Source organism: Amblyomma mixtum, chromosome 6, assembly GCF_055824585.1.
Source record: "Amblyomma mixtum isolate Tamu chromosome 6, ASM5582458v1, whole genome shotgun sequence".
Lineage (NCBI taxonomy): Eukaryota > Metazoa > Arthropoda > Arachnida > Ixodida > Ixodidae > Amblyomma > Amblyomma mixtum.
The window spans coordinates 55,692,561-55,980,918 of record NC_143017.1 but is presented as its reverse complement, the minus strand read 5'-3'; the positions used below and the strand labels follow the sequence as shown (position 1 = coordinate 55,980,918).

At 47.7% G+C, this 288,358-nt stretch overlaps 4 protein-coding genes and 1 long non-coding RNA gene across 7 annotated transcripts; 3 read left to right on the top strand and 2 right to left on the bottom strand.

The window, feature by feature from the left end:
* Positions 1 to 72,468: 72,468 nt before the first annotated feature.
* Positions 72,469 to 285,140, top strand: LOC149339192 (uncharacterized). The gene is made up of 2 exons (XM_089550419.1): positions 72,469 to 74,879; positions 284,474 to 285,140. Exons 1-2 carry the CDS (start codon positions 74,408 to 74,410, stop codon positions 284,614 to 284,616), a joined length of 615 nt encoding a protein of 204 aa, XP_089406545.1. The 5' UTR covers positions 72,469 to 74,407; the 3' UTR covers positions 284,617 to 285,140.
* Positions 164,638 to 166,735, top strand: LOC149339196 (uncharacterized). The gene is made up of 3 exons (XM_089547989.1): positions 164,638 to 165,149; positions 165,212 to 165,424; positions 166,577 to 166,735. Exons 1-3 carry the CDS (start codon positions 164,947 to 164,949, stop codon positions 166,731 to 166,733), a joined length of 573 nt encoding a protein of 190 aa, XP_089404115.1. The 5' UTR covers positions 164,638 to 164,946; the 3' UTR covers positions 166,734 to 166,735.
* LOC149339195 (uncharacterized) lies at positions 173,274 to 174,118 on the bottom strand. Of its 2 annotated transcripts, none has more exons than XR_016283494.1 (2): positions 173,829 to 174,118; positions 173,274 to 173,749 (listed from the first exon to the last, which is right to left on the bottom strand). It is a non-coding gene; the product is annotated as an uncharacterized LOC149339195 (long non-coding RNA). The 2 variants fall into 2 exon arrangements; XR_016283495.1 differs by having other exon boundaries at positions 173,888 to 174,118.
* Positions 176,136 to 180,539, bottom strand: LOC149339194 (uncharacterized). Of its 2 annotated transcripts, XM_089547987.1 has the most exons (12): positions 179,487 to 180,537; positions 178,872 to 178,986; positions 178,646 to 178,814; positions 178,213 to 178,585; positions 177,809 to 177,982; positions 177,614 to 177,689; positions 177,434 to 177,544; positions 177,098 to 177,346; positions 176,868 to 177,039; positions 176,586 to 176,734; positions 176,308 to 176,505; positions 176,136 to 176,232 (listed from the first exon to the last, which is right to left on the bottom strand). In XM_089547987.1, the coding sequence occupies exons 1-11, from the start codon at positions 179,790 to 179,792 to the stop codon at positions 176,324 to 176,326; spliced, it is 2,076 nt and encodes a 691-aa protein (XP_089404113.1). In that variant the 5' UTR covers positions 179,793 to 180,537; the 3' UTR covers positions 176,136 to 176,232; positions 176,308 to 176,323. The 2 variants fall into 2 exon arrangements, with proteins under 2 accessions (XP_089404113.1, XP_089404112.1); XM_089547986.1 differs by having other exon boundaries at positions 177,434 to 177,689; positions 179,487 to 180,539.
* Positions 259,056 to 260,606, top strand: LOC149339193 (uncharacterized). The gene has a single exon (XM_089550005.1). It carries the CDS (start codon positions 259,707 to 259,709, stop codon positions 260,604 to 260,606), a length of 900 nt encoding a protein of 299 aa, XP_089406131.1. The 5' UTR covers positions 259,056 to 259,706.
* Positions 285,141 to 288,358: the final 3,218 nt, after the last annotated feature.

Below are 288,358 nucleotides of genomic sequence, written 5' to 3'. Positions count from 1 at the left end.
CGCCATTTAGGTACATGAATAAATGAAGGAATGAGTAAATACAGCTCTATAAAGGGTGCCTTCTTGAAAACCTTTCATTCCAGATCTCGTTAAGATCATCGACAACTTCGAATTTGACGCTTTATTATATATCCTTATATATACATATCTTTATAGCGGATGCTTCAGGGAACACTAAGCAATACACAAAAATAGGATTTTTTAGGTAAAAATATGGCTTTTCCGGCATGGTAGTGCTAGTGTTAGAGGACACCAGAAAATCGGTTACTCATCTTAACTAGCAAGCTGATTAACTAATTCCTATAATTAACTTGTAAACTATCATAGTTAGGCGCCTGGTTGCAATTTAGAAATTTGTAGCCGGTCGTTAGTAACAGCATAAATTAGATTTCTGAACTTCAACTGCACTTACCCTCGTCGCTGTGACCCAAAAAATTTTGACTGATCATGCGAAATTACATGCGCATTCAATCAATCAATCAATCAATCAATCAATCAATCATTTTATTTCCTTAGAAAAGGAGGAGTTCGGGACTAAAAGCTCGAACAGCTTGACGAGGTCGCGACCCCTTGTTAGTTGGCATGACAGCAGGATGACGGCCAGTCTTACACAAAAATGAAAAAATATCACAAAGCAACGGGTAATACAGAATGAAACAAGACGGCAATCAATCGGGGAAGCAACAAAAGGTAATACAGATAAATCAACACACATAAGCAACATTAGTGAACAAAATTAGGCGAATAGTAAGGCATGGTTTAGTCTTGCAAATGAAGAAGTTGACAAAAACGTTTAATGCGACAGTTTCGGTTTCTGGAGGGATCAAAATTTTGTCGGTCTAGTAAGTTTAACAGCGAAGGTAATGTATAAGATAGAGATTGTTCATCATAGGAGGTTCTCGGGGTGTATACAAACCACATTTCTTTATGTCGGGTCTGACGAATATTTGTGTTTTCTTGGAGTTATGCCAGATGAGTTATGTAATCAATGCCAAACTTTACAAAACCTTTGTAGCACAACATCAACCTGTAATTATAAAAACAAAACACAGGAAGAATTTCATATTTTGGAAAAAGTGGTTTTGTGGAGTATGTATAATGGACATCAGCTATGTAACATACAGCTCTTTTTTGTAGCAAATGTAGTTTCTGCAAGTTTGTCACGCCAGTTGTGCCCCACACCACAATGCAATACTGCATGACAGATACTACCAATGCATTGTACAACATTAATTTTACCTTGGTCGGGAGAATGCGACGCAGACGAGCAATGACACCAATGGCAGATGACAATTTTGATTGTAGGTGATCAACATGCTCATTCCAGGTAAGGTGCTTTGAAAAATGCACCCCAAGGATGTTAACGGAGTCCACTATCTCTAACTGCTCACTGCCCAGACACAAATTCATATTAGTTGTCAACATCTTACCTCTGGGCGTGTACAAGATTACTTTTGTTTTCTTCGCGTTGATTTTTAAACAGTTTATCGCGGACCAGCGTTCTAAGTCAGACAGCGTCTTATTAGCCTTTATTTCTAGATCTGTTTCCACGTTGCCTGTAATAAAAATGGTTGTGTCATCGGCATACGAAACGAATGTAGCATTATCTGTGCAGCTTGCAATGTCATTTATGTAAATTAAGAATAAAAGTGGGCCCAAAATGCTTCCTTGCGGCACACCAGTGGTAACTGCCTTCCGTGAAGATATTGCGTTATTGGCATCTACAAACTGTGACCTGTGGGACAGATAAGATGACAAAAGCGAGTGGGCGATTCCACGCACACCATACATTTCTAATTTGTTAAGAAGAATGGAATGATTAATTAAATCAAAAGCCTTAGAGAAGTCTATATATATGCCTAACGCCATATGCTTACACCTGAACGTGTCTAAAATTATTTCTTTTTGGCTCAGGAGGGCTGTTTCCGTAGAGCGATGCTTTCTAAAACCATGTTGAAAGTCTGCAATCAAATGGTGGCGGTTGAAGAATGAGAGTAATCGCTCATGCATTATCTTCTCAATGCCCTTAGAAAATACTGGAACTATTGATATAGGCCGATAATTATTCAGTGCAGTTTTGTCACCGCGCTTGAAGACGGGAACAACGCGGGTGATTTGCATCCTCTTGGGAAAGGTACCTGTTGATAATATTATGTTATACACATGGGCAAGAATAGGGCTTAAAATGTCGAGCAGAAACTTTACAGGGCGAATCTGGATACCATCGGCATCTAGTGACTTGTTATTGCTTGTAGCTCTGATGCATGAAAAAACTTCAAGAGAGGTAGTGGGAGCAAGGAAAAGCGATGCTCCATTCCTGTTTACTGGAAGAAACTGAGCGTAGTTAGTGAGGCTGTGTTCTAAGTCCTGTTGCGGTGCTTGAGTAAAAACGTCATTAAATGCGTCTGGTACTGCATCGCCAGAAATTTGCTGCCCATCATGTTTCAATATATCAGGAATAGCTGAGTAGGAGCTAGGCTGTAACAATGCATTCAATTTGCGCCAAAGTACATCACTTCGCTGGTTAGCAGGGTCACTAAATATTGCTAAAAAATAAGCATCTTTGGCTGCTCTAAGTTTTTTTGATAAACTGTTTCTGTATTTCTTAAACTTCTTAAGTAAGGCTTCATCCCTAGATTTTACAAATTTGGCATATAAAAAATGTTTTTGTTTAATCATGTCAAGAAGCTCAGGGGTCAGCCAAGGTTTCCGCGCTTTTGATGGCCTTGTAATTTTTTTGCGTGGAAAGTGTGTATCATATAATGGTTTAAAAATATTAATAAAAGCGGAATATGCAGAGTCACTGTCTTGTGCGCAATAAAGGCTATCCCAAGTTTGCTGAGCAATGGCGTGGCGAAAAGCCTCCAGATTTGATGGCGTGATTGACTGAACATAAACTGACTGAATTCGAGGAGTATTCAGGGAAAGCAGCCCCTACAGTGCAAGTAACTAGTCGAAATAGCCTAATTTTGTCGAGCAATAGCGCCGAGGAAAATTGCGTTTTCGAAATTCTAAAAACCGGTATGTCGGTTGCTAACGACCGGCTACAAACCTCTAATTGCAACGAGTCGCCTAACTCTAATAGTTCAAATGTTTATTATTGGGAATTAGTTAACCATCTTACTAGTTAAGATGACCCATGGGTTTTTTGGTGTCCGCCAACCCTGAGAATATTATGCCGCCAAAGCCATATTTTTACCTTAAAAGTGATATTTTTGAAAATTACTTAGTCTTCCGTGAAACACCCGGTATGGGACACTGTATTGCAAAGTAATCAACGCGTGTAGTGTCCGAGTGTAGTACCTAAACGGAGGTGTCCAGTGAGTCATCTTTTTTACGATACTTTGGCTGCTGTTGTCAAAAGGGGAGCCATTGCTTTGTCAAGCTTTCGAGAGACAGCTTTCACTTCGGTCCCGCTGTATCACTATTTATTTTCAACTCTCACTATTATTTTCAATTACCCTTATTATTTTTATTAGTAGTAGCGGTAGTAGTATTATATTAGTAATATTACTGAAACAAATCTTTTACAAAGATAGCTAATTAGCCTCTACTAAATAAACTCTGTGGAATGAAAAATAGCGCAAACTAGGCCCACGAGACTCTCAAACAAACACAGTTGGTTTTACTATGCTATTATTAGGGCACTCCGCCGTTTTTGGAACCACGATTGCTTTTAGCTGCGGCACCCGGTATATAGGAACTTTGGAAATCGACAACGATGCACTTCGACAACCAGTAACCTTAGGGCCACGTCAGCACTGCTCTGGGATTTTTGACTCGTAAGTTAAACGCCCCAACGCATTCCCGTCAGTTTGCAACATACGTAAGGTTTCACGCACTGAACACTCTAGGAGGAAATGTGGAGACATGTGAACAGAGCTACAAAACTTCAGAATGATCCTTAATCCGTTACACTTATATCCATTATATACTAATATGACTCTCACTGACATAGCAGAGAAACGAACTAGATCGCTATAATGCAACGTATGCCGCAGCACTAGTGGCGGACGCATCAGGGGCAAAAAGACAGAGGCCGTGTCAAGCCGCTGATTACCTACTATTATTGTCTACTAACCCCCACATAAATGCCATATCTGAGCCTTTATCGTATCGTTTCGTTGGGTTTCTCCGCACCCCCACCCCCTCCCACCTTCCTCCTCCAACTTCCTTCGGCTGTTAAACACCCACTCCATGCACATCCTGTCATATGATTCCTTTGTGGACACCACATGAATATAGCCCATTCATCATCTCGCATGGACAACACTATGATTGATGAGCGCTAGACGAGGAATTTTTTTTTATATATGAGTTGCGACAGCGACGGTCAAGTCGAAGCCTACAGAGACGCCAGTGCCAGTGACAGTTTATTGGACAAAATTCACTGTACAACTGCCATGGTAATAATTAACTTGTTTTCTTATCACATCAGCGCCTTCCTCACGTTTTAAATTCACTGGGCTCCACGCATAGTCAACCGCACCAAAGTGTAGAGCCGTTCTAAGTGTTGATTAGTGCTTCAACACCCGAAAGATTTACTTTAATGCAGTAAATTTCCTTTTTTTATAACTGTCCTGCTCGGTCGCAATCTCACCGGCTCAATTAGTTTTAAAACTCAGCCGCTCCATCGCTGTTGGTTAGCCCTCACGCACCACTTCTATCTGGTCTATATTCCATTTATTTTCATTTCTTTACCCATACTGTAGTCTACGGGGAATAAAAACACAATAAGCAAACAGAATACATCACCTAGAAAAGCGCTGGCAGAGTAGCTAACAGCCATTAGTTAATTGATTCGTAATTTAAGATGCACAGGAAAATATCATTAAGAACAGCCGCCTGAGTGCTATTTAGTCTTAGGTGGTCGAGCTTTTATCAATTCTGTCAAATCAATGCTACTATTTGCGTTTGGTACCAGTCGGTACCGATAATCAATTGTACGCGGAAAACATGAACATTTAAAAAGTTTGTTCTAGAATTGTATTTCAGTTAGTTGTCCTATGTGGCGATGTCTTTTCAGACGCGTAATGAGCGACCTAAGAACGCATCTTTATGTTTCAGCAAGAACAGAAGTTTTCTATCTGTCGTCTTAATTGGGGTGCTGGAATTTGCTATTTATTTATAAGAATCTTAGTGAGCCCTTTTCCGAAAGTTTTGAAAAATAAAACAATTGAATTATCAATGGATGACCGCAAATGTTTTAGTGTTTACATTTCTGTACACATCACATTGCCTTTTTTTTAACATATTCCAAAAGGTCAGGGTCATGCAGGCAATGAGGGTACCAAGAACTTGATGCTCACTCGAGTGCCGGCTGAAGCAGGGATTTGCAAGCTGTTAGTTTTCATGCCATCGTGTCATTTCTTGAAGCCCATTTAAGGTAGGCAAGTTCTCGGAGTGATTTGCCACAAAATGTGGTTAATCAGAGCCTGTTATTTAAGGTTAGCTGAAAAAATAACACCCGAGTATTTGAAGTCATTGACGTAGGCAAAGCTATTACGTTTTCTAACGGATCTGTATTGGCTACTTTTTTTTTTATCAAGGGATCGCAACCGTTTGATTGTAACTGCTTCTGTGAAGCTTGTGTAACAGCTTTTGTGAAAAAAGCTAGTGAATTATATTTTCATGAAGCTTGCAACAAGTGTAAATTATCCAGGTCAGTCTGTAATTAGCTATTAGTGTTCATTTGAATAGGGGGCAACATTCGTGATTTTTAAAGCTTGTGTATAGGTTGACGTATCTTGTGATTTTCATAAAATTATTGCAAGATAACCACCATTCTATTACGAATACCTCTTCAAGAAGATATTAGGTATAGCCTTTGTTCCCGCACGTTTAGTCGTGTCAATCTTTAATAAAAGAATGTGAACCTCAGCGTAACTTCTCGACTCGGCAACTCGTGAAATGAACGATGAATGAAGAGGTCACGTAATGAAGAGATCTTCAAATGCTATCCATTTAGTCCTGATAGAGAGCGTATACTGCAGGACGCTTTGAACTGTTGTTGTAAATAGTGCAGGAGGCACGAAGAGTATTTAAATGTTGGCTGCAACACGCTACTCGCACAAGCAGTGCCGCACGGCAGTTGGATATGTGGGTTCAGTCTTCCAAGCCAGTTGGCGTTGTCCTTTATTCAGCTATAATATAATGCTTCTAATTAAACGTGGACAATAAACATGACTAAATTTTGAGGAAGAGCGACGTAATTGCGTGCAGAAAGAATGGAAATTTGATTCAGTTTTTACAGCAGCTGTTTCTTTTTCTTACTGCGAGATGGCGCCATAATCGAGGAGAATCAAGACACACTGGAAAAAGTAACGGCTTCACTTAGCCCCACCGGTGGGACGGTTTGCTGGAGTATGTTCGATGCTGCTCCGTTGCGCTTATGCTGAATAGGTTAGAGTATGCAGAGAAGAACGCTGAACAAGTTAGCGGAAGCAGGGAATGGCATTGAAACAGTATGTTAAAACCGCATTATTTGATTCGGTACATATACCTAGGCACAATGTCTTCTGCTATCATCCTGCCTCTTAGCAGTTTTATCGTTGTGTTTTTAGAAATGGACCAATCGGCACAACTAAGCGTTTATTAAAAGTCAAAAAAGTAATGGACGAGGAAAGCTACCCAAACCCAAAGGTGGTGTTGCAAAAGTTAGTTATTGTGAACCTAATCATAGCACATAATAACCGAAGAACCAATCCTTCATAATTAGTATTTCGTGTGCCAATTCAGCGGTAAAGAAAAAAAAACGGGAAGAAAAACAGACTAAGGCGACGCGAGAACGGCTAGCTAAAACAACCATCTTCTACGTGGTCCCAAAAAAAGAAGTGTTTTGATAACTGCGCAGCAACTTTTCACTCCATTTTTTTTAAGACATCTTACTCTTACTCTCATTTATGCGTACCAGTGTGCCTCATCAGGGACTTAATTGCAACCAGCCTTTTTTTCCGTCATTTGAGGAGTATTCTTTCAGCCATGGTCCTCATTATGCGAGCTTCAGACGGTTTAATGAACATTCCCAAGAGTTTTTGCCTTCAAGAAAAATGAACGACTGCTGCTACTAGCCTACCTGGAAGTGAGCCGTCCCTGAAGGCATCTTTAGGCCTCTCTTCTTGTTTCACACCATCTCTACGCACACAACTTTTCTCAGACCAAGAAAAAACAAACAAAGCAAGGAATTAGACACAGAAGAGTACCCGCTTTCTTAGCAGGAACTGCTCAAACAAGCCTCTGTATCCCCGTGAAATCCCCATGGCAACTGCCGGCTCTAGTGCACCTCAAGCATGGGTAGCAACCACGGGTGCAGGCGCAGGCACAAAGCGCTCAGTAAAGAGCAGAGGATTTTCCGGGGAAAGTGCAAGCTGGCGTATTCCCGGAAGACGGACTGCGCAACCTGCAGCATCTCGTAGCCCCTTCTCCAATTTTGTGCACTCGAGTAGGGTGGCTAGAAGTACCTTATTTTTTGCCCAAGAATTTGCAAGCTTTCTTTCCGGTGGTGCGCTGCTTTGGCCGATGGGAGGCACCGGTAAGCCGCAAGCGCTTTCGCTCTTTACGGGCAGCAAGCACGAAGAAAAAAATTGGCAGTGGTTTAGCTGTGGTTAAGCCTGGAGGAATGCGAAAGCAACGAGGAGAGAGAGAGAGGCGATGGAGAGCGCGCGGCAGCGGCGGCGGCCTTGGCTAGCCATGCGCCGCTACTGCGCATGCGCAACTGGCGAGCGCGGCGGCGGCACCTCTGAGTCACCCGCACAGCGACGGCGCGCCAGCTGTGCGCCGTGTGACGTCACTGCTTCTCACGCATGCGCAATATCCGCGAATGGCGCGGCGACTCACGTAGTGTTGCTTTCGCAAAAATAGCGCTCTCTTCCCACCTCGCCAGCTCTGTCCTCCACTGGCATTAATAGGTGACTTCTGCAACCAGCTGTGTTGAGCACGGTTCCGCATCTATAAAGTTTGGAACTTTTGGGGCACAGTTGAGCGCGTTTATTTAGTCATATTTTTGAGAAAGGTCTGGGGATGACACGTTATTTCTGACTTCTCGAAAAACCTGCCGATTCGCCTGTGATCGATATAACCGCGAGTTTTTCTGCGAGCCATGCAAAACAAACACAAGCATCAACGAAATGCCAGCCTTTCCAAACTTCACGGTCAGGCGAGCGTCACCTTGAAGTTTCCGTGAAGTTTCCGTTTCCGCGACGTTGAAGTGACGTGTCACGGCCACGTGACCAGAGTCAGGCATGTGGCCTTGCGCCATTGCAATTGCTGCGGTAGCCCAGGTTGCCAGAAAGTTTCTAGGTCTTAGGCTTAACTGCAGGTTTGGTGCATTAGCAAGAGACAGGCAGCTGCAGCGTGGCGGCCGCCTTCGCTGAGTTTAGGGTGCTACGCAACAAAGCGCAAACACTTGACCAGGTTGTCATTTTCAACAAATGTTCTGTTTCTTCTAGGAAGAAGAATGTGTGCTTGCGCCATAATAATATAACACAGAATGTTTTTAGTTTCGTTTCTTTGCAAAGATACATCAAAATAGAGTGCTACTTGGAGGACCATCCTTTACAAAAAAATTTCTAGACTGTCCATCGAATTCTATCTATAAAGGCGATAGACTCTCTATAGACAAATCCTAGAGAGCAGTCTATAGGCAATACAATTGCTATAGACAGTCTATAGACAATCTACATATTTATGGCCATCCACTTTTAGTTGACTTTTTCTACAAACCGACTATACACTATGAATAGAAAAAATAGATATCTATAGGAAGGCAAGAGAGTCTATAGGAAGTGGATAGATTGTCTGTAGACCATTTTTATAGGGGATCGCTTTGAATGTTACCGTTTACCACGTCTTGCTAGCTGAGAAAGGCGCTTATGGCGACTCATAGAAAACCGGAACGTCACCTTCAAAACTTTACGAACCAAGGACCGCATGACAGTGTTCGACAGCAATTTATGAATGGGAAGTACAGGAAGTAAAGAATGTTTCCGCTAAATACAGGCGAGTCTTGGGAGAGAAACTCATTTGTTGTGTTTTTATCCCACGGCCCCTCTATATTTCACCAACTGGCCCAACAGTCTACGCTAAAGAAAGTAAGCGCCAGAGAACTTAATGAAGCCCCTGGCAGAAATGAAACCGATCCCCTTGACTTTCATTTTACACACTTAACATTTCTGCTAAAGAAGTTTTTCTTTTTGTAGTGAGGTGCGCCACAGGGCATGGCAAGTATAAACAGTAAGGGGAATTAAAAAGCCTTCCAAGTAGACACGCAACTTTGTTTGATGAAATTCATCTATCTTTCTTACGATTCGCAAAACAAGACCTAACCACAAATAATTCGAACGTCACTGAATAGCGCTAAAATAAAATGTGATGATGACTCGGCTGCATAATTTTGAAAGTCATTAAAATCACGTTGACCTGCAAACTTCATAATGCTCTGAAACAAGGCCACATGTAATCACAATATTTAATTAACTTGAAGCGCCCAAAACTCTCAGCGACAGAATAATATTGTACGCCGGCACTTTTCCTTGCGCCGCCGCGGTGGCTCAGTGGGCACGATGCTCGGCTGCTGACCCGAAATACGCGGGTTCGATCCCGGCCGCGGCGGTTGAAGTTCTTTGGAGGAGAAATTCTAGAGGGCCGTGTACTGTGCGATGTCAGTGCACGTTAAAGAACCCCAGATGGTCGAAATTTCCGGATCCCTCCACTACGGCGTCTCTCATAGCCTTAGTCGCTTTGGGACGTTAAACCCCATAAACTAAACCAAACCAAACTTTTCCTTGCTGCCTCGTAACAGTGTTTCTGGCAATTGCAGTACCCGATCGCACGAGTAATGTTCGGAAATTTCAGCCGGCCTGTCAATTCCTCGTGGCCACAACCCAGTTGTAAATATAAATTCCGCAAAGTGCTGTATGTTTCCTTTGTTCTTCTTTCTTTGCTCTCATTGTTCAGCGCGGCCAGCAAGCAGCCACGCCAGGTGGGATCAGGTATCTCTGCAAACTTCGTAACCGTGCACAAGATTTTCTCCGGTGTTCGAGGTCATTATCGGTGCTTTATGCGCCTTATCTGGAAAGTTTTACATCTTTAAATAGAGCACAGCCGATAATTGGGGAAGATTCTGATATTCGAAGCCATCGACCGGTTTTGCTGTTTGTGGGCACGAGTTCGCACAGTAAACTTCATGAATGCTACACTAGCGCCTACCCTTTTTTTTGCCTCCGCCATCGTACTGGACGCTATTCGTTGCAAAATAAGAAAGGGCACGAAATTAAACGCCCACCTCGAAGATCTCAGTGTTAGGAAATGCCGCCCTTTCCAGATCAGTGCCCACAAGCGACACGCTTTCAACAAGGTAACGTGCTTTCGTTTACTCGCGTATCTTTGAACTACCATTTTTAATTTTAGGTGGCAATGCAGAAGGCAATAGAAAGAAAATTGATAGATGCATTGCTATGAGAAAGTTAGGGAATTTAATGTGTTAGGGAATAAACGAGAGATAATTACATCTTAGCTGAAATCAAAGACAGTCGCCCGAGTGTTTGCTCTTCTTCATAACACCTAAAACTCAGCGGAAGCTGTTACCGTACTGTTGGTTGCATTTTCCTATCACCTAAGACGTGCAGACTTTGTACCAACCTGATCTACCACAACGACCGCCGAAAGCTCATTGTCATGTGTCTAGCGCTGATCATGTGTGCAGCGCTGGTCACGTGACCGGATGTTGACAGTGTACGCTGAATCCGCCGGTCAGGGGCTCCGTATTGTATCTCACGCCCTAAAAAATGGACGTGGCTTAGCTCTGGTTAAACTTGGAGGATTGCGAAAGCAACGAGGAGAGAGAGAGGCGATGGAGAGCGCGCGGCAGCGGCGGCGGCCCCGGCACGCTAGCTATGCGCCGCTACTGCGCATGCGCAACTGGCGAGCGCGGCAGCGGCACCTTTGAGATACCCGCGCGGCGGCGCGCAAGCTGTGTGCCGTGTGACGTCACTGCTCCTCGCGCATGCGCAGTATGGCCTTTTGTCAGCTGCGCGAAATGGCTCGGCAACTCGCGTAGTGCTACTTTCGCAACAAAAAACTTTGCCGAGAACTTTCAGAGCTGCATGCTGAAGAAGCTGTCGCTGAAATTCGCGTTACAGGTGGCAGCCGTTATGTGCTTTTTTTATTTTTTGCAGCGAAAGCTGCTATTTGCACCGATTCACTCACATAGTCCCGAATTCTACCGTGGAATCAACAACGTCAGCCCTGGACCTTAATTATGTCGGGAAATAATTTAAGTTAAGGAAATAATCCCGTTTACATTAGTTCGAATAAATGTATGCAATTAAGTGCAATTCAGTTGAAATACCTCCTGCCATGGTAGCCAGGCGGCAAAGTGGTGAGGTGAACAGCCTTCTCTGCACATTTAAGGGAGATGCGAGAGACGACGTATGCGAGAGAGAAGAGAGAGAGTGGCATATGAAAATTTGCTGATTTTCATGAACCCGGCTAGACTTTCTCTGACGACCCAGAATGTAGATTCCCCGGCCAAATGCAGGCTAAACGGCTAAACCAAAGCTATAACCGCTTGGCTGGTCAATTCGCTCAGCCGGTAAGCTTAGCTCTGCAAATTGTTTCGCTGACCGCAGCGGTGGCCTAGTCGTTTGAACATCCCTCTCGCGTGCGGAAGGTGCGGGGTTCGATCCCCACTGCCGCCGGGTACCCACCGGTCATACAATGGGAACACACTTTCCTTTGTCTAGTGCTCGGCTTCTACAAGGTCAAATGCTTGGGAAGTGGGTCTTTGATCTCACTTTGAAAGGACGAAAATGCCTTGCGCCAAGGCGCTCTTTGGCCACAGATGCCGTTGCGCAATAAAAATACATCATCCATCCAAATTGTTTTACTTCAGCAGAGTTAGTTCTTGGGCTAGTTGGTATACTGATTTAAACTCATAGTTTTTCAGCGCAACGGCACACAGCCAAAGAAAAGAAGCAGGAAGAGAAGAAGGACGAACACAGCGCGTACAATAACCACGTTTTATTCGCTTCTTGAAAAAAAATTCGCTGTGGCTTAGCTTGGTTAAGCCCGGTAATTGCGAAAGCAATATCCGTACCTACGCCATGGTGCAGCTGGTAGTGTAGCTGGTGGTGGTGCTTGTGGTTAGACTTGTGGGGATGCATAGGTTATACAATCCAATCCAATCCAATGCAATCCAATGCAATCCAATCTACTCCAATCCACTCCATTCCAATCCACTCCATTCCAATCTAATTGAACCCAATCCAATGTAATCTACTCTAATCTAATCCAATCCAGTTCAGTCCAATCCAATCTAATGTAATCCAATGTAATCCAATCTAATCCAACTAATGCAATCAAAGTCAAATGAAGGTCAATGGAGGTCACCGCCGCGGCACGATGGTGGTCACCCTGGAAAGTGCAAGTAGTATTGCTTTCGCAATAAAAAAGTTGGAGGACGCTTAAGCTTCGCCTTTAAGAGTGGAACGCGACAGCGTGTCGTAGCCTGCCAGGGTGTCCGCGGAACACCATCGCCCGTTCGGCGCGACGCCTTGCCCGTTGGACAAATCGCTCGGAGTCTGTAGGAGACCTCTCAACAAACCCGTGGCCACGAACGCAAGCATAGTTGCCGCGCCGAACGAACGGGCAGCAAGTCGCAAGCTTCGTGGTGAACGCGCCTTGCGTTGTGGGCTGCGTTGTTCGCCGCTCACCGCGTGATTCCTGCTTCCCCGCACGGCCCCACTGCGCCCGAACGAGACGAGCGAAGGGCACTAGAGTTACTGTATATGCTAACACAGGTAGCAGAGTTGCGCGTCCGTTTTCAAAAACGCCGCTCGCGACTCCATTGGTAGAGCGCCATCAAATGGTGTCCAAGCAACCATGTAGTGCGGAGAAGGAGACGGTCGGGGCACTTTTTGTAATTCCCAGCGCCGCCGTTGCAGCGAACTGCATTGACAGCCGGCCAAGTTCAAAGCGTATTCACTATCCAACCGCTGTTTACGTTCGCTGCTGTTCACGCGCGTAGCTCTCGCGTTTTTGTTTTCCTACAAGTTGCATTAAGGTTTCTTTACCGAAAACAGACTGGACTTGCGGCTCTGCGCTTTTTCGTGAACGCTTTTTAAACGCTAAAATAGAGCTCTGCGTTGCGTATTTGCCCCGGCTGGCATAAAACCTGAATGGCACACAACATTTAAGCAAGGGAAAACATGTTTAGGCATCTGATTGTTTACTTCAGATGCTAACTTTCATCCAGGTTCGGGTAAATTGTATTCTGGATTTTATACTGTCCTTTAGTTCCAGCTCATAAATTTTGCAGGAGTTTCGGATTCAATAAAGAGGACTATAAACAGTTTTTTAACGCAGGCACGGCGATTAAATGTTGCCGCAAAGATGACTGAATGCTGCATTTGTACAGCGTACGGGTATACTGAGTCTGCCAGTTCCCTTCACGTGACGACGTCAGGAAACACTTGTTGATGATAAAATCTGGTTTTTGTTGGATTGAAGGTTCGGGCTCACAAATATTCCCATTACTCGCCGACAGGAATAGAAGGTTGAGTATTTATTTGCACATAAATAAGCAAAACGAAACGAGTAAGGAGAAAACTATTTACAGCATGTCTGAACCGTTTATTAGACGAAATCAGGTGCGGTTGAACCTCGAGCGCTTAGATTTAAGCCCTCTTTCTCCGCCCTTGGCGGGGACAGCAATCAACAATAAATCAGGCGTCACTTCTCACCAATTGTTGGTTAGGGAAAGAAAACTAAAGTTTCCATCAGCAAATCGAAGTCTGTGGAAAGGATATCGGCTAACCGAATACTTGGGAAAGGTGGCGTTCCGAGCACACATAGCAACAGCACTGATTTCACTGCATTCCGCACCTCTGCCTTCCTCTGCGTTTTATTTTGCGCACACGTGCACACGGGACACACTTATGCCTCGGAAACAATCAATTAAGCTTCTTTATAAAAAAAAAAGAAGAAGAAAGCTGTCGTGGAGGGTTCAAGCGCTCAGTGGAAACTCCAGCTTAAACAGGTGCCTCTTCTGAGCACCCAAAGCGCAAGCGTCTCATTGGCGCCGCATCGCGTACCGATCAGCCACCGTACACTTGCGTCCTCACAGTAATTTATGTATATGGGCAGAGCGAATGACTCACTCGTAGGGAAACGAGAAGGCACAAAAAAAAAACGTCCACTGGCCACAAAAATAACGACTGCAGGCATTCAAACACTGAACACTGCACAGCTGCGCACTGGAAAGATATCTGTGGTAGGAAGGCAAGACGGAGACGGAACGAGCGCTCTGACGGCGGTGCGCAACAATAGAGCAGCCACCGAGCCTCCGTCGTACGTCCGCGGCTCCACGAATTTGCTAACCCTTCGACCGGGGACAGGTGCACATCTCCAAGTAGCAACCTCGCGCCGTACAGTCTGTGCTGGAGACTGAATGGTGCGTCAGAAAATTCAGCGAACTTCACACTGCCCATAAGTTATCAGGTAAACAATTCGGGGAAGACGACTGTGAAAATCGGCTGCCACCGCTGCTCACGGCGCGCGCTAGAAAGAGCAGCGCTTTTCTTGACTATATTTTTTGACTGGTTTCGCAGTCAGCTGTTTCGATGCTCTTTGTTCGCGATCGAGCGAAAAAGTGGTTTACAAACATCGGAAAGGGCCTACGCTCGATCGGTGAGGCGCTAGGCATGTCGCCTGCAGAAATGGAGTGCGGCTTCGCCGCATAACTTCGGTTGCTTCACAGGCAAGATGGCGGATCTATGCGCAACTCTGCTACCTTGGTAGCTGTTTGGTAGCATATACAATAACTCTAGGATGCGCTGCCGTCGCGCGCTATCTCTGGGGCAGTGGCGTACATTGCGAGGAGAAGGTTTTAGTGGTCGCCGTCTGATGGCGCTGCGTGCGCGCCAAGCGAAGAGGAAAAGTAGCGGGCTTCAAGGATTTTTTGCTCACTGCCAACGCCACCGACACCAACGTTTATAGATACTTTTATCTATAAACGTTGACCGACACCGACGACGACACCGGCTTTTCTGCGACACGGGGCCCTGAACGCTGTTGCGTAAAATCAGTTTTGTTCCGGACCATACACATGCTTATTGTAGCGTTCTATCACAAGACACCTGGCTGGTTTTTCTGCGCTCAACTTTAGTTATTATTACAGTCTGATGTTAAGGCGCTTGTGCCTAATTTTACTTCCCTTTAGGGATTCACCTGCACACATGATTCTTGCATAATGTTTAAAGTGTGCCAGCTATAAGAGCCGCAAAGTGCATGAAACAGTTGAAGTTTCAATGCAACATCACACTTCGCCCTGTTTTACCCAAGCAGCTAAAGCACTCTCGATAAGCTTAGTCTTGCTGGCGCTTCTTTAAATGCTTGGAAACCATCGCCGTTTCCTCTGCAGTTAACGGATGACTGGGTAATTGATGTTTTGTATTTTTTGCACTTGTCACAATTTCACTGCTACTAAAGAGCTTCTTTCTATTTTCAAACAATTATCTTTGATCTCGGCAACAGGCGCGTACATTTTGGTCCTTCTGTGTGCATTTATGTACCTTGTAATGAATGTTCCAGACCGGAAATGTCTGCACTCATTATGTCTGCACTCATTAATTTATCATCACGAGAAACCAAACTTCAGCTTGTAATAATTTCTTCTCATTGTCCATGGCTTGCAAAATGAACATTTGATTCCCAAGGGGCGTTTTATTTCTACTTGTTCAGAGCTGCCATAGGCATTTCAAGTGCGCATGCGTAAAAATCAAGAAAGTCGCTTATTGGTTGTGCGTAAGCAGTGCTTAGTTGTGTGCAAGCGCAGGCTCAGACACAACTTTGTATCAGCGAACGTTAGTACGTTGCTTTTTTGTTTTGTGCATATGTCAGAGACTACGTTAGCACATAAACCCATCTCATTCAAGTTTTCCTTTTCTTGGGATCTGAAACGTATGGGGAGTAGGAAACTTTTTTTGGAATTTGTAAAAACAATGTTCGCAGTTGCCAGAGAAACCAAAGTTGTCCTGATTGCCAGCAGTTTTATCGTTTAACTGAGAGAGTACTAGAATAAAGAACGCGGCCCCAATTAATCCCGCACGCTTCATATCCGGCTCGTCCGCTTAATTGCGTCGCGAACTTGGGCCTCCCATCGCAATTCAAGTTTCAAAATAACAGTAACGCTTCCCTCAGGGAACGGAGCAAAAGTATCATCTTTGTTCCGAGTAAACAGACAGTCGTTAAGGAAGCGCGTCGCAAACGTCAGTCGCAAATGTCAGATCCCAAAGATGCGACTGGCTGTAACTAAGCTCAAGCTTCCGCCTTCTTTGCTTTTGCATATAAGAAAAATAAATACTTATATCTCCAACACTAGATAGTAATAACTAAGATGTATTTTATTTGCATGGTTGAAAAACAGCGCACAAAAGACTAGAGACAAGAGTGTTTTTCAACCATGAACCCATACACACTCGCCCAACTTAACGTTCTACTAAGTTTTATTTGCATGCCGTGGAAAGAGGCGCCCTCACGACGCTTTACTTGTTTTGGATGAACAAACACCTTGGTGTGCAGGTTGAGAGAAATTTAATATTGACGACTATGAAGTTTAATAAAATAGTTCGCATCAGATTTTTTTCTGCCACATAAGATGAACTGAGCGTCAAGGCTTAATTTTTAGGGCGATTTCTGAAAAAGGAATAAACTGGCGCCTTTTCCAGTGTATCTTGGCTTTTACATTTTCCTTCACACCAAAGCCTAGCAAATGCCAGCTGAAAACCTTAGTCAAGCCCCACCAGTAACTAGCAACATCAACCGCCGTGCCTTCCTATATTGAAAATGCGCTCTCAACTACGTATTTTCCTCACAAAATGTTCGCGATGCACTGTCTTGGTACTTTTTTTTCTGACCTTGTCTTTCGATCTCCCAGCGACATAAGTAATCAGCTTTCTGTTTTCGTTGTGACTTGCAGGAACTTTCAAGTTATAAGCACAACACTGAGTCTTGAAACGGGACCGTACACTAACGATGGAACGCCTAGAATTCACTGTGAGCATCTGTTAAAAATTGCATATAAAACTCTAAATTTAGTAAAACTATTTACTAAATTCAGTTCAATTCAAACAAGTTACTAAATTGTTTTACGTGTAATGTCTGGGGTAATGCAAATTTCAGTGACCGCTTGGGTGGTGCGAAATGTTCAGTCTAGCTGACACACTGGGCCCACACTGGGCCTCTGCGTAATTAAGGTCTATAGAATATGGCAGGCGCCTGCAGGTGCACCTACAGGAACATGTTCAAAACGAGGCACCTTCGGGGCCCAAAGGGGGCCTGGAAGAGGCCCGATCTCTAAAATGTTCATGGAAGCGGTCCTAATCCCCAAAGGGTGCCTGAAAGTGGCCATAATCTCCGAAAGGTGCCTGGAAAGGACTGTGATCACCAAAGGGTTCCCTGGTGTGCTCCTAATCACCAAAAGGTGTAGAGAAGAAACCTCGATTCCCAGAGGGCACCTGGAAATGGTCCTAACCCCTAAACAGTGCCTGTAAAGGGTTCTAATCCTTAAAGAGTGTCTGGAACTGGCCCTGATTCCCAGATGGTGCTTGAAAATTGTCCCGATCTTCAAAGAGTTCACGAAACTGGTCCTGATCCGAAAAGGGTGCCTGGAAGTGGCCCCGGTTCTCAAACGGTTCGTGGAAGGGTTCCTAATCTCCAAGGGACTACTGGGAGTGGTTCTACTCCCCAAAGGGCACCTAGAAGCGGCCCTAGTCCCCAAAAGGTGCTTGGAAGTGGCCCCGGTTCTCAAACGGTTCGTGGAAGGGGTCGTAATCTCCAAGGGACTACTGGGAGTGGTTCTACTCCCCAAAGGGCACCTAGAAGCGGCCCTAGTCCCCAAAAGGTGCTTGGAAGTGGCCCGGATTCCCAAAGGGCGCCTGGAAGTCGTCCTAATCCCCAAAGGATTCCTGGAAGTAGTCGTAATCCCCAAGGGTGCTTGAAAGTGGCCCTGATTCTCATACGGTGCATGGAAGTGGTCTCGATCTCCAAAGGGGTCCTGCAAGTGGTTCTAATCCCCAAAAGGCCACTGGAAGTGGTCCTGCACCCTAAAGTTTACGTGGAAGTGGCCTTCCCCAAAGGGTGTCTGGAAGTGGCCCCGATTCCCAAAGGATGCCTGGAAGTGGCCCTGATCCCCTGAGGATTCCTGTTAGTGGTCCTGATCTCCAAAGGGTACCTGGAAGTGGGCCCGATTCCGAGACGGTGCCTGGAAGTGGTCTCGATCTCCAAAGTGTTCCTGGAAGTGGTCTTAATCTCCAAAAGACTACTGGAAGTGGTCCTAATCCCCAAAAGGTGTCTGAAAGTGGCCCCAATTTCCAAATGGTGCCTGGAAGTGGTCGCGATCCACAATGGGTTCCTGGAAGTGGTCCTACTCCCCAAAGGGTGCCTAGAAGTGGCCCTAACCCCCAAAGTATTCCTGTGGTCCTAATCACCAAACACTGCCCGGTTCCCAAAAGGTTTCTGGAAGTGCTTCTAATCTCCAGAAGATTTGCTTATTGCTACTGCGATCTTTTTACAAAACCTTAGGTGGGTGGCCGCACAGTATACGTGTGAATAAATGCTAGAAAAAACACAATACCAAGATCGCGAAATCACAGCATTTGCAGATGAGTACACAGAGAGGAGTCACACACAGCTGCGCTCGACACATAAAACTTGCGTCCGCTCTGTGTCCTCATCTACAAGCGCTGTGATTCCACAATGAACTCAACAAGCCCAGAAACGTACCCTGTTCAGTTCCAAGATGTTTAAAAAAATTATGTCAGCAAAAATTATGAACAGGTAAACAAATACAAAATGACAAATGCAACATGAAAATATCATACAGCGAAAAATATACAGCCCTTTATTTCAGTCCTTTAAGTACACGAAATAAATGAAATGAAATGAAAAGGGGGTTATAAGCATTTTCTAGGCTTACTCGGCGTTAACACTCTCCTACAATGAGTGTTTATTTTCCGAGCCGCAGGCGGCGCTTCAACCTATTTTGTTCATTTTGGAGCCTCAAATACAGGTCAACTTTTTGAATTTCAGGTCGATTGCGCCGGCCGGTTCGGTGGGAATGTAGGTTACTGCTCCAGCATTTCGGAAAAAGAGCTGGAAGACCTTTGGATATTCCGCACGGAGCTAACGCGACACTCTGTCACATACCACTTTTGAAATATGCCTCGTCTGCCTACTTTGCTCTGGTGTCGTCCTCAAAGACGAAATAAAATGTCGCCATGGAGAATTCCTTGCGCAAGGTTGAATGCTGCCCTGATCGACCCTTAGCCCTGATGGTGTCTTGAAAGTCAGCCTCAGAGACGAGCGGCAGGGGTTGTGTACCGTCTACAGAACAGTGGTTGTGGTTTGTGGTGTTTAACGTTCCAAAGCGACTCAGACTATGAGAGACGCCATAGTGAAGGGCTCCGGAAATGTCGACCACCTGGGGTTCTTTAACGTGCACTGACATCGCACAGTACTCGGGCCTCTAGAATTTCGCGTCCATCGAAACTCGACCTCCGCGGCCGGGATCGAACCCGACATCTTTCGGGTCAGCAGCCGACCACCATAACCACTGAGCCACCGCGGCGGTCGTCTGCAGAACACACGAGCAGACGACGCTGCAGCTACCAAGCGCTCTCGGTGCATAGCGTGCTCTCGCCTGTTCCGCCACTGTGGTCCTGCATGGGACGCTATCTGGTCGGCTCAGTCGGCATATTACTGAACAAACGGAGAACTGCACAATACATAACTGGAGACAGCACCTGCGATTTTAGTGCAAAAGCACGACTTGACGAGGTCAAAACCGGTCCATCGAGTTTGTGTGAAACTTGGCCTTGAGGGTGACCTTGGCCAAACCATAGATAAATACATATTTATTTTTTTTATTTCTTTACAAAATAATGCGCACACTAAGTCCAGGCAGGTTGGGTGAACATGTCAATCCAACCACAAAAAACGCAACAGTTCAAAAAGAACAACACAATATAGCAATAATTTGTGAAAACTCCTGGCACAATGGCTTAATTAGCTGATTCCAATCTGTTATTGTGCGTGGAAAGAATGAAAACTTGTGTCTATTCTAGTGAATATAGTGGTTAGAAAACTGGGATGGTGTTGGCGAGTTTGTCTGGTTTACATAATAGTTTACATAATTTTGAAAAATATGTCTTTTGAGTTAGGAAAGCGCTTTTTCCGGCATAGCAGTGTCAGCGGTGGAGTATACCAAAATACAGCTGAGGCGTGCTAACTAGCAATGCGGTTAACTAATATGAAGTAGATAACTTTTTATCTATCACCGTTAGGCTGCTTGATTATTAAGAGTCTTATAGCCCACCGTAGGTAATATTCAGTTTACAGAATTTTGAAAACGCGGTTACCCTTGGCACTGTGGGCCAAATTTTGGCTAAAACGGGCCAAAATAAGCTGGTTTTCGCAGGCTTGCAGGCGAAGCAACCTGGAACTCGTCGAAATAGCCAAAATCTGTTGCGCCACAGCGCCTAGGGTTACCGCGCATTGGAAATTCATAAAGCTAATATGAGAATTATATAGGATGGGCTACACACCTTAATAATTAAGAAGCCTAACAGTATTAGTTCAAAAGTTAACTCTTCATCAACTAATGCCTCTGTCCAACTGATATTGTCGCCATACGTGCCGACGACCCAGGAAAGAAAAACCATTAGCCAACCATGTTAAGCACGTGTTTTCGCACGTTTACCGGGTTTAACCACGTTAAAACTTGACACTTTATCACACAATTTTTACTGCGACTTGCACCACTCTGTTATACTCTGTCCGGAGAGAAATGCAAGCAGGACCCGTCTCTCGAGGCCACGCTTGCATCTCTGGCGATTTTCATGTAAGGTACCTAATTGAGTGCTGAGAGGGCGGGATTCCCGTCTTTTTTCTTTATTTTCATTTGTATTCACGACACCAGATAGCGCTACAATTGACAACGATAAACGTGTTTGCTGCTTTTGTACTAGCGGGTAAAAGTAAAGTTTTAAACCCAGAAGTTTGTTGCAATGTTTGGCGGTTTATATATAATATTTTTGAAAGGCGTTTCTTCATTCGCCAGTGAACCACGAGAACATTAACATTAAAACCTTAAGATGACTCCTCCTTGCTTCTTCACCCTCCGTCCGCCCCTCTCAGCCTGCTGTGTCGACCTTAATACCACCACCAGGCCATACCACCTGAAGGGCTGTCCTCTCTCCTAGTAGTGATTTCGTTTTCGATTATTTATTTTGCTTCTTATCAAACCTCCAGCCCAAACATGAACGCATTTCATAGCCTTTCTTTATTATTACATCAATAATTCCATTCCTTCAATAAATCACGCAGCGCAAAGACGATTGAAAAATAAGGCATTTTCTCTATGGACTGTTCAATTTATAATGAGTTTAATGTACTTCACAGTGCTTATTAAATGGGTACTGAAGAAAATCACCAAAAATTTATAAAAACGCTCGAAATAAACTGTGGGTATGCGATTATACCAAGGTGTAATTGTACAGTGCGTATTTTTAAGTGGGCGGTTTTATTTTTCAGAGTTTATAAGCGCGCCAAGCTGCCGTCAAGCCCGAGGCGAAGAATGTGACGTCATAACAACCTCTTCAGACAAGTAGCTTGCAGCCGCGTTTGGAGCGCATGGTCGCACAAGTGTTTAAGATAAAACCTGGTTCTCCCGATCACAAAATTCCTTGCACAAGTGGGCAATACGACTCTGACGATGAAGCAGTAGCTTTGCGTTCGCGAAAGACAAAGAAGGTATAAAGACTCATAGCGACGAGTCATTCGTGCAAAGAGACTTCAAGCAATCCAGGGCAGCGGACGTGCCGGCTACGAACTCGGTACCAGCAACATCAGTACCAGCAGTGGGTACCAGCAACAGAGTGATGTAATCGTTATGGACGCGCTTTCACGTGCTGGGTTAAAGGTGCAGTGAAGAGGAATCCGAACTCTTCTTTTTGCCGCGGGAACTGGATCTACACGTTCCGAGCATTCTTAGAAACTTCGAGTTATTACCCTGTGTGGCCGGTTTCCCTAATTAAATCGGATTAACGTCCGGCTCCCGCTTTTTTTTTTAATTCTCCCCGTGCGGTGGGCGGAGTCGACCAACGCGTGGGGTGCCTTTCAGCCAGCTCAGTGGAGGCTTGCCGCTCTGCCATCGGCGGAGTAATACGTAGTAATCCGTAGTAACAAATAGTCCGCGCGTATTTTTTATTTCTGCGGGCTTATTTTGCGGCTATGTTGTCTGCGAATGAAACTATTCACGGAAACCTAAAAAACAAAATAAAGCGAAAGCAAAGCCTCCACGGGGCTGGCTGAAAGGCACTCCACGCGTTGGTCGACTCCGCCCACCGTACGGGGAGAATTAAAAAAAGAAAGGCGGAAGCCGGACGTTAATTCGATTTAATTAGGGAAATCGGCCAAACAGGGCAATAAGTCACAGTTTCTAAGAATGCTCGGCAAAAAGACGAGTTCAGATTCCTCTTCTCTGCACCTTTAAGGTACTAAGGTAGCTATTACAGTTCTCTGAAAACGCCATTAGATCCCACAGTCGACCCCGTTACAAAGGCATGCACTGTAATATGGACTTTTCCCTGCATCATACCACCTGAGCATACCAACTGCACCTGGCCGTCGCCCGCCTACCTACTCCCCTCCAATGGAAATCCGTGCTGTCAAGCTCGGACCTGGACGACCAGCGTAAGATGGTGGAAGGGGTGTCAGCTGCCTAAGGACACACTATCCATGAACTGAGAGTGCCACCAGGACGCGGTAAACTTCTTTAATGAGCCCGATCAATTTTTACATCAACATAATTTATATATCTTTCCTCGCCTTGTGCTGTGCAATGCGACTTTAAATTACGCTATCGTTTAGCATCTCACTCTGCTCCAAACTAGCACAAAATTCGACTTCATGAAACTGAGGGCTTCACGGAAGCCAGTCTTGTCGGAAATAATCATGGCGGAAAACCATGAAGCGTCGATTAATTATTAATACAAAAAGAGACGACTCGACTTCGCTAAAGGGGCCTTAATCCCAATGTAAGTTCTCTGCCAGTTCGTGAACGCGAACGTACGCAAACGCAAGCGCAGACGAAAACGCGAGCTTCAGTAACCGTTTGCAGGGCTGTGCTACGGCGAACTGAGCGCTGCATGGAACTAAGCTTCCGCGGACGCACACAACCCAACGCTGCTTTGAAATAAACAGTGCAATAAGCGAAGCATTGCGCTTTTCCGTGCTAACAGTGGGTCATTCTAGACATAGCCAACCTCGCATTCTTGAAAACAATTTCAGTTTAGCAATTGGGCAGATGGGATGAAGATCAGAAATTTTCCGTTCTGTTGTAGACTGGGACCAGGGTGCCAACGAAAAAAAAATCGCAGTAATAAATGGGAATTTATTTGCCACTATACGCCTCATACTCGGCAAGCAAGTGCTACTCTTCCTTAGCGCTGCTCTTCCTTAGCGCTGCCTGATTACGAAAAAAGCGCCAACATTCGTGCCCCTCCTCTTCTCAAAAGTTCGCCCGGTCCTCTCTGATTTCTGTTTTCTTAAAACACAAATCAAGCAGGATTGGGATTTAAGCCGTAACATTCGAGCTTCATGCAGAGTATTCTCGACAGAGCTGCACTAATCCACGGAGAGAAAATGTTTCGAAAAATGCCGCCAGTGATGGCTATGAAACATGACGGCTGTGTCCGCAGTCCTCAGAGCCTCCCATCTATCAGAAACGCATGGCAAGGTGTTCCTCGAGGAAAGATGCTGTTGCGGTGTTCTTGGAATGCTTCGTCATTCTTTTTGGCAGAACCAAATTACCGCTAGAAAGCCGTGAGTTAGACAAAAGCCCATGCACGAATTACTCTACCGTATCGTTCATGCGTGTGCAGTGATTTAAATCAAGCAGGAGCAGCGGAGGTCTTGTTGCGTCACATATAGAGCTTCTTGAGGAGGCCGCCAGTCGCAGTAGTACGAAAGAAAATCGCAGAAAAAGTGTATTTTGCGCTTTTTTTCTCCTGCAAAGCCCTTACTAATCAGTTTTTCCAGTTTTTATCCAGAACTTTAGCTGCAAAGTTTTGGTTCAGCATTCCTTCAAGGGTGGTTCTCAAGTCATGCCCTAAGTTTGGCTTTCCCAGAAAAGGTTCGTCCCAATGTCATGGTGGCTGCGCCGAAATAAAGAGCAAAATAACAAGAGAAGACGACTAATCAAGCAGACAACGCCGCGTGGTTATTTCATGATACTTTTACAACTTCTTTCCTTTTCCACAGCATCGTTCTATGCAAAGCAAAAAAGTCCATGCAAGCCGCTTCAGTCCTCTTACTTCTCTTCCTTACCCGTTCTCATTTCCTGCTCAAAAAGAGTGAGAACTTTGCCTTTGTGCGTCTAGGAAACTAACCTTCAGTGAGCTGTGGTATCCCCACGAGCCAAATAACAGCAAGGGTATTCAAATTTTAATGAAGCCTTTAAGCGTACCGAGGCAGAGAAAAGCTTTATTAGAAACGCTCCACTTCTCTTCATATTTATTTTATTCCACCGCTGCTTCAAATGTGCGCCGAATAAATGAGCCCTGTGGTTAATGATCCAAAGGAGAATGGCGGCGCGGGAGAGGGAGGCCAGAGGAGGAGCGGTACGACGAACGCCTTCAAGTAAATATTTCGTAACAAGGCTCCACCTAACCGGCGTCCGCAAAAATCAAGACGTGATAAAACCTCTGTATGGCTATGCTTGCCTCTATCCTCTAGGCTTTTATTCATTTCGCCGTAGCCACTCTCAAATTGCTCTTGTAGCACCGCGAACGAGATGTGCTGGCGACGTCTATGACGGCGTATATGTTTTAAGTAGCCCCGCCTCGCATCGGACAAACGCTGCCTCAAAGGCAAAGAAGGCGCGGAGCACCCATGGCGAACCTTAAGTAGCGTCGTTGTAGCTTGCATTATGCAGTTGTAAAACGGTCGCGATGATTTCCCGTTGCTTTTTCTCATTGCCGTTTCGACTTGGATGTCTTCGAACGCAACGCGAGCATTCACGCAATAAGAGGCCCTGCGCCCTCTCCCTGTTTTTACCTTCTTTCCTTCTATCCTTGCTGTTTCGAACTCGCCGCCTCTCTTCTTCGACCCCCTTATTGATTGCCTCTGTGCGTGCGTCAACTCCCGCACACGTACACTGTAAAAAAAAAAAAAAAAACGTGTTTCGCGGCGAACGGTGCCTTCAGTCGTTTCGAAACAGCTTCCTCTTCTTCTCTCTCCCACCAGAACCCTCCCCCTCCATTATCCTCCCCCCCCCCCCCCCCCCCTTCCCAGAATCTTTTCGCCTATGTGCTTAGACTGGCGCTGCATAGACGCATCTCGAGTTCAATACGCGAAAAAGGGGCCCTTTCGAAAGCGCCCTCTTTTCCCATAGAAATCGCAGCGTCTCGTTCCCTCTGTTCCTCTTGTCATTTCTTTCCGTAGTTTCCAAGGGTAGTTTCTTTCATGTGCTTGCTTTCTTTTGTTTGCTTAATATTGTTTGTGTCCTTATTCACAAGTGAGCGTAGGCGACTCTAGGAGCACGCCTCTGCCATCGTTCACGTTTTTGGGCTTCTCTGTGGAAGCGGTGATGAGGGCATCTTCATAATGCGTGGGCCATTGGAAATGTTCAGCCCGTATCGCCGCTCTGGTGCTTTGACCTTGCCCATAAAGTCTCGAAAGACACAGTCTTATAGACACGGTCGGCCGGCTTTTGGCGAGGTCCGGCTATTCATCGCCAGGGACGGTGTGCGCCGGAAAGAGCTGTTTTGCGGCGACCCGCCTTTGTCGCACTTCGCATGACGAATCTCTTGCAGCTTGTGCAACGACGGCGCAATTTTATTATCCTCATGATTGCTTTCGGCGGGCGGCTTTCTGTGGTGCGTTGCACACTGCCGCTGCCTCAATATTTGCTTTAAAAAAATAAATCCACCTACTTTGGCGTTAAAGTACTCGGGAAAAAATAAAACAACTGTTAGAAAAAATCAGAACACTCCCATCTGTGTCCTCACGCATGCACCTAGAAGCAAAATATGAAAGAAGGTTTTTTGTACAAAAAGCAATTCGTGTTAACTTTATATGTGATGCAGGAACCGACTTTACGTATTCATGCATCTGACTTCGTTGTCGGATACTGAGTGGAGTGTTCATCATGAAGACAGGCTATGACCGCAGCAGGCAATTACCCCTTTCTTCCTTTCGAGTAAAGTTACAATCTCCGGCACTAAAACTACTTTTTCTGAATAGCCAAATATATTTCCTACGAAAATACGTCTCTACTGCAAGGCAACCGCGATCTTGATGCGCCATTACGAGCGGCAAGACACACGAAAACATGCTGTGAATGGGGAAGGGGACGAAATATCATTGTTAGAATAGTGGTAACTACAAAGATGCTGGATGGCGCACATCTAGAATGCAACGTGTCTGTATAAAAAGCATATACGTACCAAAGAAGCCTGCACAGGTGCATTATTTCAACAAAAAATTGTTTATGACTGCAATATTCTCCCATATCATAAGATTCTTCTATAGCAATCAATATATCCACAGATGCCCCGCGTGTGGCTTTTAGTTTTGTACTATTTATTAGAAAAAAAACGCACCCATTGGTTTTGATTACGACAGTTTTAGCTACTTGGTGTGAGAGCAGGGTGTACTTTGAAAGAACGATATTGCTTGGCATCTAATGTTATAGCGCTTCATCACTATGTTTATGGCAGTATCTACCGCTATGCCACATTTCCCTCTTGTAGAAGAGAGCTCAACTTGAAAATTTTGGTTCCTTTGACGTCTTTAAACCTGTCAAAATAAGAGAAAATATTTTCAATTACATACTCTTCGCTAAGCAAGGAATCCGCACAGGTATTACAAAAATTTTCGAGAGGATACCACGTGTAAAAACAAGTATCAACGTGCGATTGTTCATTCATCCACGTGAGGGTCGTGAAACTCGGCACTCCCATCTTTACAACCTGGAACCAATCTTTGCCCGTACTAACAGGTTTAAGAACTCATTTTTTCCATGCACTGTCTCCCAATGGAATGCACTCCCAATAGAAGTTTTTTCCGCGCACGATGTAAAGGTTTTCGAAGAACGTGTACGAAATGCTCTGGGTTGATATTACTCTTCGCTTTCGCTGATTCATTTCTTTTCCTTCTTTTTCTGTGTTTGCACTGCATGCTGCGCGTTTTATACCCTTTGATTGCCTATGATTGCTTGTGTTGCTTTTTTGTGATTGCTTGCTAATGGTGGCGCTGAATTGCGTTTACTTATGACCTGTATTGCCCTCCTGTTTCGTCTTCAATGACTGCAGTATGTTTTAAATAAAAATAAAATTAAATAAATAAGCGAATTCGATATTTAACACATAAAACAGTCGTATGATGCAAGTGTTCTTCACGACCCACTAGAAGTCAAAAAGTTCGAAGCGCACAGGTGACATCTGAAATAAACGGAATTCTTTCCTCGGCTGAAAGTATACTAATGGTCACGTAAAAAGAAAGATGAACGGGTGCGTATGAACAGCTTGAAATGACATCAAGGAGAGCGCCCAAGCTACTGAAGGGAGACGTTACAAATAATATCAAAAGGTCGAACGAGGGCAGCAGGAATGGCAGAAGTCGCAGATAAAATATAAACACGGAAATAAACCTGAGAGGAATTTTACGGCAAAAAACATAAAGCGTGTGGTTCATTTCAGCAGCAGTGCATATTTCAAAGGAAGGCGACCACAATGAAGCCAGAGTGATGGGGTTAATTGATTTGCTTAGTTCAGGTGGCCGGGACAAGCGCGTGTCGCCGTTAATGAAATATTAGTGGGAAGGGTCTAGTCCCAGCAGCGGACTTCATCTGGCTGCTAATGATGATAGTGACTGCGCCTATGCTCGGCATTTTGCTTTGACACATGTGGTAAAATATACTAAGCCGAAGACTTTTTTTTCCTTTCGAGAATCTTTATTCGGTGAGTTCTTGCATAGCTGTCGTGCTTCACGTGACTTTACGCGGCTTCCAAGAAATTTCATTCACTGACATACTACCGCAGCTTTTGCATTGGCTTAATATGGCCTCGTCATGGTGCCTCAGTGGTTGCGGCTTGAGACTACGGAGTTTGAAGAAGCGGGTTCGATCCCAGCCGCTGCGGCCGCGTTTCGTTGAAGAAGAAACGCAAGGCGCCCGTCGATGTCCGCGCACGTTGAAGAATCCCAGGTGGTCGAAATTATTCCGGGGTCCTCCACTCTGCCACCCCTTTTTTCTCCTTTCATTCAAGTTTTCCTCGGCCCCTCTCCTCAGGGCGCAGTGAGGTGTTCATCTGGAAGTGACAGTTACTGCGCCGTTTCCTTCCTTAGAAAACTACGCTGCGATTCGACTTGGCCGAACCGAGTTAACCATAACGAAAGCTGCGGCACGAAGCTCTCGGTTATATCAAACTCCCAACGCTGACGTCACACCACACTCCATCACACCATAATCACGTGGCATCACGCGAAGGTCGTGTGACTTCTTTCACACCTCCACACCAACTGTAAGGTCAAAGGGCAAGGTCAAAGTTGAAAGGGCAAGGGACCACGCATGGCAAGGCATTAGTGCATAGCAACATCAGCCATAGGCTCGAACCAGAACTACAGGTTTTCCCACTGAATTTAATCCTAGTGCCAGTGAAATAATCTGAGCGCCAAAAGATATAATCTGCATGCCATGTAATTTAATCTTAGTGCCAAGGCCTTAATCTAAACGCCAGCGTGTTTAATCCAAGCGCCAACTCAAACAATGCAAGCGCCAACCAATTTAATCCCAGTCCCAACGCAAATAATACGAGCACCAGCTGTTTTAATCGAGGTGCCAACCAAATTAATCCCAATGCGGAAAACGAATGCGGTACAAGACTACAAAGCACAAAACATGAATGCCAGGAATAAAGCGAAGTTTAGATAATTTTTAAGACCATGCGACGCCTGTGAGTCACATTCTCATTCACTATTTCGTTTTCTTCGCATACCGTGCAACATCAAAGAGCGACTAGGAGCTGTTAAACCTCAGTATTTGATGCAACTGTTGCGGCTTGTGACTGTACTGTATTAATTGGTTGGGCAAACACTGCAGATTATGGGTTGTCTTATGTTCTGAATCTGCATGCTAGTTACAATTACGGCCTTCATACAATTTTCATACTGCCGGCTGTTTTCATGCAACCGGTGCAAAATGTTTTCAGGAGGCTCTGATAAAGATTGAGCACCACTAGCAGAAACAAAAGGTAGCAGTGTAATGCAGAGTTCTTTCAGGTGGGACGAGTCACAGAACCGGAGTAACGTTTCTTCACTTTACGGCTTATTTAGTTTTAGAAGGGAAAGTGAGAGAAGCTATACCGGAGCTTACAGCCTATGTCAAGAATAGCTACTGGCGGCTGCCTAATAGCAGTGTAGGTTACTAACAATGTAGGCTTATACAAGCACAGAAGGGGCCGTTTTAGAAATGCAATTTTATTTTCTGGAGGACATTAGGTGGCTCAAAGTGTGACCTCACACTTTTTACATATCATCATCACGCCAAGCTGCTGGTATAAAAGAAAAGTTATGGCGGTCGAAAGCAGAGCACTCTACTGGCTGTATTTGCTGCATAGAATGTCGAGCAGTCGAGCGACAAACTGCGCCGATGCTCCCTTTTAGTCAATCCAGGCGGAGTGATGAGCGCCAAGTCTCTCCGCTCGCTGGGGAAAGCTTTGACTTCAGACTTGAACCTTGAAAACACTTCCTCTATAGGGTTACAAAAGCGGGCTGTAAGGAGGCAGCCCCTTGATTAAGTGCATCTGACTAGCGACCCTTGCCTGCTCCGCATGGCTGTGAGCGGGAGCATTGTCAAAAATAAAAACCGCTTCTGAACCATGGTCTTCACTTTCGACACGGGCTGATATGTCGCTCAAAATTTCGTTGAACACGAACCAGTGAACCTTGTCGACAGCCGTCCAATGTATGACACCATTTGCTGAAATGCAGGCGATAATGTTAAGGTTTGCTCCTCCGGTGCCAGTCGTCCTCTGCACCGCAGGTTGCCCCTTAACCGCACGACCAAAGCTCCTTGAACACCATATGTTATAGTTAGTCTCATCAACGTAAAACCTGCACAAGCGGGATCCTTCACAATGCAGCCACTGTGCATATGCTATGCGGGTGCGTTTCATATCATCTCTTTTGCGGTCGATCGGCCTTTGAGTCACCAACTTCATAGATTGGTTTGGTTTATGGTGTAGTGTAGCAGCCGCGCTCTCTCACTGTGGTTAACTGTGGTAGTGAAAGACGACGATGATCCTTAGGTGTGAAGCTCGCTCGCAGCCCGAACGTTTGGCTGAACCTTTGCTGAACGTTGCAGAGCGACCTAGGTTCTGCTTAGTCATAACCCCCTCCTACATTTGGTGGAGGCTGCTGTAAGTTCCCCCTCTCGTCCTCATCCTGGAGCTCCGTAGCCGCACCGTACCTTTGCCGCCCGTTATGCCTGAAGTCACCAGCCAGACAGCCCCCATCCCGTCGCCTACCATCCTCTGTTCTGGCGGACTCCGGCAGCGAGATCCCAGCGTCTTCAGCGGTGCCGGCGACCACGATGTTGACGACTGGTTGGCGAGTTACGAGCGCGTCAGCGCCCACAACAAGTGGGACGTTGCCACCAAGCTTGGTAACGTGCTCTTCTATCTTAGCGACGTTGCCAACTTGTGGTTCCGCAACCACGAGGCCGACCTGCCTACCTGGTCGTCCTTTAAGACCAGCTTCTCGGAGGTATTCGGCCGCCCAGCTGTGCGCAAACTTCGCGCCGAACAACGCCTCCGCGCTCGCACTCAGCACGCCACTGAAACCTTCACGAGTTACATAAAGGTGTTCTAGACCTGTGCCGTTTTACTGAAGACCTATGCAAACGCAAGAATCCATCCATGCCAGAGGCCGAGAAAATTAGTAACATATTGAAGGGCACCTCAGGCGACGCGTTCCAAATTTTGCTCGCCAGGAATCCACAAACAGTGGTGGATGTCATCCAGCTTTGTCAGAGCTATGACGTCCTCAGAAAGCAGAGGAATACTACTCGCCGACCCGGCGTCTTTTCTCGAGACTTTTCGTCCCACCTGGTCCGCCTCGAGCGTGTCCTGCAATGTTTAACCGACGCGGCCTGCAACTGAATTTGAAGAAATGCTGCTTCGCAGCCCGGCGGCTTACCATCTTGGGCCACGTCGTCTCCAAACAAGACGTCCTTCCCGAACCTGCAAAACTGCGCGCAGTCGCCGAGTTCCCCCGACTCACTTCCCTGAAAGAGCTGCGCAGCTTCATCGGGCTGTGCTCATATTTTCGCCGCTTCGTGCGCAATTTCCCTTCCATCCTGTCTCCCCTGACTGATCTGCTTGCCGGCGACACGAGCCTCTCGTCCTGGACGCCAGACTGTGACGCGGCGTTCACCACGCTTCGGCGCCTGCTTGTGTCCCCTCCGATCCTTCGCCATTTCGACCCCAGCCTGCACACTGAAATTCACACTGACGCCAGCGGCGTGGGCCTCGGCGCCGTGCTCGCTCAACGGAAGCCCGGCTGCGCCGACCATGCTGTTGCGTATGCCAGCCGCACTTTGACAAAGGCCGAGCGCAATTATTCTGTGACAGAAAAGGAGTGCTTGGCAATAATTTGGGCTATTGGAAAGTTCCGACCTTACCTATACAGTCGCCCATTCTCTGTCGTTACCGACCACCATGACCTCTGCTGGCTGTCGTCCCTCAAAGACCCCTCAGGCCGTCTTGCTCGTTGGGCGTTGCGCTTACAAGAATACGACATTGAAGTAATCTATCGATCTGGCCGTAAGCATTCTGATGCCGACGCACTATCGGAGTCCCCTCTACCTCGTGACTTAGACTCCACATCTTCCGCCACCACTGATGCCTCCTCCCTTGATATTGCCGACATGCCGTTTGAACAACAACGGGACCCCTGGATCGCTTCCCTCCTCGCTCTCTTTTCTACACCACCTCAGCGACTTGCGACCCGCACTCTCCGGCGTCAAGCCCGCCACTTCGCAATACGGGAGGGCCTCCTTTATCGCCGCAACTACCTTCCCGACGGGCGCAAACGGCTCCTTGTCATTCCTCGGCCCCTACGTTCCGACATATGCGCCTCTTTCCACGCCGACCACTAGTGTGCTGACGCCGGTGTGGTGAAGACCTACATGCGCCTTCGACTCCGCTTCTACTGGCGTGGAATGTACCGTTTCATCTGACAGTACGTTCGCTCCTGCCCGGAATGCCAACGCCACAAAACCCCTTCTCGCCGTTCTGTTGCCCCGATGCAGCCCTTGCCTTGCCCCATGCGCCCATTTGACCGCATTGGCATCGATCTCTACGGGCTCCTTCCCATCACTCCGGCTGGACACCGCTGGGTCATAGTGGCAGTCGATCACTTTACCCGCTACGTCGAAACGTCATCCTTGTCATCCGCGTCTGCGCCCGACGTTGCGTCTTTCATCCTGCATCATCTCGTTCTGGTTCCCCTAAGGAGCTTCTGAGCGACCGCGGCCGTGTCTTCCTCTCACACCGTCGAAGCCCTACTTCGCCAATGCCGCATTGTTCACCGCTCTACAACGGCCTACCACCCTCAAACGAACGGCATTACTGAACGTTTCTATCGCACATTGACCGACATGATCGCCAAGTATGTTGCCTCGGACCACTCAAACTGGAACCGCATTCTCCCATTTGTGACATATGCGTACAACACTGCCACACAGAGCACAACTGGCTTCTCTCCGTTCTTTCTTCTTTACGGCCGCGAGCCTACCTGTACCATGGATACCGTGCTTCCGTATCGCCCTGATGTTTCCGAGTCTCTTACCCTTTCTCAAGCAGCCACCTATGCTGAAGTATGCCGCCAGCTTGCCCGCTCTTTTACAACGCAAGATCAGAATTGCCAGAAGAACCTTCGCGCCCCTACCAGTTCGCTTCCGTCCTATACCCCAGACACGCTCGTGTGGCTTTGGGTTCCCTCAACCAGTCCCGGTCTCTCCACTAAACTCATCTCAAAGTACCACGGCCCCTACCGTGTCGTCTGCCAGTCCTCTCCAGTCAACTACATTATTGAACCGCTTTCGCCGCCCCAAGATGCGCGCCGTCGTGGCCGTGAAACAGTGCACGTTGACCGTCTCAAGCCATACTACGACCCGCCTACCGTGTGTGCGCCCTAAGTCGGCAGGATGCCTCCTTTTTCGCCGGGAGGTAAATGTAGTGTAGCACAATAAAAACTGATGGGCGCGTTGGTCTGACATGATTTCTTGTGAAACAGCGCAACGGCACAAGGCACAAGAAACACAGAAGCGATACACAGCGCTCTGTATCGTTCTTTCTTGTCCTCTAGCCCTGTGCCGTTGCGCTGTTTCGCAAGAAAAAAGTAGTGTAGCAGCCGCGCTCTCTCACTGTGGTTAACTGTGGTAGTGAAAGACGACGACGATCCTTAGGTGTGAAGCTCACTCGCAGCCCGAACATTTGGCTGAACCTTTGCTGAACGTTGCAGAGCGACCTAGGTTCTGCTGAGTCACAACCCCCTCCTACAATTGGTTTATTGGGGTTTATTGTCCCAAAGCGACTCAGTCTATGAGGGACGTCGTATTGAAGAGCTCCGGAAATGTCGACCACCTGGGATTCTTTAACGTGCACTGACATCGCACAGTACACGGGACTCTAGATTTTCGCCTCCATCGAAATTCGGCTGCCGTGGTCGGGATCGAACCCGCGTCTTTCGGGCTAGCAGCCGAGTGCCGTAACCACTAAGCCAACGCGGCGGGGCCCCACTTCATAGCGAAGCCATGCGCATCCAGTACGTGATCAATGCTACTTGTGCTGATGGCAATTCCGGGCAATTCTTCTTCCACCGTCTGCTTTATTTGCTTTAGCGTGAAAACAGGGTTGCTGTCCACAATATTTTTGAGAGCCGCTACAACTTCATTTCCGAATTTCTTGGACGCTCCGCCTTTCTTCCGCGCCTCTCTATCGGTAGCTGCAATCAATCTTGCTGTCTTTATATTGATGCCCAGCGTGTCTGCCATTTTTTTTTCACATCTCCTCCACGCCTTGACACATCGAGAATTCTGGCCCTGTCATGTTAAGAGATTTTGCTGTTCTTTCTTCTTGGTGCATCTGGGGGCTTGAATGGCGGTCCTCGTTTTCGGTGTCCAATTAGGACTCAAGAGCACGGCTCATCGGCTTCCATGGAAAAAACTACTGCGCGTTAATGTCTATGCAAGGTGAATGAAAGGTCGTACACAATCACCTGCTTATAGTATACGAGTACGTACCACCAACGTTCGGCTCTACTCTATTGTGGAAATGCCGCCACAATGCAGCACACTAAAAGCCGTCTGCTTTGAATCTTTCTTGTCTTCTATGTTTTTGAAAATGTTTTTGACGTGCCTGGGAAATAAATCTTATTTCTTTCAAAAGAACTTTCACTTATTTCTAATAATGAGTGCACGTATCTGCGTCTTATTTTATTGTCCTAGCATATTTTGCAAAAGCAGGCGGCATTCCGGCAGCCAGGAGATGGAGGCGCAAAACTTGCCTTCTGCTTTGCAACTTTCCATCATTGGCTGTGTACTTTTTCTCACTAAACTACATAGGAATAAATTAAGGTACGGTTTATTAACACTTTCTATGATGGTTAGACAAAACAATCGTATCTTTTATCGAAGGCAGTGAATTTAATGTTCCTTTATAAACAGTTCGTGCATCTCTTCCCTCCTCCGTTCTATAGACATTATAAAGAGCCACTAAGCCATAGCGCTGAGTCTCTTTGCAATTTTTAATGCTGATATTGTGCGCTTTAAACTGCGTTTTAAAACACTTGTATCAAGACAATGTTGGTGATAATATTAATGAAAGCTATGCAATATGTGGGCACTTCGCTTAGGCATCGCATGGCTTGAAAAATTATCTCAGATTTATTTCTGGCATTCTTGTTCTGTGCTTCTACCGCATTCGTTTTCCGCATGCGGATTAAATTGGTTGGTACCTGGATTAAAACAGCTGGCGCTCGTATTATTTGCCTTGGCACTAGGATTAAATTGGTTAGCGCTGGCATTGTTTGAGTTGGCGCTTGGATTAAATACTCTGGCGCGTGGATTAAATGCTTTGCACTCGGATTAAATTACACGGCATGCAGATTATATCAGTCAGCGCGTAGATTATTTCCACTGGCACTAGAATCAAATTCAGTGGGAAAACCTGTAGACACAAGCGAATAACAACACAAGCCATAGGTCAACCAAGGTCATTCAAGGTCGGAGGCTAGGCACGCGAAGTGTGAATTGGGTATCGCACTGTAGCTTGCGCTACAAAAAAAAATTGTGGTTTCTGAAGAAAGGGATGGCGCAGTAACTGTCTTACATCTTGGCGGATACCTCAACTGCGCTCTGAGAGAAGGGAGGAAGGTAGAAGTGAGAGCCACTACGGCGTTTCTTACAGCCCATGTCACTATGGGACGTTTGCCTCCCCATACCATACCATACCTTACCTAATGAACAGTTAAGGTTGCCCCTGTAAAGCGTGCTTTGTCTGAGAGACAAGAGTGCTGTGCAAGTGAGCCAGCCGCAAGCTTGCTTGCAGATTGCAAAAAGATCGCGTCACATGGTAGGTTTCTAGACGAATAGATTAATCCCTTAGCTCTCTCATTGACGTTCATGTAGGCTCCACTGCAAGGACACTTAGTTCTCCAGACACCATGGAGATAGATACCCAACACTGTTAACGCATAAGCCTTGATGGCGAAGAGACACTGCGAACGCAATCGCCCAGTCGGCCAGCATTCAGCCCATCGTGAAACTTAGGCCGCAAGCAAGAGACTGTGCAGACAGTATCTCAGTATGGGAGCCGTGGAAGATCATGCCCAAAGACAGGCGTGAAAACAGATTTGTAAGGACCACGGCAGCCGAAGCGCATACCGCCATTTATAGCTGTCGCTGATAATCGCGTTAGAAAGTAGTGACCAGGTGTACATATTTTTATTCCATAGCTAGAGTAAAGCAGGTTCACCCTAAACAAGAATATGTTTATACATGGGAAAAAAAAGAATGAGCTGTCCTCTAACGCGCTCCATTTTTGAGGCAGGGTATACTGCCCAAGCCCGAGGTAAGTTTCGATCACTAAGTGTACATACAATATGTTAACTCTTGGCAGCGGAAGCATATTACTACCGCAAATCATAGTCTCTTAATGCTGTTGGGAATGAGAGCAACCTTTTAAATGCGGCGCCCTGGGTCTTGAGGTTTCCACACAGACGAAATCGAAACCTCAGTTGAAACATTCGTAACTGCTAGCACTTCGCATGATCGGAAGAGGGAATTTGTTTCCGTTGGCAACCATAAATATTTCCTATTTTAATGACGTATATCTACACCTGGGCTTGGCCAGAATACCCCTTCCCTAAAAGGAAGTGCTATAGAGGATATATGACTCCCTTTTTAGTCCCATATAGGTGTATTCTTGTTTATAGTGTAGTCGCGGTGAAGGTGAGAGAGTTCTTTATTATTTTTATTATCTTCCTCGGTCTGTATTGTGTCCTGGCACCAGCGTGGGGCTCTAAGCAGTTCAATTTAAGGAACGCTACGCGGCTAATTTTCGCGGCTGAAGAAAGAATAACCTGCAATTATGAACTAATTGAGATCGACATCCGAATTCCAGATTCCCATAATCCGGTTCTTTCTCTCTGCATTGCACACGTGTCTATTAGCCAATGATATTTTTGCGTGTGATGTAGATATATTGATGTAATGCCCCCCCCCCCCCCCCCAATAAATATGTCCAAAAAAGGTCACGAGTTTCAAGAATTGCGCGATTGGTGGCCCTCTACGCTACAAAAAAGCTACGAGCAAATTCATATACTCGTAAAATTGTAATTAAGCTACAACGCCCCACTTTGCGAACGTAGCTATGCATACAAGGTAAATTTGCGGCAAAACTCGGAATATTTGCACCTGTAAGTGATATAGTGGTACACCCATAGAAATTTTGGGTTCCTTTGTACGTAAGACTAGCATACTGGCAAGTGGTCTCTCAGGAGGACTTCAACACTGGAAGCTCACGAATTCGCTTTTCTTCCACAAATGTGTTGGGATATACGGTTTGTACTATACTATAGCGCAGTGATGTGAAGTGATTTTGTATGCATAAATAAAGCTGTCAGCAATTTTACTTTCTTTATCGTATGTGAGACTCTGGACATTACAGAGATATTAATGAAAATATTCTCTCGCCTGAAGTATTGGCAGGTTCGTGGTAACAGAGCATGATGGCTGCTATCTTCGTAGTCTTGTTTCGTACCATACATTCGAACGCGAGATAGGATTGCAATGTTTTCTTTTTCAGCGAGGCGGGGAGGAAAATGGAAGCGCTTTTCAATTGTGAGCATCTCATGAGTGTCTGTTAGCTTCTATTCTATATTGCATAACGTCAAGGTTGTCTACAACTGCGTAAATTAATATCCCTGCTGTTTTTCACAATATCGTGTGATATGACGTGCGTTCTCTTAAAACTGAGGCCAGTAATACAACTTCCATCGTCTCTCATTGTAGGCACATATAAATACATGTCCAACATTATAGGAGAAAAATTTTTAATACTCAAAACGCTAAGGTACTGGCATAGAAAACTGTAAGATACTGGTATGTAGACACGAAGGTAATGGTCCGTTCTTTAGATGCGTAGCAAACATTTTTATGGTGTTTCCGTCAATCACATTCAGCAATAGGGCTGCCATACAAAACCAATAGGGAGCACATTTTACGATAGCAAAATTGTTAATCGAAAAAAATTCAAGCATGCCGACGGAAGATCTGCGGATATATTGATTGTTATGGTGAAATTTTGCAACATATGAAACAATTGCGCTCGTAAACTTTTTCCCGTTCAAAAATTCTTCTGTCCAGAACTGTTGGGTATGAATATTGGCATGGCTCATGGGAAAGCACGCAATTGTTATACGAAAGCTCCCTCATTTAAACATATTTGTATCATACAGTAAACACAGGCGAGCGATGAATTCAGCGGAAGGGGGGGGGGGGGGGGGGGGGGGGCAGCACACGAATACACGATGCCCCTTCAACGAAGCCGAATCCCCACACTTCTCACGTCGTTCCGAACGAAACGTTGGCGCTGAAATCTGTACGCTAATCACAGCAAACTCAACGAAATCACGATACTTTTCATCTTTCTTGCACACACCGACAGGTAGTGACAGCCTTACCGAGCACACCCCTCGGCGCATGACAGCCCCTTCACCTCCGACCCCCGAGTCAACACGAGTTTATGTGCATCATACAATATTGATCACGTTTGCGAACGCGCCACCTCCCGGTCCACTTGAGAATAGCTAGTACACTAGGCTAGTACATGATGTCTGAAATTTTCACCCACGACGTACTAGGACGAAGACAGCGTCAATGTCATTTACTTTAAGCAAAGTCCCACATACTCTAGCTCCAGATAGCGCGAATGCACTATTTATCTTGACTTCATAACAGGGCCTCACTGATTCGTGGCCCATTGTTTGTGTCGTATCAAAAGAAAACGCGAGCAGCGGAGTGGCTCTCTTTCGGAGCGTTAGCGACACTCTACTCAGGAAATACAAATGCGATGGTTTTGCGCAAACTCGGAAGAGTCAAAGCGGCGATCAAAGAGCATGGTTTGATCGCAAATGATCAAAGCATGGCCGACGCTTGCTCTTAGCCGCTGAACGGTGATGGAAGCGTCTTCTTTGACCATCGCTCGACAATGTGGCGCCTTCAGGTCGCCTAAACCACGCTCAGTATTAACTGAAATTGGATCTTTATTTGGTGAAAGCATATCTTTGTTTTCTTATTTTCTCTGTGGAACACGAAAAATTCACTAATTGGTTTAGTCTAATTTCAGAAGCATTTATATGCAACATCAGGGCAGTATTGAGAACAGTCTTCAAACCCTGACTGATTCACCTCATAGTCGTACCACTAGACTCGTTTAATGAGCAGCGTTTACCTCTGCAGATAAATTTCTGTGGCAAGTCTTGATCATTGCACCCATAGAGTGCATGCCATAAAAGGACGAGAAATACTCGCTGGTTCAGAATTCCACGTCCGAGGCGCCAGAGTTCTTTCCCAGTGCCGCTAGGTCACCCTCGTGAGAATTCGGTGGGCACGCAAGGAGCTTTGGTGCCGCAGTTGTACAAAGAACACTGTTTTGGCGTTCTTCGCACGCGGTCTACACCGACAAAGGAAAGATCTCTCCTCACATTTGTTTCGCCATGACTGGGTTAATTTATTCATGGAATGCCCTATTACATTTTCGTTTTTTTGCTTACTACTTTTGAAAGGTTAAAGTCCCGTTCATTTCGTTTTTTACTTTGTTTGCTTCCTTCGTGTATGCTACATGTTTATCGTCCTTCAATTCAAGGAAGTAAAATTCTACTCCAAAGTATATTTTCGTATCACTCGAGCCAAAATCACAAAAAAGGAGTGAATTTTTTTAAAACAAAAAAAAATTAAAAAAAAGGCCAAGTGCACCGTGAAATGCAACTGAGGCTGAAAAGTAAAACTCGCAGACCGCCGCGGTGGCTCAGTGGTTATGGTGCTCGGCTGCTGACCCGAAAGACGCGGGTTTGATCCCGGCCGCGGCGGTTGAATTTCTTTGGAGGAGAAATTCTAGAGGGCCGTGTACTGTGCGATGTCAGTGCTCGTTAAAGAACCCCAGGTGGTCTAAATTTTCGGAGCCCTCCACTACGGCGTCCTTCATAGGCATAGTCGCTTTGGGACGTTAAACCCCATAAACCAAACCAAAAGTACAACTCGCGCTGCATGCTACAGAGCCGCCGAAGTCAGAAACACAGTGTGTGCTTGCATGGCGGCAAACGTCACAAAAGAGGTCCGGTGACCTGTCGCGCGCACGTCGTGTTGGCTCTTTCCTGGGCCATACCTTCAACAGATAATACGGAGCGCCCACTGCATTCCCTCCATTCCAACTTTGATGAGTCCAGAATGTCCACCGCGCAAAAGCGATAAATTACACCCGCTTTGAAGTCATTCGCGTCGCGATAGACACGCCTGCCGCACGTTACAGGCGGCAAACATTGTACGCACCGCGTGAATTGTATCTCATTACACATTCTTTCTGCACATCGCAGATGGACTGGCAGGCGAGTATGTTTTTGCAGGCTAGTTGGTGCCTAAGCATTGTGGGTTTCTTGCGCAAAAGACACGACACAAAGGAACGAGGTAGACAGGACAAGCGCTTACTAACAACTCAGGTGTTTATTGACATAACATTGCTTAAATACAGCAGCTGCTCTTATCAAACACGAAAAGGGAAAGAAGAGACTTAGCATACATATATCATATCAGCACAGATCCCACCATCGCACGAGTAAATGCATGTTTCGAGCTCTAATTCTGCGCAAGATAACTGATTTCTTTTTTTGAGAGCAAAATTGAAGGATTGCTGACACACGAGTTACCCGATTTTCCTATCTCATTGGCCTCAATTATCTCTCTTCCAAGTTGTGTCTTGCACCGGCGCAGTACTGAAGTTTTTTCGAGCGCGGGAGTGCAGTTGCGGCAATTCCGAATATGGTCAATCATTTTGCTACCTGACTTGTTCTTTACATCTCTTGCGTGCTCCCTCAGCCTTTCATTAAGGCACCTGCCAGTTTGGCCAATGTACTGCTTACCACAGGCAAGTGGTATCGAGTACACAACGCTCTTTTTACAGGCCACGAAGCGCTGCTGGTGCCGCTTCGAACAAGCGACGGCCGTATCCTCCGCATTCACTCTCTTGCAAATCCTGGAGAGTTTTTCAGGAGCGTTAAAAACCACTCTAACACCAGCCCTAGCACCGATCTTCTTAATATTATGCGAGATTCCGTGAATGTACGGAATGACCGCCACTTTCTTCCGGTCAACTTGGTCGGGTTTGCTGGCTGGTTTCTTCAGCAGGTTCTCGGCAGTTGAAGCCAGCAAGGCCGTCTGGCAGCCTGCGCTCGAAAGGCGCTGCAACTGGATGTCAAAGCTGCGTCCTACCAAATGCAGGCAGGACTTGCTCAGAGCGTTGGAAAGGCACGATTTCACAATGCCTCGTTTCACGGCTTTGGAGTGTGCCGAGCTGAAGGGAAGCAGGGGCTTGTTGCCTCTGGGTTCAAAGGCCCAACATACGTGTTCACTTGAAAAATGAAGCCCTATATCTAAAAACCTGATGCAATTATCTTCCGGTAACTCGTGCGTCAATTCTAATGGTGCTAGGCACTCTGAAAACGTCGTTAGATGCTCATGTACACTAGCCGAAAAAGAATCTTTGTCACAATCCACGAACACAATGAAATCATCAACAAATCTAAAAACCTTTAAAACGTTAGTGTCGCGAAGGCAGTCATGCAGCATCTTGTCACGTGTCGCTAAAAAGATGTCACTAAGACATGGTGCTAGGCACGATCCAATGCATACTCCTTGTTTCTGAATGAATGTCATATCTTTCCACTGCGCATACGTGGAAGTCAGGTACATTGTTAACAGTTCGATGAAGTTGTCAACCGATAAACCTGCATCATTTTGGAAGGCTGTTGCACCATGGCTGTCAATACAATCGCGGACATTTTTTAAGAGACAATCGTGAGGTATGGAATAATACAAGTCCTTTATATCTACTGACAGGGCTGACATGCGTTTGCTGTTATTTGATTTTAAGAACTCAATTATTTCGTCTGAATTTTTTACCCTAAAGGGATCGTTAATTTCTAAAACACTCAACTTCTCCTGCAAGAACATGGCTACGGCTTGCTGCCACGACCCCTTTTCGGAAATAATCACTCGGAAAGGGCATGCATCCTTGTGTGTCTTGCCACTGAAGAACATGTTTAAGGATAACTTCTCAGCTTTCTCTACAGAGTGCACTAGCCCATCCAGCTTTAACGTCTCGATAAACTTCATTGCCTTTGTCTTAACTTTCGCAAGTGAAAGCTTTTTACACTCTTTGAAATTTGTAGCGATCGCTTCTGAAGCCTTCTGAAGATACATAGTTTTTTCCAGGACACAGAAGCCGCCCTCCTTATCGGCCGGTACGATATTCAAGGCATTATCCTTCAGGTACCGAATGGTCTTTTCAACAGGTAGGGTCCTAGTTGACGACCTGTGACGTTGGAGGAAGTCAACGCCTTCGGAGACACACCTCTCGGCTTCAGCCCCTGAACGTCGCGAGACTTGCCTGACCATTTCCAGTAGTTCAGCTGGAGACTTCCGAGGTTCGGTGGCGAACTTTGGTCCGAGGCTGAGTACCTGCTGGGTCTGCCTTGGAAGTGACACGTTCCCCAACGTATGGACGTTGTTCCCAGGTCCAGCGTTCACTTTTGGTACGCACCGTCGAAGGAGCGGAAGTGTTCGTTGCCACAGGAATTCTGTAGTACTGTTGATCATCACGCAGAATTGGCGCCATTGCGATGAAGCACTGGAAGGCTGCGTGCACTCTTGTAGCCGAATCCACAGAAAATCCTTGTACAGACGGCACTGCCTCTGGTACTCCGAGCGCAATATTTTGCACACTCTCCTTCCGTGCCCGGGCGATGGTGTGCAGCCGCCAAACAGCGCTATAACTTCGCCAGGAAGCACCTTTTTTCGGATACAGAACCCAAGTTCTCTGGACTTGCAAGCCACATGGGCAATGATGGGAACATTCCTTTCCTTTATTCCTTGTATCCGTCGCAACTTGTTCCCATCATTGCCCATGTGGCTTGCAAGTCCAGAGAACTTGGGTTCTGTATCCGAAAAAAGGTGCTTCCTGGCGAAGTTATAGCGCTGTTTGGCGGCTGCACACCATCGCCCGGGCACGGAAGGAGAGTGTGCAAAATATTGCGCTCGGAGTACCAGAGGCAGTGCCGTCTGTACAAGGATTTTCTGTGGATTCGGCTACAAGAGTGCACGCAGCCTTCCAGTGCTTCATCGCAATGGCGCCAATTCTGCGTGATGATCAACAGTACTACAGAATTCCTGTGGCAACGAACACTTCCGCTCCTTCGACGGTGCGTACCAAAAGTGAACGCTGGACCTGGGAACAACGTCCATACGTTGGGGAACGTGTCACTTCCAAGGCAGACCCAGCAGGTACTCAGCCTCGGACCAAAGTTCGCCACCGAACCTCGGAAGTCTCCAGCTGAACTACTGGAAATGGTCAGGCAAGTCTCGCGACGTTCAGGGGCTGAAGCCGAGAGGTGTGTCTCCGAAGGCGTTGACTTCCTCCAACGTCACAGGTCGTCAACTAGGACCCTACCTGTTGAAAAGACCATTCGGTACCTGAAGGATAATGCCTTGAATATCGTACCGGCCGATAAGGAGGGCGGCTTCTGTGTCCTGGAAAAAACTATGTATCTTCAGAAGGCTTCAGAAGCGATCGCTACAAATTTCAAAGAGTGTAAAAAGCTTTCACTTGCGAAAGTTAAGACAAAGGCAATGAAGTTTATCGAGACGTTAAAGCTGGATGGGCTAGTGCACTCTGTAGAGAAAGCTGAGAAGTTATCCTTAAACATGTTCTTCAGTGGCAAGACACACAAGGATGCATGCCCTTTCCGAGTGATTGTTTCCGAAAAGGGGTCGTGGCAGCAAGCCGTAGCCATGTTCTTGCAGGAGAAGTTGAGTGTTTTAGAAATTAACGATCCCTTTAGGGTAAAAAATTCAGACGAAATAATTGAGTTCTTAAAATCAAATAACAGCAAACGCATGTCAGCCCTGTCAGTAGATATAAAGGACTTGTATTATTCCATACCTCACGATTGTCTCTTAAAAAATGTCCGCGATTGTATTGACAGCCATGGTGCAACAGCCTTCCAAAATGATGCAGGTTTATCGGTTGACAACTTCATCGAACTGTTAACAATGTACCTGACTTCCACGTATGCGCAGTGGAAAGATATGACATTCATTCAGAAACAAGGAGTATGCATTGGATCGTGCCTAGCACCATGTCTTAGTGACATCTTTTTAGCGACACGTGACAAGATGCTGCATGACTGCCTTCGCGACACTAACGTTTTAAAGGTTTTTAGATTTGTTGATGATTTCATTGTGTTCGTGGATTGTGACAAAGATTCTTTTTCGGCTAGTGTACATGAGCATCTAACGACGTTTTCAGAGTGCCTAGCACCATTAGAATTGACGCACGAGTTACCGGAAGATAATTGCATCAGGTTTTTAGATATAGGGCTTCATTTTTCAAGTGAACACGTATGTTGGGCCTTTGAACCCAGAGGCAACAAGCCCCTGCTTCCCTTCAGCTCGGCACACTCCAAAGCCGTGAAACGAGGCATTGTGAAATCGTGCCTTTCCAACGCTCTGAGCAAGTCCTGCCTGCATTTGGTAGGACGCAGCTTTGACATCCAGTTGCAGCGCCTTTCGAGCGCAGGCTGCCAGACGGCCTTGCTGGCTTCAACTGCCGAGAACCTGCTGAAGAAACCAGCCAGCAAACCCGACCAAGTTGACCGGAAGAAAGTGGCGGTCATTCCGTACATTCACGGAATCTCGCATAATATTAAGAAGATCGGTGCTAGGGCTGGTGTTAGAGTGGTTTTTAACGCTCCTGAAAAACTCTCCAGGATTTGCAAGAGAGTGAATGCGGAGGATACGGCCGTCGCTTGTTCGAAGCGGCACCAGCAGCGCTTCGTGGCCTGTAAAAAGAGCGTTGTGTACTCGATACCACTTGCCTGTGGTAAGCAGTACATTGGCCAAACTGGCAGGTGCCTTAATGAAAGGCTGAGGGAGCACGCAAGAGATGTAAAGAACAAGTCAGGTAGCAAAATGATTGACCATATTCGGAATTGCCGCAACTGCACTCCCGCGCTCGAAAAAACTTCAGTACTGCGCCGGTGCAAGACACAACTTGGAAGAGAGATAATTGAGGCCAATGAGATAGGAAAATCGGGTAACTCGTGTGTCAGCAATCCTTCAATTTTGCTCTCAAAAAAAGAAATCAGTTATCTTGCGCAGAATTAGAGCTCGAAACATGCATTTACTCGTGCGATGGTGGGATCTGTGCTGATATGATATATGTATGCTAAGTCTCTTCTTTCCCTTTTCGTGTTTGATAAGAGCAGCTGCTGTATTTAAGCAATGTTATGTCAATAAACACCTGAGTTGTTAGTAAGCGCTTGTCCTGTCTACCTCGTTCCTTTGTGTCGTGTCTTTTGCGCAAGAAACCCACAATGCTTAGGACTGGCAGGCGCCTCCCTCCCATTACTTCCGACAAAGAAAGAAGGCGGAAAATTTGCAATTAGAACGATTTAGCCGGATGTGATGGGCCGTCAGAGTTGTTAACGAGGACAAAGAACATGCCGGTGCCAGTGAGAAGTAAGTTTGGATATGCTAATGTCCAGTCAACTTTTGATCAGACCAACTAAAACGCTGCTCTAAGGCTGCCGTCAGTGCGGCTGTGGGAAGATGGACTTCACTACGTCTTCTTAACCGAAATGCTGCTTTACGTGACCCGATTTCAATATTCTAACATTACTTCTTTGCATCGTGGCTTTTTAGGAGCTTAGTCCGGTGATATGCAAATTCCGTACCTGTCGAGGATTTCTCAGCCGACTACGGAGTCTCCTATTTGTGAATGTCTATTGCATATGTGTGTATCTAATTAAGAAGAACGCTCACATTGGAACAGGGGCAATCCCTAATATTTTAAAGGAGACATTTCTTGCAGCGTCCACGTTGCGCAGAACAAATAATCTCAGTCCTAAGAACAATTATAGCGCTATGTTATGACATATGGCACTTATGCATTTAAGATTCTGCTTTTTCTACGTCATGCAAAACAAATTCAAAAGCCCGAATCGGGATTTTTATTTTATTTTTTATTAGAAGGCACACGCGCTTTCATAGCCTGCATAGTGCAACAACTGAAAAATTTTATTGCCACCTCTCTTCCATTGCTGGCCCGAAAGACGTGGGTTCGATCCCGGCCGCGGCGGCTGAATTTCTTTGGAGGAGAAATTCCAGGCCCGTGTACTGTGCGATGTCAGTGCACGTTAAAGAACCCCAGGTGGTCGAAATTTCCGGAGCCCTTCACTACGGCGTCTCTCATAGCCTTAGTCGCTTTGGGACGTTAAACCCCATAAACCAAACCAATCTTCCATTTTTGTTGTTCGCAGCAATGAGAAGCGCGCGAGTTCTATGTTTGGGCAACGGGCGCATGATTTTGTTGGAGTTTCTTTCCCTGAAACGAAGCGATTCATCATCATCATCATCATCAGCCTGACTACACCCACTGCAGGGCAAAGGCCTCTCCCATGTCTCTCCAATTAACACTGTCCTTCGCCAGTTGCGGCTACCGTATCCCGGCAAATTTCTTAATCTCATTCGCCCACCTAATTTTCTGCCGCCCCCTGCTACGTTTACCTTCTCTTGGAATCCACTCCGTTACACTTAAGGACCAGCGGTTATCTTTCCTTCGCATTACATTCCCTGCCCAAGCCCACTTCTTCCTCTTGATTTCGACTAGGATATCATTAACGCGCGTTTGTTCTCTCACCCACTCCGCCTCTTCTGATCTCTTAACGTTACACCTATCATTTTTCTTTCCATAGCTCGCTGCGTTGTCCTTAACTTAAGCTGAACCCTCTTTGTTAGCCTCCACGTTTCTGCCCCATAGGTGAGTACCGGTAAGATACACCTGTTGTATACTTTTCTCTTGAGGTTTATTGGTAAACTGCCATTCATGAGCTGAGATAACCTACCAATCAAAAAATCATTTTCAGAAGCAGCGCGTTGGCTTGCGCTCTCAGTATTCTACAATTTTCGAGCTGCACAATTTTTGACATTTTTACATTTATTTACCTGTTCCAGGGCTCATCCAAAAAAAATTGCATTTGTTAGTCAAGGGATTCCTACAAGTATGTTTAAATCTATTGAGATAACTTTTCATATTCCGGCCTGCCGAAAAGTGCAACGTTTGCTGCGCAAGTTATACAAAATATAACAAATAAATTCTTTTTAAAAGAATCCAGAGGCTGGCTTTACCGAAATTGCAAAATACCCTTGTACTACAAAATGAAGTTTCTACAGTTCAAATCGACAAAGACATGGATAAGTGGTAAACATAGCGCAAACTTTCAGTTGAAAGCACGGAAGGCATATGCAGACAGATGAGTACACAACCTTTGAAAATTATGAAACAAAATATTGGTAAATTGGTTTTTGAGGAAAGGAAATGGAGCAGTATCTGTGTCACATATCTCGGCGGACACCTGAACCGCGCCGTAAGGGAAGAGAGGAAGGTGGAAGTGAAAGAGAAAAGGGAGAAATAGATGCCGTGTGGAGAGCTGCGGAATAATTTCGACCACCTGGGGGATCTTTGACATGCATTGACGTCGCACAGCAGACGGGCGCCTTTGCATTTCGCCTCCACCGAAACGCCGCCGCCGCTCGATTACACATTCTTGGTCATGCAGACAATGAGCGCTAGCAGGTTTTTCGTTGCGCATTTACGAATAATTATTTAAGGTTGATGCTTTTCAGATTTACCACAGCTAGTCCAGCCGGGGAAATTATGAAAGATGCACCGCTAACCCATGCAGAAGATGAACGTTAGGATCCCGGAGTCTTTCACGAGTGGCCTACGTACTTCACATTAGACCCGGAACCCTTGCTCCTGCACGGAACATGCATGTGGGCGCGATGGCTCTGGATCCGCTTGCGACCCCTGGTCCCTAGTTCAGCGCCGCGGCCATCGCTCGAGCCTCAGGCCGTTTTAATTCCGTGAGGCCGACATCAGCTTCACCCGCGCAATGAAACTGCGGGACTGGCAGTGAACGTCAGCGCTTCCTGGCAACATCCCTAAATCCTATGCGGCCTCTAGCCAGCCTAGTATCCTACAGTTGTAATAGAATTTCCCAAGCCGACAGCAGCGCCCTAACACATAGCCTAGCGACTGAGTAAAGCAACTCTGAAGTGACCTCAGGCCGCTGTGGCGACTCCCCCAGTCGTAGCATATCCCGAGACACTAGCGTTTTTGTTCCGCAGAGACTACGCCTCATCGTCATAAGCAGCGAGGACCACTCAAGCGAAAGGGTGCGCTCCTGGGTCTGGTTTATTAGGCGTTGCAATGTAAGCAACGCCTAATAAATACTAGCAGTTTCTTACTTGATTGTCGCCTGGACAATACCGTGAAGTTTAGGAACGTGTGAAACGGGCAGGCCATGAGGCAGAACGACCCTATGAATCAGAGGTAACTATCGCAATGGCTGAATGGTTAGAGCGCTCGGGTTCTGAGCAGAGTTACCCGGGTTTGAACCTGACTACAGCAGCCACACTTTGATGAAGACGAAGCACAAAAAGCGCCCGCGTGCTGTCAAATGTCAGAACATCCCCAGGTGGTCGAAATTATTCCGGAGACCTCCACTAGGGCACCTCTTTCTCTCTTTCTTCTTTCACTCCCACCTTCATCCCTTCCCTCACGGCTCGGTTGAGGTTGTGGCAACAGCGGCCAAATTTATTTGGAGATTGCTAAGCGGGCGCCGCAGAGGCCGCGTCCGCTGACGCCAGCAGCCTGGCGCTGTTGTTGTTGTCTCTGAAGCGATGGCAAATGCCCACAGTTGGGCATTGGCGACGGTTTGATGCAGATCCAAACAGGATAAAAATTCATTCATGCTTATCTGAAGTGGCTCATAAACAAAAATTGAGGAATCTGGGAAAACGAACGGCAAATTTGTACAGATTTGAGGAGAGCGGAATAAAAATCGAGGAAACAAAGATGTGAGGGTTAAAATAAATCATTTAAAAATAATAGCATAAATAGATAAATTTTGAGAGAAAAATAAAGGGAAAGAAAAGTTAACACGCAAATCTCCTGGTCTCGATAACATACCTGTGAAGTAGATCACACACCAGCTTAAGGGTTTGCCCTTCGACGGTTGCACCGAGGGAGAGCAGAACACGAAGAGGTAACGGCAGCCCTAATTGAGCGTGAGGAATTTTCAAATACCTAATTCTCTAGCGTGCAAATCGCCAGCAGGAGAAGATGAAATGGTCTAGACTCAACGTCCCCGCATGGCTCACATAGATTCGGCGGCGTGAGCCCAGAACGGCATAAATAAAGGTTGAGACGAGGAATTCTGCAGCGCAACAGCGTCATGGAAACCTCGCATTGCCTTTAAGCACATGAACTACCATTCCGTATCGCCCGCTGGAGCAAGGATGGGCTCATGTCTCAGGTTCTGGTGCAGTGGGAAACGTTCATAACGGGACGTGCTCAGCAAGTTAAGTATTAGAACGGCGTGGGAAACAGGCCCATTGATGGCTGATTTTGCTATGGAATCAGCCATCGAATTTGAAGTAATGCTACAGTGCCCTGAAATCCACTGAAAACGCACTTCTTGCATATGGCAGGCCACAAAGTACGTTAAGGATCACTACAAGAGACTAGTCCTCGAGCTATCAAGCCCTGCCAAGACTGAAGGACAGTCCGACAGAATATAGTGGGGAACTTTTTTCATTCGCCAGACCAACAGCGAGAAATTCAGCCACAAAAACAGTCGTATAATCTAGGACCCCATTGAGTAACTCCAATCTAGTGCGTGGGAATGAACACCTACTGCTGCTTTTTCGCCATGTTGAGAGGAATCTGTGAAACTGACAGTGTGACTAGGGTACTGGAATAGATATCCTTTCAGGAGACCATTTAGGACATTCGCAGTCAAGTTCTTTGCATGTTGCGGCATCGTATGGTCGAAGCAAACAGCTGGAGCAGCCTGCATACAGCTAACGCATAGCACGGGCCTAAGCGAAACTGCAATTCTAGACAAGAAGTACTCTGTAAACACAAATTGAGGCAGCTTGTGTTGTGGCCAATGTTAATCTAGAAACAAAGCTCGGTTTGTCAAAAAAATTGGTGAAGCCACTCCAGGTATAGGCTCAAGTCCCCGCAAGAAGGTGCGCATTGTGAGAAACTGGAAGCGAGAGCTCATGTCTCGTACGCGGGCTTCCATAAAGAAGACACAGTTTGCCCCTGATTTTGGCTAACCCAGGCAAAGCCGTAGAGCGCGACACTCCAAAAGCACCACAGGCTGCATTTTGTATCCAGGACAAACAGAATGCAACCGAGCTCCAAAATTGGTCTTACGTCAGTCTCATGGAGAAATAAAAGAGTGCCTCTGCTCATACCAAATTTCTTACTGCTGATTCGCGTCAGGCGACCAAAACTTTGATATGAGGACAAAACTTTTGATATGATGTCGATAGTTTAAATGAGGGTTGTATATTACAAATAGGTAGTTTAAGGATTCAACTTGAGGAATTTGGGCGCCACGATAGACAGATATAAAGAGGGGACGCTGGTGCAAAGACGAGAACGGATTATTTGTTCACGCTGAGAATTAGATGCAACTTACACAGCCAAACTTCCGGGTCATTGAGGTATGCTTGCAATAGCTGGTGCAGTGAATGGTTATCTATAGCAGATGTGAAAAATGCTGTGTCATCTGCATGCGCATAAACTTCGGTGTCATCCTGAACAGGTGTGTCCCGTATGAGTATGTTAAAAAGAAAAGGTGACAGGACCAATCCCTGAGGCACACATCTAGTCTGAGGAAAGGTTTCGGAAGTAAAGGAACCGTCGGAACAGAAGAAATGTCTATCTTTCAGGAATTCTTGTAGAAGTGCAAGAATGTAAAAAGGCGGCCGTATTTCGTCAAGCTTGTTCAAGAGTATTGAATGATCTGTGCTGTCGTATGCTTTGGTGATATGCAAAGTGTCTAAAGTCGCGATCTCTTGTTCTTTACTGCAACTCTAATACTGCTTTCCAAATCTAAATGAGTAGTTCAGATCGAGTACTCTCGACGAAACCCTATCTAAGACTGAAGGCTCGTAATGCTATAAAGTGATCTGTAAGATGGCTGTGAACAATGCGTTCAATAAGTTTTACCATAATTATGGTTTTACTAAATTAGACAAGTGGGAAATCAGCCGAATGTTATCCATTACAAAACCCTCCCTAGGATCTTTGAGAAGTAAGATCATTTGCATAATTTTTCATTCGGGAGGGAGCCAAGCTGTCAAAAGGTACATGTTAACTAAATACAAAACATCAGAAGTAACGTCTTGCACAAGAGACTTCAACATACCGATAGCGACCCCGTCGCATCCAGGAGCTGCAGGTTTGAGGCCAGTAAGTGTGGAGAATAATTCAGATGCTTGAACCGCCATGAAGTCTACGCGCGGTGTGGGTAGGACGAACGGAACCACCGACCGCGCTTGAAAGCGCAGAGCAAAACCTTGTGCTATCTGGTCAAGTTGATTTTTTTGCTTCTTGGAGCGCGGTAACACCACTGACTGTAACATGAGAGGACGGTGCAACCTGGCGTTTCTTCTTCTTCGCCTCTTCGTCTCCGCAAGTCTCAGCGATGGCGCAACAAGGTGTCCACCCAAAACTCAGACAGCTACTGCGCAATCCTTCCTCTAACAAAAAAAAATTGTGTGGGTGCTTGATGCTGAGAGCAGCGACTGCTATGCGTCGAGTCGGAACATTCGCCTAAGAGCTAGCCCTCTAAAGTATGGAAACCGCATATATGAGCGTCGTAATGCCGTCCAAGAATGGTATTATTTTATAAAAAAAAAATAGCGCATGTCACATTGACGCTCGTTCTTTTCACACCAAATATGGCTCTGCATAATCTCAAGTACACCGCAACCTTGGTTCACAGCTTCGCCGGTGCATTTGCTGAATTAGCTTGCAGTGTTTGCAGGTACAGTCGTGACTGGGCACCTTCAGCTGACCGTCTCTGTGTCAGGTTACATTACGTTCAAGTTTACTGAGCATATCGTTTAGGCCTCTTCCGGTCTGACCGTTGTATATCTAACCAAACTTCAGTGAAGTATGGCAAACAACCCTGTATGCTTGAGCAGATGAAGCGCACAAAAGACAGCACACGTACAAAGGATAACACGAGACAGAAGCGCCTGTCTCGTGTTATCCTTTGGCTGTGTGCTGTATTTTGCGCGCTCCATCTACTCAAGCTATGTGCCAACTTGCCCCAGAACGTGTTCTACTGCACTCTTACTTCTGGTGCATGTTCTTGCGTGCTCTTCGGGTTCGTCGTCTTGCGTAAATTTGGCAGCTTCCCTGGGGCAGAAAAAAACCACCTTCCCAACTGGGAATTGCATGAATAAACAAACTACTTTAAAAGCTGTAAGAGAGATAAACACTGAAAACAGAAACTTGTCCACACAGGAAGTAGTTACAAGAAAGGAACGTAGTATTTGCACTATGATTGTTATCTGCACCATTTACACCGCACACACACTGTGCAAATTAAGCTTAGCCGGCAAAAAACTGAATGCGCAGAAAACAATGCCCATGTATTATGTGCATAGCTCGACCAGTCCATGGTTTCCGCAAACGTAAGATGGCAGTAAATGTTACCATCACATACCCAGCCGCATTCCACTTAGCTAAGCTGCTTGTCGCCGAACATGCTACCACCTTCGTTTTCAACTACCCATGTGCACCTTTCTTGCGACTGTTTCGCTCATTCACATCATCTCTTTACACTCTACAAAGCTGCTGTGCTGTTATCGTGATATTCAATGGCTGCAGCGTCATCTCCCGCCAAATTTCCAAGTACTTCAGAATGATTTCGTTTCGTTGTTGCCGCATGTGATGCATCAGGTGCCCAGCTCCTTCTCAGCTTAGTTCCACAATTTTTTCACCTCTTGCGCCCGGTACAGGCTGCCCCAGAGTATTTTTTGCCATTCTGACACCTTGTTTGAGCATTTCTGTGCCTCCCACATTTCCCTTTTAGCTGAGAGTCAGCTGCCGCTCACTAAACTGAGGCGTGTAGGTATGACTCATTGCGCCAGCCCCACAATCGCTTGTCATCTACTCAGCGCAGCACCCCCAAGCAGCACTTGAGTGACATGGTTCACAAGCGGCTTCATTCACCCCTTCAGCCTCCCCTGCTGTCCTTGTCGTCAATATAAGGACGCCTCCGCCATGTTTAACGGAGGTTACCACCGGCTCAAAAAAATTCCGTGACAGAATGTCGGTTTTCTCCACACGTCCGCAAAGAGCGGATTTAATTTGGTCATTATTCATGATTATACCGCGCGAAACAATGGGGACAGAGACAGGAAACAACTACACACACGGAGGGCTCTGTGTATACTCGTGGCAGTTTAATCGTGAACGAAAAGCACCAACGAGCCCGCCAGGAAACCCTTCTTGGTCATGGCCTTTTCTTTCTAGCTTCCCGAAGGTCGCTATTTGGCTGACAGTTACAAGAAAGGAGATCTCGCCTGTAATTAGAGCCTGCATTGATTTAACGCTGCGTTGCTCGGCCTGCGCAAAATTCCCTTCAGTTCCGAGCGCGCGATATTCTAAAAGTGCTCACGTGGCACATGAAGCACCGTTACCTAGACGACGTTGCCGTCTCTTCAGAAGATCGTGTCCCCAATCCGCTCCGCCTCGACCGCATCCTGCCCTCCATCACTAAAACAGGTCTACACTATAACTTTAAGCAGTATTCCTTCGCTTCCCGGAAGCTGGCAATGTCAGGCCATGCCATTTCCGGGAATGGCACTCCTCCCAGTGCTACCAAGCTTCTTGTAGTCGCTGCTTTCTCCAGACCAACCTCAATGATTGGACAAGCCGTTGCGGCATACTTTAGTGAGGTCAGCCTGCTTCCAGTTTTGTGGGGGAGGTCAATGGTCTTACGAAGCGCAGCTCTGAATGCTACGAAAAAGACTGAGTAGAATTTGTTTCTGCACATCCAACCCCATCCCTCTTCATTCCCCAGCAGCGGCTCAAAGCCCCCCCCCCCCCCCCCCCTTACCTTGTAATTAAGGTTTTATTCATTCATTCAATGACAGGATTCCGCAGCTTCATCGTCCGCTGTTTTAACCCACCGTGGCAGCTCAATAGTTAGGGCGCTTAGCTACTGAGCCTGAAAACCCGGGTTCAATCTCAGCCGCTGCTGCCGCGTTTCGATGCAGGCGAAACGCAAAAGGTTTCCGTGTGCTGTGCGATGTGAGCGCTCGTTAGAAAACCTCGTATAGCCTAAATTAATCCGGAGCCCTCTATTACGCCGCCCTTCATAGCCCCATTTCTCTCTTGCGGCCATTAAAACCCACAATATACCATTTTAAATTTTGCCGCTAGTGACAGGTCGCTAGACCGAAGTGACTGGAAGGTTGGCTAGCCAAGGTGCCTCGATTTGATGTCTCGTTAGTGACGACGCATTCACCCTAATCCAGCACCTTCTAGCCTTGCCTCCGATCCTCTGCCTGTTTAACACCGCCGCACTAGCTGGTGTCTAGTTAAGACTATGAATGGTGTTAATTGGCACGTGTTCATATTAGCTACCTTTAGCATAGCTCGTACCGCTACCGCTTACCGCTAAACTTACCGGGTACCGCGAGCACCGCTGCGCAAGCGCAGATTGCCCTGAGGCCGTCAGATGGCGCCATGTTCCAGTCAGCAGGCCACCTCCATGACAGGCCGCAAGCTTGCCGCGTCGAGACCAATCAGCGCGTGCACAGTGCCGGGCGCGGTGCACGGTAAGTTTAGCAGTAAGCGGTAGCAGTAGGTGGTAGGTGGTAAGCTAAGAGTTTCTATTATAAGAAACCAGCGTAAAACATGAATTGTAAGAAAGGAGGCAAACGTTGTTCAGCTGTTTCGCTTCCTCCTTGTCTTTTGTGATTTCTGTTGGTTTCTTACAATGCGGACACTAAAGTTTACTCTGCTGAGCCGTGCACTTCCCGTGCAACAAAATCTGGCTTCGTAGAGTAAGTAACTGCTTACGCTGACCGTGCAATTGCCAAAGACGAAAAGAACTACTTCCTTACGGGAAAAGACTGCTTAGGGATTGTTTGGGCACTCCCTCCACGTCCTTGCTTACTTTCGTGCCCACTGCGGGCAACAGTCCTTCAAAGGTTCGTCTGTTCGTCTTTCCCGTTGGACTCACCGTTTACAGCAGTACGAGATTCTGGAAATCCATCGGTCTGATGTTAAGCGCTTCTGTGCCGACGCTTTACTCCGCTCACTGTTACGGTAATAGCCTTTGATATTGCGTCTCTCTTCAAGCATGAGTCGCTGTCGCTCGAAGGTACCGCTACGCTTTCGTCACAGTGCAAGGACTCTTTTTCGCCGTCCTGTCTGCACCGTGCATGCGTACTGCGTCCCAGGCTTTTCACTGCGAATTCTGCCACTTTTCTCGACCACCTTATGTAATGCCCCAGCTACGTCTCTGGCGGGCTGATATGGCTACTTATCGTTCTTAGACACCTCCGTTCGGCGCCTCTTCCCACTCTGACCCTTAGTGTTGCGGCATTGAAGCTTACAATCCCCTTCGTCTGTGCACGAGGCATGTAATTAACAACTTCGCCAAAAATAACTATGCCCCGTGGGTTAACAGTAGCTTGGTTTGGGCTAGTTGGTAGCAGTTCTTTGAAAATATACTTGAAACACCGACTCGCGCCTTGGGAGGTGCAAGCTTTGGAAGCCGTGCCACCATCGTGGGGATATGCACGAAGAATCTGCAAGAGTCTGAAAAGTGAGAACTAGAGACAAGTTAGGCTATACCATGATGGGCTTCTAGTCCTGGTTAGTGCCTGTCCCGTCCAGTTCTGTGTCGTCCGTATCCTTTTTGCGCCGTGGTTTACCTGTCACCCGTATCAGGAAAACCCTCATGATTTCTCTAAACATCAAAATCTCCAAAAAGTTGAGGGCTAGGGTTCATCTTACCTTGCAGAAATTTAGAGTCTGAGGGTGTAATAAGTGATCGAATATACGAATGAGCTGGAAACCATACATCCTGTTTTCTTTTGTCAAAAACGCTATGGCCACGTCTGGCACTCTATGTCAGAACTCCCTGAAACACTCGCAACCCGTTCAGCTGCTGTGCCCGGGCTAAGAATTTGAAAGCGTTGGAATCGATCGTGCACGAACCATACGTTATCGCTAAGGCGGGAAACCATCGCGAATGTGGGCTATTTGATTATCTCGCACAGTGCAAAGAAACATCGCCATTACCATCTGTCCAACGCGTGGTACTGCATGTTTTACTGTCATCTCATTTTTCGCTATTATGCACCGCTTCACGACAAACTATTTCAATTGAAACCGAACCCTTCCTTTTGTGTCATATGCTTCTAACACTGGCCCCACAGGCCACCTGCTATTCGGGCCACTCTTTCTTATTTACAAGATCGAGTCTATACCTGCGGCGTTGGAGGAGATGCTCCTCTATCACTCTCTTTTCCAAGAAACTACGCGCGCCCAAGAATACCGTCAGCTTCCTCAGTTTTTACGGCTCAAAACTAGTTCCGTTAGAGACACCTGTAGACGCGAACCTCCAATCCATCTTCGTGCTATTCCACCAGTTCGTTCGAGCAACTCTGAGCCCTTTACACCATTTGTATCCTACTGAAAGCTTCCATATGAGTAGTTTCATACTTCCAAGCGTTTCCATTTCGATTTTACGGTTTCAGTATGGAACATATGAAGTCGGTATGGACTATATAGAAGCATGTGTGGAAAATTACGGGCTCAATTTGACCTCAAGTACACTGCTTAGAAATCGTATATAAATTATGTGAAATATTTATGGACTCAGTAGTGATCATATATGAATTTCTGTATATTTTTCCATATCTTAAGGACTCTATATTCCCATATTTCCACATGAGCGGCTCATGTGGAACGTTTCAGTAGAGCAGCCTCAATAAATCTACTCTTCAAGCTTGATGACCCTCATTTTTTCAGCCAACCACCCCGTTTAAGAACGCCCTTGAGCACCATCATTCGTGGACTTACCAAGGGCATCAAACTGCACGTCTAAATCGCTAAAGCCCCGCTACGATCCGCTAGTTGTTTCTTTGAGCTGCCAGGATGACCCCTATTTCACCTTCAGATGCACGTTATGACATACTTCTTTTTTTACATGAGCTGCACTGCTTGTATTTGCGCAGACTCTATTAACGACCACAGACAACGGTTAGACGCAACTTCCCTAACTGTGTCAGTGTAAGTCCAAGCACCCCAGCTCTCTCAAAAAGGAAGTTCCAACTTGCCCAATCCCATGCACTTCTTAGTTATGACACACGCCCGCGAGTTAAGAGAAATTACGATATCTAGAGAGACAATGAAGTAATCCTGCCTGGACCAACCATTAATAACGGATGGGAACGAGTAAATTGGTTCTCATTTATTGGTTGTGTAACAACTTAAATTACCTGACCACCAGAAAGAAAACACGAAGCACGAGGCTGTGCTAGCAACTTTAATCTGTCCGCAATGAGAGTGTATTTAAAGGTGTACAGCAGGTTCATGGAAAAAAAAAAAACTGGAGAACGACGCCACGTGGAGGAGCGCACCGAAGGTTGCCCAACTAAGAAACCCTACCGAGCAGTATCCAACTGAGTAGCCGCATGTCTACAAGAAAAGCGCAGCCTTATCTGCGCAGCACGAGCCATCTGAAAAATTGACGGCGTGGATAAGCTACATCTAAACCGGGACGATGAAGAAGCCTGAACACTGAGCGCCGGACATGTTGAGTAGGCAGAAATTTCAGTCACATGTGGACGGCGAAACAAAGCCTTACAAAGTTTCTTAAGGCGCTCTATTGACTTTCTGTAGACAGTTCCTGTTGACTAGTCTATAGAAAATACAAGTTTTGTTGACAATCTACCGACAATGTGTAGATTTATGGCCAAACACTATAAGCAGACTTTTGTCTATAGACAATCTATAGACTATCAATAAACAAAAGTAAGTACCTATAGGAAGGCAATAGAGTCTATAAGAAGTTCATGCAATGTCTAATGACCATTTCAATAATGTTAGTGGGTATTGGGATGTGTGGTGGGTGTCTATGGCTTCGTGAACCAGATTTTGGGGGTGTGAAATTGACTGGTTCTGGACAAGGGAAAGACGCAGTGTCTCGTTTCTTTTTGGACACCTCAACGGCGCCATGAGAGAAAGGATGAAGGAGAAGGTGAAAGATCGAAAAGAGAAAGAGGCGCAGCATTGCGAGAAAGAGAGAGAAACTTTATTATAAGAGGAATTCGGGGCACGCCTTAGGGTCTCCGCATGACCCCCCTACACTCAAGTGTTTATGTTCCTAAGGTCCACAACACTGCTAACCCGGCTGGTGGCGATGGTCTGCACGGCCGGATCCTCCGAACGCAGCAAGGTTTCCCAGTCCTGCCGTCTTGAGGTACTCTAGGCCTCTCGGGGGAGGGTCCGCCGGGCAGAGGGACAGCATGTGGAGGGAAGAGACGAAGGGATCTGGGCATAGGGCGCAGGCATGAATGGTGAAGGAGGGATGAAAGTCGGCTAGGGGACGGCTCCGCATAAATTTCGACAACCTGGGGATCTTAAACGTGCACCTATTACGTTTCGCCTCCATCGAAACACGGCCGCCGCAGCAGGGATTGAACCCTCGTCCTCAGGTTCAGCAGTCGAGCGCCCTAACTGCCGAACCACTGCGGACTGTGGCGGCGGCCTTCGTGAAAGGCACAACCCTGGCACTGGTGTATGAACCAGCAAGCCAGACTGCTCTGATTTTTGCGTCGGGTAAGACAAAGTAGGAGCAAATCTACCACAGTGTAATAATGTCTTCGCGGCTGTATGATTCGCTAGGAAAAAGACAGTGGCTTAGCTCTGCTATGCCAGGATATACGTAGCGTGAGCAGTGACGTCACGTGGCTCTGCGCCAGCGGCAGCAGCGGCAGCGGCGAGGCGCGCCAGCTCTGCGCAGTGACGTCACTCGCTCCTCGCGCATGCGCACTATGGTCGACGGAGGGATCATGCGAAACGGCGAGATTGTGTCCAATGTAGCTCCCGCTACAAAAAGCGACAGATTGGTCGTGTAGTAGGGCTATATCGATCACCGATTTATGTGGGATATCATGTTCGGGGCGCTGCCTTCGATTCTCAGGAACTGCCCGTCAGGAACTGCGCGAATCAACTTCAACGCTGGATAAACGACAACGAACTTCACTGATGTCGAGGCAACAGAAGAGAAATTTTTGCTTCAAGAGTGACATTAAGTCTTAACGCTGCAAATTCAGACGGTGACGAAACGTCTTCAGATGATCAGCATATAATTGTGCGTGAGGTTCAAAACAATCACGTAGTGCGCTGTATTTTGTTAGTAGCTATAACGCTATCATAGCGCAGATTGATAACTTCCTTAAAGGCTGCGCATACTCCCCTGCGGATTAGCTGGGTAGATCCACGAACGAGGCGGCCTAAATTGCTTCCGCCGACCTCACAAATGCGAAGGCTCATTAGGCCTTGTAGACGGGAAGTTATGCGTTACTCCATTCATTGATCGACAAGTTATAGCGTAGGACCCGCTTTGTGATGGGTGACCGCTAGCACGTAATGTATTTTCAAAGCACCTATAACACTAAAAAAGTTGCCGACGATCACGTTACTTCCTATGCGAAATTTGAGCACAGCTGATCAGCTGTTTCAGCTTTTCGATAGACGATACCTTCCACATGGTTTGGACCTGTCAAAACAATCCTTCCCTTCCCCCCAATCCTTCCCCTTCCCGAGAGGCATGGGAGGCAGCCCTGCTCAACTGCTCGGGGCTGGAGTCTCAAAGGGCTCTAGTCCAACGGGCGCGAGTAGCGGCTTTGTCCAGCGGGGTCCCGGACTAAGGACTCCACCTATGTAAAGGGCCATTTTTTGTCTGCAAACTCTCCTTTTGCTTATTAAAAACTTTTCACCACCACCACCACCAGGCAAATAATTCTAGCAACACATGCATGTACAATTACAGACAACTTGTTATTTTTCACACATTCCTACCCCAAGAGACACTCAACTAACAGTTCTGGATTGTCATGAAGAAAGCTTTGTGGACGGAGAAATAGATCGAAATATGCTGGACTTGCTGCACCAATACCTGGTTCTCAAAGATGAAGTCTGTGCAAGTATTTCGCGAGGTTGTCACAGCTGTGGGAGCCATTACGAGTGAGAGGAACTGGATGTTCTCCCGCATAAGTAGTAAGAAATTCCCGCTTTTCTATATATCTACAATAAATCCCCACCCACCCTGCCCCCCTGGCCGGTGGCAGCGTTTCTGGCGCAACGTTGTCAATGCCAAAGCATGCAGCGCACATCTGTCACTACCGCCACGTAGCTTAAAGCACGATTGAGGTGTCCACTGTTCCAAGAGGGCAGTTATGCGCCTTCCCTCTGGTTCAGGTGTCCACCGAGATGTGTGAGACAGATACTGCGCATTCGCTTTCCTCAGAAACCAATTTACAAATTTTTACCCTCTGCTTTCCAAGCCTCCGCTCTATTGGTTTCGCAGCAGATACTGCGCATTTCCTTTCCTCAAAAAAATACCGAAGACACTTTGGAAATTCTAAAGTGCGCTTGGTGAAAGCCTTGTGGTCAACCCACTGCCACTTCCCCGAACCACTTGGCGCGGAATCACTAGGCCGCTTCGGAGCCATGCCTCTCACTCACTCGACTGCAACGAGACGTCTGGGGAAGGAGCGGGCGGTGTAGCTGCCACCACCGACGCGCCGCGCGCGCTCGTTCTACCGCTACTGTGTGACGTCACGGTTGCTATGCACAGCTGCGCCCCCGACTGGTGCGCCGGTTGCTAAGGAGGGGAGGAGGTTGCGCTTTTACTTTTTCCTTTCCAAGCTCCCGCTCTGTTGCTTTCGCCGCTTAAAGGATGTCCACTGCCGGTTACAGAGGACAACGGCGACGGTGACGCCGCGAAACGCAGAAACGGGCGCCAAAGAGCTGCGCTCTAAAAGCAAAAACTAAATGACCACCATATGGGTGAATGACGCCCGACTTAGCTGAAGCAATGATATCATCAACGTAAAATGCACCTGCTCCTACATAAAAGATGACAAGATTCGGTGCAGTTTTAATGCTCTTTCTTAACATCAAGAGTGTGGCTGTACACTAAGCGAACAGAATGGGAAATTTTCGCGTCAAAAGCGATGTTAAGTATTAGCACTGTAAATAGGGACGCTGACGAAACTTCTTCAGATGATCAATCTATAATTGTGCGTGAGCTTCAAAACAGCCATTTATTGCGCTGTGTTTTGTTGAGTCACTTCCGCAAAAAGCCCGATGAACACATTTCGTATTGCCCGCTTTAAACTCTGTAGCATACAAGGCAGCACCTGTAGCACCAAAGATTTGACACAGGTTTTAAAAACAGGCTTTTTTTAAGTTAGAAGAGCGCGGTTTTTGGCATACCGCTGTCAGCGGTATAGTACATAAGACTACAGCTAAGACGTGCAACTATCAGGCTGTTTAACTAATATTGAATAGTTAACTTTTTAACTAACACCATTAGGCTCCTTAAAGGCACTATGTAATGAATTAATTGCAATTATATAAAGCAGACTAGAGATAGGCATTCCATAAGCCGTCACCCGAGTGCAAGAATTTTTGAGCTAGCATCAATAACAAGGAAGACATAGACGATTAAAAATTACGCTCCTCCTCTCCCCCCTTAACTCATACATGCGAGACACCATAAAAAAAATAAAGAAAACAGCTCTGGGACTGGGCCCCGCCCATGAATACGTCATTCGCTGACGTTCGGCTTGCGACTTCCGGTTGTCGCACCCAGCACCCCAGCAGCAGCGTCGGCAGCGTCTCCCCGGTCTCTGTTCGCCTTCGCCTTCTTGCCGCCTCCCGACAAAAAGAGGCGGCAGAGGTAAATTGATGCCATATGGAAGAAGATGGCATATGCCTGGTTCGCAATTCCCCCGGAAGGGGGGAAGGGGGGGGGGGGGGAGGGTCGCGCGGCGGCACGAGCAGACGATTTTCACGGCCACCGGAAGTGTGCCCGTGACGTCGTGGTTGCCGTGGCGCCAGCGAATGACAGCGTGTGGTGGCCTGCCGACGTCACGGGACTAGTGATGTCTATTTTCACAATTTTAGTTGCAAAATCGTTCACTACGCAACACCAACCGGCCCGCGAATTTTAAAAAACACCGCTTTTAAAAATTCATAATAAATTGCCGGCTCAGTTTCGAAGACTCATACGTGGTGTGAATGCTTCTTGGCAGCATTTCTAAGCATTGAAAACATTTACAAGCAACTTTTAATGTGTTGCATAGTCCCGTTAAATATTGAGAGGCGTGTAGCCCACCGTAAATACTATGAATATCAGTTTTTAGAATTTCGAAAATACGGTTACCCTCGGCGCAGCTTGCCCAACAAGTTTTGGCTACATCGGGCCAATACACGTGCACTTTCGAGAAGCTTGCCGGCAAAGCAACCTATCTAATGCACGCAAGTCGTCCAAACAGCCAAAATCTGTTGGGCCACAGCGCTGAGGGTAACTGCATTTTCGAAATTCTGAAAACTAATATGAATATTACTGTCAGTTGACTACACGCCTCTCAATAATTAAGGAGCCGAACGTCAATAGTTAAAAATTAACTATGCAATATTAGTTAACCAACCTGCTACTTAGCACATCTTAGCTGTATTCTAATCTACTGCACCGCTGCCAATGCTATGCTGAAAAACATGCTTTTGTAACTCAAAAGGCTTATTTTTAAATTTGATCAAATTTCAGGTCAAACACCCTCTATAAGCTTATCCTTAGCCTCGCATTGTAAATGAAGTACCAAATTTGCGCATAAAATTTCAGGTTCGTTCTGTTTTTAATTCAAAGACAAAAGATTTCAACTTTAGAAGCTGAATCAAAATTTTGTTCTGAGTGGTGCTTCAGCATGCAAAATTAAAGACAGCAGCTCCCAGCCAAATTAGTTTAGCGCGCGCCGAGGAAAACCATTTATTCGTGTGCTTCATCTTTTCGTTCCTCGGTTCATGTAGAACACTCAGAAAAAAAAAGCTTCTCTAGAGAATTAGATCAGCCCTACTTCAGCCAGAAGCTCGGGCCCCTAACATAACGCAACAAAACCAAGGCTCAAGTTGTCTATGCACTGCGTTAAAATTATTCAAAAAAAAATTGCGAGCACTTCTCGGAAGTTGAGTGCTGTTCTACACAGAAAACTAATACCTGGCTACCATCGCATTTAGTAGGCGCACTGGAAGCTAGCGTGTCCCAGTGGTGTCCAGGCCATCATCGTCAACGGTGCTCCTGATGGAAGACATCAATAACCCCTTCCGCTGCGCGCCAGGTGTCGTAAGTGCCTTAAGCTAAGGTAGTTTTGAACGAGCGATTTTACTTTCCACGCAGAGTTCACTGTGCTGGAGTGGCTGCTAATATATAAAGGCACTATTTATTAGTTACTAGGTAATTTAATCACGTCAAGAGTCCACATAAGAGTACCCTTCTTGAGTGAATAGAAGCTCTGTAAAGCACGGAGATTTAGCGGTGTTTATTTGTAGTAACACTCAGGAGTTCTTTCTATTAACACATTTCTGGTAACATTCAGTAGTAACTTCAGGAGTTCACAACCTTCCCAGTGGATTGTGAGCAAACTGACCACCCAGGCAGGTGGCAGTTAAATTAATGGTTGGTCGCAAGAGGTTGCTAGCTAAGTGCGACCTGGGTAGCACAAATCCCACTGTTCACCTGCCATTGCAGGGCACTGGCGTATCGCCTAACCGCTGCTGCACTGCGCCGGAGCGGTATGAGGACTACCAGGGATCTATGAGTCTGTTAAGTCTAGAATGATTGATTTTACATCCACGGGCATTAATCCATTAACGCTATTGTGTCATACTTTTAAGCCGGAGCTTAAGTGACCTCTCATTTTTTTGTTTGTATTTTTATTGTGTCGTTTGGCAGCAAGTGTTTGTGGAAATTAGGGAAGACGACAACGAAAATAAAGTGGCTCGGCTTCCAGCCGATGGGACAACGGTTCGATTTCCACCTCGGGAGTGAAATTTTTGTTTTGTCTTCTTTTTTGTCTAGGTTGTTGCTCTTTTTGTTTAAGCGGTTGCACCCCTTTCGTTTCTCACTTCGCACAGACAGTTGCACCCTAAGCGATGATTCATAGCGGACTAAAGATCAATCTCCCCAGATTTAGTGCCGAAAAGGACTAATGGTTGTGGCGACGCAGTTCAACTCTGAAAGGACTACCCGCTTCGCCTAAAAGGGCGAACAAACGCTAAGAGTGTAGAATAAGATCCCTGCGCCGCAGCCAACCAGGTGCTCGGCCACGTTTGTGCCCACGTTAGCGTTCGCGTATTCTTTGCGGGAGCATATTTCTTTCCGCGCATCACGGGGATAAGGTGGCACGTCAACTCTAGAGTTCAGCGCGGTAACAGTGTTATACCTCAGCACCAATGAATACGATTCATCTCTTTATAAGCGTACATTATACACACGGCATGTTTTCCACCACTACATGCATAGTGCATATAGTGTGCGGCAAAATGACAGGAGCGGGGTTGAGAGAGGAAGAGGGCAGAGTGGGTGACGAATCGAACACTTGTCAATAACATCCTAGTCGAAATCAAGAGAAAGAAACGGGCTTGGGCAGGGCATGTAATGTGAAGGCAAGATAATCGCTGTTCCTTAAGGTTAACGCAGTGGATTCCAAGGGAAGGGAAGCGTAGCAGGGGGCGGCAGAAATTTAGGTGGGCGGATGAGATTAATGAGTTTGCAGGGATACAGTGGCCCCAGCAGGCACAGGAAGGGTTAATTTGAGAGATGTGGGAAAAGCCTTTGCCCTGCAGTGGGTGTAGTCAGGCTTATGATTATGATGGCATGCATGACAACGTAGGTAAGCATATCGGTTATTCAAGCGGCCGGAATTCATCCGGGATTCTCTACCGCGGTGTCTGCCACTGCCCATGGTCAACTTAGGGACGTTAAACCACGCGGACTAGATCAGATCATATTATCCAGGGGACCGTTAAATATCCGCAAAGTGGCGACAAGGTAGGGCGCAGCTGCCAACAGCCACCGAATACGAGTGCTTCTAAGGCCCTTGGCTACAGGATCCGCCTCCGTTAAATCTTGGTGGTAATGCATTCCTGCAGGAATTACACAGCGCCTTACTCGCGTGCATGTGGAATAAATTTCTTTCATTCATTATATTACGGTGACTCCCCATCTGCTGCTGCTCACATTCTTCCTGCCCATCATGTCTCATCCCGGACTGATGATTCCCGCGAAGTGCAACGCTTCTTCGCACGAACGCGAAGATATGTATCTCATGCTTTATATTATCTGCGAAAGACTGCAACTCGTTGCTCGCCAGCACAATTATCCAAACTGAATTATCTAATCGTCAAACAAAACTTTCACACCTCTGTTGCCTAAACTCTCCATAGCATTAACGTGATAAGGTTACAAACGCACCGTTACCAGAAACCACGGCGTCCCGGGTTAGGTCCCGGCCGCGGCGGTCGCATTTCGAGGAAGGCGAAATGCTAGAGGCCCGTGTGCTGTGCGATGTCAGTGCACGTTAAAGAACCCCGGGTGGTCGAAATTTTCGGAGCCCTTCACTACGGCGTCCCTCATCTTCCAGAGGAAGGTATTCTCCAGTTTTTAGACTTGAAGCTTGTGTTCAGGGATGGTGGTGGTGGTGAAAAACTTTAATCAAAGAGAGTTTGAGGGTAAAAAACCCTGCTGCATGGTCGGTATCCTTAGTCCGGGACACCGCATGACGAGGCCCCGTCTCGCGCCCGCTTGACCAGAGCCCTTTGGGACTCCAGTGTGGAGCAGTTGAGGAGGGCAGTCTCCCATGCCTCTCGGGTGGGGGTGGGGGAGGGGGGAAGGTGAGGATTCTGAGTACATGCCCACACCATGTGAAAGATATCGCAGATCTCTCCACAGTGCGGGCAGCGCCCATCTGTGTTCGGATCGAAGTGTTTTGCTATTGCAGGACAGAGAAGGGTTCCTGTCTGCAGGCGCCGCAGAGTTCGCTCCTCCGCCTTACTCAGCCCCTTGGCAGGTGCCGGGTAGAGACGGTGGCTGTCGCAATAATAAATTAGGATTTCGCGGAACCGCAGAAGCGGTTTATGAGCTTCTGAGCCATGAGAGCTAGGATGAGGAGCCCGGTGTGTGAGCGCTCGGGCGGCCGCATCAGCGGCCTCATTGCCTCGTAGACCCTGGTGGCCAGGAGCCCAGATCACTTTTGTGCGAGTTGGATCGGCGAGAGCGCGTCTTAGAATTTGCGAGGCAAGCGGTGATATTTCGCCTGCAAGATAATGTTCACAGGCCCGGCGAGAGTCTGTGATAACCGTTTTCGATTTTGGATCGGCGGCAGCGAGAGCTATTGCGACTTCCTCCGCTCGGGTTGAATTTGGGGCCCGAAAAGATAGCCCATCGACATTCATTCCCCGGTGGACTACGGCAGCCGTGAAGAATCTCGCGGGCGACGGCCCTGTGATGTCCACGTAATAGACGCCCTCTTTATAGCCATATTGCCTCTCAAGCGTGCGAACCCGCGCTTGTCGTCTGCCTTCATGTGAAGCCATGTCCATGTTACGCGGTAGCGGAGCGACCAAGAGCATGTGGCGCCACAGCACCGGGATGTTCTCCGTCCCCTCTGGTATGCATGTGTGTTGGATGTGTAAGCGGTTTAGCAGGCGGCGCCCAGGCACCGTCTGCGATAGCCGCGTATATTGGTTCACGAGGTGGGCCTCCCGCAACTCATGGCACGTATGCTGGGCGTATTCACCCCGAACACAAAAAGAGCTCTTGCCGTACGACTCCTGTCACTCTAAAATAGTAAAGAGAGGCATCGCCACTCTCTGCCTGGATTTTGAGCTGAGGAAGCCGCGTGTCCATGCGATGCAAGCAAGTTTTGAGCTTCAATTGGGTAGGCTGTTTTCAGCTTGCTTCCCTGGGTCGGTCGTCATGGCTGTCGCGGAAACGCTCCTCAAGAAAAGGAATCCAGGTAAGCGCACGTTCGCTGCAAAAGCCTTGGATGGTCTGCAAAAGCCGGAAGTGGTACCGTTCCTGCACAAGGTATCCCACAACCTGAAAAAGGGGGCTAATCGGTTTGGCGTGCCGATGATCTTTTCAGCCCCTAAGAAACTTGCTCAGCTGAGTCGCCGCATTACTTGCGAAGATGGAAAAAAGGGATGTCAAAAGAACCATGAAAAACGTTTTGTGCAGTGCGCTACGAACGTCGTATACATTATTCTCCTGTCGTGTGGCAAAGAGTACATCGGCCAGACAGGGCACTGTATAAACGATTGACTCCGTGAGCACGCAAAATATATGTACAATAAGGCACGTACTAATCTGGTTGACCACTGCACTGCTTGCACCGATTGTGAGCCGCGTTTCTTTAGCGTTTCAATCCTTGGCAAAAGTGCTCAAAAAACAGCCCGTGAAACCTAGGAAGCTTTATTTATCAGGAAAGGGGGACAGGACTGCGTTAGTGACACGCCTATCGTTCTGTACAATGCCGAGATAAATTTCCTATCGCGTCTTATATAATTTCCTATGTAGATTCGAAGTTCCTCGGTAGGTAGCGCTGGCGCAGGCCAGAAGCGTATTTATATGCCTCGTTCTCGCTTCAATAAAGCAGTTGTCAGTAGCACCCGTGTTAACGTTCGTCCTGTTTTTCTGTCGTCCCGTCTTTTGCGCTAAAATATGCCTGTGAAGTCCCACATAGTGTGAGTCGCATTGGGACGTTAAACCCCAATAAACAAACTCAAATTATATCCCGGCCGTGGCGGTCGCATTTCTTTGGAGGTGAAATTCTAGAGGCCTGTGTACTGTGCTTTGTCAGCCCAAGTTAAAGAACCCCAGGTGGTCGAAATTTCCGGAGCCCTTCACTACAGCGCCCGTCATAGTCTGAGTCGCTTTGGGACGGGAAACCCTAATAAACAAACCAAAATCCGGCGTCTGCGTTGTGAGCGAAATGTAGGGTGGCAGAGGGTAGCCCAGGCGGCCATCCGCCGGAGAAGCAACCTTGGTGAGCCACCTAGGGCACGTGACCTGGTGACGTCATGCCAACCTGCCCACCGGATTCTGAGCGCACTGACCACTGTGGCAGGTGGCTGTTAAATCAGAGATTGATCGCGAGGGGTTGCCCGTGAAGAGGAGCTTGGACCGAACTAGACCCTCCGGTGACAGCGCCTGCCATCGCAGGGCAGTGCATCCCTTAACCGCTGCACTATTGCGCAAGGAGCGCTTTGAGGACTCCCGGTGGCCTGTAAATGGCAAGTTTACAATCACTAATTCCACTTATATGGGCGTAATATCAGTAAGTCGGAGCTTAAGGGTCCCCCCCTATTTCTTTTTACAATTCTGTCGGTACTGTGAATACAGCAGTATGTACTCAACCTTTGTACCCGTAAACGAACGCAGTGTTGTGCACTCACTCGTTGTATTTATAGTTTCTCTCAGCACTTCTTAACTAATATGCGCAAATATTATGTACAGTCTTTGTCAAAAGTACCCAGGCTGCATGTTTTTCTTATCAGTCGTATATTAAAGCTATTATGCCAGCCCTCGAGCTCTAAATCTCTGTATGGTAAGGAGAACCCTTGTTCTCACCTTCAAAGAACTTTTTGATCTTCAGGAAAGCCGTGATGGCTCTTTTATTCGAATGAGCAGCAAACCATGGAGCCTGGTTACTTTTGACAAAGACTGTACTTTACTGCTTTTATGCCTACCTCCCCCCCATGTAACGTTCACTCCAGCATTTAGGTTGTTTGAATAAGTAAATTAATTAAAAAAATATCTTTTTTACTTTCCTATCCGAAGAGCCTACACTTTAACAGTACATCTTGCTGGGCTAGTTGGAGACTCAGTGTCTAACAAACGATAAAACAGCGCTAAATTTAACAAAGACCACTCAGAAAGACGGACAGGACGGGCTCTGTCCGTCTTTCTGTGTGGTTTGTGTTAAATTTAGCGCTGTTTTTACCTTTTGTTATCCTATGCGTCCACGCCACATAAGCAGCGACGGAAAAAACGTCTATGTAATACCACCCGCGGATGCCTTCCATCGGCTCTACCACACGTTTAAAGTGCACAAAATTTTAAGAAGCCCTTTTACACTCGGCCATTTTTTAATTCTACATGGCACCAAATCTTGAAGTCGGCTTCTCTGCGTTTTTGTTCACGTCGCACTCGTAAAGCATTTTCATCGTTTTTCCGCCTTGAGTGTTTCTCAATACCTCGACGGCTGCTGCAGTTGCCGTCGAAGGAAATTATCCCAATCCGACCTATGTCTGTCACCACTGCACATTCGGCATGGACTTGACAATACGGACGTCGCTACGATAACGGCACGTACTGAAATGCGAAGAACTGCTAGTTTGGGATAACCTTGGCATATTCATGTCCAACATTCTCGGACTGGAAAAAAAAAATTGAATATTGGAAAATTCTAAGGTACTTTGGTGGAAAAATTGAGGGTAGTGGTCCATTGTGGCTAACATTAAGGCGTCGTTATCCCTTTCATCCTTAGAATCTCGCAGAACAATAGCACTTATCTGCCTCTTCCCGAAAATTGTTTGCAGCCATCATTCCTTCACACTACTTCTTACAAAACCGGCCCGCACATCTCACCGATTACATAATCACCTCCGTTTTAAACGCCTTTCGGGAAGGACCACTGCATTCAACTCATCATCCCTGCCCCATGCAATCATTTATTGGAATAGCCTTCCTGACAACACTGTTAACATTTCGGATTATGTTATTTTCAAAGAAAAAATAAGCAGCATTTTGTTCTGAAGTGTTTTTTTTTCTGAAGTGTGTATTGTCGGGTGTTTTTCAATTTTGTTCTACATTCTGGTTGGTTGCTTGCTATTGTATAACGATGTTAAAATAACCATCTTCTATTTACTTCTTTTTCGCACCCCAGTTGTGTAACTCCCCTCACATAATACTCCAGTCAGAGCTCGTGAGGTATTTGAATAAATAAATAAATAAGTAAATAAATAATTTGTTCTTATACGTAGCAAAATTTTCCTTTTAAAGTGTTCCCATCGATCGCATTGGACAGTTAAGACTGTGATAAAAAATCAATCTGGAACGCTTTTGACGATAGCAAGAACTTTAATAGAAAAAAAATAAAAGGCTGCCATCGGATGGCGTGCGAATATACTGATTGTTATAGTGAAAATTTACATTATATGAAAAAATGCTTTCAGAAACGATTTTTTTTTTGTCCAGGGCGGTTGGGTCTGTAAAAACAGCTCGTAATTTGTTAACCTCCTCTTCCTTCCATGTGCGCTATAATTTTAAAATGACCTAGTTCGCCTCTGAGGGAGTACATAAATTAATTAGTATGTTTTTCTTCTTCATACCTGTTTTTCACTTTAGCCTGCATGTACAGATGCCCACAAAAGTTTTCGGAACACGAAAATTACAACAAAGCCTAATTACTGGGTAGCCCAAGCATGCAGTCATGAAGTGAAGTGTGTGATTTGTTGTTCGCAGCCCGACCAGCACAATTCACTCCCTATTGCGTAACTCTGCGTATAGTCAGGGGGGGGGGGGGACTTATGTTTTTCGTGATTTCGGCGTTCCAAAAACTTTTGTGAGCGCCTGTACTTTGTTGATGCGCTCTACACTGTGTTCTGAATGTACGACTACTCATAAAGGTCTCCGGAATGCACAGCTCCTGAAGAAGCTTGGCTGCTTACAGGTTAGGCATAGGCATGCAAGCGTCAACTGAGTCGCTAAACGGCGCTGCTCTGCGCGACCTGCATATTGCACCCTTCGATGTTATTCTCTGTCTCCAAGCAGCAACGAACTGTAGTGGCTTTCGTCTTTCGAAAAACCCCTTTGTGAGCCTATAAGCGAAATAATACGTTTTCTTCCTTGACTGAAATATTGGAATCAATTTTGAAAGAGTTCATTTTTTATCCATTTTTTCAAGATGCACATAAAAATAATACAGATCACGCAAAAAGTTTCAACTCGCCTGCAAAATGTGTAACTCAGAAACGACTGCAGCCCCCTGCAGTGGGAAAAAAAGAAAAACCAGAAGAAAATAATCATGACGGGGAGGCGGATAAAGTTCAAATATTCCGCATGACGACGAAGACGACGGCTGCCTAGAAAGTGAGCAGCCAAGAAGATTCCTCGGCAGGCGACCGAAAGCAGCGTTGCCAGAGAAAAAAAAAAATAAGCTACAGCGGGAGCATTCCGACGCATGACACTTTTCGAAACATGTCGGACAACACAAGCTGGTCAGACCGTTCTTTCCGGACAACAAACCCGACCATATGAAAAGTTCAACAAAGCGAGAGAAAAAAAAATCCAGAAACGAACGGAGGAGAAAACGGAAATGACAGAACGCAGAGAGACGAAGAAAAACGATGCGAAAGAGGAAGACCACGAAGAAGGGAAAGGGGAAAAACGAGAGAAAGGGTGCCCTGCGTGCTATCGATCCGGCGATTCTTTCCCTCTTCGGTACAGAGGCGCGAGCAAAAAGGGACGAGTGGGCGGGTGGGGAGCGGGAGGATGGGAGTAGAGGGAAGAGGGGAGAGGGAAAGGGGAGAGGGCACGACGGCCCTTCCCTTCATCCCGTTTTCTTTCCCTCAGAGGAGAGACGCGCTGGCTGCTGCCGGGGTTCTCCCCGTATCCGCCGACGCACACAGCCCGCCGAAAGCAGGCCGCTGCGGACGCGCTCTCCGCCGTCCGGGCCGCAGGAAGCGACGAGCACGTTCGTCTTCCCCGGCGCACAACACGGAAGATAACTGGACTCGCCGAGGACATTGGCCGCACCTGCTTCTGCTGCCGCCGTGGGAATAGGGTTCGGGCCTGGCGTCCGCTGTCGTCCGCTGCGTCTTCGAGAAGAGGTCGGCTGCTACAGCGGTGTTTAGGCGAGTACCAATCTCCCTGCTCATCTCGCGGGAACGCGTGCTGGATTGAGCCTGGCAGCGTAACTCGTTGCTGTCACCGCATTCGCTTGAGACTGCGTTGCGTTCGCTTCCTCTGTCCTTGAGTTGAAGCTGTCTAAAAAACGTAATTTATGTATATGTCAATATTCGTTTTCTGCTATCTTAGGTCGGCAGTTATTGTGCAGAGATGCAGATCATTTTTGTATAGATTACGAGTGTGCAGTTCTTCTCTAGCCTAGTAGATTGAAAATTTGCTTGGTTTTGTTTTGATTTACGACTTACAAAGGCTTTTTTAGGTCCTGCGTGCCTATATTTGGAGAATGCAAAAGTTTATTCGCGTATTTAACCTACCCACTAAGAATCAAGGCAGTTTCGGCAGCCTGTGTGCTTATAAATTGCGCTATATAGATTGAATTAGCACATTCTGCACCTTTTGATGAGAATTAATTTGAACAGCTTAAGATGGCTACAATTGTGTTACACTAGAAGTAGTTGGCGAATATCAACGGCTTTCGGCGTATCCTTGTTGAAACTCAGCGAGTAGCCGAGCCTCAAAGAGGCATTCTTAAAAAATCATCAACGTTTTACATGCGTACGTTCGTAAACAAAAAAAAAATATGCGCTGCCGGAACGAATTCTCGGCACATAGGGGCAGAGTTTCACACGTTTCTTTTTTGTTTGTTTGTGTTTTGTTTATGAATGCAGTGGCACAGCTGATGCGGGAAGACATACATTAGTTATTTACTTTAGCAACGCAGAAAGACAGTCAGGAAACAAGAAAAAGTTTGGCATTGCAAGATCGTTCACAGTGTGTAATCTAAGTGTCATTCCGATTGTCGTAACAACGACTTTTTCTCTCCGACAGCTTCTACAAGCCCGAAGCCGAGGTCCCTTTTGTGAAGAGATTTGGCTAGTGAGCACCTTCCTGCGAGAAGATTGTGAGAGAGAGAGAACATCATTGTTGGCGAAAGATGATTTGGTTCATTTATTTCGGGCGGAGCCAGAGCCTTCGGTTCACGCAACGGCGCAAGAGATGTGGCACCGCGTCCGGCGACGCCGCGAGGTCGCCGTACCAGGGGACTTCGCCCTGCTACTACCGCAACCACCGAGCCGTGTTTTAGCTACGAAGCCAGCGGCAAAGCATGCGGCTCGTTAGGCGTAGCCGGGCAAGTCTGGGAGACGCGTTCCGCCCTCTAGAACGCCACGGCGGGCACCACGGCCTCTCGGTAGGCAGGCCTCCCGGAGGGTCTTAGACGGTGCTTTCTGGACTTCAGCGAGCCACAACTGGCCCAAAGCTTATTCAAAGTGAGAGTGGAAACCTCGGGCAGCTTGAGCTGCTGCTCACGAAAAATCTTCACGTCATCATCGCCATCAACCGGTCGTGGACTCGTCAACGAGGAGCCATCAACAAAGCTCAAGAGCTCCGCTCGAGCACCTCTTCCATTCTGTGTCGACACTGCCGGCACGCCAAGTTCAAACTTCCCCCGCTCGTTGCTCAAGAAAACAGCGTATCTTACACAAGCAGGACTAAGCGTTAGTCCGTAACAAATCTTCCCCACAAAGCCAAAGTGCGGAGACTGCACACCGAGCTTCCCACAAGTGGATAGTCGTAGGCTCTGACGGCACCAGCTGGTAGTCCTTCTCTTTTGTTCACTCTTTTTTCTCGCTTCCGAAGCAACCGGGATCTATTCTCCGAGCGCCGAGAAAGCACAACAGCCGAACATCCTAAAGAAAGCCGATCACAAGTCGATTCGTGCTCGTTTCTTGCTGGGGCGTACAACGACAAATGACTTTTCTTCTTCGGCGATCGCTGACTAATGGACCAGAACGGAGCCTGCCCGCCCGGCTAGAGGAAGACGCAGAATCTGCAAGAACAAGACTGCGCCCCGCCGGCCCCTGGGGTAGCCGCCGCCCAGAAAATACGCTCCAGCGTTCCTCTCCCGACGTCGGCCGACAAAGCTGCGGGGCTCATTGCAGAAGCCGCTCGAAACAGCTCCCTTAGAAATCCAGTCGGATCACCAATACCGTCGACGACAAGTCCCTTCTGTGGGCGCCTCTCTTGCGTTCGAATGTTACTCGTTTCCTTTCTGCGCTTTCTTCGGAAGCCCTCCCTAGTATCAAAGTAAAAAGCCGGTCGAGCCAGAAATACACGGACTCTTTACTTAATTGATTGTCCCTCAGAAGGACACGCTGCACTAGGGGCGTTGAGGGCGGCTGGTGGTTTTAGGCTATTCGGGCCAGAGCTCCCCGCCTGCGTCGAAGGTGTCAGAAACTGTGTATAAGGGTGTGCCGGCCGCGTAATTCGGGTCTGCACCCGAGCCAAGGCCGCCACGCTGTGGACTCTATACACGCTCCACCTGGTCTCGCAACCAGCTCGAGCAGCAGCCGCTCTCGGGGTACCAGCGAGCCGCGACTCCGCAACAACCAGCAACGCGCCGCGGCAGCAGTCGATCCCGCTGCGAGAACTCACTCCGTTCGACGTACCGTTCGTGCCCGTCTCCACACCGCCGCCGCGTCGCGCTACCCAGCAGCAAGGGGCGATCCGCACCTGCCTGACGCTGAACCGACCCTACTCGACGCTGAACCGCCACACCACATTCGCCGAGCCCGTGGTGATGGCTGCAAGCACGAGCGGCGCCCAGCCTCCGCGAACGCTGCCGCCGACGCCGCGCTTCAAGAGCTTCAGTTCGTCTTGCCTGCACAGCCCCACCACCGAGCTGCACACCTACTCGGACGTGTCTCCCACGGAGCTGGCGGCCACGCCCACGTGGCAGGAGCGGCCGGCTTCGCGCTTCGTCTTCTCCATCTCCCCGCCCAGGGCCTCTTCCTGCCTGGGCAACCAGAGCCCGCAAGAGTACCGGCCCCTGTGCGCAGCATCGGGCGACGGCGAGCAAGGGGGCGGTGGCCGCGGTGCAAGGGTGCGCGCTGTCCACGCCGGACTGGGCGCCGCGACGAAAGAGGAGGAGGAGGAAGACGTGAGCCGTAAGGCGCGCTGGATCATCATCACCACGGCCGTGTCGCTGTTTGTGATGAGTGTGCTCCTCGTGGGCATCATGCTCCGACTGGCGCCCGTCATCGACGACCTCGGTGAGTCTCCCCTCTCTTCGGCTTAGGATGCTCTCTCTGGTGCTGCATATGGATGCGCTGACATCCCCTGCTACAAAACCGCGAACACTCGCTTCGACACTTCAGACTCATTAGCCGGCGCAAATAATGACGGAAGACATACAACTGTTTTTACTAGCAATTCCCGATAAAGTCATCCGATGTCATCCTTAATACCTCTGCGGCTTGTTCAGCTGCGAACCGGTAAACGCAGCATTCTCTTCCTACGTGTTTTCATTTTTCTTTAGCGCACCAGAGGGACGCCTCAAGTGACTCTGGTGATTGATTTTCAAACGCCTACGCCGTTTGCTGCGCGCTCGGTTTTCCGTACCACTTAATGCCGCCACCAAATGTCAGCGGTTACACTGTAGCGTCCTTTACGCAGCAATACCATGACAATTTCCTCCACGTAAAAGTAGTTCCGTTTCCACTTCTTTCACATCGTTTCTTCAATTACGATTTGTCAATCCAAATAAAGTTCATAATAAACCCTAGACTGTAGCTGAGACCGGATACTGGTGCAGGGTTTATTTATCATCATCATACCCACAGCGCCATTGTCTGGTATTACAGTGTGGGGGTTGAACAAAAAGTACACAAATGCTATCTCATGCAGGTGGTTACAAAAAAGATAACAATGAGATAGAACACGGAATTATCATACATAAAAAATGTCACAGCATGGAAGAAAATGAATCATTTGATAATATGGACACTACTTCCTCAGGCAGCTTGTTCCATTCCGAAACCGTTTTAGGGAAGGTGCTCACTTTACTGCCCGTTAAAACTTATCGGCCACATATCATGCACTTCGTGCTACCTGAAAGCACCCGCTGTGCTTATGCCCTGGATTCATTCCCTGAGTAGGCCTTGTTACTCGTTTTAAAAAGTAGTAACGTGGGCAACCTGAAAGAGTGACCGGTGCATGAACATGGTACAAAACACAACCGCATAGACCGAGTAACTTCAGGTTGAAGTATACTCCTTTTATGAAGAACTGGTGCGCTTCTCTATTGACAGTAGGAGGCAAACACTTTGAAGAAAGAGGAATCTACCCTTAACTACACACCAAAAAAGGTTAGAATAGAATATTGCACGTTTCACACGGCAGACTCGGCGTTGTCTACATAGTACGCTGCCAAGGTCAAGGAGCTTTCTGGCCAAACCATGGTACCTGGTTTCAAACAACGGTGCTCAGCCTCAAGTGAACTCTCCAGAGTTGAATGTCGGGTAACCAATTAGGAATCGACCTACACATTCGAATCTCGCTTCCTCATTGCAGAAAGATAGAAGGTAGCGATCAAAATTCAAAAGCATACCAAAACGTGCATAAGGAAGAATGGCGAGGGCTTAATCGTCCACCCAAGCAGCATTCTCCACAGTCGCAAAGAAACATGTGCTCCATATTTAAGCGCGACTGCTGAGCCATGAGCCCACAGTGCGAAGTATAATGGGAAAGGCTGGACAGTGAACCCCACAGAACCTTTTACCAAGGAGCTAACAGCCGCAAATTTGTTCGATGAGCGCCGTAAAAGAAGGCATTATGAATGAAACAAAGATCCGCAGTAACTTTTGCGCAGTGGAATTTCTGCGTGTGAGGCTTAATAAGGCTTCGCGGTCGACGTACTCAGGAACATGATACAAGTGGACATTCGGCATTAAAAATGATGCACAACAAATGTGGAACCTTACCACGCGCGAAAATCACAGGCCAGCCGTTGATTACGAAGCGTTGAACACCAACGAACTCTAAGGAAAGGTAAATTTTCTTTCTAAAAAGGTTAGTTATATTCAGTGTAATGGCTCAAAAGCAGCAACGGCTATGGTGCGCAAGTCTTTCCGATAAGGAGAATGCCACCACCTACTCACTGTAACAAGAGACACTTGACAAAGATGTTTTCCTTTACTCTCTTTAAACCGCAATGATATTGTTTTGAAGTGTAATTAACAGGCGCAACTTGAATTTTTCCCTTTCGTCCTGACCACTATACGCGAGAAACCTCTGTCACCAGGAAAAGTTCCTGCTACGCACTTCTTTGTTGATACTGTTCAGTTCAGTTCTTTTCCAGGAGCAGAACCGTAATCACGGAAGTGTAAAAGAGGCTATTTCAAGTTTCTAAGTTCGTTCTAACTCTCTAAACTGGGCAACAAATACGAATAATAGGAAGCAATGAAACCAGCAGCGGCGCATAAACGCCCCAACTTCCCACAGGGGAGCGCGCGAAACCCAAGCGGCGAGGACGGCTCGAGCCGGGTGCGACACGCTTCACGAGTCGGTTCAGGCGAGCGCGACGGAACGCCACGTTGCTGAACCATGCCGTGTTTGCTCCCGAGGTTTCGGCGCGAACTTCCTAGCCACGCGGACGGACGAAAAGGGGGCGAGACAACGACAAATTATCCGCGTTGACAGACGCGAAAATGAGGCGGCGAGCGCCCAGCCCGAACGGCCGCTAAGTGCGACCACGCGAAAATGAGAGGCCGGCCTTCTTTCCATTCATTTGTCGTCGTGGATGCCGGCTTCCTTGCTGCTTTCGCCTCGGCTGTTGTTTTGTTGCAGCTGGTCGCACGCATCTGGGTAACACCCCTCCTCCCCACTCTGCCATCGTCTGATTGCAAGCACCGCAGCTCTCGCCACTCTGAAAACCATTTCACACAAACGTGACCATGAAGAACCCCCCCCCCCCCCCCGTTCTCCTGGGCGTACAACAGTGGGATCCAGCGAATCTTGTTGTTCGCAAGCGTTAGCGCTTCGTTTCCACTGGCGCTGAGGGCCGCGCGCTGGGAGACAAATTGGGTTTTCGCACATCGTGCACTCCCCACTCTCCTTCCTGTCGCTAGGGAGCTGACGATATCCCGTACACTTCCGCGGACAGCGTAATTCGTGTGATGGGAGTCTGGACAGCGTCCGGTCAAAACAAGAATGAGCGCGCAAAGAATAAAGAAGAGAAGACTGAGATGCGGCCCTTCTCTACCGCTCGCCTCCTCAAGCAGGAAAACAAAGTCCTAGAGGACGCCGGGAAAAAATAGAGATGAAGTAGAAAGACATAAAGGCACTGATGTTCCGCAAATACGGAAATCACAGCGTGACCATACAGGCAACGCCTTTGTGATGAGGCAGGGAGTTTTTTTTTTTGTTTCTTTTTATCTAGCCGTAGCACTCTTAAGAGAAGCTGGGCTATGCTTGCTGACGTTTCCAAAGGCGCTGCTAGTGCTTGAGTGAAAAATTAATGACCCAATGCGCTGGCCTCCTCATCAATCATAAGGCGAGCTTAATCTTCCTTGCGCCCATCGGTCGTCTGCGAAGATCGAACAGCGCTGTTAAATTTGACAGAGCCAAGATTCGAGGCTTCGCAGATTTAGGCAGTGGTAGGTTTAGTCGGTTTTCGCCGGTATTTTTTTTTTTGGACCCTTTAATCTTGCGAAGAAACATTTCCGGCTGCATCTGTAACGATGCTGAGGAGTGAGCGTGCTCGAGCATCATCCTTCAGCGCATTCAAAAAGGTGGAGTGAAACAACCGTGTGAACCCAAGAAATATCGTCTTTGTGCTATTCAAGGCAACAAAAAAGTTATTACCCAAGAAGTGAGCGAAGTTACAAGCACTTCACTTTTTTTTTTTTGAAATAGAGAAAACTTTGAGACGCTGGTGACGAGTTTCTTGTTAGCTTCTTCTTTTGACTTGCAAATGAGTTGAGCGAAGCTCCCGAACAATTGGCAGCAGCGCGTAGTAAAGAAACAAGAACGCTTCCAAACCTCAATTTCGGTTCCACTCAAACACCCACGTGACGAATTGTTCTCGTATTCCACCAGTTTATTTACTTTAAACAACTGAAACTCATTTTGATAACGAATGTCTCAGCCAAAGAGAAGTTGGTCCTTGGATAGTTTTTTTTCTTCCATTTTTTTTTTTGGCTAAACTTAGTGTATGGAATTCCGTAGACAAAAATTAAGGCCTCTAGAGTCAAGAAGCTCACCTGCTTACTCTCTGTGCCGTTTCGCTCTACCATGTTGGCATTGCAAAGGAGTCAAGTGTCGCGCCACAAAAAATGTGTGCCGCTTATGCAAACATGACCCGTATGCTTTGCAGCTCTTCCAAAGAAGAAAGAAGCAGTCGTATCTCGGATCATGTGCTCCTACCTAAAGAAAAAAAAACCTCTACTGAGAATGATCCAGTCTTTTGAAAATTTTGCTTACCCATACAATGACGTGATAGTTACAGGAAGAGAGGACCACAATTTTATTCGCTTCGAACGTGTCCAACATTCTAGTACAAAAATTTCGAAAACTAGAAAATTGCGAGACACTGTTACTGAAATGTTGAAGGCAATAGCCCATTCTTCTGATATGTAGCAAAATCTTTCTTATAAAGTTTTTCCATCCATAGCATCGAACAGTTAAGACTGCCACAGAGAACCGATGGGAACGCTAGGGAAGCGATGAGTAATTTCCCAAGACTGCAGTCGAGTAATCTGCTGATATACTAATTGTTATAGTGAAATCTTCCGTTATGTGAAAAAAGTGTGTTCATAAACGGCTTTCCGCTCAAAAATGTTTTTGCATAGAATTGTTGGGTATGCGTTCTGCTTGTTTTATTCTACTGGATCTTTGCATTGTTTTAGTCTCTTCACCAGGCATACCTTTATGAAGAAGCATAGATAGATGGGCGAGTTCGTAATAATATTTTGCTGTGGGTGGTGGAACGCGAAAGAGACCAAACAAAAGTAGAAGGCTACATTAACGAACTCGCTTGTGTCGCCTTCTACTCCTGTCTTTCATCTTTCTCGCGCCGTACCACCCACACTACCCTTACGATTTTCAACCCTAAGTATATATCTTTATATTGAATAGTCTGTTTTGAAACAGGAGCTTAATTATTCTACAAAAACACGCACACCCTGCTGAGCGCACACAAAGGTTACGAGAAAATGAAGCATATGAATCAGAGATAGGCTACGTCTGCTATGCACAGGGAACAAAACATGTCACCATATATGTTTCTGTAAGTCAACGGTATGTAGTTCGGTGTTTTGCAAGCTTCTCCCGCATTTATCCGCATGCATAGCGTATATTTTACAAACATAAGCATGCAAACATATACAACAGTACGCACATCCAATCACAAACATGCGTATCCATGAACACCCGCCGCGATGGCTCAGTGGCTTTGGCGTTACTCGGCTGATCCCAAGGTCTGAGGTGCGATCCCGGCCGCGGTGTTCGTATTTCACTCGAAGCGGAATATAAAAGTGCCCTTGCGCTGTGCGATGTCAACGCACGTTAAAGAACCTCAAGTGGTATAAATTAATCTGAAGCCCTCTAATACACTCTATCCAGAAAGGTGTAAAAAGAAGGAAGCTGTCCTTTAGCTCACTCCCTTCCTTTTGTAAAAGGAAGGCCACTTTACTCCAATAGAGATGTATTGACCAAATTTTTAGGGGAATCCCCCAAGGTGGAGTATATTTGTAATAATGGAGTAATTACTCATTGACGTCCACCCGAGCGCAGCCATACGGCTACAAAGGAAAGCTATACAGCTTTCTCACAAACTTCGTAGTTAAAGAAAAATTCGTCCTGGTCCGGGGATCGAACCCAGGACCACCGCTTCACCGGAGCAGTCGCTCTACCAATTGAGCTAACCGGGACGGCAAGCTTATGGTAGGGCGAGAGCGAATTGATCAATAACTCGATGTGGGAACAGTGTTGACCAAATGTTTAGGGGAATCCCCCAAGGTGGAGTAGATTTGTAGTAGAGGTGTATTAGGGCGTATGCCCATCTTAGCCCATAAGTCGCTTCGGGACGTTAAACCACCCCATCTTGCACATACTGCACACCCTTTGGCAACAGTTCATAGCCGCCGCCGCGGTGGCTCAGCGGTTATGGAGCCCGGCTGCTAACCCGAAAGACGCGGGTTCGATCCCGGCCGCGGCGGCTGGAATTTCTTTGGAGGAGAAATTCTAGAGGCCCGTGTACTGTGCGATGTCAGTGCACGTTAAAGAACCCCAGGTGGTCGAAATTTGCGGAGCCCTCCACTACGGCGTCTCTCATGGCCTTAGTCGCTTTGGGACGTTAAACCCCATAAACCAAACCAACAGTTCATAGCCAAAAAGCGGTTCCTTCTGAGCCGCTAATCGTGGCCTGTTATGCATCCACAGCGTTTCCAATCCGTCCACACTGATCCTCTCCCTCCGCAATCCAGGACGTCCACGGATGGTTAGGAAAACCCTCTACACGACTTCGAAGCAAACATCCAGGACTATACTCTAGACAAAGGTTGCTCATATAGCTGCGCATGTATATTGCATGCAAAACCTAAGGCATTCATATGCATACATTGAAGATATGTATGCTGCTACACAACGTAGACTGTCCCTCATAGCTTCTGTCGCTTTGGGACGCTAAACCACAATAAGACCAATAAAAACGCAACGTAGATACGTCAATTATGCATGCATTTGCGAATGCCTCCACATAAAATGCAAATTAGCAGCCCACATACTAATGTCGTCTTATTACCGCCTGTGACACGCTCGTGGTATAAAGGTGCAGATTCTCACCGACTGAAGTATACGAATATTAAATAGTATTTGGAAATAGTATTTGGAGCACCTTGCTCACGGTATGTAATGTATAACGATCATATAGCATTGTTGATACCTTGCGATGTACAGTTAGAATTGCAGATATCTCTTAATAAACATGCATTACCTTTGTTTTACTATCTAATATTGTTATATTAAACTGAGATCGTCACCTGTTTTTCGGTGGTATCTGGGAGCATAGGACAGCACAACATGTCGGCCTTTTCCTTCAAGGCTGGCTCTGTTGCGGAACAGTCGTGTCTCTCAGAAAAGCACACTTTACAAGAACAAGGCTAGACAACTCTTGCTCCATGGGGGTGCTTGTGTTGCTATGGGGATGGATCACTACGTACCTATCGCGTGCGTGCGTGCGTGCGTGCGTGTGTGTGTGTGTGTGTGTGTGTGTGTGTGTGTGTGTGTGTGTGTGTGCTTGTGTGTGTGTGTGCTTGTGAGCGTGTGTGTGTGTGTGTGTGTGTGTGTGTGTGTGTGTGTGTGTGTGTGTGTGTGTGTGTGTGTGTGTGTGTGTGTGTGTGTGTGTGTGTGTGTGTGTGTGTGTGTGTGTGTGTGAGAGAGAGAGAGAGCGCTTCGAAATAAGAGTGTACACTCCTGTGTTCGGGCATACCGACAACAAAACATTCGACATCTTTCTCGTCCATTACCGCGGTTTTAGCATGTCGTGCCTACTATACCGAAGTCAGAATCAGAATCGTCCATTATACAACTAACGGTTCTGCGACGGACGCGCCAATTACGTCAAGAAAGTACTCGAGCTTGACACATAATCTACACCGCAGATAGAAGCAGCGCCGCTAAGTCATCTTAGTGCACCCAGAAAGTGTCCACGGCCGTCACGGGTCCTCTTCGTATCCCACGGACCAATGACTCGTATTGAGGTCCACACGGAACAAAAAAGGAAAAATAAAAGTTTCCCAAATAGTCCTCTAAATGCGCATCCAATGGTTCCGGAAAAAGCCACTCGGACGTGTTGTCCTGACGCGGTAATCCGTCGCGGCGTGCCCGCTCGGTAGAAATGGCACGGCGGCGCTAAGCGTCTTCTTCTTATCGTTTTCTAGCTCTGTCTATTCCGACTGGCATGGACGTAGGCGAGGCACGGGTTTTTTCGGCTCGTGGGCGACCCAGAATGCGCCTCCTGAGTCCGTTCCTCTCCGATGCACTCTGCCGAGGGCGCAAATGCCTGTTCTGAGCCGCCCACCTGAGCTGTTTGCGAATGGGGCCGCAGGCCGTCATCGATCGAACCACAAAGCTCCGAGCCTGAGTGGCGTCGCGAGCTGGAAATTAGGGATCTGCGCGAGCGGATTTTGCCACTCGGGGAAGACTTGTCCCGGCACCGAAAACGCGCACGGATTTCAAATCCTAGTTCGGCTTAGCGCGCATATATGCGCCTTAAAGACGCCTGCACCAGGGGATTTCGCGCAGCTGCCGGTGGTCGACAATATCGGTTATGCTGGTCAGCGCTGGTGAGCACAATGTGGCTGAAAGAGAACTTTGTTAATGGAAATATTTTGAACACACCTACCACACTATTCCGCTGAAAAAATAATGTCGCAATCGATGTTTTCATTCTTTAATTCCTACCACAGTTCACGTCATCGTAATATCTACAACGACTACGCGCTAGGTAACTGTGCCGTTATGTACTATGATCTCTATATGATTTTTAACGACTGGTTTAAGTTGAGGGGTTGCAAATCAGTAGGAGAAAAATTGTGTTGTGCTTTCTGCCTGCCTACTTACGAGGATCAGGTTCCGAACATGACCTTATTTTCTTGAGCATGCTTAGGATCTTCTTTCCTAGCCTGTCACTTCTCGTTTATAACAGATTATGAGCCTTTGATAGCGCAAAAAAAAACTCAGCCGATTTCTGCCAAGACTCTAAAATCGCTAAGCTTTGCCCCATACTGGGCCACAGTCACAGTTACAAAGAGACGAAATCAGAAAAGGGATATGTACTGAGGTCTCAGTTACTAAAATCAATCTCCATATTACTTCTATGCCATGATAGTGTGGCTTTGTAGCCAGGAATTTCTCGGTTGTTAAAATAACAAGTAAAAAATTGTTCAGAACTATCACTGGCTTAAATCCTAGCACCAGGGAAAGCACAAGATGACTACAGTGCGCAAAACGTCTTCACAGGTCACTATTGGGTAAGCGAGCATCGGGTACGTGTCTTCTTTTAATAAATTTAGTTAGTTCCCGTACATAACCCCATTCATAGCAATGGAACGGCGCTGAAAAACGGCACAGGAAGACAAGAAGTGACTGACACTGAGCCAAACTTACAACTGAGAGCATTTAATGCTGTATCGCAATATGTACCGAAGGCATACACAAGAAAAAACAAAAACAACATCCATCCGATATTGTCACACTGGGTGGTCCTTATCTAGTTCGGCGTTGTGTCTGTGTCTGTCACTTCTAGTCTTTCTATCACGTTTTTTTGTAGCGAGAGCTACATGGGCTGTATTCTCGCCGTTTCGATGTGGCCGGTGGCCGCAGCGCGAGCTGAGGCGTTGCCTTGCAACCACCGCAACTGGCAGTGCCGCTCGCCGCGACATCTGGCATGACGTCAGAGGAGGAGCCGGTGAAACCGCGTTGCAACAACAGAGGAGGAGCCGGCGTTGTATTGTATATATAGAAGGGGCGGCTCGGTGGGATTCGTCGGCAGATATGGAAAGTGAGTCGGAGAGACGAAAAAAGCTAGGCTTCGCCGTCGGAACGAAACCAAGAGGAGGCAGCGAGACGAGGAGACGGAGGAAGAAAGAGCCACACGCCTCGAGAAGCGTCGTAAATACGAAGCGGTCAGGCGAGAGTGTTCAGATGAGGATGGTTCGCCGTATAGTTCGGAATCTCATGCGAGGGCCGCGGATGAACGACGGCATGAAACCAGAAGGAGGCAACGATCTGCGGAGACAGAAGAATTACGTGCTCGGTGTATCGAACAGAGACGGCAGAGTGATGCAGCTCGAAGAGCGGCGCGCCTAGCCGCCGATACAACGGAGTTGGAGGACGTGTACGCTCGCCGTGTGACGGACCATGTGATTCGGCTGGCTGAAAGTTGAAGTGCGACGCGTATCTGATCCAGAAGTCGTCGCGTGGTACAAGGCCGGCCGACAGCGCGAAAACGAGGCTAGAAAGGCTAAGCAGGCGGCCGAGACACACTAAGAACGAGAGGAACATCTCGCAAAGAGACGCCGCCAAGCTGCTGAACGACAACGATGGTTTGTCGCTACCGAAATGTCAGTAGACTGAACTACTTTCACTACTTATATCCTGGATTAGCTGAGCTACGCCGCTGGCAATTTTTTTTTTTTTTTGCGCCGCTCCTTTGCTATGATCATTGACGAAATGGCCCCACAATCTTCCCTTTTATAACACCATTCGTCCTGTGACCGACTGCGAGATCACGTAATTGACCAAATAGAAAGCAATACCAGACCTTCGTCGTTCCAGATTCTTTCGGCTAATAAAATTGGCGTTGCAGGTGAGCCTGAGTATGTCTTGATAAGTGCTGGCTGAAAGGAGGAGTTCGATCCTGTGTTGTCATTTTTTTTTTCACTGAGATGGTGAGGAGGAGGGAAAGTCTTAGAATTTGTCTTCAGGATATCATTTCCGTATTTTGTTGTGGAAAGCGCGTGGCTGACAGAGTCTCCAAAATAACAAGCCACTGTCGATTCTTTTTTATGTACCGTCAGTCCACAACGGAAATATACAGGTTGCAGTATGCTAAGATATTCCGAATACAGGAACAGCGTACCATTGCAAACACAGCCCCGATGCGGATTGAGAGAAGTTCTGGTTTTGGTTCTAAACGGTTCTATTGAAACTCTAATTGAAAGCAGTATTCAATTGGGTCGGTCAACACATGGTTGAAAGCTTAATACAGTGTCGTTAACGGTACAAAAGAGAACTGAGATACCGTTTCACATGACAGCGTTGCACATGCTTTCTTTCTCCCGTTTCTTGTGCTATAACTTTTTGTACTCGTTTTTAACTACGCAGTCTAACTATTAGTTTGGGTGCATGTTTGCCATTATCTGTAAAGATATAAGCGGCCTTCTTATGTACCAACTTTTCCTTGTGATCTGCTTTTGCACTGCATTGCAGCCAGATCTGCTAGTAATACACCCCCTCTAAAGCGTGGTATTGGTCGGTCCCCGATCACGCGACCATCTTCTGCACGCACCAAGATCCTCGCGCTACGATGAACCTTTGTCGTCATCCAGTCGTACGACCGGTCGTAAGACACCTCCAATTCCTTCTAAACGCCTCTTGGACGCAGCACACAGGCGGTCGGTGAGAGTCCGTAGACATTGGACTGGCTGAATGCACGAACCACGCACTATTGGAAGCTGCCTGCAAACGCCGTTGGCCAAAGACATCCGCAAGTTTGTGCGCGCACGTGTCAGAAGCCGCAGTTACATTGAATGCGAAGCCGACTCCTGTCCCCTTTTTGAGTGAAAGGGCATGTTTTGAGAAGGAAGGGCGTGGCTCGTTCTCTACTCTCTTCCTCGACGTTTTTGTACTTTCTCTCAGAAAAAATGGGCTGGAGTCGACTTATGTCGCATTCATGTAAACGTGGCTAGAAGGCAAAAAGTCACAACGGTCACGCCACGCTGCGTGATGCGCAGAATTCGCTGATAATAGATAAATTTTACACAGCGCGTAGCGCTACCGCTGCCACCACTCCGCATGCGCAGATCAGCCCGAGGGCGTCGGACAGCGCTACGTTCCCGCCAGCAGCGCGCAAGCCGGCCGCGTGGGGACCAATCAGCACGTGCGCAGTGGCAGCGGTAGCTTTTTGGTACCGCGAGTGCAGCACCCATCAATTTTGAGGTGAAAATGTTTAAGCTATTGCAGGACACAACAAAGTGTTGGTCTGCACGTGCCTCCGACTTCGCTCATCGGCTTTACTCAGGCCCTTAGCTGGGACTAGGAAAAGCCGATGGCGTACGCAATAGTCGTCCAGAATTTCCCTGAACCTCAGAAGCGGTTGCCTAGTATCTGAGCCGGAGGAGCCTTGATGAGGTGCCCGGTGGGTATGCGCTCGGGCGGCCGCGTCCGCAGCCTCGTTAGCTCTAAGGCCCTGATGGCCTGTAGTCCAAACTATGCGTTTGGGTGATGGGTCTGATTCCTCTACTGCCAGCTTTATAATACCCTAGGGTAAAGGAAAAACCTCGCCAATCAGGTAGTGTTCACAGGCTCGACGCGAATCTGTGATGATTACCTTCGGATTCGGGTCCGAGGCAGCAAGCCCAATGGCTACCTCCTCGCCCTGCGCTGAATTTGAAGCTCGATATGAGAGGCCGTTAACGTGTTGGTCCTGGTGAACTACGGCGGCTGCAAAAAATCCAATGGGTGATGGCCCTGCCACGTCAACGTAGTAGATCCGTGTTGGTATTCGAGGGCCCGAGCGCGCGCCTCTCGTCAGCCTTCGTGTGTCTGTATGTCCAGATTGCGCGGGATTGGAAGGACCCAGAGCTGGTGACTCCATAGCTCCGGAATCCAACACATATCCTCCAACACGCAATGCAACACGCAGGCGGCACCCGGATTCCGTCTGCAATAGTCGCGTATACTGGTTCACGAGGTGGGCCTCCCGTAGCTCCTGGTAGGAGTTAACCACCACCAACGCCGACAACTTAACATTGGACGTCCCCGCTGGGAGGTCCAGTGCTCGCTTTGTAGCCTTTCTAATGATGGAGTCGATCCGTGTCTCGTGTTGTTTCGTAGTGCGAAGATAAGGAACGGAGTAGAGGACCCTGCTGGTCAAGAAGGCATGGGCAAACCGAAGAGCGTCCCTGCCCGCAACCCGCCGCGTTTGTTTGAAATGCGGTGGATCATGTGTCCGACCTGTTCTCTTACGTGCTGGAGTTAGGCAATAGTGGATTCCGGGCTAAACCTGTTATGGATGAACAGACCCAGTATGCGGAGCTCCCGGACCTCTGATTCGCGAACTCGTGCCGCCTATAAGATTGGCTCTGATGTGCAGAAGTTCCGATTTCGCGGGAGCATATTGCAGATATTGTGGCGGCCCGTTGGAGGTCGTCCTCTATTTCCCCAAGGTTCTCTTCCGTAGTCCAAATTGTTATATCATCAGCGTGGAGTGCGTGATGGATGCCCTCCACCTGGGCCAATTGGTGTGGAAGCAGCATCATGGTAATGTTGAAAAGAAGCGATGACAAGAGTGCCTCTTGAGGTGTACCCCGTGTACCCATTGGTGCGTATTCGTCGTCCTCGATCTTGAGGAGGGCCTGACGCTTCGAGAAAAAGTCTCGTACATAGGCGAATGCCTTGTGCCCACAATCTGTGGTACTCAAGTTGGCCAGGATGCTGCCATGACGGACTTTGTCAAAGCTCCCCTTATGATCGGGGGCAAGGATGGCCTTGTCGTTGTGGTGCATGACAGTGGGTCGTATTATGTCGCGGTATAATTGGAGGAGGACGTCCTGTGCAGACATATGCGGTCGGAACCCAACCATATTGCCTGCAAAGAGGTCTTTAGACTCCTTGTGTGGAGAAAGGTGATCCCTAACCATCGTCTCCTTAAGCTTACCCACAAACGAGGTCAGTGAGATGGGCCTTAGGTTGTCGGTATTCACCGTCTTGCCTGGCTTGGAGATAAGAGTGACGAAGGAGATCTTCCAGTCGGGAGGAAGTGGTCGCCCGTCCTAAATCTGGCTGATGTCGGGAACATCAAAGACGAAAATAAGGCAAACAAAATTTTTACTCGCATCTCGCTACATTTTAGCATGCGTGCACATTCGTGTACACTGTGACCCTGTCTGCAAAAGAGGTTAATAAGTGGCGTCTCAGCCCAGGGATCTGTTTATTTCAATAACAAAATTACATTGGTTAGTGTGAAACTGTGCTTGTATAGTCATCGAAGGCACACATATGAGAGCTGAGTCGCAATAAAACACGTTGAAACAGTCGTCCTTCGCAGCCAGACAAAAATATACACGACATCTTCGGCTGCGAATCCGGGTTCTTGAACTGCAGCTTTCCAGGTGAAGACACTGTGCGAATTTGCCGGCACCGTGCACTTGCCGGTGAAACCTTGCCTGTGGGGTGGTCAAATTCAGCTGCAGTCGAGACATTTCTTATATTTGATTGGCCGACGGCTTCTTGTTCCCCGTCGCTTTTGGCTCAGCTGGCTGTGGTTCTCCCACTGAACCAACCTCCTCGTCTGCGCCGTCCGGCCAGAATATACAAATTATACCGATTTACTTGCGCCGCTGAGTAAATTTGAAATAAATCCGTGGTTCCGATGCTTACGCATTGATGGCATCGTACCTCGTTGTCGTCGTCAGAGGAGGAATCAATTTCAGACGCGCTGTTTTTAAGAATAACAGACTCTTTGCAATGTAATTATTATGTATTTCATGATTAATTCCATGATTTTTTCACGTTTTATACTGCGTTCCTTGTCGTAAAAGATTTTTTCCCGACGAGAAACCACAGTGTTGTCTGCGGCGATTGCGGCATGTTGCTCACAAACGATTATTTACAAAAAAAAACTGGGTCACTGACCAAGTCAAAGGATGAAAAATGACGTTTCGGGCCCCATACGGGGCCCTTGTTCACAATAAGGCTGTCACAGAAGAAGGGATGGTTATATACGCTTCAGAATCGTCTGCAATCTTTTCACGTAGATATGATGTAGCGTGCCCTGATTCTTGTTTAGCGTGTTGGCCGTTGTCTGGATGATTAGGGATTCTAGATGCAGTCTTGCAGATAGGTTTCTTTCCGTCGCCAAGATTTCCACCTCATCCCAGCCTATCTCGTGGCTAGTGGACAGCACGTGCTCTGCAAATGCATTTTTTGCTGCGGGCTTGTTTCTGACGTCGCCCTGGTACTCCTTCATGCGCCGCTGGAAGTTCCCGGTTTCCCCGATGTAGGCGGAGGGGCAGTCCCTGCATGGTATCCGATAAACAACGCCAGGGAACTTGGCACGTGGTAGCGGGTCCTTCACGTTGACCACATCGGCTCGCAGCTTGCTGGTTGGCACGTGTGCAAAGTGCACTCCGTGTTTACGGAAAATCCTAGAAAGGGCCTCGCTGATCTGACGCACGTATAGAATCGCAGCACGTTTTATCTTTTTTTTTTTTTCAGCTGTTGTGCTCCTCGTGTGTAGGTGACTTTCTTGGTCACTTTGCTGATAAAATTTCTAGGGTAGCCGTTTCGCTCAAGATAGTTTTGTATAAGCTTCATCTCGTTGCCAAGGCTGACCGGGTCGGAACAGATGTTTTTAGCACGGTTGACAAGTGACGCAACCACTGAACGCTTGTGAGCCGTAGGGTGAGCGGATTCAAAATCCAGGTATCTTCCCGTGTGCGTTGCTTTTCAGAAGACGCTGAAGGCTCAGCGATGCGCATCACATTTGACGAGCACATCCAAGAACGGGATCATGCTGTTCGCTTCCTCTGCCAAAGTGAAATTTATAGATGGCTCTACGGCATTCAGGTGTTCAACAAAGATGTGAATATGCTGCGTGTTTAAAATGCAAAAGCAGTCATCAACATACCTGAGAAACACCTTTGGACGATGTGTGAACGAGTTCAGGGCTTTCTGTTCAATAGATTCCATTGTCAGGTTGGCAGCCGTGACTGACGCTCCTATTGCGGTTTCGAAGATCTGCTTGTACACTGTGCCGTTGTAGGTAAAATACGTGTTGGCTAAACAGAAATAAAGCAATTCGCTGATCTTGCTGACGTTCAACGGCGTGCGATCGGGAAGTGAGGGGTGGTTTCTTAGGAGCTCCTTGCAGGTTTTCACAGCAAGATCGACCGGGACACTTGTGAACAGGGTACAAACATCAAAGGACATGAGCACATCGCTTTCTTTGAGGACGATATCCTTGACTTTTTCAATAAAGTCTTGCGAATTCTTGATGTGCGTCACTGTTTGTCCTACCAACGAAGCCAAAACTTTGTGTGTGCAGATAACCGGACAGACGGAAAAGAGGCGACCTGGTGAAATCCACGATTGGCCTTAGCGGAGCTCCACTTTTGTGAATTTTCGCCAAGCCATATATTGCGGGAGCGGATCCATTAGTGCAAAGAAGCCTGTAGTACAGCTTTCTTTGAGAAGGCAGAAGACCACTGAATATGTCAGACAGGATCACTTGCAATCGGGACTGTATTTTCGACGTAGGGTCCTTAATGAGCTAACAATAGGTTGTCGCGTCCTCGAGCACCTCTGACATTTTTGAGTGGTACGCAGACCGGTCAAGCACAACAGTCACATTTCCTTTGTCTGCGGGCAGAATTGCAATATCCTCCTTCTTTCTCAGCGACTCGAGGGCCTTCCGTTCACCTTCGGAAAGAATGTGCTCACGGTGCTGTTTCCACATTCTTTTAAGAACACCGACCGCATTCATTCTGACATCTTCTTGTACGTCTTTATCAAGAAGACTAATGGCTGTTTGCACAGCGCAAATCATCTTCCGCGTATCCGGCGGTTTCCCCTGATTGAAATTCAAGCCTCGGCTTAGCACCGTTTCTTCGGTGGCACTCATGGTGTACGACGACAAGCTCACAAACGACTTTTAATGCGTCTTTCAATTTCAAGTGCAATAACAAGGAAGTAATTACTCATTGACGTCCACCATACAGCTAGAAAGGAAAGCTGTACAGCTTTCACGGGAACTTCGTAGTTAAAGGAAAATTCGTTTTGGTCCGGGGTTCGATATCGGGGTCGCTGTACCAGTTGAGCTAACCGGGACGGCTAGCATGTGGTAGCATGTGGCTAGCGAATTGATCAGTAACTCGAAGTGGGAACAGCGTTGGTCAAATGTTTAGGGGGATCCTCCAAAGCGGAGTATATTTGTAATAAGATAATAATTACTCACTGAAATATACCCAATTCCAGCCAGTCGGCTACAAAGAAAGCAAAGGAATGTATATTCCTTATATGTAAATGGTGCGTACATGTGTGTTCCTTATCTCCTTACGAACACACACAACCAATACAATGACCATCAGGTGTCCTTAAGGCCTGTAAAAGTTTGGTTTTCAGAGCCGCTTATGAGATTCACCGCTCAAGATGGCGGCGTTGATCAAGAAAATTGCGCTTTTTTGTATGCCTCTGACTTGGTGCGAAAGGTCGTCCATGTAGTCGTCACATTAAGGAGGCATACTGTCAGGATTGTGCGCACTTGCCCTAAAGCGGGAAAATGCTTTCAAAGGAAGAAATTGGAATTGAAAACTCGAGTACACAAATATATAAGCCGTGACTGAAGAGATTAAGATCAGGTTTTAATGCAGGCCTACTCGCTCAGCTTTTGTGAAAAGAACTCGAGTTCTGATCCGGCATCAACGAGAAATTAAGTTGATATTAAACTGAAATATAGAGGCACATTTTAACATATACACAATTTACCGAGGGGTGGGCATGCGAAGGAGAAATACTCTCAAACACGTGCGCTGCGCGACACCCCACTGTTGCCGTCCTCCCCTGGGCTGATAATCCGGCACGCGTAGCAACGTCTGGTCGCTTAGCTACCTGTCAAGCGCGTGTTTGCGTCTGTACAAAAAAAGCATAAATGTTGCACGGAACGCCAACATCCTCTAGGCATCAATGTTTTATTGCCGGTTGCGACATTTCTCAATGAAAGTAGAAAAAAAAACGCCGCCAGTATGTATCCACACCACGTAATGCGAAGGCCACGGCGCGTCTGCGTTGTCTATTTCTTCACCGTTTTCCCGCCGGCCCCGACATGCATTGGCACACAGCAGCACACGATGTAAGGACTTCACAAATTTAGCCGCAACTTTGTTTCGCTACCCCACATGTTCGTCAATATCGTCAGCGTGTGGGCATCTCCACCTGAAAAACAAAAACAAAAAACATGCCATTAGTTCAAAAATACTTATTTCCACAGAATGGCATGAATGGACGCGGCAATAACGACTTTGACCCAACTGCAAGGCGAGCAAAAATGCAGCCACGGCAACGTAAGAAACACACCGTATGCACGGAGCGGTAAACTCTGTCATGCATTGTAATAAATTATTTGACTGAAATCACATCGAATGAACTTCAAAAAGTCCACTACGCATAACCGTGCCAGAGATACAACAAAAGCAACTACTTGAGCACTGCCCTTACCCGATTGAGATTGGAATTCTCAACACAGGGGCGGTGATTTGGCCTGTCGGTAAGTCGGTAATAGTTTTCGATTAGTGTGCCAACCTATCAGACCATGTAATTGCACATATTCTGCTATTTGTGAACCAGTGAGTACTGTCGGGAGTAGAGTAGGCGAGAATGCGAATTCCTTTCAGGGAACTGGCTTGTATGGCTCGTATTATGAACAGCCTTACGTCAGCGGCAGGAGGGGCCGAATTTCAATTTCATCGCTCGTATATCCACAAACAAACACAGCTATGATCATACGTGGATTCATTTCGATCATGTACTCGCTGTTGTTTCCAAAGTGTTCAATTTGTGAACGGGGTACTCTGTCGCAAGCTCTGCGTCTGAATTGTCACACTCGCCATGGCCAAGCAGGCAGCGAGAGCGATGAGAAACTGTGCTCCACAAAAGCTATATAATCGATTGCTCTCCGTGACGTGGAGATTTAACACACGTTGCTTGCTTTTTTCATACATGCAATACCATACCACGTTTGCCCTAGAGACAACCGGCGACAGAAATTGCACGCGTCAACAGCGAGCATGGCACTTACCGATGCTGATCGTTCGCTTAGTCGAAGAATTGTCGCCTGCTGCCGGTTGGTTGATGCAGGTTAGCTAATAGCATAGCGCACACGTGGATGAACACAAGGCGAGCTCCCCCGCACGATTTATAGACCTGGCAGGAATAAAACGGGCGGATGACACTTCCAGATATCACACACTGCTTCGTCTGCAGCCCACGGGATTCAGATTACCAGCCCACGCGTCGGCGGTTGGCGGCGCTCGAGTAAAACAAACATGGCGACGCCGAGGTATCGAAATTAAAATCGTGTATATAAACTGCACGAAACGATTTATAAACGCAAGAGCATTTCTGAACTTCACTTCATGCTTTAGCGCAGCATAGACCTTTTTCACATTTGCCTTTTAGAGCACAACCATATTACCACTGGGCTGTGCCAGCAGCATTCTGATTGGCGGATTTCAAACAGGCAACTACTGCGCATTCCCAGCGCAGCACAACAAGCAGGTACGTTCATTCAAACTGTGAACAGTGCAGGGTCTAATGCGAGGTTTCGTCATTATGGCATTCCTATCTTTGTGAGCACAATTTAATGCGCTCATCAGGAGTGCTGTGCGCAACGAAGTATCCTTTAAAGGAATATTTCTCTTTAGTAGAACTGCGTACGGAACGTGAGACTGTGGCTCAGAAAGAAAAAATGAAACCCGCATTTGCTCTCCGAACATCAAAGAAGCGCGTTCCAAAATGTAAGAGCTTTCCCAGTTCCGTGAACCAGTTTGTTGCAAATGGACGAGTAGTGTTTCGTGCACTTCGTTATCGATCCGCATAATCCGAAGCAAAAAAAAAAAGCAAATGAACGGAAACGGTTTCCGGGCACTTTTACGACAGGAACATTTAGGTAATACCGTCCACGGTACTTCCTCTGTTGTGTAAAATTTTATTTTATTTATCTGATGCATCTGTGTAGCTCATGCGGCCGCCTTTAGCTGTTCGGCTACTCGATAGTGCTTTGAGAACTGAACGTGAAAAATAAAAATACCTCTTTTCGTCTCTTTTTTGAGGGACATTAAAATGTCATATCGTTAAAGATTGGTGGTTATAGGGTACGGCAAGTGTCATTACAAAAATTCACACATAACTTCGTTACGTATCGTCATAATTTCATTACATAATGTCATAGCATTAGCAGCTCCTGATGCCTTTGCCAGAAGTTACATCACTTTTCTCCAACCGGTGGGAATGATCCACTATGGTCGCGCCACTTCCCTCCGGCCAGTCAGCGAATTTAGCTTCCTATGACACAATTTCTTGCTGACGTGGCCTCTAATACTATAGTCTTAAATGTTACGAGCTAGGCTCATTTCACATACAACACTATGGCATAGTTGATTTAGACAGATACAAAAAGAACAAGACACAATATACAACGTGCGCAGTAGCTCATTAACATTAAATTGAAAAATGATATGCACACTTCGAAGACAACTGGAATGCCCTCTCGGAGACTTCTGATGTTATCGGCAAATTTTCCGGTTTAAGTGCCTCATACAAAAAAAATTGATAGGGGCTTAACGTAGTTAAACCGAGCAGACCTGCGAAAGCAGGTGTTCATTCTTCAATTGGAGGGGGCACTTAAACTCCGCTTTAGGGGTGCGGCATGATATCTTTAGTGGGTTAATGCCCATGTATGCTGAATTGGTAATTCCTACTTAAGATTCATAGATGGCGGCGAGTCCTCATATACCAATACCAGCGCAGTGGCGCAGCAGTTAAGCGATTCGCCACTGCATTGGCAGGTGGCTGTTTCTATCCCAGCCACCCGTCAGGATTTTGCGACCCATGTTGCTCTTCCCGAGCAACCTCTCGCGCAGATGGCACGACCCTCGTCCGAACTTACCCGAGCTTACCCGAGTTAGTACCCGAGTTACTACCCGAGCTTAGCCGAGTAACTCGTGTAAGGTCGGGTAGGAACTCGGGTTGCTAGGCAACGACAACTCAAGGTCGTTTGGTAGCCGCACCACCACGAGCATACGCGACGAGCCGATCTGGGCTCCAGTAGTATTACTTTCGCAACAAAAAAACGAATTGCAGGTGGTTTCAGCAGTGTTTTTTGGCGGGGTGGACACCGCCGCCACGTACCTGAAAGCGCGATGGAGGTGTCCACTGACCAATGGAGCCAGTTATTTGAGTCTTCAACTTTTTCATTCTCAATTTACCCAATGTACGCCGGTGGCCTATGCTCCAATGGCCCGATTCGTCACCAATGTTATTAACGCCAACGGGTATCGCTATAGTGCCATGTTTCTGCCACAGCGTTGTCCACGCCAATGCATGCAGCGCACATCTCTGTTATTACCGTCACATAGCTCAGAGCGCAAATATTAGTTTGATAGCAGTATTAGACGATGAAGAAGATAATGTTTAGTGCACAGCGCGAAAGTGTGTTGCTGTTTAACAGGAGCCGTGATCGGCTACGGCGATTGTACAGTGCTCTCATGCAGTGGCCAGCGAAGCTCATCTCTTCGCACCGGCGCTGGTTCGAATCCCAGTCGCGGACATTTATTCGATTTATTTCTATTCATTTACTTCACTTCGCATAAATCCACAAACATCGCAAGATATTTCTATGGGTTTACCGATCGGAATAGTGTTTTCGCACTAATACGGTCGAGTCGCCGGCACCAGTGCCGATAGATCCATGTGCTTTCACGCGCAGACGCTAAAGTAGAGGGCTACTGCAGTCGACTGGACGAGAATGAATCGGCTTTTGAAGCGAAACAGATCATTTTAGCCAAGCGGATGACCGCCAACCGGACGCCAAAAGTTAAAGCCATTCTCCCGGCACAGTAGCACAACGGCATGTCGATTGAGGAAACCATGAAGCAAAGGAACACTCATCTACATTGGTTTGTGGTGTTCGAATAATATTACTGGATAGTATCAAAGCCAAGGCAGGGCATATTGACTCTAACCTGGCTCTAAGCCTTAGTCTCTTCTAGGACTCAGGCTTAAGCTGTTGACAACGTTGATCGCTCCATTTGGTCGCCCCCAAATGCTGCTTGTCTTGACGCCTCTCGGCTACCCTTAAATCACGTCTTCGTTTGGTGGAGGTGCTCGTGAACGACATCAGCCCGGAAATCCGAAGGCGCATGGTACCTGCTTCCACGGAGGAGACCACCCAGCATCCCCCGCCCCTGTTGTGGAGTGCCACATGCACTGGCGCTTTGCCTCAAAGGGAACCCTTCGTCTTTGGTGGAACCGATCGAAGACTGTCTTTCGACCTACGAACGGAGGATGCAACCGATGTAACGGAGGCTCTTCATTTTGGCCTAACTGCTTTCTGTCTTGCCAGATGTCTTCTACAAATAAATCTCCTCTTCAGCATTAATTGCTGATTCGGAACGCTAGTCGATTAAGTTGTCCAGCTCTGATTCTTAGACCAAAACATACGAAGCAAGATGTTTACAGTAGAAAGCGACGACTTGAGAACTTTTTCCGTGTCTTGAGAAGCTTGTGCTTGCTGACAGCAACCATGAGTGTAGAGATTGAAATAAGCGACTTTCAGCTGCATCCAGGAAAGACAACTCAATCGCTGAAGAAATTTTCTGCCGGCTGTATGGTGCTTCGACAAATACCGATACGGCATGAACTGAACAAACACCCGTATGTGTGCACTTTTCATCTTGTCTGTCTGCAGCGTTGGAGATCTTGTGATGTGGCTTGTTGCCAGTGCACACATACTGTGTACTCCCGTTCCGACTTTTGACTCCAAGTGCTGTCAGCAAGACTTCGTTGGTCCAGTGCTTGGCCAGAGAGGACGTGCTGTTAGTTTTTTTTTGGTCTTTCGTTTTTGTGCTTTTCAGCCGGTGTGCGTCTTTGTTTGTTGGTTGGTTTCTTTGTCTGCGTGTTTTTATCTACGTGTGTGTTTTCCATGTGTGTTCGGTCGGTATAAAGCAGCAGTTACACCTTTTGATAAGACAGTGCTAACTCTCAAAAAGCCAGCACTGATGGCAGCCAAGAATGCAGTCCTAAGCAGGGCGTCTACATACTATGCACAGCGTTCGTGTATGAATACAAACAACCGCGTCACATCAACTCAGTAAACTTCGAAGTCTGAAACTCACGGCATTGCAAAACGCAGTGGTAGCAGCCATGTTTTTTGTAGTTGTTTTTTAGAGGGTCTAATTCCATGTATTTGGCAAGAAACAATCCGTTGATGAGCTGTAAAGTTGGCTCGGTATGGGCGCATACCGTACAAGTGAAAGGACAATATCCGCCTCTTCTTTTCCATTGAGGTCTCTCCCCCGGTAAAAGAGAACCGAAATTGGGTCGCCTATCTAAGCTAACTAAATTTGCCAACTTACCAAGCGCGGCACGACACAAAGCTGCGGCAGAGCTAACAAAGCCTCTTTACCGCAGCGTCCATGGACTTCCCACCGTAGTCAAAGAACGAGAGCGTCCAGCTAAAAAACACGAACCCTCAATAAACCCGGCGCGTCTCATTGAAAGGGGCGCCAACGGCGAACAAGTCGGCTCGGCAAACAGTGCCGATAAAAGAGTGACAAAGCGGGACGCGCATCCTAGAAGCGACAGCCGCGGCGCGCCCCGAAAACAAGGCAAACGAACCGCCCGAGGCTTATCTCGACAGTCGCACGCAAGCACGGCATCAGGCTCGCATCAGCCGCATTAAGGTGGCCCGCGCGGCGTCGTTTGCAACGACTCCGACACCGCCGCCTGCGCCGCGCTCTCGCCTTTATTCACGAACGAAGCGAGAGCAACGCCGAACTTTTTCGCAGCAGCCTCTCCCTCACTCACAACAGCCTCTCCCGCACTCGCAACAGCCTCTCCCTCTCTCCCACCGTTCCCTCTCTCTCTCTTTCGTGCCGCCCGCTCGTGCAGCCACTGACCGCAGCACCGCGCGTGTGGCAAGGGCGCTCGTTAACCAGAACCCTCCTCCCCAACGCAGCTTCATTATAGCCCGCGCCCCGCTGTTGCAAACAGCGTTGTCGAGGCTGCCGCAATGGCCGTTAGAAACGGGAGAGAGAGAGGCGGAGGAAGAGATAGGAAGGGCTTGGAAACGAGCGGTGCCTTCTTTGCAACTTCTGCACGAATGAATAAAACTGATTTTTTTTTTTTTTTTTTTGGTGAGCTCGAGGGCGCCTGTCGACGACGTTTATATAGCCGCGCGTGTCCACGTTGGCACTGGACGTACTGGAGTCGTCGTTTTTACGAGACTGCCGGAAATAGGCACCGCTTTGCAGGGCGAGTACGAATGAGTGGGCTTTTTCTCACGGTTAGCCACAAACCGGGCTTAGCACTGCGCGGAGGGAGTCCGCAGGCGCCCGCGCTTGGGAGACGATAGGCTGGCTGCGAGGGAGAGAAGTGCGGAGTCTGGGGATACTTGCTTGCCTCAGCAGTAACGGGGATCTTTCTTCCGCAGTCTTTCGAACGGCACCGCGCACTCATGCCCATTGGTAGAGTGACTTCCGTTTTATGTGCTTCGATCGCTTCGCGGCTTTTGCTGCTTCTGCTCTAGCTTTGCGGCGCAAAACCGTGGCGCAGTCCTGAGACCGCTGAGCAGTATGTATGTGTGTAGGCGGACCCAAAGCTCGAAAAACACAGCGACGAAAGACAAAAACGACACCTTGTGTTTCATCAAGTGTTCATAATGTTCAGACCCTCCCGTTTTTTTTTATTTAGCTGATCGCCTTTTACGAACCACCGAACTCTGTTTCAACAATCGGTGACTGCTTTCTGAGTGCCTTCCGCCGTTGCTTCTACTGGGGCAGCGGCGACGCCATTCCAGGAAGGCGCTCCGTCTTGGGGGAAAGCGCCAACTATTCGAGAAGAAGAGGAAAAAAAAAAGAAGACTGAAAGAAGTCCCCTGTCTACGCGGCAGCTTTGCTTGCAGAAGGGAAGGAGGGATGGAGACGGAGGTTAGGCGATACGGCTAGCGGAGGAAAGAGAATTCTAATTAAAGGACGTTTCGGTCCCCCCACGACATCCCTGCGCACAATGGGAGGAAAAGATGCTGACCAAAGGAATAGGATTGATTGGCTCAAGAGCCCTCGGGTTTCCTCATTGGGCTTCATTTAAGCTAGGCTTCCGCGTTGGAGCGGGGACGTCGGCTAATTAGACGTCTCTCTCCCGATGTTCGACCCTTTTTAGTCTTTTTTTTTCTTGCTTTATTTCATTTTGTCTTTGTTGTTTATAAATGTTCGGCTTGCCATCCTACTACCAACTCTATTCAGCTGCTTCTTAGAGCAAGGTTCGCGAAGCTATGACGTGCAGGTTTTGTTTTGTTTTGTATTGATTTTCAGAAAAAAGGAATGGTTCTCCCCACTTACCAAGCTCTATTCAATATTACGGCGGCAAATTATTCGCCTTTCGAAATTTTCTTCATTTCACTCTGCAGCCGAAATATTGGCGGCGCACCGGCGCCATTGGTAACTGCAATGTGACTTTTTGAGGAGAGGAGACCTGTATGTGCATTTATTACCAGCTTGCTGCAGAAATGCAAGCCAACGCAGACTGCGACATTTCATGGCGACATTGCCTCGCTATTTATCCCCTGCGAAGATGCCTCTTCGTCGTCTGTATATCCACAGATGAATATGCTTCGCTTCCTAACAAGTGTAATTGCAATATAAACGTCTGCCTTGCGAGGCGTCAGCTCGAGAGTAACACGAAAAAATTAGCTACGGTTCAACCTGGTTGAACCTAGCAGACGAACGAAAGCTCTGTTAAGTATGGTTACCCAATCTGACGCCTTCCCATATCTTAAAGGTCATCCGATTCAGCTTGGGTAGCCATACTTAACAGAGCTTTCGCTCGTCTACTAGGTTCAATCTGGTTGAACCTAGTAGACGAGCGAAAACTCTGTTAAGTATGGCTACCCAGGTTCAACCTGGTTGAACCTAGTAGACGAGCGAAAGCTCTGTTAAGCATAGTTATTCAACCTGACGCCTTCCCATATCGTAAAGATCATCAGATTGCACTTGGCGGCGACGACACCTCGTCGAAGCACTAGTTCCTGACGTTGCTCATCCATGGCTTTGTGCGAAGGTAAGCACAGGCCACACGCTTTTATATAGCCAACGGCGTGTCACGTGATTTCCGGCAGTTGCGAGAGTGCTGTCGGCTTCGCATACGCAGCTATGGCGAGGCCCAGCGAGTCACGTGGCTTGATTGTTGAGATGCGAGTGAGCTCCTTCGGCTCAACGCGCGCCGCAGTGGTGAGTCACGTGGTATGACGTCAGAGCCAAGCCTCCGCTCGTCCTGGTTTGAAGGTCAAATTTCATAGCCACATGACCTTCAGCTTTGTACCGGAGGAGTAGAGCTTTCGCTCTGAAACACTTGCAAGTAAACCTCAAGACGCGGCTGACGCCCTGCGTTTTACTCACATGTGTCTTCGCGTTGCGCCTCGCAAGGCGCGTACAAACCGCGGCTCAGGTCCAACCCAACTTGCATGTTTTGCCTCTTTCCGCGACATTAACAGACGTTCCGGTAAGGTTTGAATTTCAGCTTTTTCAACAGCCTTCCCTAGAGCAATATTGTGGCGTTTCTCCGACCTATGCGAACACGTTTCAATGTTCGCCTGTAACTTTTCGAGTGTTTTGACGCAGCAGGTCACTGGTGTAGAAAAGTTCACCGCACTCAACGCAGGTAAAGTTAGATCATTTCTTCCGGCGGATTTTCTGGGGAGGGAGAAAAATGGCTGCAAGAAGCGCAATGCGTTGTAAGAGGATATGTCTATGACTAATGTGCGGCGACTCACATTCATTTTGCAAGATCGGTTGCATCTGAGCCCGGTTGGTACCCGACTCACCGTTTTCTTTCGTCCCCTCACGTATGCGTACCTGCATTCCAGAGTTGACGCCAGGCAGCATTCATTTTATCCGCAAGAAAGCACGGGTGGAGGGACTCCGTCGAAAATATGATCTTTTATGACGTAACCGAACCGTTGACGGCTTGAAAAAAGATGGCGTGCGTTTACTTTCATTAATAAACAAGCAAAAAAGGCAGTCCTTTGGGTCGCCAAGAGTTGCGTACATTCGCAGTGAAAGCAGTGCTTATCACGCCTCTCACGTATTTCCTGCTGCGTGTGCGCTAGGTATCTCAAATGAACGAGCCAGGCGTTTCTCTTCGGCCGTCCCGACATTATCTCTCCAGATGAGCTACTGTCGTTTCGTTTCCCAACGTCGCGTCCATGCGGAAAACTGCTTTGGCGTGCGCAGATGGATGCTGCTTTTCCGACTCATTCGTGATGCTCGACGAGGATGGTATTATGCCACATGCCTGGGCTTCCGGAAACGCAGTTATCTCTGTCTTCCGGTTGTTTCCCTGTCTCTGTGCACGAGGTTCATTTTTATTTTCTCTTTTTTACTAGGCAGCCATCCCTGGGAATAAAGCTCATGATGCGATAGGATACCTTATGGTCCTGGAATGAAAATGCATTGCTACCTTTGGCATCTTCCCCTGCACGCAAAGATGAAAGGGCACAGTAGTCAGCAGGCATTAGTAAAGGAACGTCCGGCGAAATACGCTTAAGTGCATGAGTAGCTGAGGACTTTATTTGCAGAATGCCAGCAATATGGAATTGGGACGGAGAAAGCCAAAGATGCAAAGAAAAATGGCCTGGCTTAGCTTATGGTTAAGCCTAGGATGCGAAGCATACCGCCGGCGGAGGCTGCGCGTCCGCAAGCGAGCGCACGAGTTGAGCCCCAGCTTTCGCAGCTGTTGTGACGTCAGCGCCTCTAGCGGAAGGAGCGGGAGTTAGGCCGCCGGTGGAGGCTGCGGCCGCAAGCGAGCGCACGAGTTGAGCCCCAGCTTTCACAGCTGTTGTGACGTCATATCACGTGGTGCGCCAATGTAGGTCAAGTGGTAGCTACGCGGCCGCGCGCGGCGCAGCAAGGAAGAGCTCGGTTGTGCGGCTAGTATGCTTCGCATAAAAGAAAAGTACCTCGTAAACGAGAGCTGTATGTGGGCTCTGTTTTAGCAGTTAACTTTTCTTCTTCTTTATGCTTTATATTCTTCATATTACACCTACTTTTATTCCAATACTTTGGCGCCGCCACGGTGGCTCAGTGGTTATGGTGCTCGGCTGCTAACCCGGAAGACGCGGGTTCGATCCCGGCCGCGGCGGTTGAATTTCTTTGGAGGAGAAATTCTAGAGGCCTGTGTACTGTGCGATGTCAGTGCACGTCAAAGAACACCAGGTGGTCGAAATTTCCGGAGCCCCCCACTACGGCGTCTCTCATAGCCTGAGTCACTTTGGGACGTTAAACCCCATAAACCAAACCAAACCATTACTTTTGGCCGTTTCTTTACCTCACAGCCATTTACAAACGGTAAAAAGGCGGATTGAATAGGCCTGAGTGCCTGTAAGAGCCCATCATGAAAACACAATGCGTTTACAATGGAGGTGACAGACTGATATGGTAAAGAAGACAACATCGAAGTTGTCATCAATGACAGCAGTAGATGAAAATATTGGCTACTAAAGTGGTGAGATGCAGAAAACTTGGACATCTTTTGCCCGCTCCCGCCGCGGGCGGTATGAGCTGTCGATAGATCGCGTCGAGAGCATCCTCGACTCGGGCAACAATTCGCTCGCGCACCACACTTTTTTTTTTTCAGCAATATTAGAGATGCATAGCACTTAGGCGATGATGTTATTTCTCGGAACTGTGGCACTCCCTGACGCTGTCGCTAAGAATTCACAATAAGCGAAATATTGCCCTTGCTATCACAGCTGTCTCGAGCACATCTTTGATAGACACTCTAAGTGCCCTTCAAGCATCACCCTGCCGGCATCTGCCGCTCTGATCCCATCACTGAGGGACCTGACACTGGCGGGAGATTCGTCGAAGGTCGGCCTAGCTTTGATGCTGCTTCCCTAAAGTAAAACACCAGCCAACTTTTTGCGTTCAAGGAGTGTAATCAGAGTAGAGCTCACAGAGTAAAACTGCTACGCTGCTGGCCTCACGGGCGTCTCTTCGTGAGTGAGTGAACTGTAAGTTTGCGCAGCCTGGGGGAAATACGCGACCCTGCCACCCACGGCCTAAAGTTTAAGCGGGCCCTATCCCCCATCGCAAAGCCTTCTGGAATGTAAGCAGCGTGTTTATCGTCCGCATACCATTCGACCTTTGCGGCGCTATTACGAGCCAAATGGTTATACGAGACGCTGGTCATTCACGTTCGTAGCAGTGAAAGCCAGGTTGCAGCATTTCCGCAGCGGAGACCGTGGGCGGATCATTTTCACCGCAAATGGGGACAGTGGCTGGAGCGGCATCTGGGAGCTGCTCTGCGCCTGAACGGCCGAAAAGGGGGGAAGGGAGGACGGGGGGGGGGGGGGGGAGGTGTGGCGACGTGGTTCCGAGTTGTGTGTTTCAGGCGTGAAGATCGGGAGAAGGCGATCACATCCAGGCGCCAGCATTTCGCGAAGCCGGCGCTCTGGAACGTGCTTCGCATCAAGGTTGACATGCGGACGGCGCGTTACTGCCGCTCCTTAGAGAAGAGTTGAAATGGAAGGAAACTTTATAGCGTGGCACGACGGAGTTAAGGTTAATAACAATGCTTCCCCACGCTCATGATTTCTATTGCTGGCCACTCGAGGAGCTATTTAATTGCTAAAAAAAAAGAAACGAAGTTTCAGTTCTTTTTAACTTTCGCTTCTTCACTCCCTATTTCCTAAACACGAAAAAACGTGGTATATAGTACGCGTGGCTTGGTGAATTTTGTAGGCGTGCAAAATAATGTGGTTCCGAAGAACTATAAAGAAACGAAACAGAATTAAAGAGCAAATCTACAGTGAGGAACATGTCCACCATTTCTCGATAAATATTTTGAATATTGTAGGCTTGATAGATTTTGTAACGATGTAAAATAATGTGGTTACGAAGAACTAGAAAGAAACAAAACAGAATTAAAGAGCAAATCTACAGTAAGGAACATGTCCAGCATTCTGGATAAATATTTTGAATATTGTATGCTTGATAAATTCTGTAACGATGTAAAATAATGTGGTTACAAAGAACTGGAAAGAAACGAAACATAATTAAAGAGCAAATCTACAGTAAGGAACTTGTCCAGCATTTCTGGATAAATATTTTGAATATTGTAGGCTTGATAGATTTTGTAACGATGTAAAATAATCTGGTTACGAAGAACTAGAAAGAAACGAAACAGAATTAAAGAGCAAATCTACAGTAAGGAACATGTCCAGCATTCTGGATAAATATTTTGAATATTGTATGCTTGATAAATTTTGTAACGATGTAAAATAATCTGGTTACGAAGAACTAGAAAGAAACGAAACAGAATTAAAGAGCAAATCTACAGTAAGGAACATTTCCAGCATTTCTGGATAAATATTTTGAATATTGTAGGCTTGATAAATTTTGTAACGATGTAAAATAATGTGGTTACGAAGAACTAGAAAGAAACGAAACAGAATTAAAGAGCAAATCTACAGTAAGGAACTTGTCCAGCATTTCTGGATAAATATTTTGAATATTGTAGGCTTGATAAATTTTCTAACGATGTAAAATAATGTGGTTACGAAGAACTAGAAAGAAACGAAACAGAATTAAAGAGCAAATCTACAGTAAGGAACTTGTCCAGCATTTTATTAAATATTTTTAATATTGTAGGTACTAGTATGGAAACATTGAAGATATCCGATGGGTAGGAAGATCTTCCTTTTAAAGTTTTACCATCGCTAGGATCGAGTAGTTAAGACTGCCATAGAAAACCAATGGGGAAAGGTTTTCACGACTGCAAAAACGTTAATAGTAAAAAAACTCTTAGCCTGCCAAGGGGAGATCAGCGGATATGTTGATTGCTATAGTGAAATCTTGCGATATATGCAAAAAAAATACTTTTTTTCTTGTTTTCCGTTCAAAGGTGCTTTCCTCCAGAGTTTCTGGGTATGTCTGGAGTGCCAACTATCCCAACAGTTAACTATTTTTAAAGTACAACTAGGGTTAGCCCCACCGCTAGTTAAGAAAATGAAGTTAAAGAGAGGTGTATCGTGCAAATTTCAGGAATGACTGAAAGCATATCGATAGACACGATACCACACGGATACCATTACTGAAAAAATCTGCGGAGTATAATCTGCGGAATAAGATTTATCGATTTATTGTCAATAAAAAATAGCCTTCGCGGTAAAGCAGGACGCCCTTTAGGTCCATTATTTGCAGTTTGTTCGCTAAACTGTTCCCTCTCTAGTCAGCTCCGCACAACGCTGCCACCCTTCGCTGTGGGCTCACTGGGATCCGTTTCCGCTCTAAATTATCGAGCTCAGTGAGAGTAACCGAAAAGGACACATTAAATAAGGAACTGAAAGCACTGCGCACGCGCAAAGTCTTCATATGTGGACCACCGGATGAAATGGAATGTACGAAGTGACTGAATTATACACATCCTTAGTGCACAAACGCGCACTATGGTACTTATTCGATCGGTGTGACAAGATCAGTTACCGAGTACGTTTTTTACAGCAGATTCAGTGAGGAAAAAGAAGGCAATCTGTGAACCTCCAGCTCTTTACCAGCCTTCATGGAAATTTTACGGCCTGCCCACGGTTTTCTGTCGAACTTCACGCAAACAAACTGTACAGACCCCCTTCAGCTAGCCCCTAAGCGAAGTCAGTTTAAGTGCTGGAAACTAATGGACCTCGCTGGTCGCAAATAAATAATGACCGACGTCGCCTCCGGTCACTGGCGTCATCTCACTTCGGCTTTTATAGCCGCGTTTTTCGTTTTACCATATGTACTCTTTTTTTTTTCCTTTTCTAGTCGCGCGAAGCAACGCACGCGAAAGCATAACCGAATAGAAGAACCAGAGGAGGAAGCGAACCCCCCTGCTTCACCTCGTATCGCCTCCTGAGGAAAGATGTGCTCCGCATCGAAGCGAATCCTATATCGACTTCTCCTTCGGGATACGCACTACAAACCGACTGGCGCCTTTCCCTTTCCCTTTCTCATACCACTGATTGCACCGGGCCGCCGGCACTGCTCGCCTCTTTCGACTCGCTTCACACGCACCGAAGGCGTGATTGACTTAGCGGAATTAATCTAGCTCCTTTATGGGCATCAGTCCACGTCCCGACTCCCCCGAATTCCGCTGTTTCTCTTCTTCTTGCTTTTTTCGCCTCGCTGGTCACTCCGTTCGTTTGCGCTCATTGCGGGATGGTCGCGGCGCGACGGTGGCGCCGTTATTTCACAGCGGCAGGCCGCCGCAACGAGCCCTTGTTGTGTGTGCGTGCGTGTGAATGACCGTGACTCAATTATGTTGACTAAGTGCCTCTCCCCCCCCCCCCCCCCCGTACAGACAGTTTTGTCCTGCTTTTTTACTATTTCGCGGTGTTTCTGTTCTTCGATTTTCTTTCTCAGTCGTTCTTCCTCTCTCTCTGAAGTGCTCCCTCACAAGCTTATCGCAGCAACGTGTCTCGCGGGGCAAGATTTTTCATCCGCGAAACTCTATAGTTTCGCTATTTCGCCGGGATCGGGCGCGTTCGGGTATCGGATTACACCATTACAGAGCATTCCTAATCTGCGAAACAGTTAATGCGACCAATTTGTTACCGCGAAGGAATAAGGGAACGAAAAGAAACGATGAATCCTTTTACGCTAATTGCCGCTTCGGGACTTGGCGTTCCCAGGAAAGCAGTGTGTGGGAGTGATAAAGAGGATATTCGCTGAAAAGAGAGAAAGAGTAACTTCTTCATTTTTCGAGAACGTAGGAATACACAATAGGATAAGTTTAAAACCTTTGTTTTTGCAATTTTTTTTTGTTTTAGCGTGTCTAACGAGAAATTGTACACAAGCCGATATAACCTTCTTGGTGTTTTTTTCTTGCGCGGATTACTTTATAGAATTCCGTAAATGAATACGTGTAATTAGGACAAAGAAAACTTTTTTCTTCATGGAAACTTCAGTTTCTTCTTGGGTTCATCCTATGAGTGCATATTTTAGAGACAATTACCAAGATACGAAATTTAATCTTTTTATGGAAACCTCCGAAAAAGGTACACGCAACCTCTCAGCTGCTAGAAGTGAGGCGTATTAGAAAGAAAAAACTCCAGCTTTGTAATTTTAAAGCTAAGTCGCATGAGTGCGGGTAACAACGTAGGGAGCCAGCAGACAATGAAACTATCTACAAAGCATGTGAACCAGACTTGAGTTTCGTAAGTGAAAAGTGCAGTTTTTGTTCAGAGTATGCACATGTCCGACAGTTTCGGACAAAAATTTTGAAAATTGGAAAAGTATAATACACTTTTAATGAAGTATTGAATGTAATGGTTCATTCTTCAGAAGCGCAGCAAAATCGCTCTTTTAAATTGATTTCATTGTAGCATCGAACAGTTAAAGGGCAACTGCAGCACTTTTTTAAGAATTTCGCGATACTCAAGAATTCAAAAATGTATAGGCTGTAGGTTAAGCATGCCAAGTGCTTTTGCACTAGCATTTAAAATAGTGACGTAATCGACGATTGAATTTTGCGCTTCTCCTCAATGCAAAGAAGGAGTGCAGGAAAATTTAGCGTGACGTCACGGAAGGTATGATTTCAAATTACCGCTGTCGTCAGCCACACCCTGCTCTGACGCGTTAGACGCTGCCAAACGACTCTCGGCAGGGTTTGCCTTCGGTGGCGTTGCTTTTTTTTCTTCAAAGCAGGCGTTTGTGCGTTGGAAATGTACCGATACCTTTGATGACATCATCGTGCGCCCCCACTTGGTGCTGTACGCTGCTGAGAAGCTTGAAGGGCGTCCGGATTCTAATCGGTGATTACTTCACTATTTCAAGTGCTAGCCCAAAAAGACTTCGCATGCTTTGCCTGCAACTTTCGCGCATTCGACCCTGTTAAGCTCATTGATTTCTAAGACCTATGCAGTTTCCCTTTAAGACTCCCATAAAAAACCAACGGGAACGCGTTTGTTGACGGTACCAAAAACGTTAACAGAGAAAAAATTGAGAATGCCACCGGGTGATCTGCGGATTCATGGAATGTTACTGTGAAATCTTACATTATTGAAAGAACAGCGTTCATAAAATGTTTCCCACTCAAAAATGCTTTTGTCTTGCATTGTTGGCTATGGAACGGAAAGAGGTTGTATAGTCTTTCGTGCCACGCATAAGAAACTGAAAGGTGACTCAGTTTGTGTAAATAAGCGAATGTGCATGTGTTGCCTTTTTCTTTCCTGTGTTGTCGTCGATGTGCCGCAGTATTTTCAGACAAGCACCAACTCGCCCCACAAGCCGTCATTCTATTTTAAGCGAATGACACCGGCCATTTTTTCTCAATTAAGAAAAATGAGTTGCGAGGCTACTTGGTCACGAGTTGTAAAATGGCGTGAACCAAAGGCAGCCTCGTAAAACATATAAATACAGGAAAGCCCCCACCCAGTCTTCGCGACCTCCACGGTTATTTTCATTCCGTGTTGCTTGCCGAATCCTAATGCCTTTTTATACTGATAGCATAAACATGTAAAGCGATGATCTGGGCTATAGGCGCGTATGCGCTTTCTTTCTTGTTTTATTCCGTGTTCCTTCTGTTATCACGCATCTCCATGACGAAGCGGACGCACGGCACGCTATCTCTGCGTTCGAAAGAAGAGGCGGCTTTGTCCCTCGCATTCACATCGATGGCTGTATGTGGAGCCTTGTGCTCTGTGAACATCGTCACCATCGTTGTCACAGTGTGTATGAACCGAAGACGGTTACGTTCAACGGCATTTACTTGCGCTTGCGTTCACTTCTGTTGACCTGCAGCCATCGAGGTGAGCCTGAGTCAAGTATGGAACTTTCAGTCACGCGGTCTTATAGTCAGTGCCTCAACTTGCTCTCAGGAAGCTGTCGAATGGTGAGGAAAGAGACGGGAGGGGGAGGGGGGAGCTGCAGCGAGAGCTTTAGAAGTACAAAGCTCACCTAGAGCTTACCTGTGAAGCCCTGTAGCACAGAGTGCATGGCGGTGCAAGACTACAGAGACGGTGGGGGAGGCAGTGACGTTTCTGTGTGGGCATACTTCGATATATCGCAACGCTAGTCGTATCAGCCCAGTTCTCACTTGTTTCGCGTCCTCGTCATTGTCGATGTTGCCGTCCCGTCCGCTTCCAGCCTGCGCAAGAATCCTCCAGAGTAGGAAGACTCACTGCAAGCAAAGGAATTGAAGGGGCACTTAAGCTTCGCCTTAGGGGTATGGTGCGATAGCTTAATAGGCTAACTGCATTATATGCAGATGGTCGTCACAGATCCCTGGGAGTCCTCATACCCCTCCTGGAGCAGTGGATCGCCGCTGCCGTGCGATGGCAGGTGCTCCCAGCGGTGGGCCTTGGGGAGCCCATATTGCTCTTCCCAAGCGACCAGTCATTAATTTAACTGCCACCTGCCACGGTGGACAGTTTGCTCACTATCCGATGGGCAGGCTCGGGTGACGTCACAAAGTCACGTGACCTGGGTGGCCCACCTGCCTCCTAGGTTGCTCTCTGGGCACCACCTGCCGAAGTCATGCTCACGATTTTTCGCTCGCAAAGCCGACAATGCCGGCGCCGGTTTTTCTGGACAACGAAGCCTTTAACGATGTCGCGTTAAAATATTGCCCCCGATCCGAGTATTCGTCGTCGTTGTCATAGCAATATACGTGCCAGCAGCCTTTATCAAAATTTTGCAGCCCAAGGAGTTTGGTTCTAAAGCGTGAGCTTGCAGCACCCGTGGAAAACCTGAGCGCAAGAGGCGTGAGGGTTGGAGTGCCTCACACATTCCAGTGATTTGGAATGGTGAAGATACGAAAGCACAACATTGCCGGAAGGAAAGTAGTAGTAGTATCGGTTTTTATTTTGCATTGAATATGGAAGGTAAAAGAATTTTTTCTACCCCGGCATCTGCCATCGCTGCTGGAAGCACCTGAGCTGGGGCAGCGGAAATAAAGGATAGCAGGCAGTGTGTAGAAGTGAAATGAAAGAGGTGAGGGGATAGTAGAAAGGAGGAAGGAAACCTCTTGGATGTATATTTTATTTTTGACAAAGGCTGCACAAAGCTGCCGCCTTGGGTGAATGGCCACTGCACCTGGTCTCCGCTTTCAGGCAAAGGTAAATTTTGGTAATCGAATTCAAACTTCTTACTAGGCCTTAATAGGACCCCAATTTTAGTGAAAAGGATTCAAGGCCGTAATGTGAAAAGCACTGCTCAACGATCTTCAACTCACTCATTCAAGCAGCAATGACAGGACACTTTCGTTGAGATGCGACTCTCTCTTGTTCAAATAACGGAACACATCTGTTCACTTATCAATTTTCTCACCTTAGAAGACCGTGGAGCTTCCAGTCAACTAATTTCCTTCCTCGGAAACGCTTCGCCTTGGTTGAACTTTAGGCGAATCGTCTAGAGAATAACTTTTCGTTTTTTTTTTTCGGCTATAAATACTTGCAGTGCTTCCGGAGAAATTTTAAGTAGATTCCCATTTGTTTTTAAATTATAACAGTGTAAATCCCGTTCTCGGGGCTAGAGAAACCACCAGGCTGGAGTAATACCATGCTAATAGGCCCAATGGTGGCGGCTGATTTGTTCATGAAAAAGGAGTTAAATGAAGCGGAGTTTGCATTGTAAGCTGCGTTAACTCGCCGCCTAACCAACTATAGGCCCGACCACTGAGTACGAACACAAACTGCCGCGGAAATCCCTCGGGTTCTACTTATGTCTTGGTTCAGGTTTTATCAGAGCCTCAAAGAGCCTCATATAGACCCGACAAAGAAATTTGATCGTTATGCACAATTCTAATTTTTTTTTTCTCGGCGCATACCTCCAAGCACCGGTTCAACAGAGCTGAAATAAATTTATTGACACGTGCTGCTTACCCGCATGCTGGTTAAGAGTAGTTTGTGTGCGCTTGTGTATTTGAGGCCTTTTATCGAGAAAACTCTCTAATATCTATTTTAGGTTCATGCAATACTCTTGGACTCGCTGTGTTCAAGCATTTTTCGCTGAATTTACTGACGTTCAGTCGTTCATCGTCTTATGCAATTACGGCATGCTGCCGGCTTAAGTGGATGCTTTTTTAATTAGTCTGCTGTCAGGGGGGCATAGCCAAGGAAAGAAAGGAAGAAAGAAAGAAAGAAAGAAAGAAGGAAAGAAAGAAAGAAGGAAAGAAAGAGAGAAAGGAAGAAAGAAAGGAAGAAAGAAAGGAAGAAAGAAAGAAAGGAGGAAAGAAAGAAAGGAGGAAAGAAAGAAAGAAAGGAAGGAGGAAAGAAAGAAAGGAGGAAAGAAAGAAAGAAAGAACGAAAGAAAGAAAGGAAGAAAGAAAGAAAGAAAGAAAGAAAGGAGGAAAGAAAGAAAGGAAGGAAGGAGGAAAGAAAGAAGAAAGAAAGGAGGAAAGAAAGAAAGAAAGAACGAAGGAAAGAAAGGAAGAAAGAAAGAAAGAGAGAAGGAAAGGAAGAAAGAAAGAAGGAAAGAAATAAGGAAGGAAGGAAGGAAGGAAGGAAGGAAGGAAGGAAAGAAAGAAAGAAAGAAAGGAAGAAGGAAAGAAAGAAAGAAGGAAAGAAAGAGAGAAAGAAAGAAAGAAAGAAAGGAAGGAAGAAAGAAAGAAAGAAAGGAGGAAAGAAAGAAAGGAGGAAAGAAAGAAAGAAAGGAGGAAAGAAAGAAAGAAAGAAAGAAAGAACGAAAGAAAGAAAGGAAGAAAGAAAGAAAGAAAGGAGGAAAGAAAGAAAGAAAGGAAGGAGGAAAGAAAGAAAGGAGGAAAGAAAGAAAGAAAGAAAGAATGAATGAAAGAAAGAAAGAAAGAACGAAAGAAAGAAAGGAAGAAAGAAAGAAAGAAAGAAGGAAAGGAAGAAAGAAAGAAGGAAAGAAAGAAGGAAGGAAGGAAAGAAAGAAAGAAAGAAAGAAAGAAAGAAAGAAGGAAAGAAAGAAAGAAAGAAAGAAAGAAAGAAAGAAAGAAAGAAAGAAAGAAAGAAAGAAAGAAAGAAAGAAAGAAAGAAAGAAAGAAAGAAAGAAAGAAAGAAAGAAAGAAAGGAAAACACAGCAGAGCTTGGACCTGTAACAGATGAACTAAACTTTCGTCGCTCAAATCAGTTCTCACGAATGTCTGTTCTTCATTCTCAGGTATGTACAGTACAACTGGCGTGAGATAAATCTTACGCCCCGCCTCGCGGCACGCAGCAAACACAGTCCATCCCCACAACTACGGGTTCAGGACCATTTGCGCACACCGTAAGGGAATATTCAAGGAGCAGATGTATTGTGCGCAGCGTGCTCCTAACGAAAAAATGCGTGACAGCTGTAGCAACTGAGCAGCCACTTCATGTGACAAGTGTGACCAATGCACCATGCCCAACTTTCCTCATCACCAGCAACTAGCGACATCTATTGGCCGCCATTATCGATCACCACGTAAATCAATGGGGTTATGTCATATAGTCGAGCCCACTTATAACGAACCTGACCGTCGCATAGATGGCGTTCGTTGTATCCGAAATTCGTTGTAAGTGGACTTCCCTTGTTGCAGCTAGAAATACAGTCAGGCAGTGAAAGTCCGCTATGGCTGTCAGTTAAGATTAGATTATATTATGGCGCCTTCCAAGCTTTCCAGAGCAGTCATATGCCCCTTACTGATAGAGTTGCGGTGAAAAACAACCTGCTTTAGGGACGCGGTATAACTAATCATGGTGGAAGCTTTTGCGGCAGCTGGTTGTAGACAGGCGTCCTCGTCATCGTTTTTATCGGACTTCTGGCAATTGGAGAGTGCTGGTACTTCACGTACAAATATTTCTTTAGTCTAAGGCTATTCGATGTCGCCGTCATCATCCGCTCCCATGAAGTCGTCCCAGGCGACATCAGGTCATGTTAGCTGCGCATCTGCGAACCCTTGCGACAACTGTAGGTGCGTCTGGTAACGTGGGTGTTCGACAGCGTCGTCCATCGTTTCATACGATCATGACCTATGCCTTACGGAAGCGATTCTTGATGCACTCAGTCCTGTTCAAGCGAACTTGCTCCACGGCAGGGAACAGAGTTTTCCAAACTGGGGCGTCAACGCCTGGTCGATCAATTGCAATCTCTATGCAGTGGTGACGAGGCGCCGATAGGACATCTCGATCGCGTAATTACGTCGATGTGAGGCGCTAGGTATGGCTTGTCGCGTTCGGTCGCCGCAGTCAGAGAAGACAGTGGTGGTAAAAGGGGGGGGGGGGGGGGGGGGAGTGGTGGTGTCACGGAGGCGTGAAAGCTCGCGCTACTGGAAGAAACGGCGGTTTTCGACTCCGGGGTCTAGTTCACAGTGCCTTTTCATTCGCTGTAACCGAGAGGTAAGGCCACACTTGTTCGTTGTATGCAAGATGCAATGCCATAGCCCCAATGCATATTTTAACGGTACCATCGCCCTTGTTCGTAATAAGCGAGCGTTCATTATAACTGCGGCGGTTATAAGTGGCTTCGACTTACTTGAAATTTTCAAAAAACTAAACTGTCCGGAGAGATTCTACGTAATCATGGCGATTATCATTACCGACTTATCCTGCTCGCTGCAAGACAAAATGCTTCCGGCGCTCACACAACTATTTCCGACGGCCATCTATAGAATTTCAACGCTGTGTACAGAAGATTCGAAATTCTCGGGTTATATTTAAGGCTCCTCTGTTCTCTAAACGCAGCGAATAGTTTTGATCCAGTCGGCGCGATCATTGCTGAAAACGAAAAGGTGACGTGACGCCAGCGGGCCTATCGCGCGTCGTCTGATAACGCTGCTCCTTCGAACTCCAAAGAGGGCGCACGTGTAGTTGTCGCTGCGTTCAAAAAAAGAGGAGCCTTAGTGATTTTGAGTGTTTAGCGCCAGGCGGCAGACGGTATAAGCCGTGCCAGCTAGAAGCGTTTGTCCAGATTTCGTGGGCTCGCTGGCAGCAATTCCCATTGTTTCGTATAGTACTGATGATAGGAGTCTCGACAACTTCACTGATCCTGGTTGTTCCGTCGAGTACCATCGTAATTCCCTCTTTTCGGCCTGAAAAACCGTTTGAAGCGAGCGTCGGAGCAGTACATTCAACTGTTTACCCAGACTAATGGGTTTCGACAGACTATTATGATTTCCGCTTTCTACAAATACGCCTACATGGGTGTGAAAAAGGAGTAAATTGTCTTCTAGCGCTCTCCGCTAGAGGACAGCTTACTCCCTAAAGGGAGAGTGAGGAAGAGGAAAAAGGGAGAGGAAATTATTTCGACACCCGCCGTTTTTTTTGTTCTTTTCTTCTTGTCATCACTATCAAAATACTGAGAGGCGTCGCTTTAATAGCGCGGCGGAGGTTCCCGCACTTAGCTGTGGAAGTCGCTGTTATGCTCCACCGACCCCTTCGCCTTCGACAATATATGGGAGCCCAGGAGTGTTCGGACTTTATTGTCGAAGCGTACACCTATCTAGATTACGGTGCGCGAAACAGGCCCGTCTTTTGTCCCACTCCGATAAACTTGATCGACACTAACAGAAACGGTTTCTCGTGAAACGGGTCGCTATAACGCGCAACTAAACGCAAACTCGTTAAAGGCAAACTTATCCAAAACTATAGCTTGGGGGAAACGAGAATGCCCTTCCCTATACGCGACGTTTCCACGGGGCATCCAGGAAGCTCTCAACCAGCACTGACGGAAACAAGGTTTGCGAGCCGTCTCGCAGAGGGGTGAAGAGGGCTGTTCGCCGCCCTTCCGGAACAACGAGGGGCCCGGCCCGGGGTGCGTGTCGTCGCTGCCGGATATTTATCTTGGAGAATATTGCGAGCCCGCGCTTGTAAAGCCCGCTTCTCGGCAGCTCCTCCGCATACGATACGGAGCTCCTTTTCTTTCTTCCTTCCTTTTTTTTTTGTTATTTTTCGGTCGCTCCGTGGAGGCGGAGACGAAATTAATAGGATGTTTCGTCGCCCAAGTCGGTGCGTGCTGGGGGGCACGCTCTTGCCTGCAAGGAAACCCGTGGTACAGGGGTGAAACCCTGTCTCTCTCTGTCTTTTCCTTTGTCCCGCCCCCCCTCCCCCCCTCCCTTTAAGCGGCATCCTTCCTGTCCGTCGCCGGAGGATGCTGCGAAGGCACAGAGGTTAAGGTGGGGGGGGGGGGGGGGGGGTCGTTATGGGGATAGCGGGAGGCAATCAATGCCGTCGGGGGAAATTGTGAAGCCTCGCTTCACAATTTCCTTTCGAGCGCGACGAGACATAAGAGCTCGCGCTTGGGCTTAATGTCGCGTGTTCGCCGAGACTATACCGTGCCTCTGGCCCCGACGTCGGAGTGTTACGAGCCCCTTCCGTGTGCTCCATCTTTTGCGTTGCTGCTCTGATTAGTTTGCACGGAACATCCCTTAGCGAAAAAGAGGATGTGCTAAAAATGCATTTCAAACGTATTGTATTAATTTCATATTTATTTCGCATTTTTTTGTCCCTATGCTTAAACTGCAATACGAATGCTTTCTAAGTATACTAGGAATAATATTTTTGTAGTGTAGCAGCCGTGCTCGCTCACTGTGGTGAACTGTAGTAGTGAAAGAAGACGACGATCCTGAGGTGTGACGCTTACAACCCCATCTTACATTTGGTGGAGGCTGCTGTAAGTTCCCCCTCTCGTCCTCATCCTGGAGCTCCGTAGCCGCACCTTACCTTCGCCGCCAGTTATGCCTGAAGTCACCAGCCAGACAGCCCCCATCCCGTCGCCTACCATCCTGTGTTCTGGCGGGCTCCGGCAGCGAGATCCCAGCGTCTTCAGCGGTGCCGACGACCACGATGTTGACGACTGGTTGGCGACTTACGAGCGCGTCAGCGCCCACAACAAGTGGGACGATGCCACCAAGCTTGGTAACGTAGTATTCTATCTCAGCGACGTTGCCAACTTGTGGTTCCGCAACCACGAGGCCGACTTGCCTACCTGGTCGTCCTTTAAGACCAGCTTCTCGGAGGTATTCGGCCGCCCAGCTGTGCGCAAACTGCGCGCCGAACAACGCCTCCGCGCTCGCGCTCAGCACGCCACTGAAACCTTCACCAGTTACATAGAAGATGTTCTGGACCTGTGCAAGCGCATCAATCCATCCATGCCGGAGGCCGAGAAAATTAGCAACATCCTGAAGGGCATCTCCGACGACGCGTTCCAAATGTTGCTCGCCAGGAATCCGCAAACGGTGGTGGATGTCATTCAGCTTTGTCAGAGCTATGACGTCCTCAGGAAGCAGAGGAATTCTACTCGCCGTTCCGGAGTCCTCGATGAGTCCCTTCCTGCGCCGGCGGTCTGCAGTCTGGTCTCTGACTCGGCCTCCCTGCTTCCCCAGATCAAGGCCTTCATACGGGAAGAAGTGGCCCGCCAACTGTCCCTACTGCCTGTGTCTGGCGACCCTGCGTCACCCATCGATCCCACCCTTCGACGCACCATCCAAGAGCAGGTCGCCGACGTTTTGCCCTCTAGCCCTCGGCCTCCGCCTGTGGCTGCCCCCCTCACCTACGCTGAGGTTGCCGCCAGACCCCGACGCCCCGAAATCTACGTTAACCACCCATCTGTCGCACCGCTACCACCTCCGCCGGCACCTGTCCGTCGTCGCCTGCCGCCTCGCCGTTCCGTCATGAACCCATGGCGTACCTACGACAACCGCCCCATATGTTACTCCTGTGGCTTGCCGGGCCACGTCGCCCGGCTTTGTCGCCAATACCCGCCGAGTTTCCGGGACGAGGCAAGCCCATTCCACTACGACCCTGCGCCTCCCTCGCAACCAGTTCCCTCCGGCACCCCTGCGGACTCCTTCCACCTTGACCGCTCTTCATATTCTTCACGCCGGTCGCCTTCTCCCCGTCGCCGATCTATCTCTCCCATGCGCCGGCGATCACCCTCTCGTCCGGAGGAAAACTAACAGCCGCAGTTCCGGAGGCAAGAACTGCGATTCCATCGAACTGCCCAAGTCCTCCGTCTTCACCTGCGAATGTCATCGAAGTATTTGTTGATGGCGTCGCCGTTCTCGCCCTTGTAGACACGGGCGCTGCTGTATCCGTTATTAGCGCAGCCCTTTGCCGTAGACTCCGTAAAGTGACGACGCCTGTTTCGAACTTTTGCCTCCGCACTGCAAGCTCGCACCGCATTCAACCTCTAGCATTATGTACAGCTCGCCTTGTTATTCGGGATGTTGTGTATATCGCCGAGTTTTTCGTGCTGTCCTCCTGTTCTCATGACGTCATTCTGGGCTGCGACTTTCTAACCCTTCATCATGCGATCATCGACTGTGCCCGTGCCAGCATTGAACTGTCTCCGCTCTGCGCTACTCTGCCGTCCGACACCTCTCTCCGCCTCGGTAAAATGCTGGTCGCTGCAGATACTGACATCCCTGCCTTCTCTGCTGCCCTGGTTCCCGTCACTTGCGCCTGCGATCCTGATTCAACTGTTCTGTTTACTCCGACCGATGCCGCTGCCCGTCGCCACTGTTTCCTCCTTCCGTTCGCTCTTCTGACTGTCTGCGCTGGCCACAGCGCAATCTATGTCACGAACCCTTTTTCTTGTCCATCAACGCTTCTCCGCGGCGAATGCCTGGGACATGTTGAATCAGTCGATCACGCTCTTCCATACTCTGTCTCTGACGAACCTGCCCCTCTCCAGATAGATGCCATTGGTTCGCCTCCTGCTACGCCAAACCAAGACACCGTTTCTGTTTTTTCCCGATCTATCGATGCCAGCCTTTCGCCGCACCAACGTGATGAGCTCGTCGCATTACTTCAACGTTTCCGTACGTCCTTCGACTTCCCACACAGCTCTCTTGGCCGCACATCCGTCGTCACACACAGCATTGACACCGGAACGCATGCCCCTTTGCGCCAGCGTCCTTATCGCGTGTCGGCCCCTGAACGCACCGTCATTACCAAGGAAGTGGACGACATGCTTCAGCGCGGCGTAATCCAGCCTTCTCACAGCCCCTGGGCCTCCCCCGTTGTTCTCGTGCGGAAGAAGGACGGATCCATCCGCTTTTGCGTTGATTACCGTCGCCTCAACAAGATTACGCGCAAGGATGTGTATCCGCTTCCCCGTATTGACGATGCCCTCGACTGCCTGCAAGGCGCAGAATTCTTTTCCTCATTGGACCTCCGCTCCGGCTATTGGCAGGTGCCCATGGCTGCTGCTGATCGGCCAAAGACGGCCTTTGTTACGCCCGACGGCCTCTACGAATTCAATGTCATGCCGTTCGGCTTGTGCAATGCGCCGGCCACATTCGAGCGCATGATGGACACAGTTCTCAGCGGACTCAAGTGGCACACGTGTCTGTGCTATCTGGACGATATCGTCGTCTTTTCTCGAGACTTTTCGTCCCACCTGGCCCGCCTCGAGCGTGTCCTGCAATGTTTGACCGACGCCGGCTTGCAACTGAATTTAAAGAAGTGCTGCTTCGCAGCCCGGCGGCTTACCATCTTGGGCCACGTCGTGTCCAAAGAAGGCGTCCTTCCCGATCCTGCAAAACTGCGCGCAGTCGCCGAGTTTCCCCGACCCACCTCCCTGAAAGAGCTGCGTAGCTTCATCGGGCTGTGCTCTTATTTTCGCCGCTTCGTACGCAATTTCGCTTCCATCCTGTCACCCCTGACTGATCTGCTTGCCGGCGACACCAGCCTCTCGTCTTGGACACCAGACTGTGACGCGGCGTTCACAACGCTTCGGCGCCTGCTTGTGTCCCCGCCGATCCTCCGCCATTTCGACCCCAGCCTGCACACTGAAATTCACACTGACGCCAGCGGCGTGGGCCTCGGTGCCGTGCTGGCTCAGCGCAAGCCCGGCTGCGCCGAACATGTTGTTGCGTATGCCAGCCGCACTTTGACAAAGGCCGAGCGCAATTATTCCGTGACAGAGAAGGAGTGCTTGGCAATAATTTGGGCTATTGGAAAGTTCCGCCCTCACCTATATGGTCGCCCGTTCTCTGTCGTTACCGACCACCATGCCCTCTGCTGGCTGTCGTCCCTCAAAGACCCTTCAGGCCGTCTTGCTCGTTGGGCGTTGCGCTTACAAGAATACGACATTGAAGTCATCTATCGATCTGGCCGTAAGCATTCTGATGCCGACGCACTATCGCGGTCCCCGCTACCTTGTGACGACTCCACATCTTTCGCCACCGCTGATGCGTCCTCCCTTGATGTTGCCGACATGCCGTTTGAACAACAACGGGACCCCTGGATCGCTTCCCTCCTCGCTCTCCTGTCTACACCATCTCAGCGACCTGCGACCCGCACTCTCCGTCGTCAAGCCCGCCACTTCGCAATACGGGATGGCCTCCTTTACCGCCGCAACTACCTTCCCGACGGTCGCAAATGGCTCCTTGTCATTCCTCGCCACCTGCGTTCCGACATCTGCGCCTCTTTTCACGCCGACCCCCAGTGCGCTCACGCCGGTGTGGTGAAGACCTACACGCGCCTTCGGCTCCGCTTCTACTGGCGGGGAATGTACCGTTTCATTCGACAGTACGTTCGCTCCTGCCCGGAATGCCAACGCCACAAAACCCCTTCTCGCCGTTCCATTGCTCCGATGCAGCCCTTGCCTTGCCCCATGCGCCCATTCGACCGCGTTGGCATCGATCTCTACGGGCCCCTTCCCATAACTCCGGCTGGACACCGCTGGGTCATAGTGGCAGTCGATCACCTTACCCGCTACGTCGAAACGTCATCTTTGCCATCCGCGTCTGCGCCCGACGTTGCGTCTTTCATCCTGCATCATCTCGTTCTACGCCATGGTTCTCCTAAGGAGCTTCTGAGTGACCGCGGCCGTGTCTTCCTCTCAGACACCGTCGAAGCCCTACTTCGCCAATGCCGCATTGTTCACCGCTCTACTACAGCCTACCACCCTCAAACGAACGGCGTTACTGAACGTTTCAATCGCACATTGACCGCCATGATCGCCAAGTATGTTGCCTCGGACCACTCAAACTGGGACCGCATTCTCCCATTTGTGACATATGCGTACAACACTGCCACACAGAGCACAACTGGCTTCTCTCCGTTCTTTCTTCTTTACGGCCGCGAGCCTTCCTGTACCATGGATACCGTGCTTCCGTATCGCCCTGATATCTCCGAGTCTCTTACCCTTTCTCAAGCAGCGACCTATGCTGAAGAATGCCGCCAGCTTGCCCGCTCTTTTACAACGCAAGATCAGAATCGCCAGAAGCACCTTCGCGCCCCTACCAGTCCGCTTCCGTCCTATACCCCAGACTCGCTCGTGTGGCTTTGGGTTCCCTCCAACAGTCCCGGTCTCTCCACAAAACTCATTTCAAAGTACCACGGCCCGTACCGTGTCGTCCGCCAGACCTCTCCAGTCAACTACATCATTGAACCGCTTTCGCCGCCGCAAGATGCGCGCCGTCGTGGCCGTGAAACAGTGCACGTCGACCGTCTCAAGCCGTACTACGATCCGCCTACCATCTGTGCGCCCTAAGTCGGCAGGATGCCTCCTTTTTCGCCGGGGGGTAATTGTAGTGTAGCAGCCGTGCTCGCTCACTGTGGTGAACTGTAGTAGTGAAAGAAGACGACGATCCTGAGGTGTGACGCTCGCTCGCAGCCCGAACGCTTGGCCTGCACCTTTGCTGAACGTTGCAAAGTGACCTAGGTTCTGCTCAGCCACAACCCCATCTTACATTTTAAACGTTCTTAAAAATACGTGAAAAGTACATTTTTGCCCGCTTAGCATATTTATAATGCATTAAAAATATAATAAAAATATACATTAGAAATATACTAAAAATATACATTTAATACATTAAAAATGTGTTTACTCGGGCTTAAAAAAAAGTCTACTGGGCGGCTCCATGGAATGACCCGGGTTAATTCATCAACTGGAGAACAAATCGTACACGGGCATTTATCATTAATCAACAGGAGTCTGATATTATAAGGTCACGTGATTGAATGGGAACGGCAGATACCTACATACAGCATACCAAGACGACAGCGACACAGCAAACAACAAATCCTACGACAAGCGCTATACTTGGCTTGCCGTATATATACCCCTCGAAAGCGACGCACTATTTTGCACGGTGATACCTTTTTTTGCGCAAAAACTGTGGGCTTCCAAATTATCGCAGAAGTACCCTACTGGTCGCGTTCGAATCTGGGATTAATTGAGAACGGAATTGCTAATTGAAACTTGCGTCAGGCACAGGTCAGGAGTCGAACTGTCAACCAACAGATACATGGGCGTGTAAGGGAGCCGGTCTGCCCTGCCACACGGGGTCCTTTCCGCTGGCTTATTCGGACCCAGAAGTACCCAAGGCGCTTTTGCTGGTATAATGCTATCACGTTCTCACACGGAAATGTTCGAATGACATTTAGTGGAATGACATTCGAGAATAGGAATGACATTCGGACTCGATGGACTGCCGCGGTGCTGCACGACACTTTCGAAACGCATTCGAAAGCCTCAGCTCGTTTTCAGTGTACAGCGACGACGACGACGGCGGTCACACTAGTCCGACAACGACAGTATATATCATGCTGAACAACAGCATGTAATTATAGTGAAATATCTAGTTTACTATAATATGATTCTAGAGGGACACGTTTTTCAGGCCAACGACACCGACGAATCCGGTCGGCGGACGGTCAGCCTTGTCGGCGGCTGAGCGAGAGCACGGTGATGAGGCGGCGGTGTGTGCATGCTCGCGCTTCTAAATGAGCGAAACGAACGGCTATATTTCACGTGTGCATACCTGAACACTCACCAGCGATAAGCGCTTGCCAAATCAGTTTCAATCGACGACGGCTCTGTTCCCTTCCGCGACGACTAGGCCCAGCGAGTTCGCAGGGTTGGATCTGTGATTTCGGCGGTTGTGAAGAGCGAATCACAAGCTTTAGGGAATGCAAATGGTCACCAGGTGTAGTTTTGGCAACAGTGACCTGAAATCAACTATTGCTTACATCGCAGGGCACGCGTACGATGAACGGGAATCGCCGGTGTGACCCAGACTGCCGAGCCGTGCTTTACGGCCAGCAGCAGTCGTCGCCGTCGCTAGCTTGTGGATAACAAGTTAGGCCGTTTCAGTTAAAGCGAACAGTCGCCATACATACTTCTGGATAAAGTAGTTTAAAAAAAGTACTGGTCACGTCGGAGAAAGTCACGTCGGAGAAGCGAGAAGCGCCAGTCCTGCGCGATGCCAACAACCCGGCTTTCTCAGGCGTGCGATCGCATCATCGCTTCCCACACATTGTAGCACTGCGTAAACAATCACGAGTACAACCAGTAAAAAAGAAAACAGATTGTTTATTAGAACGAAAGCTCAGATTGCGTTTTATGTTATGTAAACAAGCGATGTAAACAACAGTATGAGTGCAGTCGTCCTCATCGGCGCACTCCCGGGGAAATTTCATGCTGACGCGGTTAATATTCATTGGCGTAATATTATCTTCAAGCACTCCCTTAGACAGAACACATGTAGCATCGTTAGATGACATTCGGCTGGAAGGCATTCGAAGCGCCCGTGTAGCAGGGGTATAAGTGGTGATCACCTTCCTGCTAGAAGTTACCATAAACGAAAGGATGACAAGAAAGGGAAAGTTTTCACTCTTCGCTGAAACGTCATTTCGAGCCCTAGATTGTTCCACGGTAGCTTGAAGTGTAATGCAAATATGTTTACGCGGACAACCCATTTGTTAGAATTTAAATATACTTCAGACGGATTAATTGCGTATTTACGAAAGTACACTTTAAATAGATGGCCAGCACCAAAATGCGATGTCCCGAAACTCGATTTTGAGCATTAGATTGTTCAACGACAGCTTGTAGTGCGCTGCAAATATGCTAATGCGGACTGCCAATTTGCTAGAATTTCAATGTTCTTTGGACGAATTAATTACGTATTTACGGAAGTACACTTCAAATACATTGACGACACGCAAATGCCATTTCCCGGAACACGATTTCGAGCACTCGACTGTTCATGGCAGCTAGAAGTGTGCAAAGACGTTTAAAAGGACTGCCCGTTTGTTAGGATTGAAATATATTTCGGATGAATTAATTTCATATTTACGAAAGTTCACTTTTAATACATTGACAAGATGCTAAAACTGCATACATATACGTTTACAAGGGCTGCCCGTTTTCTAGAATTGAAGTATACTTTCGATGAATTAATTTCATATTTCCGAAAATACACTTTTAATACACTGACAAGATGCTAAAACTGCATGCATATTTTTTCATGTATTTGAAAAGTGCTCGAAGTATGCTTTAAGTGAGGTATTTTTGGCACATTTTAAAAATATATTTCGAATACCAAGCATGAAATTTCAGAAACGTATTTCCTACATATTTTTAGTGCATTCATGAATACAAAATATGTTTAAAATACATTTTAAATAGACCTCCGTATATTCCAAACGTACTAGTTTTTGCTAAGGGATGTACAGCCTTTGGATGTGCTGCGCAGAATTCAAAACATGTTTGTTCTTCGTCTGCAGATAATGGCGCACCAAATTTCACGCTGGCTCGTACGCTCTAAGCAACGGAAGTTGTGCGGCACGGCTTTGCACCCTATGGGAAAAAAATCCACAGCGCGCGTACCGATTACCGAAGAAATTAGGCTGTGCTTCAAGATGTGTCGATTAAAAGGCGTGAGGACAAAACACAACACGAACAAGACGATGGTTCAAAGAAGCACTGAGTCTTTTATGCAGAAGGACATGTGCAGCCTTCGTTGAAGGACTGGTATAGTTTGGTTTTCAGCCTTATTGGTGCAGTAGTTACGTACCACTCAATACTAAAGCAAGTGGCCCAGATGAAATTCCAAACGGTTTTTTAAAACGACATGCCGAAACCTGCAGCAGGTACCTAGGTCTGATCTATCGCAAATCTCTTGCCACCTCCAGACTACTAGAGGACTGGAAAATCGCCAAGGTATTACCGATCCATAAATCAGGCAATACTTCGGTTTCCAACTTCAGGCCTATATCACTCACTAGTACCGCATGTAAACTACCAGAACATATAATTTCAAACCACCTAACAGAGTTTCTAGAGCACAAACAACTTATTATCGCCTCATCAGCATGGATTTAGCCGTGGTTTATCAACAGTTACTCAATTAACGGAAGTTAAGTTGTGCATGACGTAGATTTAAGTATTGACAATAACAGCCAAACTGACACCGTATTACTCGACTTTGCAAAAACCTTCGAATGCTTATGCCATTCCAAACTGATCTTAAAACTACGGGGTTACATCAGTAATGGGGAACTTTTGGCTTGGATATAAGATTTCTTGCGGCAACGTTCTCAACTCGTTTTGTATCACAACATTCAATCTGAAACGGTACCATTCACATCCGGATTTCCTTAAGGCTCTGTCCTTGGGCTACTGTTGTTTCTTATATTTATTAATGACATTACCGTCGACATTGCATGTAACATCAAACTATTTGCAGACGATTGTATAATTTACAGAGAAATCACAAACAATGAAGATCATGCCATACTTAACAGATCACTGCAAAAAGTTTCGGACCGGTGTAATGACTTGCAAATGCCAATTAACAAGGTGAAATCTGTAGCCATTGCAGTAACTAGAAAAAAAACATCAAATTTCTTGTACAGTCGAGCCCACTTATAACAGCCGCAGATATAACGAACGCTCGCTTAGTACGAACGAGGGCGGTGCTACTGTCAAAATATATGTTGGGGCAATGGCACAGTGTCTCACATAGAACGAACTGTTGTGGCCTCAACACTCGGTTAGAGTGAACGCGAAGCTGTCGGGCCCCCGTAGTTGACCGAGCCGGCAGTGTTTGGCGCGGTTTCGCTCGACTGCGAACCCGCGGCAGGCGAATTTCGCGCACTTTGTGTTCCCCTGACACGACGCGAACACAGAGCGCACAAAGCGTCCCCCGGCGTTCCTTTGCGGGTAAAATAAAGTAAAAAAAGAAAAAGCGTGCATTGAAAAATGAAAACAAAAAAGCGCGCGCGCGCGGTGACAAAAGAGAAAGTGGCGCCGCCCGCGTCGCTGTGATGCATCCGCGTGATTTGTTGCTCCGTTGCCACCCCGCGCTGAGGGCATTGCACCGTTGATTCTTTCTGTGCGATGGCACTGCGTTGACATCGTTGCCGCATCCGTGCCTTTCCCAGATCGGGGAGTTGAAGGCTGCCTCAACGCGCGAGCCCAAGGGCTTTACTTGTGCCTGGTGCGATGGAGGACTGTACGCCGACCTCTTCAGGTGCTAAAAGGAAAGCTGTCGACATCGCAACGAAGATGGCCATTGTTAATGAACTTGCTCAAGGTGCAAAAAACTGCGAACTGGTCAAGAAGTACGGACTGTGAAATCGACCATTTCAACCATTGCTAAGGGCAAGGAAAAGATTCTTGGTTCTACCGTGAATGCCGACCCGACGACTAGAAAGCGCCTTCGGAAGGCGACCTACGCGGACGTTGAGGACTCACTGCTGAAGTAGTTCGCTGACGCCCGGTCTCGCAACATTCCGATCAGTGGACCGCTGATGCTTTCCAAGGCTAAAGACTTCGCCTCCCTTTTGGACTTTCCCGATTTCAGCCCAGGCAATGGATGGCTCCACCGGTTTAAGGCTTGCCACGGAATTGTTTTCAAGACGGTCGTCGGCGAGGCCGCGTCTGTGAACGAGGACGTCGATGCGTGGCTTTCCGACAACCTCCCAACAATCACGAGCTATGCTCTACGGGACGTTTACAATGCCGACGAGACTGCGTTGTTTTATGAGATGTTGCCATCTAAAACGCATGCCTTGAAAGGCGACAAGTGCGCAGGAAGGAAGAACAGCAAGTTGCGCATAACCGTTCTTCTGTGTGTCAATATGAACGGCAGTGACCGGCGGCTACAGGAACAATACAAAATCCTGGATGAGTCGTGACTTATTTGCCGAGTGGCTTGTCGAGTTCGACCGCGACATGGCACGAAAAAACAGGAAGGTCCTGCTTGTGCTGGATAACTGTGCGGCGCACCATGTGCAGCCTTCCTTGAGTGCGGTGACAGTGCTCTTTTTGCTTCCCAATGCAACCTGCAAAATTCAGCCGCTGGATATGGGCATCATGCATGCGTTCAAGGTGTGCTACCGGCGGCGCGTCATCCTACGCTTGTTGATCGCGATTGATGCTGCCATGCCAGTTCGCATCAGCTTGCTTGCCGCCATGGAGGTGTTGAAAGCGGCGTGGATGGAACTCACCGCGGAGTGCATAGCAAATTGCTTCCGCAAGGCGGATTTAATAGGCCCAGGCACCGAGGACGCCATAGATCACCCACCGGAAGGCCGGTCGCACGAGGACTTGTGGCAACGCGTCGTTGACACGTAGCTGGCCGGACCTGACGTTGTCTGGGACGATTTCGTTTCTGCTGATGACGACGCCGACATTGCGGAGCCATGCACTGACGAAGCTATTGTGCGTGAAGTGTGAGCCCTTCCTGACTGCCCAGAGACCGACGAGGACGATGACGAGGATGCTGCTTTACCGCCGGTTGCTGTGAACGCTTCAACCGCGATCGGTTACATCGCGTCGCTTAAGGAACTCGTGTGCAGCAGAGGCCTTGGCGATGAACATATTACTGCGCCAGAAAAATTAGAAACGGCAGTGATGCGATCAGCTTTGAAGAAGCAGACATGCATCATGGACTTTTTTCAAAAATAAAGTTAACTTTCGTCTCGCTTGCTCTTTTTGCCCATATTATAGGTGGTCCACTCACTACGAACTTTGGATACAACGAACAAATGCCGCGTGACGATCAAGTTCGTTATAAGTGGGCTCAACTGTATAACATCAGTGGTACTCTATTGGCCTTCGTCAACGAACACAAATACTTTGGAGTTACATTAACTAGCGATCTTAGATGGGGCAAACACATCGACAACATCACTTCAACTGCATTACGAAAGCTGTTTTTTTTAAAAGGTTGTTCGTGTTGCGCGAACAGAAAATAAACTTTTAGCTTATAAAACGTTTGTTAGCCCTGTTCTAGAATATGCTAACACTGTTTGGTTTCTTCAGTCGGTAACCAATATTTCACGACTTGAAAGAATTCAACGTAAAGCAGTGAGGTTTATTCACAACAGGTACAAAAAAAAACTGACTCACCGACACAACTAGCTGCAATCTCCGGGCTCGAAACACTATCAAAACGGGCAAAGCGCGCGCGACTAAAATTCCTTTATCAGCTTCTTAATAACACTTTTAAGATCGATTCATCCAAGTACATTTGACTGTCACAAAAACGTGCATTAAGAAACCAGCACGCATACGAGGTCTGTTAGAAAAGTATCCGACCTTATTTTTTTTTTGCGAACACCTGATGGATATGAAGCAAGCGGGCTTGCATAAGCCGACCTTGAAGTGTCGTGCGCATGCACAAATTTTTTCCCGCCTGCCGATAGCGTCAGTCGCTGGGAGGCAGCGTTTGAGTGAGGTAGTGCGCAGTGCTCTCGTCGGTTTTTTAGTGCAAGGAAAATGGCGGTGCGACAGGAGCAGCGCTAATGCATCAAATTTTGTCCAGAAGCGGGGCGACAGCCAAGTGGAAACCATTCGAAATATTCAGATGGGTTTCGGTGATGATGCTTACAGCAGCACACAAATTAAGCAATAGTACAACTGGTTTAAAGATGGCCGCACATCGGTGGAGAGCGAGCCACGCTCCGGTCGGCCATCAACATGCCGAAATGGCCAGATCATTGCCGAAGTGAACGCTCTGGTGATACGGGACCGTCGTGTGGCTATCCGAGAAATTGCGGAAGAGGTGGACTTCAGTAGTTTTTCTGCATATTCCATTATCACCAAAGATTTGGCCATGAAGAGGGTTGCGGCGAAATTCGCGCCGAAGCTGCTCACGGTGGAGCAAAAGCAGCTTCGTGTTGAAGTCTCACAGGACACGCTGGATTCCACAAACAGTGACCCCGACTTTATCAACACCATAATCACTGGTGATGAGTCTTGGGTGTACGGGTACGACCCGGAAACCAAATCCCAGTCGTCACAGTAGAAGCATTCCACGTCCCCACGACCAATGAAGGCCTGCCAAATGGTCAGCAACGTCAAAGTGATGCTGACTGCTTTCTTGGACTCTCGCTGTGTGGCACACCACGAGTACGCACGCCCCAGGGTCAAACAATGATTAAAGAGTACAACAGGGATATCCTCCGTCGCCTACGTGATGCTGTGCGGCGCAACAGACCGGAGTTGCGGTCAACAAGAAATTGGCGCATCCATCACGACAATGCTCCTGAACATTCTTCGCACTTTTTTTACTTTTTTGGCAAAAAACCACTCTTGTAGTTCAACACACTCCTTACTCTCCTGGTAAGGCTCCCTGCGACTTCTGGCTGTTTCCCAAAATCAAAGGTCATGGAAAGGAGCGCGATTTCAGACAAGAGAGGACATTATGGCTGCAACGACAGCTGAGCTAAACTCCATTCCGAAAAATGCCTTTTCGGAATACTTCCAACAGTGGCAGCACATCTGGGAGAAGTGTGTGAAGTCCCAAGGAGACTACTTTGAAGGTAATTAGGTTTCAAACGCTCCAGTTATGCCATTTTTTTTCTACGGCCAAAGGTCGGATACTTTTCTAACAGACCTCGTATACTCTAACCGAATATCCTTATCGCAGTAACACTTTCAAAAGTTCTCTCTTCCCGCTAGTAACAAAGGAGTGGTGGTGGTGAAAACTTTTTAATAAACAAAAGGGGAGTTTGCAGGCCAAAAATGGCCCTTTACATAGGTGGAGTCCTTAGTCCGATACCCCGCTGGACGAGGCCGCTACTCGCGCCCGTTGGACTAGAGCCCTTTGAGACTCCAGCCCCGAACAGTTGAGCAGGGCTGCCTGCCATGCCTCTCGGGAAGGGGAAGGATTGGGGGGAAGGGAAGGATTCTTTTGACAGGCCCAAACCATGTGGAAGGTATCGGATACTTCCCCACAATGAGGGCAGTGCCCATCAATTTTGGGGTCGAAATGTTTTGCTATTGCACGACACAACAGAGTGTTGGTCTGCAAGCGCCTCAGAGTTCGCTCATCAGCTTTACTCAGGCCCTTAGCAGTGACCGGGAAAAGCCGATGGCGTTCGCAATAGTCGTCCAGAATTTCCCTGAACCGCAGAAGCGGTTGCACAATCTCCGAGCCGGAAGAGCCTGGATGAGGTGCCCGGTAGGTAAGCGCTCGGGCAGCCGCCTCCGCTGCCTCATTACCTCTAACGCCCTGATGGCCCGGAGTCCAAACTATGCGTTTGGGCAAAGGTTCCGATTGCCTCACTAACGAGGGAGTGGAACCGTCTAGATGCATCTGTAACTAACTCTGATTCATTTTCAAATTTTTGTTCTGAACTAGCAAGCGCGTTTTAAAACTAGAGTTGTGTTTAGAAAGCTGTCTCTTAATTTTGTCTATTTCAAGGAGTATACGATGTGTTATGCCCATGCTTATATTATGTTTATGTTACTGAACTAGCATGCCTTTTTTCTTTGGATTGCTTTTGGAAATCTGTCAAACTTCTTTTCAGTTTTTCTTTGCTATGAATTGTCCTTTGCACAGCCGCTTTTAGAAATGTTATCCTTTACCATGTATTATACATTTAATGCCCACCTACTAAGGTCTCAACCAGATACTGGCAGTATTTCAAATAAATAAATAAATAATAGTAGACCAAAGCTTAGGATGAAGATGATGAATTGGGCGTGTTAGGCCTTTTGTCCTTTTTTTTCTTCTTCTTTCTTGCGCTGCAGCAACGAAAACATGTGAGGAGGAAGATTCTCCTTAGGTTATAGATATTTAGAGTTTCAAGGTGCCATAAGTGCTCCTCTATGCGGCTGAAAGACAGTGCACGTGGCCTGAGGACTTTCGACGATGACTGTAATATATATCTCCAGACAGACTGGTGTACAAGTGCACGCCATTGGCATCAGGTTGATTATGATAACCAGATGTCGAAAAACTATTTCCCGGCCACATTCAATGAATTGGAACCTTCGCTGACACACAAGTTGGTCTTTTTTATTTTAATAAAGAACAATCACAAATGCCCGCAACCGTCTTGAGTGTTATATCCGTGGGGATGATCATAGGATATACTTTGTGCATGTTCTATGTGAAGATAACACTATGGTTTTATACTAACTGTCTTGTTTTGTTTTATATAAAAAAGGCAGCTCGTGATTTAACCCCAGTGTATGCGACCGGAAATGAATTTTTTAAACACATTCATAATGACACCCGTTTTATAGTTCTTCAGCGGCCGTTTTTTATTTGCCCTAGCAACATTCACGGCCTAAATTCGGGTATACAATCCGGTCGGGTACATCTCTCTACGGTGCACCCCCGCGGGGCCTTAATCGTCATTTATGAGGCTTGGTATGCCATAGTTGTCACGATCCAAACATCGTTCCATTGAAGGTATTTTAGAATTGGAATTCTTAAAAGAAAAGTGCGGTATATTCATACATAATAATTAAAGTAGAGATAACGCGAGTGCCATCCCCTGAAATCTCCAGATTTCATCCTGAAATGAAATCTTGATTCTCCTGAAGAAATTATTACCTGCAGTTGTTTTAAACAGATGATACGGCGCTGAGCAGTTTTCATGCAAGAATAATGGGAGCGCATTTGACAGCGAGAATTACAGCGCATGCCATATGACGCTCGGCAGTGAGAACTAAGTTAAAGGCTTGTCAGCGAGCAGTATGAAACCGGTCGTAAGTTAGTGCTATAATCCTGTTTGAAATGCACATTCTCACACGTTTTTATATCGTGATTATACAGAGCTTCGCGCTGCATTCTAAACCCTCAAATGGGCCGTCCATTACTTTTATTTTCGTCCAGATATCGAAAAACTATTTCCCGGCCACATTCAATGAATTGGAACTCGGCGAGCTGCACAAATATGCAGCTCGCCGAGTTTGCCTCTGGTCCACGCGGCCCGACTTCTTTCGCATTGTCAGTGCTCGAAATGTCCCCAAGGTGGCGGGACATCTTCTCTTGTCCCCTAACATGCTTACAACTTCCAGGGATGCTAGGCAGTCCCACTACGGGTGCAAGGTATCTTAATGATAAAGCCGGCAAAGGAGTGAAGCGTCTGTCGTCATGGCGGTCTTCATTGTTAACTAGCAGGCTGGTTAACTCATATTCAACAGTTAACTTTTTAACTATTACTCTTGGACTCCTTAATTATTGAGATGCATGTAGTCCACTATAATTAATATCCGTATCAGTTTTTCGAATTTCGGAAGCGCTGTTACCCTCCGCGCTGTGGTCCGACAAATTTTGGCTATTTCGATTAGTTTGTACAGTGTAGAGGTTGCTTTGCCTGCAATATTCTCGAAAGCGCATGTATTCTGGCGCGATGTTGCCAAATTTGTTCAGCCCCAGCGCGGAGGGTAACCGCGTTTTCTAAATTCTAAAAACTGAAATGTATATTACTTGCGGCGGTCTGTACACCTCTTAATAATTAAAGAGTTCAACAGTAATAGTTAAAAGGTTAACTATTCAATATTAGTTAAGTAGCCTGCTAGTTAGCACGTCTTAGTTGTAGACTGATATTAAAAAGCCTATTTCTATATATATATATATATATGTATATATATATATATATATATATATATATATATATATATATATATATATATATTGTAGCGTGCATGCAACGCCAAAAGAACACCCGCGCAGAGACGAAAAACCTGCGGCGGTCCCCCAGTGGTTCGAGCGCGCGCGAGAGAGCCAACTAACTTCTTCCTCTTCTAGCGCATGCACTACTTCTCTCTTCTTCGAATGCATGTATCACTGCCCCCCTCTTCTGCAGCATCGACACGATGCGGCTAGGAGAGAAAAGTCAGCGAAAGGGTAGAACACAGCTGCAGTGGGCCGCAGTTCAGTCAGGTAGCCGGTCGTGGTAAGGCTTCATGCGAACAACGTGTACGACTTCAGTTCGGTGCGACCGGCGCGATGAACAAGCTGTCGGGGCGGGAGTAACTGCATAAGTCACATCACTGATGCGGCGCACTACTTCGTAAGGGCCGAAGTATCGGCGCAGCAGCTTTTCAGAGAGCCCGCGGCGACGAACAGGTATCCAAATCCACACAAGGTCGCCGGGAGCATAACTGACGAAACGGCGTCCACAGTTGTACTTAGTGGCGTCAGCCTCCTGTTGACGGTGGATGCGCAGGCGGGCCAGTTGACGCGCTTCCTCAGCACGCTGAACGAAGGTATCTACGTCGATGTCAGCGTCAGAGTCGCAGTAAGGGTCGACGGGCAACATAGCATCCAACGGAGTGGTCACCTGGCGACCGAAGACAAGCTGAAAGGGGGTCAGTCGGGTTGTTTCCTGCAGGGCGGTGTTGTACGCAAACGTTACGTACGGCAGAATGGCGTCCCAAGTTCGATGCTCGACGTCAACGTACATTGATAGCATGTCGGCTAGTGTGCGGTTGAGTCGCTCTACCAACCCGTTTGTCTGCGGGTGATACGCCGTAGCACGTCGGTGGCTCGTGTGCGTCAGAGTCATCACGGACTGGGTTAAGCGGGCCGTGAAAGCAGTTCCCCGGTCAGTAACAACAACGGCGGGTGCTCCATGACGCAAGACAATGTTGTGGACGAAGAACTGCGCCACTTCAGCAGCAGTGCCTTTGGCAAGAGACGTGGTCTCAGCGTACCGTGTGAGGTAGTCAGTCGCAACGACTATCCAACGCTTTCCAGACGAAGACTTCGGAAATGGGCCAAGGAGGTCCATGCCCACTTGATGGAAAGGGGTCTTCGGTGGATCGACGGGGTGAAGAAATCCGGCCGGTTTCAATGGAGGAGTCTTCCGACGTTGGCATTCACGGCATGTTTTGACGTAGGCCCGCACCGATGGGAGTAACCTGGGCCAATAATACTTTTGTCTAATCCGCGCGAGTGTACGGCTGACACCAAGGTGGCCGGCGGTTGGTGCATCATGACAGGCACTCAAGATCTCAGACCGCAGCTGTGATGGTACGACAAGTAGGAACACTTCTTCGCTGTTGGCAAAGTTGCGCTTGTAGAGAACACCAGACCGTAAAGTGAAGGTGTGAAGCCCTCGAAGAAAAACACGCGGAATGGGAGCTTCACTGCCTTCGAGGTAATCGATGAGCGGCGCCAACTCCGTGTCCGCCCTCTGAAGCTGCGCCATTTGGGTGGTACTAACAGAGCCCAGGAAAGGAAAATCATCGGTGGTTTCTTCGGTATTGATTGGGATAGGCGCGCGCGACAGACAATCCGCATCCTGATGCTTGCGGCCAGACTTGTAAACTACTGTTAAGTCGTATTCTTGCAAGCGTAAGCTCCATCTAGCCAAGCGTCCTGAGGGGTCTTTGAGGCTCGCCAGCCAGCATAAGGAGTGGTGGTCGCTTACCACACGGAAGGGTCGTCCGTAGAGGTACGGTCGGAACTTGCAGATGGCCCATATCACTGCAAGACATTCTTTCTCCGTCGTAGAATAATTGGTCTCGGAGCGCGTAAGTGTCCGACTAGCATAACTGATGACCCGTTCTGCACCGTCTTGCCACTGGATCAGTACTGCACCAAGGCCAACATTGCTGGCGTCAGTGTGGATGTCCGTGGCAGCATGCTCGTCGAAATGGCCGAGTATCGGAGTGCTCTGTAGACGGCTGCGAAGCTCGACAAATGCAGCCTCTTCGTCGGTCCCCCAGTGGTTCGAGCGCGCGCGAGAGAGCCAACTAACTTCTTCCTCTTCTAGCGCATGCACTACTTCTCTCTTCTTCGAATGCATGTATCAATATATATATATATATATATATATATATATATATATATATATATATATATATATATATATATATATATAGGGAGTGAGAGAGAGAAAAATGCGCTGGGTGAACGGCTGAATACACTTGCGGCAAAAAAAAAAATCTTGGGCCTCCATTTTCTGCCGCGCGCTAATTACGCCCATAAAGGAAAAAAACTGATCTCCTTACTGGTTAACAACATGACAATCGGAGGAGAAGGCCTAAATATACAGGTTACGCTAACATCATTCACGATTGACCTCCAGAGCCCCCCTCACCCCTCCCCCTATGTACCACCGTCGCCTTTCCCCGTTTTTCGCCTCGCAGAGACCGTCGAGACTGAGCGAGCATGACGCCGCGCTAGCCCCAGTAATGGTCCCTAATAACTTGGCTCCGGGAACTCGCAGGCGCGCGAATAACAAGGCCCTTGGTCGCACGCGGCGCCCGAATGCTAACAACGTCCGTCGAGCGCCGGCGGCTCCCCCCTAGGCTGTGTCGCAAGACTGCTTACGCGTCCACTCTCCGGGCAAAAAAAAAAAAAAGGCGAGAAAGCGGGTTTAAAAAGTGCCCGAGACGCACCGCCAACAACGCGCACAGCGCGCGGGGGTACGGGTATACAGACGCGCTATATCACCGCCGCGTCTGCACGTGGCTTTAGAAGGGGACGCCGACAGTCGACCCGTTAAGAAAGTACGCCTTTCTTTTTGCGCGCGCGCTCCATAGCGGGCAGCGAGGAGACGTGGCAGGGAAGACACTTCATTTTCGAGCTTCAGCTGCTAGCGATGGCGGTGTGAAAGACGCATCCGGGCGTCAAAGAGCGGTGGCCGGCCACGCGTCTTTCCTGCTGATGCTCCCTGGGACGAACCGAGCCCATGCAGGCGCTCCGCGAAGCCCTCCGAGAGGCGTGCCCACTGCACGAACGTGTTGCTCGCTTTCACGCTTCTCACCCGGCTTTGTCCTTCGGCTCTCAAGCCGTCTTCTTTTATTCATTTGTTTATTTTTTGGGCGAATATGTGTTTCCTCCGCCTCTCGTGGACGTTTTCCTTTGCATCTTTTCTTTTTTTTAAGAAAACCGGCCTCAAAGCCCTGGGTGCCAGAACGGCAGGAACGGGTAAAAGGGTTTTTGAAATGCCGCTACAAACAAGGCGAGACCAGAGGATGGGCATAGAATGTAGAAAATTTCTTTGTGTCTCCGACCCGGACGCGCTCTTTTTGTTGCAGCTCGGTTTTATTCCGTCTCGCTCGGATCCTTCTTTCCTGCTTCAGTGTTCACAACAAGATTGTACTTCTTTTCTTCCCGCTTACTTTTCGCTCGGGCCTGATCTTGTTACCTCCTGGTTCGCGCCTTTTATACGGTCTGATGCGCAATCCCAGCGTACCCCACTTCCATCCGTTCTTTCTTGTTGCACTCAGCTTTTACTTGTCCATTACGCTCTGGCGCTCAGGCCGTTTTATCTTGTTCTTTTTTTTTTTTCGCAGTGGAACTTTTTACCTATCTATCGGCACTCATGATAATGAAGGCGTTATTACTTTCCGCTCGCGCTTTCCCGCTCTTCCGTCTTAGTTACTGAAAGACCTCGAAGCCTCATCACGTACCATCGTATCCTTCTTCATTAGCAGCGCGGACTAATTGCTTCCTTGTTTGCCACATCCCTTCATTTCCGTCCGTTTGACTAAAGGCCCTGTCTCGGTCTCGCTCTCAAGGGAAGTCCATGCTTCCAGTAGGTGGATCAAGGTACGCTTACCTCTACCTGCACTCAAGGGCCTCTATCCTTTCTCTCTTTTGCCCATCCCGATCAGTCAATTCTACCACTGCTTTCCGCGTCTCCACGAATGCACTCCCGAGCCTCAGCGGCTTCGCTGCAGTTATCTGGGAGACCAGCGTATTGACTGTCTCCCCACGACACACGTGGTCGCCGGGAACAAAAGCTTTGCCGGTGTAAGCAAGCCGGCCCGCTCCTTCTATTTCCCCTGCGGATGCACTCCGATATCTCGACGGCCTGCCGAGCAAGATGTCTGAAGGAGCAAGAAGTTTCCGGCCTCGGCTACACGATCATACAACACGCGGCCGTACCAAGCGATTGGGCTAGACAATAAGACGCACACACGAACTCACACACAAAGGAGCACACACCGGTATCAGTGGCTATGGGTTCGACCGCTGCTCGGCGTCCTGGCCTCTTATTTACTGCGCTCGTTTCCCCGAGAGACATTGAGGCCTGGGCCTCTGCTGGTTCTTCGGGGGGCTTTTGTTTCTTCCGACACGCTTTCCCAGGACGTGCATGGCTAGCGGGCTCTGTCTTCCGCGGGAGGCGCCTGCAGCAGCCAATCTCGGCTACACCACTGGAGGTCTCCGGCGTGTCACGTGACCTTTCGCGCAGCACCGTCGCCTTCCGGAACGCTGCCGGCCGCACCACTTAAGGGGCCCTCCCCTTTCCCCACCCTCCGGGCCCACCTCTTCCTCACCGCCGCTCCCTCTGCAGCGGTGCGCGATATATTAGGGCTCTCCCGAGGACCCCCAGCGCTCGACTCTCTTCCCTAATCCTCCGCCGCTTCTTCCCTAAGGCTCTCCGCTGCTCGCGAGACTCGCTGCCTGGGGAACGGCTGACTTTTCTCTTAGGGAGGAAGAAGGAGCGGCCCGGGGGAGCGTCAGCTGGCCGTCGGTGGCCGCCACATCAGCGCCGAAGGACGGACAGGCTGTTGCATTAGCTTCCTTCCAAAGAGGTTTCTCGAAAGAAGGAAAGAAAGTTTCTCGAACTGAGTCTCGAGAAACTCGAGGCAGATCGCAGTTGGGAATCTTTCTGAGATTCGGCTTCAACTGGGGGCCGGGAAGGAAAAAGCAGAAGTCTGCCGAGAGAGGGGATTTCGTGAAACGAGCAGGGGCAGCTGTCATCACGGTAGCGGGTGAGTAGGAAGGGTCTTATTTTACCGAGATTAATAAAACTAAGGTTACGTCATCAGCGCTTTGCCCTTTGTCTTTCTGGAAATAAAAAGCAGATAGAATTTTCGGCAGACCAGGAGTAGCAGGTGACCATTAAACCGCAGTTTTGCCGTTATCATTGAGCAAGTCATACGCGAATGCTGGGAAGTACAAAGCGTTTTAATACGCTTTCTTCATTCATGATTATGCGCTGTAAAACGAAAAACAATCATCTTGCCCACTACGTACAAAACAGGAAAACATCAGTGATGCAGATACATCGTATTCATACATGATTACACGATGTTTTAGCTAACCTGCGCTGTTTTAAGAAACAACGCACTCTACAAATGTTTGACTATCGTGCAGAGCTGTAGACAGTCGCCTTGCCCAAGTCGGCGTATTTTTTAAATGCTCCTTATTTGCCAACTAGCAATGTTAAATGATTAACTTTGTCTTCGTTCATTTCAGCGCAAAATTTTCAAATCGAATGTTCCAGATCAAGTTCTCAAAATTTCATTTTTGCTGCTTTCGTGAAAGCCACTATACCACGTTTTATTTATTATTACTACCTTACAATAAAGCTCGCCAGATTTAAAAATTATGAGGCAAGCATGTGCTCCCGCGTCCTATTGTTATCACCCTCAAATGTTATCCGATTGAAAAAAAATGGTTACGGCAAACCGCAATGAACAACTAGGTTACCAGTCAGCGCGATTGCTTTGCGATGAGCACGGCCGGGTGCTTGTCCGGTTGTCTAGAGTCCGGCGCTTTGCTGGAATTATAAGGATGCGACCACGCTGGGCTGTAAGACGTAATTGATCCTATGCCGTAAAATGGCCATGGCGTGGTCGCGTTCCGGCTGCAGAGTCACGATTTTGGCAAATGAAGTTTCCTTGCCCCAATCACAACCATCACACTGGTCGGTGGCTTGTTTATTCGTTAAGGATTGCACCGGCGTTCTCCTCTAATCGGGGTGAATTTAAATATGCCGATATCTCGTTGCGGAGCCTTGACGCGAGGTGTGAGCTCGCCGGCTTCATTTCTGAAATTTAAAGATAAACACGCTAGTTGTTTTGAAGATAACCGAAGAAAATGACATTTCTCTATAGGCTATGCAGATATTATGCTGAAGTTTTGTAGCTAAATTTAAGAATTAAAAAAAACTCCTATTTTGTCTTTGTTATTTGGAAGTCGGGAACATTTTAAGATATGCTGCTCTGGACAGAGGACTTCAAATACAGTAATTCTGCTCTGTTTAAAACTTCGTAGACCACGTTGACGCTTTCTAAAGCTTGCCAGAAGTTAGCTGAAACACCGTGTAGGAAAGCGACGCTAACTGGGCAATTACAGACAGCAAAAAGCACGGCCAGAACGCTAGTCTTGATGACTGCCTGATTTGTCAGCGACACAGTTTAGATACTGTGCCATGGTCGCAGCTATTCGGTACATCATTCAACCACTGCTCGAAGTCATTTATCTGGCCGCGTGTCCCTTTAGAGCAACACCTACTTGACTTCGCCCTGGTTAACTTGAGCCGCTACGATATCAATCACGCCGACCCATCAGATGATCCTTACGTAAACCCGTTAGCATTACCTCATTTTAAGTTCTGCATTTATTCTTTAGGACAGGCTCCTTTTATTTAAAACGTTTGCTCCCAAAGAAACAACTTGACAGCAACATTCATTATTGCTGTCGGCCCTTAAGACTCTCACTACTAACTTTGCTAAATCGCATCGTGACAACCTTGCTTCCGTAAAAGGCACGTGTGGACTACGTTCCTTTCAGTGCAGTCATCACTGCAATATTCTCATTCTCGATCTTTTTTTTTTTCACGTCATCCCGGGACTGGAATGAGCTACCACAGGACGCCGTGCATCACATCAACGCCATTCATTTTAAGAACGCCATCGAGACCATCAATGTTTAACTGCCATGCCCATCCCTCATGCAATGCCCCGTACTAGGGGCCTTTGAGGTATCAACTAAAAAAAAAGCAATGGAATGTCCCGCCTTTTCCAATCAAATCATTTGCCAGGCAACACTAAGAACTGCTTAACACCCTGAAAAAGCATTTTCTTAACGGCTGTATTTGTGTAAGCAATGCTAGTTTTGAAATTTCGTTACATAATTGTTCCTTACGTAGGATTATTCTTGCAAGAGCGTTTTTGCGCGCTAAACGATGCGTCATTAGCTGGGGGTCATTAGCCAGCAACATATTTTTTCTCGTTATCTCAAGAGATTTGCTCAAGTCATCATCGTAAGTAATCATAATCGAGTGCTTTTGAACTGTATTTACTCATTTAAAGCTATGTTATCCCGTCTCTATACGTGCATCTCAGCTTTTATCTAACAAAAGTTAAAAGCAGCCCTAAATTTAACACAAACCACACAGAAAAACGGGCAGGACGGGCGCTGACTCCAACTGTGCTAACCTTGGGGCACTTCTTAAACGATTTGCAGGGGCCGCAGAAGATCATATATGAGCTTCGTACTTGTTGTCAACTCTTTTAAAATAGTGGGACACTATATGAATGTACGGTATGACCACAGGTTTGACTTCGCCGAAATCTTTCCGGCGTTGCCCCCCTGCAAGTTGGCCACGATGTGCCCCAAGGTTAGCAGCGGCGCTAAAGCAACATCTGGCTGTAGAAAGAAACGCGCAAAGCTCTACGCAAGGTGTGCCGCGGTGTGTCTACGAGATCCCCCTTATATGTGGCAAGGTATAAGTCGGTCAAACTGGACGCTGAGTCAATTAACGTGCTGAGGAACCTAAAGGATCATTAGGAAACGCATCAGATTCGTTTGAAAACCTGCAAGCCCATTGCCGCTCTTGCATCGATAAAAATGAAAAAAAAACGAACCATGACTTGGGGAGACCAAAATTCTAGCTAGAAGTAAAGATAGATTAGCTCGCCAACTGGCAGAAGCCTGTTTTACCAAATAGATAGGCGACGCATGAGTCAGCTCCACTTCTATCACCCTGCGAACAAGTGAATATAGATTGCTAAAAAATACGCGAATGAGTAGTTTTCGTCTGTGAGGTGTTTTCTGGTTCTTTTTTTTCACCATAATGGAAGTGCGCATTTGTTCACCTTCTTCGGATTATATTTATGCAACATGTGGTCTTCAGTAAACACAATTGGAGTCAGCGCCCGTTCCATCCGTCTTTATGCTTGATTTGTGTTAAATTTAGCGCTGTTTTTATTTTTTGTTAGGCAATGCTCCACCAAATAGCCCAGCAAGATGTTCTGTTACACTCAGCTTTTATGTTCCACTTATTTACATTATTTACGTTAACAGCGGCGTTGCTCGGGGAAGATATATTTTTTCTGGCATTCCATTTATTCGCTGCTTAGTGTTTATGTTTACTCATTAGGCGCAATGTTTATTTTACTTGGAAATTTGAACACGCCTTGACCTTTTCGTTTTCATATGCTACGACCAAAGATTTTCACATTTACGTTACCATGGTGTTGTTTACCTCTGCGGTTTCCTCTGGCAGTTTTGAACTTTAGGACCTGCAGTGCAGTTGTCTTCCAATGAGTTAGTGATAGCGAATAAACAAGAAACTTGAGCATTGTTGACATCGGCGTGCGAGAAGTGGTTGTCGCAGGTTACGCAAACGCAGCCAACTTTAGAAACCGCCTGATGTTGGAAGCGGGCGGAGTGGGTGAGAGAACAAAGGCGGGTTAATGACATTCTAGTCGAAATCAAGAGGAAGAAGTGGGCTTGGGCAGGGCATGTAATGCGATGGCACGATAACCGCTGGTCCTTAAGGGTAACGGAGTGGATTCCAAGAGAAGGCAAGCGTAGCAGGGGTAGAGATGTGAAGGCGTGAAAAAAACACTGCAATTTTGGAAAAAAAAACGGTTTTTTTCGTTTTTTTCAGACGAGGGGAAATGGAAAGAAACATCGAAAATTTCAATTTTCAATTTCAAAATGCAATTTGGAGGTTTTATGGCTGCTTTCTTTCAGTTTAGGTTTTTGTTTTTGCTTTGAAAACCATTACAGCATGCATCGTTAAAAGATTGGAGAGCAGTCGTCATCACCGGTGCCAGGTAGTGCTTTTAAAACGTTCGTGCTGCGAGTACGCGGGTTGAAGGCCAGGTCACATATAAGCTCCAGGCTTGACTTAAAACACACTAATAGTTTGAACAAAATGGGTGCAAATTCTACAGCGCGACACACACGGCATAAATAACATAGGCTGCTGTGCACGTAAGCGGTTTTAGCCAAATACAAGCCTAGCTTCTTGATTTCCAACGTAGCAGAGTACAGGACATCTGCAGGAATTTGGTCCAGGACGGGGGTCTTCAGCGAAGCACGTGGCCCCATCTACCTGGTGGCAAGACCTTTGCACCAACCAGCCGCTAACTCGTCTGGCTTGCCGGCTGCTGCAGATACCTCCATCATCCGCCAGCTGCAAACTAAACTAGTCCCGTTTCGGAAACGTCCATACAGGATTCGCAACAGGCTTTCAGGGGAACGCGTTCGAAAGCTTGTGTATGTGCAGTCGAACCTAGCTGTGGACACAGCTTCAATCCATGCTGCTGAGCGTAGTGCCGCATCCAGCGACAGTGACTCTGAGTCCGATGTGGAGTGACTTATAGATCAGTTTCCATGTTCCCTTTCTCGGTGCAGTAACAAGAAGTTCGTTCCACAAATATGATATTTATATTTCCATATTCGCCTGAAGTGCAAATCATTATTTATCTTCTCGGTGCAATAGAACAAGAAGTTTGTTTCACAATATGACATCTATAACTGCATATTCGACTGAACTTCGGAGCATTATTATTGATCGTCGTGCTGTTGCAAATAAATGTTTTTGTCATGTTTTGCAAAATTTCCAATTTTTCATGAAAAGAACCCTGAAAAAAACAGTTTTTTTCATGCCATTCAAAATTTCATGAAATTTTACATCTCTAAGCAGGGGGCGGCAGAAAGTTAGGTGCGCGGATGAGATTAAGAAATTTGCGAGAATAAGGTGGCCGCAACTGGCGAAGGACAGGGTTAATTGGAGAGACATGGGAGAGGCCTTTGCCCTGCAGTGGGTGTAGTCAGGTTGGTGATGATGATGATTATGTTTAAAACGTGAGAAAAGTTTATTCTCACTAAATATCCAATTCAAATGCCCAACCGTTTAACTAACACCTTGTTTAGCAAAGCGGCCAGCATATCAAAAACAGCAGCAAAAAAAGCTCACAGGAGTCTTACCAGTATGAAACGCGAGATTCAGCGACAGCTGTCGAGGTATTCTCATTTTGCGATATATTCAGGTCAAGAATTTGAGAGCGACATGAATATGTATATTGTCACAGAGCCCTCTTCCTAGTTTTGCGCGCACTCTAGTTCTTCGACTAACACTCCACCCCAGTCCGTCGCTCGAGGCGCATGGCGCCACCGCTGCATGGCGCCACCGCTGCATGACGCCACCGCAGCATGGCGCCACCGTGCATGGCGCCACCGCAGCATGGCGCCATCGCTGCATGGCGCTCCCGCCGCATGGTGCCACCGCAGCACGGCGCCGCTTCCGCGTGGCCTCTCCTCGCGCGGCGCGTTTCACAGCAGGCACCATACTCGGAGCGTGCTGTATTCATTCACCTTCACCATACTCTCTCCTGCATCCACGACAACGACCCCCCAGGGTCTTCCCGTTACCGCCCCCCTGTTACGCTGGCCACTACGAACCCAGGAGACGAGACTACAACAGCTCGCGCTGCAAAAAAAAAATATGGATATACGATCGGCTTTCGCGTGCGTTTCACGCTCTAAACATGCGTTCTAAATCTTTATCGCCTCGGAAAAGAATTTAGTTCGCTTATCCCACGTTTCACTGTGTGCAGAAAGAGGAAACGCGAACCATTATTGACGAATTGGTTCCGGCTTCAAGGTTTCCTTCTCTCAACGACAAATCTGCGGTGAGCCACACTAAAAGCATTCATGTGAGAGGTGAAGTTGTTTGTGTCTTGTCTTCGCAAGGCGAAAGAGGGTTAAAATTAGTAACGTCTGAGGTTTCTCAATCTTGAGAATATTTGCAGGATCAATCTTTATTTTTTTAGTCTTTCTATAATGCAATGTTGTCCAGATGTCCCTGGAAGACGAAGAGAAAAGAAAAAAAAATGATTGAGATATTGTTGTTTTTAAAATGATTATTGATCAGTCTGGGTTCGAACCCTCCGATGTTTATTGTTAAGATGTTGAGGCAAGTGAAGAGAAGTAAAATGGATGCATCGGAGCGATAGGTCGGCGGCTGAGAGCGATATACAAAACGGCAGACGACGACACGGATGATTACGCGAAATTGACCGCTCTCACTAGGTTTGCCAGCCAGTAAAATCATAACGCAATACCTCGAGTATCTCAACAAGTTATCGAGATGCCTTCGGATGCGTGCGTGTGCGCTGCGAACACTATACTCCAAAATAAAGAACGACTTGCGGAGAACGGGCGGCCTGATCGCTCAGCGTCAAGGAACAAGACTGCGAGAGAGAAAACGAGAAAGCCAGAGATGGAAAGAATATCTGATATATGATTATCATAAGAAGGCAGCCAATAGTCGTCGAAACCATGGAAAGCATAGAGGAATGTTCTTTCTGCTCTTTCTTTTTAATTAGTTACGTTGATCCATGGTAAATTAGTAGTGTAATCATTTCTGACCTGAAAGATGATTGATTAGAACGTTGAACAAAAGACAATCGCGTGTCATATCTACGAATAGTGTTTTTCCCAAACCGAATCGAATACGAATCGAATAGTGAAACCACCGAACAGAACGCGAATAGAATGTGAATCGAACAGTGAAAGAACGGAATCGAATGCGAAGTCAATATTTTCGTGACTATTCTTTATTTGAGCGAATATTTGTACAAGACGAATATTCATGCGACACAGGGATGTGTCAGCGGCAGCGCTATAAGTAAAGCAGTTAACGCTGAACCTGTTGAGAACCTCAGCCCTCATCCCCACTAGAGACGCGAACACGAATACAGTATATTAATTATATTTCAAGCGTGCCTTACGTATAAAAAAATACATTTTGCATAAAATTAAGCCAGCACCAACTAGCGTTAAATCTGAGTAAATGAGAGCGACGAGTGTTTGGGTCGTCGACTCCAATATCGGACATAAATGCAGGGCTTGCGGAGCGTGGCGGAAACCTGTCGCGTCGTCCAGTCTTGAAGGTCACATGTACAACAATACACAGGGAAAGTAATGAAATACCGGACAGAAAGGGTGTGATCAGGAAAGGACACACAATCTCTGCAGTAGTATTCACCCCGTTTTGCGTAGGAGGCATTAACCCAGGCAGCACAACAACATTGGCCGAACGGCGGGCAAGTGTTGGCAAAACTTGGCACGAACATCGGTCCTACATTGGCATTTGGGCCGAGCGCTACCACTTTACACATTGGCCCTACTTTCATGCCAGATTTGGGCCAACGCTCGGCCGATCAAGCGGCCAACGCAGACCCAATGTTCGTTCTGCAGCATGGGCCAGCAAACGTCTCATACTGGCATCCAACTTTCAAACATTGGTAGCCAACTTTCAAACATTGGTAGCCAGCTTTCGAATAATGGTTTCCAGCTTTCGAATAATGGCATCCAGCTTTCGAACGCTGGCACATGCAATTAACCCACTCGCCAATGACCGGCACTGTGGATGGATGTACATACATACCATTCTACCTAGCAAATATTCATAAATGAAGGTGCGAAAGAATTCCAGGAAAAAGACCTGTTTATTGCTTTGAGTTACAAGAATCACGCTTCTAGCGCACACAGGATGGTTTGCGCTACCACCAGCCACCGTGGGGAGTAAAGAAAGGGGGCCTAAGATCATGGTGGCAGAGGCTGTGGGAAAACAATTTATTTTCAAGTTTCGTGTGTGCCGATCAGGTTGGACAAAGCATCTCGGCAAGCTGCTGCGGCACGGCTAAGGCATCCATAAAGTGCTCAACGGAGCTGTCCTCCAGTGAACTGATCAGTCATATCCGAAGTAATCGTTGCACCCCACTTGTAAGTGGTCTGGTGGACTGCATTCAAACAAATTCCTCGTCCAGTTCTTGCACGATGGCCTTACGAAGCGCCAAGCCTGCAAAGAGATGCATGATGTCATGGTAAGTTGAATTATGGCCATCACAGAACAAAAACAAAAATTATTAAATAACACCGAATTTTGTGAAACACAGTCATCGTGAAGACACTAGCAACATATTTTACAGGATAACTTTTTATTCTTAAGAACCAGCACCACATTTGTTGCACAAAGTGGAATTTAATTTACTGAACTTCCCTTATACCAAATGGTTTAATTTAGCTTAATGCGTCGTGTCACACTCCCAGTAAATATATTCAATGCCAGATAAGCAAATTAATGTGATATTGAAAACAGATTAATGTATTATTGTTTTAAGATCATAACTCGTATCTCTAAATTGCGAGCTTATTTTTTATTCAAGTAAATATGCACAGGTTGTAGCGTCTCTTCCACATGGACGTCAAAACAACATTTTTGATTAGTTTTATTTAATGGGGTTAAAAATGCGGCTTGCGATTTTTTGCGAAATACGCTGAACGCAAGGAACTCAGGGCACCTTTGTTTTACCTTAGTTGCTTCGCATGCATGCTATAATTGGATTCGAAACTGCAACTTGAAAACCACACAAAAATACTAGTCTGATAGTCCAGAGTAATGCCCTTTTTCATTGCGAGAGAACTTGGGCAAAAGCTTTAACCAGAAATTGCGGATTTTCCATTGAGTCTGCAAGTGTAGAAGGCAAAAAGAAACACTACAGAAGTATTACACATATCCTTACCAACTGGTCTGCAGTGGAAAATTAATTAAGCGGTTCTGATTTCCGTCGTGCATAAGCGGTAAAGGATATATTCCCGAATGCATCCTATCTCAGGTCATATGAGTTCAAACACGCTGTTAGCCGAAGTAGTGAATCTTTAGTGAGTTCATCTCACCAAAGACGAAAAATTAAATTCTCACCATTCGGCCACAATTCCACTGCGCACGACGTCAAGCAAGCCATTTCGCAATGAGAGTGGGTACACAGAAGTCGCCCTCGTGCTTTTTGGCTCGCTCTCTTCTCCTGCCGAAAAAATAAACGCGCATGTAGTCAAAGCAACATTTACTACAAAAACCACTTTAAATTCCAGACGTATATCAAGATAAAAGAGTTTTAGTACTTACAAATAAGATCTTGCAGGCGGTACGAACAGCGTCTATGAACGGTACTAGCTCGAGTGTGCATGCATTTTCGTCGCGTTGGTTGTGCACGTGGTTGAGGTCCGCCGTGCAGTCAAGAATGTCTTATTGTGATGCGTCGCGCGGTTCCAAGACGAGCAGTGGAAACGATGGGGGGGGGGGGGGGGGGGGGGGGGCTGGAGGGGAGAGAGTCATTTTCCTTTACACAGGTTTTGTGGTTCCGAGAAAAGTCCTCGAGCTGAAAGGTGCAGACAGGGAGGTGGAGGAACAGCGAAGCGCCTAGCTGCGCGCGAGGGAAAACCGCTTTGAGAAAGTGACAACCAAAAAGAAAGAATAGCGCTTCGCGGGGTGAGGGGTTAGCCCGCTACCTGGCCCGGAGAACAAGTGGGGAGATATTGGACTTGAAGACTTGAAAGAGAGAGGGAAAGGGGCCAAAACACGTGAAAAGGGTTTGGAATTTTTGAAGAATGAGTCACATGGCCACAGGCAGTACGGAAAGCAATATCTACAAGAGACACGTGGATGGGAAACACGGAAGCGTCAAAGTATTGCTACAAAGCTGCAGCAAAAGCCTGAAAATTTTGAAGTGAAAAACTTGGAGCTTCAAGATGCATTTCGCCAAAACGACTTGAGACACTCGCGTATTTTGTGGGGCCGTATGATGTGGCTTCTGTTGGTTCAAGATAGCTTAAAATGTTACCACATAATAACAAAAATATAAAGCAAAAAAATATCCAAGCAGAATGCGCGCTCTTTCATAGTTTCATGTACCGTACATGCGCCAAACAAGCTAGGTTAACATGCGTCTAACGCCATTTGTCAGTCCATTTATTCAGTGGTCGTCGAAGAATCCTCAAATTGTTTGTTGGTGTGGAAGTTTCGCGCAAAAAAAGCAAAAACAAACAAAGGCGTGTTGAATTGTGGTTCGCAACTACTTTCGATGGTTTTCATCAATAAAGGTGATGTTCGAAAGAAAAAAGAAACTTGCGAGTAAATATGCAAAGACGTGAGCAAGAGCTATATAGCCCCCAATGCAAATCACGCAACAGAAGAATAAAATGGACAAAAACAACAGTTTCCAACACTACGATTTGCAGAAAAGGAAGGAAATAGCAAATCAGAAAACACGGGAAAGGCGCGATCACAGGGCACGACGTAGGGAAGCGTAGGAATCGCTTAGCACGTGTCCGCGTGCGTTTATGAAGCACCCGTCTAATATTTCAAGAGCGCAACGCATAATTCGAAATTACGAGGCGACTGCTTCGTTTCTGGACGTTGCCAAAACTGAGCACAATTTCGGTTTAGCGAATGCACTTGCGCTAATCTATTACGTTTGTATCGCGATCTCCATGAAGCAGACACCAGCTGCGCACTGCGGCAGTGAATTCCTAGAGCGAATAAAAAAAGTGATTTTTTTATTCCAAAAATTTAATCAAATGAAACTTATTTGATTTTTGTTGAAGGCACCTGTTGACAATTTTTGTTGAAGGCGTCTCGGGTGTAATCAGAACGTTAATTCTGATCAACAGGACTTCGATCGCAATTCTCCTCAACGTATTATTGCTGCTCACTGCGCAACCAGAGTGCAGCTTTTCCAACGGAATCATGGGTAGCTTTGCTCACAAACTGCAAAAGTGTTCGGTTAAAATATAATAATAAATAAAACCAAATCTTTGAACTCGCATGTTATAGCGCGTTCGAAAATTATGAACTTCCGATATGGTACTCGACAATAAAATTAATTTTGAACCCATTTTAATGGATGACACAATGTTTACCAACGTTTGCCAGTATACTTTGAACACTAGATAAGCGGTGGCAATCCTAGGCCAATATAGCCAGCTCCCGGAAATGGCATAGCCAATTCTGGCAAAGAGTGGAACAACACTGGCTAACATGGCCCATGATAGCCAGGATTCGATGATGGCACAGCCAGCAATGGCAAACAGTGGGGCAATCCTGGCTAACCTGGCCCATGATAGCCAGGATCTAATTACGGCTCAGCCAATACTGGTAAAGCGACGGACAACCAGGGCCATTGTTGGATGTGCTAAGGAGTGGCACAACCAATATCGGATGCTCACTGGCAACTCTGGGCCTAGTTAGGGCCACGCTTTGCCAGTGGATTTCCAATATTGGCCCGCTGCCGTGTGCTACCTGGGAAGATATCTTCATTGGGATGAAGTGAGGATAAAAGTTAATGGAAGGCACCCTAGTAATCAACGGTTCGCTGGTGACATCGTCTTGCTAACTCAAGGGCCGAATTACGAGGCATGACCGAGGACCTAGGCGCCCAAGTAGAATGGCTGGTCTAACGATTAATATGAAGAAAGCTAAAGAATATTTAGTAGTCTCGAAAACGAACAGCAGTTTACGATAACTTTGTGGAGAGAGAAATTTCAATACTGCCGAAAGGTCAAAAACTGTGCACCATTTGAGCTTGTAGCCCTTTGATGGGGGGTAGGTTTTGCGCCCCACTGCACCTCGTACAGCTACGAATGACAAATACCCACATTTCGAATTGGCAAACCTCTCGCCTCTTACTAACGCTGGAAGTGGACCGTTGTTTTCCTAATGCATATTTCTGCCCAACAAGGCTGTGTAACCGGGCGGAACGCGTTCTTCCAATATGCCCACGTCTCTTGCACTGTGCGACTGGCAATGCATCACCAACTCTCCCTTTTATGCCAGAGAGCCGAATCTTCTATGCATGTGCGAAGTCAAATTCACGCAGGCGCTATTTACACGAGCCCTCTGGTCTGGAAGAAATTTTTTGGCGCAAAATTGCTCATATTTTCTGGCTGGCTTTCTGCTGGGGCACAGCAGTCCGAATGAATTAAGGCCAGCTTGTTTTTGCTCTTCCTTCTATTGCACATCGTGCTGTGCGTGTTCGCTACGGCGAAGGGTTTTCGTTGGACCCGCTTTTCCTTTTCCTTTTCGTGCTCAGAGCAATACACTCTGTACCGGTAACAAAGGATAAAAAAGGAAATTTATTTATTAGAAATCCGTGGAGGATAAAATTCCTTGTTACAAACTTTCCACTTTGCAGAACACGCGCTGCACCCTGTCGCCTTCAGCCTTTCTTAACTGTTGAAAGTTATGGCAACAACATATCAAAAACATGCCGATTGTGCGAACTTAATGTTTGATTTTTCTTTTTTTTCAGTGGCTCTTAATCTTGACCTCTAATACCTCCTGCTAGCATGCGATGGTGTACGAAACTGCTGGTCACCACAACTTATTTCATGGTCATCGTGGGTGAAACACCTTTGCTTAAAAGAACCTTGCTTCGTTTTCTCAACAGAGTCATTGTTAGCACCCCGTTAAAGTTCCCTTGTTCCCTAGTTCGTGCCGTCACTCTTTCCTTGGGGTCGCGGTTACAGTTTAGTTGTATTCCATCAAGAACAGCAAGACACCTGTCGCCAAGGTTGCCGCATCTTGGTCCTTGAACCTAGATTTTTTTCTTCCTTAGATTACATATTTGTAAGTGGAAGCTAAAAGCCGAGGCCCGGTGTAACATGAGGGACGTGTACGAAGCTACGCCAATCTTTCATCATTGTGACGTTGTCCTTTTTGTTTTTGCGACGTGACCGAAAAAGCACTTCCCTTAGACCTTATACAAAGGAGTAGGCGTCTGCTGGCGCTTATCGCCGAAATAGGAGCTTTCCCCGTGCAACGGAAACCAGAAGAGACGATGAGAAACGCAAAGCAAGGTCTGGCAAAACCGTTCTGTGCCCAGTGTAAGACTTCCACTACGACCTTCATCATCGACTGACTGCTTAAGAGAAGATACCTGGGTGGTTTGACAGCTTTAACCACGACTGGTAGCAATCGGTACAAGTAGCGATGTGGGCTGCTAGAGCGGATAGTATGCAGACTCCAAAATTCGTGAGACGGCGCTTAAAGGGACGCTAAGGATCAATTTATTTTGGCGTGTATCGATAAGTTACAGCATGTCGACCATAAAGGCTATAACTCTCTCTTAAAAAGGAGTGTTCATAGACTAGAAAAGGTTACAAAAATGAAATATAGGTGGCGCCACTACTGGTCTATTTGGCAAGTAAACTGCTTTGCATCGATAAAGCTTTTCTGGAGCGGATTCCGGGGGCTAGTATACGCCGCCATTCGCTTACAAGCAGGGATCAAGGAGTACTTTCCGGAGGAAACGTGACAAGTTTGAAACGACTACCTGGAAAAAAAAAATAATGCAATTTTCTCAGGAACACAGCTGTCGTTTGCTAGCGAAGAAATATCAGCGTACCGAGATAAAGTCTTCGAATTAATTATTGCAAATGATGAATATTGGATGGAGCGTTCCTCACTGTCCCTTTATGTTTCAGGGAAGAAAACCTAAACCTGAACTGACCTAACTGGGTCAACACTAACGACAAATGAGACATACCCTGCCGACATGTCCAACATTATCAGAAAAAAGTTCTGAAAATCCGAAAATTGTAAGGCACTGTTATCGAAATATTGAAGGCAGTGATTCAGCAAAATGAGCACCAAATTTCTTTTGAAGTGTCTCCATCGATCGCATCGAACAGTTAGGACTGCCTTAGAAAACCAGTAGGAAACTCTTTTGACGATATCAAAAACGTTAATAGAAAAAGAAATACAAGAGTGCCGTCGGGTGATCAGCGGGTATATTTATTGTTATTGCGAAATCTTACATTATATGAAAAATGCGTTAATAAACGATTTTACGCTCAAAAATGCTTTTGTCCAGAATTGCTAGGTATGACCAGTGCTGGCTAGTGCGATGTCTCTGTGGCCCTAAAGATAGCGTTAGAAGCTCAAGAAACCTTCGGCGAGGACTTCTTTTTCCTGGTAGCGGCGCTCCAATCTACTCCAGCTTTCTTGGACATCACTTGTACATCGCTTACGATTAGGGGATTTTAGATAACCACTTGCTTGCGATCTGTTTTCAATTTCTGTCCCCATCAGAGCAAAATGTTATAAGCGCATAACTCTAACTCGACTCACAACAATAACGGAAATATTGCACCCCTTGCTGTTTTCACGTGACTAGCTAAAACTCCCCAACCCGTTTTACCGAGAAGCAGAGCAGTGGAGCGAAGCGCAGAATCGCGAGCAAGCACTATTTTCCTTATTTCTTCAGAGGGATGCGCCTGGATGCGAGAAGATGAAAAGAAAGAGACCGATGAGGTCAGCTGGAGTGCTCACAAATTATTCAGCCGAGGCGCGCAAACTTGGGCACTCTTTCTGTTCCCCCGCCGACCGTTTCTCTCGCATCGCTAAAATCTCTTCCCTCTCAAAGGATTTGCCTTCCCTTGTAAGGTCTTAAATATTTCAGCCTCCATTGTACGCGAAGACAAGAAGGGTTAACTATACGAGAACAAACGACGACGAAGGCGACGACTTCGGTGAAAGATTTAACTCTGCATCGGGGCCGTTCTAGAGATGTCATCATTTCCCTTTTCCGGGGGACTCTTGGCGTTCTAGGGAGAGGCAATCTCCTATCATCACGCAGCACTCGCAAATTTCCCAATTGCAGTTTCCGTTTCCTTTTTTGTTCTTTAACGGCGCTCTCATCGAATGCTCGTGCACTAGCTAGTTCGTTCATCTCACCCCTCACTTGCCCGTAAGCATTTTCGGAATTGGCTCTGCCGAAGTGCAGGGTTGCCTTCGCCGTCCCGAGTATGAGAGTCAAAACGCTCCATTCCTGTCTGACCCGAGCTCCCCGGCGTCGGACGGCCCCGGCTGTGGAAGGGGGGAAGATGGTCCCGTGATTCCGTCAATTAAAGGCCCCGATTCAATTTTCCCGCTTCATTTCGAATTCCACGGACGCTCCCGAGCCGCGTCGTAGCAGGTCCCGGGACTCTCGGGGATCCGCCCGAGGCTCCCTCTACGGCTGCAGCCGAAGTCAAAAACACCGAAAGGGAAAGTGAGTGTGCGCGTTCGAGATTTCCAGACTCGGCATCGTTGCTTGCTTTCTTTCTTTCTCGTTGCCGTTTTTCATCTTCGTCGTACTTACGGGGTCTGATTTGGTGTTATGTGACTGGCCTATAGCCGAGGCAAATGAAAGAGTGATGGGAGGAAAATAAATGAAACAGCACGGTGAACCCCGGGGGGAGACGCTAGATTCCTGCGCCTTTTTCTCCGTTTATTTGTTTTCCCATTTCTTTTCTATTGATCTCTTCGCAATGAAGACCCGGTCCAACCTCTGAAAATTGAATTCACCGCAGCCCCCGGGGAGCCTCCGAAAGCACGTGGAGACGAAAGAACGAAGGAGGAGAGGTCGCTGGGGCGAGGGGGTGTCCACGAAACAACCCTTTTCCTCGCTGCTTGCTTTCGTCGTTCGTGAGTCCATCCACCGCGACGTTTGAGAAAAACAAGAAGATTCGTCCGACGGATGTAGTGCACGAAGAGTGGAGCGGCAAGAGTTCTTGTCCTCGTTGCTGTTGGGAGGGAGCGGGAGTCATTTTTAGAGCAAAAGGAAGAAAATAATCAGCCCCCACCTGGAAAATTAAATTCGACTTCCGAATGACTCAGCATTTCGCTCTAGCGGCGCCGGTTCTGAAATGCTGTCGCCCGAGCCGTCGTTCGGCTCTGTCGGTAGAGATTCGCGTTGCGGCAAGATTTACATCGACCAAAGTTACAATCCCAGAAAGGAGGAAAAAGTGAGTGAGTGAGTGAGTGAGTGAGTGAGTGAGTTAGGAGGAGAGTGAGTGAGTGAGTACGTGACTGAGTAGGTGAGTGAGTGAGTGAGTAGTTGAGTGAGTGAGGGAGGGAGTGAGTAGGTGAGTGAGGGAGTGAGTGAGTGAGAAGGTGAGTGAGTGAGTGAGTGAGTGAGTGAGTGAGTAGGTGATAGAGTGGGTGAGTAGGTGAGTGAGTAAGTGAGTGAGTGAGTGAGTGAGTGAGTGAGGGAGGGAGTGAGTGAGTAGGTGAGTGAGTGAGTGAGTAGTTGAGTGAGTGAGTGAGGGAGTGAGTGAGTGAGTGAGTGAGTAGGTGATAGAGTGAGTGAGTACGTGACTAAGTAGGTGAGTGAGTGAGTGAGTGAGTAGTTGAGTGGGTGAGTGAGTAGGTGAGTGAGTGAGTGAGTGAGTAGGTGATAGAGTGAGTGAGTACGTGACTGAGTAGGTGAGTGAGTGAGTAGTTGAGTGAGTGAGGGAGGGAGTGAGTGAGTAGGTGAGTGAGTGAGTAGTTGAGTGAGTGAGGGAGGGAGTGAGTGAGTAGGTGAGTGGGTGAGTGTGTGAGTGAGTTAGGAGGAGAGTGAGTCAGTGAGTACGTGACTGAGTAGGTGAGTGAGTGAGTGAGTAGTTGAGTGAGTGAGGGAGGGAGTGAGTGAGTAGGTGAGTGAGTGAGTGAGTGAGTATGTGATACAGTGAGTTAGTACGTGACTGAGTAGGTGAGTGAGTGAGTTAGTAGTTGAGTGAGTGAGGGAGGGAGTGAGTGAGTAGGTGAGTGAGTGAGTGATGAGTTAGGAGGAGAGTGAGTCAGTGAGTACGTGGCTGAGTAGGTGAGTGAGTGAGTGAGTAGTTGAGTGAGTGAGGGAGGGAGTGAGTGAGTGAGTGAGTAGGTGAGTGAGGGAGTGAGTGAGTGAGTGAGTGAGTAGGTGAGTGAGTGAGTGAGTGAGTGAGTGAGTGAGTAGGTGATAGAGTGAGTGAGTAGGTGAGTGAGTAGTGAGTGAGTGAGTGAGTGAGTGAGTGAGTGAGTGAGTTAGGAGGAGAGTGAGTTAGTGAGTACGTGACTGAGTGAGTGAGTGAGTGAGTAGTTGAGTGAGTGAGTGAGTGAGTGAGTGAGTGAGTAGGTGATAGGGTGAGTGAGTAGGTGAGTGAGTAAGTGAGTGAGAAGGTGAGTGAGTGAGTGAGAAGGTGAGTGAGTGAGTGAGTGAGTAGGTGATAGAGTGAGTGAGTAGGTGAGTGAGTGAGTGAGTGAGTGAGTGAGTGAGTGAGTGAGTGAGTGAGTGAGTGAGTGAGCGAGCGAGCGAGCGAGTGAGTGAGTGAGTGAGTGAGTGAGTGAGTGAGTGAGTGAGTGAGTGAGTGAGTGAGTGAGTGAGTGAGTGAGTGAGTGAGTGAGTGAGTGAGTGAGATTGAAATATTGTTAGGAGCTTGGCGCTGTGCAAGTCGTAGGCTGTGCTCATTCGGACTGTGCGTGTACGACTTCAGCAGCTCTGAGTAACCTACGTGACGTAAGCAGCAAGATATACTCGGTCTCTAGTAATCACTGCCTACATACCTCTGCTTTACTGCAATGTGTTTAAGAGAATCCCCTAAGGTGGAGCAAAATTTGTAATCATGGATTGATTACTCGTTTGCATTCACCCAAGCACAGCCATGCTAGCCATTTGCTAGCCGTTCTGGTTAGCCTAGTGATGCGTTGGACTCGGGCTCGATTCCCGCTCCAGAAGGAATTTGTCCCTCCAGTGAAGTTCCTGAGAAAGCATACAGCCTTTCTTTGCAGCCGTATGATTGTTCTTAAGTGGATGCTGACGAGCAGTTACTCCCTTGTGCCTCAACTTTGCGCCTTGTTTCAGCAGCGTTTCCCTTCTGCGCTCGCCTTCATGGAAACGGGACTTTTCGTGGACACATCGTCTGGAGTGAACCCGAACTGAAAATTTTTATGATGAAACAACTCTAAACGTTGCCTTCGTCAAGCCTGTAACCTGCGGTGCCTACATGTCCTCGAGGCTTCATCAAGCAGCGCTTGCACACAGAATTTCTGTTGATATTTGTTGCTTTCGCGGCACGTTTGCTTAACCGAGCAACTTTCATTTATTTATTTGCTTAGTTAGTTATTTTATTAATTGGTTAGTTAGTTATTTTATTAATTGGTTAGTTAGTTAGTTGTTAGTTAGTTAGTTAGTTAGTTAGTTAGTTAGTTAGTTAGTTAGTTAGTTAGTTAGTTAGTTAGTTAGTTAGTTAGTTAGTTAGTTAGTTAGTTAGTTAGTTAGTTAGTTAGTTAGTTAGTTAGTTAGTTAGTTAGTTAGTTAGTTAGTTCAAAAGCCTAAGGGCCCATGTGGGCATTACATGGGTGAGGGGGGTATTCATCAAAGAAAACTTTATATAACACACAAAATACAAAGGGATGAAGACTGGAATAAGCAAGTTAAGAAGGCAGGTACAAATTAATGAGAGAAAGGCAAATATTGCTAGGAACAGGTACTTCAATAATAAATACACGTATAGCAAGATAGGGAAATAAAATATCTCAGAAAAGAAAAGGAAAAATTCCGCCTTCGGAAGTTACGAAACATAGCGTCTAACATTTCTCGGAACGTAACCGCCGACTCACACACGCCCAAGCAAACGAAAAAAAAAAATATAGTGAACCACAAAGCGATAAAAACGCACATCACTCTAGGTTGGAAGATTCTATATATGACAAAAGAGCTGTTTTGTAACGATGATGTTTCAGCAATAACCGCAATGCTAGAAGGAAGCGAATTCCACTCTTCAATAGCCAGGGCCTAATGGGAGTATTAGTATCGTTCTGTTCGAGCGACTAGATTAGTCCAGCATTTAATTTTGTAATGGCTTGTTTACTACCTTGTATTCAGCTTACGATTAGAAGAACTCGCCATATTTATTTATGCTCGAAAGAGGCCATCAAAAGCCCCAAGTTTAGGCACGAGTTGTTTTTGCTTCCCCTGAGTATACGCCCTTTTTTTTCTTCCGTCCTGTTACTGCTAACTAAGTTAGCGCCTTTCTGGCCAGAGACAGAGGAACTATGTCGGTTACACAGTGGAAAATGTCCCATTCCTTGCCTGCACCGTCTCCACTATGAGCGCTCAAGGGAAAAGATGGGAGCCTTCTTTTCGTAGGCTGTTCACAAAGCCTAACCCGACCCTTTAAGGCCGTTAAATGAAGCGCGAAAACAGGCATGCGCGCAAACGAGCAGACGCCAAAAACAGACGCAGCCGCGCATGCCGTACGTAAAAGAACCCAGGAGGGGGGGCTGTCAAGAAAGTTATGGCGCTGACAATCGTACCCCCCCCCCCTTTTTACTCTTTCCCTTTTCTTTCTTTTTCATTCTCCTCTTTCGCAAACTTGCTCGCTTAAGCGTGACGTAATTAGGCCAACGTCGCGGACCGCGCAACTTTCGTCCCGCCAGCAAAACCAGCGTATGTTCGCATGAGCGGGCGCGCAAAGAATCTGCGGCTGTTGGGCTGCTTCGGCTTTAGCCACGGCGCGAACGCCACCAACTCGCTGTACTTCGGCCGCTGTCCGCTGGGTCGAAAGGTGGAAGAAAGCTGGAATGATCGCCGCGCAAAGGCCCAGTGTTGTCTTTACGACTCTGGCGAAAGCAGCGTGGGGACTGTCGCAGCAGCACTGCAGACGACTCGTATTCACGCGGAGCTCGTACACCTCCGGTCCGCGTCTGCGTCATTGTGACGTCACTGCTGCGCTTCGCAAGATCGCTTCAGATCAGCCGGTTGCTATCTCTACGCGGCGCGTATTGGCGTTTGACTGAGGAGTAAATGCATGTAGGAAGGGCTCGCGCGGCGGAATTGTGTGCAGCCTATTCAGTCTCACGCGTATCCTTGGATCGCATAACAATGACTCCTACGTCGCTGCGTCTAAAATAGTTTTATATTCACTGAACCCCGTGGGAGTCTGCTAGACTTTGAGAGAATAGTTTGAAACTGGTGCAAAAGAGAATAAAACCAATTTCCAGCAACCGATCAGCGCTAGTCAGCCTTGTAGTCTTTGTCGATCACGATAACTCCCAGAAGAAGAAAAGAAAACATTACTGAAAAAACAAACTTTTTTCGGTCCCCTAACCATTCCGTCGAGGATGCGATAACATCTGGGTTAGGTTTCAGCTATGTGATAAAGTCGGTGAAGGGTAGTTAAACGTTGTATTTCTATTTTTCCTTTCGAAGGACCTAAACGCATGCATGGAGTTGGCATATAAGCCAGAAATATAAACTGACAGTGAATAATCGAAAAAGTACTTTTCTAGGAGTTTAATATTATTCACTAGCAGGTGCCTTCACCATGCACAGGCTATGGTGACTGAAATTGAAAAAGTGGCGAGAACTGACTCCTTTCCAAACTCTAAGAATTATTTCTTTGCCGTGCCTGGGAGCGCCTTCGTCGAGAATGTCTTTGGTTCTGCCCAGACGCAAGAAAGAGATAGTGTGCCGGAGAACGTTAGAATTTCGTCTTTCGTACTAACGCACTCAAATTATGCGCACTAAAGAGTCGTCTGAAGGAGGAAACCGAGCACGCCCCTTACAATTCCATGAGCGGCAATTTATGTGGGTGTGCCAGAGCACAACAAAAAAGAGCCACGAGGAACATCGTACGATCTTTTTCCATTCCTCAGTCTAAAGCAGAGGCGAAGTACGGCACATGCTTCCCTTCTCGATTTTTTTTTTCCACCGATACACAGTACAGATGAAAGAAAGCATACCGATGAACTGCAGGTGCGTACAACGTTTCCAGTGCATTTAGTCCTACAAATCGCCTGATGTAGCGTTAGCGCAACCGTTGAAAAACGATTAGCGTTGTTCTCCGTTATTTCCTTCAAGCAAGCATCGCTTCTCAAACCGCTAGCCGTTCGTCCCTTCCATTATAAGCTTGCTCTGCATCGGCGGCACCATTTTCAGCGCCGTTATGGACACTGATAGATTGATGTTGTTTGCTCGCACAGGCGGTGGCAAGGAAAAGCAGTTAGCGCACGAGCTCGCGCGCAAGCCGCGGGTCCACCGCGATGGGCATCCCTGCGCAAACACTCGGCGCATTCAAGGGCGTCGTCGCGTTCGCTCTTTTGTTGCGTCGCAAGCGCTGGAGCGCGCTTCCCTCTTCGCCGAGCGGGATCGACCAGCGTTGCCCGTCGGCCTCTCCGGAGCCATTAGCGGGCACGGGAATGCCAGGAGAGGCAAGCGATCGCCGTTTGTCGTCTCCGTGGAATTCCGCCGCACAGGCCGCCCCGCTCTACCTCCCGCGGAGAGTGGGCGCGATGGAAGCGCCCGACTCGGGGCCCCGCCGCCGCTGTCCGCGCTGGAAACTAATTAATTGCGGCCTTTTAATGGCGCTACTGTTGTTGGTGCTGATGCTGCTAACGCAGTTGTGCACTTATCTGCCTGGGCACATTGAATTTCCGCAATCCCAACTGTGGGGTTTGATGACGACAGTCGAGATGTCGCGTAAAAATCCTGCCTAGGAAGGATGATACCAAAGCGGCGAAGAAAATTTCTTGTGCGTGCGCGCGCGTGTGTGTGTGTGTGCGTGTATGTGTGTGGGTGTGTGTGCGTGCGTGCGTGTATGCGTGCGTGCGTGTGTGCGCGCGTGCGTGAGCATCCCATGAACATTATTTAATAAGGGAAGTAGTAAAGTGTAACCTTGTAAATTCCCTCTCACTCAATTTCAACGTCTATGGTTTATTAGAAATCACAACTATAAGCGCGTTAAAGAAAAGCTCGCATTAATTTCAAGTCTGCATAATTCGAACGTATTTTCGGTTTCCTTCGGGTTGAAATTACAAACGACAACTCCATTTAAATTTTAAATATTGGAGGGGACACTTAAACGCCTTAAGGGTATGACGCGATAGCTGGAATGGATTAATGCCCATACATGCAGAATTGCTCATCCTCTACTGAACATTTATAGATCCCCAGGAGTCCTCGTGCCACTCCTGGAACAGTCGTTCAACGGGTAAGCGATCCGCCACTACCAAACGATGGCAGGTGGCCATCCGCCACCAGTGGGTCTTGTGCGACCTGTGTTGCTCTTCCCAAGCGACATAGCAGGTTGTGATGACAATGCACGAGCGGGGACTAGTTGGTGCTTCATACTGATCAAATCGCGCTAAAAGGCACAGAAAGACCAAAACACAGACGGACGAAGCGCGTACTTTCAACTAGTTTACTTCGCAAAACGTGTCGCTTTTATACAGAGCAGGATCGCATAAACGACCTGAGAACGAAATAATCAGTTTGCATCTGAAAAACTGCCTTCACCTTCCTGTCTATAATCTGGCCAGTGACCTCAACCAGTCTAATTCGTTACCTTCGGGAGCTATTGACGGTGGGCTGACGCAGTTTTCTGTTCCAATAGTCCTGATTTTGAAGGCTTCAATGATTTCACGTTCAGTTTTTGTTTTCCCGTGACCTAGTATGGTGGTGTCATCCAGGTGAGGCTTGCATCCTTATTCTGGTTTGGTTTCGGCGTGGCCTTGGATGGCTGTGTCATCAAGATGAGGGTTCCATTTGCAATGGTGACAGTGGGAAGCCAGATTGCCAGGGTGCTTTATCTGGCCGTAATGATGACGTAGGCCGTTTCGGGCAGTACGAATGACATACATGATCAGACGCAATGAAAAAGAAAGCAGATTGCTTATTGACCGAAGTCGTGGCCGCATAATTTGGGGGACAACACTTAATCCCACAGTGTGTGCGATACGGTATAGCACAGTGTCCCTTGGCGCCTAAGCACGAAGAACGTTCGGTCTGGTGACGTCAGTTCCGGCCTGGTGACGTCCTTCTGGTGGGATAACGTCACTCCCGGTCTATGTCATTAGTCGTGACTGATCATTTGACTAAAACGCGCAAGCACAGCTGACATACGCAAAATTACTGGAGTCTGTTATACTAAAACGCCCCTAAATACTGCTTGTTTATTCTGGGCAACATGGTACGACGAGATCCTTATTCTATCGCATAAAAGAAAGCATTCCGGCGTCGGCAACAGTGACGCTCCCGTATGGCCAGTGGTCTATTTAAAGCTATTTAAAGGCGGCACATAACTTTTCGGACAACATGCGTCTGTCGTCGCGAACAGACTAAGTAGGACAGGGTAACTAACCCCGATTAGCGAAGCGGAACATGATAAAGTGTTCCAGCGATGGCGATAAAGAAAAGGTGCAGTGAATTAAGAAGAGGGAGAAAATGTTTATGGGTTTCTCTTTGTAAGCTGCGAGAGTGTGAAGACGTATCAACAAAACTACAATTCCGTCTCTCTGAAAGGAACGAAACAGTTAGCAATTCGTTTTCTCAAAACATGCCACGCCAGCCAGTAACGAGGCCCTCTGTCCGGCTCTCATCGCATCGCCGTCGATTCCGGCTTCGTGGCCGCGCTCTGAGACGAGCTTGAGATTTCCGCCCCGTAGGCTGTCAAGAAGAAACCTTCGGTCTCTTCTTGTCCACACTCTTTAAGCTCGCAGATGCGCCCAGCGAGCGCCCGGGCTTCGCTTGACAAAAGGACTCGAGCGTACACTTGACGTCCGTCTGTCGTTTTCTCCCGTCGTCGGACACGCAGAAGAGGGTTCCTCTCGGCCCTCCATCGGTGCGGAAAAGAGACCGGTCGCCTGAGGACCGTAAATTCGAACGACTCCCTCGCCTCCTCGTCGCCTTCTCGCCCTTCTTCTCGGCTCGCTTTCCATCCTCTTCGTGGTCCTCACCGGCAGCGGAGGCCCATATCCCGATACTCGGGGCGACACCCGAAAAGAGAGACGACTACATTACCGCAGCACGGCTGGAAAGAGCCCGCGGCCGGTGAGGCTCCGGCGAAGCTGGAAAAATCCTCGCCAGTAGTTCGCGAGGGCCGATGGGGGATAGGCAGCCAATCGATTGCCGGGGAAGGAGGGCAGAAGCGGTGGAGAGAGGCGAAGAGTGCACCGCGCCGTCCGAAGGGTTCGCGACGACGGAGGCCCCCTGAAGAAAGCGAGACAGATACTGCGCCACCAGTGCCGCCTTAGGGATGGAAGGGGAGGGGAAAGAGGGGAAGTAAGGGAAAGAAGGGAGCGAGAGCGTCATACGTCGGAAAGGTCCATTTGCTGAATGCGAGCGGAAAGATTATCGGCCGCCGCCCGCCAGGTCGCCCTGAAAGAGTCTCGGGGCCCCAGGAGCACAAAGACCTCCAAACAGATGACGCGATGACAAAAGAGGGGGAGAAAAACGGCAGTGAGGCAGTTACGAGCGCTGCCCGCCATATGGCCGAGGGCGTTCGAGAAAGGGAAGGAACGGCGTACACGTACACAGCACATCGAAAAAAAAAGTCCCGCTAGGCTATACGAAAGGCGCCTTCGTCTGGCAGGAAGGGGAGAAAAGGAAATAAGGCCAAAGCAGGAGACAAAAGCGCCTACAGTCTGTCGGTGTAGTTCGATGCAGCACCTGTCGGAGCTCCAGCTACTACCCCGTCGAACCGGAGTCATCCAAGATATTTTTTTTCCTCTCCACAGCACAGAGCTGGGCCCGGTGAAGACATTTTTCTCACTTTCTCCCGTCTCTTCCGCGTTTCCAGCAAGTTGGCTGTGTTAGAGACTGTCGGAAAGGGCCGCACCTAGTAGTTTGTACCTTAGTTCCAGCTAGAGCACACTCCAACCAAGGGTAGCCGTGTGCGTTCCCGTGCGCCCCGCAGTGCGCATTGCGTTGCGTTGCGCAGAACTGCGGGTACGATCCTCGCAGAGGAAGGAAAAGAATCAGCGCGGACGCCTTAGCCGAACCAACGAGGCGCGTATAAATATACCGCTGCCTGCGCCCCGCCGCCGCCAGCGGTGGAAGTGTTGTTACGAAAGCTCTGGTGGAAGGTTACGATAAAGGGGACTTGATCATACTCCGCATCCTCTCTTTCGCGGCCGTTGACAGCCGCGGCTGTTGCAGCCAGGCCGGCGACCATTTCTCACCGCCGTGCGGCTTCCTGGCGTCTTCACCTCCGACAGACGCGGCGAGCGCCGCTGCGGAGCAGGAGACCTCGCCGCCCGATAAGACGGCCCTGGCACCCTATCAGGACGCACCTACTCCTTCCTCCCTGACAACTCGCCCCCGAGATCAGAGCGCGCGGCCCGGGAGAAACATCGGGAGAAGCTGGCTCCTTCATCCCTCTTTGGCGAACAATTCAATTTATCCCTCGAATGTGTCCCGAAGGTCAATGCTACTGGAGCAGTTGCCGGGGGCGCAGTGCTTTCGCCTTAAGTAATGGAGAGTGATGCTTTATGGGTCGCCGACGGTTCCCGGCTCTCTCGAGAGGAGGCACAGATTGCACTTCGAAGAGCATTTCGTCTTAGTCGCCGCTGGCGTTCTCGAAAGACGGACGAAAAGTGGCCTGGGCGTCAGGGCGATGGCGGCGAGGCAGAAGTGAGGCGAGCCGTCGACGCTGCACAATGCGACGAATCGGGTCCCCAAGCGGCCAGTCAGACATTGCAGAGATCACTGACCAGTGCGCCTAGAGATGACCTCGTGAACAGCACACCCTCCTGGGCAGCTTTATTTCCTCGGGGTTATTGTTTCACCACTGGTGATTACGCTAGTGCCCTTGAGGAAATGTGCAGCGAAGCAGGACGCAGCACAAATGATTCCAACCATAACGCATAACACAGTTAACCGTCAGTCAACCGAGCGAACTTGACCAGTGATGCGACCGTAGCAAATTACTTTCTTGTTTCTGTGCGCAGCGCAAGAATATGCGTCATTTTATTTGTTTCGTTTCTTTCTTGGCTGTACTATGCCTCGACCACAAATTTCAACTCTACCAGAGTAGAGTACCACCCGGCAGTGGCATCAATGTCTATTTCGCCGTTGCATGTGCTAATCATATTCAGCTCGATACTCACTTTTCTGGAGACCATACAGCATTCTTCACAACATAGCATCAAAAACTTCATTTGCTCGTACTACGCTTCACACGCATACACATACTCATATCTCGTGTATGCCGCGAGCGCATGTGTTTTATTGTGTAGCTTGTGCGCACGACCAGTGATTTGCAACTGTGTGACTAATAACTGGCACATGATACAAAAAGCATAGAGCCCATCGATTCCGGGTAAAACCCGATTTTATCCTACTCTTGAGCCCTGAGCTTATTTCTTTTAAAATCGGGTTCTCACCAACAATGAGCCATCTATTCTAGACGATGCTGGTTTCCCAGTTCACATAGCAGTAGGATAACGACACCGCAAGAAAATTTGTGAACGTCTAGTGCTTATTCCAGACGTGTGTCTTCGGCCAACTAGGGACCATAAACCTCTTTCAACGCTCGTTTTCATGAAGCGGATGAATCAGAGAATAAAGCCTAAAAGGGGCGATTTACGAGCGAGAGGCCTAAATATGGCGACCGACCAGACGTCTTATCACAGTCATAGCATGAAGCGCTGCCCACGAGAACGACACCCTGATCGAAGGGCTTTGCGCATTTAGAATCGCTGTTGTATTGAACTTTTTTGCATTGTACAAATAAAGATACCCTGGTCCTGCTTAGACGCGGCAGTGCTTCGCTGCGACGAAATATCTCCAACAAATTAGGAAAAGAAATCTTAATCAGTAAACACAATTGGTGGAACCTGCGGTTTCCGTGTTTTTTATGAAATAATGAGCCTAAAATAGGGAATTTATGTCTGTAGTCGGATGTCTGCAGTAAAGCTACAGCCACATTCAGGACCATCGAACAGGATTTCTCTGTGACAAAAAGTAGACCATTGTAAAAGCCTTTCTTGTGATCTAAATGGCAAGCTAATCACGAGATGAAATTATAAGCTCAAAAAATTTGATGCAACAGCTTGTTTGGTGATGTCAAGATTTTAAAATTTGATTTTATTTACTGTTGTAATGGGTCAGCGCAGTAACATAAGATGGCGCGGGCCGCGGCCAGTATTACCAGCTGCTGGTTTATGAAGTTGTATCCTACTAGAGCAGGAAATGAACTGCTATAGTAAACTATAACAGTGACGCTACAGTCTCGTGCTGCAAAAAACCGTCGGAAGAAGCCCGAAATTCGGAATTTTTTTCTGAAAGGCGACATTTTCACCCAAATTCAAGGGCGAAAAGTATCGCCCGAATTTTACCACCCGAATTCCGGGAAAAAAATACGAAAACGGAAAGCACTAAATAAAAAATACCAAACCCTAACCTGTGGAGTCACACTGTAGCCTACATCCTTCTTGCTAAGCAGCAGGCATAAGGATTATTTTAGTGCGAAACCGAAACCACTACTTAATCAGGTCTAACCAGCTGACAGAGTTTGTGTGAAACTTGACCTCGAATGTGACCTTGGCAAAATATAGCATAGCAACAGCCGATACAGAAGTAAAAAGAATATTTCCACGACAGGGTTTCGAACCCGCGGCAGCGCGAACGGATCAGTTTCGATGGCAACTGCACTGGACCACTATGCTATCGCTGCAGCCGATCACGCCTCGTTTTGATGATGATGATGTCCTCGTTTAAACTGCAACCCGCTCTCGCGCTGTGCATTGCACATCATCGTCTTCGTCAACTTCCATCTGAGGTGCAAACACATCAGATCAAATCAGATCAGCTTAACCTCTCCTAGAGCTTAACCTAAGTCTAATATCGTCGCCGTGCCAACTACCCAGCAAAGCAAAACCATGAGCCAACCATGCTGAAGACATGACTTCGCACGTCTACTCGGTTTAACTACATTAAAACATTATTATATTTCTTTTATTGCACTGCTGTCTTCGTAATGAAGAAGATATGAGACTTCGTCTAGTGACTGTTGGAACGAAAGTTTTGTCCTAGTCCTGTTTCTTTTCTTTTTTTAATGTACAGGTTTTTAATGTGCAGGTTATCCAATCATTTAAAAGGAATTATCGAAACTATTTTGTTCTGTAAGGAAAACACTATATCTCAATTCTGTGATAAGAATTCTGTAATTCCCTTAAGGTGCACTGAAGAGGATTCTGAACATGTCTTTTTGCCGCGGGAACTTGATGTACACGTTCCCAGCATTCTTAGGAGCTGCGACTTATTGCCCTGTGTGGCCGATTTCCTCAATTAAATCTAATTAACGTCCGGCTCCCGCCTTTTTTTTTTTGAATTCGGCCTCATACGATGGGAGGAGTCTACCAACGCGTCGAGTGCCTTTCAGCCAGTTCCGTGGAGGCTTGCCGCTCCGTCATCGGCGGAGTAATACGTAGTAATACGCGGAGTGACTTTTTGAAAATGCGCACGTTGTTGGCCGAACTACGTTCAGCCATTTGTGTTTTTGTAAGCCGATGAGATGGACATCGACGATCTCACAGAGCTTGAAAGAGAGATTCTTCGGCGGACGGCAGATTTAGGCACCATCTCTTACGATAGTACGCCTTTGCGCGATACGGCCGAAGATAGCAGCAGTGGCCATCCGTCCGGCCGTACCACGGACGAAGACTCGGACGCCGATGGCTCCGAGGACGGCTGGCAACGAGTGGGAAACGTGGACTGGTGAGTGATATGAACTCTATTATGCTCGTGGCACGCATCGCTGACATCCGTTTTCTGCGAAGGTGCCAGTGCGACGGCTGCGCTGCCATGCCGACAGCCATCGAGAACGTCTGCTGCCGGGAATGCCCGGCCGCCGTTAAAAAGCAGCCGGGACACAACTGCATCACAGCGCACCCCGAGTTCGGGTATCTTTGCCTGGACGAGGGTGTGCTGCAGCTTGCATATTTAAACATGCGGCATTACCGGCAGCCAGGCATGGGCGACACCGCGAACGAGTAAGTACAACTGCAAGCTTCACGGATTGCGTAATAACGCTACCGGTGCTAGCTCTTGCAACTACGTTTATTGTCCACAGTGCGATCTAAAGCGCATACGCATGCGGTGCTGTTCTATTTAAAAAAAAACGACAGAGAATGCCTAAAACTTCGTATACAGTGCGGAATCACGGTGTGCTATGGCCATAACCACTGCAAAAGACTGCAGCTGTCCACTGCGCAAACAAATGGGATCAAGATAGTTTGCACTGGCAAAGCCCATTACTGTGCAGGAGACAGACTCATTCTCCTTTCAGGAATTAGATTACGAGCTATATAGCATAAGAAGCATGGAACCTTTTTTTACCTTACATGCTGTCATTTTCAGAAAAAGGAACCTTATTTACAGTTTCAGGAACGGCTGAAAATAAGGCAGACCTTATTGACTGCTAGTCTAATACATGTCCGGGTTCAGGTACGTCGGGATTTTGGCTGGTTTAAATTTATCTTTATTGCAGTTGGCAGCAACTGCTGAGCCAATTCGAAATTTCAAAGGAGATTGTCCTATCAGAAGTGGGCTTCTGGCACCTATATATATAAATTTCCTTAGTTGCAGTGATAACATAAATACTAGTAAGTGTGATGAAAAGTGTGCTTTTGGAGCATTTAGCAGAGTTGTAGAACTTGGTTCCCATATATGGAATTGTACATAGTGTATATTGCCGCCCAACACCTATCCTTTCTTACTATCGCTCCCCCCTTTCTTTCCCTCTCCCTGTCCTTTTATTCTCGCTAGCCGCAGCTCAGGTTTGGATGGCAGATGCCGCGGCTAGCAACATCGTTAGCTTCCATTGTTATTTTTTTTATTATCAATAAAGAGCCACTAGCAACAACAAGGGAGGTCAGCTTGAGACATCTAGAAAAGAGTGAACATTGGGCCTCAACCTTGGTGTGCATGCTTACTCAAGTCACCATTGTTTAGTGTAGTTACAGGAATGATTGTTTTTGGTTCAAATGAGTAAATATGCAGAACAGGCACTCTTCTGGCTGAATTAAAAAAATTAGGAGGCGGCTAGGGGTCAGAACATTCTGTCCCCTCCCGACTTGGATGCGCATCTGATCAACTTCATCCTCTGTACTGCTTGCTACATCTAATCATTGGCATTGTTTCAGGCACTACCGGTTTGCTGCCTACAGGCAGTGTGTGCTCTGGCTGTGGGGGCGGCTTGGGCGCCACAACAGAAGGCCCCTGCCCGCCTGCATGGTGAAGGCAATAAGGGCAAAATATCCTGGTGAAAACCATGTAGGTTTTCAGCTTGCAACTCCTTAAAGCGGGTAGACGACGACGACGACCAAGAGCGTGGGAAGAGTAGAAGACGACAACGAAGTTCGGACTGTGTTCTCGGTGCCGCTAGCAGCTGTTCTTTCCTATTTGTAAATATATTCTTTCCCGCAACATATTTGGTGGAGGTGCGGCTTTCCCCTACGTCTACCAACGACGGAGCTCCGCAGCGGCCGCCAGTTGCCTTCCCTCATCATGACCCAAGACGCCTCCCAGCAAACCTCAGCCCCGGCCATGACATCACTCGTTCTTTCTCCCCCTTGTGACCCTGGGACATTTTCTGGTACCGACAACACTGACGTCGACGACTGGATCAACATGTACGAGCGAGTGAGTACCTACAACCGCTGGGATCCGACCCTTATGCTCGCAAATGTAATATTCTACCTAAAAGACACTGCCCGGGTCTGGTATGAGACCCACGAAGACCATCTAACCAGCTGGGACGTGTGCAAAGAGAAACTCCGCGAATTGTTTGGACCGCCGCTCGGCCGAACACTTGCTGCTAAGAAGGACCTCGCCTCCCGAGCTCAAACATCTACGGAGTCCTATGTGTCGTACATTCAAGATGTGCTGGCCCTCTGTCACAAAGTTGACGCCAACATGCCCGAGTCTGACAAAGTCGGCCACGTGTTGAAGGGAATCGCCGACGATGCCTTCAACTTGCTCGTATACAAGAACTGCACTACAGTCGACGGAATTATTAAGGAATGTCGACGCTTCGAGGAAGCCAAAAGCAGGCGTATTAGCCAGCCGTACACACGCCTCCCCAACACGGCTGCGACTTCTTCATGTGAAGACCTGCGACACAGGGAAACTTCAGCGCCTCCAGAAAATGTGACCCGCATCATCCGACGCGAGCTCGAAGCTATGTCCCCTGCCCCCCTGCATCTACATGATGGCGACAACCGCTTGCCTACCATCTCTCTGGTACAAGCTGTCGTCCGCCAAGAGTTTGCAAACCTTGGTTTCCAGCCCGTCAGCCCTGTACGGTCTTCACCACCACCCGAAATCACTGCGATTGCTCCTGGACGACCTTCGTACTTCACTCCACGTCGCCGAAACCCTAACGACTGGCGGACAACCGACGACAGGCCCATTTGTTTCCATTGCCACCGCATTGGCCACATCTCCCGCCACTGTCGAAATTATTGGTCCCGTCGCAGCACATACCGTCCTCTCAGCTCCCATCGCGACGACGAACAGCCCAGCCACTACACGCCCCCTCAAGCCCAGCACGGTGCTACAGTCGACGGCCAGATTCCCCGCTCCAGCCGCTCCCCGTCCCCCCTGCGTCGACAGTCTCGTTCGCCCCAATGCCGTCGCTCCTCTCCTGGCCCCTACGGACGCTCGCAAGCGGAAAACTAGACGCTGCAGTGTCTGGAGGTTATGCTGCAGTACAGCCCCAGTCCCAAAATCCTCGATTAGCCCTTCGTGCACACCATAATTTGCTCGCCATTCATGTCGATGGAGTGCCTGTGAGAGCCCTGATCGATACAGGCGCGCACGTATCCGTCATGAGTTCAGCCCTACGACGCCGCCTCCGAAAAGTACTGACCCCTGCACCCAAAGCCGTTCTCCGCGTTGCCGACGGCGGAACGCCTCATGTTGTTGGACTATGCACAGCCCGTGTGACCATATCCGGCCGCCATACATCCATTCTGTTCTCTGTTCTAGACCAGTGCCCTCATGAAGTCATTCTTGGCCTCGACTTCCTGTCTGAGCATTCAGCCCTCATTGACTGCGCCACTAATGTTGTTCAGCTTGACCTTCCTCTTTCTGCTGAGTCGCCGTCCCCAGTTATACAGTCTTTGTGCTGTCAACTTTGTTCGTCTACCGCCTCAAGCCGCAACTTACATTTCTTTCTCATCTGTTCCCCTGTACCTGATGGTCACTACGTAGTCACTGCGGAACTTGACGTCGCCCTGACGCGCAGCATTGCGCTTCCACACATTGTATTTACATTGTCGGCCAACCGCGCGTACCTTCCTGTCCTGAACTTTGGTTCATCCATCCAACCGCTCCCGCAAGGCATCTCACTCGCCACGCTGTGCCCTGCTGCCGAATGTGTGATATCAGTGGTGGACAGCTGCTTACCTTCCACTCAGCAATGCCGGTTGCCTGCAGCCCCATCAACAGTGAACCCAACGGACGACTACCCTGACATGATCGCTTCTGACCTACCGCTGATGCAAGCTCGCGATATTAGGTGCCTCTTATCATCTTTCCGCGACATCTTCGACTTTGATAGCCGTGTTTTGGCTCGGACCTCTGTGGTGACGCATCACATAAACACCGGTGATTCCGCTCCTCTCCGCAGACGTACGTACCGAGTGTCCAGCGCCGAACGCACCGTCATAAATCAAGAGGTGGACAAGATGCTCGCAAAAGACATCATCGAGCCCTCGTCAAGTCCTTGGGCTTCACCAGTCGTCCTGGTGAAAAAGGACGGCAGCTGGCGCTTCTGCGTTGATTATCGGCACCTCAACCGCATCACAAAAAAAGACGTATATCCACTCCCAAGGATCGATGATGCCTTAGATTGCCTCCACGGCGCCAAATATTTCTCTTCAATTGATCTTCGATCGGGGTACTGGCAAATTGCCGTTGATGAAAAGGACCGCGAGAAGACCGCCTTCGTGATGCCTGATGGCTTATACCAGTTTAAAGTCATGCCGCTCGGCCTCTGTAACGCCCCGGCTACCTTCGAACGAATGATGGACTCCCTTCTTCATGGCTTTAAATGGTCCACCTGCCTCTGTTACCTAGACGATGTTGTGGTTTTCTCGCCTACTTTTTCCACGCACCTCGAGCGCCTCTCCAATATTCTGACAGTGTTTCGTAACGCCAGACTTCAGCTGAACTCATCGAAATGGAAGTTCGGTTGTCGCCAACTCACTATTCTCGGACACCTCGTTGACGCTTCTGGTGTACGCCCAGATCCCATCAAAATTCAAGCTGTGAAGGACTTTCCTCTTCCAAGGTCGTCGAAAGATGTGCGCAGCTTTGTCGGCTTGTGCTCGTATTTTCACCATTTTATCAAAGATTTCGCCGGCATCGTTCGTCCCCTCACCGATCTTCTGAAGAACGACACCCCCTTTACCTGGGGCCCTGCTCAAGAGAACTCATTTTCATCCCTCGTCCATTTGCTGACCACTCCGCCCATCTTAGCACATTTTGACCCGTCGTCTCCCACAGAGGTTCGCACCGACGCCTCCGGATATGGCATCGGCGCCGTCCTAGCCCAACGTCAACAGGGTCAAGATCGAGTCATCGCTTATGCCAGCCGCCTACTTTCAGCCGCAGAGCAAAATTACACCATTACTGAGCGTGAGTGTCTTGCCCTTGTCTGGGCAGTAGCTAAATTCAGACCCTACCTGTTCGGCCCTTCATTCGCTGTTGTCACTGATCGCCATGCTCTCTGTTGGCTGTCTTCACTAAAAAATCCCACCGGTCGCCTTGGTCGCTGGGCATTGCGCCTCCAAGAATACTCATACTCCGTCGTGTACAAGTCAGGGCGCCATCACCAGGACGCTGAATGTTTATCGATACCCTGTGGAACCACCTGACCTAGAGGACGCAGAGACCCTGCCCTGCCTCTTAGCTATCTCTGATCTTGCCGATATTGCCAACGAACAGCGCCACGACTCATCTTTACGACCTATCTTTGATGGCATCCGTTCTGCAAACCGATCTCCGTCTCTGAACCTTTATGTGCTCCAGAACGGCATTTTGTATCGCCGAAACCTACGCTCCGATGGCCCTCCGCTCCTGCTCGTGATACCCCAACGTCTACGCTCTTCTGTCCTGGAAGAACTGCACGATCTGCCGACAGCCGGTCACCTTGGCGTGTCCCACACGTACGCTCGGGTGCGGCATCGCTTCTTTTGGCCTGCTCTCTATCGTTCCGTCAAGCGTTACGTGGCCACTTGCGACCTGTGTCAACGTCGGAAAAGGCCCTCCACTTTGCCTGCCGGTCTTCTGCAACCCATCGACATACCTCCGGAACCTTTTCACCGTGTTGGCCTCGACCTTCTTGGCCCTTTTCCAACACGTCCCTCTCCGGCAACAAGTGGATCGCTGTCGCAACTGATTATACGACTCGGTACGCCATCACGCGTGCTTTGCCGTCCAGCTGCGCTACCGATGTCACCGATTTTCTTCTGCAAGACGTCACCCTTCACCACGGCGCCCCTCGTCAACTGCTCACCGACCGCGGTCATTTTCTATCCAGAGTAGTTCACGACATTCTTCGTTCGTGTGACACGCAGCACCAGCTCGCGACAGCTTACCAATGGGCTTACGGAAAGGTTCAACCGCACGCTCACCGACATGTTAGCCATGTACATATCGCCAGACCACCGAGATTGGGACGCAGCCTTGCCTTATGTGACATTTGCATATAACTCTTCCCTTCATGACAGAACAGGCTATTCTCCTTTCTACCTTTTGTTTGGTAGGCATCCCACCTTGCCTTTGGACACACTCATGCCGCCTTCTTCAGCCCCCACCACTGCTTACGCTCGGGACGCCATCTCCCAGGCCACGCTGGCGCGCCAAATAGCACGTAGTAGGCTCCAAGCCTCTCAAGTTTCCCAGAAGTCAGCCTACGACCGCCATCACCAGGCCGTCGAATTTACCCCAGGATCACTCGTCCTTCTCTGGACGCCCTCTCGCAGCGTCGGTCTCTCCGAGAAGCTCCTTTCGCACTACCGTGGCCCTTACCGTGTCGTGTGCCGTGTTACCGACGTGAACTATGAAATTGCTCCCCTTGAAACCTCGCCATCGTCCTCTGGCGCCACCACCGACATCGTCCACGTCTGTCGCCTTAAACCTTATCACGACGCTCACACGTCGCCGCCCTAACGCCGAGACGGCGTTTCAGCAGCCGGGGGTCCTGAAGTGGGTAGACGACGACCAAGAGCGTGGGAAGAGTAGAAGACAACGAAGTTCGGACTGTGTTCTCGGTGCCGCTCGCAGCTGTTCTTCCCTATTTGTAAATATATTGAACCATTGAAATATATTGAAAAATAGTGAACCATTTCGCACCTCATTTTTGCTTCCAATGCGTCACAGCATTTACAGATTGCATGCAGACCATTTTTGGGAATGTGCTTAGTTTATTCAGTGTCTGTGTAGTAGTATAGACAAAGTCTCTGCCTGACAGGCAAGGACAAGCTCGTCCTTGTCATACCTCAGCACCATGAGAGGTTGCTCAACTACACTCACACTCACGGCCACTTGCACTCACTTACACTCATGTCCACTCGCATTCACAAGCACTCATTCACGTCCTCTCACACACTCGCACTAATGTTCACTCACATTCACAACCCGTCACCCAAACTCATGACCACTCACTCAACCGAACAAGCTTCGCTTGTGTGGTTGAAGAGCTAGGCCAAGTAGATCAGGCTCATTGCATGGGTCTGGCCCAATAAAAAAAATTATGGCCCGAGCAGAGCTCTACAGTGCACACGGCCGGCCATAGAAAAAAAAAACGAAGCGTCCACTGCAGTACTCGAGATCCCACCTTACGCTAGTTATTGCTGAGAAGTTGACAGTCGTGGTTTCAGCAGCAAGCATTGGAACTCTGTGTACAGAGCTCGAGCCGTCTAGGAGGCATGTCAACAGACATCTGCCTTTCTAGCTGTGGTAATGCGAAATTCGATAAAAGGATCGGACACAACTCGTATCGGTTCACTGCACCCGCGAGCCTGCGCCCATGCCAACGGTGAACTAGTAAGGTGAACAACAACGAAATATTTCCATTCTCGCGCCAGCGTAATCCTCTGCGTCATTTGTAAATAGACACCGGTATGGTGCCTTATGCTACCTCGAGCGCCTTCGGCAGTGAATATCTAATTCCCTCAGCTATCAACAGAAAAAAAATAAGCACATGCAACAAACTTCACTGTCACGCGGCATTTGCCTCCAATCATGACCACTCATGCTCACAGACGCGAGTGAGGTGATAAGAGTGCACTCACGAGTGAGTGTGCCGACCCACAGTCCTTGTAAATCGTCCAAAGGTAGGCATCCTACGCACCCGAACATGGGATTTCAGCTTTCCACTGGCAGGATAAAGAACTGGATCACCTCATACCACATTTTTGCTTGCAGTGCATCAGAGCTTTTGCACATTGTAATTCATCCAGACCACTTTTTTTTGGAATGTACTAAGCTTATTCAGTCTCCGTGTAGCAAAGACTTATTTGTAATTCAACTGCTCTATAAGAGTTGGTTTAAAAGGCTTACAGAACTGTGGTGGTGGACCAAAACTTTCAGACTTCAACTAACCTGCTGATACATGAACCAACAAGGTGTGAACCTTCCACATCTTCACAAAATTTTGTTCTGCAGCTCATCAAACTGCCATACACAACTGAATCGCAGGAAATGTATTTGCCTAGCAGCGTTTCAAAATCAGTAAGTTAGGTGGCTCCATTGCTCTTTTGCAGCATAATGTATAGCTCTGTATTTCAGCCATGCGGTAAAGTACGAAAAGATGCACAAAGCCACTCAGAATAGCAGTTGTAAAATAGTTTATTGACTTGCTTAGATGTATCTGCAGAATCCTTCCGGCACTTGGTAGGTGGCCGGGATCCTGCTCAAATCTGAATGCCTTTTGGTCCGCGGGTGCAAGCACCACTCTTATCACACTTGCCTCAATTGCTCCTCTGCCAGTCAAGGGGAATGTAACTGCAGGTGCACTGAATCAAAGTTTATTCCTGCTAAAAGTGTCTTGCAAGTGACTGCACAAATTGCAGAGGAGAACGGCCAGACTGTGATAAGAGCATCCCTATCCGCCAACTGGGATACGCGCTCTCTAGCAGGCAGGTTCTGCCGAGAGAAAAATCTGTGTGATCTGGCTGAACCAGTCATTTTTCTGCAAAAGATGTTGGTTGCCAAGGTGACCATTCAACAAAGGATACGTGTCTTGGCATGTCCATACAATCTGGGGCCGGGTAGACAGGAACCTGGGAATCTGTAGCTGGTTGGACCTGCATGCAAGAAACTTGTAAAAGTATGTGCTGACAAGACGTTCATGTCGACCTCCGTTACAGTAAAGGGGAAACGCACATCTTGCTGCTCGTCAGACAGTTCAGACTTTCAAACACGCTGGATGTTGTCCCCCTCACCTTGGCGAAAGCCGATCGTTGGTGCTGGGAAAGCACTTATGCTGGCTTCTGATGCATCAGAGAAGGATCGCTGACTCTTGGCGCTGCTCATAACTTCCTTGTCAAACTTTCAGGTGCGCTCTGGAAAGGAAATTGGCGCATGATATTGTTCGAAAATACGCCCCGAATGTCATTCATGCAGAAGTTACACATGTTACTCACTGAAAGTTGGAAGTGTTTGCATGGGACACAGTGTGAGTGATGTCATTGGCAGCCGTTGGTCCTCATTACACTTGCAAAGTAGGATTCCGAGCCCTGCCACGAAGATGCTATGTCGGCCTCTGGTGCAGCAGAAGGGGGAACACGCATCTTGCAGCTCATCAGACAGTTCAGAGTTTCAAACACGCTGGATGTTGTCGCCCTCACCTTGGCGAAAGCCGATCGTTGGTGCTGGGAAAGCACTTATGCTGGCTTCTGATGCATCAGAGAAGGATCGCTGACTCTTGGCGCTGCTCATAACTTCCTTCTCAAACTTTCAGGTGCGCTCTGGAAGGGAAATTGGAGCATGATATTGTTCGAAAATACGCCCCGAATGTCATTCATGCAGAAGTTACACATGTTACTCACTGAAAGTTGGAAGTGTTTGCATGGGACACAGTGTGAGTGATGTCATTGGCAGCCATTGGTCCTCATTACACTTGCAAAGTAGGATTCCGAGCCCTGCCACGAAGATGCTATGTCGGCCTCTGGTGCAGCAGAAGGGGGAACACACATCTTGCAGCTCGTCTGACAGTTCAGAGTTTCAAACACGCTGGATGTTGTCGCCCTCACCTTGGCGAAAGCCGATCGTTGGTGCTGGGAAAGCACTTATGCTGGCTTCTGATGCATCAGAGAAGGATCGCTGACTCTTGGCGCTGCTCATAACTTCCTTGTCAAACTTTCAGGTGCGCTCTGGAAAGGAAATTGGCGCATGATATTGTTCGAAAATACGCCCCGAATGTCATTCATGCAGAAGTTACACATGTTACTCACTGAAAGTTGGAAGTGTTTGCATGGGACACAGTGTGAGTGATGTCATTGGCAGCCATTGGTCCTCATTACACTTGCAAAGTAGGATTCCGAGCCCTGCCACGAAGATGCTATGTCGGCCTCTGGTGCAGCAGAAGGGGGAACACACATCTTGCAGCTCGTCTGACAGTTCAGAGTTTCAAACACGCTGGATGTTGTCGCCCTCACCTTGGCGAAAGCCGATCGTTGGTGCTGGGAAAGCACTTATGCTGGCTTCTGATGCATCAGAGAAGGATCGCTGACTCTTGGCGCTGCTCATAACTTCCTTGTCAAACTTTCAGGTGCGCTCTGGAAAGGAAATTGGCGCATGATATTGTTCGAAAATACGCCCCGAATGTCATTCATGCAGAAGTTACACATGTTACTCACTGAAAGTTGGAAGTGTTTGCATGGGACACAGTGTGAGTGATGTCATTGGCAGCCATTGGTCCTCATTACACTTGCAAAGTAGGATTCCGAGCCCTGCCACGAAGATGCTATGTCGGCCTCTGGTGCAGCAGAAGGGGGAACACACATCTTGCAGCTCGTCTGACAGTTCAGAGTTTCAAACACGCTGGATGTTGTCGCCCTCACCTTGGCGAAAGCCGATCGTTGGTGCTGGGAAAGCACTTATGCTGGCTTCTGATGCATCAGAGAAGGATCGCTGACTCTTGGCGCTGCTCATAACTTCCTTGTCAAACTTTCAGGTGCGCTCTGGAAAGGAAATTGGCGCATGATATTGTTCGAAAATACGCCCCGAATGTCATTCATGCAGAAGTTACACATGTTACTCACTGAAAGTTGGAAGTGTTTGCATGGGACACAGTGTGAGTGATGTCATTGGCAGCCATTGGTCCTCATTACACTTGCAAAGTAGGATTCCGAGCCCTGCCACGAAGATGCTATGTCGGCCTCTGGTGCAGCAGAAGGGGGAACACGCATCTTGCAGCTCATCAGACAGTTCAGAGTTTCAAACACGCTGGATGTTGTCGCCCTCACCTTGGCGAAAGCCGATCGTTGGTGCTGGGAAAGCACTTATGCTGGCTTCTGATGCATCAGAGAAGGATCGCTGACTCTTGGCGCTGCTCATAACTTCCTTCTCAAACTTTCAGGTGCGCTCTGGAAAGGAAATTGGCGCATGATATTGTTCGAAAATACGCCCCGAATGTCATTCATGCAGAAGTTACACATGTTACTCACTGAAACTTGGAAGTGTTTGCATGGGACACAGTGTGAGTGATGTCATTGGCAGCCATTGGTCCTCATTACACTTGCAAAGTAGGATTCCGAGCCCTGCCACGAAGATGCTATGTCGGCCTCTGGTGCAGCAGAAGGGGGAACACACATCTTGGTCAGTTCAGACTTTCAAACACGCTGGATGTTGTCGCCCTCACCTTGTTTGGTCTAGCCTCACTGGGGACCCAGGCTGAAGCGGGACCTCCTTGCTTCCACAAGGTCCTGAAGAGAAGGCCTTGTGAAGGCCGAGGTCATTGGTGCTGGGAAAGTACTTGTGTTGGCCTCTGATGCATCAGAGAGAGATTGCCAAAGCTCGCTGCTGTTGATAACTTCTTTTACAAGCTTTCCGACATACTCTGGAAATGAAATCTTCACATTACTTCATTCCAAAAGGCTCCCCTCAAGTCACTCATTTGGGATGAAGCATAATACTTACTGTAAGTGGTAGCTGTTTTGATGGGGCACACTGTGTGATGGCCTTTTCGCGCCTTGGTAGTCTTCATCATCCAGCGTGAATTGCCTTCCTTTGTCTTCGCCTGGGACCGGTCTGCATTTTCATTGAAGTGGAGGATGGCAAGCTGCGTCCTGTAAGTTGAGGATATCGCATCGGATGGCAATGCTGCCTAATGATCTGGAGTACGTGGATGTGGTTACGTGCTGACTCTTGGAATAAACCAACTGCCTCTAGACAGAGGACAGAACTACAATATAATATTACCTTGCGAGCATCCCTGCTGGAGAAAATGCCATAGACTTTGGCGCGAAGTCAATCAAGATGCTGTGGAATGCCTCCAGAGCAAACGTTTGGCCATGGGGGGACATCTGTGTGATATCCTTGAGGAGACGCTTGTCCTCAGTGATGTGCTTGAATTGCTCGTATGCCTGGGACTCTTGAGGAAAAGGTATGCTTTAAAACAAGTTCTTTAGACAAGGGCAAAAACAACTCACTAGGGTCCATCCAAACTCTTGTCTCCTCTGGCATGTCGCTGTGGAGACACCTTGGGTACAGTCCACCATGTCCAGAGTGCTGGTTGATGACGTGATTTTTCATACTCCGCCAGACGTCGACGACCAGCTCTGCATTGCCCCCTCCAGCGCGGGCTGCCCAGTACATGTGGTTGGTAGTTGACTGAATCCAGAGGTCCAGCTCCTTGCATCCAGCCCGCTTGCTTGCCGCAGCTAGCTTTTTCTTGACACCTTAATTTTAAAAAGGCATATCAGGGAAGCCTGCAGCACATTCTGTGCAAGCAAGCATCTTTTCAATCATGCTCTCAACTTTCTTACCTTTTGAGATGTGCCAAATGTCAAAGTAGTGCTTGATCTTGGGTTCACGGGTCTGCATGTGCTTTCGTATGGCAGGGTGACGGTCAGTTGTGAGAGACCGGATCTTGATACCTGTGTTATGCATTGTCGGTGGGATAACGATAAATTGTCTACCATATAAACCTTTGTGGCATGCCATACATTTCTCCTTGAAGAATTCCAGCTGCTTGATTAGGCCTTCCTTCTCCATGTTCACGCTGGCCATTGCCTGCTCCGACTGCATGAAGACGGGTTTCAAACATTACATTCCTGTATTTCCACTCTACATACCAACGGCTTACATAAATATTTATCACTGAATTACTGCAACAACTTTCCACAGACGTGTCTACTGACCTCCCCCAGCTGGACCTGGACCGAGTGAAGAATTCTGTTGATCTGCTCAACATGCGTGGTGTATGTCAGGAACTTGGCAGAAAACCCAGGGGAGTCAAATCGTCCATCACCGGTGACATCAACCTCTTGGTTGTTCAACTGGTCCATGAGTTCAGCTTGTTCTTGTAGCCAGATCTGTTCAAATGTTATTCCATTTCTTGACTAGCCCAGTGTAAAATTACAACTTAGTTTGATTGTGCACTACTGCAGCGGTAGTTACTACAAAACAACAAAAAAGTGATGTCAGGAGAAGTGTGTTCGTTTAATCTGAACTTCATTTCTGCCTTCTGGCTAACGAGAATTGAACTTTTTTGAAAACATCTGGTCAAGCTGGGGTAAATATATCAGTATGGTTTGTTGGTCACCTTTTCTATCGCAGGAAAAAGGAGGGCATCCTGATAGTTGTAGAAGGTCCGGTCACTTGGGACCTGCACATTCATGTGGCGCAGCATCCTCAGTGTGGAAGCTACATTTGCTCCTGAAAAGAGGAGGTGGCTGGACAGCAGAAGGTTTCCTGCTGCCCTTCCATTGATGACAGGCTGGCTGTTCCACGTCCGGACATGCTCCAGAGGACAGATGCTGATGACATTGATGAGGCTGCCTTTGGTGGTAATGGTGGTTTCACAAGGCCTCGAGCACTCTGGGCATGTCTGGAACAGCTCCCTCAGACAGCTCTCAAAGACCAAGAACTGCCGTTCTTCTTCTGGGGGGGCCGGTGTACTCTCTGCGGATGACTCACTGGAATCAGAATAGTGCCAACTGTTAGGCCCAAAACCCATGCAGCTGTGAAGAGCCCACCTTTCGGTATCGTCATGGTAGGTTGGAGAGTAGCTGGAGTCAGAGTCTAGCCTGTCACCCTGTGGAGATGTGCAGTCAAGTGGATCACTGCTGCATGTGGCCGGGACGAAGGGTGGAAGCAGCAAGGGCTCCTCTGTGACACGGCCAGGAGAAGTCGCAGCTGGCGTCACTGTAGGGAAACAAATATTCATCCACACAGAATGGACGAAATGCAATAAGGACTTACAGACAGCTTCAGATCTAGTGCTGTGTTCGACAGAACCATTGTCCTGGTACGGACCACTGCTGGCTGCAGCTGTTGAAAGCCTTGCCTCAGAGGGATCTGGTTGAAGATCCTTGCTCTGAAAGATGGTTGTACAAAGGCCGATCAGTCACTTCGGTTTACAAAGCTGGAGGTGGTGCAACATAGCATTTCAGGATTGCTCTACATTCCATGCCTTCACTATAAATACACCGATTTGGGAACTTGATTAGTTTCTATCGGGTGCACGGCATCGTGAATCACAGCATTTACAACCAAACGCCATGTCTGCGCGAAATTTGAGCGCGAACAATGCACCGTTTTAGCCGGCGGAAGCATTGTACGGCGCGCGTAAAATTGCCGAACAAGCTGTATATCAAAGTTTCTAAGCTTATTTAGCCGACCCCACACTTACGAACGCGAAGCACGGAACACTGTTACTTCTTTCGCTTCTGCAAATGATGACCATTCGCGTCATGATACAGCCACGTAACTTTTAGAACAAACTATATCTTCAGCCTGACGCATGTTCGAGTCGGCGATCCTACAGAACGACACTGTCGAGCCATGCTAAGAAAATTAATTCATAGAAATACTTACCAGTACTCTTTGGCGCTTCGGGGCTTGTTGCTCGGTTCCATCGACGACGGGAAGTCGAAGCGTGGGCATAGCGTTCCAACGCAGGCGAGAGTGACTCACGTCGGGCCGATGGAAAGCGCTTATCTCGAAGTGTTCAGAGCAGAAGCGGACACACTTTGGTAGCGTCTCGGTGTTATCGAGCCCCGCGCAACGTAGCCATGCACTACGTCGCGGTTCGTCCTTCGGCAAGGCGAACAAACGTAGGCCCTTGTGCCAATTTTTCTTAGTCCGATGAGGGCACAACCTCACCGCACAAACGTCCGGCATCGCGAAAATATCACTCGCGAACCGAACAACACTCGCAACAAAACGCGATGGCGTCCCACAGATCACACGAAAAAGTGTAGATCCAAGGATGTCGCAGGATAGCAAAAGTAGGAAGTGGGGCACACAGGACCTTCTGGGAGTAAGGACCGCGTGCACCAACAACCGACAAGTAAAAGAAGCGAGGCGAGCGCTTCCTCGGAGCAGGCCGAAGCCACCGCGGTAGGGCGCATCACTCCTATGGCAGCAGACGAGGAGAAAACATAGTCCGGCTGCTTCGGGCTTGTTTTTTTTTTAGTGATACGCTCTATGAACCACAACTATGTCGCGGATTTATCAAATTATTGTATCCTGCGTGTCCAGAAAGAGTAATAGAAATTAGTTCGATTATTTTCGCGGTTTTCATTTCACTTCAGTCAAGTCATTGGCGAAAGCAAATAGTCCGCGCGTAATTTTATTTCTGTTGGCTTATTTTGCGGCTATATTATCTACGAATGCAACTACTTATTCACGGAAACTTAAAAAACAAAATAAAGCCAAAGCAAAGCCTCCACAGAGCTGACTGAAAGGCACTCGACGCGTTTGTAGACTCCGCCCATCGTATGAGGCCGAATTCAAAAAAAAAAGGCGGGAGCCGGACGTTAATTAGATTTAATTGAGGAAATCGGCCACACAGGGCAATAAGTCGCAGCTCCTAAGAATGCTGGGAACGTGTACATCAAGTTCCCGCGGCAAAAAGACATGTTCAGAATCCTCTTCAGTGCACCTTTAATTCACGGGGAACATACCGAAAATTGTACTATTCACGAAATTGGTACGTCACTTACGTGAGTACTGCAATAGGCTAACCTATTGAACGAACATATAACCAATCTTGGGACGCAAATTATGAGAGTTTTAAACGCTGAAATCATTGTTGTTTACGCGACTTCCCTGAACTTGCATACGTCGCTTCTCGGTCCGAAGCTGTGAAGTGGTCGTACGAATATTTAAAATTTTAAAGTCGTAACACGTCGGCGAAAAATTGAAGGTGTAAATTACTATATCGTTGCCAACAGTCATTAGATGACTCTTGGTCTTTCAAATCGGTGCAACTGATATGCGAATTATTTCAGCGGATGCCAGGCAGAACCATTTTACATGTTTGCGTTCTTAGATAAGAGCCCCTGAGCTAAAGGTCAACTTCACTCGCAAACGTCGAGGTTTAAAGTAGCCAGGCATGCGCACTTGGCATTTATCCAGGCTTTGCAGTGCTGCCTCTCATTGATTACTGGCCCGAAGCTCGCATCACCTGACGCCACAAAACTGGACGGGATAGGCGCTGTTACCAACAGTTACCAACTAGCCCAAACCAGGCCAATCTACTGTTGCAGCAAATTTCTCCTATTGGGCTATTTTCTATCTTCATAGCGCCTGTCCTGTCCAGTTCGGCGTCGTCCGTGTCCTTTTTGCGCTATGTTTTCCAAAGAACTGTTACCAACTAGCCCGTTAAACAGAGCTACAACTGACGCAACTGAGTAAATCGTAGGTGCGGCCGTCTCTCTCGGTCCAAGCGTCCCTTTCATTCAAGCTCTTGGGCACCTTTCGCGCAGATGCGCGTGGATGCCCCTCGAGAAGCGTGCGCTGGTAGATGGCGCTGCTGCCCGACCTTTAGTCACAACGTGTGCAAAAACTTTCTAGAAAAATTGGGGGCACACTATATTCCTTTACGTGTGATGCTATAGCATACAGCGCCACTTTGCTCCTGAGCATGACGATCTTCCGGTTTGGGGCCGTCACTTCGTGCCTGGTGACGTCACTTGGGGTATATTTCTTGAGTCATGACTAGTCATAAGACTCATACACACATACACATTTAGCCGCCGCGGTGGCTCAGTGCTTATGGTGCTCGGCTGCTGAACCGAAAGACGCGGGTTCGATCCCGGACGCTGCGGTCAAATTTCGATGGAGGCGAAATTCTAGAGGTCCGTGTACTGGGCGACGTCAGTGCACGTTCAAGAACCCCAGGCGGTCGAAATTTCCGGAGCCCTTCACTACGGCGTAGTGAACGGCTCCCTCATAGCCTGAGTCGCTTTGGGACGTTAAACCCCTATAAACCAAGCCAAACCAAACATACACATTTGCCACACACAGCACCCGTCCCCTCCGTCCGAGTAACGTCCCTTTCGGACTGTCATGAGCGGTCATATCACTCGAACCCACATACAGAGCTGCCGCAGGCAACATCCGTAATTTCCGACCTCTGTTATTAGCCATCACTGGTGATATGACTCATCCACTCCTACACAGCTGCCACACATGGCATCACGACACCCCCATATACCAAAACGCCCGTACTTCTGGGGACAAAAGCCCCCAGGACACGCAACCGCCGATATTAGCGCACAGGTGCAAAGTGTGCCAATGTTCCATAAATTTCACTAGCACCCACTGGGGAGCCCAAGAGCACCTTTCACCTCCGCAAGTGTGGTTTGCAATCACCGGCTGATAACAAAGCTATACGCCTTGGTCGCCTGTCGCGTGTCCTGGGGTCTTTTGTCCCCTGTAGTACATGCTGTCTAGGCACCGGTGTGACGTCACGGCGTAAACGTAAAATGGTCCGATGAGCGCCTTACGGTATCGTATGAAACCTTCCCGCGTGACACTGCCTTCAGAGCCAGCGGCTGCGCATGGCCGATGCTGTCCTGTCACTTTGTAGTTTGATTGGTTGGTTTATCGGGGTTTAACGTCCCAAGGCGACTCAGGCTTATGAGAGACACCGTAGTGGAGGGCTCCGGAAATTTCGACCACCTGGGGTTCTTTAACGTCGACTGATATCGAACAGTACACGGGCCTCAAGAATTTAGCCTCCATCGAAATTCGACCGCCGCGGTCATGATATAACCCGCGTCTTTCGAATCAGCAGCAGAGCACCATAACCACTGAGCCACCACGGCGGCCTTTGTAGTTTTCAGTGTTCTGGGAGGCCACAATCGAAGGTGGTCTTCGCACTCATCGCTGTCTCAGTAAAAAGTAACTGCACGATGCTTAGAGTAGTTATTGTTTAGAGCGGCATGGGAATATCGGTGTCTATAGGGTTTTAACGTCCCAAAGTGACTCAGGCTATTAGGGTTGTCGTAGTGGAGGGCTCCGGAAATTTCGACCACCTGGGGTTCTTTAACGTGCACTGACATCGCAAAGTACACGGGCCTCTAAGAACTTTACCTTAATCAAAATTCTATTCCCGAGGCCGAGATAGAACCCGCGTCTTTCGGGTCAGCAGCCGAGCGCCATAACCATCGAGCCACCGCGGCGGCCTGGTAGGGGAAGAAGAGATGCTGGACGCGTCTAAAGGATTGCAAATGTTGGCGATAGAACACGCCCGGATTCTGCGCCCAAGTTTTGTGTGTTGCGATATTTGTAGCGGCTGCCCGGGAAAGAAGGTTTCCTTGAGAGGCGACTTTTCAAACAGCTCAGTACGGGCTCACGAGAGAACACGCCGTATACTCGTGAAAGCAACCGTGAGAACCAGCTCAGCACTCCAGGTGGGCGCCGAGCTAGCTCTCCGTGCTCTCACCTCTGCAGCCGGAGTAGGTACATGCCGGCGGCGCTGAAGATTGAAAGCTCTCTGTTCTGCCGCGCTCTACAACTTGCTGCAACCATTGTGAGTCCCCCGCCATCGCTGCCGCATTTCTTCCGTCCAACCGAATCGCAGCAGCGGTGGATGCAATCGGTGTTTCGCCTCGTTGTTTCGTTGTTTTGTTTAGTTTTCGCCACTTATCGCAGCCCTGCGTGCTCGAGGAATACTCAGCGTAGCAAACAGGATACAACGCGAGGAAGCGCACAAGCGGCAAGCATTGTTGTGCCGGCGCCCGAAGAAGCGTGGTTCGCAGAATACGCGCTTATCGTTTCGCCGGTCGCTGCTCTTGGAAACAGGCTGCAGCGAACAAGAGGCTTCTTCCGCGTAACAAACTCGGAGAACAATATAGGTGAAACAACCTTCAGCGCTTGGAAGAAACCGATCAAGAAACGCCGCAAGCTCAAGCAACCCCAACACAGTGAGCAAGAGGCCAGGCGACGATCGCGTGATAGCGCGAGGCTATGGCGTGCTCTGCGCTTCTAGGACGATGCGCAAGCAATTTCAAGCTACTTTTTCTGCATGCTAGGATCGATTGGTTCCAACACATCAAGCATTCCTCTGTGCGAACTGTTCGGCTTGGAAGCGAGGGACTTCACTTGTTTTGTTTGAGAAGTTGGGCTCGAAAACTACCGTTCATAAGTTGGCGGCTAATGCCAGTAAAGTAGAACTTTTGTTTGAATTGTATCCGTCTTGTTGGTGCTGCTACATTGATATGCTCGCTGCTTAGTGCCGTTGCTTACGGGGCTACTCTCGCACTCACGACCCGAACAGTGAGCATAACTGTCTTGTTGAACGGTCGGGCACACATGCCCGACCGAAAGGCAGTGGTGTGTGACAGCCGGTTCTTTAAGCATGGAATGAGTGATGTGCCTGTGTTTAGAGACAGAGACAAAAGGTTTATGCAGTGCTCACAACGTCTTGGGAGAAAAAAGTATATAAAAGCTGTATATCACCGGTACTCACCAATGGGGCAGAGACATGGCGGCTGGCGAAAAAGAGTCGAACTTAAATTGAGGAGAAGGCAGCGAGCTAAGGAAAGCAAAATGGTAAGTTCAACGTTAAAAAGCCAGAAGAGAGCAGAGTGCGTCAGGAAAGAAACAGAAGTTAATGACACCGCTGTCGAAATCAAGAAGAAATGGGAATGGCTAGTTCGTGTGTTGCGACGGCAAGATAACCGATGGTCGTTAAAGCTAACGGACCGGATCCCAAGACAAACCAAGCGCAGCAGTATGTGGCAGAAAGGTGCGCGCGGCGCATGGGATTGGGAAGTTTGCGGATATAAAAGTGGCCACAGATGGAACAGAACAATGTAATTGGAGAGGTGTGGAAGAGGCTGTTCTGCAGTGGGCGTAGGTAGGTTCATGATGACGATGACTATGATAAATTGTATGCCTGACTCCTGAATACTTTGCCGTGTATCACGGTAGTATTGCAGTAATAGAAAGGATTATTGAAGGATCGTGGCTTGACTTCGAATGAAGAGTCTAAGTAGGAAACAAATCCGCTCTTGCAGAGTCTTTCGGTGCAGTAACCGGGCGTGCTATTGATCGGGCTACGAGCGCCGAGCGAGCAATCTCGGCACAAGTATGGACACATTGTTGCTCACCGCTATAATAAGAATTGTACCCCATCATGTATTCAAGAGTACGAGCAAGCGTGAAATGAATTGCGGGAAAAGCGTAGCACATTCTAGGACGGCTTTCTCCCAGATACGTTGGCTTCCACAGTGCCCGCGCGTTCACCCTCCGCTGGCTTGACGCATTGCTCAGCAGTGGTGTTTATCAGGGAGTCGAGCGGTTTCGTACTCAAAGCAGGCAACTCGATTGACCTTCGCCACGAACTGTTCAGCTTGAAAGGGGCACGTAATTGCACAAAAGAAGGACGAAAACGAGGAAACACAAACGACACGCACAATGCGCAACTTCCAACTGGTTTATTTCATAGAGAGTTAGACATTTATACCCTAGAGGTCAAACACAGCGATAATTGAACTGATGAACTGTTTAATTGAACTGTTCAGCGGCGCCGAGCACTCTACTTTTGCAGGCGCTCCGCACCTCTGCATTGTTCAGCCCCAAGCTGAAATCTCAGTCACTTCCACGCCGTCCGGCCCCGCAGCTTTAGAGCAATGCGGAGAAGTAATCGGCGTAACACACGCAATAGGCCTCTTTAGCATACCGCTCACCGTGTTACCGTTACGGGAGTACCGGTATCCCGCCCACTTCTAGTGAGCAAGCGCTGATTGGCCCCGATGCGACAAGCGTGCTTGCAGCTGCCAGGTGCCTGGCGCCATCTGGCGCCCTCGAAGCAATCTGCGCATGCGCATTGGCGGTGGGCGGGCTGCCGCTAGTAACCGGCTCTTCGGAACTCCCACACGGCGAGCGTCCGTTTGCGAAACACCGGCTTATTTAGCTTGCGGCAAGCTGCATTCCATTCGAGCAGAAAGATTCGGAAAGTTCTCTTATTGTTCTCTCTTATCGCCGTGGGTTTCGGATGATGTACTTCTGAGTTTGCCAATAACGCTAGCTAAAAGCATGTCATGCTTAAAAGTGATATGCCACCTCTCGGCTGGTAGATGAAAGCCGCGGAGATATCACGAAGCGCAAAAGCTACAATTTTTTATTGATTTGCGCACTTGTATCGAACAGAAGCCTATCGCTCAAAGTTGTGTCATTGTTGTCCGTGGACACTACACGTTCTTATGGGTCGCTGTAGATACCGAGTTCTTACGGCCCACACTGAAATTCCCTCAGCTTTAACATCTGCACAGAGACACAGGCGCCAGCAAGAACAAAACTAAAGTATCTACCGAAGTGGGGGCGGGGTCAGCGGCGATACAAAGAGGCCGAACGCGCAGCCTGGCTTCGAGCCTAGAAGAACGATGGCGGGGCGCGATGGTAGAGCGTCAAGTGGCATCATATGCCTCAGCAAAAAATTTCGCGACTAATTGCTTCAGCTGCGCGTGGGATGTGTGCGGGCGGCTGTGTCTGTAGAGAGAACTTCGGGGAGTGCTCTACTACCGGACCAGTCGTCTCCAGGAAATGTGTCCGGAAGGAGTCTTTTGACTGTTTTGCCCTGCGCACAGCCTGGGGACAGTCACGGACTGCGGAGGCAAGGGGTCCTGTTATGTGCTTCTACAAGAGGTATACCTCCGCGTCCCCAGGAGTCCTTCCTACACGCTAGACTGCATTAGTGCTTTCTCTTGGTGTACCCCAAACTATCCTTCATGCAGATAACATCACTACACAAAGTCGCTGGCAATTTCGGCATCGTGGGACGGAAGACACACATACCGCCGTTGTTCATATTCAGGTCCTCTGCTCTTACCACCTCTAAGAGAGACTGAGCATGATGTTTTCCCTTTACCTTCCTCAACCGCCTGACCTCATGCTTTCTATCCAAATGACTAAGTTTTCGGGCACATAAAAAATAGAAAATCAAACGCGTTTCGAGGCGCGAAATTACCGCAGACGCTTGCTTGGTGGTCGAGCGACCCCATGCCCCGCATCTTCCGGAAGAATTGCGCCGCTAGTTTGTTGAGAGCGGTCTCGCTCCTTTTTCGGCAGGAGCATATCTCGCGCAACGTGTCCGGATATGTTTCCCTTTCTGCGGCTGATGCTGAGATCAGGCCAAACGAATCGGTTTGTTTTTACTGAAAACCACCTCACCTCTTCCCAAGGAAGAAAGAGCCAGCAGGAACGGCGTAAATGAACAATTCCAGAGTTGCATCGTGAATATCACAAGTGCTGAGAAATCGCTTTCCCAAGGGCTCAAAGTTTCTCTTTTTAAATACCAATGCGGCGCGGCGCGCACAGGCTCGGACCGGCTGGCATTATGTCCACGATCGAGAAAACCCAAAAGCTCAATATGTGTGTTGGGATTTTTTTTTCTCTCTCTCTCTCTCTGATGCTAGCGAGGGGGAGGGGGGTTACAAGAGGACGGGGCGCAGAGCTCCTTGTTCCTTTTGATAAGAACAGGCGCTGGATACGAGCTTCGTTTCGATCGAGGAAACTATTGGACACCATCCAAACAAAAATGAGAGCAACTTTTCTTTCTTGCTCTGCGCGTTAGCGTCGACGGGAAGCTGGGTGCAGGCGCGTTGTAGGCCTCCTTCCGACTGTAATTCGAGGCAGCGGTTTTCGATGGCCTTGAAAGAACGCTTGCTCGCATCCGGTTTGCCGGGTCGATGGCTCTACTGCGGCTTACAACGGCCTCTGCGGACTCGCAAAGGATGGCTGCAAAGTCGTTATCGGTGCGGCGCACATGTCTATGTAACCCTCAACGGCGGAGAACTGCGAGAGGCTATATCCAGCGACGAGAGGAAAACTGAAATAGACGCAGGAAACATTTTGTGGTCTCCCGAACGCGCGTTCACCCGGCCAAGGTCTGGTTATTGGTCCTTTCACCGGTCGCAAGAGGATTTTCGTCCTGGAGCAAACAATAATAAAGAACGCAAAGCATCGGCAGGTTTTCGAGCCACTATCTACGCTGTTGTATTTCTTTACGTGGACTCGCCTGGTATTTGTAGCACATTGAAACGCGAAAGAAGGTATAAATTTCTCAAGAGCGGAAGAAACTTGTCAGACAGGCTCGAGGTGTTTTTCGCTGTGTTCGCGGAGCGCAGCTTTCTAGCAGCTCAAGTAGAGCCTTGTCATCTGTCCCAGCGAGGTGGCTGAAATACGTGTGAAATTATTTCTAATGAAAAGAAAAAATAAACGTGGCTCGGGCGCCGGAGCTGTCATTTCTACGGATAACAGAAATATCAGCTCGGAAAGACAAGTTCCATGCAGAAGTCAACATCGAAAAGCTCTAAAAACCGCCGTTCTACACCGAGGAGCTCTAGGTTAGGTGGTTTTAATAATCGAAGAAGCTACTAACTGTAATGATGCTGACTTTAAAAGCCATTAAATGAGTTAATAATATACACTTATTTTGCCGGTATTTTCACACAAAAATTACTACTCTTACATGTGATAACACCTTTACTATGCTTCTCTGTAATGTTCCCTATACTTCCCTATGCACCGGAAAGGGGACATTTGCCAATGTATGCCAGGAAACGTTCGTTCTCACTACATTTTCTTCATTTTGCTCGAGTTTCCAGTTATGCAACGACCGTAAAAATTTTTAACAAAAATGCCACCACAGTGCTGACAGATTAACACTTTAGTTGGGAGTTATCTCTCAGAGAAATAGTTTGCGAGCAACGTGACCTAGAAAAAAGGTTGATTGAAGTCTAAGGTTCTCGTAATTCTATTGGCGATTGCCTTAGTGAGTACCATGTAGACAGCGGACAGTAATACCCGCGCCACACACGCACAAAAGAGAGAGATATAGAGAGGGGGAAAGGCAGGGATGTTAACCAGAAAGGTTTCCGGTTGGCTACCCTGCACTGGGGAAGGGAATGAGGGGATAAAAAGGGAAGAGAAGAGAGAAGGAACGAAAGACAAAGCTCGGAAAGACAAAACATTGTCTTATGAGCCTTGATGGTAGTCGGCTGTTGTGGCCACGGGCCGAGGATCTTGGGCTCTGTGAAAGGGCGGGGATAATCGTAAAATGTTGGGCAGATTGGGATCACAGATCCCCAGAATGGGAAGCGGTGGTGTCTGAAATCCGGGACTGGAGCCCGCGGGCATTCCACTGAGAAATAAAAGCTTGTTTGACTTTCTTCGGAAAAGATAGTTCCGGGGGAGCCATGGTGTCTTCTATTGTAGAGCTGCAAGAACTGGCAGTAGAGCGTCCAGTACTTGCAGTGCGTTGTGTGCTACTGGCGTGCGTAAGCTGGACAGCAGATCATGCATGACATTCATCAGTAAATGCAGTAAATGCTTAGGACCTTAAGTTTGTTAATGCCATTCTTTTCGGAGTTGGTGCTAAACGTCCACATTTAATGCCATTATCGAAAGTCACAATCACAATAACGCTTGCAAGGTAGTCAAAAATTACATCTGAATATAAACGTTCCTAATGAGTCCAATATATCGGGAATGTTGTTCAAATGTAATGTAAAAACGATTTTCCAGAAAATAAGGCTGTTCTTGCTTTACAAGTCGAAAAAGTAGCCGTAAACTTGCATGTCAGCACACAAGTCGAGAGTACCCGTCAATAAGGCTGGTTAAAATGCCGCTCTTCGCATCGAAAGTGCGGTATAGATGCCTCATCTGACTGAAAGTTAAGAATTAACCATTTCCTACTGGTTAGGAAGTTGTTACTAACAAAGCTGCATGCTTTTCTGAGTGTGGAATGGAAACGAGAGTACACAATGCACGGGTGAATGAGTTGTGGCGAACTCAGTAGGTCGCGAATGGCAGTAAGGCTAATGCCATTAAATTTATGCGTGTGGCACCGCACGAATGCCATTAAAACTTAAGGCAGTAAGCACTTAATGGCATTAAATCTGTCCGCGTGGCACGGGTATAAGCTGATCGGTTCGTAATTTTTCAAGTCATTGACGCCCTCTTTCTTAAGGATTAAGAAAACGTTAGCATTGCTCCAAAACTCTATTACGGTCGATGCTACGTAGCATTGCGTATACAGGGTTGCCGGTTTTTCTAGCACAATCTGCCCTCCGGTCTTCATCAGACCTGCTGTTGCCTGATCCCAGCCTGCTGCTTCCCCCTCTTGCATTCCAATAAAATTCCAACTAGGAAAGGTGTCCGGCAGGGAGACACGATCTCGCCTATGCTATTCACTGCCTGTTTACAGGACGTATTCCGGGGCCTGAAATCGGAACAGTTGGGGATAAGAGTTAATGGAGAATACTTAACTAACCTGCGATTCGCTGATGGCATTGCCTTGCTAAGTCACTCAGGACAAGAACTGCAAAGCATGATCAATCAGTTAGACGGGCAGAGCAGAACAGTGGGGCTAAAAATTAACATGCAGAAAACCAATGTAACATTCAACAGTCTAGAAAGAGAACAGCAGTTCGCAATTGATGGCGTGGTGCTGGAAGTAGTAAGAGAATATGTCTATTTAGGGCAGGTAGTGACAGCTGATCCGGATCATGAGAGGGAAATAACTAGAAGAATAAGCATGAGGTGGAGCGCATATGGCAGGTTCTCTCAGATTATGAATGGCAGTTTACCAATGTCCCTCAAGAAAAAGTATACAACAGCTGTATCTTACCGGTACTCACCTTTGGGGCAGAAACGTGGAGGCTAACAAAGAGGGTTCATCTTAAGTTAAGGAGAACGCAGCGAGCTATGGAAAGAAAAATGATAGGTGTAACGTTAAGAGATCGTAAGCGGGTGGAATGAGTGAGAGAACAAACGCGGGTTAATGCCATCCTAGTTGAAATCAAGAGGAAGAAGTGGGCTTGGGCAGGGCATATAATGCGAAAGCAAGATAACCGCTGGTCCTTAAGGGTCACGGAGGGGATTTCAAGAGAAGGCAAGCGTAGCAGGGGATGGCAGAAAGTTAAGTGGGCGAATGAGATTAAGAAGTTTGCGGGAATACAGTGGCCGCAGCTGGCAGAGGACAGGGTTAATTGGAGAGACATGGGAGAGGCCTTTGCCCTGCAGTGGGCATAGTCAAGCTGATGATGATGATGATGATGTTTTCTTTACTTTCTTTTTGCTTGCCTGTAGGATGTCCAGTTGCTCCGCACCACTGCCTATCTCATTATCGTCCTGATTGTTTCAGATATTGAATACACCTGTGTAGAGCTCCTTGGCTACTTTAACTATCTTATCTTGTGAGATAACCACATATGGTAAAACAGGAAGTGACCGAAAAACCTACCAGCCATACCTTGTCCCCAGACAGGCGCAAGCCTACCGTGCCTGTGAACTCATCCATATGCGGCTCTTCAGCCGCTCTCCATCGCCGCAGGCACGCACGCTCATTACTTTCAAACCAGAGCGGATTTTGCTCGGCAAAGATTAGCGCCACCGTGATGCTCTTTAGCTGCTGAGCCACCTTAAGGGAAGCCCTTTCACGTGTGCGGAATGCAGGTTTCTTGGTCCGGCAGTTTCGCAAGAGAGGTAGTCGCTTCTGATCGCCAACTGCCATGCAGTGTTATACAGGGTGTTTCACCTAAGGCTTTCCACAGTTTTCAAAAATAGGCTTCTGGAGTTAGAAAAGTAGCTTTTTTCGTCGTAGCAATTTTCGTATAGTACCTCAGAGTACAGTTAATACATGATAACTAGAGGGCTGGTTGACTAATATTGAAGAGTTAACTTTTTAACTATGACTGTAGACTCTTTAATTATTCCAAAGCATGCAGCCCATCGTAATTAATATCCATATCAGTTTTTGGAAGTTCGAAAACACGGTTACCCTCGGCGCTGCGGCACCGCAAACTTTGGCTATTTCGACGGGTTGCGTGCACTGGAGCGGTTGCTTTCACTGCAAGCTTCTTGAAAGTGCGTGTATTTTGGTGCGATGTAGGCAAAATTTTGTGGGCCTCTGCGCCGAAGGTAACCGCTTTTTCGAAATTCTGGAAGCTGATATGGATATTACTTGCAGTGGGCTTCACGCCTCTCAATAATTAAGGAGCCAATCAGTAATAGTTAAAAATTCAGAGCTCAATATTCGTTAACCAGCCTGCTTTTAAAGCGTTTTAGCTGTATTCAGATGTACTACACCGCTGACAGCGGTATGCCAAAAAAAGGGCTCCTCTAACTCAAACAGCCTATCTTTAAAAACTGCGTAAATTCCTAGATCAAACACCGTGTATAAATACGCCAGATGGGGCTGATGGGTTTCGACAGGATAGCTTCCCGCGGGCTACCGCGTCTTATTCCACTGAGCCTGGTAACGCTTCTGATAAAGCTGCGGTCGCTACTTGGCCCATATGAGTAGGAGAAGATGCGGTCAACTTCACGAGGCTCTCAAACGAGCATCCTTCTCACTCGAGGCTGCACTCACCGCATACGAAACCTACCCGCACAGCCTCTTCGAATCGCCCCCCCCCCCCCCCCCCTCCTCCGCCTTTTTTACCAGTAAACAATAGCCGTCTAAGAGAACATTATGTGTTCTGAGAACATTACGCCTGACTACAAAGACAGACATTATGAGAACATTACGCCTGACTACAAAGACAGTCACTGACCTTCTTCTCCAGACACGCTCGCTACAGACGAAAGGCGAAGCGCTTACTGCCGTACCCGGTAGCTAGGCTAATAAAGTTTATCTCTATTTATCTCTCCAGCTGGCGAACGAAGAGGGAGAGAGCGTTCCGAAGCTTCAAGACAGTGAGTCCCGATTCTACCGAGCCCCGAACTATGCCCCAAAACCGGATGGCATTCCAGCGAGCGACAGAAAAGGGGGAAAAAACGTCACAGCAAAGAAAATGAAAGCAAGTGCGGGCTATTCTGCCGAAGCTAGACCCAAAAAAGGCCTTGTGTGGCGAGCGAGTGTGGCGCCCAGATCGCTCAGACCGGATATTACGGTAACTATAACGGGAACCAGATCCCAGCAGACTTATACGGGGTCCGCCGCCTTGTAATACCAAGTACTAAGAAGAAGGGGGGGGGGGGGGGGGGGGGGGGCAGAACACAGGAAGAGAACGAAAAATAGGAGGAAAAAGTGCCTAGCTTTGGGTGCTCACCCTGAACAACGACGGAGACGACGGTAGGGGGCGTGCGGAGGCACGCGCCGTGACACCGCGCCATCTGCTCGGCCTGCATCCCCCCCCCCCCACCCTCTCCCTTCCGCCGTTCCCGCACCGGAAGTAGGGGTTGCGAGGTTGCTCCGTCGCGTGGCTGGCACGCGCCTTCCGGATGGAGGAGCCGGAGGAACTCTCAATGGCGTGACGCGACGACCGACACGCCATCAGCTTCGCCTTACTTCCCTCTCTCCTCCACCCGCCCTTTCCCACCTTCCTCGTATTTGCCGCACGCATCTTTCATGGATTTCGTTCTTCTTCTAGAAGTGTGCCTGCTTTGGCTAGAGAGAAGATTTTCGAGACGGAGCGACAGTGAGGCTCTGCTGAAGATAAGTAGAAACTCGCATCGTGAAAAATGAGCAGCCAGTGAACGCACAAGTTTAAAACTTCGTAGCGTATCCAGAGAGAAAGAACGCTTTGGAACTGGAGCGAAGGGGAAGCAGAGCCCATTTGTCTTCTACCGTTTCGTTATCAGGAAGTTTGGGAAAAGATGGCGCATTATTTTTTTTGCTCCCGCCGGCCCATTTTTTCTTGGCTTGGGCTGTGATTTTACTTCCTGCTTTAGTCTTTTTTTTCCCCTTCATGAGTGGGCATCTTCTATCAGTGCGCTCAATGCGTTCAACACATGCCTTTCGCTGCTCAGGTTTAGGACGATCGTGTCCATCCGCGCATCTGTTCATTGGGGCGTGATAGCAGGCCGGTTCGTGCCAGCGGGCTTCTCACTTGAACGAGTCTATGCTTGAGCTTGTGATAAGATTTCGCTCAAGCTATACGCAAGGATCAGCTCGAGGAACACACTTCGCTCGTTTTATCGTGCCCCTAGCTTTTTCGTGGCGGTTTAATCGTACCCTCTCCTCCATGCAATCCTAGATAGCCATCAATCAACGCTATCCTGCCACTACAGCGCATGTTTCGATGCATTGCTTCGAACAAGCTGACCCGGTCCGCTTCTGGAGGTGTTCTGGCGTCACGTCTTTTGCTATGCCAAGGCTGCACTTCTTATTACAGAGTCTTCAGAAGCCAGCACTTGATGGAAAAACTTCATTTCAGAGTCAATCGGACGGTCGCAGGACTTTGTCCTCTTCCCCCCCGCTCGGCGTCAGCCGTAACCCCATGGGACTCGTCGGCAGCCAAAGCTTTACGATATTTCTTAGGACTTCTGGGTCTGGGTTATGCATCAGAGCCTCCCATGAGCCTGGTGTGCTTGTGTTGTCTTTACAGCGTGGGCATGCCCAGGTCATGTGTACCATAGTCGCACATCCGTCACAGTTCAATCTACCATTGAATTGCCGTGTATATATTTTGCTGTAGATCCATGTGTTTAGAAATACCCCGACCTGAAATTCCCTCCAAGTGGTCTCTTCCTCTTTACTAAGTTTTCTATCCGCTTGCGGATATTCCTTTCATGTTAATCTGTAGTACTGCGTGATTTAACGATAGCTGAGCATCCTATCCTTTTCTGCCGCTGTCAGTTCGTTTGGAGGAGAGCTTGAGCACGCATCCGCAAGAGCACGAAGACAGGACAGGGACTGACGATCTGCGCGTCCACAGATAAACTGATGAAGCTTGTAGTCTCAAACATACTCGCCGAACTCAGTGAGGCGGCCTCCAAAGCGCAGCATCAAAGACTTCTGACAACAACAACGAGTAGGGGTATACTTGACAAGGCATGCTTCACAGGCGAATGTGAACAGGGAAGGAGAGCGGATATTCCTAGGGACATGAGGGACAAGATTAAGAGTCCGCCACTGCCCAAGAACACGAATCCGGCCTTCCGTGAAGGGAGAAGAAGAAATTGAGCGGAAACCTTGCAAAATAAGTACAGGGGACGGGCGGACGTGGCGTATACAGACACAGCCGAGTACAGGCATCGGAGGGCCATGATGACGGTGGTGGCCGAAGAAGACAAGAGCCTAAAAGCGTGCTGTACTGACACGGATGGACCTATTGTCGTGGCAGAGGAGGTTGCGATAGCTCTTGCGGCAGTTCAGAAAGGGATTAAAGTGATTATTAGTGACTCCAAGAACGCTGTACACAACTTCATCAGAAGCCAGTAAGATTTATTGCACTGTGCACTCCGTATTATTAAGGTGAAACACATTCTTGCATGCACAATTTGTATTGTTTGTGTAATTTTGCTTATTAATGCGAGAGCATTAATAATAATGCCGACGATTTCGTATTCGCGAAACATGTCAGCAGCGATTTCTCCGTGCGTGTGCGAGTTAAGCGAAATAGAATGAGTGTGTGATACGTGATGATGTGGGGATGATGCACGTCAGATTTTGGTCGATGTGGAGTAATTCATTAATTAAAGCCAAGAATATCACTTAGGCGTCAAAACAATATCGGTCGTCGATTTAGCGCGAGAACGTGGCGACAGTACTAGACGTCAAAATTGCGGGGGAAAAACGCAACCACGTGACAGAGGATGATAAAATGTCGTTGTACACCAAATTTGATTGATCTGGAGTAATTATTTATTTAGAGGTCAAAAGGTCATTTAGACGTCAAATATCCCCGGACGTGCGTATAGAGGGAGGACGTGATAATAGCGGTAGACGTCGAAATTGGAAGAACTAAAAACAGAGGCAAAGAGGCAAGAAGAGAGCCAAACAGTCTAAAGTGAAGCAAAGATAAGCGACGAGTGCGAAGGAGGCATCAATCGTTTCCTATTCTCCCAATACGGGTCGCCGCTGTGATCTCTAATGTTTTTTTCTTCTATTCGCTTCCACTAGCCGTCACGCTGTAACCACTAACTAAAGGCTGCAACGTTCCCCTTTGCATTTATTCACAGCCTTCCGCTCTACATCTGCTAGTCTCGATTTATTCACGTCATCTCCTGGGACGCGAAGATAGACAGTATCCAGGTCGTACAGCTGCGCCCTCTACACTCTAAGCAAGAATACGCCTATATGGGAGTGAAAAGCGCGTAAGCTGTCCTCTAGCGAGTGCGATAGAGAATAAAAGGGAGTGCGCCACAGTTCATTTTACTCCCTTTTAACTCCTTTCTGTTTAAAGTGTGTTTAGCAATCCGAAATCGCCAAGTCGTCCAAGCGCATGGTTGCCCCATTCGCAGCCTTCGCAGGTCAGGACGGGCAGCTGTCCTTTTTAGTAAGCTGCTGAACACAGCCGCCTTAATTCATGCTCCTCACATTCAAAGAAAGAAATAAACGAAATACGTTCCGAAGGATAGAATAACACGCGAGGCGGGGCGGGGGTAACTTTAGAGCAGAAAAAAAAAACTCGGGTGCGTCTTTGCGCGTATCGCAACAAAAAGTGTCATTTCCGGTGGGTCCAAAGAGAAATATAGCTCTGTGCACACGCGTGCGACTACGAAACGCGGTGAATAAACCGGAGGCGCTCGCGCCATGGTGGTCACGTGATGTTCGGTTGGCGCTACGCAGCTGGGGATTTTTTTTTTGGGGGGGGGGGGGGGGGGGGGGGAAGCGAGGGCTCCCGTCCGTGCCAAACGCGAAGTAAGGGCGCACGATTTACAAGAGCAGAGATGAAGGATTCGTGCCTGATTCGCCGCCTCCAACACCCCCCCCCCCCCCCTTCCACCCCTGCCTCCATCCCTGTTCGATTCTTCGCTGGCGTCGTCTGGGGCGCTTCCGTTTCGAGGCGACGGCGACACGGCCGTTATTAGATTCCAGAACATAGTATGCACACCGTATCGGTCCCCGAGAAAAACGGGGCCTGGTGTTATCCGGGCCATAGCACCACGTTTTGGTCACTCTTTTTTTTTCTTTTACTTTCTAAATATTCAATCGATGATTCGCGCTTCGAGGGGGCGAATAGCGGGGGCAGCAGACACGGCGCTTGTAGTATCGATGGCAAAAATGGAAATTCTCGCCTCTCTGGCAGCCGCGACGAGGCTGCAACTGTGGGTCGCGCGCTCGTGTGTGCGATGCCTTGCGTTAAAGCCGAAATAATAAATATAGTTATTGTCTTTTTTCTGCTGTTTTCTCGTTTTTACAGTTTTGTCAATTTTTCCTACGGACGGCCTTGTAAAGCGCTTGTTTTTTAGTGCTGCCTGGTGCATGTCTGGCTATTGAGTATTATATGTGGTTCTTTTTATGTCTCAGATTTAGACTGAACGCAGCATTCGTCAACGCTGCGCTAGAGAAAGCGAGAGCGCTACACCCGAGGCATTACCATTTGTATAAGCGGAACTCTGGCTCGGAAGAGACTCAAACAATGCGAATGCGAACAGGATTGTTTGAAAAATCTAGTCGCACTCGAGAAACATGCTCATTGTTGACTAGGTTTTAGTTGTAAATATTAAATTTCATGTTCCCCCCTATGAGTGCCACCGTAGTGTAGATTTCGCATTTCTGAACACCTACAATAAAATTGATGAGTACGCGGAACACAATGTACTTCTCGGTGCTTTCCGCGTAGCGTACCTTATCACTCGTGTAAATGATTTAGCTGGTACGGGTAGACCGTTAATAAATAAAAGGTTGAGCGGCCAGTTCGGCTTCTCGGCCCTCGGTTGCGGGTTCGAATTCCGGTTGCGGAGACATTTACATGGAGACGATATGCAGGACACGGGTACATAGTTTAGTTGAGAAAATCTGTCTGTACATCCGTGAAGCCTCTGTTGGCAGGTAGCCAAATTCTGAGGGGGAGATAGTCCTCTCCACTTTTAGGAGAGTGCGAGGGAAAGTGAGAGAAGGAAGACAAAGAAACAGCGGGAGGCGACGGGTGAACGGGTGGGGGAGAATGGAGAGTGTGGCGTGTCCCACTGTTATTGCTGCATTGAATCGTGAGAATGAAGAGAGGGTACAGTGTGTCACATGGTGATTAACGGACTATGTCAACGGCTACATATCCCGCACTGCTGCTCGCTTACTACGCTTCTGACAGCCCCGGCGCCCCATAACCCTTATCTGGATGCCAGCACATGCCGGCCTCCCTGGCAACGGGGAGGCTCATACCCTAGCTCGAGGTCTCGCATTCCGGGCCGGAGGAGTGAAGTCCCTCTACGGGCCGAGGAGCGCCTTATCTCCTTCCGTGATATTCTCTCGTACTGCCGGGACAAACGAAAGGAATACGCATGGAATACGTAATAGCCCCATCCCTCATCATAGCGCAGGCCACACACCGGCGACGACTACAAACTCTGACTGCTCCATACCCCGTACTGCTACGTTCCCGATATGCAGATCGATTCCCCTCCTCATGCAAACTTTGCGGCAAACCAGGAGACCTCCTACACACTCTCCTCACATGCCCCACCTCTAAGCATCTTCCGTCTCCGACCGAGACGGAGTCTTACTGGGAGTCTCTTCTGACCAGCACTTCCGCTCAAGACCAGAGCCGGATGATATCCAGTGCTATGAGTGAGAAGGATTGCGCTCCAGGGGCTGTCCTTCGCTTTGTAAGGGCGCCTCCTCACAGTGAGGGAGCACCCAAGTGCTATGGAGAGGGCTTCGCCTCCACCATTTATATCAGGCGCAATAAAAGTTTCTACCACCACCACAACTACTCAGCCACCGTGGCGGCAGGGCTGGAAGAGTGATTAAAATATTCCATAAATTGTGGTTACAATGTCACATGACTCATGCATCGTCAAGACACGTTATCATATAATGTAAATGGATTGTACTCAATACAAAACTCTAGCATAATTATTAAGAAATTAAAAGCCTTGAGCGTTGGGTTGCGAGTCCGACACGCAACCGCTAGGCCATGCTGGAGGGTTCGTAACGATTGGTTAAAAGAGACGTTTTATATGTATGTCGTATGGTCTTTCACGCAGCTTACGTCAGCATGCTAATTTGTATGCGTGTGATCAGAGAGGCACTAATTAAGAAAGAGTGATTAAGCGAGCAGCAAAGTGCATGTCGTTGAGGGGCGAATGTACGCGAACGACTGTTTGCTTGTGTCACGTGACATTGGTGTGTAATGTGATCTAGTAACATTAATGCAGCTCGTGACTGAATAATATGGTAATAAGTGGAGTCGCTGACGGGACTCATTAACTCTATCGCGTGAAACCCTTAAAAACGGAGCTTAAATGTTCTTTAAAAATTTTTTGATGCTATCTAAGTCAGGGTTGTTTTTAATGCTGCAAATGGCGTATCTGCACGTCAAAGAATGCATGTATCGCGTCCGACGCGAGTATTCTCATGGTCACTGAATGCAGCCGGAACATTATCCTGCGCATCGCCACTATAGGGCAGTCCCCCATTCCACTATGGAAGGCCTTCAGAGCACTCATTTCCGTGTGCTTGCGAGCTCTCTTGCTTTGCCAAAGGTTTCTCTGTCTTATACTAAGCTCCTGAGTTGTGTTGTCCAATTCCAATACCCAGTTTATGGCTGCAGACAAAGCCGATTTTTCAAGGCCGGCACTATAATGCGAATGGTCGCTAGTTTTGTCATGTTCAGGAAACAACGGGAGATGGCAGTAATCCTACCTGAGGCACTACCCAACAAACTGTACTGCACACTCTAAAACGTGCACTTGCCTTGGGCGGCAATCTCGGATTAGAACTCTATATGCCCCAGCATGATGTCACTAGACACTACCGTCATGCCGGTTGACTCTTCAGAGGCTGAGCATCGACCGCTTATCGTCCAACTAATGGTAATCTCTTCCATCAGGTTGGGGATAACTCCCTGAATTAATAACGGTCGACAGCCTAAGCCGTGGCAATCGTTGGCAGGCAGCATTCGGGGATTACCGGCATCTCAGCAGCGGCATGTTGAGTCCAAGCAGAAACACTTCTAAGCCCCTGTCTAATCAATTCCCGCCTGCCGAGCATGTCAGAAAGTAGGCCTCGCGCCGTTCAGCTATTGGCTTACAGACAGAGGCCAAACAGCAGTGCGCAGTATTGCAAGAGGAGGTAAGCAAACGAAGCTCGATTTATTCAAGGATCGCCGGCGTCCGCCTCGAACGGAGAGACGAAATCTGTCTCTCCGAAATTGCGCTGATTAGGCAAGCTCGACGCAACCCTCATTACCGGCCCGCCATTCAGGTAAAGCGTCCGGCGTGCGACGCGTTGCCATCGGTCTGCATTCTTGGGCACAAAAGATGTAGCACGTATAGGGCGCTGAATGCGTCCTTAGAAAGCGTTCTTGCATTCCCGCCATTATTAGGGCCGCAGCGCGTAGCGGTGACTTTAGTTCCATTGTACGCTGCAAGGAGCTCCAATAGACCACCGGAGTGATTTCAGGTGATCCGGCATCACCGATTTTATTATGCTGAGGCTCAGCAGTAGGTAGTAGGGAATGATGGAATGACGACGCTCTGAGACAATGGAGCACCGACTCTTCTTGATGCGTTGGTTTTCTATGAATGTCAGCTAAGCAGACACGATATACTTGACAAAGGTATTGATACCTCCGTGGCACAATAAAAGCTGCTCCTAGAGATACGAAGCTACTAATGTATAAATCAGTAATCCGTCCACTACTTGAATACGCATCTCCTGTCTGGAACCCGCACAAACAACGCGTGATTAACCAAATCGAGGCAGTGCAGAAGAAAGCCGTGCTTTGTATGCCACAGATTTGGTAGGGATTTTTCGTCTTCCACAGCACTTTCACCACTGGGCCTGCAACCACTCTCATCTCGACGAAGGACTGAGTCTTTAAAATTTCTGTATTGCATTATTAACTCTTCCTGCCGGACCTCTGCAAGTGATTACCTAATCCCTGCTATACCATCTAAAACTAGAAGTCACCACAGCCTAAGCATCATGCCTTATTTTGCCCACACGGACGTTTTTAAAAACCGTTTCTTTCCGCGTGTAATCGAATGTTGGAATTCTTTACCTGGCTCTACTCGCTCTCTATATTTAGAGCTGTTTTACCTTCTATTGAATGGTTTTGCTGTCGTTTTTCTTGCATTTCACTCATATTGTTCCGGATTTTTGCCATTGTTGTTCTCCTTATTTCTCTACATTGTTTTGTTCCCACCCACCCCTGCAATAGCCCCATGGGGCTGCAGTATGTACAAAGAGATAAATAAATAAATATATCTTCCGTCGTTGCTGGTTGCTGGAAGAGGAGAGAGCGCTGTAATGTTAACTGTCGTTTGTTTTGTTTTTTCATTACTAGCTTTCTTAAGCATAGCTCCAGTTTATAAGTGGAGTGAGTGATTAGCTTAAACCAGTTAGCTTAGAATGAACAGCTGTGACGGTGTTCAAAGCTTTATACGTGCTGTGCTGTGGAATGAAACGTCAGCATAACGGAGATAAAAGGAAGCAGCAGTTGTTTTAGCAGGCTTTTGTTTCGCGGTAGCCACATCAATTTACATCTAGAGTGCGCTATGACTGTCTGGTGACTTCGCAAATAATGTCGCAATGCTTCAGGGAAAAGATTGCACATTGAGGACTTAAGCATGCAAAGCGTAACGGTGCGCTTAAAGGGGACACTACCAAAAAGTGCTAACTTTTCAGTCACTTTAGATCAAATTTAAGGGTGCATTAAGAGGTGAACAATGACCATTGGTGCGAAGTTTTATCAATCTATTTATTATGGTGCGTGTTATGCATTTTAGGAAATAAAAGTTAGCGTGGTTGTTTAGAAGAACCATCATTTTCAATAAAGCACAATTCTCTAATTAGTTTTTCTTTGTTTTGTGGTATTAATAGTTACAAAATGGGGGGTGGGGGGGGGTGGGGGGGGGATGTGCTGTCTGCTTCCTAAATTCATACTTTTTTTGTGAACATGAGCGATGATTTCTTTCTTATTATTGGTCACTAATATTTTATGGTTTCCGCCGGGAAAAGACTTAAACACTAAAATAGTCATCCCACACTCCTCTTTCTTACGACATTTTGTTCTAGAAAAGGCGTACTCAAGTAATATCAGCTGTTTTGGGCCACAACTTGCCAAAAAAAAAAAAAACAAGAAATGAGAAAACATTATCAAAAGTTTTCGAAATATGCAAGTCTAGTTTTAGGGCAAATAAATTATTTAAAAAAGCCCCCAACAGCGTATGTAGTGCCTTCCTTGTCCTCACTGCGCTGATTGGCCGTAGTACCCGTAGAATCAGTAGAAACAATGGAACGTATTCTGCTAGAACGTGGCAGTATCCATCCAGATGCCGATACAAGCGCAGTCGCTCTCCTTTGAGGTCCTAGGGTTTAGAGATAACAAAAGTAATATTAGTAAATCTGTGGCAAACGTTAGCAAAAAGCGATTGGTTGATTAGTGGCTCACAAGCAAGGCGGTGACATAAGGATACCAGTTCAGTATTAAAAATTAGTCAAACATAACTTAAAGAAAAATGGCGAATTTATAGATAATACCGTTTAATTGGACAGACTGGCTAGAAAAAGTATGAAGAAAGAAATACCGAACATGGTAGCACCTCTACCACCACCTCTACCATCCATCCATGCATTCATCGAGCTTCCGTTTCGTCTCGGCCGCCTTTGATTGCTCCAGTCCTTGCATTCGTGGACGGGGCCGGCGTGCCCTTCAGGTTTGCTTCACGTGCTTAGTGGTGTGGGTGTACCGAGCAGTGTTTGTGGTGACACCGAGCGCGCCGGAAAAGGATTCTTCGGCACCCACGGATGTGCATCCGTGCGTGCGGTGGCGCTGAAGGACGCGCGTCCACCACCTACAATCGGTTAAACAAAAACTTTTCAGCATCTATAGAGCTGACCGCAATTAAACTTTGGAAATGGCTGCTTTAATGGAATAGGAATTGAAAGTAGCAGAACCTGAAAAACCTTGTTTTTTTATTTTTATTTTTTACAAAAACGCCGTTTTTACCTTATGTCCCTTCTTCAGAAATAATTATAAAAAAATTATACGCGCGTCACTTTCTCAATACAGTCCTCTTGGTGTTCAGTGCACGCATTCTATCGCTTAGGGAGTGCATGGATAAATCGTGAGAAAAAATTTTTTTTGCTGCAACTGTAGCCACTCGTGGAACTCTGTTTTGCCCCTTTTCGCTGCTCCGGAAATGCTCGCCTCCCATCACTTCCTTGAGCCGTCCAAGCGCATGAAAGTCACCCGGGGCCGGATCAGGCGAATGGGGTGGTCGTGGGAGACATTCAAATTTTCTGTCCTGTATGGTAGGTACCGTTAAACTGACAGGATGGAGCCTGGCGCTGTCATGCTGTGCACTCTAAACAGAAAGTCGTAAACAAGAAGTGCGCTAGGGGACATCTCACTCCCTTGTTGCTCCCGCATATGCGTAATCGTGTTTAGAGCGTAGCAAGATTCCTGTAGAGAGATGTCCACGTCGTTTATTCCTAACTGTAGGGCGAAAGTGATTTTTTAGTACATCTGCATATGATGCAGTAGTCACTGTCACTGCTTTTTTCATGTAATATTCCGAAATTACTCAGTTCGCGTGCCCTAAAAGAATAAGCATGTCTTTTCCTGCACATGATTGGGTACGGAACATTTCTAGTTTTAGCGACCAGCTACGACACCGCTCTTTGCTCAATTTTATTGCGTAACCAATACTGCGCCAGGTTTCGAGCCGTCGCGTAGCTGTGAGGGGTTCCGTCGAGGGGCTCCGAAATCGAGCTCAACCCCCCCTCCCCTAGCTACTAGCTACTAGAAACTAACTACTACTTAGCATATCTAATAATGTTAGGAGTACACTGTAAGGTTTAGCTAGGTTGGTTGACAGCGATGTGGCGTGGAAAATGAGAATAAGAGGTCGAAGGCCACCCTCAAGTCCACCCCACGTTCACTTCCTCACACGCTTTCACAGCGCTAGTGCTCCCAGTAGTTGTGTCTAAGGCCGCGCAGCCGACCCGCCTCCGAGCGCGGACAGTGATCTAGAGCGCCTATAGGAAAAGCGCCACTTGAAAGGGCGTAGCGTGTAATTCGATATATCGAAAGACCTGGGCAACCAGAGGTCGATATACGGCGGCATTTTCCTTCACTTTTACGCGAGGTTTTCAAAGGAATAACCCGTGTGTTCGATATAGCCAGTTGTTTGAAATATCCAGAATTGTTGTATCCGGGCTCGAATGTTTTGTCATCGATCGCACAACGCTGCATCATCTTGCTTGTCAAATATGTGAGTCAGGCACGTATCCAAGAGAGAACCCGAGGGGTCCCGCCCCCCCCCCCCCTCCCGAAATCGGGCTCAACTTCCCTCCCTCTCGGTCCTCCTTAAAGTCTCTCGTTAAGCATGCGCCCCCCCCCCCCCCCCCACACCTTTCTAGGGCACAATAAATCGTCTTGGACCCCTTCCGAAAAATAAATTGGCAGTGGTTTAGCTCTGGTTAAACCTGGACTGGAGGATTACGAAAGCAACGAGGAGAGAGAGAGAGGCGATGGAGAGCGCGCGGCAGCGGCGGCGGCCCCGACACGCTAGCTATGCGCCGCTACTGCGCATGCGCAACTGGCGAGCGCGGCGGCGGCACCTCTGGGTCACCCGTGCAGCGACAGCGGCGGCGCACCAGTTTGTGCCGTGTGACGTCACTGCTCCTCACGCATGCTCAGTATGGCCTGTCGTCAGCTCCGCGAAATGGCTCCGCGACTCGCGTAGTGTTGCTTTCGAAACAATATCTCGCTACGTGCCACATGCCAATACCTGTAATGTTATTTCGTCCTTTATGCTGAAGCCCCTGCCTTATATCATAGCCACTTCAAGGCCGGTCACGTGAAAGGTGTCTGAGCAAGATAAGCGGTGTGTCCGCAGTATTCTAGCTTCCAATGCTCAGCTTTCCAGCTGGATGGATGGATGGAAGATAGGAGCGTCCCATTTGATAAGGGGTGGTGGCAGTTGCCCCCATGCTCGGCTTTTTTTTTCTTTATTTTTGTTTTCCACCAGATTGTGAGAAAACTGACCACCATGGCAGGCGGCAGTTAAATTAATTACTGATGGCGAGAGGTTGCCCGGGAAGAGAAATTTGAGTCGCGCAATTTCCACCGGTGGCAGCACCAGCCATCGCAGGGCAGTGACGCATCGCTTAACCGCTGCACCACTCCGCCAGGAGGGGTACGGGAACTCCCAGGGATCTGTGAATGTAAGTTTGAGAATGATTACGTTCGCACATATTGGCATTAATGCCTTAATGCTATAGCATCATACCCTTCACGCGGACGTTAAGTCTCCCCTTCATGTTTTACTCTTCTAATCAGTATAGAACACTTAGAGGTGTCGCAAATTTGATAGGGCGCCGGGGGATTCCACTCTAAGCTGTGGTAGTCGTCCTTATACTCATCTGACTACTTCGCCTTGCAGTGGCGGACAATATATATGGGGAAGCGCTGGAGCGCTTCGACTTAATTATCGAAGTGCGCACCTATCTAGAGGACGGTCCGTGAAGTAACGCAGTTTTCTCATTGTCGGTCTACACCCGTCGGACGATGGAGTCGGTCATTCTCAGACGAATGGTGAGCAGTGACACAACAAGGCTGCCGTCCAGAGCCGTCAGCGCTGACAAGGCCGCTGGATGTCTTGGAGTACCATGTCTGCAGTATAAGAGGAAACTACCGAGGTCTCGGCGCTTTCTGCGCAGGTGCCTCTCTCACCAACTTTAAGGGTTACCAGGGAAAAAATTCGCTGTGGCTTAGCTTGGTTAAGCCCGGTAATTGCGAAAGCACTATCCGTACCTACGCCATGGTACAGCTGGTACTGTAGCTGGTGGTGGTGCTTGTGGTTAGACTTGTGGTGATGCATCGGTTATACAATCCAATCCATTCCAATCCAATCTAATCCCATCCAGTCCAATACAATCCAATGCAATGCAATCCACTCCAATTCAATCTAATCTAATCCAATCTAATGCAATCCAAATCAACCCAATCCAATATAATCTAATCCAATCCAATCTAATCTAGTCTAGTCTAGTCTAATCTAATCTATTCTAATCTAGTCTAATCTAATCTAGTCTAGTCTAATCTAGTCTAATCTAGTCTAATCTAATCTAATCTAGCCTAATATAGTCTAATGTAGTCTAGTCTAGTCTAGTCTACTCTAGTCTAGTCTAGTCTAGTCTAGTGTAATCTAATGTAATCTAATGCAATCTAATGCAATCAAGGTCAAATGAAGGTCAATGGTGGTCACCGCCGCGGCACGGCAAAGGCGTGCAAGTAGTATTGCTTTCGCAATAAAAGATGTCGGAAGAAAAGATGCAGAGCACAGCCCGCAAACTGCACTGTGAAGACCCATAACACCGCCGGGCCTTCGCAGTGCTTCGGTTTGGTTTGGTTATTCGGGTTTAACCTCCCAAAGCAACTCAGGCTATGAGGGACGCCGTAGTGAAGGGCTCCGGGAATTTTCACCACCTGGGGTTCTTTAACGTGAACTGACATCGCACAGCACACGGGCCTCTAGAATTTCGCCTCCATCGAAATTCGGCCGCCGCGGCCGGGATCGAACCCGCGTCTTTCGGGTCAGCAGCCGAGCGCCGTAACCACTGAGCCACCGCGCAGTGCTTCGAAGTGCTTCATAGTGTAATGGAAACTGTTCCATCACTACCAACAACAAAGAGTGGAACTGTCTGCACTGCGCTCCAAGCAGTAGGGACCCTTCATCGGGTTCTCGCTACAGTTGAGTAGGACCATGCCTCTTGGAGAGTGGCCCTTTCACCGGCAGGTCAGAGGAGTTGCGGCGATTCCGTACTGCATTGCGAGAGCATTCCGCAACTTGTGTGCTAACCTCCTTCTCTTACCACCTTTTACTATGCGCTAGGGTTCGTTTTCTGTAGAGTACCTTTTGATCTTTTTTTTTTTGCTTTTGCAGTCAGTGTCCGTTCTCTCCAAGCAAACGAGAGCCAGCCGTGCGCTCATCGGACAGCCCTCCTTCATTCCTTCATTTTTGTGACATTTATTATTGCTGTCGTTGCTGGGCATCTTATTTAGAATAAACATTACTGTTATATTGAAGCTATAGGTGGAATGCAATAATTCGGGCGGGGTGGAAAACTTGAATTTTTTGGTTTAGTTTTTATGGGGTTTAACGTCCCAAAGTGACTCACTCTTCGATGGCCGCCGTAGTGGAGGGCTCCGGAAATTTCGACCACTTGAGGTTCTTTAACGTGCACTGACATCACAGGGCACACGGGACTCTAGAATTTCGCCTCCATCGAAATTCGACCGCAGCGGCCGGGATCGAACCCGTGTCTTTCGAGTCAGTAGCCGAGCACCATAACCACTGAGCAATCGCGGAGGCTCAGGACTTGAAGAAATGAAGGACGTCCATACGAAACAGCGCCATCACGTAGACAAGTGTGATAAGTTGAGGGAAGAAGACTACTATGGTGTAAGGATTATTATTAAAATTGCGTTCACTATCCCTAAACACCATTCCTGCACACACACAATTCGCCCAAATGTAAGCCATCCGCCTTTCCCGTCGCTATCGTCTCCCGTCTACGGAGTGGCTCACGCGGAAAGGCACTCGCTCGGGGAGAGAAGGAAAAAGAGAGAAGGGGTCTCCGCTCCGACACCGTTATGGAAACGCGACGGCCGCCAAAGAAGCCCCAGCACGCGCGCAGCCCTGTCCCGTAATTAGATTTCCGCTGCGTACTGGTGACCGCATTTACCGCCCACCGCAATATGAGGAATCCCTGAGGGATGGGATATGTGGAGGAGGGTGTGTGCGGTAAAGAGAGAGAGAGAGAGATAACGCGGCAGCGTACAAGCGAAGCCCCGCCTCTAGACTTCGTTGCGTCTCTGTCACTGCTGCTGTTTGCGCTTTCAAATAGGAGGGCAGCCCGAAGCGAGAACCGGGAAAGGTTTCCCCACCTCCACCGCCGCTATTCTTGCCTCCTCTTGCCCGGGGCCATTTTCCTTTATAGACTGGGTCCAGCCCGTTCTCCGTTCCCTACTCAGTCGTCTCGTCGGGCTAGCCCAAGAAATTAAGGCTTTACCTGGAATAATTTCGACCGCTCACATCCGGGAAGGACGGATACGGAAGCGAAGGAGCAGCGTTTGGCACCGCTGCAGTTGTGCTATGCCTCCATTTAAGCGGATAATTTCCCCTTCTTTGTTTTCAACTCAGCGGCGGCAGGCACGGGAGGCCAGTGGACTCTGTTCGGGACTAGACGCCAGAGGAAACCAATTCGCTCGAAAGCATCCGGCGGCGATCCGTTAATGAAAGTCTGCTCATGCGCGCTCCGCCGGCTCCTTTACCTGTCTGGACATTCCTTTTTTGTGCGAGTGCATTTTCTAGTCCAATTTGCGCCGCGAGAGCATTGCCAGAGATGATTTCAGGAGCCCCGGGGCCTTCTGTTGCATCTGAGAGCGGGAGGCAGGGAGATTTAGACAGCCGTGCCTGTCGTAAATAGGTGCCGGCAGCTCTCAACGAATCAGTCGGCATACAGCTCAGGAAATTGGCTCCCCCGGGACTGCGCGGCATAGCTGACACTGACTCGTGCCAGAGGCGGATGTCCCTGTGTGACGCTCCATTCGTTTGGGTGGTGAAAAAAGGTGGGAGGGTAACGAACGAGGAACGAGCGGTGAGAGAAGTGAGTGCGAAAAAATGACTTCCTGTCCGATTTTGTTAACTTAAATTAAATATTTCCTTTTATGGCCGTTTCTCTGCGAGCTCAGAGTTCTTTTCAAGGCAACCTGCTGCAGAAGCGGCACACACAGAAACCGTGTGTCGCGTCTCAACTTTTTTGTGTTAGGTAATTAGCGCACATTACAGCCTGGATTTCGCAAACATTTTTTTTTAATCTGGGTATGCCGCAAGGCAGCGTCATAATCCGGCAGTAAACCCGTTTCGTACAAATAATAACACCTTTAAGTAACTCTCACTGACTGGAATTTACTTACCAGCACTGAAGTTCTTCAGCTATCCTTCAAATTGTTTGAATGTCACCTGAAGGCCTTCAATAAGTTTTTGTCGTCACATGTTTTATTCAGCGTATTTTCTTGTTTTGCCGCTGTTTTAATTATCCGCACTCCGTTGAAATGTATTGTCTTCCTTTCATGCATTCCCACCCTGGTAAAATTTCTCCGCTGGATTTAAGTTTGTATAAATAAATAAATAAAATAAGCAAAAACAAACTGCGTTGCTTTCAAACCATCTGTGCGATGAAATTAGCAAGCGATAGAGGCTTAACTAGCAGCGTCCAAGTAATGTTCCCGCATTCTTTTCCGTGATCTCGAGGTCATGCGACGTTACTTACAATTCAATGTGCTTTGCCTAAGGAACATTCATCACACGCGGAGGTTGCAGTGTTAGCTTCGCTAAAGCAAATTTCCTGAGTCGAGTCTTGCTTTCAAGGTGCTTAACTTTCATCTGGTTTTACTGGCTTCGTATAGTAACGCCAGACGCACAAGAGTGCATGCATAAGCTGAATATTAAGTAGGTAAGTAACAGACTTCCAGCCGTTGCGCGTGCGGTTTCCAACTTTCAGATCCCTCGAATATGAAAGCCAACAAGCAGTTTGCACAGAAGGACAAATGCATTAGTTATTTCTTAATTAAAGCAGAATACGACTTTCGAATATTATACGCCAAGAGGAAAACTAGTTCGAAAACAGGAGGAAGTGTGAATTGATCATTAATTGAATGGTTAATTTTGTCATAAGTCATATCAGCGGGACTTGTACGTCCCTCAGTGCCGCATGCATTGCAGGGTCTATGAAGTGAAATTTATGGAGGTTAAGAAAAGCAGACGATAGGTAGGTATTCCACCACTGGTGACACCACAGCGCAAGAATTTTCGAGCTAGCTTCAATAACACTGAAAATACCAGCGATTAAAAATGACCCTTTTCCTCTCCCCCTCCACTAGTACACATCGGGCGCCAAAACAAAACATACAGAAAAGAGCTCTGGGACTACGCTCCGCCTGACCTCGCCCATGGATACGTCACCCGCTGACGTTCGGTTTGCGACTTCCGGTGGTCGCACCTCTTTGTACCGTGCTTGGGTTTTCGCTTTCCTGTCTTTCCCGGGCGCACATCGGCTTCTTTTCCTTCTCGTCTGTCGCTGGCTCGCGCTTGCCCGAGGGGTTCGCCCAGCAACACGAGCAGACGACTTGCACGGCTACCGGAAGTGTGCCCGTGACGTCGTTACTGCCGTGGCTCCAGCGAATGACAGCGTGCGTTGGCCTGATGACGTCACTACAGTCGTGACGACTATCTCTCGGATGAGTAGTTCCAAAATCATCCGCTACTCATGCTTAGTGTGAACGCTCTGCAGCATCTTTCCAAACATTGAAAACATTTAGTAGCGGCTTTGAACTCATTGCAGAGCCCCTTTAAAGAGACTCGCCGCTGCATCAAAGGAACACGAGTGAGCCAGAGAATGCTGCAGACTGCCGCGCACCGAAGAGCACCGTCTGGGTGTGTACCGAACACCGAGCACGGCTACACGTCACAACAACAACCAGCTCGGCAGTGAGATAATAGAGGCCATCTGTCTACTCCCTTTTCGCGGGAGGATCTGTTTTCCTTGGGCCGTGAGACGTGGAATGAGAACCACGAGGCTCTCCTCTTTCTTGGCTTTACTTTCTTCGTTGTTATTCGTCTTACTCATTGGCCTAAAGGGCATCCTCAGAAGTAAACGCCTTTGCTGCCTCCCCTCCCGCTCACCAGACTGCTATCCTAGTGGCCGAGGCCTTCATTTGTGTGTGCTTGCGTGAGTGTAGGTGATTGTGTGTGCGCGTGTGTGTGTGTGTGTGTGCGTGCATGCGTGTGTGTATGTGAATGTGCGTCTGTGTGGGTGAGTACCTGTGTGGTGTGTATGCGTGTGTGAGAATGTGTGTGTGCGTACGTGTGTTGTGCGTGTATGTTTGAATGTGTTTCTGTGAGTGAATGAGTGTGGGTATGTGTCTGTTGTGTTGCGTGTGTGAGTATGTGTGTGGTGTTTGCATGTGTGTGTGCGTGCGTGTGTGTTTGTATGTGCGTGCGTGTGTGTTTGTGTGTGCGTGCGTGTGTGTGTGTGCGTGAGTGAGTGAGTGAGTGAGTGAGTGAGTGAGTGAGTGAGTGAGTGAGTGAGTGAGTGAGTGAGTGAGTGAGTGAGTGAGTGAGTGAGTGAGTGAGTGAGTGAGTGAGTGAGTGAGTGAGTGAGTGAGTGAGTGAGTGAGTGAGTGAGTGAGTGAGTGAGTGAGTGAGTGAGTGAGTGAGTGAGTGAGGGTATTTTGGTGTGGTGTGTTGGGTGTATGAGTATGTTTATGGTGTGTGCGTGCGTGTGTGCGTCATGTTCACTATTCCAGTGATGGTGGAAAAAACAGCGCAAACTAAGACAGAAAACACAGAAAAAAGGGGAGACACTACAAGCGCTGACTCGCAACTAAGGTTTATTAGAAAGAACAGAACACAATATATACAAAAATCACTCACGACTGCGTACGTCATAACAGATTACGTGCAAGCGTGCAAGATAATCTATGTAAATGTAAGGCTCTTTGAGCACCGCAACCTACTCGGCAATGACTCGCGAGACAACCTTCCCGCACACTGCCGGGTTTGCAAATGCACTTTCCTTTTCCCGAAAACTGACGTGCTTTTTTTTCCACCAAGATAAGGTGACCCGGGAGCTGATGGAAGCGTTCTTTATCCGAAAAACCGGCAAACGGTGCGTGAGTGATCCTTCAGTGGCCTTGTCAGAATTGGAATTTAGGTACTTAAATAACCGGGTGCACACGCGCGATGCTTCTGTTTAGATCATCTTGCACGCTTGCACGTAATCTGTTATGACGTACGCAGTCGTGGGTGGTTTTTGTATATATTGTGTTTTGTTCTTTCTAATAAACCTTAGTTGCGAGTCAGCGCTTGTAGTGTCTCCCCTCTTTTCTGTGTTTTCTGTCTTAGTTTGCGCTGTTTTTTCCACCATGAATTCACACCAACTAGCCCAAATGTCTGCTTTGCTCCAGTGATGGCCCTGCCACTTTCGTATCCCATCTTTTCGTCCTTTGCTGCCTGGCACTGCCTTCCCCGAAATTTCGCCGAGGCATCATTCTGGCACATAACATTTTAATTTCTACTCACCAGCAAATTTAACCTTCCTTAAATCGTGTTTGCCCATTTCATTTAGTAGCACTTTCAGAGCATTTTAATAACGTAGAAAGACCAGACGAGCCTCAGGCTGGTGAAAGAATTTTTTTTTATTTTTCAAGACAAAGGCCGGTATGTTCGACGTTTTCATCAAAACGAGATTCTTCTGACGAGAAAATTTAAAGTCGACACGTGATGAAGAAACTGGTGCGTGCCTAAATTGATTAGGAAGCGCCGCGAACCTCCTAGAGATTGATTCGAAACGTTCGTGTTGTGTTGGTACCTTCTTTTTTTAGCACATTTCTAGCGCTACAGTTCCCTCTTCTGCATTTTACTCGTATTCGTGGAAAATGTTAATCTGGCCTAAATGCCACCAAGGTGGATTGAAGTGTTCTTTTTTTATTATTAACTCTTCGTGCGAAGAAAAGAATCTGGGAGCTCATTATTGGTAATCGAAGAAGGGGAAAAGAACGAGCGGACATCTGCCCTTCCTATAAAAGTTAGCTGTCTGGAAAAAAATACAGGAAAAAAAAATAAGAATAAAGGCGACATCCTGCTGTTCCGCGCAGGGTGCGCTGAATGTAAAAAGCAATCAAAAAACGGCAATTAAGTAGCCACGAGGATTGGTCAAGCAGCTGCTGCAACTTAGCCCCATTTTATTGTGATTAGATGCGGCTTGATGAGGCATGAACGATCAATACAGGTACTCGTGCTCCTTAAAATTAAAATCCGGCCGCACACTTGCGTATGGCATCTCTTCAGAGCTAATGATTGCGGCAAATCCGGAAGCACTGTGAAACCCCGGGATCCATCGCTGATTTCAGCCGTTACCTCAAAAGCAAAAGTGTCCCCAAGTATGGAGTCAGTGCCAGCAGCGTTGTGGATACGTTGAGAGCCCATATCTGAGATAAAAATATTGAATTCTGCCTAGAGCGGTCATCCATTCCAAGTCAAACTATAGAGGGCTGATATCTATCGGTTTCTTATATGGGCTGCAAATTCTGGCTCAGTGGGTCCGCCCACATTGATATTTGCTGCGACTACGTCTTTTGCTCAGTAGATCGCGTTGATTTCTAGGCATTTGCGGCATACTTTTGTGCTGAGACGAGGCAAAAAAATGGTTCTCTTAAAAAGCAAAAATATAAACGTCAGCCTCTTATCTTAATTCATTCGTGTGTCAAATAATTCTTTGGTACCCGAAACTCCATGAACTGATTATATTTTTTTTTTTCTTTTACAACTGTTTGCTCACTTATCTCCCTGAGGACCGAAAATGTTTGTTGCGAGACTGAACTCCTCTGAGTGTATATTCAGTTACCTCTCGGAAGCCGTCAGGACGTCCTATCATTATGGCTGGTTATGCTGCAACAGAAACAGTATGTTAAATCAGAATGCCTCTCGATGACTTCACTCCAAAACGCAGTCAAATGCAGGCATAATGAAGGAGAGCTTAACATGCAAGATTTGATGGATGACACGTGAACCAGGCCCGCAGGCCCATCTATAGCGCTAAGTACTTAACAACCTCAGCTTGCCGTCCCTGGTTGCTTTTAAAACGATGGCATCCCTTGTATCCTTCCCACGCTGTACACTCCTGAACAATCTATCTTTAACAAAAGAATAAAGAATTTTACGCGTGTTTCGTCACAGAATTCTGGTTGGTTTGGTTGGTTTATGGGGTTTAACGTCCCAAAGCGACTCAGGCTATGAGAGACGCCGTAGTGGAGGGCTCCAGAAATTTTGACCACCTGGGGTTCTTTAACGTGCACTGACATCGCACAGTACACGGGCCTCTAGAATTTCTCCTGCAAAGAAATTCAACCGCCGCGGCCGGGATCGAACCCGCGTCTTTCGGGGTCAGCAGCCGAGCACCATAACCACTGAGCCACCGTGGTGGCCTTGTCACAGAATGCAGCAAGATGAAAAATTAAGGAACGCAACTCACAATACTTTCTTTTTTTATATTTTCAGAGTTATATTTGTCTTCAGTCTTGTTTGCTTGAATTTTTCGCAGTCAGTCAATGAATGCACAGCAGTGAGCGATGTTAGGACATGCTGGAAGCTTAAGCGTGTTCAAGAGGAACACGCTTAAGGGTTTACGCGCTGCATGTTGCTTGTTCCTGACAGCCATCATCAATTCCTCCTGATTTCCTTTGTTACTGGCAAACAAATAAAATTCTCTTTTTTATTGCACTCAGCCATATTAACGTACGGGCAATGTACGGCACGCCGTGGCTCGGGGCTCCTGTGTTTCGTATGTCTCGTCCGGCCAAAAATAAAGCCCTGCGCGGTTTCTGGCTGATGACATCTGCGATGATTAACGGAACAGGCGGCCCCATTTGGGAGCTGCTCTTCTGCGGACACCACGGGGCGTAATGACGGCGAACGGGTTGCGTCGTCAGCTGGCGCTGAGGCAACAGGAGCAACAAGGGGCCGTTGTGAAGGCAAGGACCGAGGGGGGGGGGGGGGGGGGGGGGGGTTCTGACGAAAGCTCCCGGCAACGCAAACACTGGGCGGGACGCCGCTGCACGAACGGCGACCCCGCCCCGCGATCGAAGATTAGTGAGGTCACCGGAACAATGCCCTTTCACTTACGCCATTGAGCCACTCTGAGCACGCACCCGAAGCTATTCACTGGCACGCAAGCGTACGTGGGAAGCGCGAGTGCTATAGACAGCAACCCCCGGTTCACATGTTGAATCGAGAGCAACCTTCCGTAAGGTATGACACGCCATCTAACAAGCCGAGTGCAACTTGAGGCATCTACGTAGTCTTCAAAGCCCCTTGTCGGCTGGTTCAACTGTGAACGGCATGATTAGCCCCGTTCAGTGGGCTTCAGACCGGCTTTGGGATTTTTTAGTATAGCTTGCCATGGCGCTGGGCTATGACTGCGCGCAACATGTTAGCCGGGTGAAAAACCACACCGTGCGGCTGTATGCAACGTATATGCAGCTCTATACGTAACTACAATCTTGAACACCCACAGAGGAAGGTTTTCTTGTTGTGGGTGTCAGGGCACCAGGGCATGGAGAGCGGAAGATAGGCGGCTCTCTAATTCGCCAGACCTCGTTAGCCCCTGGCCGCGCACTAAAGACCCGCGGGTCGATAAGGCAAAGCAACACAAAAACAATAAAAAAGAAAACAAAAGCGCAGAAAGCTCTGATAAGAGCGAGGTGTCGCTTTCTCCTTCCCGTAACGACACATTGCCAAGGGGATGCAGCACTTGTCAGGCAAATACAGGCCCTCCCTCTTTTGTCGACATATTAGGGCAACACTCAAGTTTCCACCTTAAGGGTAAGACGCGACAGCTTTCGTGGTTATTTGCTGCCTTCTTTCTTAAGTAGTACATCTTTCTAATTAAGCACACTCATTAGCAACACGGTGGGCATACAAGACCGCGTGGTACCCCATACGACACCCAAGACCTCCCCTTTCACCAAGTTCAGCGAGCGTGCGTTGCTGCCTATGGGGGTAGCATTTTTATAGGGTAAAAAAATGCTAAGCATTTTTATAGGGGCAGCATTTTTATAGAGGCAGCATTTTTTATAGGAGCAGCATTTTTATAGGGGTATCATTTTTATAGGGGTAGCATTTCTGAATTGCATCCCAAGGGTCATGGGTTCCATTACCAGTTACCTCAATTTACTTTTCAGCGTAACTAATTTGCATTACATCCTTAGAAATCATAATGACATTTGAGTTATGACCTCGTAATCGCAATTAACTCAAGGTGCAATCATTCATTCCACAACTCATAGTATGGCGTCACGGCCCTCTCAACCAATCGGGACTTTCTCGAGATGCCAACAACTATGGCGGTTTCTCCGCTTAATTGAACTTAAGGCTGCCGAGTAATATTTCGATGCATTTTACTTGAGGCAATAGTTACAATTATCTTCCGCCTCTGTATAGCCATAACTACAAAAAAAAACTCAAATAGCTTTTTAAATGCTTCGGCCACGAACACAGGGCCATCGGATGAATTGCACCAAGCGATATTTATTTCGCGTGCAGCTATACATTTGCGTCAGCTTGTTCCTTAACTGCCTCATTCCTAATCTACTAAACTGTAGAAGATACCGCGATACATTTTTCTATATATGAGATTATTTGAGATCAATTAGGGCAAACACCCGCCTCGGTGGCTCAGTGGTTACGGCGCTCGGCTGCTGACCCGAAAGACGCGGGGTTCGAACCCGGCCGCGGCGGCTGAATCTCGATGAAGGCGAAATTCTAGAGGCCCGTGTACTGTGCGATGACAGTGCACGTTAAAGAACCCCAGGTGGACTAAATTTCCGGAGCCCTTCACTACGGCGTCCCTCATAGTCTGAGTTGCTTCGGGATGTTAAACCCCAATAAACTTAAACAATTAGGGCAAACAAGACGCAGTGCTTGCAAAGGTCATCCATGCAGTCAGCACGCATTTACCTCGTATCCAGTCGAACAATGTTGCCTGTCAGTAGTCTCTGCACGTGCACTATTCCTTTTAAATTGCTCGTTGATTGAAAAATTGGCATCCTCTCTGAAAATACTACGCCAATATGCCATGGATATCGCACTGATGTGAAGATGAAATGGCCACTTTCAAAATTTACACACGCATTGCTCTCCTGGGAGACGACTCAGCTACCGATCGCGCTAAAAAGGTGGAATCAAATATCTTTACATCTCGTGTGCAGGAAACGTTGCTCAAAAGGCACAGATACTGTTCCTTGGAGTAAAGTTCTGTATCTATGTGTCTTGCAAATATAGCCGACGGGCAGGATACTTGAAATATCTAAGATCTAAAATTCCCACTTCATTAACGTATGCAATCTTTTTTACCTCAATGAAAAGCCTATAATTCTCCCATCACTCGCTGAAGCCTGCGCGAGGGCTTGCGTTATTCTCGGGTAAAAAACATTCGCCTAATATATCCCGGAACACCTGTACTGATAGGCGGAGACTTTAACGCTCCGCATACGGCTTGGGAATACGACCGTGAATCGAAAAGAGAAGGTGAAATTCACACTGCATTTACACTCATGGTGTTCACACTGCTAAATCAATGCGGGGTCGCAACGCTGCCTGCAGCACGAATGCAGTCTTCAGTTGTGACGTGGTCGAAGGGTCCAGGTGCACAGCAATGGTCCAGGTGCACTGCAAGTACAGGGTCGGTCAAAAGTTCCCAGGCCACAGCGTCTGCTTTCAAGCGGCGTATACTGCCACTTACGATAGCATCAAAGACATCAAGGTTCTCAGAGGTGAGAATAGTACTTCTACTATCCTCTACAGAGATTTTTGGCTCCAGGGGTGTCGTAGCTGCCCAACTATAGCGCTCTAAAGCAGACCCTGTGGCCTGGGAACTTTTGGACGACCCTGTACATAAAAAAAATTGACGCGTTTCCAAACGGGCCCTCACCAATAACAATGACTTTTTCAAAGTACTATCGGTAGTGAGCTTACGATTTAATCTATACCTGAGAAGGACGGCGGGGGTGGAGATGTCTGCCCACACTGGTCGTCTTGAAAAGTCGGCGGAAGTTTCCTCTCGTTATTATTTTTTATTCCGCATGGCCATAACCTGCTTGTGTATTTTCTCCCAGACGGCGAGTTCAGTCGCTCACGACCAGCCGCGCACGTGAGCATGTAATACCCTGCATAAAGCGCCATAAAGTACCGCATATGAACATTCTGCGTGACTGGCGAACGGCCCGGGAAACAGCGGGAAGATACGACGAAGTGAGGGCTGCAGGATTACTTCCTCCTCCCGGGACGCATGGGGACGATGCCGGGCGGTGAATGTAATAAACGACGGAAGAGGTAAGAGCCGGGCCATAAAAGTGGCGCACTTCTTAAACAAAGGCGTATTTCAGGGGCCTGCGCGCTGCAAAGGGCTATAAAAATCTCGCCAGCCACCGGAAGCCACGGTGCACGGGGGATGCAGACACCTCTGACTCCTAGAGCTATAGTAAGGCGGCCACGCCGCACCTTTGCCTTGTGTTGCCGCCACCGTGTTTGTTTAAAGCTGTTCTCTTTTTTTTATTATTCGTTCTTTCTCGCTTCTGGAGAGAAAGATGGTGGAAAGTTACTGGAGGCAGAAGGGATGCTCACGTGCTGCTTTGAAGGATTCAGTGACGGCACGTCCGAGAACCGGAGAAATTTAATCCTGCCTTCTGCTCAGAGCGCCCTACGCGCGAGGCATTATTTTTGTTGGTGTTGAACAATGTTGAGTTCTTGGAAGTCTCCCCAGACATTCATTTCTTGCGGTTGGAGCTAAACGGCGAAACAAGGGGTAGTTTTGTGACGCGTGACTTTCCCTTGTACTTTTGGAGAAGTTTGGAGTGTACACCGAAGTTTTGGAAGCATTGCCGTGAGAAGAACGACGATAAATAATGTCCGTTGCGTGTGATGTCAGCCGGTAAAATATTCAGCTTGCGAGGCGATAATAAGTGCATAAAAGAGAACTCAGAGAGTGGGCAGTGTCGGAGAGAAAGAGAGAGAGAGAGAGTAGTGATAGAGCGGAAAACGAACCCCCCTTCCCTTCCTCAGGATTGCAGCCGGGGCAATATAGGTGGTGCACTGTTTCCCCAACTCAATCCCCCTAACAGAATCCCAGCACACCTAGAACCGTGCTCACCCAAAATATGCTGGCTATACATTGCCAACCCGCACTCTTTATCATGAAATATGCATAAAACAAACTACTCGCACTGCAAGAAACTTTCGCGAGAGTAGGTGGCGATCTCATAGGGATCCGCGCAAAATTATGTTCCCACTTGAAAAATTGACCCATGATTTGTTAGGTTACAGTCTGTGCAAGTCGCCTAAGAGATCAATGGTCTATTACTGCCTTCGTGCGGCATTTCCTCTTTTTTTCCTGACGACTGCTTGGGTAGAACTTAACCGAAGTTACGCGTAGAGGTCGCCAATACCTTCGACACGGCTTCGAACATAAGTAGGCAGGCAAGCACTACGGAAGCAGAGTATAGAAGAGGCGTACGTGAACGTACGGGAAAATGTGGATAGCGGGTGCACAGCCACCGTAGTCCTCGTTAAGGACCATGACAAAATTCCATTCATTAAAGGCGTAAGGCACAAAGACATGAGCTCCTCAGTGCTATTCACTGCGTCTTTGTAGCAGGCATACAGAGAATTGAATTGGAAAGAGTTGGGGATAAAAATAAATGAATAATACCTTTGTAATCGCTGATTCGCTAGGGACATTGCCTTGCTTAAGAAGTATGATAGAGAACCTAGACAGGCAAAGCAGAACGGTTGGCCTACAAACTGATTAGAAATTCAACGTAATGTTCATTAGTCTAGCAAGGAAGGAACAGATTATCGTAGGCAGCCAAGCATTGGAAGTTGTCTGAGAATGCATCTAATTAGAGTATGTAGCAACCGTTGACCCGAACCACTGCAGGGATTAACTAGGTGATCAAGAATGGGGTGGAGTGCGCCTGGCTTCCACTCTCAGGTAATGAAGACCACCTTACCAGAATCCCTCAATAATAAAGTAAACAAGAGCTGTGTCTAACCAGTACTCATCTATGGTATGGAAACATGGAGGCTAGAAATAAAATTTCAATAAAGAAAGGTGTTAGGCAGGAAGACACGATCTCGCCAATGCTATTCACCGCCTGCTTACAGGAGGTATTACGGGGCCTGAAACGGGAAGAGTTAGGGATAAGAGTTAATGGAGAATACCTGAATAGTTTGCGATTCGCTGATGACGCTGCTTTGCAAAGCTACTCAGGACATGAACTGCAAAGCATGATCAATGAGTTAGGCAGGCATAGCAGAACGGTGGGGCTAGAAATTAACATGCAGAAAACCAAAGTAATATTCAACAGCCTAGCAAGGGAACAGCAGTTCGCAATTGGTAACGAGGAGCTGGAAGTAGTAAGAGAATATGTCTACTTAGGGCAGGTAGTGGCAGCTGATCCGGATCATGAGAGGGAAATAACCAGAAGAATAAGAATGGGGTGGAGCGCATATGGCAGGTTCTCTCAGATCATGAATGATAGCTTACCAATATCCCTGAAGAGAAAAGTATACAACAGCTGTATCCTACCGGTATTCACCTATGGGGCAGAAACGTGGAGACTAACAGAGAGGGTTCAGCTTAAGCTAAGGACAACGCAGCGAGCTATGGAAAGAAAAATGATAGGCGTAACGTTAAGAGATCGGAAGAGAGCAGAGTGGGTCAGGACCCGAACGCGTCGGTGATATCCTGACACCAAGAAGAAATGGTCATGGGCAGGGCATGTAATGCGAAGGAAGGATAACCGCTGGTCCTTAAGGGTAACAGAGTGGATTCCACGAGAAGTCAAGCGGGGAAGTGGACGTCAGAAAGTTAGGTGAGCGGATGAGATTAAGAACTTTGCGGGGATACGGTGGCCGCAACTGGCAACGGTCAGGGTTAATGGAGAGGCATGGGAGAGGTATTTGCCCTGCAATGGGCGTAGTCAGGCTGATGGTGGTGATGATAAACGAAAAAATGAGGCAGTTGGTAAGAGTGCGTAAGACATAAGGTGGCGATGAGGCGTGCAGTACCTTGCTGCCCTACTACAGTGTTATTGATTTTGGGTTTGAAAAAAAATGGATTTCTCCTGGAAAATACTTACCAGACACGAATGCACCAACGCCGAAAGGAAGAATGCTGTATTGCTCCTTAATAGATTTCAGCAAGCGCTTCACACAGACGGCTGACAACTGTGAAAAATATGCCACGTGCCGGGGCAAATTAGGAAAGTGGGTGGAGAAGGACGCTTCTGCGTTAACATATTCCTTCTGATTTGATCAATGTTTGTTGCAAACTGTCCGGAATTTCGAAAGCGGAATATTAGATGCATTGATATCAATGCATTGAGAACTTGAGAACTACGCCTTTCTTTAGACTAGTGGCTGAATTACTGCTGTCCGTCTTTCCTAATTGGTAATAAAATAATAGCTCGCAACCTTTCCCGGCGCCTTCTACAAGAGAAAGTTAAGTTCCAAATTAATGCGCAGGACAAGGAGGTTTGAATTTGGAATGTTCTCTTTCTCTCTCTGTCTCACGTTCCCACTCTTTTTATCTCTTTACGCCAATTACCCGGCTGATTAATCAGAAGCCTAGAGATACCAACGCTCAAGAATGTCCGACAATTAGCCATTTTTTGCCTACTGAATGCTTCCATTGTGCTCTACATAGAGACGAAAAAAGTAAACAGGCAAAAATATTGAGAACTTCAGCCTCTAAGCGCACTGAATTGCATCAAACGAAAAAAAAAAGCGCTCGTTAATGAGAGCTCGCTCTGAGGAAATTTCATTACTTTTGCTCTTTGCTCTCAGTTCAGCATTATTTGAGCCTTCTCTTTCCAATTAATCAAGCTTCGCCGTATTATTAAACTAGGCCAATTACGCTCTCCTGCAACCTTGACTGTCAGCTGCTAAATTTACTGGACCAAGAATAAAAAGAAAGACACTGAATGAGCTCGAAACGAGGCTGAAATCTTGTGCAGGGCATTAGCCACAGTTAATCACGTAAACCCAATTAATCTTGGCTGCCAAGACGAACTGCGCGCACCCTTAAGAGACAAGCGGCCTAAGCGAAACTTGTGCGGGCAGCGCAAGGGGACAAACGGTAGAGGAGGGCGGGACACCAGAAAGAACGACGCCTGACGTTTTCAATGCACATATATACATACGGTGTTGCGGTCGGTGGGAGCGCGACGTATGCGAAAAAGAAAATAGCGCTTCGTGATTTTTTTTCGTTTTCATTTTTTTTATTGTCACGCTCTGTTAAGCAATTTGGCCAGGGGAGATGGTAGATTGCACCGATTTTTATACTCGGGGATGGATTTAGTGCGCTCACCTTTAAAAATGTTGGCGTCTTCTCGTTCCGCACGCGCCTATGTCAATCTAAGCGGAACGGGGTAAAAAGGGACTAAGTTGTCCTCTACCACCCCCCTTTCTATAAGGACAAGGACAAAAAAGGACGACTTACTCTCTTTTTTACTCCCATACAGGCGCATTCTTGCTTAAGGTGTAGCTTGCATCTCCTTTGTGTAGGCATTTTCTTGAGCCGTTCTACCAATCGTTCAAGTCAAATGTGTAAGGAGAGACACACGGCGGAGGAGGAAGTCAGGGAGAGGGAAATGGGGGAGTGATATTGATAGCCAATATTGGTCGGTAGCCAGCCGTGACAACACGGGCGAAAACAAAGCGGCCAATTTCACGAACCATTGGATGGTGAAATTGAGAGGGGAAAGCCCTTGATTCTATTAAATTCGCCGGCAGCTGTCGGGATTGGTGCCAGCGGCGATTCATAAGTCCGGGCCGAAGAAATCCTCTCCTGTCCGCCTTCTTTCAGCGGCGCCTGCGATGCTTGCCCAGCATCTTGAGTCACTGTCGACTTCTTCGCACGCTTTGCTTCCTCGGCTCGTGTGCGCAAAGCTCTTGCTTCGAAGCGGAGGCAGTACGGTTCTTCTCCGGCTGTAGCAATCTTTCGTAGTTTTTCTTCATTTCAGCGACACGTTTTGATGACATCTGCGGATCTGCGAATACCTCGCTTGCAGTTTCACTCTTTCGGCGTCGTAAAGACGCGCACTGATGCCCGTGTTTTCCTGATATCCGACGAGCAAGACGGTCTTTACGAACAGAACACGCTTGCTTACAGAAAATAAAAAATTGTGTATATAAAAAAATATTCTGGCCTAGCTAGTTTACTGCAATATGAGTGAACATAGACACTCAGCAAGCTGTAACTGGGGTTCATTTCGTATACAGACCGTACAGACTAGTCATATCTTTTTTTTTTTTACAAAATATTATTTCTAACTATTTCGGACTGCTTATGAAGAAACGTAACGCTGTTTTATCGTTTTACAGCTCCACACAGCTAGCCGTGCGTGCATAATGTAAGACGTGTAAGCACATTGAAAATCTTCATGAAGGCAAGGTAAAAATCTCATTCTTCAAAGAATTTTCTCTAACTATATGCTCACTTTCATTGAAATAAAATGAATGAATTAATTAATGAAATAATTAATGAATGAATGAATTAATTAATTTTAAAATTATGATTCTACATGCGCGTTAAGTAATCCGCGTGTTCATTACAGTGTTTTCTAGCACTTGGAAAACTAACTTCCGTGTTATTCTGAGCAGGCTTCGGAGAATGAGGCGCAGTGCACATACGTTAAAGTTCCCTGCTTAGAAACGGCTTGGTGGATGTGGATGAGAAATTCTGACACGTTTCGAAAGGCAGCGTATTAAGGGTTGAAACATGCACATGTACAGGCTTGGTAAAAAGTCCTAAATCCGTAGGTTCTCCTTTTCAGCCATGCTGTGGCGGTATTTGCGGCACCTGCGGCGTTCAAAATATCTGGAAGGTGGGGAGGTCTTTCGTACGTACCCCTAAAACCTCGGTAGCTTCGCAGGCGCCCTAAGTATCCAACTATATTGGTCTAAAGCCGGCCCTGCTGCATGGGTACTTTCCACCAACCCTGCATGTACTTTCTAGCGAGGTAAAAAATCCACGTATATTTATTTTCTAAACAAGCAACTTGCAACGTGTCGATTTCACAAAATGAAAGAGCAGGATGTTTTGGCCAACTTCCTAGGGTCTACTGATCAACACATTGCTATTGCATTAAAGGGAAACTGCATAGGTTTTAGAAATCGACGAGCTTTACAGGGTCGAATGTGTGAAACTTGCAGGTAAAGCATGCGAAGTCTTTTTGGGCTAGCACTTGAAATAATGCTAGCCCAAGCTTCTCCGCAGCGCACAATGCCAAGGGGGGGGGGGGGGGGGGGGGGAGGCATTATGACATCATCGAAGGTATCGGTACATTTCCAACGCACAAACGCCTGCTTTGAAGGAAAAAAACCAACGCCACCGAACGCAAACCCTGCCGAGAGTTGTTTGGCAGCGTCTAACGAGTCAGGACAGGGTGTGGCTGACGACGGCGGTAATTTTAAATCATACCTTCCGTGACGCCACGCTGAGTTTTCCTGCACTCCTCCGGTGCATTGAGAACAAGCGCAAAATTGAATCGTCGATTAAGTCACTATTTTAAATGCTAGTGCAAAAACACTTGGCATGCTTCACCTACGGCCTATATAGATTTGAGTCCTTGAATATTGCGAAATTCTTAAAAAAGTGCTGCAGCTGCCCTTTAAAGTCTATCACAAATACTTGATTTACATGAGTTTCTGTCTCCGCTAGGGTATGGCATCGCCCGGCTAGCAATCTACGCACAGTTATTAGGTTGCATTGCTCGCAGAATTGCATTAGCGTTGAAGTCGCATGCGTTGTAGTGGATATTTATATGCAGCCGCAATTACAATGCAACGAGGAACGCCTACTGCCCTATTGTCGGATACAACTCAAGAACGAAGCAGCAAATGCCCCTCAAGCGAGCCCATCCAGCCAATGGCGTCGAACGATTCTCCCCCTCTCTCCCTTGACCTCCTGGTATGAAATCGCATGGGGCGGCAGATGAATGGGGAACAATCATGGTTTAATGGAATCAACCCAGGTGTCATGACAATCGGTCGACGCCATGGGCTGGAAGGCCTCCTTTGAGAGACACCTGCCCCTGTGTTCTTGAGTTGTATTCGACTAAAGAGAATTATTATAAACGGGGTGCAATTTCTGAAATAATATGCCTCCTGTTTTTGATTGCCTGCTCTTACTGATTCCCCCAACTCTTCACTTCACTTGCTTTTGAGCATAATATCGCTGAACTTTTGATTAAAGCAATATAAAAAATGTATGCACAATGCATTTTTTTTTCTGCGCGAAATGCACCGGAAATAGACAGGAGGCGCTGATTTCAACTAGTGGTTTATTCGCACCGACGGAAATAAATGCACAGCATGTTTTGAAACCCCAGCTCACAAGAGCATGCCCCACGCATTCCCATCCGCTTCAGCACAGTTTCACAGCCCAGCAGTTTCACCTAGGCACACGAGGCATTCTAGTCTTCAAATAGCGCAACTTCTTGGAAAATAACAGATGCAGTGCTAACGCATTAGTCGCCTTCATTGCGTATCTCAAAGGCCTCAGAGATTTCCCTGCTATTCTGCTGCTTGAAGCTGCGTAGCACACATGTGTTGCTCAACGCTGGAGTTCACTATGGTCTGGTAGGGCTAGGGCACCGGCTGCAGTGTTCAGCCCGGTAGCTGCACTTTAGGTTGGACTCGAATGCTCTGCTGTGTTCTCGCAGTCTGTCGTTTTGACACCTACCCGTCTGTCCAATGTAGCTCTTTCCACATGACAGAGGTACCTCACAGACGACCTCCGTTCTATAGGGGACGAAGCAGGTCTCGTGCTCCTTCGGATGTGTGGGACATTCGCTTGTTAGGTGGGGCTTCAGAACTTGTTGTGTATGTATTTCTGTCCGTAACAATAATCCATCAGCTGAAGTCAGCGTTTGTTCTGCGTGTATCTCCTTCCTTCCTGTGCATTTCAAGCTGCAAAAATGTATTTTACGTACTAAAACCAAGTAACCTGCCTTTCCACTTCAAAAAATGGTAAGCACGAGTTTTGTTAGTCACTGAGTATTCAACCACTGAAAGCAAGGAGCGGCTTTTTTTCTAGGCTAAAGTGATTACCATGCACACTGAAGTCAAATGTGTACCAAGATTCTGAATTCATGGACGCCGGTACGTCTAGTCGCAGTTCATTCACATCTGGTCACTACTTTCGAAATCTCCTTGAAATATTTCTGTTCCTATTGCTGGCTATTTAGCTACCCCGAGTACGATCAGCACAAGAACTAGTTTGGAAAGGTGCTATCGCGCGGCTTTGCGCTCAGTAAATACTCGGCTAGGATACAGCACTGAACCTTGCTTCCTACACCCGTTGATTGCAACTACAAGCAAGCGCACAAGCACAATGTCATTCACTACGGTTTTATTTTTTTTATTTGCTCCTCTTCTCGCAGCTTCACCGGTAACGCTTTTCATTGACTGAAATATTGAAGGAGCTTTGTTTCCCGGCAAAGCGAGAAGAGACTAGGACTAAAGACCCAGAGAGCCTCACAGAGGTCCTAGCCTCCTTCTATACGTAGTCACGGCAGTGGTGATGGTGTGCATATGCATTAAAGGCATACCTCGAACAGCTGAATACAGTCACAGTAACAAAAATGATTGCAATATTTGTTGATTACCTTAATCAAAACAGAAAACGCAATCACAATAACAAAAATATAATGCATGTACACTTCTCATGAGGAGGTATATATACATAGAGAGTGATGTAAAGGCAACAAAGTAACAGTTATTAGCAAAGACAAATATTATTAGCAAGTAACAGGGCACTTAGCCTTTTTTGCAAGAATTTTCTGTGGCACTGAAATCCAACAGTTCACCATACTTGTTTATTATTTCTGCAGAGATACGATAATTCATGACGCCTCTCAACGAACAGCTAAAGATACGAAACGAAGACCGTTTTTGTCATTCTTACGGTGTTGTTTTAGTGCGTAATTAGTGCTTTCTCCAACATTCCATGCCAAAATAAAAGCTCGCAAGGAAGCATGGCCTCACGAGTACAAGAACTCCGCTCTCATTTGCCGAAAGTCTCCTCTCCTTGACTGCGCAACTACGCTGTAAGAACCAGGGAAAACTGCATCTGGTTTTTTTTTTCCCCATGCAAACAGGCTTTCTGCTACTTAGCTAGGTATTTTCTCGGCCTGTTTTTTTTTTTCCCGCTGTTTTCCAATCGCAACATAACTTGCGTAAATAAACAAGCCCTAGTTTTCCGAGGAACATAGCTTCATCCTCTTGCCTGGAGCTTCCTGGCCTTCTGTGTTTATTTGCTTAGATTTTCAACCTTCCTTCCGCCCTGCAAGCACATCGTAGATTTTGCTTTCCAGATACGATGTAATAGGTGCATCTGACACCTGACACGAGATATTTGCAATATTATTTTCTTATGTTTGCTGTTGATAGGCCCTACAAGGAACATTGCATGTTTACTAACAGGAGCGCAGGACTGGGATATGTTTGCTGAAAAATGTCCAATGCGCAGAACATTGCACATCTGTATAAACCGAAAGAATAAAAGGAAAGTGTGATATCTCACAAACAGCACTCAGCTAGATTTTATCTAAGACCCCGTTTATTTACACGACTCTGAGGTAGAGGAATGTACTAGGCGGGCTTGAAAACGTTTTGCACGGTCCCTCTTTTCCAGAACGGCCGTGTGGCCGAAAGGCCAAAAAAAGAAAAAAAGCAAGTTGATCGAGTTTAGGTGCCTGAAAATGTGGGCTGTCTGAGCGAGTTGTTCGCGATGCAAACATCTCAGTGTCAAAACCGACAGCTGTCTTCCCGGATGTAGATTTTTCAAAAGTGCGCTTCACATTTTGGCATGCTTTCTTTCAACATAAGGCCAACAGGCATACATAGCGCCGGGTTTGCGCATCATCTGAGCAAACAGACCCGGGTCCCATAGCGCACTGTCAATAATGCACGGATGTGGCTCAGCCTGACGCGTTTTTTTTCTATTTTCTTTCTGTTTCTTTCTTCACTCAGACTCTCCTGAGAGCGACGTTGCAGTAACGCAACAGATTGCTTTATCCGCTATGAACTGACACTGGATGCGCTCAGGCGGAAAAATTCCTTTCTTTTCGTATTCTTTTTTGTTTTCACTTTGCCTTCTTTCATCAAACAAACAAATAACCTACCCTACCCTGCTTGCATCTCGGAATCCTATTTATTCGCCTTACCGAGATTCGGCGTCAGCTTCGAAGGTTTCACGATAAATGGGCCATAGTCGCTTTTTTTTTCGTACAGGCAATTCCAAACAAAGCATCGCTCATAATATTAGGGGCGGCTGCCTCGATAAACCGTACTTTCTGGCTCCGCTCTAACTAGTAGTCAAACTCCTCTTGATGGAAGACCATCTTTCTCTTTTCCGCGAAGAGAAACTTTGCCTTCTTTTAAAACACGGTGAATTGGGCAAAAGCTGAGCGCGTTTCACTTGACTGTCTGCGAGACTAAATGCCGGTAAATTGGGAAAATCCTATTATAAGCTTGAGCAATGGCTCTTCAGGGGTGTTTGACCACATCAGCTTAAAACTACATATAGTCATCATCCTAATGCGGCCGCGCCGTCCTTATCTTCTTTTATTTTTTTTATTTTCATTGCTTTTTTGCTGATGAAGAATAGACGTATGCAACAGGCATCGAAATTTAGACCTGTGCCGTTGGCCTCAACTTAGTGGTGTTCCAGCCCGACAGTACAGACAAGGGACGAACAAAGGGTGCTCTTTTTTTCGTCTTTTCTATCGCTGTGCTGGAACGTGATGCTGAGCAACCACCGATTCGCGCAATTCTCTGTACTTTTTAGCCCTAAATGAGCACATTTTTACCCCCTCCCCCCCTTCCCCCTAACGGACATAAAATGTTCATTTAGTGTCAGCGTTGCCATCTGTCGGCCGTACTCGCCTTAAACAGAATTCAGAGTGCCAGAGTGCTGAAGCGGTGGCTCAGTGGTTATGATGCTTTGCTGCTGGCCCAAAAGACGCGGGTGCGATCCCGGCTGTGGCGGTCGCGTTTCGTTGGAAGGGAGATTCTAAAGGCCCGTGGACTTTGCGATGTCAGTGCACGTTAAAGATGCCCAGGTGGTCGAAATTTCCGGAGCCCTTCACTGCGGCGTCCCTCATAGCCCGAGTCACTTTGGGACGTTAAACCCTCATAAACCAAACCGCAGAGTGCCAGAAAAACAGACGACAAGCTCGACTCGTTGAGGACTCAGAAATGGCAGCCGGTTTATGACGAGTCTGGATCGTCCAAGTCCACTAGAGGGTTATAATTCTTATACGTTTCCCGCGACGAGCTACATATTCAAAAGCCGTGTCCGTCCGTCCGTCACTTGATTGCTATTGGCAAAAGGGAAGTGTCGTAACCAAACCGGAATCAACGTCACTTCCGGTAAGGGCATCAACAGCTTATAATGCTATCGCATCGCCAACACACAAGGTAACTGCAGGTGTCCCTGTGAATTTTATGTCCGCTGCGTCCGTCTCGCCTCCGTCGAACTTCCTCCCACGAAAAAGAGACAACGCTGGTAAAGCGCGACAGTAAAGTGTCGCCATGTGTTCTACAGGCACGTCACTGACATTGCACTGCATTTTATCTCTGAAGCTACGAAGCTCGCCTTAACAAATAAACTCTTATTCCCTAAAAATGAGCCGTTGGGATTAATCTGCGAAGTATATTTTACAAAGTGAAATTGCTTAATAAGCCTATCTTACCCATTTTTCCTTAAAGGGGTACAGACAAAAAATTTCGAACACTGACAAACAATGTGATTGATTTCATGGGCGTGAGGAGATGCCTTCTAGCAAGTTTCAGTTCCGGGCGTTCAGTGGAACATAATTTAATGTGATATTGAACTTTGACCGAAGTGCATCTCGCCATCTTCACTCACGTCGAGTGACGTCAAGGTGCTCTTGCCTAAATTTCTGTGACGTCACTGAACCCAGTGGTAGTTTACAGCAAGAACCAGCGCTTGTCGGAGACGTCGATGTCATCAAGATTGTGGTAGTCTACTGCGACGTCAGGGTGTACTTCGGCGCTGGCTCCGACCGCCACTGAAACTGCCGGTAGAAAACCGTTCGTATTTAACTATAACGCTAATCACTGGCGTTTTAGGTTATTATTGTGATTACTAGGCCCGCAGGTCTCTTTCAAGGCAAAGAAAGCGTACACCCAAAACCTTTGTCTGTACCCCAGCGCCAGTGTTACGTCATTCCTTTCTGTGTCCTTGTGAAGGGTCCGCTGCTTTGCTTCGTTGTTAGACCCGGTTTACGGCCAGTGAAGTTTACTTGATAAACTTTTTCGACGAATGCGAAATAAATTGCGCTTTTCGGAAAATAAACGCAGTTCCAGTCGACTGAATTAAAAGGCTGGCCGTTTACAGCCTCGTCCCCGTCTCTGCTGGATCCTCGAGACCACAGAGGTTAACGAGACGATAAAGAACTTAAATCCAAACACAACGTGCAGAATTCAGAGCGATCCATGCCAAAGCGGGCCTTGTTTGCGTCGTAAATAAACTGGAAGTGGCAGCTTTCAGGTCCCGGGAACACTTTCATCAGCTTGATGCGGTCACCGAGGTGCGAACTGCGCAACTACGCAAACGCTTATGCTGGCACAAATATGTATGCGACACGAGCTTTCCATGACGGAAGCCTTGGAAGACCCGTTGCTGACCAGGAACAGGCGTTTTGATAATTCGAAACCGAAAAAGACTGAAAGTGAGCTTTAATGCTGTGAAGTTCTATCTGAGGATCTGAGGAGAGCCTTTCCGATACACTTGTTGTTGGCGGCACCAATCAGTTTGCATAAAAACCAGTTCGAATTACGCCAGGCCTAACTGACGACAGTCCACGTAATACGATACATACGCTGTTGTGCGTTGTGCGATGACATCTTTCAAGCAAACTTGTTCCGTCGACCACTTCCGTAAAGTGGCTGAGGGGGGTCTCAAGAGAAAGCGGCGACCTTCACACTATTCTGCCATGCTATGAGAATTGGGCAGCGCATTTCCTCGACAGCCGCACACCAGGCTATATATTGGTTTGTACCCTTAAAAAAATGTTTTTCCTTTACACGAAACGTTGTTGTGTCTCTCGGTTTTACGAAACGTCCGATAATACGGAAGCTTAGGCATTTCCCGCTGATTTCGTTGAATCGGCCCTAAACTCCAAGCTTCTCGACTTCAGCCCCCTTTCAACGTTAGATTTTATTTTAACAGCTGGAAATTGCTTCCTGTTCTGTCCTTCAACCACCACTATTAAACCACGGCGTCGTGAGGAAAGGCATATAATGCTCAGTAATCGCGCTACGACGAATCCAGGTGAAATGTACCTGTTTTCTGTATTACAGTGAATTTTTAAGTTGATTGTTTTTTTTTCCTACAAGCTCATTTTTCACGTCTATATCTAACATTCTCGGACCAAAATCTCGAAAATTGGAAATTTGTAAGGCACTGTTGTAAACATATTAAAGGTAATGGTCCATTGTTCTGATATTTAGCAAAATCTTTCTTTTAAAGTGTTTCCATAGATCGCATCGAACAGTTAGGACTGCCAATGGGGAAAACCAATGGGGAACGCTTTTGACGATAGCAAAAGCTAATATAAAAAAAATACAATACTGCCGTCACGTGATCTGCGAATATATTGACTGTTGTAGCGAAATCTTACATTATATGAAAAAATTGTGTTCTTAAAGGGTTTCCCCACTCAAAAATGTTTTTATCCAGAATTGTTAGGTGTGATATACGATTATGTTATTGTTTATTTTCTGTCCCGGCTTTTTAACATATATGTTACTTATTATACACGAAGGCTCCCAATATAGCCATAGTCTACACGACCTTCTTGGGCGGTGAGCTGTATACAGCACCTTTTTTGGCGTTGGAAATTTCCTCCTAGCTTTCCTCGTGAAGCGGATAGACTGAAATTCTGAGAAGGAGCGTGGGAAAGGACTGGCCTCGCTAGTTAAATGACGAGTCATGCAAAAAGAAAAAATTAACGGGAATTCGTAGTTTCATGGTTTGTTGGCAACGTGATAGGGTTAGCAGGTGTTGATGCTTTTACCGGAAGTGACGAAACTTCGGGTCTGGTGACGTCATTTCCACCCAGCCATTGGACATGTTCCTGTCTGGTGACGTCACTTCCTCCCAGGCAATAAACCAGTTTAGCGTCCGACAACGCATCTTCCCGGTTGCGCTTCTAATGCAATAGCATTAAATAAGCGATGAAGTTGATACGAATTTCGTAGCGTCAGCGCTCCCTGGCGTAATGCTCGCGCTCAAACGATTATTTTTCAGTTACATTCTCCTCTATTTGATAATATCAACAAAATGAACACTTGTTGCGTGTGCAAACGACATTTACTAATCACATTTAATCACGCTCGTCGGAACAACGTACGTGGTAAGGTCTTATTCAGGGTACGCTTTCGCCCCACGACAGTTGTGCCTAGCAGGCAAAGTACCCTTTACAGGCTTGTTCTTGGTGATCGGAAGCGGGATAGGGCAGTTGTGTTTTAAGCGAATTCCAGAATTCTCTCTGATGAGACACTTTTGGTATGGTGAGAAAATAATCTCTGTAAGGATCATGGTAAAAATGTACCGTTCTAAACTTTAAAGGTGCGCGTTACTATATGCCTACTACGCTTTGTGAGTGCGACACGTCTGTCTACGACGTACTAAACATACCACCTCATCTCCTGGCTTTGACGGCAGTTACTTCCCGTAGCTGGTAGAAACGACCGGTCATTGCTTAATAGTCACGGCTTTACCGTGACTAACACTTCATAACAGCTCATCATACATGGGCAAATAAAAGAAAGGAGGGTGCTGGATATTTTACCGGTCGTCAATAAATCGCGCATTTTGCTAGGCGGCACAATTTTGTTTTTGTGAACTCTTTAAACACCCAACGCTGTGGACATCCCGCCGGAAACTAGCTGAGCCTTACTAAAATCTACAAAGTTCAAAAATATCTGTAAATAAGAAAAACACAGGTAGTTTCCTTATCATTACACTTATCTAAGCACGGTTAGAGTATCAAAAAGATCAGAGAAAGTTTTCTTACTGAGCTATAAGTGCCGAAAAAATTGGAAGTCTGGGGCGCTGAAGCCAGCCATTATGTTTCTATTAAGTCTACAAAATGAAAACTGCACTTTTTCATCTTACTTTATACCACAGCTTAGTATCTACAAAACTATGAAAGAAAATTCGCTTCTAAAATGTTAAGTGCCAAAGAAATTGCAAGCGCAGTCCCGGGTTTAGTCGGAGGGAGGTACTTTGCGTCAAGCACTATGCACTGATTCACTCTGCGAACTTTTGTGCAGCGCACAGGCACATCACGTTGGGACGCTAAAAGTAGATTACAGAAACGATCAAAACAGCATACTGAGCACATCTCTTTCAGTCGAGTTCCGCGGGATATCAGCTGTGTGAACGTATAGCGAGCGGCAGACGCGACTCGCCGGCAACTCAGGGCCTGGCTCTAAAACTGGGGCTGTAAGCAAAAGCTGCATCTAGCCCGAACGAACGGGGAGAACGGCCAAGCAAACACCGAAGCGCAGCGCCGGAGAAAGATAGAACCATAAAGCGTCAGAACGGGCTGGCGGTCACAAAATCATAGCAAAGGCTGGCAGGATGAAAGATCGCCCATCCATAACGGAGGGCCCCACGTTCGCTTCACATCTGACGAATCAAGAGTGCCTCTAAAATGTAAAAATAATTGAGCCGAAAACAGGAAGACGACGGGAAAAAAAAGCACCAGCGCCGCTGCTCCGGCCTCATAGGGGAAATGCGGGCACCTGTGCAAGCGATGGTGGAGGCGGGTAAGAAAACGGTGCAGCCAAAAAAAAAAAGCAAAAGAAAACAATGCATGCATTAACGGCGCGCCTCTGAAAGAAAGGGGGTGGGGGGGATATACGCAATCGGGACGAAGATAAAATAGACGAGAGATGGAGAGAAGAAAAAAAGGAAGAGAGGTGGGAGGGATAGAGGAAGGAAGATGAGGAAGAGGATAAAAAAAAGAAAACGCGCGGGCGAGGCGCGTCGGCCGCTTCTAAAAATAGCCGCCACGAGCATCGATTGGAGCCGGTGGCGGCTGCAGCACAGGCTCGCACACACGCACACCGGTTGGAGCGCTCGCAGCGAGCGCAGGTTGAAGCAAGACCGCGCACGGCGGCGGGCCTTCTGACGAGCGCGCTCCCAATAAAGCAACGATGCCCACGCGAGCTGTCTGCTACTGCTGCTGTTGCTGCCTGGGCAACCCTTCTCGCCCGCTGTGCGTCGGCGGCGAAATGACACACGTGTTTTATACCAGGTGGGGGAGGGCCGCGCACGTCCGATGAACTCGAGTCTTTGCGCGGCACGCAAGAGTATAAGTCGAGATGAGAAGGATACCTAACCAGGGAGCAAGGATGGGGAATTAAGGGCGCTCTATAGACAGGCAGATATGTATAAGTAGGCCAGGCGGCTGCGGAGAGGGATATAAATATAGGGATTGCGGTTGAGGGTGCCCCATTAGAGATAGCAGAAGCGGCAGAACAACTTCAATGCAAGGATAAGGTCAGAGATGGCCTGGCGGTCAATAGACGTCTGGTTGGTAAGGGAGGCAACTAAAGATAGTAACTTCTGAGCGGGGTATATACAACGGACGAGGGTAAGGTCATATATAAATAGATCAGTTAAAGTAGGTACACCGGTGTAGAGCCAAAAACGAATGATTTCGAAAGGTCAGAGTAAGATATATACTTAATTGCAGAGCGGAAGTAAAGAGAAATTCAAAATTGGTTTTTAAAAAGAAATGGCGCAGTAATTGTCTCACAGCTCGGTGGACACCCGAATTGCACCGTAAGGGAAGAGAGGAAGGTGGGAGTGAATGAAGAAAGCGAGAAAGAGGTGCCGTAGTGGAGGGCTCTGGAATAATTTCGTCCACCTGGGAATCTTTAACGTGCACTGACATCGCACAGCACACGGGCGCCTTTCCGTTTCGCCTCCATCAAAACGCGGCCGCCGCGGCCCTTTCGAACTCGCGACCTTCACGAAAGTCAAGAGTAAAAATAGGGTTCTCTGTGCCAAAAGATATGCAGGTCATTTAAATTATCATTAAGAAAAAAGGATAACACCAACCGCGGTCTGGGTGAACGACTGCCTTGGGTGTGATGTAATTCAAGCCCTCTTCGGGGAAGAAAAAGACGTCCCGCCGTGTATCAGAGCCACAATCTAACTTGCTTGTCTGTCTTACTTGCAGGAGCAAATTATTAACTCACTATTCTTGTTACCACCACCATTTTTTGGTGCCGTGTTTTTCGCGACACGGTACTTCCTTGCTTTGCTCTGTGCTGGTGAGGCGTCCCTCATAGCCTGAGTTGCTTTTGGACGTTAAACCCCAAAAACTAAACCAATCTGTGCTGGTTAATGCCAGGGATTTCTGCCACCGTGCACCAACTGATTTTTGCAGTTTACCGTCGATGTAATCCCACTTGCGACTATAGCCGCAAAACAAAACTGAATTTAGCAGGCACAAGAGAACCGCTCGGAAATACTACGCATCGGCCTGCAAAGGCCACAGAACAAACACGTGGAAGAACTGTTATGAACTTTGTGCGTTTGTTCACTGGTGCTCCCAACCAATCAGGAAAGTGAAAACTTTATACATTTATTGAGAAAATTATGACTACGGAATAATCAAACTTAGGCCCAGACTCTGAAAGCTTCCTTTCCTTAGAAGTCTTTCTAACCTTACGTGAGGCCGCCTTTCCGCGAATGTTCGATGGAGGAAGCCAGCTTACTCTGAAAGCTCTCCTCGCCTCTCCTCAAGTAAGGAACGCATGCCGCGTGTCTGGGTTCGAGGGTTCCTTCACATCGGCCAATAGGACGCCGAGTAGGAAGTTGCATTCCCGTGGTGACAACAAACATGGCGGCGCCCTTCGAAGCTGGGCCCCTCGATTCAAACTGAATTCGTCGTCGTTACTGCGCTTTTCAGTGCGTTCGCTAGCCATAAATGGGCCATCGGTCTTTCGCTTCCTCTCATCTCGCCTCTAAGGAAAGTATGAGTGATAAATTTGCCTTATTTTTATTTAGATTGGCGATTCAGCCGCTGTTAGGCTTAAGACCATCGGTTTGTTGACAGAAATGGTTTCCGTCCTAACAACGAGATGGCGCCACTAGGCTGAGCTAGGCAGAAAACTCGTCCACCAGATGCAAGGGAATAGCCACGTACGTCAATCGTCATGTCATTGCGTCGCTGCTTGCTGAATTAAAAGTGGAAATTTGAGAAACGTTGTAACGTCCCGCAAAATGCCTGCGTTTAGCGTACGTAAGCATGCACACGCTTATGGTACATTGACAGCGTCGATTTATGCTATTTGCTAGCCATATCTCTCACGCCACGAGCGGCGACGTGGTGGCCGGGAGGTGTGAACGAGGCAACATTTCGGCAGCGGCGGATTTCGCTCGCTCTCGCCGCCGAATGCCCAAGTGTGACAGAGCCACACCGTTGCGGAATCTGAACGCAAATTCTTCCTCTGAGTGCACTTCCACTGTATTCACCGCGTCGCGAAGCAACCTAGCTGTTCGAGGATACAGGTACACTTCATCGAATGCATATTCACAAGCACGGTTAAAAAATTGCGTGTAGTCGCCCGCGTAGCGGTCAGCCCACGCTGCCATTTTCTCCCGCCTGCTCAACTGCGCTCACGCCGGGCTCGCGTCCTTGCGCCGCGTCTCGCCGCCCGCGTGAGTGTGCGGAGTCACTTGTGGCAGCAGTGAGGTGAAGCACTCCTCCAGGGCCAGGAGCGACGTAAGGACGCATGAAGGCAGCTGGCAGCTGCCTCAACTGTGAGGAGGCACCAAGGACGACCTTACTTAGGGCTCCTCAGTAAGGAAGCTTTCAGATTGACATGAGGGCTCCTCACTGCAGTGAAGGCTCCCTTACTGAGGTAAGGAAGCTTTCAGAGTTTGGGGGTTAGTGAATGGCGATGATTTCTCAGTTAACGAGAGAGACAAGGCTGCGCATGACCACTCAATGCAAGCAATAACTCGGTGCCGAAACCTAAAACTCTCTCTTTTTTTTTTTTTTTTGGCAATGCCGCAGTACATTTTTAAAGAAAAAAGTCTGTTTCGTCCTTAGGGTTAGCTTTTGCCGTAAGTTATCTTACAGTAGGCCTCCTGCGCCTGCGACGACTGGCACTTTGTGTCTTTGCCTCGAAAAATATATCGGAAAAGCTCGTTTCTGCAATAACGCGAGGAAATTATATGTGTCCCTTAGCACGAATGCAAACTGCCTGGAAAGTGATCTGAGGCATGACCTGCATGAACGAGCGGTGCGCCACACCGGTGCGACGAATTTCAGGAGCGCCATTGAACACTTTATTTTCTGAGACCGCCCACTCATCATGTAAAACTCCAGTCAAGAGGTATTGAAGAATAAAAAATTAATTAATAAATTTATTTATTTATTCAATACAGCCAGCCTTAGTAGGCCCAGGCAGGAGGGGCAATACAAGAGGTACAAGACGAAGTAACATTTAGCACACGAACTAAAAGATAAACAAAACAAAGACAACCCATGCATGATTCGAACAAAAAAAATCGGCAAATTGAACACATTGTCTTGGCAGAACTGGAAGTATAGCATACAAAAGTCGTTATAAAAAACTGGTAATCCTCTCAGTGCTTAACAGTGCAGTCAAAGGAAGCTGGTTCCACTCAGTTATTGTTCGGGCAAAAATAATAATATTTAAACAAGTTGGTTCTGGCACGATAAGGTGTTAAGGACTGGGCGTGACCACGATGTCTCGTTAATCGCGTGACTAGTGGTTTTATGTAAGGGTCCGGGCTCATTGATAACTTTTTATTTTTCAACAAAAAGAGAAATTTTAGTCGCAAATAATAAATAAATATTTCTATGTTTATACCCTGCATCATATGTGATACAATCTCGGCATTACCGGTTTCACTCCGCGAAATACGTAGTCCCATTGCGTAAAAAAATTAACATGCAGAAAACTAAAGTAATGTTCAACAACCTAGCAAGGGAACAGCAGTTCGCAGTTGGTAGCGAGGTGCTGGAAGTAGTAAGAGAATATGTCTACTTAGGGCAGGTAGTGACAGCTGATCCGGGTCATGAGAGGGAAATAACTAGAAGAATAAGAATGGGGTGGAGCGCATATGGCAGGTTCTTTCAGATCATGAATGGCAGTTTACTCATATCCCTCAAGAGAAAAGTATACAACAGCTGTATCCTACCGGTACTCACCTATGGGGCAGAAACGTGGAGGCTAACAAAGAGGGTTCAGCTTAAGTTAAGGACAACGCAGCGAGCTATGAAAAGAAAAATGATGGGTGTAACGTTAAGAGATCGGAAGAGGGCGGAGTGGGTGAGGGAACAAACGCGGGTTAATGATATCCTAGTTGAAATCAAGAGGAAGAAATGGGCTTGAGCAGGGCATGTAATGCGAAGGCAAGATAACTGCTGGTCCTTAAGAGTAACGGAGTGGATTCCAAGAGAAGGCAAACGTAGCAGGGGACGGTAGAAAGTTAGGTGGGCGTAAGAAATTAAGATGTTTGCGAGAGAACAGTGGCCGCAACTGGCAAAGTACAGGGTTAATTGGAGAGAAATGGGAGAGGCCTTTGCCCTGCAGTTGGTGTAGTCAGGCTGAGGATGATGATGATGATGATTGCATAGCCGCTAAATGTGTAATGCGGGCATGTACTGATCTTCGTATGCCCCATTTCTGACCTAATACATTTCGCTGATATTTGCGATTTTTTTTCAGAAATTCCTCAAGAAACGTAAGGGGAGCACGCTGCCGCATGTTTCGATCAATCCGTCGTCCCGAGAGAATCTCAGACACGGACAGGCTTCCTGGAAGAGTTCCAAAGGAGCCGGACGGAGAGTGCCTCGCTTGCCGGCGCTTCGCACTGGAGCACTCAAGCAGAAATTTGAAACTCAAAATGTTCGCATCGATTATGCTGTCGTGATGCAACGAACTTTCGCTTTAATCGCTGCCAGGGAACCAAGATTAAGAAAAGGAAAAGAAAAATTGCTTCCCGACTTCGGCATGGGTCGATTAATTTACGACTACCACGCTGCTGCGCAAGTTTTCGGGCAGCTTCCTTACTACTGTTTTATTGTAACATTTATTTGCTTATTTCTTACTACGAAACACAATTTTTCGCTTTTTCAAGTGCGTTTCGTTTTTCAAGCCTGCTCAGTAAAAGTAACCTCACTGTGAGTGTTCTAAGCGACATAGTGTTTTTTTTTTTTTGTGGGGCGGGGACACTTACGTGGGTCTTAAGAGAACTTCTTGCTGTGCTAGGTGGTAATTCATTGTAAAGTAAAGGCGCCAAACACACACACACACACACACACACACACAAACACAAACACACACACACATGCACACGCACACGCACACACACACACACACACACACACACAAACACACACACACACACACAGGGCGCTCTGTCCCGTTCTCTTGTCTTGTGTGTGTGTGTGGTTTTTGGCGCCTTTACTTTACAATTGTGTGGGTTCCCTGAAAAGCACTTTAAGGCAGAATCTGGTGAAGCATCTTGGGTTTTATTTTATGCAAATTCACGCTTTTAGAAAACCGACGAAAAAAAAGTACTAATTTACTTCCGGTTACATTTCATTTTTGCCTGTCGCAGTGGTGCAGGCTTGCATGGCGTCACGGTTTTCGAGTTAGGAAATATGCAGTGCTCATGTTCTACACTCGCCATGCAGAACCCGGGCTTTCAAAGCAAGAAAGCGATAGGAGCCTAAAAGCACTCGAACCCCAGTTTAGGGCGTTCATCATTCGGCACGTAGGTCCTGTCTTTCTGTAAGGGGTGCTTCGTTATTCTGTCCTAAACTCACGGGATAAAACTGAAATAAATATATAAAACGCAATATTATTCACTCCATTTTTGTGCACACATGAATTCGCGGCTCCATCGGTCTGTCCTAGAGCACTTATTCTACTACAAACGCTGTTCCTGCTAGAAAGAAGTCTCTCCTAGTCGGCACGTGACAGCATGTAATATAGACGCAGCATATTTGGAAAAAAGCCATTTCTTGCGACGACATCCTTTATTTCCTTCTCTCCCCCAAATGTCCTGTTCAGAAGTAGAACAGACCATTCGCACTTTTCTTACGTCAAATCAGCAGCAGCTCGCCGGAGGTCGGAAGCGATTTGGCAGCTTCATCAGGTTTCTGTCGAAACGCGAGACACGTTTACGTCCCCACTTCTTCGCGCCCCTTCGAAGCACTTTTCGAAAGTGTTCACGCGTCGCGCGGTTTCCATCCACCGGGTTCCGCCAATTCTCGCCCGCATGGAGCGGGGGGGGGGGGGGGGGGGGGGGGGCTGTCACAGCAAGCGCGTCTGATTCCTCCCCCCACCTACTCTGCTGCTTTGTTTGCGCCCATTCTGTCGCAGCAGTCGGAGCGAGAATGAGCTGCCGCAAGCCCGTTCGCTCAGAATGGGTGGGCTTTGCCGAGCGCATAAAAGCACATACGCGACTTCTTGCCAATGCTGCCAGGCCGCCCATAATCGACGGACGAGAGTGCACGTCGTCGACGGCGGAGCAAACAATCCCCACATATACCGCGTATTTTCCTGCAACTTCCACCGAGGCTTTTTGTTTCTTTCTGGCCGCATCGCCGTCCCGTTGCCTTTCCCTCTTTATCCCGGGCTGCGGGAAACCCAAGTCGTTAAGGGCTCTTCTTCGGCTCTCCACGTCTTTCTGGCGCGGCTACCACAACCAGTGTGCTCAGTGGTCGGGTCCCATTTGGACGACGTGTAATCTTCCAGGCTGTCGTCTTCCCGGGGCCCCCCTTTTGTCACACGAGACGGGCACGGAATCTCGAGGAAAGGGCCGGGACAAGACGATTACCGCCCTTTTGTTTACCAATCTCGACGACGGCCGTCCACGCCCAACAAAACAAAATAAGAGCCGAAACCCGGTCGGTATAGTGGCCTGCATATGACAACTAGTCACTCGGCTCGTACGGTGCAATCACTGTTCGCCTGCGACATTTGTTCGTCTAGTAAAACGACGAGCGTACCCTTAATTGCACTTTGTGCCCTCATTTCCAAAATAAGTTACAGTGAGTGGATTGAAGGTGAGAGTTCATCTTGCAGGCACACTCTGAATGAGGACTCTGCGAGTGACATTTGGAACAGGTGTTGTCAAGGGTCCCTGTGTGGGCTGGTTGTACTGCGGATAGCTTTATTAATGCGAAAACATTTCTTGTCTCATGAGTGACGTGTACAGTAGCTTTCACCAGAGCGTGTCCGCATGAACTGTCAGTCGTGCATTATAGGGATAATTAATAGAATAGTTTATTCAATAATTATGTAAGTAGCTTGAATTAATATCATCGACATTATTAATTGAACTGCAAATTAAATAATTTCGTGATGTAACTATATTATTAGTCATTCACTTTACAAATTGAGGAGTATTTAATTGAATTAATAAATTAATTAATTGTTAGAATCATTAAATGACCATTTACATTCAGTTAAGTCACCAAGTGATTACGTAATCTATTACGTTATTAGTCAATTGGGCGCATTACTCAAGCCGTTGAATTAGTGAATTGTTTCGTACATTAATTTATAATTCGAATTAATTGAATAATTACCTAATTAATCGATTAATTTTTCTAATTAATTAGTACTTTGGTGTGCTTAATTGGCGCTCTAGCAACGGGACCCACGTCTTCGGATGCGGTAGAACCGAGGTTACAGTGAAAACACGAATTGCAAACGGCAATAGCATAAAGAAACGAACACGCAGCAACATAATCAACAGCAGTAGGAGAAACGCTTTCACGTCACTGCACCTAAGCAGACTTAACTGCACCACCGGAATTTTCGGTTACTGCATTGTTTCCGAAGGAGAGCCAGCGAGTAACAACTCTAATGACGTTCTTTGGTGACAGTTATTCTAGTTGTCGCCGGTTAACAGCGAGATGAGTAACGAGCTGCAATTTTGCCCAGAGAGAGCAACCTCCATCACGTACTACTTTAGCTTATCGACATCTCTTTATGCGACATGGGAAGCCTTCGAATTTAAAAAAAAAAAATGGGCGCAAAACTTCTGGCGCTTCTATCAAATAGACGGAATGTGCATTGCGGGTTTCCATGCCGATCGCAGCGCTGTAACATGCAGCCTAGTGACTCGAAGTTTACATCTCTACAAGCACCCCTTACAAGAAGCCGCCTGCCCTTGCGCTTTTTGATGGACCAGGCTGCGCGTTCTGCCGAAGTCATATGTACATGGGGTGGTCCTCCTTGACTATACCTTGTCGGGCGCACCAGAACGAACTACGGCGATCGTATAGTTCAGAATGTCGGTAGTAGTTGGTGGTCGGGCAGTGAAGGAGTCACAGCGCCATCTAGGCAGCGCAGATTTCATGTTCGTACTGGCGGTCTAAATTACCTTAGTATTCATCGTTCCTTTTTTTTGTGTGCTCAAAATAACCACACTGCGTTTTTTTTCTCTCTACTTTGTTTTCAACCGGGGTATCTGGTGACGGCATCGGAAACGACTGCTCCTCGGCGCCTGTGACGTCATTTTTTTTTTGTTATGCTTTTTTATGTTTACATGCCTTTGTATGACCGCTTCACACCACTGCCTCCCCCCCCCCCCTTATGTAATGTCCCAGACGGGATCTTTAAAGGTTAAATAAATGATGATGATTGTGATGATGATGATGATATGTACCCGTAGTCGACCGTAGAAGAGCCGCGTATGCTACCTCTTCCACGTGTCGCTTGCGCCTCGAGTCTTTCAGTCCGAAAGCACTTATACGGTCACCGACCAAGAATCTTGTCACTGTACGCACGTTCACCGTACGTACATACATACGTACATACATACGTACATACGTGCCGTTGCCTAGCAACCACAGTTACTACCCGAGCTTAACCGAGTTACTCGGGTAAGCTCGGGTAAGTTCGGATGAGCGTCGCGCCAGCTGCGCGAGAGGTTGCTCATGAAAAACAACATTCCTACGGCTGGCTGTGATAGGAACAGCCACCTGCCAGTGCAGTGGCAAAACGCTTAACCGCTGCGCCACTGCGATGGTAGAGGTATGAGGACTTGCTGCCGTTTATGGATGTTAAGTAGAGAATGACCAATTCTGCATATATGGGCGTTAACCCACTGAAGCTATCACGTCCGACCCCTAAGGAGGAGCTTAACTGTCCTCTTCAATCGATGAATGAACACCTGCTTTCGCATGTCTACTCGATTTAACTACGTTAAACCCTTACCAATTTTTTTGTCTGACTGACGCCCCTATTGCGAGGGCACTTTCGATCATCCAGTTCGATCTGCATTAAAGCGCGAACAAATCCAGCCTCTAATTTATGTATGGTCCGATTCGATGCTTATTACTGTGATTAGTTTCGTGAATTAGCTAATAACTGCATTAGTTCAGGTATTGTAGGCAGGCACCCAATAGGTATCACTAGATGCGTCTAAGGAAGTGTAATGGAGTTTTAAAATGTCTCTGACGTAGCCTTGTGCCGGCTACCAGCGGCAAATGCTTGCTTCTCTACAGTAGTGTAGGTACGGTATAATAAAACAATAAACGCGTCGTCTTCTGTGGTACATTAATCTTTTATTGTAATAAAGCAATTTAAACTAAACTGATGTAGAATCGTATTTAAAAAAAAAAGCATGTCCTTTATGTTAGGCTATGTCAATTTCCTCTCTGTGCCGGAGAGACGTGACGGCAGCCTGCGACCGCGCTTCAACACTTTTTATTTATGTTCTCACAGCATAATCGGTTTCAGCTGGATCGATGTCAAGCTCGTTTGAAAATGATCATGCAGCAGCGCTCGACGTGCATTTAGTTCGAGCTGCACTAAGTCAGCCTAATCGATCTAGCATGTCGGCTGGCGGGTCATAATGCGCCTAGCTAACGAAGCATCGAAAGAGGACTCCACGGTTGTAGGAAGAGACACATCCTTTCATTCTTTCCGAAATATCCCACACTTTTGTTGCGTTAGCAACACTACGCCAGGTTTTCGCCTCGTCGCGTTGCCGGTGGCCGGTAGGCACGAATGGCCTTGAACAGCCGTTGCCTAGCAACCGTTTCAGCCGAGCTTTGCCAGGTGGCGTCGCCGTTGTCGGCGCCGTGCCGTTGCCGCGCACGTAGTCGCTCGCTCCCGCCAGAGGCATGTTCTCCGCCGAGGGATAGGGTGAGGAGGTGGCGCTTCGCGGGGGTACATGCGCGCTTGTCGTTATGGGGAGCGCTAAATAGAAGCAACGGAGACAGGACCAAGCTAGAAAGGAGCAACGCGCTCGAGAGACAGCAGAAGAACGCGCTGCACGACTCGAAAAGCGTCGCAGCTAACGCAACTGACCAGGCTTAGCCAGAGCTAAACCACGCCTAATTTTTTTCTTTTTCTTTGAGCAATGATTCCTCTTCTATTACCCCAAGCACATTCGATTAAGAAATGAAACTCATAAAATGGACTGAAAAGCAAAAATTAACATGGGAACGTAAGTGCATTGCGTGTTACCGATACGATTGTAAACGAAGCTGTTGATGTCTTCGCTGGACGTGACTGATGGTGCTTTCAACATCCGCGCAATACTCTTCCCGAGTTCTTCTCGCCTGCCACTTGCGGGAGCACCGCAGTGCGGGTGCGCCGGCGATTGTCACGTGGTACATCGCCACGGAGTGTCGCGAGCTCCCCGCAGGCGGGCGGTTTTTAGCCGGCGCATGAAATGCCCGAAATTTGTCCAACCACAGCGGCGAGGGCAACTGCATTTTCGAAATTCTAAAAACTCATACGGATTTTATCAAAGGCCGGCTACAGATCTCTAATCACAATCAGATGCATATCGGTATTAGTTAAAAAGTAAACTACTAGAATTTAGGCAATCACTTTACTAGCCATCATTATTCGCCTGTTTTTTTTTTTTTTTTGACGACCGCCAACGTTGGCATTCCTACGCCGGATAAAGCTGCTTTTTAACTCAAACACTATTTTTAAAAATTAGTAGTGGGCTTCCCTGAAACACCTGGAATAGCCCTGCATTTTGGACAATTTTCCTGCTCGCTTCGACAAGCACTTCATTGAAAAATGGAAAGCTCAGTGCTCGTTCTATTTCAAGGCCCTGACAACAAAAAAAAGCGATTGGAGGGAGGATTCTTCAAAAATAGCGTTTTTGTTCCCCCAGAAGAGCTCAAATTTTCGTACTTTCCATAGACGCCCTTTGTTTAAACTTTTGAGTAGTTTTAGAACAAATGCATCTGACATGTGCTGAAGATCACCTAGAATCAAGATCCTCTGAAAGAACGCAGTTAGTTATGTCTAAAATTAGTTATGCCATAAACCTCGACTTCTCCCACTGAAGCGGCAAAGACGCAAGGCTTAGCGAAACTCCTTAGCCGATGTCCAAAATTCCTGATAAGGATAATGGATGCATCAAGTGTATAGCTTTGCTCTGCGGGATCATGCCGTGCATTAAGAGGGCATCAGCCTATTCGCTTTCGGGAGGAAGCCTTTATAGTCACCTCATGTCTTTCAACGCACACCTACGTCGTTTGAATAGTACTCAAACAGCGCCGCGCTCACGAGGGGATTTCGCGGCGTCGAAATGGCATGGCTCTACACTGAATTGCCGCCCGTCGAAAGCCATCGTAGGTTCCTTCTAACCTCGCTTTCGCTGCCTTCATTTCCTCCTTACCGCCCTCGTTCGCCTCCAGCCCGTCTCAGCGTGCAGCTAATGGACGCTTTGAAACACGGCACTCTGTCACGGGTCCTTCGATGTGACCGAGGAAGCGGTGCCGGCAGGCGGTATGCAAGGCTCGAGCAAATTGCGCGCACTGCTCGCTGTAATGGCAGTTTTCTCGGACGGCATGTCAAAGTTCAACATTTCTTTGAAGCACGCCGGACCGTTCGTTCCTTCGAGGCCCTTCCTAGAGCGGCAGGGAACGGTAGAAGGCAAAAGCCAGGCGCTAAAATTACATCGTAACACCAAGCGTAAAGCTTGCCCTGCAAGGGTGAATACGTTACAGGAGAAAAAAAAATTGGGGGGGGGGGGGGGGGGGCGGGAAAAAAAAAGAATGAAATTCGTCTCCAGCGAGCCGTGCCTCGAGCCGCGAGCGAGAACGGAAAGGAGGAGGCCGTTCAAGGGATGACGGCGATCCTTTTGCTAGCGTTGCCATCTCGACCGAAAGGGCGCTGGCCAGCCGCTTATGCGAGAGCCATTCCCTACGCGTTCGCCTTCATTTTTGCTAATGAGGATGAAGCACGCGAGGCCTCGAACAGCGCCCTCCCCCCCCCCCCCCCCCCCTTTCACCCTCTCGTTGCGTCTCCCCGAAAATTCCGTCGGGTTTCGAGTGGAGCCGCTATTTTTACAACGATTGCAAGAAGAAGGGTGTCGAGCGGAAAAATGGGGGCAAATTGGCGAGACTTTGTGCGGCGAGGAGCTAACGCATTTCGTCCGACGCCGTCATGACGTGAGTTATGCGCTCCGAGAGAACGGCCCGAATGCCTCGGCACCAAGGAGGCGTGAGGAAAGATAAGCCGCGTATAGGCCGACGTGGCTGATTTGCATAATGCCCGCTTTGATGGCTATAAAGAGCTGTCGAGGCAGAAAAGGAAAAACTTTACTGTTAATGCTCAACTCTTTAAAGAGATGGACAGAGAGTTTTATTGGTAGCGGGAAAAAAAAAGAACAAGAGGTTGGCGCGATAGAATACTCCTGAGAGAAGGATTCGTTTGGTGCAGAAGAAAGACTTGAGGCAGCGAGGGAGGAAGACGGGAGAGGAATTGAAGGTGGAGGATGAACTGATAAAGTGAGGTATGCGTGTAGTCTGTGCACGATATGTTGCGTCGACCAGTCAAGAGACACGGTTCCTGACGAGTTCTTGTTTATACGTGTATAGAATAAAGCCTCGCTAATTCAACCCGTGATAATTTTGGAAACTGAATCAAATTCAGACACCCCGCTCTGTACGGTGAAACGCACAGTGCTATTCTGTGGCATGAAGCTCTCAGTCAGCTTTTTCACGCAGCAGCTCTGCGCATGCGCGTCCCTTCTCCTCCAGCCGCACTGGTTGAAAAAAAAAGAACACCTCCAACTGCGCATGCTCAGTTCATGTTAGTGACAAACGCATGCGACAGATGGCGGCAACTGCCAAGCACACAATTGCCGCTTCGCGTGTGCAGCTAGCTCCTCAAGGAACCAGATCACGCCTGCGCCTTCCATGTGCCTTTGTTTGCAACCCGCAGCAGGCGAATTTTCGCCACTCCTTAGGGGCGCCACGTATTAAGGCGAAAGCCTTTAATGCCTCATACTGTCGTTAGCAGCCGTGTCGGCAGCCGTATCGGCAGATGTGTCCGCGTTTCGGCGTCATTACTTAAAAAAAAAACTGTGTCGAGCCTGAGAATCAAACCAGAGCCTTTGGCATTTGAAGTCATTAGCTACTCATTTAGCATTTGAACTAGTAATTAACCACTCATTACTAGTTATTCATGATTGGTTAATGACTAACTAGTGATGACTAACCAGTCATGACTGGTTGATCATTAGTTAGTCATTAATCATTCACGACCAGTTAGTCATGATTTGTTAGTCATGACTAATTAGTCATGACTAGTCTGACTGGTTAGTCATCAGTGATGGTTAGCCATGACTGGTTAGTCGTTAAGCAGTCATGACTAGTCAGTCATTAACCAGTCATGACTAGTTGTGACTGGTTAATGACTGGTTAGTCATGACTAGTTATGACTGATTTGTCATGGCTGGTTAGTCATAACTAGCTAGTCATTAACCAGACATGACTAGTTCGTCATTAACCAATTAGTTAGTCATCTACTAATTAGTCAAGACTAGCTAGTCATTAACCAGTCGTCAATTAACTAGTCATGACTAGTTAGTCAATAACCAATCATTGCTAGTAAGTCATGGGTCATGACTAGAGACCGGATTTAAGGCAAATGCCTATTTTTTTCAACGCTTCGTAGGCGCACTATTTTTACATATGAGCACGAATTAGGTGTTGACAATATGTTTAATGCTCTTTTTATAGTGCCTATAAATGCCTATTTTGGGTGTTAGTGCCTATAAATGCCTATTTCCGACGTCGGTGCCTAAAAGTGCCCTATTTTAAAGAAAAGGGGCCTGAAATACGCTATGGTTTTTCTTTCTGATTCTGTTTGCTTTCGAATCCATTTCGGTTTTGAGTAGAACACACACGGGGCAACATTAGATGACCTCGTCAGTTGGCTGTGGTGAACACTGCACCTACGCCGGCTGTGTACACAATACCAACCACGTCAGCCCAAAATATCGAAGCAACCTTTTTCCTATTTTCTGCCATTTTATTCCGGCAGCTTGTTGATGACTTTGGCTGTTAAAGTGGTAGTTGACCAGATGACACCACATTCGGAAAGTGTACGGAGTAAGTTATAGGTTCGTCCAAAATATTCCAGTTGGTTCCAATTGAAACTAACTGTAAAATGTTCCATAAACCTGCTGGAAACAGTTTAACCGATTAAAATTTCCACCTGGGTAACCTTCCTTATTTTCGTTCCTTGTGCCCCAGATGGTGCTTGTCTACTGCTTGCATAGCTTTAGCAGTGATTTCTAGATGGATGATGTTTATTTTACCATGGATCCTTGTGGATGTACGTAGGCCCGTGCAGAACTCTGAATCTTTTCGGCATATTCCGCATCAAGCAGCACTGTGTGTAACATTTTCTAGCACCTCGTATTTATGGTTGATGAATGTAATCATCAAGTTACTGAGGGAGGCAGTCGAGCACAGCAATGGGACATCCCGCCAGTAACGAAGGAGGAAGTAAAGAAAGCCTTAGGAGCAATGCAAAGAGGGAAAGCAGCTGGTGGGGATCAGGTAACAGCAGATTTGCTGAAGGACGGAGGAGAGATTGTGCTACAAAAACTAGCCACCCTGTATACGCAATGCCTTGTGACCTCGAGAGTACCAGAAGCTTGGAAGAACGGTAACATTATCTTAATTCATAAGAAAGGAGACGTCAAGAACTTGAAGAATTACAGACCGATCAGCTTATTGTCCGTTGCCTACAAGGTATTTACTAAGGTAATCGCTAATAGAGTCAGGACAACCTTGGACTTTAGTCAACCAAATGCTCAGGCAGGCTTTCGTAAAGGTTACTCGACAATAGACCACCTTCACGCTATCAGTCAGGTGATAGAGAAAAGCTCAGAATATAACCAACCCCTATATATAGCCTTCATTGATTACGAGAAAGCATTCGACTCAGTGGGAACCTTAGCTGTCATGCAGGCATTGCGGAATCAGGGTGTGGAAGAGTGCTATGTGAAAATATTGGAAGATATTTATAACGACTGCACAGCTACTATAGTTCTCCATAAAGTCAGCAATAAAATTCCAATACGGAAAGGTGTCAGGCAGGGAGACACGATCTCGCCAATGCTCTTCACTGCCTGCTTGCAGGAGGTATTCCGGGGACTGGAATGGGAAGAGTTGGTGATAATAGTTAATGGAGAATACCTGAGTAATTTGCGATTCGCTGATGACGTTGCCTTGCTAAGCCACTCAGGACAAAAACTGCAAAGCATGATCAATCAGCTAGACAGGCAGAGTGGAACGGTGGGGCTAAGAATTAACATGCAGAAAACCAAAGTAATGTTCAATAGCCTTGCAAGGGAACAGCAGTTCGCAATTCGTAGAGAGGTGCTGGAAGTAGTAAGAGAATATGTCTACTTAGGGCAGGTAGTGACAGCAGATCCGGATCATGAGAGGGAAATAACTAGAAGAATAAGAATGGGGTGGAGCGCATTTGGCAGGTTCTCTCAGATCATGAATGGTAGCTTACCAATATCCCTGAAGAGAAAAGTATACAACAGCTGTATCCTACCGGTGCTCACCTATGGGGCAGAAACGTGGAGGCTAACAAAGAGGGTTCAGCTTAAGTTAAGAACAACGCAGCGAGCTATGGAAAGGAAAATGATAGGTGTAACGTTAAGAGATCGAAAGCGGGCGGAGTGGGTGAGGGAACAAACGCGGGTTAATGACATCTTAGTTGAAATGAAGAGGAAGAAATGGGCTTGGGCAGGGCATGTAATGCGAAGGCAAGATAACCGCTGGTCCTTAAAGGGCCACTGACCAGGGTCCGGACATTTTTGAAAAACAAGCCCACTGCATAGATGAGGCATCGAAGATAACCTCTGCAAAATACTAGAGCCATGCGCGCCCCGAAAAGCTGCGAAAATTCAAATCAAAGCCCGTTCGTTCTTTCCTTCCTTCAAAAACGGGCCCGGCCCACTACTCTGCACCCCGCTGACGTCAGGGGGGGCTACTTTCGCTAAAGGCACTCCATTGGTGCATCGTTCTGACTGACGGGAGAAGGTTGGGCGTAGCCTTGGCGTCGCGTCGTCTGCACAACGCTTTCCGCAGCGCCTTCTGTTCTGGCTCATGCCTACAAACCCGCATGAAGGAACAAAAAAAAAAAAACTGCGGAGGGAGCGTGCAGCGACAGCCTTGAACCCTAGCCATAAAAAGTAAAAAAACAGTAAAACTGAGGGAGTTGGCTCGCCCCCCCCCCCCCTCCCCCTCCCCCCCCCGCCGTGATCCCGTCACGAGACGCTCTGCGTGCGCGCTCCCCTCTCAGTTTCTTTTCTTCTATGCGAGCCCCCCCAAACAAGGTTTTAATTAGTAGTGCAGCAGAGCCTTTCCCTCGCTCGCCCACTTTACCGCTCCGCACACATACCGCTTATCTTTCGTGCATCTTGCGTACGCCTTGACTCCAATGAATGACATATGCTTTGGAGCGGAGAAAAGACACAAACACACAGAACACAAACACGCATGGAGAAAAGCAAACGGGCGGTTGCCGGGTCCGCGCTTCGCCGTGTGTTTCGAACACAACCGACTTCCGCCCCTCCGCTCGTGAAACGGTGGGGAGGCCTAAAAGAAAATGAAAAGGTGGCTCGTTAACTGGGAATGACAAACAGATGTATGAAAGGATGCGCTCGCTAACAAGTCTAGGTGGTCGAGCCGATCGCGCCTCTCGATCGTTCAGTGTGCGGAGAAAATGCGAAAACCAAGAAAAGAATTCTATTGAAGGCGGGGCCATGACGTCGCCCTGTGACGCACTCCACAGACACCACGCCTCCGGCTTACACCGGAGAAGGAAGGGGTGATTTTGCCTTGCCGAGCCTACTCGACGAGGAGCGGGAGAGAAAAATTTCGAGGAGGGAGTGGAAGGAGAGGAGGCTCGCTGAAAGAGAGGTAGAGAGTGTCTGCTGAGCTGGGGTGGTCCGTGGCCCTTTAAGGGTAACGGAGTGGATTCCAAAAGAAAGCAAACGTAGCAGGGGACGGCAGAAAGTTAGGTGGGCGGATGAGATTAAGAAGTTTGCGGGGATACAGTGGCGGCAACTAGCAAAGGACAGGGTTAATTGGAGAGACATGGGAGAGGCCTTTGCCCTGCAGTGGGTGTAGTCAGGCTGATGATGATTTATGGTTTCCAGACCCTTCTAATGGCAAGCACCATTTGATAGTCGCGTGGCTCCAGACACGTGAAGTCACAAACTATAACACACTGTTTACACAAATGACAACATATTTATTAATGTTGAAGCATCGTGTATGCCTGCAATAAATAAGTTCAACTCCTCTGTGAGCGAAGACTGAACTCATTTGTCAGATGCTTTGAACTGACAATGTTTCTATCAATTTCTAAATACATGTCCTCCTGTTAAGGTGTTCATTGTTTCTACTTTTGTACACGACAAGCGAGGTATACCAAAGTGTTTTAAAAGGGTTGGTAACCCTTTTGCTCTGCTGAAGCATGTGTATTGTACGAAAAGTTGCGCGACAGCCTTAAAAAACGTCTTCTAATGTCCGCACCTTGCTTAAGGTTCCAAATCATTTCTGCTGTGTTTTCGTTTTCTTTTACGGCAGATATTGCGCGCTGAAGTTCGGAACTGTGTGCACTTTTGATAAAGTTTATAGTGTCTATTTTTCTCCGTTAGGTGCCTAAAATGCAAATTTAGCCGCTTATTTATGGCGCCTAAAACATGATTTTTAGTGCCTAAAAATCCGGCCTCTAGTCATGACTAATTGACCCATGACTTACTAGTAATGATTGGGTATTGACTAAGTAGTCATGACTAGATAATTGATGACTGGTTAATGACTAGCTAGTCTTTACTAATTAGTAGATGACTAACTAGTCATCACTGGTTAATGACGAACTAGTCACGTCTGGTTAATGACTAGCTAGTCATCACTAACCAGCCATGAGAAACCAGTCATGACTAGTCATGACTAACCAGTCATTAACCAGTCATAACTAGTCATGACTGGTTAATGACTAACTAGTCATGCCGAATTAGTCATGGCTAGCCAATCCAAGTCGCCCCATAGCCGCCTCGTGTGTGCCAACGGCCGTGCGGCCAAAGTTGCGTGGAAAGGCTTTCGCCCCGCGTTAAAGTGGCCCCTGAATTTTTTGTGAAAAAGGCGCACTCGGAAGAATTTGGCCGAGCTTAGGTCAATTCGGACAGGCAGCGGAGCTCGAAGGGGCACAGGGCACCGTAAATGGTGTGATGATGGTGGTGAATGAGTGACTCAGAAGTCTCGGCGCTATTAAGGGGCGCTGGAAGATGTACAGGAACACAAACCCAATTGTAAAGGCACCTTACTTTTTCCGGTAATTGTACAGCAAGAAGCCGGACATGCGATGGAGGAAAAGGGCTCCAAAGTTTACGACAGGCTACGCACGAGACAACAGGGAAAAAGTTATCGCATACATGAAAGAAAGTCGGCGAAACTGAGAAAATGGCACAATGGTTTTAGGCAGGGAAGACGTTTGGAGGCAATCTTAACGCAGTGTATAGAAGTCGCTATTACTCACAACAGGCCGCTATGGTTAGCTTTTCTAGACATACCTCATGTGAGATCGTAATCCGGGAATTACTCTGTGACTTCCTAACAGAAGCAAGACTACATGTCAACGTATAATCGAGCTAATACAGGTGGTATACAGCGATATTCGAGGGCAAATAAACTGGTGAGGTCAGTATAGCACGGAAGAGGGTTACCACAGGGGTGATACTTGTCGCCACTGTTCTTCAAATTCAAATAGCAAGGATGCAAAGCATGCTAGGGTAAAGCAGCGCTGGGTTTAATTTAACGTATACTCGACAAGGACTAAAAATGTCCCTGTGTTATATAGTGTACGTTTATGATGTATTTTCTACAGATAGCCAAAGTGAGCAACAACTCTTTCTTCCTTTCTTTCTTTCTTTTCTTCTTTCTTTCTTTCTTTCTTTCTTTCTTCCCTGTTTATCTGTATCAGATTTCTTTCTTTCTTTTTTTCTTTCTATCCTTCTTTCTTTCCTTCTTTCTTTCCTTCTTTCCTTTTTTCTTCCTTTCTTTCTTTGTTTCTTCCTTTCTTTCTCTCTTTCTTTCTTTCTTTCATTTTTAATTTTCTCACAACAGAGAAAAATGCAGCAGGAGCTAAAGGCTCATAGCCTGACAGAGGCTCCTGCCCCAGTTAGCACAATTCGGCATTTCAGTGCATACTTATTAAAAACCAAAGATAAACAGGGAACAGTTCTCAATTACATTAACCCATTCGAACATATAAATACAAATATTTGAAAATATAAAACTTATAACTATAAAATTAGGCAACACTTAGTAGTATATTAAGGGAAAAAGAAATCCTAAATGCACACCTCGGCACTCTACAAAACTCATGCTCTTGCACACACAGACATAGATTACAGACACATAGCACATCGCACTCTGATAACATATATACACCTTGATTACACCGAAAATGAATGAAATCTGATGCAGGTATCCGTAAGAGGGAAGCCGCAAACTTTACATTCGAAATCAGTGTTGAAAATTCTGGCATTGTGGTATTTAACGACAGTGGGACTAGACCCGTATCAGCGCAAGGATGTGAAATACCATGCGTAGAGAAGTACAAATATCTGGGGTTGTAGACTGATAAAGAAAGGTCACATTTACATGCCCGAGAAGAACATCTCAATACAAAAGGAAAGAGAGTTGTGACTGTGATGAAGCAAGTGGCGAGACAGTAGTTATATAGGAAGTAATACGTGGACTGTGGAAGGTTGTAACGGTTCTGGGGCTGCACACACAACAATTCTATACAAAAGCGTTTTTGCGCGGGAAAGAGTTTACGAGTGCCTTTTTTTTTCATATATTGTGAGATTTCACTACAGCAATCAATATATCCTCAGATCTGCCGTCTGCTGACTTGATTTTTTTTGCTATTAACGTTTTTGCTATCGCCGAAAGTGTTTCCGACTGTAGCGGCGTTTACATGACGGGGTTGAGTTGAGTTGAGTTGATAACCGGTTACTGGGTTCATGTAAACACGGCAGAGTCGGGTTCGGGAGTCGAGGGAGCGAGTCCAGCCAACTCCACTGTATCGGGTGGGTTGACTCTCTCGACCGCAACGGCAGATAAACGTAAACCGGATCGAGTCGAAGAGTCGGGTTAGCGGGAGGGGAGAGAACCTGAGAACCTGTTTTTTTTTTTCGCTTGACCCGTCGCCACCATAGTCGCGCCTCCGACACAGCGGTGCGGTTGCTCAATCTCGGAGGCTGCCACTGCCCTTTCCCGCTGCGCTGCTCGACGCTTGGTGTCGCTGCAGTTGAGCCGGTCTCGACTTGCTAAAATCGAGTTCATGTAAACACTCAGTGGTCGAGTTTGGCTGACCTTGCTCAACTCGATCCCCTGTATTTCCTTTAAATTTCCCGGTGGTTCTCTTAGGCCGATAGAAAAAAATACGTAAACGGTACCCAGTAGTAAACATTTTAGACTCATGTGTTTCGATATCAAGAAAAACGATAGGTGTAACATTAACAGACCGGAAGCAGGCAGTGTCGGTGAGGGAACAAACGCGGCTTTCTGACCGAAATCAAGAGGAAGAAACGGGATTGGGCACGGCATGTAATGCGAAGGCAATGTAACCGCTGCACCTTAAGGGTGACAGAGTGGATTCCAAGAGAAGGCAAGCGTAGCAGGGGACGGCAGAAAGTTAGGTTGGTGGATGAGATTAAGAAGTTTGCAGGGATACGGTGGCCGCAGGTGGCACAGCAAAAGGTTAATTTGAGAGGTATTGGAGAGATCTTTATCCTGCAGTGGACGTAGTTCGGCTTATGACGGTGATGATAAACGAAAAAAGGAGGCAGTTAAGAGCGCGTAAAAGATAAGGTGGATGGCAGGCGCGCAGAACCTTAGTGCCCCACTACAGTGTTATTGATTTAGGGTTGCAAAAAAAGGTATTTCTACTGGAAAATACTCGCCAGACATGAATACATCAACGACTGTAGGAAGAACGCTTGATTACTCCTGACAGAGTGGATTCCAAGAGAAGGCAAACGTAGCAGGGGACGGCAGAAAGTTAGGTGGGCGGATGAGATTAAGAAGTTTGCGGGGATTGGGTGGCCGCAGCTGGCACAGGACATGGTTAATTGGAGAGACATGGGAGAGGCCTTTGGCCTGCAGTGGGCGTAGTCAAGCTGATGATCATGATGATGATATGGCATATCCTGAGTGGTTAGGTGGTGCGATATAGAGGTCCTTAATACTGGTGATTATCGGCAAGGTCCCTAGGGTCGCTGTAGGAGGGGGATTACTGTGAGGACCAAAGATGTGTGTCGCTCCCTTGTGACCACTCGCGATTGAATGAGCAGCTACTCCGACGTGAATTCGTGATGGGTCTGCGTAGGCGATCGTCGAATCAATAGGATGAACATGATTGGTAGCGCGAGCAGAACGTCTGCCAGGGTTGGTATCGGCTCCAACGTCTTTGTTTCTTCTTTTCCAAATGCGGGTGATTCGGAGGTTATTTAAAAGCGTGGAAGGAAGGTTAATGATAGAGAGGTAGACAGGTTTCAATCCAGTGTTGTTAAGTATACAGAGCTTGTTAAGTATAAAGAGGAATACTCTAACGGCTGAGAGAAAAGGTTACGCTTGGATCTACCACAGTATAGCGGCAGGGAAATCTCAAAAGAGGAGGCATGTGCCACTAAGTACCCTTTTTTTTTCTGGAAGTTCAGGGGATCGTCTCGGGACAACGACAGCACCCCTATTCTTCGCTCAGAGGCGAATAGACTCTGTCCTATTAAAGAAAAGGTATGTTTTTAGGTGTTTAACGTCCCAAAGCGACTCAGGCTATGAGGGATGCCGTAGTGAAGGGCTCCGGAAATTTCGACCACCTGGGGTTCTTTAACGTGCATTGACATCGCACAGCACACGGGCCTCTAGAATTTCTCCTCCATCGAAATTCCACCGCCGCGGCCGTGATCGAACCCGCGTCTTTCGGCTCAGCAGCCGAGTGCCATAACCACTGAGCCACCGCGGCGGCCGTTAAAAAAAAAGGGAGATGGTAGGGGGATTAGTATAACTGCAGCCGACTGCTGCTGAGAAGTCTACCCTCTTTAACCCGTCTTGACTCAATACAGCTTTCAATCCAGAGGAGTAGGAGTTATGGTGAATGCCATCTTCTCAAGTGACGTCGCATGGATTTATCCAAAACTCGCGATACTGGTATCGTGGGTCCAGGCGCTGCCTGGGAAGCTCATCGCGTGCATAGTAAGTTTGCTTCTGTACGACCTTACTTTCATAGAGAAACTGAGACAACAGAAATTCAAGGAACGGAGGTTGCGCTGTCCGTGCCTGGTTAATGCGTTTCCCGCATGTGCGAAGGAGGGAAAAGAGCGAAAGAGAAGTAAGAAGGAGTGTTTATTCCGGTTCTTTTCATAGAGCGTGTCCATGATGCTCTAACACATGATGCCAGCAGTCGGCATAAAATCTGGCTGCTGACTTTCACAGAGGTAGAGAGAGAGAAGGAAAGAGGTAAGGTTAACCAGAAGAGGCTACCGGTTTGCTACCCTGCAGTGGGGAAAGGGATGGCGACTACCGCAGTCTTGTGTTAACGGGCAACCGCATCACTTTTTGAGAATTTCGCGATATTCAAGGATTGAAGTCTATATAGGCTGTAAGTGAAGCATGCCAAGCGTTTTGCCCTAGCATTTAGAATAGTGACGTAATCGACGATTGAATTTTGCGCTTCTCCTCGAAGCACCGGATGAGTGCGGTGAAGTTCAGTATGACGTCACGGAAAGTATTATTTCAAATTACCGCTGCCGTCAGCCACACCTTGCCGAGCCTTGTTAGATGCTGCCAAACAACGCTCAGCGGCCTTTTCCGTCTGTGGCGTTGGTTTTTTGTCTTCAAAGCAGGCGTTTATGCGTTAGAAATGTACCGATAGCTTCGATGACGTCATCATGCAACCGCCTACTTGGCGTTGTGCGCTGCGGAGAAGCTTGAAGGCCTTCGCGATTTTAATCAGCGATTACGTCACCATTTCAAATGCTAGCCCAAAAGCAGTTCGCATGCTTTACCTGCATGTTTCACTCATTCGTCAATTTTAAGCTTATCGATTTCTAAAACCTATGCAGCTGCTGTTTAAGCGAAAGTGATGAACGCACAGGGTCGACCGAAAAATAATTCCTGAGCTGGAGAAAATGACAGGTGCAGAATAGCACTGAAAAAACAGGCGCATAATCTTGAAGAGAACTGCAGTCTGCTGCACCGGTGAAATGCGAAAGCATATGCGTTTGAACGTCAGCGACTTTTTCTTGCAAGTAATTGCTGTCACGTGACACTTATCACATGACCCTTTGATGGCGCCGGTAACTTTTTGCAAGTAATTGTTGTCACGTGACACTTATGACGTGACCCTTGGATGACGTCAGCACCTTTTTCTTGCAAGTCATCGTTATGTAACATCAATACACATCCCCAACACACTTCCCCGTCGTACACACCACAACGTCTTCACTTCGCGCCGCATCTAACACGCTTGAACTAACGACCCTTCTCCCGTGCTTCGTTGCTCAGGTGTGTTGATTTGGCACTGCTTTCTTAATGTTTCTAGATAGCTCATGTACATAAAACATCGCATCATTGTAATAAATAGCATTTAAAAGTCGCTTCGTGGCATGTGCACTACGTGCCCGCTTTGCACGCAGAGGACCTGGGTTCGAACCCCTCAACGCTGGCTGATTTCTTTCTTCAAATCAGGTCACGTGAGAGGCCTGATTTGACAGGTTTTGCGGACAACTTCCTGTGAGGGTTTTTCCTTCGCATGAGGCATATGATGCTTCCGCACTAACAATATGATACGCCACGCCGAAAAGCAATCACACCGTGTCCGACCGCCCTCCGAAAAAGCGAAGAAAACACGGCGCAGCAAGTCTTCCTGGACAGACGCTCGGACCAAGAAGCATCGAATCGACAGTGCAGCCGCAAACATGCTCGTATCGGAACATCGCGCTTCGTTTTGCTGGCCGTCCTTATGTACGTTATACGCAGAGCACAGCACTCCGCGCTTAGCAGCGCGCGTCTCTGTGTGTGTTGTGTACGCTCCTTATATTAAATTACTCTCCCGCTGGCACGCTATCGCTTGCCACCGTCCTTCTCATCATTACTGGCACTTCCACGTTCCCCCTCCGTTACTGCGCAAACCTTTCGCTTTCCCTAAGGAAGAACGTGGAGCAGAAAAAGATGACGAAGAAAGGAGAGGGGGGTCAGCGCGTAGCCTGACATCGCTCGCCGAACGCGGCGCTTTCTTTGGGAACTCTCCAGGGCCGCTGGCCGTGCCTCGGCTGTTCCCCGGAGCCCCGCACGGAGAAGAGCAATGCGAAGAAAAGCAAAGCGAGGTGCGCGTTCGCACTGCAGCAGAACCGACGAAGAATGAAAGAGGCCGACTCGGTTCTTGGACGACGCCGCCGCTGCCGAGAACAAATCGCAGATCGAACCGGAGCGGAGCAACAGACAAGCACGGCGCTGCTCGCGCGTGCAGGCTCGCGTGGCCGACGGGCTCGGTTTATTTCCAACCAGGCCCTCCCCGTTTTCTTCTTCGCACTTCGCTTTTTTTTTTCGGTCCCTCTCCCACCCTCTCTCCCACTGACGTGCTTTCACGTGCGGGCGATGGTGCGCTTGTGGAGCTGCTCCGGCCGCTGCTGCTGCTGCTACAAGTCGTGATGGGCTTCCGTTGTAAACGGTAAATGCACAAACGGAGAAGTGACGCGATGACGAAAAAAAGGAAAAAACAATCCCAGTAGTTGTGTGGACGACGACGGCGGGAGAGCAGTAGAGGGTGGGGAACAGTCCCGAAAATAGAAGAATGCCGCGCGTGCCCGGAGACGGGAGCGCTCTTTCGCATTCGCCCCCCCCACCCCCCAATCTCCCCCCTTCCCTCGCGGCCTGCTCGGCGTTGACGTCCGCCGCCTTTTTTTATGTTTTGTGTTTTCTTAGTGTCTTGCCGCACATACGGCAGGCACGCGTTCTTGTTTGTGTATTCTCGCGAGCTGTTCAACGGCGCTCTTCTCACCGCGAATCCCAGGTCGGAGAGAGCAGAACCCCGAGCGGAGGCAAAGGGAGGGCACGCGTATGTGTGCCTGTGGAAAGGGCGTCGAGAGAGAGAGAGAGAGGGCCTCGTCGTGTATGCGCTATAAGAGCCCACTCTCCTCCTCTCTTCCGTCCTCTCCCACCCGTCGCCCTCTGTCGTCGTCATCCTCCTTTCCCTCTCCGTCGTCCTAACCCTCTGACGTCCCTGGCCGCGGCAAGCCAGCCAGGGAGCTCGCGGGCCAGACTTGTCTGTTGCGCCATATGACCGAGGAATACCGGATGAACGGCGAACGCCGAGCAGCGCACGAGAGCAACGAAATCTAGACGTAGATCGATCCGCGGAATCCTTCCTGCCGTGTTCAGAGGTAAAGCCATTAGTTCGTCTTCCCTCTGCTCTGTTTCTCTTTCTGCGTGTGTCTGTGCGCGCGAATTTCGCTACTCGAGCTCCTGACTGCACTGCTTACGTCGGATACCATCACCAGATGCTTGACACAACTGGCCGAGAACAACGCCTAGACTGAACGTCGTGCAACGCTCTCAGCTATGGCGTCACGAAAAGTGCGCTCGGATTTGTGCGTGAACTTGACGCGGCAGAAATTTAAGACAGTGCACCGCTGCCAAGACCTGGAGCAGTAGATGGCGAAGAGCGCATCAGCTGGCTTCCTCTGTCTCAGCAGTGGCTGCTAAAGCACTTCTAAGAGGGTTGATAAAAGCGGGAGGTACTCTGAAGAAAGCGCAGAGACTGCATAATCTGAGTGGTGCGGATATTCACTGGTGACTGCGCTGGCTTCATCTAACCAGAATGACAGCTCGCTCTTTACATAGTAAATATTAGAGTGTCGCGATGGAAAATAGTCCGGCCCCTAAGCGTCAGAACTCCAAGAACCGCCGCAAGGAGTTCAAGGAACACCCGGCTGTCGGTCGGTTAAAAGAAGACTCAGGGCCTTGCACCTCTCGAAGCCTGGACAGCCTCGCCTGCAGCGGCAGCTCCCCAGGAGATCGCGGCACCAACGCCCCTGGCAGTGGCGGGAGTCAGAGAGCGCGCAGGGGTCATCGGCAAGGGAAAGCGTCATCCTCCCAGCGCCGATCGTCCATTCAGTCCGACGTAGCGGGCGACGACCAAGAGAGACCTCACAGGCGAGGAAGCAAGAGAGGAGGCGGCAATGGAAAGAACAATGGCCGCAAGGGGCAACGTCGCCTACGACGCTCGGCCTCCGTGGTGGCCGACGGCGACAGCGACAAGGACCCGTCGGCGAAGACCAGAAAACCGGTGCGAAGGACTAGCAGCGAGGGGCCTAGACCTCGAAGCATGGTCGTTCTTCGGGATGGTCGGGAAGTCCACCGGACAGGGTCTAAGCGAGACGCGGAGGCTAATAGGACGGACTCTAGATCAACCCTGGCCGCCTGCGGTGACTACGGCGGCGCGAACTTGAACAACAACAGTGGCGCAGGCAGAGCAGCTGGGGGCCGCGATGACAGACCCCGGCTGCTACAGACGACGTCGCTGACGGAACTGTTCGCGGTCGAAGTGGGACTCGCTCCGGCGCCGGGACTCACTCACAAGGAGAGCCGACGGCGAAGAATCGTCTTCGCAGTGGTTCTTGTGGCTCTAGCTCTGTTGACGGCCAGCGTGCTTCTCGTGGCAATCACGCTGTTCCTATCGCCGACCGTGGACGAAGTCCGTAAGTACACCGTGTGTTCTACTCACAGCCATCTTTGCGGCGACTTCTGTGCGACCCATTGATTCGGCCTCAGAAGGTCTGCGGCCGAGCGCGAATAAGTGATGGCTTCACTCCTAAAGTCCACTCTTTTTTTGTATGTTAAATTAGTAGTTTCTTAGTGATACGAGATTACACGCCCCGTCTACCTTCTCCGTCGGGCACCTAAAAGCTGTGTTGCGTCAAGGGCGTTTCTGGTCGAAGTTATTTCTTTCTTGTTCTGACGTATATACTGCTCAAGCTGGCGGTTTGTTTCTCGCCATTTCTATACCGGCTAATCACATATCGCAATTTTAGATAAAAAATTATCACCATTCTTGACTTTCGTTCATGTTGATTTGTCTAAGTCCCCGGACTTCAGAAACATTGCTAAATACGACTCTCCATCTTCTTTCCTCGCCAGTGGTTTACGCTTATTGTTGTTCGAAGGGGAGCGACCATGAAATCTCAGACTTTAATATTGTTCAGAACTCTCTGAGAAAGAAACTAACAGGGGCTTCTTTTTCGTACTGCAGTTCGCAGCCATCTTGACCACAACCATCATTGGTTTAAGCGAAGGCCACTTAAACTAAATACGTGAGCCCACGGCTGGACGCGTACACCGCGCTGGTTTAATCAAAGCTGAGTTTTATTTTTCAACATAATTTTCTGTCACTTGATTTCTGAGAGTGAAATTCTGAGGCGCATAATTTGCGTAAACGAGGCAGCTGCATATGTTTTGCCTACAGGCCAGTTATTTCGTTGCGCTGTCCTCAAGAAAATGTGACTTGGTGATCAACCGGTAAAAAAAAAGGAGGGGGGAGGTAAGAGAGAGACAAAGTTTAAACCAGGACCGTCGTGGCATCAGTAAGTTCTCTTAATTTAGCTGCTGCTGAGTAAAAGGCGTGAACATGACGTCACTGTGCACGAGCGGCGTCAGACGTCGATATAAATCAGAAAAGAAATTAAAATTGTCTTCGTTTAGTTCCGTAGCAGTTGATCTGCAAAACTCGGCTGTGCATTCGAAGAGGTTTAGGAAGTAGAGTTGACAAGCACAAGCACAGTTACCTTTCGGGTGTCCTGAGACTTCAATCGCATCCACTTCGATCTATTTCTTTACACCCCTTCTGCCTCGACATGAAATCTTGCTGCCTACACGTTTAGGCTCCTTTTTGAAGTCGAGATATCTGCAACAGTCATGTAGCTACAAGGAAGCTCAGGTAACGTTCGTGGTTCATGCTTAAAAGCGCTAGTTTCACATCCTCTCACCAGGCAATGTGGCACGCATAACTTAAACTGCACATTCGTACGTTCTTTTGGTTGTTTTGGTGGCAAGATATCAGCCGGAGGAATACTTCGCGACAAACACGCGTTTTCGTTAGGTGTGAAAGGAAGCCTCAGTTCGCAATTTTGAGCCACTTTGAAAATGCTTCACCAGCGGACGTCCATCGCCATTTCTTTGGTTAGAGACCGAAAATTGGACTCCAGCTTGTACAGCATTGATTTCTCTTGACAGAAAAGAAGCTAAGAGGATATAGCTTTATTAGCAATAATGTTTTAATGAGGTGTTCGGCGCATATGGTTTCAGTAGAAGTTCACTACCTACCGGTTTCCCAATAGGAAACAGAACCATGACATGGGCACAGCATATAAGTGTATATATGCTTCTACTTCAGCACTCTAATTCAAAAGCTCACGTTATCAGTGTATATTTTCCCGCCGTCGCGCCTATCATATTCTTCGCTGCAGCAAAAAATTCATCACCATCATCATGCTGACTGCGCCCAATGCAGGGCAAAGGCCTCTCCTTTGTCATGAGTGAAAACAGCGTGAAAGAAGAAGCCCGAAGGCGAAAACGAAGAAGGGACAGGAAAGAGCGCTGTCCCTTCTTCGTTTCGCCTTCGGGCTTCTTCTTTCGCACTGTTTTCACTCATGTCAGAGTGGACCAACTAGCCCAGCAAAAAGTTCTGCTAGATTGCCTCTCCTTTGTCTCTCCAAATTAACCCTGTCCTTCGCCAGCTGCGGCCACCGTATCCCCGCAAACTTCTTAATCTCATCCGCCCACCTAACTTTCGGCCACCCCCTGCTACGCTTGCCTTCCCTTGGAATCCCCTCCCTTACCCTAAGGACCAGTGGTTATCTTGCCTTCCCATTACATGCTCTGCGCGAAAACGGTGAGGAGAATGTAAGGAACACGTACGGGATGGTCGTACTTCTTACTTTGTTTTTCAGTTTTTTTCCCCCGTGGCTTACCAAACAGTGAAATGAACAAACTTAGTCTTACATGTGCAAAATAAGGCAATGAACAAACTAGGCCGACAAGTCTTACATATGCAAAATAATGCTGCAATTTACTCACCTCATCACACTGCAGACGAACATCAGCGGGCACTTCCTCGGGAACATCATGCCTTTAAACTCGGAAATCTTTTACTCACGTTGGCTGCGACTCATGACGTCAGTTTTATTCGAATTTCTTTCACAATTCCTCACAGAAGTCTAAAAATCATACAGCCTCGCGTAGACGACGCATGCGGTTTAAACTGCACGCACGCCGTGATGGCAGCACAAGAACCAAAAAAAAAGGTTATAACACTACAAATACAACGCCGCACTAGGTGCATGTATGTGATTATATAGTAAAGTTTAGCATGACAACGGCATTGTCGTCATACTTGCAGTCTGATGCAATGGTCACAAACTACTCGTCAAGAGGCGCAAACGATCCTTCGAAAACAAACATTGTCCTCACTCCACCAATTCTAGGGCGTTGTTAGTATCTGCCTTGCCGGCAGCATGGCACCGTGGAAAGGCTTTTCACGGCACTGCTTTGTGTATTTGTGTTGATTTCAAGGCACAACTTCACTTAACCTTCGTGCTTGCAAAAGAGCGATCTTCCGTGACGCGTACGTCTCTCTAGTTGCTCTCTGTAGTTGCGACGGGTTTTCAAAGCGTCAAGTTCGCGATTATGCAATCGCGCAGGAGGAATTCTGTAAGACTTCGGGAAGAAGAAACGCAGGTACCTTCAGTGGGGTACAACCTAAACAGAAGCTCCGCCCACTTTCAGAATCGCCCTACAAAATTCCTTCATGGCAAGAAAGTTGTGAGTTGGTAAAGTTTTTCTTGTTACTTAAAAAAAGAAGCTAGCTGCAGGGCGAAATTATACGCTCAAGAATTTTCATGCCTCCCACGTGTTCGACATAGTCAAAGGTTGAGAAGTTGACTTCCTTCACTGCTGTGTTTGGTCGGGGGAGTAATACAGGACGCCGCGGACCATGTCATATTGTTAACAACTACTGATTTTTTATAGTTGCACCCTACCGTAAAAGTCCTGCAGCCCGTGACTAGTTTAGCTGCATTTATGCGTGCAGATGAGGTTCTGTTTCTCCCCAAATCAAACAAACGTTAAGCAGAAAGGCCTACGGAGGCGTTCGGTATAAATTCCATCATTGGGTACAAGAACGAGGTGTGTTATGAATTTGACCAAAGATTCGAAACGTTGCATGACAGGGTTACCTTCAGTGGATACTAAGTAGAGAACAACCACACCAGAAAAGAAAAAACAACGCGCTTTCAAGAACCTCATTCTGATAAACAGTGTTACCTTCAGTGGATACTAATTAGAGAACCACCACATAACAAAAAAAAATCGCTTTCAAGAACCTCATTCTGTGAAAAACGGTAGCGGTGGCGGCAGTAGCGCGACGACCCAAATCCAGTTCTCGACACCCTTTCGCGAGACACGACCGAAAAGTGGAGTCACGCATTCCATCATTCCAACTTGCCTCGCCCCATCACGACGTCAGCGGTCTGACGTCCGTGTTGATATTCCGACATCGTTCTCGTTCTTCGTTCTTCCATCTTAATGCATTTATGTTTTCCTTTTTTTTTTTACGAGCGGCTCTACCAACTAAAAGCCCGTACATTCGTGCAGGACGCCTGAGCAGCACTGCTCTGTATACGTATCCCCACATGGGGATGGCGAGCTGTCGGCAACGCGGGCTTATGAATAGTGTTCATTAGGAGGTACCATCGAGTGTTAACAGACACACACACATACACACTCAGACGGGGTTTCGCTCAATGGAGCAAATAACGCCTACATCCTAAAAGACCACATCGCTTGCAGCAAGCGGACCCTACCTACTCGTAATGAGCACACAAATGCAAAAGATGATACGAAGTTCATACGGACACCTAATTCCATTCTATGCCGGCAATGGATAACACTAGCAGCTGCTGACTTCTTTACCGAACGTGACGTCAGTTCCGGTCTGGTGACATCACTTCACTCCTGCCATCAGACAGTGAGAATGCTCCGGTTCCTAACAGCAAGACCCCAAATTTACATCGGACAGCGCATTTTCTTCCCTTTGGGGTTTGTGATCTTATCGCATTAATAACAAGTTATTTGGTTATTTGATTTAGACCCGAGTAGGTGAGTTGCTTTGTAAGTCCCGCAACGCTAGCCAGAGGGCCATGCTTGTTTCGGTTCTCAGTTCATTTCAACTTTCGCCGAAATATTTCTGAAACGAGCGAAAGTAAGTCTCGTTTCAGCTCGCTTGCTTCGAGTGGACCCTTCAACTCTCGCAACCCTTTATTATTTTTTTGTTCCCTGTTGGAAACAATAAAAGGAGAGATTCGTACAGAGGCGGGAGATTTACGGAACTTTCCCGGGCACAACTCTTCGCTTGCTTTCCGCGGCATTCCATCCACTCCCGGAGCTCGCGCAGCGTGCATATTCGCAACGAAAATCTCGACGACAAATCGAGGGGGGCATCTTCGTATACGACTCGAAATCTCGACGAAGGATTCTTCTTCTCAGCTCGTGCGCGCTGTTTTCGTGCTGCCGTCGTTCCCCTGGGAAATTTCTAAAGCACCAACAGCGGCCGTAACTGCGCTTCCATTGTTTTGCTGCCGCTGCTAAAGACTCGCTCAGGACCTCGGAGCTTTTCCGCGCTTCTGAAAGCGCACCCTGAGTGAGACGACGCGACGGTCGCTGCTAAAGGATTGCTTTTGCAAATGAGATCTGCCGGCGGAACGAAATAGGGATGGGACCTTGGAAGCCACGCGAGCGGATCTCGTGTTCCCCATTTGCTTTCAACGCGGCGGCATGGTTCACTGTGTTCGAGCAGTGCATGTGCTCGCCATTGTACTGTGGAAAGCGTCTGCATCAGATGAATGTGATTTTTTTTTCTACTCCAAACGTTGTCGTTGCCATGGTGTGTCGCTGCTGAACATGCTCGCGCTTACCTGCTAACTTGTTAGGGCGCGCTGCTGTCCAGGAGGGCTCAAGTACAAAAGGGCGGAAAGCAGGCCAGGTTTATCGGTCCCTTTTACCATGTTTTCCGGACTTATAGTCTGCGGAGTCATCATCATCATCATCATCAGCCTGACTACGACGCCCACTGCAGGGCAAAGGTCTCTCCCATGTCTCTCCAATTCACCCTGCCCTTCGCCAGCTGCGGCCACCGTATTCCCGAAAATTTCTTTATCTCATCCCCCCACCTAACTTTCTGCCGCCCCCTGCTACGCTTGCCTTCCCTTGGAATCCACTCTGTTGCCCTTAAGGACCACCGGTTATCTTGCCTTCGCATTACATGCCCTACCCAAGCCCACTTCTTCCTGTTGATTTCCACCAGGATGTCATTAACCCGCGTTTGTTCTCTCATCCACTCTGCCCTCTTCCGATCTCTTAACGTTACACCTATCATTTTTCTTTCCATAGCTCGCTGCGTTGTCCTTAACTTATAAGCTGAACCCCCTTTGTTAGCCTCCACGTTTCTGCCCTATAGTTGCGCGAATGTCGGCTGCTTTCCTTAAGCCCCTAAAGAAAATATGGGCTGGTTCGTGTAAGGTCACCTACACGCGGAGCGAAGGGCTGCGTATGCCGAGCGGTGTGAAGCGAAGTTTCTTTTTTTTTTTTGTTTGTTGGATACTGTTTTGATGGAAAGTTTCGGGATATTTTGCGCAAGTTCTCCCTCATGTTCAGCGATAGGTTTTTTCTCAAGTTCGGCTTCAGGTCTTCCCTCGTGTTCGGCTTGAGGTTCGAACTCTATTCGCCTCAATTTGCCGACAGTGGGAACTAAAGGCATTGTGTACTTAATAATATACCTCCAATAGGCTGTAATATCTTGAGGAATAGACATCGTGTGTTGTATGTGCATGACAAAGGACACAGGAGGTCACTGCGAACGGATTTGTAGCCTTGCAGTCATCATAGCTTGGATGTTGAGGACGAGTATGATGATGATGATAGCATATCGCACTAATAGAAACCTGGACGAAGTATTTCTTCTCTCATTTTCTTTCATTATTGGACGGTAACCTGTGCCTGCGTGGTGATTACCTTTTCAGGTAACTGTGTGGTCGGCTGATCGGAGCCCGTTTATATTTTTTTGTTTCTAACCAACGGGTTGTCTTGGCTCTGCGAAGTACCATCCCTGCTACGAACGTGCGAAAAAGAGTTACAAAACCTCAGTCATATTTAGATGGTATTTTTCTTTTTGTTGAAGCGCGGAGTTTTCGTAGCATCTAGTCACGATTGGTCGAAGTTTTCGATAAACAAATAACCACCAAGATATGTAGGCCCCCTAAACTACTATAACCCACATATTTTTTTTATTCTCCGGAAACCTACAAAACAAGCTCAGCACAGCAAAAAATTAAAAACCAAACCTTGTTAGTGATATTCAAGAAATAATATAGTTTTAACTGATACAAAGACAAATGAGGAAGCGCGGGCGAGATTGAGAAACGTTCGCTCGCTTAAGCGCGCTTTGCTCAAGGCATACGTCTTTCTAGTCGACTATGCTGGTTAATCATTTTGCTACACCTATCGGCCACCTATAGCTAGTGCTCGTGCGCAACCAGAGTTTCGAGAAACCGGCCCCGCCTAAAACTTTAGTGCACCGTCTTTGTGTGATCCCAAAATGCAATGTAAATTGACAAAGAAAGAGACGTTCTCCCACGTATTGCTTCAGTCTGCACGTTTTCTATTGAAGCATGCGAAATATCTAGCAAATACGTCATCGAAATAGACCGCTGTATACGAAGTGCAGGGCGGGAAATTGCGCACCCGAACGGTTATTCCATATTCCCGCTTTTGCGTTCCACATCTCTTTGAACTGTCTGTCTGGAAAGCCGCCATAGCTAGCTGTTCCTCCAGTTTGCAGGTTGGCCGATTTAGATTTTTCATTTCGCGACAAGACTGCAAGGAACTCGATGGCATAGATTGAGTTAAGGCTTTCTGTTCATTATAGCTTTGTCCTTCCAGAAGCAAAAAAAATATAGCATATCAATTTCACCTTTATGATCACTGTTTCTTTTGAACTGTCCACGTTATTATTCCGTCTGCCTCAATTATTTTGCACTTCTCTTCATTGCACGGGCGAAAAGAAGCTCTCAGAAGCCCCTGTGAGCTTACCCAGACGAGCACGCTGTTAAGCGCAGCGAAACAGCTCCTTCACTGAAAAGGTTAACATCGCGTACGGCATATATGATACCAAGTCTGCACTGGAGGTAGCTCGTGTTAGGCTGTACAAATATTTACACGAGCTATGAAGTGGCACCGCCAGCATCGTTCGCCGCGTTTCTTAATCCTCAGGCGCATGGGCCCGCATGACTGTTTTTCGAGCGAGCCTGAATGTGCTGCCAGAAATTCGCGGAATATGCGCAGGAAGGACAGAAAGGAAAGGGCTGTTTCCGGGATTAGTGTGTGACCCATATTGCGCGTGTATTTTTGAGCGCTTAATTTATTTTTGCCTGCACCGAGAGCATTAGGCAACCCTTGGTATGGTTTGGTTTGTTTTATGGATTTCAACGTGCCAAAGCGACTAAGGTTATGAGAGACGCCGTAGTGGAGGGCTCCGGAAATTTCGACCACCTGGGGTTCTTCAACGTGCACTGACATCGCACAGTACACGGGCCTCAAGAATTTCTCCTCCAAAGTAATTCAACCACCGCGGTCGGGATCGAACCCGCGTCTTTCGGGTCAGCAGCCGAGCACCATAACCACTGAACCACCGCGGCGGCGGGTTAGGCAACCCTTGGTCGCGGCTGTACAAAGCATTTCTCTCGCGAGATATACGCAGCATTTTCATAGGAGGCAAGATTGATTCCTTGTGTATCGTTTGGCTAGTGTATAGATCCGGCGGCCGTGGAATGATTGACCGTAAAATATAGAGCGCGCCGCTGGCACCAGATGGCGTTGCACATTTTGACGACCACCGCCGTGGCGGCGGCTCTATACGTGGGTCCTATCCTTGGCACACGAGTCACGTAAAACATGAAGCACAATAACTCGCCGCTTCCCGTATCAAAACGGCCGGCCACACAGACTCGAGAGTCTGTACCCGCTTTTCTTCTTCTCATTCTTTTGTGCGTCGTACACGTTTTCAGTCGCTCGTTGCAACGACCAAAGCCCGAGTTTTGGTCGGAACGAAATTGTCTTTTGTCAAGCGCTTTCCAATCGCCACGCGACGAGATTCTCTGAAAGCGACTTTTCATCCAGCATACAAAAGGACCGCCGTCTTATCGTTCGGTTTTGCTTGTTTTGTTTATTTTTATTGCCGCCTTTTGTTCCGATCAGATGTTTCTCTGGCCGCCGTTGAAGTCGAGAGAAAGGGAATTTTCTCCTTTCCAGCAATATTGCAAACAGACGACAACGACAGTCTGTTAGCGTTCTCGCCATTGCATTGAAGCTCCAAGCGAAAAAAATCTAACTGCTTTCGGGCCTCGGGCGCCCAAACGCTGTTTCTGACACTGCAGGCAGTAAAAAAAAAAAGCAAGAAAAACAGATAAATGAAGAAAGCCTTGTGCCATCAACGGCAGTGTGACAAAGGATGCAATCGCGATAAGGGTATAGCTTGCTTTCAATGGTTCCTGTTCTTTTTTTTTCCCCGACGGCCGTTTGCTTTCTGTGTGTTTTGCTGGCTTAAAATGAGCTCCTATATCTGAAGCGGCGTTATTTTCGAAAGACATACGCTTCCTACACTATGTCGCTGCAATACAGATTTTTAGGGTGATACATATTGCTAAATATTCACCGAGATTTTTTCGCTATAAATCGTCGGTTATGCCCCACAATGGTTTTTTATCTACAACTTTGTTCTGATGGACATTAAAGACGTCAACGAATCTGGGCGTCGCATCCCAACGTTAAATCTAAATGGCACTGAACAGCTCAATCTCACTTGATGTGCAAATTATTTAAACTATTTTTGTTACTTTCCGGTTATAGCGCCATGCCTGTAACGTTGTTTTTTTTTTTTTCATTGGGTTTCTTCTCTTTAGTGCACTCGTTTGAGATTTGGTTATGTACTTCTGAAGACTGGCATATGGCGATCCACCCCACAGCTGCGACAGCCTTTGCATATTTTCTTTCATTTCCTGCGCCCCTAACAATCTCCCCCCTCTTTCACAGCTTGTTCAATACTCTCGCGATTTGGAGCATTTGGTGCATCCGTTTTTCTCGATATTTTCTTGCCTCCGTGTGGATGTAGCTTTTGGCAACATTATGCTTTTCCAGGGCGGGCTCCCTTAACTGCGCTTTTTATCTCTTCTCTTTTTACCCTAAAGCTTCCCTGTTCCCTTTCCCTTTCTCTTGCGTTTCCCTTCTCTCCTCCCTGCTGTCCTCTCGGGCCTACAGGGCCCAAATGGGGCGCCCGGTCGGCTTCTGTGAGGCCCCGTCACGGGGAGTGCAGAGCAGCTGACCTTTGCCACGTGACCCTTTTTCAGACATGGCTTCACATCAGAGCAGTTCGGAGCAGCACTGTCTGCAGATGTAATGTGCAGGGGGGAAGCCCCAACGGGCTTCCACTGCTGCGTTCGTCCCTTAAAACATTAAGCAGTCCTAATGTGCGGCACCGAGACCTAGTACGTGTAGTCGAGAGTATCCGCAGGTAGCAGTCACATCCTCATCCCCAACACGATGAAAAGGAAAAATTGACTGTCGTCTATTAAATAACCGAGGTCAAGCGTAAGGAGGTGGGAACGACACCGCTCGACGACTGAATGCAGTTTTCATCAAAGCCTCAGTATAGAAAGATTTGACGCATTCCAGCCGTTCAATGCTTACCCAAGGTTTCAGACAGTGCGCATCATCCACCTGCTCAGACTGGGCTTCCACAGAGGGCATCCTCCCATTTTGAACATACCGACACATGTATGTTTAAAAAGAAGCTAGGCATAACTGTGTCATCAACTGAACGGATACATCGCATCGGTCGAATACAGCCGGACAAACCCCGACCTATAATCCTAAAGCTTATCGATTATCGCGAGAAGTTCCGCATTATGCAGAATTGCTTTAAGTTAAAAGACAGTGGTATCTCGATTTCTGAAGATTTCTCGGCAGCGACGCGTCAGAAGAGGAAGAAACTATGGGACAGCACTTCGGAAATTAGGAAAACCGGAGGGAAAGTTAGATTGGTGTATGATAAGGTAAAGGTTGACGGTGAGCTGTTTGAATGGGACGACACTTCAAATATAAGAATCCCCGTTGGTAAACGCCCAGACCCCAGCAAGAAATCACCGACACAATGAACTAAAAGTGACCCCCCCCCCCCCCCCTTACATTTTCAATGCTTGAACCTGAGCGCTCGGAGCGTACTAAATAAATTAGATGATCTGGAAAGCATAACAATAGCACACAAACCACATATTTTAATTATAACAGAAACTTGGTTACACCCTGAGGTTGGCGATTTCGAAATAACACCACCAGGTTACCGCATACTCCGTAAAGACAGAAGCTCTAGGGGTGGCGGAGTTGCAATAATGTTTAAAGAATCATTGCAAGTAGTTAGGTTGTCTGACATACCTGAAATTGAGTGCGTTGTTGCTAAGATTTGTTTAAGGGAACTGAACCTTATCATAGGAGCATTTTATAGGCCTCCTAACTCCGATAATATCTTCTTCGAAAAACTTAATGATTTCCTTTCTGAGTGCAAAAAAATCTCATCCAACATCTTAATCGGCGGCGATTTTAATATGCCGGCCATTGACTGGCAAAGCGAATTTCCTGAACCACTGTCCAAATCAGCAGAGCCCTTCGTTGACATAATTCTTTTCCACAGTTTAACCCAGCTTGTAAAGCAGCCCACACGCATTCAGAACGACTCGGCGTCCATTTTAGATTTATTTCTTTTATCCGATGGACTGCTTCGTCGTGATCCAGAACTGCAAATCGTGGAAGGCATATCAGACCACAAGATGATATGCTTAGCCTTCAAACTAAACATTGTTCTTAAATGCAGGAAGCATAAACGTGCATTTCCAAATTTTTCACGTGCCGATGACGTTGGCATTTTGGATGCGTTGGACGGCTCCTTTTCTAACTTCCTCTATCTTTCCGAGACATGTCGGGTGGACCGCTTATGGCTAATCTTTAAGAGTTTGGTGTTAAAGTGTATAAATGATTTCGTACCATGTACTCAAAAAATTGTACATAACACAAATCCCTGGATGTCCAAAGAGATTGTGCGCTTAAAGCGGAAAACAAAAAGACTTAGAAAACAAATCCGGAAGTTTCCCTCTCCTTCTAATATGCTCAAGCTCTCAGACATGCGCCTTCAGCTGAAGGGATGCATAAGAAAAGCAAAATATAATTACCATCATGTAACCATGAAAACTTTCCTTGTCTCATCCCCTGCCAAGTTCTGGCGGCATTTTAAACCCAGAAAAGACCAATTCTGTAGTATGTGTATCGACGGTGCGACTGTGACTGACAAGTCTCATATTGCGAACGAATTCAACAAATTTTTCTGTTCCATATTTACATTTGATGACGGCAAAAGACCACATTTTGCATGCCATGGTAACAACTCCGCTATCAGTGATGTATCCATATCAGAAGAAGGCGTCTTATCGCTTTTACTGAACATCGATACAAAAAAGGCACCCGGAACTGACGGGATCCCAAACGCCTTCCTGTACAGGTATGCAGAGTGGTGCTCGAAATACTTATCTGTTATTTTTAGAATATCCCTTTCTCAAGCAGCGCTTCCAGTTGACTGGAAGTATGCGAAAATTACGCCCATACCGAAAGCGGAAAACAAATCACTTCTAGCATCCTACAGACCAATTTCTCTATTGAGCACAAGCGCCAAAATAATGGAACATATTATTTTCAAACACATATCTTCTTTCCTGGAGGAGCACAACTTAATCGATTCCCGACAGCACGGCTTCCGCAGGGGCGTATCTACGGTCACGCAACTTATAGAGGCAGTGCATGACTTTGCAGCAGCACTCGATAAACAAAGCCAGATCGATATTATTTTTTTAGATTTTGAAAAAGCTTTCGACTGCGTGTCCCACCCAAAGCTGCTATTAAAACTGCGAACCATACTCAAGAACGACACACTGCTTGCATGGATAGCAGCTTACCTCTCCTGTAGAGGCCAATGTGTGGGAATTGATGGAGTGTGCTCGAGCTATATGTTTGTCCAGTCGGGTGTTCCACAGGGATCTGTTCTTGGGCCCCTTTTCTTCCTAGTTTTTATTAATGATATTGTTAGTGTAGTACCCGTGAAAATAAAACTTTTTGCTGATGATTGTATTATTTATCAAGAAATTAAAAACTCGAATGACCAATCTCAACTAAATTCTTCGCTAGCTCAAATAGAAAACTGGTGCTCAACGTGGCAAATGAAAATAAACAGGAAGAAAACGGTAAAAATGACAGTAACACGCAAAAGAAAACCCCTCCTATTTCCCTATTCCGTCAATGGACACCCTCTATCTTCCGTTAAAAGCTGTAAATACTTAGGTATAATCCTCACCTCAGATCTCAGATGGAATGAACATGTTTCATACATTACAAAAAAGGCTATGCAGAAACTCGGTTACATGAGAAGAACCCTGCGGAATTCAACACAAGAGATGAAACTCCTTGCCTTCAAAACTTTTATCAGACCCGTTCTTGAATGCGCTTCTGTAGTCTGGGATCCGTGCACTCAATTAAACATTGCCAAACTCGAAAGCATCCAAAAAAAGGCAGCTCGATTCATCTACAGCTCATATAGTTGGCGTACCTCAGCAACTGCACTTGTGGAAAAAGCTAACTTAGAACCATTACAATTGCGACGGTATTATGAACGAATGAAATACATGCATCTACTCTACAATAGTAAGATAGGTATAGATAGTAGCATTTATATCGAACCTGTTATACGGCGATGTACACGATCAAACCATTCCAAAAAATTAAAAGAATATATGTGCCGAACAGATACCTTTCAAAATTCCTTTTTTCCGAGAACCGTCCGTCAGTGGAACGCTTTGCCTTCTGAAGCTGTGGAATGCCCGTCTGTCGAAACTTTCTTATCAAAATTGAAGGCCATCAGTTAGCTCAACGTAAGCGTTTTTGGTTCCCGCTATTGATATTGCTTTGTGATTGGCATTATTGTGATTGCGGACGGATCAGCGTATGTCTACCGTTAGTGTTTATTTCCTCAAGCGTGCTATTGATGCCAGTGTTCTTGTGTTATGTGCCAGTGTTGTTTCTATATGCCTGAACAGCGCGAGCTTGTACAAGGCATTTTTCTTTCTTATTTTTTCTTTTTTTCTTCTCGGTGTTAATCTGCTCAAGCAGGCGGATGACACTACTCTTATTATTATCATGTCTTGTAGCGCTTTTTTGTACTTTCTTTACCAGGTATGCTCACTCCTGCCAAAGGCCTTCTGCGAAGGCTGGCAGTACCTCTGAAAATAAAAATAAATATAGGCCTCAGTACAGAGCACTGGTGGAGCTTGCATTGAACCTGCGGTCGTTTTCAAGCAGTTAGTTAAAAGCTTATTTAAAGAATCTTCGCGAACTGCCAACGGCCGCCAAAATACAGACCCATACGCGTCTTACTAAATATAGCGCGAACGTGGAAGCTAAACAGGCCTAACCAGGTCGAACATCCGTGTCATCCGTGCGGTTAGCGTTGGCCGGAGCTAGGAAGACATCATCATCAGTATACAACTAACTCGCGCTGCGTAGCGACAGAGACCAGTGACTGGCGTTGCGACAGTAGTGCACAAGCTTTCAACCAGGCAGTGTTGTCCGGAACAGATATTTCTATGCGCCGCTGACTTAGTACACTGTAAAAGATTCGTCGTAGATAGACTCCAGAGATAAAGGGCTAAACAAATACTAAACGTCAGAACGTTACGAGTAAAGGAGAAATTATGTTTTTTATGCCTTCATGGGAGCGTTTTACTTCTTCAGGCAAGTGCTTCGGGTGCTTGAGGATGAAATTCTACACAGGAAGAGTTCCAAGACTTGGGCAATATTGGCTGTTACCACACGATTAGCCGGAGAAAACTCGCATATTTTAATTCAGTGTGGAGCTCTCAGCATTAATTATGCAAGAAAGACGTCGAGCTCCGCAAAAGTATACGCTTTAAAAACAACCAAGAGGCCCCAGAAAGCTGAGATAATTAGGAGGATGCTTGAGGAATGACTCTCGAAAACTATAAAATAAAGTAGATACTACGAAAGGAAAGTCAACTGGTCCATCTAAACATTTTTATCACTGACGGGGGTGTTTTCTTTCTCTGTGAGCATAATGAGGAAACTGCTTCCCCCCTCCCCCCCCCCCCCCCTCTTATTTATTTATTTTGGGCTGTTTGTGTGCTGGAAGCTACAGCGATAAGACCAAGGGAAGCGCAGGCAGTGGACGCAATCATCGGCCCCTCATATGTCAGAGTGCTGTTGTTTCTTGCCTTTTAATGTGAAAGCAATTATTGTGTCGTGAGTGGCGTGTAGAGGACCTGTCAGCAGAGCGTGTCCGCACGAAAAATGCGCGTTCTAAACAACAAATCCGCCGACACCATGGTTCGAACCCAGGCTCTCCATGTGCCAGGCGTGCCCGCAAAGCATCCGCCACGAAGGGATTTTTTTTAGCACGGTACTTACTACACCAGGTTCTGTCTGTAGTACAGAAAGGGTATATATACAGATTACTGTAGCGAAAGCAACACTACGCGAGTCGCCGAGCCATTTCGCGGAGCAGACGAAAGGCCATACTGCGCATGCGCGAGCAGCAGTGATGTCACACGGCGCACAGCTGGCGCGCCGCCGCCGTCGCTGCGCGGGTGAGGTGCCGCCGCCGCGCTCGCCAGTTGCGCATGCGCAGTAGCGGCGCATAGCTAGCGTGCCGGGGCAGCCGCCGCTGCCGCGCGCTCTCCATCGCCTCTCTCTCTCTCTCCTCGTTGCTTTCGCAATCCTCCAGGTTTAACCAGAGCTAAACCACTGCCAATTTTTTGCAAGACACGCAGCTAGTGACTGAACTGCGCTAGCTTTACAGAAAACAACACAGCCAAGAGTACGGCAAAGATCGACACCGCATCAACAGCGGAAACCAGTTAGATACAAGGTTCTATTCACCATAAATGTACTTGAGTTGGAGCAACCATTCGAATGAGATGGCTTCTAGCTGAAACAAAAGGTTCAGCCCAACGAAGGGTCGTTGGTGAAAGCTGGTTAGAGCGGCACGAGGTGAATGGGTTGTGGTGTGTACGACAGTAACGTGTGTTGAGGTTGTGTACTGATGTTAGACAAAAATGACGTGCAAAAGAAAGTTGCCGACGTCATCCAGGGGTCACGTGATAAGTGTCACGTGACAGTGATGACTTGCAAAGATAATAGTTGCAGACGTTCAAACGCATTGCCCCAACTTAGCGGACTGCAATGCTCTGCATTTGTTTAAAGCAAATGGCGCGTGCTCATGGGAGCGCGCCGACGATGAAGACGAAGTGTGCGTGTATGGGTGGACAAAGACGAAGTGTGTGTTTTGTTCGGACAGCCTTCTTGTGAGTTCTCGGCTGTGCGCTGAACTTCGCTGAAACTGCGACCTGTGCCAGTCCAGTCCTCGTTACATTTTTGGTGGAGGTGCTGGGTACTTTGCAACATCTATACGTGCCCCGAAGGCTCTCTATGAACACGGATTTGACTCCGGTTCATCGCAGTACGAGCCGCCGACTCCAAGGTCAGTCACCAGAGTTCGGCCCGTTATCCCTAGGGCCAGGGCTCCAGCCGCGACGCACAGGACTGACGCGGCACCTCTGGCTAACAACGGAGACGCGGCAGCTATGGCTGACAACGGGAACTCAGCTCCTCATTTCCTGGTCCTCCAGCCGCGAACGCCGCCGACCTTCCATGGCGAAGTGTTTGAGGACGCGGAGGACTGGCTTGACCAGTTCGAGCGCGTTGCCAGGTACAACGGCTGGGATGCGGAGCGGAAGCTGCAAAATGTTTACTTCGCTCTTGACGACTCGGCGCGGACGTGGTACGAGAACCACGAGGCAACGTTTCCTTTTTGGGAACGATTCCGTAGCCAGTTGCTGGCGACCTACGTCAACACCGACCGTCGGGAACGAGCTGAGTCGGCGCTGCAGTCAAGGAACCAGCGACCCAATGAGAGCGTCGCAATGTATTATGAGGACATGACACGACTGTTCAGAAGGGCGGATCCAAACATGGCCGAGGACAAGAAAGTGCGCCACCTGATGCGCGGGATAAAAGAAGAACTGTTTGCTGGGCTTGTGCGAAACCCACCTAACACCACTTCGGAATTTCTATCGGAGGCCACTACCGTCGAAAAAACACTGCAACAAAGCGCCCGCTATTACAATCGCGCCGTGAACACCGTATCTACTGCCGACTTTGCGCCAATATATTCACAAACGCGTTCCTCTGCCTTCTCGTGCACGGAGACCACCCAATGGAACCATTTTTTTTTTTCTGACGCAAAAAAGACATTTCTGAGACAACAGAAGACGCGAAAGGTGCCAATTCGTTGAAGGAATTTGCATTAAGAGATTTTGAGCACATCTTTCAGTGAATAAAAAATGATGCCCTGAATTAACCAGTCGAGGGAACAAGGATCACCGCTCCATTAAAAGAACGACTGTCAAAGACTCATCATTGTTATCGCCCCTTCGCTCATAAACCTTCAATCTACAAAACCTTATGGTGTGTCCCTGATGTTCGCCCCCAAACTTTGCGCATGTTGGCGTAACGGTTTTAACCCCGAAAATTGCATTCACTTCTCAACTGACGGTTTCAGGTGGTTATGAGTAGTCCAACTTCTAGTTGTCCCGAACTCGAACTCGCTTTAAACACGCAGTTAGAGACCATGCTGTTATGATCAAGAAAATGCAAGGTTGATCCGCGACCTCAGAGACACAGCTTGCGGAGAAACGCCGAAGCGCTGGAGTTGGGCCAGGTTTTGGCTGCCAAGAAAAATGCTGCCTCCTCACTGCGACTTGTCATACTTTTGGGTAGGTTTTGGGGAAAAGAAGTTGCATTAATTACCCGTGCTTTTCTTTCTTTCCAGCTATGCCAGGGCGCGCGTGTTTTTGCCGCGGGCGTCTGAAGCACACACGAAGCTAGCAATTTATTCTGAGGCTTTTGTTAGCTTACCCATCTGGCCATTGTCATAACAGCGGGAGGTTTTGGCATGGCCGCTTGTAAACACCGGCAATTCTTAAATACCTTCTACAAACCTCACAGGCCACTGACCTTGTCACTAGAGGGGCTCGTTACGACAGCAGCTTGGTTGTGCATATAGTGAACTAGAATACTATTCTAGTACACTATAGTTGTGCACCATCTCGCCGTACAAGTTGCCAACTACGCCAGCTTCCAGTGTGCGTCTCAAGACGCAGTAGCTGATTTACAGTGCAGTTCAAAACATGTCATTCTTTTCAAACTTCCAGTTCGTCATCCGTGTTTGCTAACATACACTTTAATAAAAAAAAACGGTGGACGCAGTGCGCGCTTGGTGTCCCTCTCGCGGTGGCAAAAATAAACAAAGCAGGGTTAATCCATACCGACTGCGTACATTGAGGTCTGTGTACCTGCGTGCCGGGTCGGTTTGCGTTCCCATCTTCCTTGAACATTTGTGTCAGGAGACGTTTCGGGAACCACTTCGTCCTACTTGGGTGACGTGTTGTTTATTTTGTGGCGTTTGGTGGTGTCGTTCATTGTACTGGATGCAGCAAAAATAGGTGGCAGAAAAGTCGACGAATCGGTACCACCTTAACACCGTTATGGGCCGCCTTTGTAATGTTGTCGTAGCGTCTTAAAAGCTGGCTGCAGTGCTTAAAGCAGCTTCTCGGAGCGTATTGACAACGCCTTGGCTTCAAAGTTCTGGTCTTGCAAAGTGTGCGTTGCGAAATGAGTGCTGGCGCCTACTGTCTATCTTGAAGAGCATCTCGGAGTCCCTACTGGCTATCTTGGCCCAAGACAGTGCCAGGAGATGAAACATATGGATATCTTTTTCTGGCATCTCAGTCTTTGAGACCGCAGCATCAGTCAGACATGAAAGAAAAGGGCCTTCGTTGCACATAGCGGCTCTTCAGAGAGAAATTCGAGCTATTCGGTTGTAATCCATGGCAGCTAGACCATCTCGAACAGTGCGATGACGAGATGACACGCACAGCCACTGTATAGACAAATGTGGATTAGTTCTTTGAGGCTCATTGTAATTTCGCCACCGGACGCAGAGGACAGGCGAGAGAACGACACGCAGTTTCTCACTGCTAATTTGTGCGTATTCCTTGTGTCTTTCGTTTGTTAGTGCCACTTAAGTGGTCATAAATCACGCTCTGTTGTTATCCGAATGCAGTTTCAGTGGTTCCTCTCTTCTTTTTTCAGATCATACGGGAACGCTCTTATGAATAGCAGTGTGTAATTGCCGAGGCTTCTGAGGACCCCAAACGCCGCATGGTACTTTATGACGCCGCGTTGAGACTCTAGGCCCCCGTGTTGGAGCTAACATGTCAGTGGTTTCTGCATCTGATTGTTACGGGCACCGCACGCTGTAGCCTGACTGCGTCCGTTTCACTGAACGTCACTCGGGACGACGTATTAGACGGGCTTCTGTCCGTTACTTTACGCTTCGATTACAGCTGTATAGACACGATAAAAATGGCTGGACGAGAGTTCCGCGCATGGAACTTGCGACAGCAAAGCGCTAGCTCGCGTCTCCATTCTGGATTAGATTAAACTGAAGCCGCCTGCTGCCGACACGACGCTGCACCGTATTCATGGTATGTGAGGAAGCGCGAAACGGGACAAGGGACAGAAAAAAAACGCACACAACACAGGCGCTAACTTCCGACTGACAGAAACCTCGAGACCTCAACCCCTAAATGCCCTTCCATTTTGCGGAATAAAGTTTTATACTGCTACTTATACCAATAGGCGACCAAGAAGAACGTGAACCGTGAGGCAAACATGCGCATGCGCCCGGGAAAAAATAATGAAAATCCATGAATCACAGTTACCGACTCGCCCAAGTTTCTACCCTTGTGCTGCACCGTACACGGGTGTACCACTTCGTCGGGCTGGCTCCCGCCTCTGCAAGCTTGGCACGGGCGGAGAAGGTTTTTTTTTTTCTTTTCTCGACGGACAGCAAGGACACAGGTCGACGCGGCGAGGGAAGATAGAAATGATCAGCTAAACACGGGAGGCAGGAAATGGGTGGTGGGAAAGGAGGTGGCGGGTATCCATGCGTGTCCGGTTTGTCCTCTTCAGCCGGAGCCCGATAAAGGAAAGAGGGGTCTCGGGAAAGGGGAAAGGCTGGTCCCTTGCGGGTGAACGAGGGTGGCCTTGCGGGGGACGAGGGTGGTGGCGTGGCGGAGGGGTGAGCTTCCGAGCAGCTGCTCCGTTGATTTGCTGCCTCGGCTCTTTTCAGTCGAGGCGACGGGGATCCACATCAGTGAACTGCTTGCCCTCACCGCGCGGGATTGTTGAGAGTCAATTGCGTTAGCTGCGGCGTGTGAGCTCCCTGGGCGGCCTTTCTTCGGTCGCGCGTGGGAGAAAGCCGTGCCCTGGCTTTGACGGTCCCGCGTTGGTGAACAAACGCGGGGCCGCTGATGCGGTTGCAGTTAGGCAAGCGAAAGGAGGCCGCGCGCTGTAGCCCGCCGCGTGTCCGGCTATGGGCGCGACAGCCGGTCGTCGTTGCGCGCGACTTCGCTGAGATGGAAGCTGGTCGATGTAGGATGTGTGTCGACAGTTTCCTCCTTTACCGAGTTCTTTATATTCCTACCGCTATGCTTCGGTAGCCGAAAATTCCGAAAAGCGCTGGTGAGCCTCTCGGCGTCGAGAATCGGCGCTGGAGGTAAAAGAAAGCAGCAGGGCAAAGGGTACTAACCTATAGCACGCATAAAAGCAAAAGATTACACGCGAGGTGAATCAAGGTCAGTGATGTGTTCCATCTTGGATTTCCTAACAACCCTCTCAAGTGAATGGTAACTAAAAGGTTCTGCAGTTCACACATATCTCCAGGAGCTATGGTAGTTGTTTAGTTGCTAGTTATGATAAGAGTTTGCTAGTTGTTGCGTAACTTTACATGTTAACGGAGCACAGAACTAAACGAGCCTTCCGGGCATTTCGGAGGGCATGCGATATAGATTAGCCTGGCCAACGCGGCTGTTGCTCTCCAAATGTGCGAGGGGGGAGGAGAGAGAAAGTTACAGCTAGCGTTGAGACTGCTGCTCTACAGAGAACGTCAAAATTGTAGAAGTTTTCTTCCTTCTTTTTTTTCGAAAGCATAAGATCGTTCATTCTCAAGGCCATGTCCGCAAAACGTGTCGGCAAAATATATCCGCACTATGACGTCACTTGAATTTGTGATTGTGGGTGAGTATAATGTAATTGAGTAATACATTAATGAATGGCGTAATATACCGTGATGAAGATTGGCGACGTCATGTAGTTAATTTTTAATACTAATTCAGACAAGTTATTAACCACAATGAACAAAAATGAATTTAGGCAAATGAGATTTAGGATAATAACGATGGTGCAATTGATGATGATAAGTGGTGACGTCATGACAAAGTCACGTGACAAGATGACGCAAACATTTCGAGGTCACGTGACAATGCGATGACGTCAACCAGAGTCACGTGACAAGACGCAAAAAAAAGTTTCAGAAGTCATATGGCAGTGATTACGTCACACCAAGCTCACATGACAAGATCACTTGCAGAAAAGAATTGTGAGGAAGTAGTTTGCATGAGTTGAACTGAAAAAAAAACCGCTACGTGATACACCACTAGTAGCAGCGACTTGCGAAATTTCAAATTCGAACCATAGGAGTATAGAAGGTTCAATTGACGTTATAACGGTCACGTGGTTGCAGACGGTATAAATGAGCGGCGACTTCCGGGCCACGTCAGTTGTTCATCTGCTACCGACGAGTGCGCACATTGGCTGCGCATGTGCTGAATGGTGCGATCCCCCTCATTGCAGCAGCGCATGCTTTCCCATTTCTCCAGTGGGGGTCGCCGCGGTGCTCCTAAACGTTTTTCTGCTTCATCTTTCGTCCACTGGCGCGTCGCCCGTGCGTCGCCTTTAAAATTCTGGCGCCCCGCCCGAGCTTTGGCCTCGCGTTGTTGTTGTCTTGCACCGGCCTCGCATCCGGAGCTGTCACTTCAATTCCGCATTCGTCGCTCATCCTTCACGTCATCGCCGAACTCGACGTCAACTCACCGCCTGTCGACTACTACTCTGGGCACCTTTTTTCTGGGGGACCGCGTGGTTTGCCAGGGGACGCTCTTGCCGTAGCGTGTTCTTGCAGTATGCGGCCAAGCAATGATACCATCGTCGGTTGTAGTCGCGGTATTTTAAGTTTAGCCATGTCCGTTAGCGCGTATTTTCTTCTTGGCTAATTTTCTGGAGTTTCCGTCCAGAAGCCTGTGCCAGGGCCAATTTTCCCCATGTATTGTAAAACCCTTCGAGAAGAGTACGCTGTCAGGCCTGGTTACACTTTGAAGGGACAACAAAACAGACGGGGCACGGGGAGGGGGGGGGGGGGGGGGGGGGGCTATGTTTCTGCCATCAAAGAGTACTTGTAATTAAATTCTGCGGATCATATACCAGTTAGAAAACTCTTTTTCCGAATACGGGAATCCTCCTTGGCAATATTCGGAAGAAAGCGCTCAAGTGCATCGCCTATTAACTTTCGCCCAAAGTAGCCAGTGACAGCCGACAGCTTTGCAGCACTCAAGAACAGTTTGTTTTTCTGCCCCAGATAGCGCGACAGTTTGACTCGCCTCTATTACGGGCGCGGTGTAATATATTCGTACACCGTGATTACGAGCCAGTCGCTGCGCCTGCCAGTTTTTAAAACATGTGGTGCTGTTGGAGAAGTTTGTAACTCTTACAGATAACGTTAGCAAAACCTTTCCAGCTATGCACCAATTGTGCCTTTTTTTTTAATAATGTTACATGACTTTCATCGTCAGTCATGTATGCGCAAGAGCTTATGTTTGAAGGGACCATGAATACAAATTGAAGTTGTCCTGCTTTGTTAGATTTCCGCGTTAAAAATGCAGAGAGGCTACTTTCACTTCAAAGGATAAGATATGAAAGGTTAAAAAGAAGTGAAATAGAGGTACCACCGTCAGCTGTCATTTTCGCAAGGGAACTCAGATAGCGTCAATGTGGTTGCTGATCTCTGAGGCTATTTCTTTTCAAAACGCTGATCACTGAGTCCAAATTTGTATGGTTGCTGATCTCTGAAGCTAGAACACAGCGCGATTATCTTCAAAACGGTGATCACGGAGCCTTTTTTTTTTTTTTGTTAGTGACGTCGTGAATTTGAATCGAGTGGAGGGAAAGGAATGTTCCATTTTTGAATGTAATCCTCTTGACAATCAGTTCGTAAAATTGCTGCTGGAGAAACAACATAGCCACAAAGAACCGTTCATTCGATTCTTATTGAAAACGAAAACTAAACGAGGTTTTCCTCGGTGTTTCATTAACGGCTTTAGCGGCATATTAACAGATACATTTATCAAACCGTGCACCATGCAGCCTTTACCGGAGGACCGGTAGCCCGCGCCCCGTCAGTGCGCATGCGCAGATTGCCTTAGAAGGCACCAGATGGCGTCAGATACCCGCCAGATGCGCGCACGCCTGCCGAATCGGGACCAATCAGCACGTACACACTGGCGTTATGGGCGGACTCCCGGGACTCCGTTAAGGGTAACACGGCACACGGTACGCTAAAGGTGTCGATTAATGCGTTAGGCGTCGATGCAGCTAGGAAATGGCGATCAATGTAACGCGTTGCGCGTGGTATAACGAACCTGGGTATGTCACCTCGAATATAACGAATTTTTTTGTGTTCATCTCGGATACAACGATCTCGGATGAGTTCGCCTCAGGTATAACTATCAAGTGTAACAATGCGGATATAACGAACGATGGCAATGCATTCCAACGATACACCGAGGATCGCCTCAGAGTTTCTTGACAGTGCGGCAGTTGATCCGTTAATAGACCATTGGTCACACTTATGGTTGTCCAAATGTTTAGCGGAATCCCCCAAGGTGGAGTAGATTTGTAATAAGGGAGTAATTCCTCATTGACGTCCACCCAAGCGCAGCCATACGGCTACAAAGGAAAGCTATACAGCTTTCTCTGGAACTTCGCAGTTAAAGAAAAATTCGTCCTGGTTCGGGGTTCGAACCCGGGCCCACCGCTTCACCGGAGCAGTCGCTCTACCAATTGAGCTAACCGGGACGGCAAGCTTATGGTAGGGCGAGAGCGAATTGATCAATAACTCGAAGTGGGGACAGTGTGGACCAAATGTTTAGAGGAGTCCCCCAAGGCGGAGATTTGTAATAAGGAGTTAATTACTCATTGACGTCCACCCAAGCTCAGCCATATGGTGGTCCCGGGTTCGAACCCCGGACCAGGACGAATTTTTCTTTCACTGCTAAGTTTCTGAGAAAGCTGTATAGCTTTCCTTTGTAGCCGTATGGCTGCGCTTGGGTGGACGTCAATGAGTAATTACTCCCCTTTTACATACTAATGGTTCCACTTACAAATGACAGTGAGAAATGGCGGATTTAAAGAATTTGACTAAAATCTGCTCCTTTTTTTCTTTCTCCCCGTGCGCAGTGAGGAAGGAGAACGAAAACCTGTTCCGGCTGCCGACGTCCACGGCAGCCACCACGACGGTGGGCACCGTGACGGCGACAGCGACGACCGCGTTCGGCCCGGACAACGCGACGCTCACGGCCGCAGCAGTGGCCGTGGGCTGACCCTCCTCGAGGGTGCGACTGCCGCCCCGGCGACGGGACGCGCCGGCCGACGGGGCGGCGAGGCGATCTGCCCAGCCCCAGAGAACTGCTGCGCGAACTACTGCCCTGTTCGGCTGGGACTCGACATCGGCCCAAGGGACGATGATGTGGGAGAAGGCTGTGCCGCCGTCGGCCGAAGCGTGATTTCGACTGTTCAGCGGTGGAGAACCGGTGTATTTCGTTGCGGCTATACCGGTCAGAGCTCCAGCGTTAGACGGGTTTAAATCTTTTGTTCCTGTCTGCGGTGAGCCGGTTACGAAACGGAATTTAACAGGCGTTGTCAGGCATTAACGAAAAATGTTGTTTTATCTATTTTACTCCATCAAGTGAGAGATGCGAGAAGAACGACAAAAGTGCCCCGAATAAGTGATATTCACAGGGAGAGGATTGGATTTCGAATTTGAAACGCCGCGCCGCAAAAACAAAAAAAAAAACGCGGGCTTGCTTGAGCCCAAATAGCTCTCAAATTGTCGAGACAGCCTCGGATGACTGGATTCGAAACCTTGGCGCCATTTATCCCATACGTAATTGCTGTTGCCTGTGTCTCTCGAACAGTGTTCGCTACATTTGCGACGAAAGTGCCACACGCATACAAAGGGCTCGTCATTCTTACGGAAGCGGTACATTTCTGCCCCGAATTAGGGGCCCCCATCACCTGCCCGTTCTCCACCGCTGAACTTGTGAAATCAAGCCGTCGGGAAGAACTCGTTGCTCAAAGTGGTTCTGGCCGCCTTCAGCTTGCCGCCCGCCGGTGGATTTCGGAATGAGATCTACAGTGTGACGTCGGACCCGTGGCCGTTCGGAGGCTCGCCTGTGCGTGACAGTGTGCCAGCGGACATTCTAGCCGCCAGAAGGGCTGCTGGACCGCGCAGGGCGCTGGATCCACCCCGAGTGCACACTGGGCTCTGCAGCCATCGCCAGCGCCACCAGTGTGTTACAGGCCTGTCAGTGAGAAGGACGCCCTGTGCGTTGATCGCAGTCACCAGTGTTGCGACTGCTCTCTCGTTTCCCTTTCCCTCTGTTTCTTTCGTTGAGCCATTCTCGTCACGTATCGCTCAGTCCTCGATAAGGCGAGGCGAGGGAGAGTGGCTTGCGTGTATGACCGTCAATGGTGTTTTTCTTTGTGTCGTAGATGTTTGCGTTTCAAGCGGGGAGAGAAAGAACGGCCTCTAGGGACCATGAATGAAAGTGCTGAGAGGATAAGCGTAAAATCTGTAGTCACTTAACGTTTTGAAACAAGTAGACTTGCATCTGGAGCAACAGCTGATATCTACTAACTGCTGCACCGTTATCAGAGAAGCGATTAATTCTTTAAGTGGAGACCGCCTCTTCTGTTCATATAAAAAAAAACGCCTTTCAGTGCGTCAGAAGATTGTCCCAAGACACCAAAGCAACTACAGAGCGCTACAAGTGCATGTATTGTATCCACATGCAGAGGTGTATTTATAGTGAGAAGAGGGAGTCGCACCTTCGCTCCTCTTTCCCGTCTCCGCCACGCTAGAAATATTGCCTAGGAAAGCCACGTTGAACCCCCGTTTTGACTGTTTTTTCGGCAAAAAAGTCCAAAAGATGCATGGTTCAAACGGGACCAACTAAGGCAGAGGCAGTCATCATGAACGAAGTTCCCGTGGTAAGTTGCTAATGGAATAACTTATTTACAAAAGAACCAAAAAAAGTCTGTTGTCTGCAAATACTGACGCAGGCTGTTCGCAAGCTGTGTAAAAGAAATTCACGAAAACAAGAAACATTGTTTATTTAAATACGGAGCACGGCTGACGTTCCTAATCTTTGAATGAATGAGCATGCCCTTGCTTGAAACTGCTAGTATAGGCTTACAGGTTGTTGAAGGTTGCCATCTAGGTGCCGTACCGTTTAAATGGTAGCTATGAAGCGTTGCTGGAGCCCCTTCTGAAATTGGATGTATTCTTTCATGGTCCCTAATGAGCCGCGACTCATATGTTTAGACACGTTTGATGATAACTCGACTGACACTACCCCGCGATTGACGAAAGAAACTATATATAGATGTTATGAAGAATTGTCAACTCGTTATCGTCTTGCAGTCGGTGATAGTTCGTTTTGTAGAGGACATGTACAGTTTTCTGTAGCCGTGTTTCACCAGCGACTCTAGATTGGCGGCCTCCATAGCTAACAATAAGTAACAGGAAGCCTGCCTCGAAAATTATCTCTCAGAGCGCACGCAAAAATGACAATAGTTGCGTGACGATGGGAGGGCAGAACGTTTTAAGTAAGCATGTCAGAAGTTATAGGAAGCTCGCAGTAACAAAATAAAATGAGCGTGCATGCGACGCGCGTATTGCTTTTCGTGACACAACACAAGCATAAGGAAAGCGCTATTTTTATCCGGGAAACAAGAAAAAATACTGAGCATACAGTAGAGAGAGAAAAAAAAGATGCATTCTACGATTTATACTGCCGGCGTTCACCGCAATCAGAAACGCAGGAACGTTATGAAAATATGTCATCAGGCATCAAAAGCAAGACCTGCTGAACTGCAGACCTGCACAGATGGCGGGGTCCTATAAAGCAGAGTGCGCCAACTTTCGTTAGCTTTTTGGCCGTTGAGGGCGCTCGGTTGCCCTGTTCGTCTGCTATGATCATCATCATCGTTTGCCATTTCGTGCGTACTATTTAATCACTTTATTTTATCCTTCTCTGCTATCTTAACATCAGTAACGACTATTTCTGCTCTAAAGGAATATTAAAAAAGTCTTCCTTTTTGGCCGCTTTCTTTTCGTCTGCACCACCATGCCTAACTCAGATAAATGAATGATAATAATGACGTAGACAAGATAAACTGTCCTGTTTGAAACAAAATGATGAAGGAGGCCATTTTCTCAACAGGCGTACATTAGCGCCACACTACCCGTAATGTTGCTAACCTGGCGGCAAAACGCGTAACTAGAACGTGCTGGAGCAGTGCTATCTGTGCAAGGTGTGTACTTCGGTAGGTCCTGATCGAAAGACCTGCCGCTTTCAGTCAGTTAAAAATGAACGTTGCTCACAGAGCCATGCTGCAATTATGACGTCGCAGTTAGCTTGAGGCCGTTTCACGTGATATAAAATGAGCACGTAAAATGGCGCTGTGTAGAGGGAAAGCGATAGGCGTACAAAGCTCTTCGCCCTAGCAACACACGTTCAAGACACCAGCGTTCGCTCACACATTGAGGTTTGCTTTCTCGTTTCTTTCATTCATAAGTGAGGCGGCGGCGTTTTTTATATCTCCGTGCTTTTCCACAGTCACCACGCAAAACAGGAGTCATTCGTCGGTTTTCGCCATACACCGCCAGTATAGCGTTTCTTGTATAAACGACTGGCCACGGTTCGCCCCCCTAGAGACATCGCACACTGATACTATTTTACGCACTTTCGCGCATCAGGGAAGTAATCACCAGACCGGAAGAAGGAGGAGGCAGGAACCGGAAGTGAAATCCGTGTGACCCCCACACAAGACTACACACAATTGACTATCCCCGTTTTATACGAACGCCTGGATATTTCGCTCCCGCAGTCGCCAACCCACGACCTGCAGGCACGACCCAATCCAAAAACGGCAGCCGTTGCTATACTTGAGATCAGAAGCTTTTCCTCGACATTCAGAGACACGTATACGTCACCGCCAAAGTGTACAATTCCAAAATTTCGTGAAATAAACGCGCGCTTATTGCTGAACCCGCGTTGG

Bases quoted from the DNA above. Each gene is read 5' to 3' on its own strand.
- LOC149339196 (XM_089547989.1), top strand. From the start codon at position 164,947: ATGGACATCGACGATCTCACAGAGCTTGAAAGAGAGATTCTTCGGCGG. The intron at 165,150-165,211 runs GTGAGTGATATG...TTTTCTGCGAAG, and splicing joins CGAGTGGGAAACGTGGACTG to GTGCCAGTGCGACGGCTGCG. The intron at 165,425-166,576 runs GTAAGTACAACT...GCATTGTTTCAG, and splicing joins ATGGGCGACACCGCGAACGA to GCACTACCGGTTTGCTGCCT.
- LOC149339193 (XM_089550005.1), top strand. From the start codon at position 259,707: ATGGAAAATAGTCCGGCCCCTAAGCGTCAGAACTCCAAGAACCGCCGC.
- LOC149339194 (XM_089547986.1), bottom strand. From the start codon at position 179,792: ATGCCGGACGTTTGTGCGGTGAGGTTGTGCCCTCATCGGACTAAGAAA. The intron at 178,815-178,871 runs GTAAGTCCTTAT...GTTTCCCTACAG, and splicing joins CACTAGATCTGAAGCTGTCT to TGACGCCAGCTGCGACTTCT. The intron at 178,586-178,645 runs GTGGGCTCTTCA...TTCTGATTCCAG, and splicing joins TACCATGACGATACCGAAAG to TGAGTCATCCGCAGAGAGTA.
- LOC149339192 (XM_089550419.1), top strand. From the start codon at position 74,408: ATGGCTGCAAGCACGAGCGGCGCCCAGCCTCCGCGAACGCTGCCGCCG. The intron at 74,880-284,473 runs GTGAGTCTCCCC...CCCCGTGCGCAG, and splicing joins GCCCGTCATCGACGACCTCG to TGAGGAAGGAGAACGAAAAC.